Consider the following 266,169-nt stretch of genomic DNA (forward strand, 5'->3'; position numbering starts at 1 on the left):
TTTCTTCTGCTGCTGCACGGAGGAGTTTCCCCAGCACCTGGGCCAGGCGGGCTTCCAGGCAATACCTGGCTGAGCTTGGAGATGAGGTGCCTGAAATATGTTCTATTAAAAATAGAACAGAGGGCTGGGCGCGGCGGCTCACACCTGTAATCCCAGCACTTTGGGAGGCCGAGGCGGGTGGATCACCTGAGGTCAGGAGTTGGAGACCAGCTCAGCCAACATGGTGAAACCCTGTCTCAACTAAAAATACGAAAGTTAGCCCAGCATGGTGGTGTGCACCTGGAATCCCAGCTACTCAGGAGGGTGAGGCAGGAGAATCGCTTGAGCCTGGGAGGTAGAGGTTGTGGTGAGAGCGCACCATTGCTCTCCAGGCTGAGCAACAGAGTAAGACATTGTCTAAAAAAAAACAAGAAAAATTAGCCAGGCGTGGTGGCACACACCTATAATCCCAGCTACTAAGGAGGCTGAGGCAGGAGAATCGCTTGAACCTGGGAGGCGGAGGTTGTAGTGAGCCGAGATCGTGCCATTGCACTCCAGCCTGGGCAATGAGTGAAACTCTATCTCAAAAAAAAAAAAAAAAAAAAAAAAAAAAAAAAAAAAGCCAGGCATAGTGGCACGCGCCTGTAGTCCTAGCTACTCGGGAGGTTGAGACAGGAGAATCGCTTGAACCCAGGAGGTGGAGGTTGCAGTGAGCTGAGATCACACCATTGTACTCCAGCCTGGGCGACCAAGCGAGACTCCATCTAAAAGAAGAAAGAAAAAAATATGAAAGAAACTTAATGCCACTGAAATGCGGTGGAGTGGGTTTACAGAAAATGTGAGAGTGAGGAGGGCTGTTGAGATTAGGGGAAGGGTCTTTAGGTGAGCTTCCTCCTGCTGCTCTGGGTGGAGCTGCGGTGGGGGCTCAGCCCCTTGGGGGTTCTTCATTAACTCACAGATATTTCCCTGGAGCCCCTGGGCTCTAGTGCCAACCTCGTGCCTCTGGGCTCCCTGCTGTCGATTTTGCAAATTGTTTCATCATCATCATTAGCGAGTATTTACCATGCACTTCCCATGTGCTAGTCCCTGAGCCAGGGCCTGGGAACCCGGGGCTTACGTGGATCAGTGAGGACACGAGGGCCGGCCGGGGACATAGGACGAGGCCGGCTGGACCCCAGGTTGCTGTGATGCTGTGACTGTGTGTGGGCACCCCCTTTCCCTGGGCTGGAAGGGGTGCCTAGTGGAGGCGTCTGCTCTGGGGGCACCCACAGGACCCCCTGTTGCCTACGGCCGCCCCCCGTGGTTGGGAGGGAGGCCGTGTGCTAGCATCCTCTTGCTTGTCTGGGGTCATGGCACTGGTGGAGCCGCGTGGTCCCTCCCCTGGGCTGGTGTCAGAATTGCACCCTGGGAAGGGATCATCCTGTGCCTGTCTCCTGAGGCTTCTGTAACAAATGACCACACACCAGGGCGAAAGCAGCAGAGATGCATCCCCTGCTAGCTCTGGAGGCCACACATCTGAGGTCACAGTGTCATTCACCATGCTCCCTCTGGAGGCTGCAGGGAGGACCCTTCCTGCTTTCTCCAGCTTCCAGGGGCTCCAGGTGTCCTTGGCCCGTGACTGCGTCGCTCCAGCATATATATATATATATTTTTTTTTTCTTGATAAAGTGTCTTGCTCTTTTCCCAGGCCAGAGTGCAGTGACGTGATCACAGCTCACTACAGCCTCAGGCTCCCAGGCTCAAGGGATCTTCCGGCCTCAGCCTCCCAAGTAGCTGGGACTACAGGTGTGTGCCACCACACCCAGCTGTTATTTTTACTGTTATTTATTATTATTGTTTGAGACGGAGCCTCGCTCTGTCACCCAGGCTGGAGTGCGGTGGCGCCATCTCGGCTCGCTGCGACCTCCACCTCCTGGGTTCACACCATTCTCCTCCCTCAGCTTCCCGAGTAGCTGGGACTACAGGCACCTGCCACCACACCTGGCTAATTTTTGTGTATTTTTAGTAGAGACAGGGTTTCACCATGTTAGCCAGGATGGTCTCCATCTCCTTACCTTGTGATCTGCCGGCCTCAGCCTCCCAAAGTGCTGGGATTACAGGTGTGAATATTATCATTTTTTGAGACAGAGTCTCACTCTGTCACCCAGGCTGGAGTGCAGTGGCACAATCTTGGCTCACTACAACCTCTGCCTCCTGGGTTCAAGCAATTCTCCTGCCTTAGCCTCCTGAGTAGCTGGGAGTACAGGCGCCTACCACCGCGCCTGGCTAATTTTTGTATTTTTAGTATAGACGGGGTTTCACCATGTTGGCCAGGATGGTCTTGGTCTCCTGACCTCATGATTCGCCCACCTCAGCCTCCCAAAGTGCAGGGATTACAGGCGAAAGCCACCACGCCCGGCCCTTATTATTATTATTTTTTGAGACAGAGTTTTGCTCTTGTTGCCCAGGCTGGAGTGCAGTGGCGTGATCTCTGCTCACCGCAACCTCTGACTGCTGGGTTCTAGCGATTCTCCTGCCTCAGCCTCCCGAGTAGCTGGGATTACAGGAGTCCATTACCAGGCCCAGCTAATTTTTATATTTTTACTAAAAGTAGGGCCGGGCACAGTGGCTCATGCTTGTAATCCTAGCACTTTGGGAGGCCGAGGCGGGTGGATCACAAGGTCAGGAGATCGAGACCATCCTGGCTAACACGGTGAAACCCCATCTCTACTAAAAATACAAAAAATTAGCCGGGCATGGTGGCGGGCGCCTGTAGTCCCAGCTACTCAGGAAGCTGAGGCAGGAGAATGGCGTGAACCTGGGAGGCGGAGCTTGCGGTGAGCCGAGACCGCACCACTGCACTCCAGCCTGGGCGACAGAGCGAGACTCCGTCTCAAAACAAAACAAAACAAACAAAAAAAACGAGTTTTCACCACGTTGGCCAGGCTGGTCTCAAACTCCTGGGCTCAAGTGATCCTTCCACTCAGCCCCCCAGTGCTGGGATTACAGAGTGAGCCGCTGGGGCCCACCTGGATATATCTTTTGGGAGGCTGCCCTGCAGCCACCGCAGCCCTCATTTCCAGGTTCTTGTGGGACCCTCAGGAGTTGAAGGACAAAGAGATGCTTTCCACCTCCTAACCGGGTATGTGGCTTAGGGAGGCTGTGTGGGGGCTGGGCTGCCCTGCGAGGGGCAGGCAGGGTGGAGGTGGGGCCTGTGAGTCTGGTGGAGGGGACGCAGCCCAGGTTGGCTGAGGGCCGGTAGGTGGTGCTGTGGAGCCCCCGTGGGCCAGCAGGTGCCACAGCCCGGTACGGGGGAATAAACCCATCCCAGGTGAGGAGTTCCTGGGGAGAGAACTGAGTTCTCCAAAATTAACTAATTTTTCCTGAACATCTGATTTCAAAACGTTTACTGAGCTTTTCTGTGTTCCATCAAGGCCTCTGCTTCTAGGAACTGGGACGAGAGCAGTGGGTTCACTGCGGGTCTGTCGGGCTGGGCGGCAGGAGAAGAGGTGGGTTCACTGCGGGTCTGTCGGGCTGGGCGGCAGGAGAAGAGGTGGGTTCACACCTGGGTCTGTCGGGCCGGGCGGCAGGAGAAGAGGTGGGTTCACACCTGGGTCTGTCGGGCCGGGCGGCAGGAGAAGAGGTGGGTTCACACCTGGGTCTGTCGGGCCGGGCGGCAGGAGAAGAGGTGGGTTCACTGTGGGTCTGTCTGGCCGGGCTGCAGGATGCGCACTCAGGCTCAGCCCATGTGGTTTCCAAGGCCCTAAGGACACACCAGGCCAGATGCCCCCATCACATACACGGCTAGGGAGCGGCAACTGGGGCCCACGGTGGTTCCCGCCCCACCCCACCCCACCCCGCAGGGCGACCCTCCAAGAGCAGTGCTGTTCTTGGTTCTCGCCATAGAACCCGGTTTTAGGTTTGGGGGCCCAGGAGCTGCCTGGTGCGTGGGTTGTGGGTGGGTTGGGGGTGATACGGTTTGGCTCTGTGTCCCCACCCAAATCTCATCTCGAACGGTAATCCCCGTGTCGAGGGAGGGAGGCGATTGGATCATGGAGGAGGGTTTCTACGTGCTGTTCTCGTGACGCTGAGTTCTCACGGGGGCGGCTCCCCCTCCGCCCTCTCGCCTCCCGTCACGTGAGATGTGCCTGCGTCCTTCGCCTTCCGCCGTGATCGTAAGTTTCCTGGGGCCTCGCCAGCCCTGTGGAACTGGGAGTCAATTAAACCTCTTTCTTTTATTTTTATATTTTTTATTCTTGAGGCAGAGTGTCACTCTTGTTGCCCAGGCTGGAGTGCAGTGGCATGATCTCAGCTCACTGCAGACTCCGCCTCCTGGGTTCAAGCGGTTCTCCTGCCTCAGCCTCTGAGTAGCTGGGACTACAGGCGCCGCCACAACGCCCGGCTAATTTTTGTATGTTTAGTTGAGACACGGTTTCGCTGTGTTGGCCGGGCTGGTCTTGAACTTCTGACCTTAGTTGATCCACCCGCCTCGGCCTCCCAAAGTGCTGGGATTACAGGTGGGAGCCACCTCGCCCGGCCAGACCTGTTTGTGTATAAATTACCCAGTCTCAGGCCCTGTCTTTACAGCAGTGCGGGAATGGACTCAGGTAAGTGGGGAAGGCGAATCCTCCAACTCCCCACCTGTGTGGCCGCCGACACGCAGGACACGAGGACGAGCTTCCCAGAGGGCCAGGGCCAGGTAACAGAGTGCAGGGTAGGCCCGTGTGGCCTTGGGGTGGCTTAGTACCCAACAGGAATGTGGAGATGAGGCCTGGGGTGACGGCTCACACCGGAAATGCCAACACTTCAAGAGGCTAAGGTGGGAGGATCACTTGAGCCCGGGAGTTTGACACCAGCCTGGGCAACATATTGAGACCTCGTTCCTACAAAATGATTAGTCGTGTGTGGTGATGCGTGCCTGTGGTCCCAGCTACTCAGGAGGCTGAGGTAGGAGGATTTCCTGGACCCGGGAGGTTGAGGCTGTAGTGAGCCGTGATTGCACCACTGCACTCCAGCCTGGGCGACAGAGCAGACCCTGTCTCAAATGACAGTAAAAAATAAATACGGAGATGCTGGCTACTATGGAAAGCTGGGTGGACGTCGGGGGCACACCCTCCAGTCTGCAGAAACTTCCCACCGCTCTGGGGCTTAGGGGCTTGAGGGCTCCTGAGTCCTCCTGGGTGTCAGAGGGAACGCGGGAAAGGCTGCCGGGCCCTGGGCTCCCCGGTGGGTGGCCCCATGCAGCCTGTTATTCATAAGATTTGGAGAGAAAGTGCGTTTTTGTAGGAAAGCATGGGGTGCTGATGGCCATTTCTTTCTTTCTTTCTTTTTTTTTTTTTTTTTGAGATGGAGTCTCGCTCTGTCGCCCAGGCTGGAGTGCAGTGGCCGGATCTCAGCTCACTGCAAGCTCCGCCTCCCACGTTCACGCCATTCTCCTGCCTCAGCCTCCCAAGTAGCTGGGACTACAGGCGCCCGCCACCTCGCCCGGCTAGTTTTTTGTATTTTTTAGTAGAGACGGGGTTTCACCGTGTTAGCCAGGATGGTCTCGATCTCCTGACCTTGTGATCCGCCCGTCTCGGCCTCCCAAAGTGCTGGGATTACAGGCTTGAGCCACCGCGCCCGGCCAACTGATGGCCATTTCCACCTGCGATCGGACCTGGACTGCCTCCCCACACGCACCCCCGCCCTCTGTCAAGCAGGACTCCGGCTCGCTGTTGGCCAGCAGGTGTTTTATTTGTTGAAGGGAATTGCTGTTGGGATGAGCTTGGGGTCATTAGCAGCATAATCAACGCACACGTCTTCCCTGGGGGCAGTCACGTCTTGTCAACAGGTGGATGCCCCGACATGCTGCAATTAGCAGCTAATGAGGAGGCCTGTGTGACCTACGCCTCCTGCCACAGGTGCACAGTGAGTTGTGAAAACGCTGACAATTTAAAATAGCAGGACAGGGCTGGTTGCGGTGTCTCACGCCTGTAATCCCAGCACTTTGGGAGGCCAAGGCGGGTGGATCACCTGAAGTCAAGAGTTTGAGACCAGCCTGGTAACATGGCGAAACTCTGTCTCTACTAAAATACAAAAAAATTAGCCAGGCGTGATGGTGCACGCCTGTAATCCCATCTACTCAGGAGGCCGAGGCACAAGAATCGATTGAACCTGGGAGGCGGAGGTTGCAGTGAGCCAAAATCACGCCACTGCATTCCAGCTTGGGCAACAGAGCGGGACTCCATCTCAAAAAATAAAAATAAAGTAGTGGAAAAAAACTACAGGAAACAGAAAAGAGAAAAAGCTGAAAAGAAAATTTGACATAAGAAAAAGCATATTGGCCGGGCACGGTGGCTCATGTCTGTAATCCCAACACTTTCAGAGGTCCAGGCAGGCAGATCTCTTGAGCCCAGGAGTTTGAGACCAGTCTGGGCAACATGGTGAGATTCCATCTCTATTAAAAAAAAATAAAAATAAAAAAATAAAGCTTATTACAGGAATTCCAGGAATTGACTGTGGGCAGTTGCATGGAGATGGCCTGTAGGAGCTGGCCAGCTTTAACAATCTTCAGCTTTATTTTGAAATCTTGCATCGAGATGAATAACCGCTTTTCTTTCTTTTAGGACACAGCTACCCCCAGAGAATATGTTCACATTCGTTTTCCATGTGGCACTGCTTTGGTTGAAAAAATTTTTTTTTCTTGAGACGGAGTCTTGCTCTGTCACTCAGGCTGGAGTGCAGTGGAGCAATCTCAGCTCACTGCAAGCTCTGCCTCCTGGTTTCAGGCGATTCTCCTACCTCAGCCTCCCGAGTATCTGGGACTACAGGCGTGCACCACCATGCCCAGCTAATTTTCGTATTTTTAGTACAGGTTTCACCATTTTGGCCAGGATGGTATCGATCTCCTGACTTCGTGATCCACCTGCCTTGGCCTTCCAAAGTGCTGGGATTACAGGCATAAGCCACCGCACCCAGCCATTGTTGAAACTTTTCTTTTCTTCTTTTTTTTTTTCCTTTTGAGACAGAGTTTTGCTCTTATTGCCCAGGCTGGAGTGAAATATCAGGATCTGTGCTCACTGCAACCTCTGCTGCCTCCTGGGTTCAAGTGATTCTCCTGCCTCAGCCTCCCGAGTAGCTTGGATTACAGGCGCCCGCCACCATGCCTGGCTAACTTTTGTATTTTTAGTAGAGACGGGCTTTCGCCATGATGGTCAGGCTGGTCTCTGACTCCTGACCTTGTGATCTCGCCTTGGCATCCCAAAGTGCTGGGATCATAGGCATGAGCCACCGCACCCGGCCATTGTTGAAATATTTCTATGGTTCAATACACAAAGATATGAGTATTCCCTATTAAGTTTTCCCATCTTTTTTTTCCTTTCTTTTTGAGACAGGGTCTTGCTCTGTCACCCAGGCTGGAGTGCAGTGGTTCAACCTCAGCTCACTGCAGCCTCGACCTCTTGGGCTCAAACAATCCTTCCACCTCACAACCTCGCCTCTCAGGGACCAGCCAGGGTTGGGGATAGGTCAGTACCACAGCCCACCAGGAGATCCACCTGGCCCCACCCCTGACCCTGGGGTGGGCAGTGGGGGACTGACTTCCTCAGAACCCTGGCTGTGCTGGCCCCCATGAACGAGATCCAGGTACCACTGCTGGGTGCACTGGAGACCTGGCCACCTTCTGGGCACCAGGCACTTTTCCTCTCCTTGCCTGGGTGGGTCAGGGGCACGTCTGGCATGCTGAGGGGTCACTTCGACACTGGGCCTCTGCACACTGCAGTGTCCTTGGGGAAATGCAGGCAGGACCATTCCCTGGAGGAGAAGACGGGACTGTGGGAGGCAGAGCTGGAGAGAATCAGGTCTCTGCCCAAGCCAAGAGCCCACATGCTGACTGTTGCCAGAAAAAGAGGATCCAATCCAGACTCCAAGATAGGGTTCCTTGGATTTTAAGCAGGAAGAAATTCAAGGGTAGCCACAGAGCACAGTGAGAGACAAGTTTATTTTTTATTTTATTTATTTATTTATTTTTTTGAGACGGAGTCTCGCTCTGTCACCCAGGCTGGAGTGCAGTGGCCGGATCTCAGCTCACTGCAAACTCTGCCTCCGGGTTCACGCCATTCTCCTGCCTCAGCCTCCCGAGTAGCTGGGACTACAGGCGCCCACCACCGCGCCCGGCTAATTTTTTGTATTTTTTTAGTAGAGACGGGGTTTCACCGTGTTCGCCAGGATGGTCTCCATCTCCTGACCTCGTGATACGCCTGTCTCGGCCTCCCAAAGTGCTGGGATTACAGGCTTGAGCCACTGCGCCTGGCCTTTATTTTATTATTTATTTATTTATTTATTTTGAGATGGAGTCTCGCTCTGTTGCCCAGGCTGGAATGCAGTGGCGCGATCTCAGCTCACTACAACCTCCGCCTCCTGGGTTCAAGCAATTTTCCTGCCTCAGCCTCCCAAGTAGCTGGGACTACAGGTGCCCATGACCACGCCTGGCTAATTTTTGCATTTTTAATAGAGACAGGGTTTCACCATCTTGGCCAGGCTGGTCTCGAACTCTTGACCTCATGATCCACTCCCCCCCACCCCACCCCCGGACCTCACAAAGTGCTGGGATTACAGGTGTGAGCCACTGTGCCCGGCAAGACAAGTTTATTAGAAATGACTCTGGGCTGGGCATGGTGGCAGGTGCCTGTAATCCCAGCTACTTGGGAGGCTCTACTAAAAAAAATACAAACACTTAGCTGGGCGTGGTGGCGGGTGCCTATAGTCCCAGCTACTCGGGAGGCTGAGGCAGGAGAATGGCGTGAACCCGGGAGGTGGAGTTTGCAGTGAGCCGAGATCATGCCACTGCACTCCAGCCTGGGCAACAGAGTGAGATTCCGTCTCAAAAATAAAGAATAAAAAACCCAAAACAAAACAAAGGAATGATTCTGTTACAGAGCAGACGTGCTTAGAGAGCAGGAAGAAGAACCCACTGGCCTTTGTTAGTGTCTCCGCTTATGAGAAACTACAAGGGGCCGGGCGCGGTGGCTGAAGCCTGTAATCCCAGCACTTTGGGAGGCCGAGACGGGCGGATCACGACATCAGGAGATCGAGACCATCCTGGCTAACAAGGTGAAACCCTGTCTCTACTAAAAAATACAAAAAATTAGCTGGGCGAGGTGGCAGGCGCCTGTAGTCCCAGCTACTCGGGAGCCTGAGGCAGGAGAATGGCGTGAACGTGGGAGGCGGAGCTTGCAGTGAGCTGAGATGTGGCCACTGCACTCCAGCCTGGGCGACAGAGCGAGACTCTGTCTCAAAAAAATGTGCAGATGTGATCCCTGAAGGTCGGGGCTGCTGGTTCTCTTGGTGACCACTCATCCTTCAGCCTCAGCCTGCTCACTGGTGCTCTCTCAGTGAAGTGGACTGCACTCTCTGGAGATCTGGACATTCTCAGGCGTGCTGGGAAATGTCCTGTATGGCCCTAACTATTTTGCAGTTTTGCAACTGTTTGCGTAACTATTTTGCAGTTACAGTTGGTGGTCAGCTTGAGATGTAGCTGTTTTCAGACCCTAAGCATGAACCTTATACTTGCCATGTGAGTGCCAAGCTAGGTACTTTGAGATGGAGTCACTCTGGTTGTGTTTTATGAGGCTAGAGGCCTGGTAAAGGCAGGGTTTCCTCCATTATCACCCTCCTGGCGCCCCCTCTGGGCCCGGCTGTGTGCCGGCATCGCAGCCCCTGGGCCAACTGGTGCTCCGTGCGCTGATGTCCGTTTTGCAGAACTGGAATCTCAGCTTCCGGAACTGCTCACCCCTCCATCAGCCGAGTCGGGACCACCCTGGAGTGCCTGGTCCCTGAGCTGTGCCCATGCTCCTCTGCTGAAGACCTGGTTCCCATGAGGGACCTGGCTCCTCATTTGAACTCTCGGCACCTCAATTCTCTCCTCTGTAAAACAGGGATAGAAGGCCACCTTCCACAGCCCTGACTGCGCAGGACATCCTGCTCTGGCCTGGCTGGTGGACGAAACAGTGGCCGAGGGAGAGGCGCTGGCCTCCCAGAGTCGGGAAGACTGGGCCAACCAGGGAAGGCTTCCTGGAAGAGGTGACCGGGGGGGCGGGGGGGCGGAGACCCATTGATGTGTCTGCTCCAGGCCAGGGGGCTCAGTCCTCGTTTCTGTTTTGACCTCATGGGGGGTGGAATTTAGAGCGATTGAAGCAGAAACCAGCCTCTGAACTCAGAGCACGACTACTGCTCTCTGCAAATGGGTCCTGCTGAGGGACCCTCCGAGGATTATTGGATTAACATTCAGTGTGTCCACACCAGAGGCTGAGCTGGCAACGCCAGACATCTCTATTTACTCAACTTCTTAAATGCCACGGCTGGTACGCTGACGGTTCGGCCATGTGAAAACCAAAGAGAAAAGGTGGTATTTTTTTTTCTTTTTTAATATGCAGAACAAACAACACCAAAGTTATTTTATTCATTCAACGTGTGAAAAGGCCAACAATAGCCTGGGGTGGGTGGGGGGAGGGCGCCCTGGCAGCCACCATCCCTGGCGTCCCTGGCACGGAGCAGCGTGGAGTGGGGCGGGTGTAGGGAGGGGGTGAAGTGAGCACGGAAGCCGAGGCACCTGTGAGCGCAGCACCCAGAGCGCGGAACGAGGCGCAGAGACCAGAAGGAAAACCGCCCACGGGCTGTGAGATCTCACAGGGGTGGGGGGAGCCAGGGCAGCCTCGTCTCTCCAGGCCTGTGGGTTCCAGCGTCCCTCTCACCACAGCCCTTCCTTCTGTTCACGCAGAGCTCCTTTTTCCAATTTGAATTTCAGTGGACAGGTACAGAGGTCAAACCTCAAACCCCTCCTGGTGAACCAGCCGCCCCGTTGCTCCTCTGAGCTCCCGGCTTCTCCTTCAGCCCCTGCTTTTCTCCCGCGTTGGCCGGTTCTCTTGTTTTTGGACGTCCCTGCTGCTCACTGTGCCGTGGACTCCCAGGTGTTGGGAAATGTCTTCTGTGTGTTAGTTTGACAGCTGCCTTAGCTGCCAGTTTGTTCATTAAACAGGAATCCCCTTCTTTTGGATGAAGTCAGATTTACCAACGCTTTGCAGTGGAGTTTGGTTCCGGGCCTCAGGGATCTTGCTCTGTTCCCTTTATTCTTTGGTTTCCTCCCCATCTCCACTTTTTTTTTTTCTTTTTGAGTTGGAGTCTCCCTGTGTCACCCAGGCTGGAGTGAAGTGGCGCGATCTCGGCTCACTGCAACCTCCGTCTCCTGGGTTCCAGTGGTTTCCGGCTAATTTTTGTATTTTTAGTAGAGACAGGGTTTCGCCATGTTGGCCAGGCTGGTCTCGAACTCCTGACCTCGTGATCCACCCACTTCAGCCTCCCGGAGTGCTGGGATTACGGATGTGAGCCACCGCGCCCAGCCAGCAAAGTGTTTTCAAGGTTCATGCACATTGTAGCATGTGTCAGTATGTTACTCCTCTTTAGGGCTGAACGATATTTCATTGTGTAACTAAAAATAAAATCCTAAATCCCACACCCACTGAAAGGACCCCCATTTGGCCAAGGGGACCCCAAAGAAAACCTTAAAACAGAGTTCCCAAGCGGGATGGAAGGGATTCGGGCAGCCTCCTTGTACCCCTCCCTTCTGGAGTTGAGGCTTAATGACCACCCGGCATTCATGTTAAAGTACAGATTGTGAGACTGACGAAGAGACTCTGTGGCAATAAGATACCAAATTATGACGGAGACCTAAGGCCCTGCTGGGCAGAGGTTAGGTTGCACCTGCTGCCTGCCCTCCCGCCACGGGTCACTGTGACCCAGTGGAGGGGCAGACTCTGACACAGCGTCCTTACGGGATCTTACACATTCCTTTCTGCTGACTACGAGTTGTAGAGCCTGACTCCTTTAACCAATTACAAGTTAAAGACCCTCTGAATCCACCAGGAACACACTCCCCACCCCACTTGGAGATATCGCACCTTTAGCCAGGTGCGGTGGCTTACGCCTGTCATCCCAACACTTTGGGAGGCTGAGGCAGGCAGATCACCTGAGGTCAGGAGTTCGAGACCAGCCTGGCCAACATGGTAAAACCCCGTCTCTACTAAAAATACACAAATTAGCTGGGCGTGATGGTGGGCGCCTGTAATCCCAGCTACTCGGGAGGCTGAGGCAGGAGAATCGCTTGAACCCAGGAGGCAGAGGTTGTGGTGAGCCGAGATCGCGCCACTGCACTCCAGCCTGGGCAACAAGAGCGAAACTCCATCTCGAAAAAAAAAATTTGGCCGGGCGCGGTGGCTCACACCTGTAATCCCAGCACTTTGGGAGGCCGAGGTGGGCGGATCATGAGGTCAGGAGATGGCGACCATCCTGGCTCACACGGTGAAACCCCATCTCTACTAAAAATACAAAAAATTAGCCAGGCGTGGTGGCGGACGCCTGTAGTCCCAGCTACACGGGAGGCTGAGGCAGGGGAATCGCTTGAGCTTGGAAGGCGGAGGTAGCAGTGAGCTGAGATGGTGCCACTGCACTCCGGCCTGGGTGACAGAGCAAGATCCCATCTCAAAAAAATGTTTTGTTTCCATAGTCTGTTTTTTTCCATGAATAATTGGATGGATGGACCACGTTGTGTTTGTCCATCCATCGGTTGATGGACACGGGCTGTTTCTGCCTTGGCCATTGTGAATACTGCTGCTGGGAGCATGGGTGTGTGACGATGTGTTCAAGTTCCTGTTTTTTTATTCTTTTGTTTTTTATTCTTTTGTTTTGCTGGAATTGCTGGGTCATGTGGTCATTCTGTGTTTAACTTTTTGCGGAACCACCAAGCTGTTCTCCACAGAGGCCACACCCTCTGACCTGCCCACCAGTGGCACATGGGGGTTCCTGTCCCTCCACATCCTCATCAGGGCTTGTTAAGCTACGAATTTTTATTTTTATTTTTATTTTTATTTTTTTTGAGATGGAGTCTCGCTCTGTCGCCCAGGCTGGAGTGCAGTGGCCGGATCTCAGCTCACTGCAAGCTCTGCCTCCCGGGTTCACACCATTCTCCCGCCTCAGCCTCCTGAGTAGCTGGGACTACAGGTGCCCGCCACCACGCCCGGCTAATTTTTTGTATTTTTCAGTAGAGATGGGGTTTCACTGTGTTAGCCAGGATAGTCTCGATCTCCTGACCTCGTGATCCGCCCGTCTCGGCCTCCTGAAGTGCTGGGATTACAGGCTTGAGCCAAAATTTTTATTTTTTAAGACGGAGTCTTGCTCTGTCACTCAGGCTGGAGTGCAATGGCACGATCTCGGCTCACTGCAACCTCTGTCTCCCGGGTTCAAGCAGTTCTCCTGACTCAGCGTCCCGAGTAGCTGGGATTACAGGCTACCGCCACCACACCCGGCTAATTTTTGTATTGTTAGTAGAGATGGGATTTCATCATGTTGGCTGGACTAGTCTCAAACTCCTGACCTCAAGTGATCCACCTGCCTCGGCCTCCCAAAGTGCTGGGATTATAGGCGTGAGCCACTGTGCCCAGCCTAATTTTTGTATTTTTAGTAGAGACAGGGTTTTGCCATGTTGGTCAGGCTGGTCTCAAACTCCTGACCTCAGGTGATCCACCTGCCTCCGTCTCCCAAAGTGCTGGGATTACAGGCGTAGCCACTGGGCCTGACTGCTGTTAATTTTTTAATCAGTTTTATTGTGTTAAACTTACGTACAATAAATGCATCCATTTAAAGTATATCATTCAAGGCTGGGTGTGCTGGCTCTCATCTATAATCCCAGCACTTCGCGAGGCCAAGATGGGTGTATCGTTTGAGCCTAGGAGTTCAAGACCAGCCTGGGCAACATAGCGAGACCCCATTTCTACAAAAATGAGCCAGGTACAGTGGCATGCACCTGTAATCCCAGCTACTTGGGAGGTGGAGGTGGGAGGATCACCTGAGCCCAGGAGGTTGAAGCTACAGTGAGCCGTGATTGTGCCCCTGCACTCCAGCCTGGGCGACAGAGCAAGACCCTGCCTCCGAAGAAGAAAATAAAGCATATAATTCAAACAGTCCTGGGAGTTATACACACCCAGGAATCCATCGCCACAATCAAGACACAGAGCATCTTCCTCACCTTCCAGAGACTTCCTAGCGTGTCTCTGGTCTGTTCCTCTCTCCTGCTCCCATTGAGTAGCAGTCCTTCATTCTGACGAAGTTGCCCAGCCCCAGGCAGCCGTTGATCTGCTTCTTGTCAGAACAGATGAGCTTGCCTTTGACATTTTTATATAAGAGGAATCATACATCGTGTACTCTGAGTCTGCCTCTTTCATTGAGCATAATTTTGAAATTCATTCTTTTTTTTGTGTATGAGGCAGTATTTTCCTTTTTATCATTGGGCAGTACACCACAGTGTTAATATGCCATATTTCATTTTTTCATCTGTTGACAGAAGAGTGTATATATATATATATATATATTTTTTTTTTTTTTTTGAAAACATTTTTGGCTATCGTGAATGGAGCTGCTATGGATATTCATGCATAAGTCTTACTGTGAACACGTTTTCATTTCTCCCGGGACATTCCTTAGGATTGGAATAGCTAAGTGGCAGGGTTAGGTATAAGTTTAACTTCTCAAGAAAGTGCCAAAGAAAACTGCCTGTATCGATTTGCACTCCCACCAGCAGCCTCTGAGAGTTCCGGTTGCTCCACTTCCTTGCCAACACTTGTCATTGTCAGTCCTTTTAAATTTAGCCATTTTGGTGGGTGTGCAATGCGCGGTGTCGCACTGTGGATTTCTCACCGTGGTTGGAATTTGCATTTCCTTAATGAGTCATGTCTAGTGGGTGTGTAGTGAGCAGTATCTCCTTGTGGATTTCATTGGCCTTTAATGAGTAATGACAACGATGAGCCTCTTTTCACATTCAGATTGATCGTGTGTTGTGTATTTTTTGAGACAGGGTTTTCACCCAGGGCGTGGTCATAGCTCACTGCAGCCTCAAACTGGCCTCTAGCTATCCTCCCACCTCAGCCTCCCAAGTAGATGGGACTACAGGCCTGCACCACCATGCCTGGCTAGTTTTTAAATGTTTGGCAGACATGGGGTCCCATGATGTCATCCAGGTTGGCGTGCAGTGGCGTGGTCATAGCTTACAGCAGCCTCAAACTCCTGGGTCAAGTGATCCTGCCACCTCAGCCTCCTAAAGTGCTGAGACTCAGTTACCACCAGCATAAGTCACCACCACACCTGGCTTTTGTATCCTTTTGTGTGCGTGTGAAGTGTCTGTTTAAATCTTTTGCCCGTTTTAAAATAACAGCTTTACTGAGAGAGAATCCACACCATACAGCTCACCCCTTTACCCATTTGAAGTACCATTCAGGCCTAGCGTGGTGACTTTGGCCTGTAATCCCAGCACTGGGAGACCAAGGCGGGGTGGATCATCTGAGGTCAGGAGTTCAAGACCAGTCTGACCAACATGGTGAAACACTGTCTCTACTAAAAATACAAAAATGAGCCGGGCGTGGTGGCGCACGCCTGTAATCCCAGCTATTCAGGTGGCTGAGGTAGGAGAATCGCTTGAACCCAGGAGGTGGAGGTTGCAGTGAACCAAGATCATGCCACTGCACTCCAGCCTGGGCAACAGAGCGAGACTCATCTCAAAAAAGAAAAGAGGCCAGGCGTGGTGGCTCACGCCTGTAATCCCGGTACTTTGGGAGGCCGAGGCGGGCCAATCACAAGGTCAGGAGATCGAGACCATCCTGGCTAACATGGTGAAACCCCGTCTCCACCAAAAATACAAAAAATTAGCCGGGCGTGGTGGTGGGTGCCTGTAGTCCCAGCTACTCGGGAGGCTGAGGCAGGAGAATGGCGTGAACCCGGGAGGCGGAGCTTGCAGTGAGCTGAGATCGCGCCACTGCATTCCAGTCTGGGCGACCAGCGAGACTCCGTCTCCAAAAAAAAAAAAAGGACAGAAACGCCATACACCTCGGCAGTCAGTCCCCCTTCCTGGTCTCCCTCCCCCGGGTCCTACGAAACCACTCGTGTACTTTCTGTCTCTCTAAATTGACCCGCTTTGGACGTTTCGTCTAAAGGGACTCGAACAGCGTGTCGTCCTGGCATCTGGTTTCTCTCACTTCGTGTGATGTTTCCAGGCCCAGCCACGTTGCAGCGCGTATGGCCTGTGTTTTACGGGACTGTCTGTCTTATCGTTAAACCGCAAATGTTCCTTGTAAATTCTTGGTATACGTCCTGCACATATTTCTCTTATTCTGTGGCTTGGCTCTTTATTTTCTTAATGAATCATTCAAAGAGCAGAAGCGTCAGTCCTGGTTTCCGCCTTCTCTTCTCTCTTCCATCTAACAGGTCTCTGCCTATTCCGGGCCCACAGACACTTTCTCTTGAATTTCCTTCCAAAGGTTTTATAGTTGAAGCTTTTATACGCAGGTCTATGGTTTGCTTTGAGTAAATTTTGCGTATAATATGAGGTGCAGGAATCTATGTTCTTTCAATCACATAGATATGGCCCAGTGTGGTGGCTCACGCCTGTAATCCCAGCACTTTGGGAGGCCGAGGCATGTGGATCACGAGGTCAGGAGATCGAGACCATCCTGGCTAACATGGTGAAACCCCGTCTCTACTAAAAATACAGAACAAAAAAATTAGCCGGGTGTAGTGGCGGCGCCTGTGGTCCCAGCTACTCGGGAGGCTGAGGCAGGAGAATGGCGTGAACCCGATAGGCGGAGGTTGCAATGAGCCGAGATCGCGCCACTGCACTCCAGTCTGGGTGACATAGCAAGAGACTCCATCTCAAAAAAAAAAAAAAAAAAAAAATCGGCCGGGCGCGGTGGCTCAAGCCTGTAATCCCAGCACTTTGGGAGGCCGAGACGGGCGGATCACGAGGTCAGGAGATCGAGACCATCCTGGCTAACACGGTGAAACCCCGTCTCTACTAAAAAAAGTACAAAAAACTAGCCGGGCGAGGTGGCGGGCGCCTGTAGTCCCAGCTACTCGGGAGGCTGAGGCAGGAGAATGGTGTAAACCCTGGAGGCGGAGCTTGCAGTGAGCTGAGATCCGGCCACTGCACTCCAGCCTGGGTGACAGAGCAAGACTCCGTCTCAAAAAAAAAAAAAAAATCACATAGATATTCCCATTTTTTCCTCTTTCTTTTTTTTTTTTTCCCACTAGAGATAGGGTTTCATCATGTTGGCCAGGATGGTCTTGATCTCTTGACCTTATGATCTGCCTCAGTCTCCCAAAGTGCTGGGATTACAGGCGTGAGCCACCGCGCCCGGCCTTTTTTTTGAGATGGAGTCTCGCTCTGTCACCCAGGCTGGAGTGCAGTGGCGCGATCTCCACTCACCGCAACCCCCACCTCCGGGGTTCAAGTGATTCTCCTGCCTCAGCCTTCCGAGTAGCTGGGATTACAGGCATGCGCCACCATTCCCGGTTAATTTTCATATTTTTAGTAGAGATGGGGTTTCTCCATGTTGGTCAGGCTGGTCTCAAACTCCCGACCTCAGGTGATGCGCCCATCTCGGCCTCCCAAAGTGGTGGGATTACAGGCGTGAGCCACCACACACAGCCTCGTTTAAAAATTCTTTATAGAGGTGAGGTGTCACTACGTTGCCCGGGTTGGTCTTGAACTTCTGGCCTCAGCTGACCCTCCCACGTCGGCCTCCCACGGTGCTGGTTGAAGGGTGAGCCCAGGGTGGCCACAGCACATTTTCATCATTGTCTGTAGCTTGCAGTCTGCTGGTTCAGGGCTCAGCCAGGCACGTGGGCCCCTCCGAGGCTCCTGTTCAGGGCTCAGCCATGTCTATGGGGCCCTCCGAGCTCTTCCTGGACCCTCCTGGGCTCCTTCAGTTCAGGGCTCAGCCGGGCACGTGGGCCCCTCCTTGGCTCCCCTGGCTCAGGCCTCTCCGCGAGCTCTGGGCCCTGGGTATTCCGGGCTCCTTCCTTGGTTTCCTTTGGCCTTCGGCCAGGAAAGTGGTGGGTGTCCGAGGGAGCCTGGGCCACTTCACAGCACCGCAGCCGACCTGCGGCTCCTTCAGGGCAAAGCTGCATGGACACAAAGAGAACGCCACTCTGAGCTGGCCTCCCCCTTCACCTGTCGGTTCCCTCCCAAGCCGGCTGCCTTCTGTCCCCTCCCCAGAGCCTTGGGTAACTGGTTTGCTACAGTGTGTCTGGAATTTTTCAGTTCTCTGTGGAAGGGAGTTTTTTAAAGGCTCTTAATCCCCTCTTTTTTTTTTTTTTTTTTTTGAGACTGAGTCTGGCTCTGTCGCCCAGGCTGGAGTGCAGTGGCCGGATCTCAGCTCACTGCAAGCTCCGCCTCCCGGGTTTACGCCATTCTCCTGCCTCAGCCTCCTGAGTAGCTGGGACCACAGGCACCCGCCACCTCGCCCGGCTAGGTTTTTGTATTTTTTAGTAGAGACGGGGTTTCACCGTGTTAGCCAGGATGGTCTTGATCTCCTGACCTTGTGATCTGCCTGTCTCAGCCTCCCAAAGTGCTGGGATTACAGGCTTGAGCCACCGTGCCCGGCTTCTTAATCCCCTCTTGACATTTGTAAGTTGATGCTTACACCCGGTAGCCTTGCTGAATTCTGTGTGCGTGAAGGTCAGATTCCACCGCGAGTCACACAGAAAACCCGCTCCGTGGAAAAAGACCCGAGAGGACCGCTGCCCGCACCCCCGCGCTGCCCGCACCCCCGCGCTGCCCGCACCTCCGTTCAGCAAGCAAACCTCTGCAGGTGTTCGTAGCGGAGGCAGATTCCACGCTGGGAATAAGAGCTCACGACATTCTGGGAGGGGTTTTGGGCAGGGAGGGGTCCTCTGTGGCCCCAGGTCAGGAGCAGCCGGCAGCCAGCGCAGACTTGTGGGGAAGACAGCTCCCACTTCGCCAGGCCAGCGAGCACCGGGGGCAGCTCCAATCCAGGCGACCCTGTGGGAAGGGGTGTGCGTGTGCCCGGAGCTGGCCCCCGTCCTGCCTCCCTGACCCGTGTGCTCGTGCTCCCACAGCCCTGAGACAGATGGCTCACGGCCTTGCGAGGCCCACACCGCACTGGGGTCAGGCTTGTGGCTCCCGGGAGTCCTGTGTGGGCTGTGTGGCCGCCATCCAGAGCCTGCTGACCTGCAACTAGGGGAGCGGGCGCACTGATCATGGGTTTCACCACCCGAGAATCAGAGAGTGGGATCCCGTGAAACCTGGGCCCGGGTTCCCACCCACACCCCACACCCACCGAGGGCAGCCGCGAAACCTGGGCCCGGGCTCCCACCCACACCCCACACCCACCGAGGGCAGCCGCGAAACCTGGGCCCGGGCTCCCACCCACACCCCACACCCACCGAGGGCAGCCATGAAACCTGAGCCCGGGCTCTCACCCACACCCACCGAGGGCAGCTTTGCCTTCCCGGGCACCCCTCCTCCCCCAGGTGGCCGGGCCTGGCCCGCTGCCCATCCAAGGCTCCTGCTCGGGGTCTCCACCCACACATTCCTGCAGCATGAGGCTCCGCCACTCCCTGCCGCCCCCGGCAAAGCCATCATTTGTTCCCTTTGACAGCCCGGGAGGCTGCCAGCCTCTCCACCCTCACTTCCCAGTTGAGGAAACGGAGGCAGAGGCTCAGGTGTGGCCAATCACCCTACATGTCAGAGTTACCCTGGGCAGGGCCCACTGAGACCTGGGAGGGGCCACTTGGGACCTGGAGGGCTGGGGGCTGCCTGGGCGTTAGGGGTAAAGCTGCCTCCCCAGAAGGCCTCGGAGGCCTGGGCTGGGCTCCTCCTTTCACATCGCCCTTTGGAGGACCACGTGTGGGCATTGGTCCGAGACCTGAAAGGGGCCGTCCTGTTCCCCGTGGGCGCTGCCAGCGCCACGCACTCGTCTTTCTGCCTGGCCGGTCACTCCCGTCTGCTGTGACGCGCGGCTGGAGAGCTGCCGGAGGACCCACGGTGCCTGCCTCCCCGGGATCTGTAAGTAACAACCTTTGCGCTCTTTCTGTTGTGGTGTGGATGGAATCTGCACCTTCCATCTGGAGAACTGGGGCCGCTCCAGGCTGGGCTTCCAGCACCTGAGTGATGGGCAGGCTTTAGCGGGACGCAGATTTCACCCCGCAGGGCACACACAGACCCATTTGTTTGGAAGCGGCAGTCCTAAGGCAGCGCAGGTGTCTCCATGTCCCCAGCCCAGCCCTCCTGCAGGTGTAAAGGATGCAGATTCCAGGGCCCGTCGTGGCCTGCAGAGGCCCCTCAGAGCAGGAAGGGCCGGGCTCCCGGGGAGCCCGAACCCCAGGTGCTGAGGTCCTTGGGTCACATGGAACTGGGGTGGGGACTGCCCAGGTCTCCTGTGATCCCATGGCCACATTTCCCACCTGCCTTCACGCACCCCAAGGGCTGGGGGTCCCACCCACCACCCACCGCCCACCACCCACCACCCACCAACTTTCTGGCTGGGGAGGTCTTTTTTCTTCCACTTTCTCAAGGTGTTCAGAGCCTCAGGGGCCTCCCCACTTCCTCTGGGGCCTGGGGGAGTAGAGTCCGTCACCGGGAGGCTCTGTGGCTCCCGAGACCTTCCCCAGTGGCCGGGCTGACCAGGCAGGCTCTGCCTGCGGACAGGGGCAGCTGAGCATGAGTGTGTTACCCCCATTTCTGAGCTGTGGGTGGACCCACCAGGCCTGGGCCAAGGTTTTCAGGAGGCAGCTCTATTTTACCCAGCCATGGTGGCCTCCCTGAAAGGGGTGAGTGTAGAAGCTGGTTCCCTCTCCTGCGGGCCCCACCCCTACCCCAGGAGGACAATTCTTGTTCAGGGAAGGTCTCCCCACCCACTTCCCCACCACCCCACACTGGCCCACAGGCCTCTGGGCCCCACCCTAGCGAGTACAAGGGGATCCCCAGGCTGCTCACTGGCCCAGCCCTGCCCACCTGGGCTGCACCTGAAAGTGGGCTCAGAGAGGCCGTGTGGCCCCAAGACGCTGGTGGGTAGGAAGAGGCGGTGGCCTTGTGCCCACAGCGCCCCTCCTGCCCCAAGGGCGTTGTCTAACTGGCAGGGCCTGGGGTATTCACAAAGCCCAGGCACCTGCAGCTGAGGGCAGGGGAGGGAGCCACATCCAGGCGAGGGGGCCGCTGGATACAACCCCATCCAGACCTGCTCGTCCTCCTGTGCGAGAGTGGGAAGACTCAGGCCAGCCCGAGCGGGCGGCGGCCCCAGCTGCTTGATCTAAGCTCTGTTTACACTGCCCTGCCCTTCCGGGAGAGGGGTGAGCGCCAACTGATGCCTGGGCTGTCTGGGCTGGGGACCGGGATCTCAGACCCAGCCCCTGCCCTGGACACGAGGAGTCAGTCAGGGGGACAGAGGGCTCGGTGGCTGGAGGGCAAGGCCAGGGCGCGGATGCAAGCTGCAGGTGCCACAGAAGTTTGCCCTGGGAGCCCAGGAGGGGCCCTTGGGGCCCCAGGCTGGCCCGGGACAGAGGCGTGGGGTAGGAGTGGGGGGCAGGGGATCCATCCTGAGTCGCTGCCCTCTACAGAGACAGACCATGGCCTTGCCAATGGCTCGACCCCTGTCGGGGTCCTGTGGGACCCCCGCCCTCGGCAGCCTCCTGTTCCTGCTCTTCAGCCTCGGTGGGTACTAGGTGGGGCTGCTGGCGAGGTGGGGACGGCCCGGGGGCCTTGGGGGCCGGGCTCTCAGCAAGGCTTTGCCTGTCCCTACCTTCTCCCTGGAGTGCCTGTGGTGCTCACATCCCAGCAGCAGTCTCTGCCCCCAGAGGTGACTGGAGCTGGAGACCCAGCCATGGAGTGATGGGGCTCAGGACACACTGGGGATGTGTGTGGGATGGGTGTCTGACCGGCCAAGCAGCCGGGTCCCAGGGGAGGATGTGGAAGGTCAGGCTCCCCGTGGAGTGCAGACCCCTGGGGGACTGTGATGTCATGGGGTACACAGGCCTGAGCCACTGGCTTCTGCCACTTTGGGGCGTGCACAGGGCTGGCTCTGGGGGTGGTCGGGCTCTGCCTCCTTTCTCCCCTGGGTCAGGGCACACCCCAGAGGCCTGGGCCCCACCAAGCCGTCCCCTCTGCCCCTTTAGGATGGGTGCAGCCCTCGAGGGTCCTGGCTGGAGAGACAAGGCAGGTAAGGTCCCCTCTGGGGAAACCGGGGAGGGTCTTCAGGTCCCGGGTGGGGGTGCCATGCCATGTTCTCTGTGTCACGTATCCATGGTGCCTGCCAGTTTCCAAGGTCCTTGCTTGCAAAGGGGTACCTGGACCTGCATGTGACTGGCCTGGGAGCAGCCAGGTCTGGGGAGTAGCAGCCGAAACTGCAGCTGGGTCTGGGAAGTAGCTGGATGAGAAGTAGCCAAGCCCATGGGTCTGAGACACAGCCGGGCCTGGGAAGTAGCTGAACTCGGGGAGTACCTGGGCCCAGGGGTAGCGGGACCCGGGAACTCCTGCACCAGGGAGCTGGTCTAAGCCATGTTCAGCAGGCCCTGTGCCCCCAGGAGGCCGCGCCCCTGGATGGAATCCTGACCAATGCACCTGACATTGCCAGGTGGGTCCAGGGTCTTCACAGCCCTCAAGGGTGAGGCTCGAGGGGACCCGTCCCCCACATCCCCTCCCCCGGCACCCCTCCCCCGGCACCCCTCCCCCTGCATCCCCTCCCCCCACGTCTCCTCCCCCCACGTCCCCTCCCCCGACGTCCCCTCCCTCTGTGTCCTCTCCCCCGGAGTCCTCTCCTGCTTCTTCCTCTGCTCCACTGCAGATGTGACTGGGCTCAGGGCTTCGGAAGGGACTGACACCCCCCAGGTGGTGGCGACTCCTGGTCCTTGAGGGTGTCACCTGGCCTTGGTTGGGGGGTCTGCAGGGAACACCAGGGTCCTTCGGGGAGAGGTGGGGCTGCGGGGCTTGGGGAGCCCTGGGTGGGCCCTGCGGGGGAGGGGCGATCCTGGGTGCCCAGCCCGACCCCTCCTGCAGCCTCTCCCCACGCCAACTCCTTGGCTTCACGTGTGTGGAGGTGTCTGGCCTGAGCACAGAGCTCGTCCAGGAGCTGGCTGTGGCCTTGGGACAGAAGAATGTCAAGCTCTCCGCAGAGCAGGTCAGTCTCAGTTGGGCTGGGGCAGGTGGGCACGGCTGGGGCTGAGGAATTTACAGGCAGCTCTGCAGTGCCCACCTTGCCACCACCATCCCCTGTGCCCCCGCTGCCATCTCTCCCCGGCTAGTTCTTCCCAGAGTTCCTCTGGCCACCCAAGCTGACCACTAGGGTGCCCGTCCACATCAGGGGTCAGCTCCCCAGGGCAAGTCTGAGATGTCGCTGTGTCCTGGGCCCCCTCCTCTGCCCCGTGGGCAGCCCTCCAGGCTCTGCCCCAAGGGGGAATCTCTTGCGGGGAGTGGGTGAGACCTGGGGAAAGGGAGCCAGCGGCAGCCAGGCACAGGAGCCCACATCCCCTGGGGCAGCGCTGCAGGCAGCTGGAGATCCACTCCCACAGATTCCCGTGGCCAGGGCAGGGGTGTGTTGTGGTGGGTGGACCAGCCAGGCAACCCTGGCCCACCACGTGGGTGGCCGCCGGAAACACTCTGTGCTGGACGCCCTGCCCCTGCAGCTGCGCTGTCTGGCTCACCGGCTCTCTGAGCCCCCCGAGGACCTGGACGCCCTCCCGCTGGACCTGCTGCTCTTCCTCAAGTAGGCCCCATCCCCTGGCCCCCGCCCTCCGGCTTCTGCCCCCAGCCCTCAGCCCCCACCCGCTTCCCCCTGCCTTGGACCCCAGGCCACAGCAGAGACGTGGAGGCCAGCCCAGCCGCCTCTCAGGGTGGGGACCGGTGTGATCAATGTGGCCTGTCCCCAGCACCCTCTCTCCACAGCCCAGACGCGTTCTCGGGGCCCCAGGCCTGCACCCACTTCTTCTCCCGCGTCGCGAAGGCCAACGTGGACCTGCTCCCGCGGGGGGCTCCTGAGAGACAGAGGCTGCTGCCCGCGGCTCTGACCTGCTGGGTAGGAGCTGGGGCCAGTGCGGGGTGGAGAGGGCTCGGCAGTTCCAGAGGCGCTGAGGCCGGCATCTGTGCAGGGTGTGCGGGGGTCTCTGCTGAGCGAGGCTGATGTACGGGCTCTGGGAGGCCTGGCTTGCGACCTGCCTGGGCGCTTTGTGGCCGAGTCGGCAGAAGTGGTGCTACCCCGGCTGGTGCGCTGCCTGGGACCCCTGGACCAGGACCAGCAGGAAGCAGCCAGGGCGGCTCTGCAGAGAGGAGGACCCCCCTACGGGTAAGAGAAGGTGTCTGGCACCTCGAAGGCTTGCCTGCCGGTGTGGCGTGAGCAGCCCGTGAGGACACCCACGGCCATGCCTCAAGGCCCAGGGTGGGTCACCCCCGCCACAACCCCTGTCAATGCCCCCAGCCGGGGGGTATGGCCTAGCCTGGCTGTCTCCTCCCTCTCTGTCTGGGGCTGCATTTGGGGGTCCCTGAGCTGTGCCCCGTGTCTGCACAGCCCCCCGTCAACGTGGTCTATCTCCACCCTGGACGATCTGCAGAGCCTGTTGCCTGTGCTGGGCCAGCCCGTCATCCACAGCATCCCACAGGTGAGACCCCGACCCCCAGCCTGTGGGGAGCCCGGCCACCCGAGGCTCAGCCTGGGCCCTGCTCGTCCTCAGGGCATCCTGGCCGCATGGCGGCAACGCTCCTCTCGGGACCCATCCTGGCAGCAGCCGGAACAGACCGTCCTCTGGCTGAGGTTCCGGCGGGACGTGGAGAGTGAGTGCCGTGCCCTGCGCAGTCTGGCACCAGGCTGGGCAGCATCCTTGGGGGTGGGCATCTGCAGTTTAGGGTCTCACCTACCCCTCCCTGGCTCTGCAGCACGTCCCATTATAACCACAGAGAGTGGACAGAATCCCCGTTTGCCAGTGGGTAAACTGAGGCACGGGGAGGGTCACAAATTGCCCAAGGTCTCTTCTCACGGTAGATGTGGGAGGAAGAAGGGGTCAAACGAACTCCAGCCCCTGACCCCTGTGCCCTGTGCCTTGCAGGGACAACCTGTCCCCCAGAGAAAGAGGTCCACGAGATAGACGAGAGCCTCATCTTCTACAAGAAGCGGGAGCTGGAAGCCTGCGTGGACGCAGCCCTACTGGCCGCCCAGATGGACCGTGTGGACGCCATCCCCTTCACCTACGAGCAGCTGGACGTCCTAAAGCATAAACTGGATGAGGTAGTTCATGACTCAGGTTCCCGCCGGCCTGCTGCGTCCGAGCCGTCCCCAGACCCCTGGGAGTGACGTGGGCCCTCCTGGTCTCTCGGCCTGCAGCTCTACCCACAAGGCTACCCCGAGTCTGTGATCCGGCACCTGGGCCACCTCTTCCTCAAGATGAGCCCTGAGGACATTCGCAAATGGAACGTGACGTCCCTGGAGACCCTGAAGGCTCTGCTCAAAGTCAGCAAGGGGCATGAAATGAGTGCTCAGGTGACCGTCTGGCTTGGGGGCGAGGGGGGATGCGGCATGAGATTGGGCGGGGCTGGGGGCGGGGTGGGGGCGAAGCCTGAGGTTGGGCGGGCCTGGGGTCGGGGGCACAGCCTGAGGTTGTGCTGGTGGTGGAGGGATACGTCTCTGCCTGCCACAAGGCTCCTTAGTGGCCTGTCCCACAGGTGGCCACCCTGATTGACCGCGTTGTGGTGGGAAGGGGCCAGCTAGACAAAGACACCGTAGACACGCTGACTGCCTTCTGCCCCAGGTGCCTGTGCTCCCTCAGCCCTGAGCGGCTGAGCTCCGTGCCCCCCAGCGTCATCGGGTGAGTCCCCAGAGCTCTGCCCAGCAAGGTCGGTCTGTGTGCTGGCGCTCACGGTCCACCCACCCTGTCCCCAGGGCGGTCAGGCCCCAGGACCTGGACACGTGTGGCCCGAGGCAGCTGGACGTCCTCTATCCCAAGGCCCGCCTTGCTTTCCAGAACATGAGCGGGTCCGAATACTTCGTGAAGATCCGGCCCTTCCTGGGTGAGCCAGGGAGTTCCTGGACAGGGTGGGCACCACGACGGGGGGGCCACAGACTCCACTCAGGGGGTGCCAGGCCTTTGCCTTCCTGGGCCGCCTACTGCCAGGGTAACTGGGGGGTCACCGGCCCTCTGCCCCCGGGATGTGTGTGGCCTTAGAGCTTGTGGGCTCTGACCCCAGCTTGGGGCGCCAGCCACTTCCGGAGTCTCCCACGCCCGGGGGTCAGGCGACCAGGCAAACCCAGGCCCTGGAAGCCCTAAGGAAACAGGGAAGCCCTGTAATCCTGTCACACAACTGGGCTTTCTGCAGCCCGTGGTCAAGGGCCTGGGAGTGTGAGATGCGGCCTCAGCTTGGGCGTCTCTCCCTGAGGGCAGGTGGGGCCCCCACGGAGGATTTGAAGGCTCTCAGTCAGCAGAATGTGAGCATGGACTTGGCCACGTTCATGAAGCTGCGGAGGGAAGCGGTGCTGGTAGGGCGAGCGGGAGGAGGGGCGAGTGGAGGAGGGGACAACCGTGGGCGGGAAGGCGTGTAAGGCGGGCCTGCCGGGGGGTGGGGGTGCGGGGCCTTAGGAAGGGCAGGGTCCTGGACTGTGGTGGGGCCTAGGGAAGGGCAGCCATTGAACTGGGGTCAGCCGGCCGGAGACCTTCAAAGTCTGAAGAAGCTGCGGCAGGCATCTGTGGGTGGGGCAGTTTGGACACAGGAGAGCCTGGCAACCCTCTGGGGGCGCTGGGGGAAGGGGACCCTCCTTGATGGCTGCCCGGGGGATCTGGCAGCCGTTGACCGTGGCCGAGGTGCAGAAACTTCTGGGACCCCACGTGGAGGGCCTGAAGGTGGAGGAGCAGCACAGCCCCGTGCGGGACTGGATCCTAAAGCAGCGGCAGGACGACCTGGACACACTGGGGCTGGGGCTACAGGGCGGCATCCCCAATGGCTACCTGATCCTAGACCTCAGTGTGCGAGGTGGGCGGGGCGGGGCGGCCAGGGCTGGGGGCAGGGCTGGGGACGTGGAGTTGGGCACTCTGAGTCACCGCTCTCTCCGTAGAGGCCCTCTCGGGGACGCCCTGCCTCCTAGGACCTGGACCTGTACTCACCGTCCTGGCTTTGCTCCTGGCCTCCACCCTGGCCTGAGGACCCTACTCCCTTGCTGGCCCCAGCCCTGCTGGGGATCCCCGCCTGGCCAGGAGCAGGCATGGGTGGTCCCTGTTCCACCCCAGGAGAACTTGTGCTCAGTAAACGCGAACATGCCCCCTGCAGACACGCCTTGTGACTTCCAAGGACTTTGTGACCCCACCAGCATGGCTCCTCTCCCTCTGGTCTTGGGCCCTCAGGCCGGGGGGGGCCCTTGGAGGCCTTCCTGACCCTGCTGCCATTGTGCTAAGGGCCAGGCCAGCACTCAGGGTGGCCCCAGTAGACAGCGGTGGGAGTCCCGTGCCCCCATCCCCACAGGCTGGGCCCCGGCTAGGACATTCCCAGGACCCCCTGTTCAGACCCTGAGCACGAACACAGGCGGGACCACGACTTTGGACTTTATTCATGACCAGCAACGAAGTCAGTGGTTCCAAACCCCAGCCCCAGCCCCAGCCCCAGCCCCAGCCCCAGCCCCAGCCCTCTGCAGGGCCGGGGCAGCGTCTTCTGTGTCCCGCCTGGGCCTGTGGTTGTGCGGAAGGCACCTCCTCAGGGCCTGGTCCTCAGTCCAGCTCGCAGGACCTGGAGGCGGGGATGGGCGGGGCAGCCTACGAGGTGGGGCTTGGGCAGGTTGGCCTGGCCTAGAGCCGGCCCCTCAGTCCAAGTGGGCGTCCAGCTGAATCTAACAGCCCTGTTTTTCCTGCACCTGACCCCTGTGAACCCAGCCACCCCGAGGCAGCACTGTCCACAGAAGCCAGGGTGCAGGTCCCCCAGTGCAGCAGCCATAGGAGGCTAGAGGGCAGGGCCACCGCCAGGGGCAGGTACCCCAGGGGGGCCCACGGGCTGCCTGTAGATGGAACAGGGAGGACACCATCAGTCCCTCAGACACTACCCCCATATCCACCCCCTGGAGCCAGACAGGCCTGGGCAGCCCCTCCCTCTGGCTGGGGAGGGTGGGGACAGCCGGCGAGGGCACCCGTCTGCGGCTGCTCTTCTGGGACCCAACAAAGGTCTCAAGGCTTCCCCTGCCCCCACTTTCTGCTGGTCAGTGGGTTTTAGGGGAGACAGCTGCATCTCTCACTCAGTAGGCAATGAAGGGTGAAGCCAGGGTTGGCCAGTGTCATCCCAGGAGGCAATGGACAAAGCTGGTGGACAGACTGTGGGAGTGGCCACGAGGCGGGGAACAGGTCTGAGAGGGCCCTGGGCAGAGGGGGCCAAGCCGGAGGGGTGAGGGGGCCATACCTGAGGTGGAGGCCTGGGCAGCGTTCCCCGGCAGGCCTGAGGTGTGGACCAGATGAGGCGCTTGGTGGGTGGTGCTGGGGGGCCCGCTGGTGCCGTGGGCTGGGCCGGTGGGGCTGGCGGGGCCGGCGGGGCTGGTGTCAAGGCCCAGCTGGCCCAGGGCGGAGCTGTTGAGGCTGTACAGCCAGGACCTGACGGTGGGGTGGCTTCGGGCCTTCTGCAGGTCTCCCACGTTGTGGCCCAGCAGCGCAGTCACATTGCTGACATCCAGGCTCTGCGGGGAGGGGCGGGGCAGAGGGGCCATGGGGCCACCTTCCAGGCCAGGGGAAGACCCACAGGAGAGGGCCAGACCCAGGATTGGGCAGTGGCAGGAGTGAGAGGCCCAGAAACGGCCTGGAGTGGGAAAGTGGGGGTATGCTGGCTGTGACCTGTGATCTAGGGGCTCCCCCGCCTGGGCCAGCCCTGCACCCCCACCCTCACGGGGCAGCCCGGCCCCACCTGCAGCACGCGGGGGTTCAGGCTGGTGAAGGTGTCGATGTCCATGGAGATGTTGGCCTGGGCCAGGTGCTGCAGCTCCTCCACCGGTGCACCGCCTGGGGGGACGGGGGCGAGGGGGCGGTGGGGAGCTGGGACGGGGGTGAGGGGTTGGGGCTCCACAGGCGGTGGGGGGGGAGCCACCCGGGGGGATGGGGTGAGGCGGCGGGGCTCCACCGGGGGAGCCGCTGGGGGAACAGGGGCGAGGGGGTGGGGCTCCACGGGGCGGGGGGAGCCACCCAGGGGGGACGGGGGGGTGAGGGGGCAGGGCTTCAACGGGGTAGCCGCTGCAGGGACAGAGGTGAGGGCTCAGGGCTCACCGAGGTAGGGGCGCATGAAGTGGTAGTAGGCAGCTGGGGTCCTGCTGCTGCTGCTGAAGGCCTCACGGGCCTTGGCGTAGAGCACATCCTTCCGGCTCTGGGGGCAGGAAGAGACGTCCAGGGCCCCGGCCAGCCTGGGGGAGGCGGGAGGCGGGAGGCTGAGGAGTTGGCCACCAGTCCCCGACCCTTCCAACAGCTGGGCATGGCCCTCCCTTCCTGAGCCACAGCTTTCCTCTCACCCTCTGTCCTGGGGTGAACAGGGTTCCCCCAAATTCACATCCACTCAGAACCTCAGAATGTGACCTTGTTGGGAAATAGGGTCATTGCAGATGGGATCAGGTCAGACTGGATCAGGTGGGCCCTAACTCAATGCCTGGGGTCCTTCTAAGGACAGGGAAAGCTGAGGGCCAGGTACAGTGCTCTCGCCTGTAATCCCAGCACTTTGGGAGGCCTGGGTGGGTGGATCACGAGGTCAGGAGATCGAGACCAGCCTGGCCAACATGGTGAAGCCCTGTCTCTACTAAAAAATACAAAAAAAAAAAAAAAAAATTAGCCGGGCGAGGTGGCGGGCACCTGTAGTCCCAGCTACTCAGGAGGCTGAGGCAGGAGAATGGCGGGAACCCGGGAGGCGGAGCTTGCAGTGAGCCGAGATTGTGCCACTGCACTCCAGCCTGGGCGACAGAGCGAGACTCCATCTCAAAATAAATAAATAAATAAATAAAATAAATAAAGTCACCCAGTTTGTGTCCTTTGCTCAAAGCTAGAGTCCAGGCCGGGCGCGGTGGCTCAAGCCTGTAATCCCAGCACTTTGGGAGGCCTAGACGGGCAGATCACGAGGTCAGGAGATCGAGACCATCGTGACTAACACGGTGAAACCCCGTCTCTACTAAAAAATACAAAAAACTAGCCAGGCGAGGTGGCGGGCGCCTGTAGTCCCAGCTACTCGGGAGGTTGAGGCAGGAGAATGGCGTGAACCCGGGAGGCGGAGCTTGCAGTGAGCTGAGATCGCTCCACTGCACTCCAGCCTGGGCGACAGAGCGAGACTCCGTCTCAAGAAAAAAAAAAAAAAGCTAGAGTCCAGCCAGGGCAGCCCTACGATTAATGCACCCGATGGCCTGGCTGGACTGCCCTCCTTGCCCTCAGTTTCCCCTCGTGGTCCGCCTGGGCTGAGGCGGGAGCTGCCTCTGAGTGTGGGGGGTTGGCTCACCGGAGCTCCTGGGGATGGATGGTCTGGATCTGCTGAGGACTCATCCAGCATAGGCGGGTGCCCCCGACGGCCAGCAGCAGGGCGCCGGAGACTGTGCCATTGTGCTCCAGAAACTTCTGCAGCACAGCCTGGGGGCAGAGCCAGGGCCGGTGGGGTGGGCTGGGGCTTGGGACCACCCACCTGCCCGCCTGCCCAGGTGCCCTCACCTCTGTCTGGTTCTCCAGGGCTACATCAGAGGCCAGCAGAGCCACAACCATGTCCCAGGAGGTGATGCTCCACTGGCCGATCTCGGTGCAGGAGTAGAGGTAGACCAACGAGGTGATGAGCCGCAACTGATCCTCCGGGAGGCCTTGTGGGTAGATCTGAGCAGGTGGGCAGGGCCGGGCAGGGTCAGCAGAGGTGCTGCGCCCACCGGGCCTCCCCATCCCCCCCACCCAGCCGTGCACCTGCGCGAGCTTGGCCTTGACCACGCGCTGGCACTCAGCGGGCAGCGGGTGCTGCAGCAGGAGTTCCAGGTTGGTTCTGAGGACGTGGCCGTCCAGGCAGGACTCAAGCTGTGCACAGTCGTAGCGCACCAGAAAGAGATTGTCCCGCAGCGTGGCCGCCGTGATGTTGCCTCGGACACAGGATCTCCCTGGGGGTGTGTGCGGCCCGGGCTGGTAACCGGGGCCTGGGCCAACCACCACTGCCGGCTCCAGGGCGCCCCCCCGCTTTTTTTTTTTTTTTTGAGACAGAGTCTTGCTCTGTTGCCTAGCAGCAGGGCATCAAAGGCTGGAGAGTAGTGGCATTGACCTCGGCTCACTGCAACCTCTGCCTCCCGGGTTCAAGCGATTTTCCTGCCTCAGTCTCCTGTGTAGCTGGGATTACAGGTGTGCGCCACCACGCCAGCTAATTTTTGTATTTCCAGTAGAGATGGGGTTTTGCCGTGTTGGCTGGGCTGGTCTTTAACTCCTGACCTTAAGTGAATCCTCCTGCCTTGGCCTCCCATGGTGCTGGGATTACAGGCCTGAGCCACTGTGCCCGGATTTTTTTTTTTTTTTTTTTTTTAGGTGGAGTCTCACTCTGTCGCCCAGGCTGAGTGCAGTGGCATGATCTCTGCTCACTGCAACCTCCACCTCCCGGGTTCAAGCGATTCTCCCTCCTCAGCCTCCCAAGTCGCTGGGATTATAGGCATACACCACCACGCCTGGCTAATTTTTGTGTTTTTATTAGAGACGGGGTTTCCTCATGTTGGCCAGGCTGGTCTCGAACTCTGGACCTCAAGTGATTTGCCTGCCTCGGCCTCTGAAAGTGCTGGGATTACAGGTGTGAGCCGCCGTGCCTGGCCCAGGCCCCCTCCCTGACCCCTTCCCCTCCACTTCTGACCTTGGTCAGACCTTGGCTTTCCCAGAGTTCTTTTTTTTTTTTTTTTGAGACGGAGTCTCGCTGTGTCTCCCAGGCTGGAGTGCAGTGGCGTGATCTCGGCTCACTGCAAGCTCCGCCTCCCGGGTTCACGCCATTCTCCCGCCTCAGCCTCCCAAGTAGCTGAGACTACAGGCGCCCGCCACCACGCCCGGCTAGTTTTTTTTTTTGTATTTTTAGTAGAGACGGGGTTTCACCATGTTAGCCAGGATGGTCTCGATCTCCTGACCTCGTGATCCACCCGCCTCGGCCTCCCAAAGTGCTGGGATTACAGGCTTGAGCCACCGCGCCCGGCCGCCCAGAGTTCTAACCAAGAACTTGCCCAAACGACTTCTCTGAAGTCAGCCAGGCCCGAGGGAGGAGCCGGACTGGGGAGGTGCAGCGTCCCAGGCCACAGTGGCCATACTGACCTGTGCTGAGCCTGGGCCTGGAGGACACCAGTTTGGTCTTGGACTCCAGGAAGCTGGTGATGAAGCGTCTGGCCTCGTGCTGGCTGAGCCTCCCTGCCCGGCATGCCGCCACCATGCTACTGAAGAAGCCCAGGCCCACGGCCTGGCAGGGCAGGTGTGCGCTGAGGTTGGTGGCCCGGGCAAGGCTCGCTTGTGTCCACCCTGGGGCCCCCTCCTACCTCCTGCACCTGTGCCCACAGGTGAGGGCTGATGTATGTGGCCAGGGAACCCAGGGCCTGCAGCCCCTCCAGTGTCCAGGAGCCAGGGGGCCTGGTACACAGAAAGGGGTGCCGTGTTGGGTCCAGGGCAGGCCCCCCTGGGAGCCCCTGCCCCTCCATGGACACCCAGCAGGCAGGAGGAGCACTCAGTAGGTGCTTGACCACCCAGACCCCTGACTGGCACCCACGGGAGGGACACCCCCCCCCCACAGCTAGTGGGGCAGCACCCCGACCCTCTGCCCCCTTGGCTGCAGGACCCGGTGAGGTTGAGGCCAGAGGTCAGATGTTAGTGGGCTGTGGACATCAGTGACCAAGAGGGCCAACCCCAGGCCGCCTCCCATCTCATCCCCGCCTCCTCGCCTGGCCCCGTGACCCCACCCACCCGAGCGAGGTCTTCCCACCGGCCAGCAGTGAGTTGAGGGCAATGCGCTGGGCGGTGGTCAGCCGGGGGCAGCGCTGCAGGTTCTCCAGCACATGGGGGTCCGCAGCACTGATGCTGGACGCGTCCATGTCACACACCAGGGCCCCGAGCAGCGGCAGGTTGGAGGCGCTGAGCTGTGGGCGGGCCCCCCCCCTGCAGGGCCAGCAGGTCGGCACCCAGCAGGAGGCTGCCTCCAAGGCACCGGGCCCATCCCGCCCAGGTGCCCACCAGGCAGGCCACAGCCACTCCCCACGTGCCCCAGCCCACCCCGCCCAGCGCCCACCAGGCAGCCCACAGCCACACGCTGCAGGGCGACCCTCTGGTCGGGTAGATGGCTCAGCAGCTCCACGTCCCCCTGGGCGGCGCGGCGGATGAAGGCCCGGCAGTCAACTTCCCGCACCTGGCTCAGGCTGCAGGTGAGTGTGAGGCTGTCAGACTGACGGGGGGCGGGGTCGGAACTCCCAGCAGCCCTGAGATGCCCCTGGGGCGTTGAGGGCCCCCAGGACTCCTGTGGCTGGGCAGGGAGGGACACTCACTTGTAGAAGAGCAGCAGGTTGGGCGGGTGGAGCGTGAAGTCGTCCTGGAGGCCGCACCGTGATGCCAGGTTGGCCAAGCAGCTGAGCTGGGCAGGAGGGCGCTGGTCACTCCCTCGTCCACTCTTGACTCGCTGTGGCAGCCCGTGGGCTCCGTCCCCTCTGCACGGGCCTCAGGACCCAGTCCCCACCCACTTCTTGGGCCCCATTTCCCACATGTCGGGTCCTCCCCGTGGCCACCTGTGCCCACCCCTCCGCCTGGAGGGGAACCCTGCACAGCAGAACAGGCCTCCAAACGGCTGCCCCCGGCCCCTCCGCCGCCTCCCCGGCCGCCAGGCCCCTCCGCCGCCTCCCCGGCCGCCAGGCCCCTCCGCCGCCTCCCCGGCCGCCAGGCCCCTGTGCCACCTCCTCACTGGTGGAGTGCTGAAGTGTCTGGATGCTGGGCGGGTGTGGATGATTGCCTATCCCCACCAAGGAGGCTCCACAATGCCGGGATTGGGGGTCTCCTCCAGTGCAGCCCCTTGGCAGCTTCCCAAGTGGACCCTGGGTGGTGCCCCTTGGCTCCACCTGACAGCCTCCTCCTGGCACTGGGGCTCTGCCAGGCCCAGCCTCCGCCCCTCCATGCTCCCTGAGGCTCTGCTCACTCCTCTCAGCCTATGCAGGACGCTGCCCAGCCTCAGCCACCCCCCACCTAGGCTTGTCTAGCCTGGCCTTTGAGGTCATTTCAAGGGTTTTTAGCCCATTCCTCAGAGGGCCCTTTGCCCGATTTTATGTCAACCAAGCACCTGGGACATCCTGTGCATATGAGGAGGGGATTTGAGGCAGACAAGGATGGCCCCAGAGTTTTGTGCAGCCCCCACCAGGGTCTCATCCCTGAGGAGGAGCCCACTCAGGGTGGGGGCTCGGGGACCCTCCTGCAGCCTGAAAGGAGCCCCAGGGAATGGAGCATGGGCTGCCAGCCTCCTGCAGGGCAAGGTCCTCCTGGCTGAGAGGGAGGGGAAGAAAAACCCTGACTCACAAACACCCAGAATGCCTGTGAGCTGGAACAGAATGTTCAGCCTGTTTGATTATCAAAAGAAGGGCAAAAAGCTGGCCAGGTGTGATGCAATATGTCTGTAATACCAGCGCTTTGGGAGGCTGAGGACGGCTGATCCCTTGAGCTCAGGAGTCTGAGACCAGCCTGGCCAACATAGTGAGACCCCCGTCTCTAAAAAGAATTAAAAAGTTAGGCCGGGCGCCATGGCTCACGACTGTAATCCCAGCAGTTTGGGAGGGTGAGGCGGGCAGATAACCTGAGGCCAGTTTGAGACCAGCCTGGCCAATATGGTGAAACCTTGTCTCTAGTAAAAATACAAAAATAGGCCGGGCGCGGTGGCTCACGCCTGTAATCCCAGCACTTTGGGAGGCCGAGGTGGGCGGATCACGAGGTCAGGAGATGGAAACCATCCTGGCGAACACGGTGAAACCCCGTCTCTACTAAAAATACAAAAAAACTAGCCGGGCGAGGTGGCGGGCGCCTGTAGTCCCAGCTACTCAGGAGGCTGAGGCAGGAGAATGGCGTGAACCTGGGAGGCGGAGCTTGCAGTGAGTGGAGATCGCGCCACTGCACTCCAGCCTGGGCGACAGAGCGAGACTCCGTCTCAAAAAAAAAAAAAAAAAGAAAAAGAAAAATATTAGCCGAGCATGGTGGCGGGCGCCGGTAGTCTCAGCTACTTGGGAGGCTGAGGCAGGAGAATCGCTTGAACCCAGCAGGCAGAGGTTGCAGTGAGCTAAGATCACACCATTACACTCCAGCCTGGGTGACAGAGAGAGACTCCATGTCAAACAACAACTGTCCCAGCTACTGGGGAGGCTGAGGTAGGAGAATTGTTTGAATCCGGAAGGCAGAGGTTGCAGTGAGCTGAGATGGTGCCACTGCACTCCAGCCTGGGTGACAGAGTGAGACTCTGTCTCAAAAATAAATACATAAGAGAGAAAAAACAGACTGCGTGGCAATAAGATACCAAGTTATAAAAGAGACCTACGGCCGTGCCAGGCAGAGGGGAGGCAGTGCCTGCTGGCCCTCCCTCCTTCCCTCCTGTGGCCTGCTTGTCTGCGTTGAAAGCATTCCTATTTACTGAGTCCATGCTATACCTAGGGCTTTATTCCTTTAACCGGTTACAAAGGAAAGAGTCTCTGAATCCACCTGTGACTTAGAGGCCCCCAGTTCGAGATATCCTGCCTTTTCAGGGAGAACGGGTTGATGTCTGCCTACCCCCTGTTCTCTGCCTCTTTGCCTGTCACTCCTACCTCCCCGCCTGTCGCTCCTACCTCCCCGATGCCTAGAAAACCAACCTGCAGCCTGCCGGCCTCAGGTGCGCTCACACCTCTTGAGACTTTCCTCAGGCCAGGGTCACTCATATTGCTCAGATAATCCTCTAAACTATTTCACTGTCTGGTTTTCCCGGGAAGGAATGGAGGTCTTTCTGCCTTTCCCTTTTCCTGGACGGCCCCTCACAGGCCAGGATCCTGCAGCCCATGCACGGAGAGGCCAGCGGGCTGTAAAATCCACTCTGGGGGCCCGGAGTATGTACCCCAAGTCGGGCACCGTTCCCCACAGCGGTGGGTGGGGAGGGGAGGGTGAACCCTCGCCCTCACTGCGGACACAGGGTGGAGCATCTGCAGGGAAGTTGGCTGAAAAGTCCTGGAAGTAGGTTGGCTGCACCCGAAAGTCCCCCCGCCTCCTGGGTGGACCCTCCCGTCCTGGGGGGCTGCACACCCCGTCCCGACTGTGGTCACACTGGGTCCTGCCCCAGCTCTCGCTTAGCCGTCCCTCACCTCTCACACCGGAGCCCATGTGCCCTTCCCTATCCGGGCCCGTCCCTCAGCGCCTGGCCCACCCACCCACCTGCACTCCTTCCCCGCTCACCTGCCAGGCCTGGAGGGGGACCTGCAGCAAGGCCAGCCTCTGGATTAGGGCTGAGAGCTGGTCCCGGGGCAGCTGACCGGCCGGCTGGCACCAGAAGCCTTGCAGCAGGGAGCAGTTGGCACTGGGCAGAGAGGAGGAGATAGTGGCAGGGAGGGTCCGGGAGGGGTGGAAGCAGTTGAGCGCGGCTGCCCAGCAGAAGGGCACGGGCTGCACGCAGCCTGCAGGACCAAGGTCCGACTCCACTGCCCCCCAGCACTGAGGGAGGGAGAGCGGGAGGTGGTGCCCCCGACAGGCAAGATCCTGCTTCACTGACTCATTCACTCACTCATTTTCACTCATTCACTCATTTTCACTCTTTCACTCATTTTCACTCATTCACTCACTCATTTTCACTCATTCACTCATTTTCACTCATTCACTCATTTTCACTCATTCACTCACTCATTTTTCACTCATTCACTCATTTTCACTCATTCACTCACTCATTTTCACTCATTCACTCATTTTCACTCATTCACTCATTTTCACTCATTCACGCATTTTCACTCATTCACTCATTTTCACTCATTCACTCATTTTCACTCACTCATTTTCACTCATTCATTCACTCACTCATTCACTCATTCACTCATCATTTTCACTCATTCACTCACTCATTTTCACTCACTCATTTTCACTCACTCATTCATTCACTCACTCATTCACTCACTCATCATTTTCTTTTTTTTTTTTTTGAGACGGAGTCTCATGCTGTTGCCCAGGCTGGAGTGCAGTGGCACGATCTCGGCTCACTGCAAGCTCCGCCTCCCGGGTTCCCGCCATTCTCCTGCCTCAGCCTCCTGAGTAGCTGGGACTACAGGCGCCCGCCACCGCGCCCGGCTAATTTTTTTTGTATTTTTAGTAGAGACGGGGTTTCACTGTGGTCTCGATCTCCTGACCTTGTGATCCGCCCGCCTCGGCCTCCCAAAGTGCTGGGATTACAGGCTTGAGCCACCGCGCCCGGCCTCACTCATCATTTTCACTCACTCATTTTCATTCATTCATTCACTCATTCACTCACTCACTCTTTACTCATTCACTCATTTTCACTCATTCACTCACGCATTTTCATTCACTCATTCACTCTCTCACTCTTTCACTCATTCACTCATTTTCACTCTCTCATTCACTCACTCATTTTCACTCATTCCCTCATTCTCACTCATTCACTCATTCACTCACTCATTCATTCGTTCTCTCCAGAGCACCCTGTGGGGCCAGGCTCTCGGCTGCACGCAGGGCCTCAGGTGTGGCCCCTACCCAGACCCTGAGGCAGCACTTCCTCCTGAGGCCGGGTCCCAGCCGGCCAGGAGCTCAGGCTGCTCCCTGACCACCCCTGCTGGCTGCTGAGGCACCTGAGGAAGAGGCACCCCCACCCAAGGCTTCGGCACCCGTTGGGCAGCCCTGGGGAAGCCATCTCCCCAGCCTTCCTTATGGTGTGACTCTAATCCAGTCCAACACAGAGCGGGCCTTGTGCCACTCAGGACCCCAGCCCTGCCTCACAGACGCCCTGGTTAGTCAACTGACCAGCCTGTCACTGTCACCAACTCTGAAGGACGGGGAGGAGGGCTGAGCCCCGCATGAGGCTCCAGGCAGTGCGGGGAAACCACACAGTGTTCTCTGGGGTGGGCAGACGTGGCTGGGCCTGATGGTTGAGGCCTCAGCGGTGGCCGAGGGACCCACACCCGGCCGTGTAGGTCCAAAGCTGGACACTGAGTCATCTCAGGGCCCCCCAGGGTGGAGCAGGAGATGACAGCCTCAGCAGCAGACTGCCGGCGGCCACCCCCAGACCCCTCCCCATCCCCTAGCCAGACCCCTCCCCCAGCCCAACCGAGAAGCAGACCCCCACTGCAAGAGGGCTGCACTCACCTGGCCCACAGGTTGGCCCCACTGGCATCCAGCCCTCCTGGGGAAAGACCCTTGGCCTGGGGCCCAGAGCAGTGGGCGGCGAGGGACAGGAGGAGGGTGAGGCCCGAGCTCTGCAGGGCACCTGGAATAAGGCGGGCCGTGAGGGTCTCGGTGGGAGCAGGGGCCGGGGCATCCGGATCCCAGGGTGGACCTGTGACCCCCACCATGGGGGCCTCCTTGAGACCAGAGGACACGGAGGAACTTCTGGAGCCCCACAGCACTGGCCACCTGTGCACAGCCTGGGCCTGAGTGCGGGGTGTGTCTGGTAGTGTATGCACAGGCGAGAGGCTGTGGACATGTGTAGGCACACACGTGTAGGTGACAGTGTGCACGGATAGGTGACAGTGTGCACGGGTAGCACAGGTGTGAGGCTGTGGACGCGTGCAAGCACGCACAGGTGACAGTGTGCACGCGTGGGTGATGGTGTGCACGGGTAGGTGACAGTGTGCATGGATAGGTGACAGTGTGCACAGGTAGCACAGGCGTGAGGCTGTGGACGCATGCAAGCACGCACAGGTAGGTGACGGTGTGCACATGTAGGTGACTGTGCATGTGTAGGTGACAGTGTGCACAGGTAGGTGACAGTGTGCACGGGTAGCACAGGCATGAGGCTGTGGACATGTGCAAGTACGCACAGGTAGGTGAGAGTGTGCATGGGTAGGTGACAGTGTGCAGGGTAGGTGACTGTGCATGTGTAGGTGACAGTGTGCACGGGTAGGTGACGGTGTGCACCGGTAGGTGACGGTCGTGTGCATGAGTCTGGCGGCGTGTGCACATGTGCACCCGTGTTGCACACGTGTGAGATGGCAGGTGTACGTGTGAGCTCCTTCTCCCTCTAGCCAGATGCCCCGTGGCTCTGTGTCCTCACAGTGGAGCCCTGAGACCCCCAAGACAGAGGAGGTGTGGGGGCAGAAGCCACCTTCAAGGGCCCCAACTGCTCAGTTTTGCAGTGGGGGTCACAGCAAGGCCTCCTCGCGGGAACTGGGGGCCCAGCCCATGTTCCTGCTTTGGAAACCCAGCCCAGGAAGGGGGTTCGGGTGCAGGGGAGCCCCCTTATCTTGCTGGCCCTGGGGAGACCATGTGGTGAAGTCTCTTCTCCCGAAGACATAGAGCGGGAGTCGCCGCAGCCCACACAGATCTGCCACGGCCTCCTGGGCTGCTGGGGCCTGGCCCACCCCTCTCAGGGAGGGTGAGGCACTGGGCAGCCCTGGGCATGGCCAGGGTCCCTCCCCACCCTGGCCTTAGAGCCTGGCCCTGCCTGTGCCCAGGCTGCCCAAGAGAACGGTGTCTCCACTCACCCCTGCCCCCACTATTTCCCCGGAAGCCACATCCACCTGCCTGGGCCAGGAGTGGCCCCTTCTAGCCAAGCTTGCCTGCCCTGCCTCACCCTCCCAGGACCCCCATGCCTGCTGGGGTGGGCTGGGCTCACTGTGCCCTGGCAGCCCCCCCGCCCCCCGGCCGGCTGCTGCTGGGCAGGGCCCGCCTCTTCCTTCCTTGGCTTGGGACAGACCCTGGCTCAGGAAAATGGGGTGGCCAGGGCCCTGGGCACTCCCACGTCTGCGGGATGGTTTTGCCACGTGGGCCTGGCACTCTGGAGGTCCCCCTTCTGCATGGAGGTCTCGTCTCACCCACTCTGGGGCCCATGTCTGTGCGGCGGCGCGTGCTGGTCATCCTGGCTGAGACGTTCCAGAGCAGGAAGGTGCTGGGGCCACGGGCAGTGGGTCCAGGACTAGCTGGAGAAGCGTGACACAGGCAAACACAGGTGAGAGACACAGGCTGGCCCCACACTGCCTCCCACCCCCTGGGGTGTGGAGATGGAGGGTGCAGTCCGGGCTCACCCGGGGCGGCGGGGCCAGAGCTGCGGCTCTCCCACCTTCAAGGGGGAAGGATCCCATAAACAGTAAAGTGCAGCAGAGGGACCAGGAGCTGGCGAAACCCTGGGCCTTTCTTATCACAGGTAGGGGCCTAGGGGCCCACGGGTTGCTGCGTCTCCAGCCAACAGCGAGTGCCTCAGGCAGCCTCGTGCACCCCAGCTTCGTCCCCACACCCAGCGGCCCTGGCAGCTCCCTTTCCCTCTTTGAGCCCCAGATGTCCGGCTCTGTCGCTGAAATCTGGCCCCCAGTGGCAGCTGGGGTAGCCTCAGCCACGCTGGAAATTGAAGCTGCAAGGCCAGAGGAGTCAGGGTCTCGGTACTGCTGCGGGCCACTGCCTCCTCCTGGAACCAGCCTGATGGCTTTTGGGCACCTCTGGGCCTCCTGACTGTGGCCCAAAAGGGAGACAGGGAGGCTGCCCCACGCAGAGGCAAATGCAGCGGCTTGGGACCGGCCCTGCGGTGGGCTGGTGGTGGCTCCCACCTGCCCTTCTCACCTGAGCAGAAACCGTGGGTGCGGCGGGGGAGGTGCTGCCGGGCTGTGGGGTGGCTGCTCCGGGCAGGGAGTTGCGGACCAGGTGCTCCAGACGCAATCCCAGCCCGCCAAGTGCATCAGCTGCTGCTGCTGAGCGCCCGGGTGCAGAGACGGTGCAGGGGGGATGCTGGGGTCCCTGCTCACCTCCACGCCGGCCTGGCAGGCGGCATGGGACTGCCCCGCCCCGCCCCACTCCCACAGTGACGCCCGCTTGGCAGTCCTGTGGGGGAGGCCCAGGCTGTGCCCGGTGATGTACCGTGTCAGCCCCTGGGGACCTCGGGCACAACAGGCACCTACTCCCTTCCCCCACAGCGAAGGCTGAGCTCACAGCTGGCAGCGGCCCAGCTCATGCTCCTCCCTGCCCACCAGGGCTCTGCTCTGCAGTCTCTGCGCCCCAGGGGTCGTGCCGCACGCCTGCATCTGAGTCCGTCGTGTTTGCTGGTGCCTGCGTGTATAGGTGCATCTCGGGCCTCCTGGTCTGTGTGCCCAGGAGCATGGACACGGACACACAGTGTCCCTGTGTGGGGACATCAGGCACACGACGACCCAATGCAGTGGCCAGGCCTGGTGACAGCTGCGGTCATTCTGTGGGTACCACAACACAGAGCTGGGCACGCAGGAACACCCGTGTGAGCACTGTGGGGCTCCACCAGGCAGGCCAGGGCGGGAGGACAGGCAGGAGGGAGTTCCCAGCCCGCCTGCCAGGCTTCTCCCCTCACTGGGACGGGGTGCTGGGTGTCCCAGGCTGAGCCCCAACCTGGCCCACCTACCCCACCTCTCATCTTGGGAGGGGCTCAGCCCCTGGTTGGCAGGACCACAAGGGCTCCAAGACCCTGGGATCCTGCAGCTCAGGTTCAGCTGTGGCATGACCACCCCCTGCACCAGAGCTATGGGTGCCCAATGAGCCAGCCCCATGGTCAAGCTGAGACTTAATCCCTGCTCTGGGTCTTGTGGGGGCTGACAGCGGGGGGAGTGGTGGGTGACCGCTCCCCAGGCCTGTACAGGCCCATGGGAACCCAGGTGCCCCTCTGAGAGTTCCAGGCTGACACTGAGGCATGGGCACCACGAGGGACGGCACTCAGGAGGCCTGGCTTGTTGAGGAGGGTCTGGCTCAGGTCAGGCCTTGAAGGCCCCTTGGCCGGCCACCAGCTGGGCCAGCCCAGCTGGACACAGCGGCTCCAACAGCTGCAACCGGTCGCAGTTAGGGGCAGTGAGGTCAGCAGCCCCCAGTCCAGAGGGGTGGGGTCCTGTGGGGCAAGGTGGGGAGACAGTCCCACTGGAGAGGAGAGCCGTGCCTGGCTCCGACTTGGGCTGATTCAGACAAGGACCAGGAGGAAGCCCGGAGACAAGCCAGCCCTGGGGGAGGGGAGGCCGGGGCCAGGCGTCGAGAGTGGATACATCCCCGGGCTGGCCAGGGAGGGGCCTGGAGAGCGACGGGTGTGCTGGCCGGGAGGGCTTTGTTGCTGCTCTCTGTTGGGGTCGCCCAACTGGTGCTACTTGAGGGTTATGTGGTCTCTTCGGATCTGCACCAGCCCCTTCCTTTACAGATGAGGAAACTGAGTCATGGGAGCAGCAGCAGTGAGCTCAGGGCCTGTGGCCTCGCCTCAGGGACTCTAGGGCTAGAACCCGTATCTCGGCTGAGGGCACGGTGGCAGCTGCCTCCGGTCTGGGGCCTAGTGGGGACTCCGGGTCTGGAACCCGTGTCTTGGCTGAAGGCACAGCGGCAGCTGCCTCTGGTCCAGGCCCTGCTGCTGTCACTGCTGGGGTCCTAACTAGGGTTCCAGGGCTGGCCCTGTAGCTGGACAGTGGCAGGCAGGGGCCAGGCAGACCTGAGACCAAGTGCTGGCCCATGAGACGCCCGTTCCACAGAGCTCTGAGACGCGGGGAGCCAGGCCGCTCTCTGGCCCCAGGCCTGGGCTGACCCAAGGGCCTGGGCTCTACGAAGGTCCCTGGCTGGGCCCAGTTGGGTGCTCCCGCGGTTCTGGTTGTGGGGGCTGGGGGTCGTCGGGGGCCTGCCCAGGCCAAAGCTGCAGAGTGCTTGCTGTCTGCAGGAGAGGCCGATAAGAGCCAGAAGCACTGTGTCTGTCCCGGGTCCTGCTGGGACCTCGGGGCAGGAAAGAGAGCTACTAGGATGGGTCCGGGTAGCCAGACCTGTCCCTCGGAAGCCCGGCTTTGGACACGTTCACGGTCACCCTTGAAGCCAGTCAGTGAGCATTTATTTGGAGTCCCTGGAGCCCTCTGTAACCAGGAGCCCGGGCTGTGGCGTGGGGGACAGAGGAGGTGAGACCTGGCAGGCCCACAGCTCCCAAGCTGGGGGCCCGGAGGCAGAGGAACAATGCACGGCTATGTGGGAGCCAGGCAAGCGGTGACGTGGCAGAACTGTTAGCAGGGGCCCGGGAGACTGCAGCAGACTGGTGCTCACAGCGGATATGAGGGACGGGCGTGCGTGGCAGGGCCTTGGCCATTGCCCCTGACCAATGTCTGTGCAGCAAGCACCACACTGAGCTCAGAATCTGGGCGGAGAGCGAGCCACAGATACAGTGAGGCCGAGGCACACACGGCCGGGCCTGCACACTTGAGCCCAGCAGGAACTGCTGGGTTTCGAGCGGAGGCAGCCGAAGGCAAGAGGATCTGCAGAGCAGTGAGGGGCAGAGGACACAGGGACCAGATGTGTCTCCCAGGCCAGGTGAGCTCAGAATGGCCCCTCCCAGCCCCTCTAGGGGATAGGTTGGGGCCAGTAGCTGACTGGGCCCAGGAGTGGCCCACCCTGGAAGCAAAGGCAAGGCCAAAACCTGGCCCTGCCTCTTCAGTCCGTAAAACTGACACCCCTGGGGTGAAGCTTGGGATCCAGAAGCTATTCCAGGAGGAGGGAAGGACCTCGGTTTCTCCCGGGCCACATGGGTAGGAAGGTCCTCAGGATCCAGCATCAGTCCCACGGCCGCAGTACGATGTCGTCGCCTGTGATCACGGCTGCCTGGCGCCCCCTGCCGGCCCCACCTCAGCCCTTCCCCGCAGGCCTGGCCAGGGCAGCCCAGCGGGCCTGATGTTCCCGGGCACCTGGAGGCCCCAGAGCTGGTGATCACACGCTTGCTCGTCCGTCTCCCTAGAGTTCTGCTGTGCAGCCACCACCCCCCGCCCCAGCCCCACGGCTCTCAGCTGTCCGGCTCCAGCGTCCACTCTGACAGCCACTGCAGGCAGGGGCCCCGCTGTGCCTCAGTCTCAGGGGGCTTGGTGGGGGGTGGAGGGGGCCGGCCAGGTCCAGGCAGGAGTGTGGAGGGGCTGCCTGGCCTGGGGCCCCTGACCTCGGGGTCAGGGTCAGGCGTGGCCCGTAAGGCCTGCACAAGCTGGTCCAGCGGCTGCAGCAGGGTGTGGGGGCTCCAGCAGGCGTCCAGGGAGGGCAGGAAGGGGTCAGGCGTGCAGACCTCTACACACTCGGCGTCCGTGGGGATGCGCAGGTAGAAAGCGTGCAGCATCATTCTGAACGGTCGGTCCTCCTGGCCCGAGGGCTCTCCGTAGGTCAGGTCGCCCACCACGGGGTGGCCCAGGGCACTGCAGTGCACACGCAGCTGGTGTGTCCGGCCTGCAAGGCGAGGGTGCCGCTGGATCAAGTGGGGGGCGGGGCTGCTCCACACGGGCCTCCCTGACCAGGCCCCACCTCCTGTCATGACCCCACTGCAGCCTTGGAGCAGCCCCTTGGGGTGGAACTCTCCCTGTCCTCTGCCATGGGCAAGGACATCAGTGTTCGGGACAGGAGACTGCATTCAGGTCACCACTGATGAGGACAGGGCCGGGGTGGCACTTGGTCCTGGAGAATCCAGGCCAGTCAGACCCCCCAGGACTCAGTCAGGAGCCAGCAAGGACCCTGTGTCAGGGGAGAAGCTGAGAGGCTGCAGAACGTAGAGTTAAGAACACAGGAGTGCTTGTTACCAACTCTGCCTTGATGCTCAGGGTGGCCCAACACGGGCTACGTGGCCCCGTGTCTCAGTTTTCCTTCTGTCACCACCAGGACACCGCCCACCCCAGACACTGCCAACCCCAGACACACCCGTGAGTGGCTTCAGCAGCACTTTGGAGACAGGATCGCCTGCGTACAGCCCGTGTTCCAGAACCACGAGCTCCGTGAGGCTTGGCTTTGGGTTCTCACAACCTGGGGCGCAGATGGCATGTGTGAGGTCAGCGGGACCAGCCCGAGGCCCAGGCTCACCAACCCTAACCCACGATGCCCGCCCAGTTGGTCCCTGCCTGCCCAGGCCCACCCCAACCCACAATGCCCGCCCAGTTGGTCCCTGCCTGCCGCACCCTGCGTGCCCTCGATGCACATGGTGTGGGCCCGGCCTTCCGTGCCGTTCCTGCCGATGGCATGGCTGATGGTCACCCGGCTCTCCTGGATGTGCCCCCGCAGCTGCAAGACAGGAGGAGTCACACAGTGCACGGGGTAGCCCGCCACTGCTGGGGAGCCCACCTAACACGAGGCAGCCATGTAGAGGTTGGTGGGAGGCTCTGAGCCAGGGCCTGCCCAAGTGGGGTGGGAGTCCTGAGTCCCCACGCCCCACCCCAGGACTGACCAGGTCTTACCAGTGCCAGGTAAGCCTTGGTCACGCGCCGCTCCTTGAAGCACCTGTATGCGCTGCCGGCGGCTGCCTTGTTTAGGGCCACACACAGTGCCCCGCTGGTGGAGAAATCCAGCTGGTGGCAGAACCTGAGATGGGGCAGAGTCCATCGTCTGAGCCACTTTCCTCCACAGATGCTGCCGCGGGGCTGTGGCCGCCCCGCCTACCTGAACCCGTAGCAGGTGTCCGGGTCGGCCAGCTCCGGGAAGCGGTGCCGCAGCTGCTTTTGTAGCGTCAGAGTCTCCCGCCACGCCTTGCTGTCAATGCGAACGTCCCAGTGCTTGTTGACCACCAGGAAGTCGCGGCTCCGGTACACGATGGACAGGTTCTCCACGCTGCCCGGCTCCATGGCCGGCCTGCCGAGCCACGCGTGGGTGCGTGTGCTGTGAGCACGTGGGGGGCGCCCAGTCCAGGAGACAGAGGTCCCCGCACCCCCTCACTCGGGCTCCTGTGCGAAGCCACAAGCCAGGTGCGCAGCCCTACTATGCACCTGCATCCTCAGTCCCCAAGATCAGGCCGGGGCGTCAGCTGGGGGATCAGGGAGACAGCCTGGGACGTGCCTGACCCAAGGCTGGAGAAACAGCCCGTTCCGAGCCTGCCCCACAGAGCCTCCCCAAAGACCCTCCCCTCCAGGGGATGCACATGACGGCCTCCGCCCGACGGTGGGGGCGGGGAGGGGCAGCAGCACTCCCGGGGCCCGGCAGCCAGGTCTGCCCGGGGCGCGGGGCAGGGCTGGGGCCTCCTCGCTCCCCGCAGCCCGCGCAGACCGGCGCCCCGCACAGGCCCGGTGGGCAGGCCAACCCCGGCTCCGAGCCCCTCCCGCGCCCAGACTGACCTGCTGCCGGGCCGTGCAGTCCAGGCCCTCAATGCCGTGACCGACACCGGCTCCAGCCCCGCGCCCGCGCGCTCCTGACCCAGAGACCCTGGAATCCTCGCTCCGGATGCCTAGCAGCGCTTCCGCCCTGCCCCGCTGCGCGCGCAGCCCCGCCCCCGGCCCGCCCCCGGCCCGCCCCCGCCGCGGAAGGGCGGCTGCGCCGGCCAATGGCGAGCTCCCCCGGACAGGCCGCGGGGGCTGCGGAGCAGGAACTCGTCCCGCCCACCTCGCGCGCAGCCCCGCCTCCGCCCCGCCGACCAATGGCGAGCGCCGCCGAGCACGCCGGCTGCTGATTGGCGGCGCCCGGCACGCTCGGGGCGGGTGGTACGCGGCGGCGGTGGCGGCGCGGGAGGTTCGGAGCGGGAGGTTTGGAGCGGGACCCGGGCTCGCGGACGGCATGGAGGACTACGAGCAGGAGCTGTACGGCGTGGAGGACGATTTCCACAGCCAGTTCGCGGCCGAGCTGGAGGTGCTGGCCGAGCTGGAAGGTGGGGCGCGGCGCCGGTCTGTCGAGGAGGGATGTCGGGAGGAGGCGAGGCCGCTGCGAAAGCCGGGACAGTGGCGACCTCGGGGAGGGCGTGCCGGGAGCCGAAGGGCCTTTCATGCCGCCGCTGGCGGGATCTGCTGTCTCGGGGCGGCCGCTGACAATCTCCTCTCCCAGCAGGGGCGTCGACTCCGTCGCCCTCCGGGGTCCCCCTGTCCACCGCGGGCCGGCCCCCGCGGACGTTCGAGGAGGCCCTCGCCAGAGGGGACGCGGCCTCCCGCCCCGCCCCAGCCGCATCTCTGGGCAGCAGCCAGGGCCGCGCCGGGAAGAGGCAGGTGGACGCCGACCTGCAGCCGGCTGGGTCTCTTCCCCACGGTAGGTCGGCGGCATTGCCCCAGGGCCTCCGGGGTGGGCGCGAGGCTGAGGAGGCCTCTGGTTCCCTGCATGTGTCTCCCCCAGCCCCCAGGATCAAACGGCCTAGGCTGCAGGTGGTCAAGAGGCTGAACTTCAAGTCGGAGGAGATGGAGGAGCTGCCTCTTCCCGACTCTCCGCCGATGGACATCACCCCGCCGCCGAGCCCTGAGGACCTTGCTGAGCTGTGGGACCACGAGTGTGTGCCTCAGACACGGGTGTCGCATCCCATCTGTCCAGGGGGACGCAGGTGGAGCCCATCCGGTGCCCTGGATGAGGCCTGGGGGGTGGGGAGGGTTCCATGGCTGAGGGTGGCTTTGGACACCCCCATCCAAGGGTGACCTGAGGCTTGAGTTTCTGTCACTGATCCCTGGTCTCTCCTCAGAGCCTCAGACGCTGCTGCTGACGTGGGTCTCACACGGGCCTCACCAGCCGCCCGCAATCCCGTCCTGAGGCGGCCCCCCATCTTGGAGGACTACGTCCATGTGACATCCACGGAGGGCATCCGGGCCTATCTGGTGCTGCGTGCTGACCCTGTCGCCACAGGGGTGCAGGTGGGTGGCTGTCCTTCCTGCACGGTGGGAGGGCTGGTGCTGTTCAGGAAAGGGTCCTGGGAGCCCTCACCTGTGCCATTTGCTCACAGCCAATCCCATGCACACTGCCAGGGGCTTCCTCGGGGGAGGCTGCTTCGTGGGGCGTAGCTTTAGAGGACGCAGTCTTCCCACCCCAGGCTGCTGTCCATTCTGTTTGCATGGCCTGGGGGTGGAGAGGGTCTCCTCCTTGATTCCCTTTCCTGCTGTTGCTTTTTCTCCCTTTCTCCTCAAGCTGCCCACCTTTGCAGCTTATTCTTTGCAGCTGTCTCGTTGGGATGGGTTTTTTTCTTTTGGCCCCCCTGCCCTGTCTCCCACCCCTCACTGGCCAGCTTACTGGGGTTGTCCCACCTGGGTCCGTGAGCACTGATGGGGGCTGGGGTGAACCCTGTGACCTGGGAGGAGCCCATGGGCAATTGTTCTTCCTTCCCCACAGAGCCCTCTGCTCCACGTCCCGTGGCGAGGCGGTGGCCAGCTGGATCTGCTGGGTGTGTCCTTCGCCTCCCTGAAGGAGCAGGTCGACGGCGAGGTTGGGGCTGCGGGTTTGCTGGGGGGTGGTGGCAGGGCCGCCTGAGCCCTCCTGATCCCAGCCTGTTGTTTGCACAGCGGCGGGAGCGGCTGCTTCAGGAGGCCCAGAGGCTCTCAGACACCCTGCGCAGGTGACTCTGCCAGCCCTTCCGCCCTGGGGACTCTCGTTGGCTCTTGCGTGATCTCTTAGCTCATGTTCCGTGGTGTGTGGGCAGGCAGGGTCCCTGCGAGGGGTTTGTGGCTCAGTACATGGTTCTCTCCAGTCTCAGGTCAGGGGAGGAGGAGGCAGCCCAGCCCGTGGGGGCCCCTGAGGAGGAGCCAGCTGACGGCCAAGACACCTGCACTCACTGCCTCTGGGTGGATGAGTTTGCACCCCGGCACTACACGGAGCTGCTCAGTGATGACGTGAGATTTCGTTCTCGCTCAAGTGTGACTGGCTTCCTCTGCTCCCAGGAGAGAAGAACCTGGGCCCAGTGATTTTTGCACAGCTAGTCCACAGGGCTTCGGAGATGGAGTGAGGCTCTGGTTTATCCCTTTGAGTTGTAGGCGGGGAACGGAGCACAGGGCTGTGTGCCACTGGCCCCCTATGACGTGTGAGGCAGGCCAGGGGTCCAGGGTGTCACCTGATCCAAGTCTTAGTTCCTTTACCTACCTTTGCAGCAGTTGACACTGAGGTGCCCCTGGGGAGGGCAGGTGCCTCCCAGATGGGTTGTGGCCAGAGCCGTGGGGACGGAGCCCCTGGTGTGAGCCTCATGGTCACTTACCAGCAGGAAGATGGGAGTGGCCATTCATCCTGCGGCTCAGCGTCCCATGGGGTCATGGGGCTCAAGGTTGCAGGCTGACTGGCCGTGCCTGGAGGCAGTGCCCTCAGGCTATGCCTCCCTTCCCGTAGTTCACCAACCGCTGCCTGCTCAAGTGGCTGAAGTTGTGGGACTTGGTGGTGTTTGGCCACGAGAGGCCTTCCCGGAAGCCCAGGCCCAGTGTTGAGCCGGCCCGGGTCAGCAAGGAGGCCACGGCCCCAGGAAAGTGGAAGAGCCACGAACAGGTGCTGGAGGAGATGCTGGAGGCTGGGCTGGACCCGAGCCAGCGACCGAGGCAGAAGGTGAGCCCTGCCAGCCATGCTGCCAGCAAGAAGCCTGAGGCTTTGCACTTGGCGGCCGGCACCTTGGCAGCCTGTTGAGTTTCTCCAGGAGCCGTGGGTGTGATGACACGTGGGTCTTGGCGTGAAGTGCCATTAACATGAGTTAGAACTGGGTATGTTCTGGTAACAGCTTGGGGGAAGTCAGTGTCCCTGAAGGGCTTTATAGTTGGCCAAGATGGTCTGGGTGGAAGGTGGGTGGTTTCTGGGGGCTGTCACTTGGGGACCAGCTGTGTTTTGTCTGTATGAACCTTGTTTTGTGTAGGGTTTTTTTTCTGTTGCCACCTTGGTGCATGAACGTGCTGAATTCTGTTCTTATTTGATGGCCGGAGTGGGGCGGGGGGAGCACCCAGCCTGTGGGGCACACATGGCAGTCCCTGGTTGCTGGGCCAGGAGCATCCTGTAGGTGCGGTGCACGCCACGCCTCCGTCTACCTGGGCTGCAGGTGGCACTGCTGTGTGGGCCTCCGGGGCTGGGGAAGACCACCCTGGCACACGTGATTGCACGTCACGCGGGGTACTCTGTGGTGGAGATGAACGCCAGGTGAGTGACGTGAGGCCTGTCTCTGGCTCTCCTTCTGTTCTGATGTGTTTGAGTTTTGGCCGTGGACCTGAAACTGGGTGTGGATGTTCCCATCTCGAGGGTGGTGGGGGCCTGGGCGTGTGGGCCAGGGAAATGTGGCCTTCCTTGGGGTTCACGGGATCGGCACGGCTGTGTCATGTGGCGGCTTCTACGCAAGTGCAGCAGCCCCGGCCTCGGGAGGCTGCCCGGCCAGGGATGCCCGCCGTCCTGACGACCTCTGACCTCCCTGTTCCAGTGACGACCGTAGTCCGGAGGCCTTCCGCACGCGCATCGAGGCGGCCACCCAGATGGAGTCGGTGCTGGGTGCTGGTGGGAAGCCCAACTGCCTGGTCATCGATGAGATCGACGGGGCCCCCGTGGTGGGCTCCTTGATGCCTGGGTGGGTGGGTGGGCGGGCAGGCAGGTGGGCAGCAGGGCCTGGACTCACTGTGTCTTCTGCACCTCCCCCAAGGCCGCCATCAACGTCCTCCTGAGCATCCTGAACCGCAAGGGGCCACAGGAGGCGGAGCCACAGGGCCCGGCTGTGCCTTCGGGTGGCGGCCGACGGCGCTGGGCAGAGGGGGCGCTCCTCATGAGGCCCATTATTTGCATTTGCAACGACCAGTGAGTGCACGGGTGGGCACCACAGTCAGGAGAGGCCCCGGCGCCTGGAGGGAGGGACCGGGCCTGTCCCTGTGTCCTGGGCTGAGGTGCCGACTCCGGGGTCCCCGCCCTGCTGCCTCTCCTCAGGTTCGCACCGTCCCTGCGGCAGCTGAAACAGCAGGCGCTCCTGCTGCACTTCCCACCGACTCTGCCCTCGAGGCTGGTGCAGCGACTCCAGGAGGTCGGTGGAGCCCAGGGAGCAGCGTGGCTCAGGGCAGGGTTGGGGGTGTGACCTCGTTCTGGCCGTTTCCCTGCCCCTCCCCATGGAGCCCTGGTAACCCCCGGCAGGATGGGGCATACCATCGGGCCCTCCAGCAGCCCTCCTCCCCCAGGTCTCCCTGCGGCAGGGCATGAGGACTGACCCGGGGGTGCTGGCGGCCCTCTGTGAGAAAACTGACAATGACATCCGGGCCTGCATCAACACCCTGCAGGTGGGGGCCGGCAGGCATCAGGTGGGGTGGGGTGGGGTCAGGAGTCAGCCGCCTCTCATGCCCCCGCCCTGTGTCCAGTTCCTGTACAGTCGGGGCCAGCGGGAGCTGAGCGTGCGAGACGTGCAGGCCACACGCGTGGGCCTCAAGGACCAGCGCAGAGGGCTCTTCTCGGTGTGGCAGGAGGTCTTCCAGCTGCCTCGAGCCCAGAGGTAGGCGGCGGCCACAGCCTTGGCCTGGACGCCCACGGTGCCCAGACCCCAGGACGCTGGCCCTGCGTGCAGGCCAGCACGATCCTTGAGGTGGGAACTCATTGTCCTGAGCCCGTGGCTGCCTGGTCCGGCCTCCAGGGCCCTCCTCAGCCTTTTCTTGGCTTTTTCTCGCCACTGCAGCCTTGGTGGGTCAGCCAGGGAAACCTCCAGGGCCCCCTGTGGGAAGGACACCCCTGATGTGGTGGGGCCTCCAGGGTGTCCCTGTCCAGGGCGCCCTTTGACCTAGGCCCTGCCCCAGCTGCACCCACATTTTTGCCACGTTTGGCCTGGGCTGTGGTCTCTGAGCTCCTGCCTCTCCATACCACGAGGCCTTCTGCAGGCAGGAGCAGCCAGCGTGTCTCCGTCCTGACCTGGCATGGGACCCCAGGGGATGCTGGCCTGGTCGTGCCGCAGGACATGGGAGACGCCGGCCTGGGCCTGTGAGATGTGCTGCTCCTGGCCTGGACCCTGGGGGGTGACTTTCCCTGGGGTTCCCTAGCCCCAGAGGGTCAGGGCAGGGCTCCTCCCAGAGTGGGGCTCCTCCTCGGCTCGAGGGAATTTTTCAGGGAGTTCAGGTCGGGCATGTCTTTGGCTGTCTTTCTGCTGAGAAGAACGAAGTGGGTGGCGGCTCTGATGGGGCCTTTGAGTTTCCCTGGGAGACAGTGCGGCTATCTCTGCTCTTACACGGGCCCATCCAGCTTCAGCATCCCATCTGCAGGCGCCGTGTGGGCCAGGACCCCGCCCTGCCTGCTGACACGCTCCTGCTGGGTGACGGGGACGCGGGCTCCCTGACCTCCGCCTCGCAGCGATTCTACCGTGTCCTGCATGCTGCCGCCTCCGCGGGCGAGCACGAGAAGGTGGTCCAGGTACCTGTCCTCCCCCAAAATCCCTGCCCGGGGGCTGCTTGTTCAGGACCTGGGCTGTGCCCCTGCCCCTGCCGACCCTCCCGTGTGGACGGGGAGGTGCTTTGTGGGTGCTGAGAGAGCCAGGTTCGGGAGATGGGGTGCCAGGAGGCCTCTGAGGTGGGGAGCAGGAGCTAGGAGGGCGGGAGGGGCTGCAGGGCACGGGCTGGCAGGCAGGGCGGGAGGGGCGGCAGGGCACGGGCTGGCAGGCAGGGCGGGAGGGGCGGCAGGGCATGGGCTGGCAGGCAGGGCGGGAGGGGCGGCAGGGCACGGGCTGGCAGGCAGGGCGGGAGGGGTGGCAGGGCACGGGCTGGCAGGCAGGGTGGGAGGGGCGGCCATCCGACGGGGGAGGTTGCTCTGGTGGCTGCTTGGGACTCAGCGGGTTGAGGTGGAGCCTGTGCCCGATGGCGTGGCCTGGGGCTGTGAGGGGCTGGATTCTGGACTTAGGGTGCACGTGGGGTGGAGAGCAAGGTGGTGAGGGCTTCTTGCCACCCTGCCCCCGGGAGTCCCTGCCTAAGCTGCGGACTGACTCTAAGCAGCTTTGGATTAACAGCTGGGGATCCAGAGTCAATCCCCAAATCCCAAAACTCGCGATGCGGAGGGGCAGCGTGGATAGAGTCCCCCGAGGAACGGGGTAGAGACACTGGTGGGCGGAGCTTCCTCAGGCAGTCTAAGGAGGGGCTGAGTGAGGCTGGACCTCTTTGGTTCCTGGAGGCCTTCTGGTGGGCAGTTCACCCCCTTGTCTCAGTCTCTGTCAAGCTGGAGTGAGGATGCTCAGGGTGGACCCTCCTCCAACCCCCAGACCCCATGGCCCCTTGCTGGTGTGTGCTGCTGCCCGACGCCCAGTCTTGTGGGGACCCTTGTGGGGCAGGCGGCATGCCGGGCAGGAGGTGGAGGGTCCGCGGGCAGGAGGTGGAGGGTCCGCGGGCCGGAGGTGGAGGGTTTGTGGTGGTGCACTTTTCCTGGGATGGGCAGGGGCGTGAGGGGCAGGAGCTCAGGGGTTGCTGGCTGCCTGCAGGGCCTGTTTGACAACTTCCTGCGCCTGCGGCTTCGAGACTCCAGCCTGGGCGCCGTGTGTGCGGCCCTCGACTGGCTGGCCTTCGACGACCTGCTGGCGGGGGCTGCTCACCACAGCCAGAGCTTCCAGCTGCTGCGCTACCCACCGTTCCTGCCCGTGGCCTTCCACGTGCTATTTGCTTCGAGCCACACACCCAGGATCACCTTCCCCAGCAGCCAGCAGGAGGTGTGCTCGCCTCTGCGCCACTGCTGCCCACCCCCGTGCTGCCCGTGTGGCTGCCCCCGGCCCCACCCACCATTCCCGCACCCACCGTTCCCCCACCCACCGTTCCCCCACCCACCGTTCCCCTACTTGGCCTGGGAGGCCCCGGTGACCAGGCCTTGGTTCGCCCCCTGCCCCAGGCCCAGAACCGGATGAGCCAGATGAGGAACTTGATCCAGACGCTGGTGTCCGGCATCGCACCAGCCGCGCGCAGCCGGGCCACGCCCCAGGCCTTGCTCCTGGACGCCCTCTGCCTGCTCCTGGACATTCTTGCGCCCAAGCTCCGCCCCGTGAGTGCTGTCCCCAGGGTGGGGGACTCCCCGCCTGCTGTCCTCCCGTCCCATGTGAGCACACAGCTGTACAGCCTGCTCAGCCCCCGCCTGCTGCCCCCGGCCCCCAGGTGAGCACACAGCTGTACAGCACCCGTGAGAAGCAACAGCTGGCCAGCCTGGTGGGCACGATGCTCGCTTACAGCCTGACCTACCGCCAGGAGCGCACGCCCGACGGGCAGTATATCTACAGGCTGGAGCCGTGAGTCCCCCAGTGCCTGGGGCGGGGGCCTGGAGGTGCTCCAGGTGCCAGGGCCCGCATAGGGCCGGGAGTCTGAAAGCCCAGTCATGGTGTCTGGGGTGTCGGGCCCCAGTGTATCCCTCACTACGATGTGACCGTGAAGGGGGGTCACCCCCAGTCACCTGAGATTGGCCTTGGGACCTGAGTTTTGCTGCAGAGCTGCTCCCAACCTTAGTGCCCCCACATGGAGCTGGAGCTGGGGGGCCCCGAGAGGGACTGCGCTTTCCAAGGCTGTTTCCCGCTGTGGGATGGCCACGGGGGTGGCGGGTGTGAGGCACGGGGCAGTAGCCCCAGGGTCCTGCTGCCCCAGCAACAGCACCAATGTGCAGGACACTAAGTCGCTGTCGTGGCAGCCCCCGGCAGGTTTCATCATCCCACGTGTACTTGCAGTTGGGGAAACTGAGGCTCGGGGCAGTTAAACTCGGCTGCTGTGGGGTTGGGGTGCGGCGGCACCAGGACTCACCCTACATTCTCGCTCTGGCGTTGTGACTTTTGGGGTTTGCGGTTGGAGCGCCTGGCGGGTCTCTGGTCCTGGGCCTGGCCCCACTGACCTGCCCTGGTGCCCCCGGCGCCGAGCAGGAACGTGGAGGAACTCTGCCGCTTCCCCGAGCTGCCTGCCCGCAAGCCCCTGACCTACCAGGCCAAGCAGCTCATCGCCCGCGAGATCGAGGTGGAGAAGATGCGGCGGGCGGAGGCTTTGGCCCAGGCAGAGAACAGCCCCCAGGTGAGCCCACCCAGGCTCTGGAGCAGGCTGGGGCCTGGGCGTGGACCATCCCCACTATAGCTCTGTGTGACCAGACCTCACAGTCCTGCTCCCTGCAGGTGGACGGGAGCTCCCCAGGGCTCGAGGGTCTGCTGGGGGGCAGTGGGGAGAAAGGGGTGTGCCGACCTGCCCCACGCAACCACGAGCAGCGGCTGGAGCACATCATGAGGCGAGCGGTCCGGGAGGAACAGGTGTGGAATGGGCAGCCACGGGGGCGGGACCAGGGTGCCTTTGGGGGTGGGGCTGGGGCAGTCATGAGGCAGGGCCAAGTATCTTCAGGGGCAGGGCCAGGGTATCTTCAGGGGTGGGGCCAGGGTGTCTTTGGGGTTGGGGCTGAGCCACAGGAGTCGTCTGGCTGAGGGTGGGGCTCTGAAGGATCAGCTCCCTACACTCAGCATGACCAGGGTTCTACTCGGGCCTCAGTTTCCCGTCTGGGCAGAAGAGTGGCTATATTGGCTCTTCTTGGTTGGCACCTGGTGGGGAGCAGATGGCAGTGAGGGGTGAGGGGCAGCTGGCCTGGGCCAGGTTTGGAAAAGGTGGCTCAGAGGGGCTCCAGCCCCTCCTCCCTGGAGAGGCTCTTGGTCCTCCTGTCTTGGGCAGGGGCTGGACGGGGCGTCTGTCCTACAGGGCTGACTAGTCCCTCCTCCCCATCAGCCTGAGAGGGACTTCTTTGGACGTGTGGTTGTCAGGAGCACAGCAGCCCCGAGTGCAGGTGTGTGTGGGGCGTGTTGTGGGGTTGTGGGGGGCCTGGGGTGCTGGGGTCCAGCTGAGGAGCAACCCTGTGGCCCCGCAGGGGACACGGCCCCGGAGCAGGACTCAGTGGAGCGGCGCATGGGCACGGCGGTGGGCAGGAGCGAGGTCTGGTTCCGCTTCAACGAGGGTGTCTCCAATGCTGTGCGGCGCAGCCTGTACATCAGGGACTTGCTCTAGGTCTCTCTGACCCGCGACACGCCCCCGCATTGCTTCCCCGAGAGTGCGCAGAGGGACGGAAACCTGATGTCTTTATAAAGTCACGCCTTTACAGACTGCAGTCACGCGCGAGTGGAGTGGGGCTCACAGGATGGTGCGAGTGGGGCCAGGAGAGGGGCTCACAGGATAGAGTGAGTGGGGCTGGGTGCCGTCTCACAGGATGGAGTGAGTAGGGCCACGTGTGGGGCTCAGAGGATGGAGTGAGTGGGGCCGGGAGTGGGGCTCACAGGATAGAGTGAGTGGGGCCGGGAGTGGGGCTCACAGGATGGAGTGAGTGGGACTGGGAGAGGGGCTCACAGGATGGTACGAGTGGGACTGGGAGAGGGGCTCACAGGATGGTACGAGTGGGACTGGGGGAGGGGCTCACAGGATAGAGTGAGTGGGGCCGGGCGTGGTCTCACAGGACGGCGTTAGTGGGGCCGGGAGAGGGGCTCACAGGACGGCGTGAGTGGGGCCGGGTGCGGGGCTCACAGGACGGCGTGAGTGGGGCCGGGCGTGGGCTCACAGGACGGCGTGAGTAGGGCCGGGAGAGGGGCTCACAGGACGGCGTGAGTGGGGCCGGGTGCGGGGCTCACAGGATGGTGCATTTGCCCTTTTCCACCCATGGGTTGTTCTTCATCAGGTCGGGGTTCAGGAAGGGGTCTTTGGGGATCCCATCCTCGATCCACTTCAGCAGCCTGCGGGTGGGTGGGTCGTGGGTGAGTGGTGGCACCTGGCCCCCGAGGGCCTCCTGCTGCACCTGCCGTCGGTGGTGGTGGTCATGGCTATGAAAATGAGCGGCCAGCACAGGGCAGACAAATGAGAGGCAAATCAGGCGGGTGGGGCACTCACTCAGGGATGGTCTTGGATGCCATCTCCCGCTGGAAGGCCAGCTGGTACTTGAGGCTCTCCACCTCTTTCTTCATCTGCGGCACGTCCCACTCCTCCATGGCGTCGGGGGCTTCCGAAGCAGCCAGCCTGGGGCTGGAGGGCACAGGAGGAAGCCACAGGGCCGAGGCTGCCAGCCTGTAGTCCCCATCCCCACTGCTCCCTCCCGGCAGGCCTGAGCTGAGCCCCCCAGGATGAAGGGGCGAGAGTCCCCATCACTGCCTGGGCCAGTACCCTGGGCCCTGTTTTCTCCACTCGTGTCTTTCCCAGGTCCACATGCGTTGCTAGGGTTTAGGGCACAGGGCAAGTTCCCATGAGGCCCCAGCTCCCGCCTTCCCCAGTGGGACTAATTAACTGCAAGACATTCTTAGCTACTTCCCCACACCCCCCCAACACCTTAAGAAGGTCCCTTGCAGACAGCAGAATGGGTGCTCAGCACGGCAGGCCCCCAGCTCCCACCCTCCCACTGAGGCCCATGCAGGCCGACTCAGACCACGTTGTGAGGCGTGGGGTGAGGTCCTCAGGAGGTGGCCCCTGCCCCGCCCCGCCCCGCGGCATGCCCCTCTGCTTTGCATGGGCAGAGCGCAGTCCAGAGCCAGGACTCCTGGACGGGAACATTTTGCTGCAGTTTGCATCTCCGGCAGGTGGGGTGTGTGCTCAGGATCTTGGGGGCTCAGGCTACACGACCTGAGTGTAGGACACGGGCTGTTGGTGGCCCCTGGGTCCCCAGTGTGTGTGGCAACCACACACACATCACCGGCATGCTTTCTGCTTGTGGCCAGCCTGGGAATGCCACAGGTTGACACCTCAGAACTGCCACAAGTTCGAGGCAAGTAGGGGTGGGATGCCCCCTGCCTCTCCCCCTGCCCACTCCAGGGGCCCAGGGAGTCCCTTACTCTGTCCCAACCCTGGCCCCAATCCCCAAGGTTGGGAGAAAGGGCTGAACCTTGGGAGGTTGGGTTGGGGGTTGGCGTCGAGTTTGGAGGAGGCTGCCTCTGGCTGTGAAGGGGGCTCCTGGCCCAACAGTCTCCCTATCCCTTTGGTCTCGCAGCTGCTCCCCAGCGAGGGAGGGGCCCAGGGCTTGGGGCTGGTGGGATCCCGGTTGGTGAAGTGGGCAGACTCCCAGCAGCCGGCAGACCCGGGGTGGGAGCTCGGGGAACAAGTGGGGGCGTTTCTGGGGGAATGATCAGGGTCGTGCAGAGGGAGGATTCCCTCCTGGAGATCCTCGAGTTCCAGCACCCAGCCTGCCCCCTTCCCCAGTGCGGGTCTTTCCTCGGAGACCCTACACTCAGCCGTGTGGGCGCGGGACCAGCTGCGTGCAGGTCCTCCCAGGCCTGGGGTGTTGGTGCCCCGCCCACAGCCTGGTCCTCACCGCCCAGCCCTACCTTCGCGCAGCTGCCGCCGAGCCCAGCCACCTGCCCCACGCACCCTGTGGACGCCCCCAGCCGCAGGACTCGGTGGGCACTGCAGGCGGCGCACGGCGCTCAGATGGACACAGCTCCCCCGCACCGCGTGAGCCGCCTCCCTGCCTGCAACACCGGCTCGGGTTGGGTCTTGCTGTCCGTGGGGCAGCCGCCCTCGCCCCGGGAGTTAGGTGAGCCCAGGGGACTGACCTGGGCCAGCCGAGAGCCGCGGAGCCTCAAGGCCCTCCCTAGCCCCAGGGGCCTGTTCGTCGGACCTACCTTGAAAGGTGACAGTGGAGGGACAATGATGACAAAAGCCAGGCGACCGCGAGTGACAGCGAGGGCCAAGTGATGTGCCGGGAGTCCGCCAGGCAGAGCCCTGGCTGCGCCCCGCCCCTCCCACCACCTGGGCCCTGGCGCCACCCCCACCCCCTCCTCAGGGCTGGGCTGACCCCAGAGACAGCCTGTGCTGCCCAGGGCTCGCCCAGCGGGTGGACACGCAGCCAGGGGCCAGAGTGGGGCTGGTCCGGTTTCCCTGAGGGACCAGCTTGGGCCTGGTGGAGAGGTCTCCTTCCACTTGAGGGGGTGGATTCCTCAGCTTCATACCAGGGGCCTTCCCCCTCCAGTGCCCTGGGCCAGTCCGGAGGAGTGGGGATGGGACTAGGACCCTTTACCCTCTGGGGCCTCTGCAGCCTGCAGGGATCAGGCGACCCTCAGCTGTGCCCCCTGACAGGCGTCCTGTGTGGGCCATGTGGCTCACCCTGGGATGTGAGCCTTTTCCTGCTAGGCGCCCCGGGTCTCCGTGGAGCTCCCTGCTCCGCCCGATCCCCCCTTCCCAGACCAGCGGCCAGCTCCGGAGGGCAGGAGGGTGCCGTGCTCTTCAGTCTGATCTGAGCTGAGAGTGGCAGCCTGAGGCGTCTCCAACACCAGCCCACTGTGGGTGCTGTGGGGCGCCCTGCCTCGGGAGAGGTGCATCCAGCTGCAGCACTTGGCAGGGATTGTGTGGCCTCGAGGCTCTGGGGAGGGGGCTTCCCTTTGCGGTTCCGCATCTGTCAGCCTGCAGAGCTGAGACTGGCCCCTTTTCCTCTGACACATTTCTCTGTGTCTTGGGTGCACCCCTTGGGCTCCTGTGGGAGCTGCGCCATGTACCAGCAGGTGACGCACACACCAGGTTGCATCCTAGGTGGGGGCCCCCAGACAGCAACAGCAGCCTCTGGGGGCACAGGGCCAAGCTCCCCAAACTCAGTCCTTGCAGAGGCTGGGCCACCCCCGGGGAAGCCTGGGCCAGGGCCAGGGGCCTGTGAGCAGGTCCTGCCTTCCCCAGTGTCACAAGGAACTGCCCAGCCTGCCTGGGGTGGCCCAGAGCCCTGCAGGGGTGGTTGGGGAGAGGTGGGCCTGTCCCTCGCGGGCGCCCAGGCCCCTGAAACCACTCAGCAGGCCTCCTCGCTGCTGTGACTGTGAATCGGGGCCACCTGCACCTCCCGCCCTGATGTGGGTTGGCGGGATCAGGCGCCTCCGGAACTGGGGCACATTAGGGAAGGGATTATTTTTATTACGGATTTGGGGGTGGGGTGGGGCAGCTTAAAGCCCAGGGCACCAGGCCTCCTCCTCAGGGCAGATGGCTGCTCCTCTTGGCACGGTGGGGGCTAGACGAGTTCCCCCTGGCCCTGGTGCCTGCCCTGCCTGTGCCCTTGGGTGCTGTGACTCCGGATGCACCTTAGTATCTGGGCTGCTGGGGGCTGTCCCTATGGCTGGGGGCACCACTCCACCTGGCGCCAGAGGGTGGCATGACTGTTGGGGGAAGGGCGTGTGCTGCCCCAGGGTGCAGGCAAGGTGGGGGGACCCCAGGACATGTCCCTGCATTCACTGGGACAGCAGGTGGCTTGGAGCCACGGCCAGGGTGGGGACACCCTGAGCTCTGAGTTGTGAGAGCTGGGGCTTCTGTGGCCGCTCTCAGGACCCCAAACGGCCTTTGCATCTGCTCATCTGGAAGGACCTAGGGGGTCTCTAATGGGGTCACCAAGGCTCCAGGTTCTGGCTTTTGGGCAATTCACTGGACCCAGTAAAGGTCACCGAGGGTGCCTGAGTTATGTCCAGCACTGCCAGTGCCCCCAGCAAATCAGGACACGGGTTGGAGTGCGGTGTGGGCCACCAGGACAGCCGACACAGGCCGTGGCACCACGTCCTGGAGTGAGCACCGCCTTGTGGTCCAGGCACATCGTGCCGGTCCTCAGCGTCTCAGGGGAGAAGCGGCTGTGTGTACCTGCACGGTGGACCTGGCCCGCCTACCTGCCCAAGGTTGAGGGCAGGAGGAGGTTGAGGGAAGTGGGGGCAGGGCCAGGGTGAGCCGAGGGCCTTGGGTCTGCTCCAGGCCCACGTCCCAGGCGTGTGGTAGGTCCTGTCTCTCACCCCACTTCTGTGGTGGTTCAGGTCTCTGGGGGTGGGGGGCACCAGTCATCCCACCCGTGTCGTGTGGACCCCCAGAATCCGAAGCAGGTCCTGTGCTGACCTGGGCGGGTGCAGTAACCTCCACTCCCGTGTGAGGGGCTGTGAGACGCCATCCTCAGTAAGACGGGGGTCTCGAAGACTGACTTCTACTTTCCTACCAATTTTTCCTACCAAAGTTGGACACCCCCAAACACATCCAGGCCCCGACCCCTCGAGCTGGAGTCAGCCTCGGGGTCTAGAACCTCCCTCCCCCGGCCCCACAGCTGGACCTGGCTTCAGTGATTCTTGCTGGGAAGAACGGCAGCCATTTCCCCACCTGAGTGACTGCAGCCTCCCGGGAGGCCAGGGGCTCCGTTCTGAAATTAGGCCACTAATTGGGCCGCTGGGTGAGACACGCAGGGCTCTTTCCGCTGGCCTAGAAATGGCTGTCCCTGGCCCGAGGGGCTCCTGCCTTGCCAGACATGGGGCTGTGCAGCTGGGCCTGAGACTCCATCTACAGCCAGCCGAGACCGCGGGGGAAGCACGTGAGGCCGGGGGCGTTCACACTGACCTTAGGGCTTGGTCCCACATTGGCACAGGGGTCTCTGACCCCCTCCTAGCGGGAAGCTGCGGCCGCAAGGTCTCCCGGGACTGGCCTCTGCCTGTGGCCTCAACTCCGAGTGGGTGAGGGAGACAGCCCCCAACACCAGTCAACTCCCCAGGGAACAGAGGAACAAAGTGCTGAGCTGGGGACCCAGGGCTAGCCCCGTCCTCCACCAGCCTGTACCCTAGGCTCTGCAGAGGGCTCTGGCTGTCCTAGCGGGACCCTGTGGTCTGCCGGCCCCAGGCAGCCTGTGCAATGGGTGAATGTGTGTGTGGACACGCTGACTTCGCTCAGTCCCTGCAAACAAAACCGCAAACGTGGGGCCCAGGAAAATAAGGAAGCTCCTCTGAACCAAAGGAAGCTCATGGCAATGACTTATGTCCTCTGTGAAAGTTTTAAAGTGATTTTCAAAAACAATTTAAGCTCTTAAACACAAGCACAGAAAACTTCAAGGGAATCCCGGGTGCATGGTTGTCATCCACACCTGACCTCCATTGTGTAGTCAGGGGCCTGCTAGGGGCCAGGCCGTAGCCACGCTTGCACTGCGGCCTCGGGGTAGCGTGCCTGCCGCAGCTCAGTTTACTCAGAACAGCTGCAGGTAGGTGCGTGGTTACAATTTGCAATTGCCGGAGGATTCCTGCTTAAGAGACACCGTCTCCTGAAATCCCAGGTATCTCTTTGCTAACCAGAAGTTTGGCCCGAGGCAGGAGGCCCCGGGAGCACAGAAGCAGGCTGAGCAGTGGATCCCCACGGCCTCGGACGCCCTAGCTCCTGGCCTGAGGACTGGAGGTTAGTGTGTCCCCAGAAACAATGCCAGCTGGGCTCCTGGGGATGGGGTGCTGCCCCCACTCCGAGCTTGAATGTGTTTAAGGGGAACCGATGGGCAAAATAACAGCCTGCTGGGCTCAGAGGCCCCCACCGCCGGCTACACCAAATTACTCTCTTTCAAGGGCGCCAGCTCAAAGACGTTGCAGATATTCCAAAATAGACACACATTTGCTCAGCTGAGGGTGGTGGGAGGCCTTGAGGCGAGACCTTTCCAAGGTCTGTGGGGGAAGAGGAGGGAGAGAGAGTCGCGCCTTCTGCCCCAGGCCACCTCCGGTATCGTGGTCCCTGGGGCAGCTTTCCTAGGAGCCCGTAATCCGCAGGGTGGTGGCCAGAGTCGTGTAGCAGGCTGACAGGGCCTCTGGCTTTGGGAGAGTCCCCGCCCACACCGACAGACACTTGCTTTGGGATGACTAGACTGGGTGCAGTGGCTCACACCTGTCGTCCCAGCACTTTGGAAAGCTGAGGCTGGAGGATCCCTTGAGCCTGGAAGGTGGAGGCTGTAGTGAGCTATGATCATGCCACAGCGCACAACAGGGAGACCTTGTCTCAAAAAAAAAAAAAAAAAAAAAAAAAGGATGACAGAGGTCCAGTGATTTTGCCCAAGGAAAATTAGAAGTTAAGATGGTGTGTTTTGGCCTCTGTCCGTCCCCATGGCTTCATTCGAACACTCCGGGCTCCCTGGCCACCACTGTGAGTGCGTCAGGGCCCAAGGACCTTCCTGCACCACGACCCACAGGACGTCCTGTGAGTCCAGGTTGGCCTCTTAAGAGCCTGGATGGGTCACACCACAGCCCATCGGGGATCCTGGGACCCCCAGTGCAGGGGGTGGTGCCGCTGCTGCTTCCAGGCCTGGGGAAACCATGTAGACGGGACCGTCTTCCAAATCGGATTGGCAAGTGGGTTTGGCAGAGCCCAGCGAGATACTAGGATGGCCCAAACTGACCAGAAGGCCCCGTGCAGAGGCGGCTGCTGGGGACAGCCAGGTCACCCCAACACGGGTGGAGCTCCTGCATGCCCCACTTCCCACCCCATGGGTCACAGGCCTCGAATGCACATCCTGCCATGTGGAGACCAGACCACAGGTGGCCAAGCCCTGTCTCAGGAAACGGGCCTGGGGCCCTGGGCGGCCGGCACTCACTTCCTGGCTATCTCTACCACCACGTGGGGCAGAAAGATGCCGGCCTGGATTTCTGAGCTCCTCAACAGCTCGGGAACAGCGCAGTCACTTGCCAACGCAGTGTGCGAGGCACAGACCATTCCAGGGCCTGGCCTGCGCCCACAGGGCACTCCTACCACACGGGCTCCTTCTCACAAGGCGACACCGTCCACCCCCAATCGCTGGGGCCCAAAGCAGCCCCAGAACAGACACATGCACCCCAAAAAGGGGGTCAGTGGGGTAGACGCACCCATCTGGGGACCCTGTGTGTCATCCCAAGTGGGCCGTAGCCTGGGCATCTGGTCTTAGGTCCCAGGGCTTTGCTAGCAGAAGCCTCCAGGTGTGCAGGGTCTGTGCTGGAGGCCTCCCACCGGCCACCATGGATTCTCCACCCGTGTGGCAGCACCCAGGTCCCTGCACCGACAGACTTCTCGCACTCAGTGGGCAGCAGAGAGCCCCCTGAGCAGCCCAGGTGCGTGCAGATGCACAAGGCTGGCTGGGGCGGGAGAAAGGGAGGGAGGGGGGGCTCTGAGGAAGGCGCCTGCGTCCCCACAGATCAATCACTTGATATTTGATGTGACCTGCAAACCTTTTATTTGCAAAATACATAAAGTAGGCGGCAGGAAGTAGCGGCTTACACCTGTAATCCCAGCACTTACGGAGGCCAAGGCGGGAGGATCCCTTGAGCTCAGGAGTTGAAGACCAGCCTGGGCAACACAGTGAGACCCTATCTACAAAAAAATACAAAAATTAGCTGGGTGTGGTGGTGTGTACCTGCGGTCCCAGCTACTGGAGAGAGGCTGAGGTGGAAGGATTGCTTGAGCCTGGGAGGTGGAAGCTGCAGTGAGCTGAGATAGTCACTGCACGCCAGCCTGGGCGGCAGAGCAAGACTCTGTCTCAAAAAAAGTTGAGGCCGGGCACGGTGGCTCACATATGTAACCCCAGCACTTTGGGACGCCGAAGTGGGCGGATCACCTGAGGTCAGGAGTTTGAGACTCACCTGGCTAACATGGTGGAAACCCGTCTCTACTAAAGATACAAAAATTAGCCAGGGGTGGTGGCCTGCGCCTGTAATCCCAGTTACTCGGGAGGCTGAGGCAGGAGATTCGCTTGAACCCGGGAGGCGGAGGTTGTAGTGAGCTGAGATGGCGCCACTGCACTCCAGCCTGGGCGACAGAGGGAGACTCCGTCTCGGGGGAGGGGGGGAAGTTTGGAGTCACGCCGCCACCACCCTTTTAAGGACGCCTGGAGCTCCCAGAGCCCCCAGGAGCTGAAAGAGGCAGGAAGGATCCTCCCTACAGCCTCTGGAGGGATCGCGGCCCCCATTACCTTTTCAAAAGGTCACCTTTCCCCGCGGTGTGACCCTCGAAAGCTAGATGTGCCCAGGAAGCAGCAGCCCAGGCCCTGCACCTTCCCTCCCGCTCCCTCTGGCCGCCGGGCCTCAGCCAGCGCTGCCCCCTGTCCCGCCTGTGCCCTCGCCAGGGCCCCTCGCCGCCGCCCCCTGCCGCCTCCCGATCTGGTCAAACTCCCGGGCACGAGCCCCGCGTGCAGGCGCCGGGCCTGGGCTCCTGTGGCCGTCCCGCCAGCGCCCGTCTTCCGTCCCTGCATTTAGAGAAGGACGATGGCACAGGCACCCGCCCGCTGACCCCTCTTACAGGTGAGGAAACTGAGGTAAGACGGTCGGGGCTGGCTGCAGGGCGTGTCGGGCCCTCGGGGCAGTCGCCCAGACCACCCGGACGGCCCCGCTCGCAGCCTTCGCCCGCGCCCGCCAACTTTTCAACCGACCGTCGCGTGCCGTTTACTTCCGCCTTGGGAGATCATTTCCGGGTCCCGGCAGGAAGGGGCCGGGCGCGCGCGACGTCAGCGCGCGACGCAGCCATCTTGGCTCCTGGCAGCGGCGGCCCAGGCCTCGGTCGTGGGCTGGGCGGCCATGTTGGAGTCGGGCAGGGGTCTCATATCCGGTCACTCTCCACTGGCGATGATCGATTGCACTTGACGGTCGCGACGCTGGTCGAGAGTCGCTCGCATTGCTCGAAGTTTTCTGCAACTCCAGGACCGTAAAATGTCTCGAAGATGGCGAAAGGCGTAGGCCGCTGCAGAATCAGATGATCCAGAAGGATGCCCACTGTCTTTTTGGTCTATTTCAGTTGTAAACCAAGAAATACCCGGGACAGGCCTCGGTGGGCTTCGGAGCGTGTCTCGGCAAGGTCGAGGTCTTTCTCCAGCGATGGTTTTGAGCCTCTGTATTAAAAGGGGGAAAGTGGGCTGTGGGGTATCCTGTTTCTGAGCCCATGGTGGGAAGAGAAAAGGAGTGGGCGGGGGGCGGGGATCGCTGATGATGCGTCCCCAAGATGAGGGGAACGGAGAGTGCGATGTGATCCGGCGTCTGTAGTTACCTGTCCAGGAACACAGGGAGAGGCAGTCCCTTGCCCGGCTCGGTCTTCAGCTTCGTTTTGTCCTTTTGGCTGCCTGAATTGGGGTCCTGAGCTTCTCCTTTCCTTTCACACCGTCCTCCACAGTTTCCCAAATGGGTTGTGGAATGCTTATTCCCCGGCACACCTGTGAGATCCCAGGCAGAAGCCAGTGTACAGAAACGCGTTGCATCAGTAGGGATTCTCGAGAGGCAGACCAATGTATTGGAGAGAGAGAGATCGATAGACGGTTGAGAGTGGGTTTGTTAGGGGAATTGGCCCATGTGGTTAGGGAGGCTGAGAAGTCCCGGGAGGGACGCCGTCTGCAAGCTGGAGACCTGGGATGCTGGCAGCCTGGCTCAGTCCAAGTCAGGAAACGGAAGAACCCGGGGAGCTAAAGGTGTGACTCTCAGGCCAGGGCTGAAGGCTGAGAATCCAAGGAACCGCTGGTGTTAAGTCCTGGAGTTCCAAGGCTGGGGGCCCTGGGGTTCTGATGTCCAAGGGCAGGAGGAGGAGGAGAGAGTCCCAGTGCCAGGAACAAGATCAGAACTCCTTTTCCCTCTTTTTTTTTTTTTTTTTTTGAGAGAGTCTGGCTCTGTCTCATAGGCTACAGACAATGCAATGCAGTGGGGTGACCTCAGCTCATGGCAGCATCCACTTCCCAGGTTCAGACAAGTCTCCTGTCTCACCCTCTGGAGTAGCTGGGACTACAGGTGCATGCCGCCATGCCTGGCTAATTTTTTTGTATTAGTAGAGATGGAGTGTCACCATGGCCAGGCTAGTCTCCAACTCCTGACCTCAAGTGATCCACCTGCCCCAGCCTCCCAAAGTGCTGGGATTACAGGCGTGAGCCACCACGTCCGGCCCCTTTTTGTTCTCTCTGGGCCCCCAGGTGATTGATGGTATCCGTCCATATGGAGGGTCTTCCCTTCAGGACCTGGACCCCCAGGCAGGCTTCTCTGGAGACCCCCTCACAGACACACCCAGAAGCAGCGCTTTATGAGGTCTGTAGGGGTCCCTTCATCCAGCCAAGTAGGTGCTTGAGATGACCCACGGTGGGTCGGACATCTCCCTCCTCATCCGCTATGACAGTGTCTGATTTGCCGTCTTTCCCTCCCGGCATGAGCCGGTCCAGAGAATTGTCACAAGACAAAATGATGAATTTAGTTTAAAGATCGTCTGGCTTCATTCGTGATGCTCGATTCGGGCAGCGCTGGGCTCTGCAAAGAGCAGGGAGTGCTCCGGGGGGTGAAGACAGGAGGTTGGTTTTCTAGACGGAAGGGCCGAGGAAAGCAGAGACAGAAAACACGGATCGCTCCCTTCAAAACTGCTTTTCTTGTAAGGGTGAAAGCGGAGAACTCCTTAATGTACCAACCAGGACCGGCCTGTTTGGGGATTTGGCTGTTATTACTCCCCTGATTTCTCAGAAGTTCAGATAAACAACTTAGCTTCAGTTTGGTGACATCGAACTTTTTTTTAGATGAAGTCTCGCTCTGTGGGCCAGGCTGGAGTGCAGCGGCATGATCTCGGCTCACTGCAAACTCCGTGTCTCTGGGTTCAAGCGATTCTTCCTGCCTGAGCCTCCCAAGTGTCTGAGATTACAAGCACGTGCCACCACGCCTGGCTAATTTTTGTGTTTTTGGTAGAGACAAGGTTTTGCCATATTGGCCAGGTTGGTCTCGAATTCCTGACCTCAAGTGATCCTCCTGCCTTGGCCTCCCAAAGTGCTGGGATTATAGGTGTGAGCCACCGTGCCCGGCCACCAAGGGCTTCCTATAGATTTCATTTAACAGAAGGAAGGGAGGGGAGAGGGAGGCTGTGGTAGAGGCTGGGGGATTTGAGGAGAGGCTGTAGAGGTTGCTGTGCGGGAGGAACGGGTCCCCTCCGGTTCCCTGAGGAGTGCTGGGAGATGTAGTGAGCTCTTCCTTACGTGATTTTCTAGGAAAATGTCGCCCACATCTGGACCCCATGGTACCTGGGCTTTGAGGGTTAGCAGAGCCTTTCATGATGTCCCAGATGGATCCTGCAGAGGCCTCAGTAGAGATGGTGTAGCGGGGAGGGTGTAGGACAGGTCTGGGTGACTTGGGACATGGAGCCAACAGGATAGGGTGTCCCTGGCTGCTTCTCCCCAACAGGCCACATCAGGATGTCCCAGGGAAGTAACACAAACCCGGACTGTGTGTGCCCCTTCGATCCGGAACCTCTGGTCTCTGGAGCAGGCTCGGATCTATGGAGGATTTTTCTTTGGAGCTTCCTTGGGACGTCCAGTGCGCTCTGGGCCGCACCAGGCTGCTCTCTGCCCAAAAGGAGACTCCCACACTGAGGAGCCAGTGGCCAGAGGACTGCCCTGCGGGGAGGCAGACCTGGTTCTCAGGACACTTGATGTGGGCAGGGACTGGCCGGCCTCTCCCTCAGCGGGGAGGAGGTACGGTGTGGAGGGACGGCTGTCCACGTGGCTGTGTTTGACTTGGGCTCCTGGCTGGCTCTGCCACTTCTTAGATGGGTGGCAGGGGTGAGTGGCCCGACTTCTCTGAGGTCTGCTTGTCAGAGGACAGGGAGGACGATGCTGCCCAGGGCTGTCGGGAGGGTAGGCTGAGACACTGCGTAAAGTGTTTGCGCAGTACCTGCCAGGGGCAAGGTGGGCATCATTAAAAATAATCCAGGCTGGCGGTGGTGGCTCATGCCTTTAATCCCAGCACTTTGGGAGGCTGAGAAGGGAGGATTGCTTGAGCTCAGGAGTTCAAGGCCTGCCTGGGCAACATAGCAAAACCCCATCTCTCAAAAAAAGAAAAATTAGCTGGGCATGGTGGCTCACACCTATCGTCTGGGCTACTCAGGAGGCTGAGGCAGGAGGATCACCTGAGCCCAGGAGTTTGAGGCTACGGTGAGCTGATTCCAGCCTGGGCCACAGAGCGAGGCCTTGTCTCTAAACAAACCAAAACACATGAATCCTGGCGTATGCAAAGCTCTTAGTCATAGGTGAACTTAAATGGAAACTGTTAATTGAAATCAGGGCTTTGGCTGGGCGCCGTGGCTCACGCCTGTAATCCTAGCACTCTGGGAGACTGAGGTGGGTGGATTGCTCGAGTCCAGGAGTTTGAGACCAGCCCGGGCAACATGACAAAACTCTGTCTCTACCAAAAATGCAAAAATTAGCCAGTCTCATAACCTGGTCTCAAAAAAAAAAAAAATTTTTAAAAAGTAAAAAAAAAAAAATTGGAGGTTATATGGTTCTGGATGGGGTTTTTTTCTGTTGCCTAGAAATCGTATCTAAGGCTTAAAGGTGAAAATAGAAAGTACCAAGTACTCCCATGATTGAGGGTGGGACATAGCCTCAGAACGCTGGGGCCTGATACCTGCCTAGTCCTATGCGAGAGGCTGAGAGAGGCTGGCACTGGCGAGACTCAGTGGCTGGTGGGGGCTCAAGCTCTGTGGTGAGAATTCTTACTATGGTCTTCAGTTGCCCCTAGAGATGCCTGCAATGGTGTGGGCTGAGTCCCACTCCCCAGATGGGGAGGTGGAGGACTGCGGAGAGCCTCTGCACCCACAAGAGCAGGACAAGAAAAATGGAATGAGCGGGCAGGGCTGGGGGTGGAGGCACCCTGCACCTCAGGAGCAGGCGGCCAGGCTGCTAGTCTGAGAAGAGACCACAGTCTTGCTGCTCCCAGGCGTGGGGTGTAAACAACTCAGACTTGAGACACTCTTGTGAAGACCCAGTTCAAGGCTAGAGCACATCATGGGGTTGGTCAGAGACAATCCTCAAAATCCTCTGCCTGGAACCACGGATGCCTACTCCACCAGGGCAGGTGCAGGAAAGAACAACCGAATAGATTCCAACATCGGAGGATGTGCAGGCCGCACACATGTGGTCAGCCCAGAGAGCAGCATATTGGGGATTTGCAGCCAAGAATAACATGAAGGGGGCCTTGAAAGAGCTATGTTTACAGTTCCCAAGGAGATAAATGAGGGAAGAGCAACAGAGAAACAAGAATAGGCAGACATGCAAAAAGAACAAGGAGCCACCTTCACATGAAAAACATAATTGTGGCCGGGCGCGGTGACTCACACCTGTAATCCCAGCACTCTGGGAGGCCGAGGTGGGCAGATCACCTGAGGTTGGGAGTTTGAGACCAGCCTGACAAACCCCGTCTCTACTAAAAATACAAAATTAGCCAGGCGAGGTGGTGGTGGCGCCTGTAGTCCCAGCTACTCGGGAGGCTGAGGCAGGAGAATGGCATGAACCTGGGAGGCGGAGCTTGCAGTGAGCCGAGATCATGTCACTGCACTCCAGCCTTGGCGGCAGAGCGAGACTCCGTCTCAAAAACAAAAAATCAAATAAATAACATAATGTAACATAACATAACATAACATAACATAACTGTATAAGTAAAACCTCACCGATGAGTTGAATGACAGATGAGTCCCTGCTCTGGAGTGAAGGAATAAGCCTTGACAGAACTAGGGAGATTCCCCCACACAGGGAGAAACAGTCGCTCACTGGGTCAGGTAGGGGCTTGTCCAGGTTGATTTGTTTGCTTTTCTGTGCGTGAACATTTGGCTTCATAAGATACAGAATAAAACCATGTCATTTTTCATCCTACTAAAAACCAGTCTACCAAAAAAAACCACAGTGAACGTTTTCATACGCATAACTTTATATACGTGTGTGTGTATATATATATACGTATATAGGTATGTATGTATATTATGTGTATGTGTATATATACTCATACATATATACATATATATGTGTGTATATATACATCATATGTATACATATATGTATGTAGAGAGAGAGAATGAGGAGAGAGAGAGACTTTCAGATTATTTCTTTCAGCTAACTTCCCCAGAGTGGAATCCCTTGGTCTAGTAAATTCTCTGTGCTCCAGTTGAAGTTTGGCAAATGACTTCTGGGGGTCTGGACTGTTCCAGCAGAAGTGTCTGCGAGTGAAGAGGGCTGTGGACCCTGTTGTTAGGAGACAGAGCCAGGGCGAGGTTCCCACTCAGGTCTCCCCATCTCCTGCGGCCTGTTTTCAAAGCAGTGGATACTTTTCTTCCCTCCAAAGAGACTGTTCTAGAAGCCTAATGGCAGTGCTGGCGACACGATTGTTTTTCACGTGAATTTGCAGGTCTGTCTTGGGGCTGGACATCTGGCACTGGTGGGCGTGGGAATGACAGGCTGGACCCACAGGTGGAAATCGGCAAAGCTCGTCTTCCAGAGGCACTCGGTCAAAGAGTTCCGACAGTGACCTCGCCGGTGGCTGGGGCTCCAGACCCTGATGAGCTGCGGTGTCACCACAGGTTTGCAGGCAAGGAGGCCTTTGCTTGAGCATCTTGCAAACAACCTACCCACGGGAGCGGGCAGCCTCTGTGTGACGGGCACCTGGGGGCCTGCTGAGCCTGAACCTGGGGACCAGCTGGCAGAGGCAGGCAGAGGACAGAGGCTCCGCCCCTGCCCAGCGCTCAGGTGAGCTGTGGAAGGTTCCCTCCCACCTCTACAGGTGGGTGTGGAGGAGCAGCAGGCAGGCAGCGCGGGTCCCACGTGCTGGAGGAGCAGCTAAGCGGGAAGCCACGGCCGCAGGGCCCAGCCTCTTCGAGCTGGGGGTCCAGTGCTGCCTGCCCGTCTGTGAGGCGAGCACAGAGGACCCCCAGGTTGCTGTGGGTGGGCAGGGTTGGGCACCACAGAGGGCAGCTGGGAGGAGTGGGGCTGAGAGCTCAGGCAGTGCTTCTCAGTGCAGCCGGGGCTGGGGGCCTCAAGGACCGCGTGGGAGCCCCTGGGGTCTGTGAGGCTGGCAGGAGGCGAGGAGAGGCCAAGACCCCCAGGGAGCGCCCAGGCCTGAACCCCTCCAGTGCTGCTGACCTTGCAGCTGCTGCCACGCCACGGGCGGTGACCACACAGACGTCCCCTCTGCCATTGCTGCGGGACTGGGAAGGATGCCGGGCGGATACAGCCTCCCCCTCCAGTGCCCCGAACTCCCTGGGTCCACCCCGGCTCCCATGGTGGGGAGGGGCCGCCTTGGAGCCCCCATGGGACAGGGTGGAGGTGGGGTAAGTGCCTGGAGCTCTCGGCCATCATGTGCGAATGTTTTGCTCCCTGCTGATTCCATCCTCGCACCGTCCTGTCTGTATTGTGGACTGGGCAGCTCTCACGGGGGGCAGTTCTGTCCCCAGGGGACGCTGGCCAGCAAGTGGAGACGTCTGTGGTCTTGGCTGGTGTTGCCGCAGGCATCTGGCTGGTGGAGCCCAGGGAGGCTGTCCCGGCCCCTGCAACCCACAGGACAGTCCCGCCGTGGAGAACGGCCAGCCCTGAGTCCCCAGTGCCCCAGGGCCCGGGACACCCCTGCCTGCCCTGGGCAGATCCCCGGGGCCAGGCGGTTCAGGCTGTGCTCCTGCCCGCTGGGGTCTCCTGCCGTCCTCGCCATCACCACTGGGTGGAGCCACAGGTCCGTGTGATCGTCCCTGTGATCGCGGGTTCCGGAAGGATCCTCACCCAAAGCTGGCCCAGCCCGGCTCCCGAACTCTGGTCTCAGGACCCTTCGCAATCCTGAAACCTTCTGAGCTTTTGTTTACGTGCGCGGCCGCTGAGGACATTCACTCTACTAGAAATAGAGCTTTTAAAAATGTTCACTTTTTCACGTAAAAATAGCAATAAATCCATTGCATGGGAACATAACATTTTAATGAAAAACAACTGTTTCCCCGTAAAAAAAAATGTAGTGGGAAGAGAAAGGAGGGGTGGCTGTTTGTGCTGGATTCTTATGTCTGCATCTGCCTGCAGGCCTGTGGCCTCCAGAACATTCCGCCCCACGCTTTCAGGAGAATGGGAAGGAGGCCAGGCACGGTGGCTCACGCCTGTAATCCCAGCACTTTGGGAGGCCGAGGCAGGCGGATCACCTCAGGTCAGGAGTTCGAGACCAGGCTGGGCAACATGGTGAAACCCCGTCTCTACTAAAATGCAAAAAATTAGGCATGGTGGCGGGCGCCTGTAATCCCAGCTACTCTGGAGGCTGAGGCACAAGAATCGCTTGAGTCCGGGAGGTGGAGTTTGCATTGAGCCAAGACTGTGCCATTGCACTCCAGCCTGGGCAACAGAGCGAGAGACAGTCTCAAAAGAATGGGAAGGAAACCACTCTCAGAAGTGTCATGAGAACAGGTTTGACCTCGGGGACCCCCGAAGGTTTCTGGATCCCCTTTGAGAAGCATGGTCTGGACACAGCCGTCAGATGCCTGTTGTGGGGTCGGATGCCTGTTGTGGGGTCTTTACCAACCTTGCTTTGCTGCATTCATTCATTCAGAGACGGAGTCTCGCTCTGTCACCAGACTGGAGTGCAGTGGTACGATCTTGGCTCACTGCAACCTCCACCTCCTGGGGTTCAAGCGATTCTCCTGCCTCAGCCTCCCGAGTAGCTGGGATGACAGATGCCCGCCACCACGCCCGGCTAATGTTTTGTATCTTTATTAGAGATGGGTTTTCACCATGTTGGCCAGGCTGGTCTTAAACTCCTGACCTCAAGTGATCCACCTGCCTTGGCCTCCCGAAGTGCTGGGATTACAGGTGTGAGGCGCCGTGCCTGGCCCTGCTTTGCTGCTTTTAAATCTTTTTGTTGAAAACGAGGATCAGACATATGTTATTACAGTTTTCAGAGTGGAAACCAGCTTGAGAAAATCCTATTTATAAGCACAGTCACTCTGGGAGGCGAGACTCCTTAGTCCAGAGTCACTGAGGTCTGGATTGTTGGAGAATTATTCACAGAAACCCCAGAAGCAGCTGAGGAGACGTGGGGCTGAGACGGGGGCCTGCGCGCGCAGCCAGGCTGTGCAGAAACTCGGAGTGTAGCACGTGGGCCGCCGGGGCTCAGCCAGGCCTGTCTCTTCCCTTTTGGCGTCTCTGGAAATGCTGGGCTGATGTAATTATGGGTGACTCCCACGACCCTAAAAAGTTTTTTTTTGAGACAGAGTCTTGCTCTGTCACCCAGGCTGGAGTGCAGTGGTATGATCTTGGCTCACTGCAACCTCTGCCTCCTGGGTTCAAGCAATTCTTCTGCCTCAGCCTCCCGAGTAGCTAGGATTACAGGTGCCCACCACCACGCCCAGCTAATTTTTGTATGTTTAGTAGAGATGGGGTTTCTCCATGTTGGCCAGGCTGGTCTCAAACTTCTGACCTCAAGTGATCCGTCTGCCTCGGCCTCCCAAAGTGCTGGGATTACAGGTGTGAGCCACTGCGCCCAGCCAAAAAATATATTGTTTTGAGACAGGGCCTCCCTTAGTCACCCAGGCTGGAGTGCATTGGTGCAATCCTAGCTCACTTCAGCGTTGACCTCTCCTGGGCTCTAGTGATCCTCCTGCCCCACTCTCCTGAGACCACAGGTGGGTACCACCATGCCTGGCTAATGTTTAAAAGTTTTGGCCGGGCGCGGTGGCTCACGCCTGTAATCCCAGCACTTTGGGAGGCCGAGGCGGGCGGATCACAAGGTCAGGAGATCGAGACCACGGTGAAACCCCGTCTCTACTAAAAATACAAAAAATTAGCCGGGCGCGGTTGTGGGCGCCTGTAGTCCCAGCTACTCGGGAGGCTGAGGCAGGAGAATGGCGTGAACCCGGGAGGCGGAGCTTGCAGTGAGCCGAGATCGCGCCACTGCACTCCAGCCTGGGCGACAGAGCGAGACTCCGTCTCAAAAAAAAAAAAAAAAAAAAAAAAAAAAAAAAAAAAAAAAGTTTTTAATTTTTTTTGATAGAGACGAGGTCTCACTGTGTTGCCTAGGGTGGTCTCAAACTTCTGGTCTCAAATGATCCTCCTGCCTTGGCCTCCCAAAGTGCTGAGATGACAGGAATCTTAGTACTTTAAGCAAATAACAGGTTTTCTTTTGGGCAGCTGTGGGTTTTCAGAAATACCGAGGAGACAGTGCCGAGCCCCCGTCTGTGCCCTCCCTCCCTGCAGGGTCCTGTGGAGGTAACGCCCCACACCGGCACGAACCAGAATGGACACGGTTCACCGGAGTCCTTGCCCTTCACTAAGGGGCCTTTCCCCATCCCGGGACGGTTCACGTCCAGCTGCCTGAGCTCCCACTGGGCTGTGGCCATTGCTCGGACTTCCCTTAGTTCTGGTGGTCTGGGCAGTTTTGAGGAGGGAGGTCAGGATTTCCTAGAAGGTCCCTCAAGCAGGGCTTGCCATGCATTTCTTGAGGCTAGAAGGGACCCGTCGCCTTCCCTGTAGACACCCATGTCCCTCCCCTGGCACTGGGAGGAGGTGGGGGGAACCCAGAGAAGAGGTCACATAGGGTCAGGCCTGGAAGCCAACAAGGAACGGGGCCGGGGAGGCCTGGTGCCTTTTGGGGGGTGCGGGGGTCCCAGGACAGAGCTGAGCACCAGGAGGGGTGCAGAAGGCCGCCCCCTCCACACCTGCTGTGCCCCATTTGTTGTGGGTGGGGGAAGGGGTGGGAACACCTGGGCAGCCCCCTCCCCCCGGCCTGGGATGACCTGCTGTCCGCAGGGGCAGAGGCTCTGCTTTCCATGGGGGGCTCTGGGTCTCTGGTGGCTGGACTCAGCCGAGGGTCCAGGTGTCCTCTTGGCCTCTCTGCACAGGCCTCAGCCTCCATCAGGCACCCCCTGCCCCGCAGCCGGCCTTGTCCCCTATAGCAGGGCTTACCCTCCAGGCGATCTCACGGGAATGCACGTTCAGGTCTCCTTTGCCTGGAACCTGCTCCGGCTTTGCTGAAGGCTGCTTCTTGGTGACTGGGGGCTCCTCCAGGCCATTCCTTAGATCACTTGAGGCTATTCGGGGCCATCCCCAGCCTCAGGCGGCTGCGTTACAGCTCAGGGAGCCCAGGGATAGAGGACCTGGTTCTGCTGCTGGAGACTCAGAGTCACCTGGCAAGATGGAATGAGAGGGGGAGGGTGGCCGGCACCGGGGCTCTGTCTACTGCCTCGCGCCTTGGAGGACGCTCCGGCCAAGGCCGGGAGGGGCGGGTGTGGCTGCAGGTGTACCGTGGTGGGGGAGGGTGAGGATCTGACCAGGAGGCAAGGAGGAGGCGCTGGCAAGACGCAACGCTTTGGCTTCACTGTTGGCTGTCCCCTTGCTGCCCACCGTCGCCCGCCAGGCCCACACCTCCCTGCTCCTGGCGACAGATGGTGTGTGAAAAGCCTGTTTCCTCCCCTAGAAAAAGCACATTTGGTTCCGTTCTCCACTGACACATCTTCAACTGAGTGACGATGGAGGCTCCTGGCTTTTAACAGACGTTCTTAACGAGCCTCCGCTCCCTGCCGACCAGCAGACACGGGCTGACCGGCGGTTTTACACACCCCATCTGCATGGCGGCGGCCGGGCGGCCCCGCGCGGCCCAGGCAGGAGATGACGGCAGCGTTTCTCATCCCCTCTCTCCTGTCGACTTGCAGATTCCTGCAGACCCTCGGCCTGTCTGCAGCCCCTCGCCCGCGGCCTCCCTGGCGAGGTTTCCTCCAGCATTAAAAGAATTGGCCGTGTTCCCCAGGAGCTGAACTTCTGTGGCTTCATCATCAGAAACGCAAATGTTGAGTCGGCTCCTCGGGGCGCTCCAGCTGCGGGTGAATGACATGAGCCAGACCTCCCCGTTTTTTGTTTTATTTTGGTCTTTTTGAGACCGTTTTACTCTTTTATCCCAAACTGGAGTGCAGTGGCGCAATCTCGGCTCACTGCAACTCTGCCTCTGGGTTCAAGCGATTCTCCTGCCTCAGCCTCCCGAGTAGCTGGGATTACAGGCGCCCACCCCACAACCGGCTCGTTTTGTATTTTAAGTGGAGATGGGGTTTCACCGTGTTGTCCAGGCTAGTGTCAAACTCCTGAGCTCATGCCCTCCTTGGCCTCCCAAAGTGCTAGGATTACAGGTGTGAGCTACTGCCCCCGGCCCGAGATCTTCCCTTTTTTTTTTTTTTTTTTTTTTGAGATGGAGTCTCGCTCTGTCGCCCAGGCTGGAGTGCAGTGGCCCAATCTCGGCTCACTGCAAGCTCCGCCTTCTGGGTTTACGCCATTCTCCTGCCTCAGCCTCCCGAGCAGCTGGGACTACAGGTGCCCGCCACCTCGCCCGGCTAGTTTTTTTTTTTGTATTTTTTAGTAGAGATGGGGTTTCACCATGTTAGCCAGGATGGTCTCGATCTCCTGACCTCATCATCCACCTGCCTCGGCTTCTCAAAGTGCTGGGATTACAGGCGTGAGCCACTGTGCTTGGCCGACCTTCCCATTTTAACACCCACTTGCCCCCTCCTGCCCCCACAGGGCCTGGGGGAGCCTTCACTGTGCAGGACACGGGCCAAAGCAGAAGGAGGCAGGAGGAAGGAAGCAAGGCCACCCCTGCTGACTGTGCACCCACAAGCCTGCCGTGCCTGAATGTTGGTTCACCTAGAGTCAGGGGCTCAGGGACAGGACTAATTTTGGAACCAGACTGCCAGGGTTCACACTCTGGTGGTGGTATCTTCTGCCTACGTGGTTTTAACCTCTCTGTGCTCTGGTTTCATCACTTGTGAATTGGGGCTAATGGTTCCTACCTAACAGGTGTGAGGATTAGATAAATGGATACATGGAGAGGGCTAGTGGTCAGTGCCATGTGTCAACCAAGGATGATGGTGATGATGATGGTGAACTGTAGCGATGGTGACGATGGTGAAGAGTGTAGTGATGCTGATGGTGGTGAGGACTATAGTGATGGTGATGATGGTGAAGACTGTAGCGATGGTAATGATGGTGAGGACTGTAGTTATGGTGATGATGGTAAAGACTGTAGTGATGGTGACGATGGTGAGGACTGTAGTGATGGTGATGATGGTGAGGACTGTAGCGATGGTGATGACGGTGAGGACTGTAGGGATGGTGATGATGATGGTGAACTGTAGCGATGGTGATGATGGTGAGGACTATAGTGATGGTGATGATGGTGGTGAAGACTGTAGTGATGGTGACAATGGTGAGGACTATAGTGATGGTGATGATGGTGAAGACTATCGTGATGGTGATGATGGTGAAGACTATCGTGATGGTGATGATGGTGAGGACTGTAGTGATGGTGATGATGGTGAGGACTATAGTGATGGTGATGATGGTGGTGAAGACTAGTGATGGTGACAATGGTGAGGATTATAGTGATGGTGATGATGGTGAAGACTATCGTGATGGTGATGATGGTGAAGACTGTCGTGATGGTGACAATGGTGAGGACTGTAGTGATGGTGATGATGGTGAGGACTATAGTGATGGTGATGATGGTGGTGAAGACTGTAGTGATGGTGACAATGGTGAGGACTATAGTGATGGTGATGATGGTGAAGACTATCGTGATGGTGATGATGGTGAAGACTGTCGTGATGGTGACAATGGTGAGGACTGTAGTGATGGTGATGATGGTGAAGACTATCGTGATGGTGATGATGGTGAAGACTGTCGTGATGGTGATGATGGTGAGGACTGTAGTGATGGTGACAATGGTGAGGACTGTAGTGATGGTGATGATGGTGAGGACTATAGTGATGGTGATGATGGTGGTGAAGACTGTAGTGATGGTGACAATGGTGAGGACTATAGTGATGGTGATGATGGTGAAGACTATCGTGATGGTGATGATGGTGAACTGTAGCGATGGTGACGATGGTGAAGACTGTCGTGATGGTGACGATGGTGAGGACTGTAGTGATGGTGACGATGGTGAGGACTGTAGTGATGGTGGTGATGGTGAGGACTATAGTGATGGTGATGATGGTGGTGAAGACTGTAGTGATGGTGACAATGGTGAGGACTATAGTGATGGTGATGATGGTGAAGACTGTCGTGATGGTGATGATGGTGAACTGTAGCGATGGTGATGATGGTGAAGAGTGTAGTGATGCTGATGGTGGTAAAGACTGTAGTGATGGTGATGATGGTGAAGAATGTAATGATGGTGAAGACTGTAGCGATGGTGACGATGGTGAAGACTGTAGTGATAGTGATGGTGAGGAGTGTAGTGATGCTGATGTTGGTGGTGAAGACTATAGTGATGGTGATGATGGTGGTGAAGATTGTAGTGATGGTGATGGTGATGATGGCCCTCACCATTTTGGCTGTACCACGTCCAGGTTGCTGTCAGGACACAGCCTGAGGATACCAGACCCCCATGTTGCAGAACCACCTGAGTTTTGTTATGGAATACATGTGGACTGTGAAGTAACAATATTCCTTTTCACCTCCCTGGAGTCATTTCCCTTAAATCAGGAAACAGGCATCGTGAAAGGAATGTACTAGTGGGTCCTACTTAAAAACGAGCAAGCTGAGTGTAAACTCAAGCAACAAAGCTCAACTTAGAGGATTCCTGTTAAGTCTTGGAAGGGCTCACTGTCGGGTCCTCCCTGGCGGCCTCCTGCATATTGAAGCTCTGGGTCGTGTGCTTTCTAAGCCCATGTTACTTGCAGGGAGTTGAGAACATTTGTGCCTATTTTGGGGGAGGGAATTTATTCATTATTCCAGGTGTAAGGAACATTGATGTGATGTTACTCACGATAATTTTTTTTTTTTTTTTTTTTGAGACGGAGTCTCGCTCTGTCGCCCAGGCTGGAGTGCAGTGGCGCGATCTCGGCTCACTGCAAGCTCCGCCTCCTGGGTTTACGCCATTCTCCTGCCTCAGCCTCCTGAGTAGCTGGGACTACAGGCGCCCGCCACCGTGCCCGGCTAGTTTTTTGTATTTTTAGTAGAGACGGGGTTTCATCGTGGTCTCGATCTCCTGACCTTGTGATCTGCCCGCCTCGGCCTCCCAAAGTGCTGGGATTACAGGCGTGAGCCACCGCGCCCGGCAATTACTCACGATAATTTATCAGATGCTCGGAGCACAAGCTCTGTTTCACCGAAAGAGTAAACCCAGGAGATGCTGGAGTGGGAAGTGGAGAAGGGGTGGAGTGACGGCAGGTGGGATGCTTGTCTGACGTGTGTGTGTCGTCAGCACTATGGGGCCTTCAGGAAACGATCGGCGAAATGGTTTCCCTCTGGGCGTGTCCTTGTGGCCTGCATTTATTTAGCACAGCCTGAACTGGGGGCTGCTGGCCTGGCCTGGGGAGGCCCTCTGGTGTCCGGCACTTCCTTTCCTGGGCTCTGTTGGTGGCTTCCTAGAGTGAGGGCGCATTGCAGCTCCTCACCTAACTCCACACTGTGGAGCCTACATTTCCCTCCTGGTTCCTGCCTCATTGGGTGTTGGAAACATCCTCACTTGGGAGACTGAGGGGCTCCTAGAAGATCTGCTAGGGCCTGGTCTTAGAGGAGAAGCAGACCTGCGTCCACGGGATGGGGTCGCAGCACTGAGCGAGGGGCCAGTGTGCTGTGGTTGAGGGCCTCGAAGGGAGCGAGATACATGGCCCGAAAACACGCCCTGTTGACATCAGGAGTATTGTGAGCTGCAGGCAACTGAGAATCAACAGAGGCAGAAAAAACGGCTTCTCAGAGCTTCTCTCCTGACTAAAACCAGCAGCTCCTGGGACCTGAGGCTGCTACACATTCCTTCTTCAGGGTGAGGGTGGTTCTGTTCCCAGAAGGGAGAGTTGGAATAAAACATGCCCCGAATCTCTGCTTGGGGGGACCAAGACAGAGACACCACTTATGCCTGTATTATCACAAACTCTCTTTTCTTTTTTTTTTTTTGAGACAGAGTCTCGCTCTGTTGCCCAGGCTGGAATGCAGAGGCACGATCTCAGCTCACTGCACCCTCTGCCTCCCGGGTCAAGTGATTCTCCTGCCTCAGCCCCCCGAGTAGCTGGTATTACAGGTGCCCACCACCACGCCAGGCTAATTTTTTTTTTTTTAGACGGAGTCTCTCTCTGTCCCCCAGGCTGGAGTGCCTGGCTCAATCTCAGCTCACTGCAACCTCCGCCTCCTGGGTTCATGCCGTTCTCCTGCCTCGGCACCCTGAGTAGCTGGGATTACAGACACTCACCACCACGCCCGGCTAATTTTTGTATTTTTAGTAGAGGTGGGGTCTGGCCGTGTTGGTCGCCAGGCTGGTCTGGAACTCCTGATCTCAGGAGACCTGCCCTCCTCGGCCTCTCGAAGTGTTGGGATTACAGACATGAGGCACCCAGATAAACTTTGTCTATTGTCCTTTTAAAACCCCTTTTGTCTTTTCTGAAGAAACCTGTTTGTTCTTCCCCTCAGAAGCCTTTTCTCCTGCTGCCCCCTCCCTAACCTAGTGAGGATGGGAGGCGGTGGCTTGCACACTGCTGAACCACCCGCTTTCTCTCGTTGGCTGTCTTGTGCTTGTCAATCAAATTTTTCATCCTATGGATCCGTCTTTTGTCAGTTTAATTTGCAGGCCCCAGTCACTGAATTTAAGAGGATAGAGGAATAGTTTTTTCCCTAACTTGGCCAGACATGGCGGGGTGGGAGCTGGGACTGAGGACCCCACAGCCCCACTGACTCCCTCACCTTACATGTGACAAGCTCGTGGAACTTGCCAGCAAACCCGGGAGGTGAGGACTGCCTGTGATCCCTGGGCAGACACAGTGGCTTTTCATGAGAACTAAGTGTTGTCACCTTGTGCAGGTGGCTGAGAGAAGAGGTCCTGGGAGGCAGGGGAGGGCCAGGTGCGCACCTGTGGGGTGGTGACCCCCGGCAGCTTTGGGGGGCTGGATACAGGAAAATGTTAAAAAGATATTTTCGTTTTTTCTTGTGTATGTTTTAAATTGGTTTCAAAATATCTCATGTAGGACCTTTGGTGGGGAGGTATGGATCCACCATGTGTACCCCTGCTGTACCTGCAGCTGTCCCCTCCCCAGGCCTGGCAGCGTGCAGGGAGGCCTGGGTCCCCCGAGTCTGTGGACAAATGTGGTCTGGGGACACCAGCCCCTCCCAAGCCACGAAACTCAGGGAGAGTGGACGCCACGCCCAGCGTCCTCGTGCTGTGTTGGGAAAGGGACACAGCATCAGGGACACACCCCAGTGTCCAACCTGGTCCTGGGGACGGGGGCAGGGGGAGGGGTTTCCCATCCCTGCAAGGTGTCGGGAGCTGTGAGCCCGTAACACCAGTCATTCTGATGCTGGCTGAGCCCCCACCCCTGCTGGGCCTGCTGAGAGCCCTGGTGGGCACGCCACCGTCCCGTCCACGGCACCACTGCTGGCCTGGCCAGGATGCATCCCTGTGGGGGGCTGCCCCTGCTCTGAGGATGTTTGCAGCTTCCTCAGCCTCCACTCCCCTGATGCCAGCAGCATCTGTGGTTCGGGATGGGCAGAAACATCCCACATGGCCCCGGGGTGCCCCGGCGGGCAGAGTCACCCAGGTTCTTCTCTGGACAGTGAGAAGCCACGACGGGGCACTGGTGCCGATTCTGTCTGCGTCACAAAGCGCTGCCTCTTTACCAAGCGTTGGGTGCTCAGCCGGCTGCCGCCACCGTTTCCCTCTCCCCGCAGATCCCGTTCTGTGCACCCCAGAATGTGGGCTGACTTTTGTTCTTCACCGTGAGAGCTGCTGGGAAGCTGAGGAGAGCGGGATTCCTTCCTCCTCGTCCTTCTCCGAGCGGGAGGGTGATGTCCGATGGCGTCGGGGCCCATGTGTTACTTTGAGAGGCTGAGAGGAGGACCCGTGGCCCCCACCCCCTTCCCACGGGGCTTCATGCCCTGAGCAGCAAATGGCTGTGGATCCCAGAGCCAGACCCCGGGCCCGCCCAGCCAAGGGGGAGGCCGGACTGCCAAGCTCAAGCACGCAGCCTCGGTTCAGGGACAGGTTCCCCGCGTGGCGAGGGGCACGGTGGTCCGAGAGCCAGATGAGAACCCGCTGCTTCCTCGCGGCCGTGCCCTTTGGCAGCTCGGGCTGGAGGGAGGTTCGCACGGCTGCTAGACATCTTCCTTGCAGGATCCCTGGGGAATTCTAAATTTCAGTCTCACACTCTAAATTTTCATTAAGAGCCTTCATCCGGAGAAAATGATGGATTAGATTTTATTGTTGGAAAGGAGCCAGATAAAATTAGATGCCTCTTTTAGCTCCCAGCCCCCACCCCTCTGTTCTTTCCTAAAACCTGTCCTTTTCTCCCTCAGTTCCCTGCAAACCGGGATTCAAAAATGTTTGTTCGCTAAAAGCAATTACGTACGGCTGCTTCCTTTGAGCCTCTGCTTTTATTTTCTGTGTGATTTCGCCTTCATTCCACTTTTTAAAGTCTGGGACAGCTTTTGGCGCCGAGCGCTGCGGGCATGAGAGTGAGAGTTGCTTGTGGTCTCTTTGTCCCCTTCAGGAAACCGGGTCAGAATTTTACAGCTAAAGCTGGTAAGATATTTCGCACAGCAAAATTAATCAGATTCCTCGTCCACCTCTACTTCTCCCTCCCCAGTTCTCTTTCTTCTTGATGTGCTAACGTGCCTCCTTGGCCACCAAAATAGAATTCAGGGTTTGCCACAAAACTGCTGCTTTTTAACCTGGCCGGGTTTCTGTGGGCTGCGTGTGCCGTGGCTGCCACTGTGTCTGTGGATGGTGAATTTTAAAAACAGATGTCAGGCCGGGCGCAGTGGCTCACGCCTGTCATCCCAGCACTCTGGGAGTCCGAGGCAGGTGGATCACCTGAGGTCAGGAGTTTGAGGCCACCTTGGCCAACATGGGGAAGCCCCGTCCATAGTAAAAGTACACAGACACACAGACACACACACACACACACACACACACACACACAGAAAATTAGCCTGGCGCAGAGGTGGCACCTTGTAGTCCCCAGCTGCTTGGGAGGCTGAGGCAGGAGGATGGCGTGAACCCGGGAGGCGGAGGTTGTAGTGAGCCGAGATCAAGTCACTGCACTCCAGCCTGGGTTTTTCTGTCTCACCAAAGAAAAACAAACAAACAAAAAACAACAAAAAAAGAGAAGAGAATAAGAGGGTGGGGGAAATACGTGAGTTTTAAACTAAAAAATGTAAAAGCTGTTTCAAGACTCAACAGGCCGAGGAGGGAGGTTCCCTGAGGAGCGGCTGCGCCGTTGGGGAGGGGAGGGTGCGCACGGGTGTCTCTGCGTGTCTGTGCGTGTACACGTGTGTCTCTGTGTGTACACGTGTGTCTGTGTACACGTGTGTCTGTGTGTGTACACGTGTGTCTGTGTACACGTGTGTCTGTGTGTACACGTGTGTCTGTGTACATGTGTCTGCATATACACGTGTGTCTGTGCGTATACACGTGTGTCTGTGTGTGTACACATGTGTATGTGTGTGGCATGTACACATGTGTCTGTGTGTACACGTGTGTCTCGGTGTGTACACGTGTCTGTGTGTACACGTGTCTGTGTGTACATGTGTGTCTGTGTGTGTACACGTGTCTGTGTGTACACGTGTGTCTGTGTGTGTACACGTGTGTCTGTGCGTGTACACCTGTGTCTGTGTACATGTGTCTGCATATACACGTGTGTCTGTGCGTATACACGTGTGTCTCTGTGTGTACACATGTGTATGTGTGTGGCATATACACATGTGTCTGTGTGTACACGTGTGTCTCGGTGTGTACACGTGTCTCTGTGTGTACACGTGTGTGTGTACACGTGTGTCTGTGCATGTGTATGAGGTGGTTTGGGAGACCCGGCCCTGGCTCTGCCTCTGCTCACAGACACTGAGGATGTGGCTCTCAGGCCGGGTGTGCAGACTTCTCCCCACCTGCCTGACCCTGTCGCCTCCAGGCCTCAGACCTGGCACCGTGCCTGTTTGCTGAGGCGTCTCTGCTCAGTTCTTGGCGTCTGTCTCACGGGTTTTGCCTCCTGATTCTTGGGCACACCGTGGTCTTCTGAGCAGGTTGGTCTCCCAGTGGTTGCAAAGCTGGCTCTGGGGAAACCCCTGCCCTCGGGCTGCACTCGGGAGGTGCCAGTCACTGCGCCCAGGGATTTCACAGACCTGCTGGTTGTCACTACGCTCCCCGGAGTCACCCTGGGGGTTCTGGGAGGGTCCCCGTTGCACAAACAAGGAAACCAAGACACGGGATGGAAATGGGCTGGCCTCTGCTCCCTGGGTTGTGCTGGAGCCCACGGGTAGCTCTGGAAGCTGCACATGTCACCTTATGCCAGGGGCGCAATGGCACGCAATGCACACACACAACATGCACACCCGCGGTGCATGCACACAACACACGCACATGCACACACACGCACACACACACGGACACAGTGCCCACACACATGTACAGACAACGCAACACACATGCACACGGACACACGGTGCCCACACACGTGTGCAGACACCACACACACACACATGTGCACACACATGGACACACGCTGTCATGCACAGGAGCACGCCCCTCCCCTCATGCCACACACGTGACAACTGGAGCCCAGATGTGCGTCCTGGGGGGACCCTGCTGTTTCTGTCTTTGCCCGTGTGTCCTGGGAGAATGTGCTCCAGGAACCTTGCAGCGGACCGGACCTGGAAGGGTATCCCAGGCCCGGGGAACAGCCCAGCTCAGGCCTGGGGCGCGGGCAGCCAGGCAGGGGTCTGGCCCAGTCCTAGTGGGAGGAAATGAACTCTCAGCCCCCAGGGTATGGCTGGGGCCACAGTGCCTGGACCCAGGTCAGACGAGTCACTCGCACATCCTGAAATCCTGCCAGAGGCTGGAAGTCAGGTGCATTAAATGTGCCGAGATTGATGCACTCAGGGCCTTGGGGATGTGAACCAACAGTTTGTTCAAAAGCAGACACCTGCCTACAACAGGGCCGTTATGAAGCTAGAGTCAAACACTGAGACTTGTGTGATGAAACAGACCCAGGGTTCGTGTTTCAGGCCTGAGGCTGGAGGCAGGAGGCCGGGAGGGACGCTGGGCCGAGGCCTCGTCTCCTGGAGGCTCTGACCCCACTGGTGCAGGGTGGTGTGTGGGCAGGGGCACCTCGGGAGTGGAGGTTCGATGTGGAGCACAGGAGCCACTTTGGGTGGGAAGACCGAGGCCTGGGGGGCACTCAGGACTCTACCCTCAGGGGCTCCGTGAGCTGGAGTGGGGAATGGGGGGAGTGCACCGGGAGCCTCTGGGGGGCCGACAATGGGAAGGCCCCTGCCCTGGGAGGCTGGGGGTTGTCACCGTGGCAGCGCCGTGCCCTCTGGGAAGGTCCTTTGCTCTCCGGGTGGGGTCCATGGGACCCTGTGACGAGCAGGCCTCTGATGGTGGGTGGGGTCCTGTCCCTCTGTTACCACCCAGCCAGGGGTGACAGTTCCGTCCTCCTCCCGCATCAGCTGGCGGCCCCTGCCTGGGAGTTCTCTGAGTCCATTTGCTGCTCCAGGGCTGCTAGGGTGAGGACGGGGTGAAGAGGCGCGGCCCTGCCTGTACCACCACTGCCCACCGAGGCCCACACCCCACCCACAGCAGCCGGGACAGACGTCCTTCCCCTGTCCTGTGTCCCCTCACCACTACCAGCCTGGCACCTCCTTTGCCCATTCCCACTCGGGCACTGCCCTGGGATGAGGCTGCCCCACACCTGGGCATACACCCGGCCACATGCCCACCCCACACCGGGCACACACCCGGCCACGTGCCCACCCCACACCGGGCACACACCCGGCCACATGCCCACCCCACACCGGGCACACACCCAGCCTGCATCCTGGTAGGCCTGGGTCCTGTTGGCCGGGAAGAAGTGGGCGGGTGGGCTGTGGAGTGGGCAGTGCTGTCTGCGTTGGTGCTGAACGAAGGTGCCTCCTGCTGCTGTGTGAGGCGGCCAGGCTTCCCTGGAGTCTCTCCAAGGTGCTCTCAGAGAGAGTTGAGGGGCCCTGGGCCTCTGGCTTCTGTGTGGGGTGACGTGGGAGGGCAGGGAATGGAAAAATCTTCCTCCCCCCACCATTAGGAAAGAAAAACGGTTTCCATGGGGCCAAGTTTATTTTATTTTATTTTATTTATTTTTTTGAGAGGGAGTCTCGCTCTGTCGCCCAGGCTGGAATGCAGTGGTCCGATCTCAGCTCACTGCAAGCTCCGCCTCCTGGGTTCATGCAATTCTCCTGCCTCAGCCTCCTGAGTAGCTGGGATTACAGGTGCCGCCACCTCGCCCGGCTAATGTTTTTTGTATTTTTAGTAGAGATGGGGTTTTGCCACGTTGGCCAGGTTGGTCTCGAACTCCTGACCTCAGGTGATCCATCTGCCTCGGCCTCCCACAGCACTGGGATGACAGGCGTGAGCCACCGCGCCCGGCTGGTGTTAACTGATTTTAAAGTGCACACTTGGGCGGCCCTCACCTCTGTCGGGTCCCGAATGTCCTCATCACCCCAAAAGGCAACCCCGTCTCCATCAGCACTGGCTCCCCACTCCTTCCCCAGGCCTGGGAGCATCCACGTCTCTCTGGCTTGGCCTGTTCTGGATGTTTTGTAGAAATGGCATCAGACGCTGTGTCCCTCTGTGTCCAGCCTTCGTCAGTCGGGTTCCTGCCTCAGGTTTCATCCCGGTGTGGTGTGTGCTTGTGCCTCCTTCCTTCTCATGGCTGAGTGGCGCTCCGTACGTGGCCGGCCTGCCTGTACTTCGTGGCTCATCTGTGGGTGGACGCTGAGCTGGGCTGTTTGCCATGGTTGTCCATGCACCAGCTCTTGTTGGACGGAGGTTTTTGTGGTGCCTGGGTGTGTACCCAGAAGTGGCGTTGTGGTTGTAGTGGGTGGCGTTGTGGTTGTAGTGGGTGGTGGTGTGGGTGTTGTGGGGGGATGTTGTGGATGTTGGGGGTGTTGTGGGTGTTGTGGGTGGTGGTGGGGGTGGTGTGGGCATTGTGGGTGTTGGGGTGGGTGTTGTGGGTGGCATTGTGGGTGTTGTGGGCAGTGTGGGTGTTGTGAGTGTTGTGGGAGGTAGTGTTGTGGGCATTGTGGACGGTGTGGGTGTTGTGGGCAGTGTGGGTGGTGGTGTGGGCATTGTGGGCATTGTGGGTATTGTGGCTGGTGTGGGTGTTGTGGGTGGTGTGGGTTTTGTGGGTGTTGTGGGCATTGTAGGCATCGTGGGTGTTGCAGCTGGTGTGGGTGTTGGTGGTGGTGTCGGTTTTGTGGGTGTTGTGGACAGTGTGGGTGGTGTTGTGGGTGGTGGTGTGGGCGGTTTTGTGGGCATTGTGGGTGGTGATGTGGGCGTTGTGGGTGTTGTGGGTGTTGTGGGTGTTGTGGGCATTGTGAGTGTTGTGGGGTGTTGTGGCTGGTGTGGGTGTTGTGGGGTGTTGTGGCTGGTGTGGGTGTTGTGGGTGGTGGTGTGGGTTTTGTGGGACTTGTGGGTGTTGTGGGTGGTGGTGTGGGCGTTGTGGGTGTTGTGGCTTTGGGCGGAGGGCATTGGTTCACTGCATTTCCTGGCCGGCATCTCCTTCTCTCATCGAATGCCGGGCACCCACGCACGGTCCTTACTGGGGTTTGGTACCGTCCACCTACGGATTAAAAACGTTCATGGACCTCTGGTTTCAAAACACCCGGGCCGGGCTTGTAGGCAGAGCCAGTCTCACACCATCTCCTCCTTTCCGAGGTAGGTGGGGCTCTGGGCAGGGAAGGAGGGAAGGAGGGAAGGAGGGAAGGAGGGAAGGAGGGAAGGAGGGAAGGAGGGAAGGAGGGAAGGAGGCAGGCTTGGAGCCTTGACCGCAGGGAGGAGGGGAAACTGCCCTGGACGCGCTGGAGCCCAGCCCGGCTTGTGGAACGAGGCTGTGGGAGCCTGAGACCGGGGGGCTGCAGGGCCTGCACCATGGAGGGTCTCCGGGGGACGGGACAGCCTTCCCGCCTCTTCCAGCCCGTGGTGCTCGGCTGTGCCTTAGCTGTGGCCTCGTCGCTCCAGCCTCTGCCTCCGTCGTCATGCACCGTGTCTTCTGACTTTGGATTTAGGGTCCGTCCTGATCTGGTGTGACCACATCTCAATGACATCTGCAAGGACCCTGATTCCAGACAAGGCGGCTGTTTGATATTTGAGTGGTGGGGGGCGCTGCTGAGCCACCTTGCTGCCTCCTCGTAGGACTGAAGGGCATTTTGCCTTTGAGCAGGAGACTCCACACACATGGACATTGACACTGAGCCACAGGGCTGGTCACCATCCCCCTCCTGTGGCACCGCATGCCAGGGCCTGGCACCTTCTGCGTGGCTCACATGGCCTTGGGTCCGGCCCCCGCCAGAGACTGAGGCCCAGGGACCCTGCTGGGCTGGAAGGTGCTGCTGACGCGGGCGATTTTAGATAAGCAGGAAGCTGCCGACAGGAAGCTTTGTTTTTACTTCGTTCCGGCCTCTGGTTTTTGGAGATGGCCTTTAAAGATTTGTTTCTGATTTTATCTCAAAGGCGGTGAGGAAAAGCCTATGGGTTGGGCTCCAGAAGAAACATCCGGGAGGAGGCCCCTGAGCCTGGGACCGTGGGGCGGGGGCTGCAGGGGTCCCAGAAGGAGGCGCTCCCGGCCCCGCACAGCCCTGTGGCTGCAGCCCCTGCCTGGGCCTGTGGGCCGGCTGTGTGGTGGTCCTGGGGCAGGGCTCACAGAGCCTCACTCCCCAGAACGCCAGCCTGTGTCCCCGAAGGGTCCCCTCTCCTTAGAGGGGTTTAGTCCCACCGGTGGATGAACTTGGCATGGCTGGGCTGGTTTCAAAGGAGGGCTCTGCCCACCGTCATCACGTGTCAGCAACGCCCCGCTGAGCCCTCTGTCCTTCGCCTTCTGGCCCAGCCAGGCACCTGGAGCACTCAGTGGCCCTGCTGAACGTCACAGAGGCTGCCGGGCACGCGGGGACGGGGACTCGCCCGCTGGGAACAGGTGTGAGGGCGCAGCTCTGACCAACAGGTGCCTGGAAGGGCTTCTCCTTGGATGAGAGCTGCCTTCAGCCCCTCGGTCGGGAACCTCTTGGGCCACCCTGGCAGCCTCCGCCCTGTGGGTTTCTCTCTCTGGGAGATGTTTACTTTCCTGGCAGTTGGCCACCGTGGCACTCACAGAAAAGGGCAGGGCGGCCCCTCAGACCCTTTCCCGAGGCCACACCGCCCTGAAAGCAGGCTGCGTGCCCTGAGCAGAAGCAGGGACCGGGGCTTCTCCTCCCAGCTGGGCCCCGGGATTCTGAGACCCATCTGTAAGGCCAGCCGGGCCCCGGGATTCTGAGACCCATCTCTAAGACCAGGGCAGGGCTGGGGCAGGGGGCATTTATTAAGTTCTTAGGGGAAAAAAAAACAAAATTAACACAGAAACAAATGGATGAACCAGCAATGGGCGGGGCCCGCCTGTGGACTCTGCCCCGGCCCTGCTCAGGGCTCTCTGGCCCCAGCTCCTTCCCTGGCGAGACACCCACCCTGCCCTGTGCCGCCAGCAGCTTCAGGAGCAAATGTTCCAGAAAGGAAGAGGAAGCGGCCAGGCAGGTGAGTCTCCCAGACTCGAACAAAAAGGAGACAAAGGGACCAGAGGGGGCATGAGGTGGGGGAGGGGGAGGGAGGGGTGAGGGGGTGTGAGGCGGGGAGGGATGTGAGATGGGGGAGGGGGCGTGAGGCGGAGGAGGGGTCGCGAGGTGGGGGCTTGAGGGGGAGGGGTATGAGGGGGATGGGGCATAAGGTGGGGAAGGGGCGTGAGGCAGGGGAGGGTGTGGGGTGGTCAGGATGTGGGGTGAAGGCATGAACCACAGTGGCTGGCCTCTTTTTTCTTTTTTTATTTTTGAGACGGAGTCTCGCTCTGTCACCCAGGCTGGAGTGCAGTGGCCGGATCTCAGCTCACTGCAAGCTCCGCCTCCCAGGTTCACGCCATTCTCCTGCCTCAGCCTCCCGAGTCGCTGGGACTACAGGTGCCCGCCACCTCGCCCGGCTACTTTTTTTGTATTTTTTAGTAGAGACGGGGTTTCACTGTGTTAGCCAGGATGGTCTCGATCTCCTGACCTCGTGATCTGCCTGCCTCGGCCTCCCAAAGTGCTGGGATTACAGGCGTGAGCCACCGCGCCCTGCCTGCCTCTTTCTTTTCCTGGAGATGCGTCTTGCTCTGCTGTCCAGGCTGAAGTGCAGTGGTAAGATCATGGCTCACTGCGCTCAAGTGATCCCTTCCGGTCCAGCCTCCCAAAGTGCTGGGAGAACAGGTGTAAGCCACTGCGCCCACCTCCAGGTTTAGCTGTGGGATGTTTGGGCTTTGAAAGGAGCTGAGCTGACAGAGCCAGGAGGGCTGGCTGCAGGATGGAGCGGCCGGGGCGCTGGTGTGGAAGGGACAGGACGGCTGTCACAGTGGCCTCTGCCCCCAGCTGGTGCCCTGTCCTCGCCGTCTCTGTCCAGGTGGTCCGAGCAGCAGCAATCTTCTGTGCTGGCAGACGGGCCCTGACCACCCTGTGGGTCCTCAGCCCATCCGCTGCCCCGTCCCTCCCGTCCACCCTGTGGCAGAGGCTTTTCACGGCAGCTCCGAGAACAGGAGGAAAGTCACCTCCAGCATTTGTTCTGAGTCTGTTCCCTGGCAAGGTGAGGCCTCAGCTCTTCCGGCGCTCGTGAAAATTTACGGCCATCACAAAGGAGCTCAGCGGGTGGACTGCAGTGCTGGGCGGCACCCCCGTGAACCACCCTTTATGAGCCGCTGCAGACACTTTGGCTCCGGGCTGGCATCTCCCGCCACCCTCATGACAGCAGCGGCTGCAGCCCCCGCCTCTTGGGCTGGCCCCATCACGGCAGCGAGGACGCTGTGTGTGGACGGCCGCCCCCTGCAAGCGCGTTTGTTAACAGGGACTGTGAGGAGCTGTGGGGGACTCAGGGCACGGGGAACCGGGGTCTGGCTGAACATCACTCCCTACTCTGAAAGGGCAGCGTTGGGACAATGGCTGGGCTGGGTGAGGCTGAGTGGGCCAGGAGGGGCAAAGGGAGGGAGGGGTGCGAGGCACGAGGCTGGAAGTAGGGAGACAGGGTGTCCCGCTCGCCGTCACCCGTCCAGCCCGTCTCGCTCACAAATCCCTCTAGTCCACAGTGGCTGCCCCTTTATTCCTGGAAGAACGGCTTGGGTTGGGGTCTGCGTCTGGGATCGGGGAGAGCAGGGGGCTCGTGCCCGGGAGCCTGTGGACAAAGGCACCTGCTCCGTGCTAGAGAAGGTTCTGCCCCAGCGAGGGGGCCATCAAGCCGGACAGCCCAGGGCCAGCCACGTGGGGAGGCTGGGTTGGGGACAGCAGCCCTGGCGCCTCTCCCTGAGAAGCAGCCTCCACAAGCTGTGCCTGAGCCGAGGGCACCACCCAGGTCATCTCAGCCAGAGCCATGGCTGGGTCCAGGGGAGGGATCGCGCCAACACGGTGACGTCCCAGCAGCTGCGTGATGTGAAGGTTGTGTTTTTTTCTTTCTTTCTTTTTTTTTTTTTGAGACGGAGTCTTGCTCTGTCGCCCAGGCTGGAGTGCAGTGGCCGGATCTCAGCTCACTGCAAGCTCCGCCTCCTGGGTTTACGCCATTCTCCTGCCTCAGCCTCCCAAGTAGCTGGGACTACAGGCGCCCGCCACCTCGCCCGGCCAATTTTTTGTATTTTAGTAGAGACGGGGTTTCACCGTGTTAGCCAGGATGGTCTCCATCTCCTGACCTCGTGATCCGCCCGTCTCAGCCTCCCAAAGTGCTGGGATTACAGGCGTGAGCTACTGTGCCCAGCCGGACATTTCCTTTTCATATCTTTACATACTCAATTTCTTTAATAGCCAAAGGGCTCTTTGGTATCAGTTACATTTTGGGTGAGTTTTGGTTGTGGTTTTCAAGGAATTGGTCCATTTCTTCTAAGTTATAAAATTTACATGTCTAGAGGGGAGCTGTTTGTGCCTTTGACTTTGTGTTTTGGACAGCCCCTAGACCAAAGATGAGATTTGACTGAGGCTGTGAGGGGCAGCTGTGCCCCGAGGCTGACGGGAGGAGCCAGATGGGGCCTGGGAAGATGGAGCCATCCCAGAGTAGCCACACGGCTGTCAGGAGGGCACGGCGACTGGGCTGCTGTAGCAAACTGGGGAGCTTAAAGCAACAGAAACCCATCCCCACTGTCCTGGAGGCCAAAAGTCTGAGCTCAAGGCTTGGGCAGAGCCGTGTTCCCACTGGAGGCTCCAGGGGAGGGTCCTCCTGCCCTTTCCAGCTCCCAGTGGCTTCAGGTGTTCCTCGGCCTATGGCCGCATTGCTCGTCTCTGCCTCTGACTTCACTTGACCACATCCTCTGTCCGTGTTTTCTCCTCGCCTGTCTCTTAGAAGGACCCTTCCCACTGGATTTAGGGCCCACCCTACTCCAGGACAGTCTCTTCTCAAAGCCCTCAACCTACTGACGTCTGTAGAGACCCTTTTCCAAATAACGTCACATCACAGGTTCTGGGGTGAGGACACGGACGTCTCTTTTTGGGGTTCATCATTCTCCTACTTATTACGGTCTCTAGGCCTCCGGGTCGGCCCCTCTGCTGCCAGGGTTTGTGGGTGGCTCTGACCCTGTCCAGGTGTGGGTGTGCACGGCCCGACCAGAGAAAGGGTACCCCCCTGCCCCCAGTGTGGACCCGCAGACCCTGTGGAGGTGGGAGAAGGTGGCTCTCTAGCCCGTGGGGGTTTTGCTCATTCTCAGCTCGGGGGTCGTGGGACGAGGAGGTCAGCGAAGCTGGCAAGTTATTCACAAGGTGCTCGGTGTCTGGTTCCCACCTCATAGGCCTGAGGACAAAGCTCAGCGTGTTCACCGTCATCATCAGGTCATTTCCTTACTGCCACCGAGTGGCCGGGCTGGTCCCCTCACTGCCACCGAGTGGCCGGGCTCATTCCTTTACTGCCACCGAGCGGCCGGGCTGGTCCCCTCACTGCCACCGAGTGGCCGGGCTCATTCCTTTACTGCCACTGAGCGGCCGGGCTGGTCCCCTCACTGCCACCGAGTGGCCGGGCTCATTCCTTTACTGCCGCTGAGTGGCCGGGGCTGCTGCTTGGCGGTGGGGTCCCCATCATGGTATCCAGAAAGGGCCGAGGGTGCTGGTCACGCGCTGCCCTGTGCTGAGTGAACGTGGCCAGGGCACGTGGACCGGCTGGTTTTTGGTGCCGCCTGTGGGGCCATGGACTCAGCATGCTCTGTGCTGTGAACTGGGCACCAGGGGTTGGGGGGAATGCCCTGGGGGATGCTGGGCACTTGGGTCTGGGGGATACGGGTTGGGGGGATGCCTGGGAGACCCTGGGCACTCAGGTCAGTTGACGCTGGGGGGCGCCGGGCGCTCGGGTCAGGGGGACACTGGGGGGACGCTGGGCACTCGGGTCGGGGGGACACTGGGGGGACACCGGGCACTCGGGTCGGGGGGACACTGGGGGGACGCCGGGCGCTCGGGTCGGGGGGACACTGGGGGGCGCCGGGCGCTCGGGTCGGGGGGACACTGGGGGGCGCCGGGCGCTCGGGTCGGGGGGACACTGGGGGGACGCTGGGCGCTCGGGTCGGGGGGACACTGGGGGGCGCCGGGTGCTCGGGTCGGGGGGACACTGGGGGGACGCTGGGCGCTCGGGTCGGGGGGACACTGGGGGGATGCTGGGCGCTCGGGTCGGGGGGACACTGGGGGGACGCTGGGCACTCGGGTTGGGGGGACACTGGGAGGACCCTGGGCACTCGGGTCAGGGGGGACACTGGGGGGACGCTGGGCACTCGGGTCAGGGGGATGCCGGGGGACACGGTCCCAGCTGTGCTGCCCTGCAGGCTGGCCTCTGCTGTTGCCCAGAGCGGGGGGCTGGGTGCACATGTGGGCCCTGTGTTCTGAGCAGCCTGGATCAGAGGCCTGGGCCTGCGTCGTTCGCACAGCTGTGCTGCCTGAGCCCCGACAGGTGATGGTGGTGGGCCAGCTGTCCCTCCAGGGTCCCAGCGAAGGGTGGGGGGAGGCACCCCCGAGCTGTGGGTTTAACCCTCACCTGCCTGCACCCCTGCTCCCTGTGGAGGGGAAGCCTGGCCTCTCCTGTGTCCCCAGGTGGGCCTGGTCTTCTTGGCCTCTCGTTCCCCCCTCCCCCTGCCCACCTGCCCCCAGGGAAGAGGAGTCTCATTGGCAGATGCCTCAAGCCCCAGGGACATGGCGTCCTGCTGTGGCCGGGCTGAGGAGCCCTAGGGGCTGTGTGGACCCCTCCTTTGCTGCAGCTCTGCCTCTGGCTGAGATCACTGGGCTGGGCTGGGGAGGCTCCACCCCGAGGAGGTGTGAAGCCCCTGTGAGGTGGCCACTGCCGGCCCTGGGACAGGAGAAGGGTGAGGACTCAGGGATGTGTGGATGGGTCCAATTGGCTGCCACCACCTGGAGGCCCCCAGGCTTTGCTGCTACTCCAGAGCCCTCAGGACAACAGAGGCCCTGAGCGTGTCCTGCCAGGCAGGAGCCTGGGGCCAAGCAAGTCCTCAGCACCTGGCTCCACGGCCCCCGGAAGGCAGGGGCTCCGTAGGTGTTTGTGGAACGAACACACGAGCCTCCCACTGTGGGGGCTCCCATGGGCCCTGCTGCAGCTCTGGATAGGGGGCTGGGGGCTGCCGTGGACAGCGTCCCCCTAAGGGGGTAGTGGACACCGGGCGTGGAGGGTAGCGACGGGCAGGGCAGCCTGAGGACAGTCAGAGTGACGCAGGGTGAGGAGCCCTCGGGAGGCACCACACGTGCCCTGGATGAGGTGTCCTCACCCCCTGGAGGCCGGACCTTTCTCCAAAGGAGGCTTCGAGCTCCAGAAAAAGAGCCGCTCCCCAGGTGTCCTGTGGCTGCTGGAAGCTCACGTTTCCCCTCGAGACAGAAAAGCCCTGAGCCCCTTTCTCAGGTGGGCATTTGAGGTCTTGGACCTGGTGGCTCCTCCCGCAGAAGCCAGGCCCAGCAGCAGGGGCTGGAGACTGGAAAAGGCTCGGCCAGGCCGCTCCGTGCAGCGGCTGGTTCAGGGACATGGCTGGGGTGTGGTCACCTCCGGGGTCAAAAGGAACCACTGGGCAGAGGCTCCGCTACACGTGCCTCACTCCTATTTCCAAAATACCTTTCCATTCACACAATTTACCACACTGTGACATGCGCAGGAGGTGCCGCACCAGCGGCTGTGTACTTACGTGTGCCGTGAGCTGGTGCGTGCACGTGTTTCCACGCAGGTGCCGTGTGTCCCCCTGGCCTGAGAGGGGCGTCACCGGTGCCTGTGTGTCCTGGTGCCACTAGCCCCGCTTCCTCCCCTTCCCTCCCAGGGAACATGGAATTTTTCTCCCTGGGAAATAGTCACAATCGGGGGGTCTTCTCCCAGGTCCCTGCACAAGGCTGTCCAGGCCCCGCCGACCAGCCCCCGTTAAGCCCCCAAACTCCCAGACTCACTTGGACCAGGGATGGCAGGAAGGGACCAGGGACCAGTTCCCTCCATCCCCAGGTCCCCCAGGGCCTGTCCACTCAGCACCTCAGGCAGGTGAAAGAAAAACGAACCGCCCCTGCTACTGCATTTCGGGAGACTGGTGCCCTCACGGGCATAGGTGGCCTCAGGTGCCCTGATCCTGCAGCCACAGCCTCGAGCCCGGGCAGAGCCTTCCTCCCAGGAGGGCCCTGTGCGTCCCTCAGTGCTGCTGCGTCTTGGCCTCCCCAGGGTCCCCGTGAGTGTGCGAAGGGGACGCCCACTGGCTCCTCTCGGGGTGCGGGGCTTGCAGAGGCCCAGCCTGACCTTCAGCTCTGGGGCCTGACCCTGGACTACAGCTTCTCACCTGGGCTGTGGGTTTTGACTCTGGGCCACAGGACCTCACCCTGGGCTGGGGAACTCTGGGCTGTGGGTTCTGACTTGGGCTTGGGGACCTGACCCTGGGCCTCGGGTGGGGCTGCTGCAGGAGGCTGAGGGGGTGGTGGGACGGTTGGCTGAGGAGGGGGCCTCTGTGTGCTTCTCCTGGTCAGACCCGGGTCTGTGGGGCTCCTGGGCCTGTAGGCGCCGCCTCCTGGGCCTGCGGCAAAACTCAGGGCTGTGTTGTGTCTCCAGGCAACGGTGAGGAGTCCCCGCCGCCCCAGCTCTGCAGAAGGGTGTCTTGGAGCCGTGTTCTCTGGAGGCTCCGGGCACGATGCTTCCTGCTCCTTCCAGTTCCCGTGGCCGGACCCCCCGGGGCGGGTGGGTCACTCCAATCTCCGTGTTCACGTGGCCTCGTTCCCTCGGTGTGTGTTGTAGTCCCTGGCTTTACGAAGCCGTCATTGTGTCTGGGCCGCCCTCAATCCAGGATGACCTGATCTCAAGGCCCTCCCCTTAATCGAATCTGCGGAGACCCTAGTTCCAAAGAGGTCCCGTTCTGAGATTCTGGGTGGCCGTGAATTTAGGGAGACAGCCTTCCGCCCAGTGTGTCCCCACTGTCCTGGGGTCAAGGCCCACCCTCAGACCCTCCCTGGGGGGTTGACACCCAGTGAGGGGACAGACAACAGGAACAGCCGGCCTGGCCACGCCTGCCCCAGAGGCACCGTGGACAGTGGCTGGGGAGACCCCTGGGGGTGGTGACAGTGACCAAGTAGGGGATGCCCCTGGGCCCGGGGTGGGTTGGCTGAGGCACCCCTGAGGACGGCCCCTGACTTATGGGCTGTACCGTCCACCTCCACCAGACAGGGCTGTGAGAGGGCAGGGCAGGCAGACGGGCCGGGGCAGCAGCCCGCAGCTGTGTGGCTCACAATAGGGCCGGCCCTGGCGGGGACACAGGCCCTGATCTGGCTAATGGTGCCACGTATCTTTTGCATGGGGGAGAATTGTGAGTGTGGACGTCGTGGGGGAGATGAGGCCACCTGATGGAGAGCCTGCAGCCCACCCTTTAAAGGAACAAGGCATTTTTTTCACCCTTTTTTTCCGTGAGGCTCAGACAGCTGACTCCTTAAATATTAATCAGGGTCATTGAGATGCAAATGCGTGCCCACCACAGAAGGCCCCGCAGCTGCAGGGCTGGCACCGAACGTCCTGGCGGCCCAGATGCAGCCCTGACCAGAGCCGGCGGCAAAGACCACCTTCCCTGAGGACAAACGGGCGCCTGCCCCTCGACAGGAGCAAGGGTGGCGTGGGCCTCGCTGGGTCTCGTTGGCTTTGGCCATGGCTTTCCTGGCTTTCACTGCCCTTAAAACAAGGTGTCCTGGATAGGCAGGCGCCGGGGACCCCCAGCTCCTCTCGAAGCCATGAGGCTGGGGGAGGGCGCCGCGTGTCTGGCCTGTGGCGGGTTCAGAGGCTGAGTTTAGAAAAGTCTGGTCTGGGGGCTGGGCGCGGTGGCTCACGCCTGTAATCCCAGCACTTTGGGAGGCCGAGGTGGGTGGACCACGAGGTTAGGAGATCGAGACCATCCTGACCAACACAGTGAAACCCCATCTCTGCTAAAAATGCAAAAAAATTAGCCGGGCGAGGTGGCGGGCGCCTGTAGTCCCAGCTGCCCGGGAGGCTGAGGCAGGAGAATGGCGTGAACCTGGGAGGCGGAGCTTGCAGTGAGCCGAGATCCGGCCACTGCACTCCAGCCTGGGCGACAGAGCGAGACTCCGTCTCAAAAAAAAAAAAAAAAAAAAGGGGGGCGGGCGGGGTTACAGCTGTGGCTGCTCCTGCAGGGCGGGGCTCCCGCAGACAGACAATGGCTCAGGGCAGCTCTGCCGAGCCTCATTGACAGCCACTTTTTTTTTTTTTTTTTTTTTTTTAAAGATAGAATCTTACTCTATCGGCCAGGCTGGAGTGCAGTGGTGTGGTCTCAACTCACTGCAACCTCTGCCTCCCGGGTTCAAGCGATTCTCCTGCCTCAGCCTCCCGAGTGGCTGGGATTACAGGTGCCCACCACGCCAGGCTAATTTTGTATTTTTGGTAGAGATGGGGTTTCACCATGTTGGCCAGGCTGGTCTCGAACTCCTGACCTCAGGTGATGCACCCGCCTCGGCCTCCCAAAGTGCTGGGATTTACAGGCGTGAGCCACCGCACCCAGCCAGAAATGTCAAATTTTGATGAAGTCCAATTTATTTTCTGTTTTGTTGTCGGTGCTGTTGGTGTCCTAGCCAAGAAATCACTGCCAAATCCAATGTCATAAAGATTTTCCCCGGTTTTATTCTGAGTCTTACAGTTTTAGGTCCTACGTTTCGGTGTTTCACCCTGTTTTTTGGGTTAAGTTTTGTGTATGCTGTTAGGTAAGGGGCCAGCTTCATTCATTATTTTGCATGTGGAGATAACGCTTTCCCAGCACCATTTGCTGAAAGGACCATCGTCTTCCCATTGAATGGTCTCGAAGCCCATGCACGTGGGGCGATTTCTCGTCGGAAGGTACCTGGCCGCGTGTGGGGCGATTTCTCGGGTCGTTCTCGTTGGAAGGTACCTGACCGCGTGTGGGGCGATTTCTCGTCGGAAGGTACCTGGCCGCGTGTGGGGCGATTTCTTGGGTTGTTGTCGTTGGAAGGTATGTGGCCACACGCGTGGGACAATTTCTCAGGTGGTTACTGTGCCCCGCTCTTCTCTAGGTCTCTGTGCTGCTGCCACACTGTTTTGACAAGGGAGCTTTTTTTTCTGCCACCGTGGGCCAGCTGCCACCGTCTGTGGTATTCTTGGGCGTTGCTGATCTAAAGCTCCAAAGCCTCCGTTCTCCCAAACCTTCCAGCCCAGATGAGGACCTGGGCAGCCTGAGACCTCCAAGCTGCAGTGAGAATGGCTGAGAGTCTGAGCCAGCCAGGGAGGCTGTTCCGGGGACTCCAGGGTGCCTCTCCCTTCCCCCGGGCCCATGGTTGACCCAGCAAACCCACATTGAGGGCCTGGCGCAGGACGAGGGGCCGCTTGGTGTCAGAGCACAGAGCAAGCTCTGGCGAGCCAGGGGGTTGCCTTGTGGGTGCCGGCAGTGGTTGCTAGTGCAAAGGCCCCACGGCCCTGACCACACAGGGACCCCAGACATTTGGGGGAGATGGGCTCAGTGCGGTGAGACCTTGGGACCATCTGCCAAGGACTGATGGGGTGAGGGGAACCCAGCCTCGGAAGGGTCAGGTGTGATGGGCTCTGGGTCTGCAGAGGGTGCAGGCTCCATCCCAGCCAAGGCTGTCACAACCTGACCTCAGGTCAGCTGTCGGCCCCGGGTGAGTGGACGTCTCTGGGACTCTGGATCCGGAGACTGGACCCCCACCATTAGGGCCCCTCTGCCTGCCAGGTGAGGGGGTCTCCCTGAGCAGGGCTGGACACTCACAGGTCGGAGCCAAGGGCTCCATGGAGTGGGTCCCCGAGGCCCCCAGACCTTGGTGGGGTACTCGGGGGTTAGCAGACCTGCCCTCCACAGTGACAAGCCCCCGAGGCTGGCTGAAAGGGGGAGGGAAGATCACACCATGGCCCCCACTGCTGAGCACCCTTTCAGATGCCAGGCCTCCGCCCCCAGGGTCCCAGGGGACTTCCTGACCACAGGCATCCGTCTGACCTGTGTGGGGGCCGCTGGCCTCACTGCCCCGCACCGGCAGGCAGGACCCTCCGTCACACAGAACACAGGCGGGGGGTGGGGGCGGGGCGTCTCGCACAGGCTCTGTGGAGAGAGTTCAGACACGGGAAGAAGCCGACAAGCCCGATGGGAGGGCTGAGGGCCACGATTCTGTTTATATGAAGCGTCCTGAACAGGGAGAGCCACAGAGGCGTGAGATGGATTCCCTGGGGCTGAGGGCTCTGTCTGGAAGATGGAAACGGGACGGATGGAGTGGGTGGTGGATGCACAGCCTCGGAAGCGCACTCCACACCACAAACGACTCACTTAACAACGGCCACTGGTCCGCTTCATACTGTGTGACTTGGCCCCACATGCCCTGTGACCCTGCCGCCAGGTCCCCTGGGAAGTCACAGCTGCCATCCCCGACGGAGGATGAGGGTGCCCGCTCCAGGGCTCTTGCAGGCCCTTCCCGTGGTCCCAGGACGGTGCTGCGGCGCCTCTGGGCTGTGGGTCCCGTGAATGGGCTGCCCAGTCACTCCTGCCATGGGCTCCTGCCCTGCCCTTTTGCCCAGGACCTGCAGCCCCACCGTGGGGTACCCGGGAGACCAGTGGTGCACACCTGCCCTGGGACAAGAGGAGCCTGGAGCGGGGTGGAGGAGCCTGGGAGGAGGGGCTGTGGGATTCGGGACCCACCATGGGGAGGGCGGCCACACGGGAGGGTTCCGGGCAGGGGGCACGGAGGGCTGCTGGCTCCTCTGGCCTCCCCCTTGCAGAGGCTGGGCAGGGGCACCCCTTGGCACCAGCCTTTCCCAGGTGATGTGTCCCTCGGGTCCCCACAACTCCTGCCGCTGCCCCAGATGCCTGCCTCTGAGCTGTGCCACAGGGCTGAGCCCCACCAACAGCAGAGCCGCTGGGACAGCCCCCCAGGAAGGGCCGCCCAGGCCCCTGTGGCCGACAGCTCCGCGTGGTTGCTCCAGTAGACTGGCTGGCTCCTAGCGCGTCCCTCTGAGGCCCCGTCTGTCCCTCCACAGACACAGGGCGCCCTGTTTCCCCGGGAGCTGGAACACGGGCCCTCTGTTCGCACCTGGGCTGGCCGCCCCCCGGCCAGGCTGAGGGGGGGCTCCACACAGACCCGCACTGTGCCCACCGCAGCCGGCCTCCTCTGTCTCAACCACCGTGTTGTCCCCACCGGGGCCCCCCACAGTGGCTCAGCCGTGGGCATCACGGCTCCAGGCGCCGTGGATGGAGGCGGGGAAGGGGTGGGTGGCTGCCCCCCAGGCTTGGGGAGAGGGGAGGGCCTCTGTCCTGCTGTGGGACCCACTTCTGACTTCTCCCGGGACCCAGCCTCACAGCGTCCTGGGTGGGGGAGACGTTGCCCCAGAGCTTTGCCTCCTTCCAGCAAGGCCAGCACCCCCGCTCGTTCCCATTTAACTCCAAGTATTCCCACACCCAGCAGGCACCGGAAGGGTCGCCAGGCAAAGCACCACCTGTTCACCTCTCCGCCCCCAAAGCCTGAGTCCCGCTCGGTCACCCGCTGCCCCAGCACCACAGTGTGGGCTGGGGGCACAGCCACTGCCACAGGGAGGGAGGCACAAGAACTTCATTACAGCAGTTTGTTTTCGAGTCAGCTGGTAAATGATGTGATAGGAAGAGCAGAAAAATACGTAATAGATACGGCATAAGAATAGGAATAATAGGAAAACGTGCAGTAGACGGTTTGTCTGACGATGAGGAAAGTGTGCGCGTCCGGCGGTCCTGCGGTTGAGGGGCCGTGTCAAGGCCTCGGAGGCAGCGCGGTCACAGCCTGGAGGGTGGCGCTGGGCGTGTGGTGTGTCCGTCTGCACCTCACAGACACCAGTCACTGGGGGATGAAACCGGGCCCAGAACACACGTGTGCACGGGCTGTGTGTGCCCTTGTGTGTGCCTGCATGTGTGGGATGCATGTAGGCTGTGGCAGGGGTGGGGATGAGGGACAGCACAGAAAATGGCCCGTCCAACCCCACATCCAGGCTGGGCACGTCCAGGTCCCTGGGGGGCAAGGGCTCGGCTGCCTCAGACGTGACGGGGACTCAGCTCTGAGGGTCAGGACCTGGCTGGGAACACACCATTGAGGGGGGAACAGAAACCAGCTGCTGGGACGCTGGGGACCCTGAGAGCTCCCTGGCTGGACCTGTGGTCAGGGCTATAGTGGAGGAAGGTGTCAGGATGGCCATCATCTCAACTCCTGTGGGCGGCACAGCCCCAGGCTGGGCTCTGGGAGGAGGGAGGGAGGGACAGACGGGAGATCAGAGCCCCGAGAAGGCTGGTGCCTGGGATAAGGGTTGGCCAGGATGTGGGGCGCCAGGCGGGCAGGGCCAGGGAGCCGCCACAGTGTGTGACAGCAGACCCCATCCAGGACCCCTGTGCTGGGCGCTGGCTCCCACTGCTCTTCTCTCCACGTCTCTCTTGGCGGTGCCGAGTTCGGGCCGGGCGCAGGGAAGGGCCAACGTTGCTGAGCCGCCAGGGCCTGGGTCTTTGCCTTTATTTCTGGTGCACATCTAGAGGGCCTGGGGCAGAGGCCACCCACGGTCCCTGAAGTAGGGCCTCAGCTCCTCCAGGCTGAGAGGAGGAAAGTAGGCTCCGATCCTCTTCCGCACCCACCACTTGCCCTCGGCGGCGTGCCTGCCCCCAGGACGGCTGAACTTGTACCTGTAGTGCTCTCCGCGGACCCACCTGCAAGGGGGCATGTGTCAGCCTAGGGCCTGCTGGGACTCCCGGCCCCTGACCCGGCTCCTCGGCCTGCTGCTCAGCTGCAGCTGCTCACAGGGGTCCTCCACGGACAGAGCGGCTGCATGAGGAGCCCCCACCCCGAGCACAGGCAGACCCCCAGCAGACCCCAGGCAGGGCGACTGTTCCAGTCCGCACCTCAGCAGGGACAGTGCAGCCGGGGGGAAGGGCGGACGTGGGCAGCTCCGGGAGAGGTGACCCAGCAGAGCCCACACGGCAGAGCGACCGGCCCAGGGAAGGCCAGGGGCTTCAAGGGTGGCACTGGGCAGGCCCAAGGAAGTTCCCAAGGCCCCAGGTTGAGCCCCACGTGCCCCCCACCTGGGAAGGCACGGAGAGGAACCTGCTGCTCACGGCGTGGCATCTCCACCATCAGGCCAGCCCTGCCGCAAGGTGCCTGGGGGTTTCGGTCCACAGGGCAGCCCGAGGCTGTGAGGGAGCCAGGCTGGGACCTGTTTCCTGAGGGCGCAGCCTCTGCTTCCCAGGGCTTAAGGCCCTTTCCTGCCTGAGATGTGGAGATGCTGCCCCCTCCCCCATCTCCTCTGGACCGCGGCAGCGGGCAGGTCTCTCCGCTGAGCTCTGTATAAGGTCCTGCCTGACCACGGTGACCGGGCCTGGGGTAAGCCACGCTGGGTCTTGGTTCCCGGCTGGCAAGCCCTCACTAGACTCTCGGAGGGCTGGGCATTTTCTCCTGGGGGTGAGACGAAGCCCCTCGTGTCCAGGGTTGCTCGGCTGCCCCGGAGGAGAAGGCGCCAGACGGCGTTGTGGCCATCGCCAGCTCCCGGCCTCCAGGCCCCTTCCCAGTTGTGCAGCAGGAGCGGAAGCTTCTCAGCCCGCAGGGCGGCTGCTGCCTGGCTGGGATCCACGGCAGAGCTGGGCCCCAGCTGCCTGGTGAGTGTGAGGGTGCAGCCGTAACAGGACCCTCTGGTGGCCCCTGGAATGAGCCCAGGCAAGTGCTGGCGGCTTCACACTGCACCAGGGCCTGGTGCCGGCTCTCTGGGTGCTGTCATGATTCGGGGCTTCTGGTGACCTGCACACAGCTGTGCCCCGGGGCTCCGGGTGGAGACCTTGGGCTGGCGGGATGAGGCCTCTGGGTCCACCCTGCTCCTCCCTGCTTTGGGTCTGCTTGGGTCTGGGGTGTGCTGGACGATGGTTCCTCTCCCCCCAGGTCTGAACTGCCCCAGGAAAACCGGGAAGGCAGAGACCCTCTGGGTGGAGGAGGGTCCCGGAGGCGTCTGGTGGGAGAGAGGGATCAGTGGCTCCAAGAGGAGTGGGGTCGGGCCTTTGGAAAACCTCCCGGGCAGCCAAGACTGAGGGCGATGCTGGCAGCTGCTGGCTCCTGTCTACTCCAGGAGGGCACTGCCCACTGCCCTGGGCCCCAGGGGTCTTTCCTGGACCCCCTGGGCCTGAGGCCGCCATGGTTGTTCTCGGCTATATGGACGGCAGCGGCCAGCATGGGGACTGAGCCAGGTGGTGCCAGGCAGAGGTCACACTGGACCCCGAGACGGACCTCTGAGCAGCTCAGCAGCAGCTGAAGGGACAGGCTGGGGTGCGGCCGTGAGGGCGCTGGGCTGTGCTGGCAGCATGGTCCCCGCACACTCTCCTGGGCCTTGCTGGGGCAACGCAGACCCCATGCAGCCCACCCTCTCCCAAACCCTGCATTTAGCGAGGCCGGGAGGGCGGGGGTCCCGGGAGGGCGGGGGTGCCGGGAGGGCAGGGGTCCCGGGAGGGCCTCTGCAGTGGGATCGCCCATCTTTCCCAAATTCCTGCTCTTGCTTTCTGCTCCTTTCCAGGACAGGGTCAAAGCCTGGGGGCCCAGGCCCTGGTCTCTGACATCCAGAGCTGGAACTGCAGTTTGGAAGGGATTTGGTGGTGGGAAGGGGCCCCAGGCCCCCAGCGGCCTGAAGATTGCATTTCATTCCTGCAAAGTACCCGAGAAGGCCATGGCACCACCCACAGAAGGCTTGAGTGTTTAAAATAGGGGAGCTCCCAGCTGTTTTGAACAGACCCTACTGGCAACAGCTTGGCACAGCTATAGTAGGGATCCCAGCCAGGGCCTGACACTGAGACTACAGACATGGGCCCCGTCCACGCCCGGACCCCCGTGTCCTTCCGCACCCACCCCCGCCCTGCGGCCTCTTTGTATGAGTTCAAGAATGTGGTAGGAGTGGAACGCTGTGGCATGTACCCGCGGGGCAGGCGGTTCTCATTCGTGCCAGCCCTCTGGTTCTGCCAGGTTGCGTGATGGAGGCTTCCTTCCTCCTTGTCGCTGACCAGCGTCTGTGGCGTGAGCACACCCTGGTTTGTGCGGTTGCTCTCCTGTGGAAGGACAGCTGAGCTTGTTGCAGTTTTTGTCTATTACAGCTGCCGTAAACCTCTGCAGGGGTTTCTGCCTGAACCTGGGTTCCAACTCTCCGGTTTAAACATCCGTGGAAGCAACTGCTGAGTCCACGGCAATTTCAGGTTTCGTTTTTGAGGAGCCACTTTACCCTCCCAGCAACAGCCGAGTGACCAGATTTCTCGGCGTCTTTGCCGGCATGTGGGGTTGTTGCTACTTTTATTCCAGCCGTTCTGATGGGTGTGCAGTGACGTCACGGGACGGGTGTGAGCGACATCACGGGACGGGTGTGAGCGACGTCACGGGACGGGTGTGAGCGACGTCACGGGATGGGTGTGAGCAGTGTCACGGGACGGGTGTGAGTGACATGTCACGGGACGGGTGTGAGCGACCTGTCGCGGGACGGGTGTGAGCAGTGTCACGGGACGGGTGTGAGCAGTGTCGCGGACAGGTGTGAGCGGTGTCGCGGGATGGGTGTGAGTGGTGTCACAGTGGTTCTTGCTTCCCTAATGACAGGCATTTCTCCTGGGCTTATCTGCAATCTGTGGACCTTTGGTGAAATGTCTCTTCCTGTCCATGCTCATTTTCTAATGGGATTATTTTACTGTTAAGTTATGAAACTTCTTTACATATTCCAGATTTTAGCCTATTGTCAGATACGTGGCTTGCAAATATTTTCTGCCTGTCTGTAGCTTAAAAATTATTTTTGTCCTCTTAACAGGGTCTTTTATGGAGCAAATGCTTTTAATTTTAATTAATTACAATTTATCAATTTTTCCTTTTACAGATCATCCTTTTAGTATCAAGTATAATGACTCTGCCTGACCCTGTATCCCAAAGATTTTCTATTTTTCCTGAAAGTTTATTATTTTTATTTTTATGTTTTTTGAGATGGGCTCTCGCTCTGTTGCCCAGGCTGGAGTGCAGTGATGCAATCTCAGCCCACTGCAACCTCTGCCTCTCAGCCTCCCGAGTAGCTGGGACTACAGGCATGCACCACCACACCCTGCTAATTTTTTGTATTTTTAGTAGAGACAGGGTTTTGCCATGTTGCCCAGGCTGGTCTCAAACACCTGAGCTCAAGCAATCTGCCCACCTCGGCCTCCCGAAGTGCTGGGATTACAGGTGTGGGCTACCATGCCTGGCCCTGAAAGTTGATTGTCTTATGTTTTACATTGAAGTCCAGGATCTGTTTTGAGTTATTTTTGTGTAGTGTTAGACTTGGGTTGAAGGTTTTGTTTTTGTCCACGCAATTGCTTTGGCGCTTTTGTAAAAAAACTCAGCCAGGCATGTTTGTGTGGGTCTATTTGTGGGTTCTCTGTTGTGTTCCATGGATCTGCACGTCTGTCCCTCTGCCAGTACCACACTGTGTTGACTACTGTGGTTCTGTGTCTTCAAACTGCCTAGAGATTCCTTCCACTTCGTTCTCTTTCAGAATGGTTTTAGCTATTTGAGTTCCTTTACATTTCCGTGGAAAACTTGGGATGACTTGTCCTTACCCATTAACACATCTTGCTAGGAGTTTTTTTTTTTGTTTTTTTTTAAAATAGGAATTGCATTAAACCTGTCCATCAATCTGGAAGGAACTGTCATCTCCACTCTGTTGTGCCTTTCAACCCACGAACGTGGCCGTCTCTCTAGGTGTGTGCTGACGTCTTTCAGCAGCATTGCCGAGTTGTCAGCATGTAAGTTCTGTGCATGTTCTGTCAGGTTTATATCTAAGTATTTCACTTTTTGGAGTGGTTGTTAAGTGGTTCTGCATATTTAATTTAGGTGTCTGTGTGTTCATTGCTAGTATACAGGAATACTATTGAATCATTTATATTGATCTTGTGTCTTCTGACTTTGCTGAACTCACTAATTTTCTTCTTTTTTTGAGATGGAGTTTCGCTCTGTCACTTGGGCTGGAGTGCAGTGGTGCGATCTCAGCTCACTGCAACCTCTGCCTCCCAGGTTCAAGCAATTCTCTTGCCTCAGCCTCCCAAGTAGCTGGGATTACAGGCATGTGTCACCACACCCAGCTAATTTGTATTTTTTTTTAGTAGAGATGGGGTTTCTCCATGTTAGGCTGGTCTCAAACACCTGACCTCAGGTGACTGGCCTGCCTTGGCCTTCCAAAGTGTTGGGATTACAGGTGTGAGCCACTGCGCCCGGCCTCACTTAATTCTAGGCGTGTTTTTGGTGGATGCCTTGGGATTTCCTACAAGGACAACGATGTCATCTGTAAACAGGCACAGTTTTGTGTTTTCCTTTGTGATCTACACGCCTTTTATTTCCTTGTCCTGCTGTATTGCAGTGGCCAGTGCTCCCAGCACCGTGCTGGATCCGATGGTTAGAGCAGACATCCTTTCTTGTTCTGGATCTGAGTGGTGAAGGGTGATTCCTTCCCCCCGACTAGAATGCTGGCTGCAGAGCTTGTGCAGATGCTCTTCATCCAGCTGAGGAAGTTCCTCTCCTTCTCTATTTTCCCAGGTTTAAATCACAAATGGATGTTAAACTTGTCAAGTGCTTCCCCACAGTGACGGATGTGATCATGTGAGTTATCTTCGTTAGCTGGTAACATGTCGATCACACTGGTTGATTCTCAAACAGGGAACCAACCTTCATCCCTGGAACAATCCCTACTTGGTCACAGTGTAGAATTGTTGTATATTGCCAAATTCTATTTAGTAATTTTTTTTTTTTTTTTGGAGGCAGAGTCTCGCTGTTGCCCAGGCTGGAGTGCAGTGGCATGATCTCCACTCACTGCAACCTCCACCTCCCGAGTAGCTGGGATTACAGGCATGAACCACCACGCCCAACTAATTTTTGTATTTTTAGCAGAGACGGGGTTTCACCATGTTGGCCAGGCTGGTCTTGAACTCCTGACCTCAGGTGATCTGCTCGCCTCAGCCTCCCAAAGTGTAGGGATTACAGGCGTGAGCCACTGTGCCCAGTCTATTTGGTAATATTTTGTTAAAAACTTTTGTGTCCATATCGCTGAGGGATATTGGCTTGTAATATTATTTTCTCGTATTATCTTTGTGTGGTTTTGGTATCAAAGAACCACTAGCTTCATAAAATAAATTGAGGCTGGGCACAGTGGCTCCCGCTTGTGATCCCAGCACTTTGGGAGGCTGAGGTGGGAGGACTGCTTGAGCCCAGGAGTTTGGGACCAGCCAGGGCAACATGGCAAGACCCTGTCTGCACAAAAACTAAAAAAGTTAGTGAGGCATGGTGGTGTGGGCCTGTGGTCCCAGCTACCTGGGAGGCTGAGGCGGGAGGATAATTTGAGCTCAGGAGGTCGAGGCTGCAGTGAGCCATGTTTGTGCCACTGCACTTTTAGCCTGGGTGACAGAGTGAGAACCTGTCTCATAAAAAAAAAAAAAAAAAAAAAAAAAAAAAAAGAAAGAAAGAAAAGAAAAAATAAAACATAAATTGATGTTTTTCCTTCTTTTCTATTTTCTGGGAAATTAATCTTAGAATTCTCCAGTGAAACCATCTGAGCCTGGATATTTCTTTTTGGAGTTTAAAATTACAAATTCAATTGCTAGTTATAGGACTATTTAAATTATTTCATACCAAGTGAGTTGTGGTAGTTTGTGTTTTTCGAGAAATTGGTCTATTTCATCCAAGTTGTAAAATTTATGTATGTAGAGATGTTTGTCGTATTCCCTTATTATCCTTTTCAGGAGTGCAGGGTCTGTAGTGACGTCTCTTTTTCATTTGGAGATAGAGTCTCGTGGTATTGTTCAGGCTACAGTGCAGTGGTGCGGTCTCAGCTCAAGCGATGCTCGTGTTTCAGCCTCCCAAGCAGCTGGGACTACAGGTGCCTGCCACCACGCCCAGCTAATTTTTTGTATTTTTAGTAGAGACAAGGTTTCACCATGTTGGCCGGGATGGTCTTGAACTCCTGAGCTCAGGTGATCCACCCGCCTTGGCCTCCCAAAGTGCAGTGATTACAGGCATGAGCCCCTGTGCCCGGCCTCTTTTTTTCACCTTTGAAATTGGCAATCATATCTTCTCCTTTTGTCATTCTTACTAGAGGGTTGCTGATTTTATTGGTCTTTTAAAAGAACCATCTCTTTGTTTCAGTGAGTTTCTATATTGTTTTCAATTTCATTTTCTGCTTTTGTTTTCTTACTGCTCCTTGAATTTTTTCCTAGTTATTCATGTAATCTTGCGCTTAGATTATTATTATTATTATTATCATTATTATTTTAAGAGATGGGGTCTTCCTGTGTTGCCTCATGGCAAGAGGCTGGCTTCAACGTCCTGGGTTCCAACAGTCTTCCCACCTCAGCCTCCTGAGTAGCTGGAACTACAGGTGTGTGCCATGGCACCCAGCTGAGGTAAGATTATTGATTTGAGATCTTCCCTCTTTTCTGACCTCTCATGTCTCTTTTCTAATGTATGCATTTGATGCTTTCTTTCTCATCACTAGTTTAACTACATCCCAGAAAATGTGACATATTATTCAGTTCAATGAGTGGCATATTCTATAAACATCATTAGGTCCTGTTTGTTGATGATGGTGCTCTTTTATGTTCTTGCTGAATTTCCATCTACTTATTCTATCAACTGTCGAGAGAAGGGTGTTGAAGCATCCAACCGTAATTGTTGATTTGTCTGGCTCTCCTTTCAGTTCTTTTTCTTCTTCACATATTTTGCAGATCTGTGCTTAGTGCACACACTTAGGATTGCTACGTCTGTTTGGTGGGTTGGGCCTTTTCTCATTGGACATCTTTGTCTCTGATAATTTTTGCACTGAGGTCTACTTTGACATTAATACAATGAATCCTTTATTTTCATTAATATTCACGATATTTTTTCCTTTTTTTTTTGTTGTTTGTTTGTTTTTTTGAGACGGAGTCTCGCTCTGTCCCCTGGGCTGGAGTGCAGTGGCCGGATCTCAGCTCACTGCAAGCTCCGCCTCCCAGGTTTACGCCATTCTCCTGTCTCAGCCTCCCAAGTAACTGGGATTACAGGCGCCCACCAACTCACCCGGCTAGTTTTTTTTTGTATTTTTTTAGTAGAGACAGGGTTTCACCATGTTCGCCAGGATGGTCTCAATCTCCTGACCTCGTGATCCACCCGTCTCGGCCTCCCAAAGTGCTGGGATTACAGGCTTGAGCCACCGCGCCCGGCCCTATTCACGATATTTTTTTCTATCCTTTTACTTGCAACCTGCCTATACAGTTGGTCCCTAACTTATGAGAATTCAACTGACGGTTTTTCAGCTTTACAATGGTGCGAGTGATATGCACTCAGTAGAAACCGCACTTTGAGTGCCCAGACAACTATCCTGTTTTCACTTTCATATGGTATTCAATAAATTACATAAGATATTCCACTATTCCACACTTTATTATAAAATAGGCCTGTTAGATGATTTTGCCCACTATAGTCTAATGTAAGTGTTCTGAGCACGTTTAAGGTAGTAGGCTAGGCTAAGCTATGATTAATGTTTGGTAGGTGTACTAAACACATTTTGACTTATATTTTCAACTTATGCTGGATTTATCAGGGCATAAGCTCATTATGCATATATTTAAGTTACTATTTTTTTTTTTTTTTTTTTTTGAGATAGGGCCTTGTTGTGTTGCCCAGGCTGGAGTGCAGTGGCATGATCTTGGCTCACCGTAGCCTCAGCCTCCCGAGTAGCCGGGATTACAGGCATGCACCACCATGCCTGGCTAATTTTTGTATTTTTAGTAGAGAGAGGGTTTTGCCATATTGGCCAGGCTGATTTTGAACTCCTGACTTCAAGTGATACACCTGCCTCCGCTCCTAAAATGCTGACATTACAGGAGTGAGCCACTGCACCTGGCCAATCTTTATCCTTTAATTGGTTTATTTAGACCATTTACATTTAATATAAAGTTCACCATTTTACTTCTTGTCATCTGTTCTGTTTCTGATTTCTTTCTTTTTCCCAACCTGCTTTCCTATGGGTTACGTGTTTTCAGAATCCCATTTTGGTTTGTCAAGAGCGTGTTCCAATGTATCTCAGTATAGGTTGTTTTTTACTGGCTGTTCTTGGCACATAACTTATAGTCTACTGATGTCATTTTACCACTTCAAGTTTAGTATAGAAACCTTACCTCTGTGTCCATTTGCCCTCATCCATTTATAATTATCTTAAATACTTCCTCTACATAAACTTTGAACTACCTCAGACGGTTTTATAGCCTTTACTTAACCATCAACATGATTGGGAACCCAAGAGAAGGAAGGTCTATTGTGTTTACCCATGTTTTTTCCTTTCCTTTTTTTTTGAGACAGAGTCTTGCTCTGTTGCCCAGGCTGGAGTGCAGTGGTGTGATCTCTGCTCACTGCAACCTCCTCCTCCCAGGTTCAAGCAATTCTTCTGCCTCAGCCTCCTGAGTAGCTGGGATTACAGGCGTGTACCACTATACTCAAATTTTTTATTTTTGTAGAGATGAGGTTTCACCATATTGGCCAGGCTGGCAATGTCTTATTATCTTTAGTTTTTAGAAATTTGACTTTGATGTGTTTAGATTTGAATTTCTTTGGGTTTTTCCTATTTAGGGTTCACTCAGTTTATTGACTCTGTAGGTTTGCCCCTTTTGCCAAAATTGGGAAGTTTTCAGTTCTTATTTCTCCAAGTACATTTTTGGCCCTAAAGCTCTCTCTCTCTTCCTCCTAGGACTTTGATGACATGAATTCTGCATCTTTTGTTACAGTCTCAGTCCCACAGATCCCTGAGGCTCTTGCTGTTTTTTCCCTTCTATGTCCTCTCTCTTGTTCCCATTGGGTACTTTCTATGTTTAAGTTTATTGATTCTTTCCTCTGTCCTTTCCATTCAGATGTTGAGTGTTTTATATCAGTTATTTTTTCACTTCTAATCTTCTCATTTGGTTCTTTAAAAAATCTTCTATTTCTTTGCTGAGGCTGTATTTTTACCAGTTGTGTTCATAATTGCTTACTGAATGCCTTTTCGATGGCTGCATTCACACCTCTGTGAAGTCATTCTAATACCTCTCTTATGTTGGTGCTATCAACTGTCGACTGCCCTTTTTCACCAGTTCAATGTCTTCCTGGTTCTTGCTACGACAAGTGATTTTTCCACTGAAAACCAAACATTTTGTGTATTAGGAGATTTTGGATCTTATTTAAACCTTCTGCTTTAGATGACTTCTTCTGACGTCATGCTGGTAGAGAAGGGGGGTATTGCCTTGCTACAGCCAGGCTGGGGTAGAACTCCGGTGGATACATTGCGGGTATTCCTTGTTGATTGGGGGCATTCCTTGTTGACTGGGGTTTTCCTTGTTGCTTCGGGTAGGATGGGAGTCGTGGCTCCGCACTAGGCCTCCATGACACTGTGGCGGGGGTGGCCTAGTCACCGCTGGGTGGTGGTGAAGGTCCTGACTTTCTGCTAGTCAGTATGTAATACCACTCCACAGAGGAGGAACCCCTCAGTACTGCCAGGGGTTGGGGGAGGCCAGGCTCCTCCTGTGGTCTCCACTGACACCACCACAGAAGCAGCGGGGGGAGGGTCCTTCCTACCCACTTAGATGAAAATCTCAGCTTCCTATTTGGCCTCCTCTGGTAGCACCCCAGCGAGGGGTGGTTACCCCTTACAGCCGTTTGGAGGAGTCCAGGCTCCCTCCTCCATGCCTTGCCGGTGTGGGTGGGGCCGTGGTTTTTTCTGTGGTGTTGGCTGGAGCGGTGATTATTTTCTGTAAATTTCCTGTCTTGCTAGGCTGCTCTTTTCTGGCCCTTTAGCGAGAGAGCAGATTTTTGTTGAGGTGTTTTTTTGTCTGTATCTGCTGGCATTACTGGGTTTCCAGTTTCCTCACCTCCAAGTCTAGAAAATGAGGCAGAAAGAAAGCCCAGGCAAGACGGCCATTTTGGGGCTGTGGCTCCGTCCCGAGGGCCTTGCTGGTGGGCTCTCTTCTCTCACCTTCAGTCTTCCTGTTTTATATATAACGTCCAGCGATCTTGGTCGCCCTTAGTGGGAGGAACAGGGATAAGTGTCTGCTCCATCTTCCAGTTTTAAAGTCGATGACGAACTAAATGCAGGCCCACGGTTAGGCCATGGCCTGTCATGGTACCGCCTGCTCCAGCTGCCAAACGCGTGTATCATGGAGACAGGGGAGAGGTGTGCTGTGTGGCAATGTTCAATATTTCAGATGTTTTGAATGTTTTCCCTAAATGTTAACTCATTACTGGCTCATATAAAATAGTTCCTGCGTTTCACACTTGGTTTTCAGAGTATCCATCCTTTTAGGTACTTTGGGACCCATGGATGGACCTGAAACTGCTCTGACATGATTCCTTGTTTCAGCACCTCCTGGCTGAGAAGCAGACGATCCGACTGTGCGCTCCTCCCTCACGACCTGACGATGGGAAACCTTCCTCCGGGCCAGCTCCAGGGTCCCCAGGCACCGAGGAGGCCGCGATCTGGGGTGGGGGCTGAGGGGCTCTGAAGGCTGCTGAGATGGGGGCAGTAACAGAGAAGACCCATACTGAGCCTGGAAGGACGAGTCCTGGGGCCAGGTCCCCAGTGAGCCAGGAGGTGAACATCTGCCTGTCCAGGCTCCAAGGTCTCGGGCTCCCAGGGCTGCTGGTGGACACATGGCAGGCAAGTTACCTGGGGCTTCACGCTAATTCACAGGAAGGTGGCCTGAGGGCACCAGCTAGGAGGGCAGCCTCCCCACCAGAGGCTCTGGGATGGAGACTCCCCATGAGAAGGGAACCCCATCGCCCCTCTGCCCCAGCTCCCCGTAATACCAGTGCTGAGGAAGCAGCCCTGGAAGCATCGCTTGGCCAGGAGCACCCTGCCCGGGCTGCCAGACTCAGGGCCCAGCTGCTCCACTGCCTCTCTGGACCTCAGCGCCCCCTCCCACCCCTACCCTCCAGCTCCTCTGCTGGGGCCTCCAGACAGCTGTGAGCAACTCCAGAGGGTGCAGCTGTCCCGGCTCCCAAGTGTTCCTGGAGGGAAAATCCAGAGCTATGTTTTCCGTCAGAATTGGCGGCTGATGGTGCAGGGGAGGGGTGGGCAGTCCAGACTCTGTTCCTACAACCTCCAGGGGGCTGCTCAGTCCCAACCATGTGGGGCAGGGGATGCAAACGCTTGTGAGAGTCGCCACCCCAGGTCTGGCCACGCGGGCGTCTCCAATCCCCCATGCTCTGCCCCACCCTGGACCCTACCCCACACTGTCCTCAGATCCCCTCCCGTACCCCAGTGGGGCCCCATCCCTGCCTCCTGCTCCTCTTTGGGAGGCCCTAGCTCTCCCCCAAAACCTTGTCTTCTGGTCACAGTGCTCAGGGTCCTTGGCGTCTCCCCTGCACCCCAGCTCCCCTGGTGGAGTCTGGAAAGCCAGCCCCGGTGTGGGGAGGAGGCTGACCTCCCCCGATGGCTGCCACCTCTGGCTCCCGAGAATCTCACCTCACAGGGCTCCCTCCTTGGGATGTCACCAAGTCCCTGCCCAGGGTGGGCCAGGCTGCAGGGCCCACAGGAGTCCCCTGCTCAGTTCACCATGGGCCCTGGGGCTCCTGGAGTGAGGGCCCCGCCTGTCCTTCTTGCCTCTCCAGGCCAGGAGCAGAGCAGGCACCCGGAGGACGCCTCAACAAAGGTGTGAACCGCGGCGCCCTGCCTGGCCAGGGACCTTGGCCGTGGCGTCCAGAGTAGCTGTCCTGGCTCCTCTCACCATGGCAGGTTTGGTTTGAGGTGGGCTATGAGGCAGGGGTGGGACCAGCCTTGATGCCAAGGCTGATGGGGGGGGCCCTTTTTGCTCCCAGCAGGCCCCACCTTCTGCCTCTGCAGGAGGGAAGGGGCACTTCCTGTAAACAGGTGGGGTGTGGGTACAGCTGGGTGGGACCCCAGCAGACACCTGGATTTGGGGGAGGCCCCTGAACAGCGGAGAGCATCTTACCTGGGCGGGGGCCTGCTTGCGAAGGGGTTGTGTGCCAGCAGGGACAGGGCCTCAGCGTCGCTGGCCAGGAGCTTGCCAGCCAGGTGGAGGATCCAGTCATTGTGCTCGTAGGTCTGGGAGGAGAGGTCGGGCTGGAGATGGCTGCGCCACGCGCTGTCCAGGCACAGCCCCTCCAGATGCTCAGCCGTGCCCTCCACTCCCTCCCGCGCCAGCGTCTCTGTCTGTCCAGCAGCATGTGGTCCTGAGGCTTTCCTGGAGGTGGGTTCTCTGGGCGGTCACACCCCAGTTCTTTGGCTGGGGTCCCCTTAAGGGGCCGCCTGCTTTGCATGCTCCTTGTAGCCCTGACCACTCATTCCCAGGCTGGCCGCTGGCCTCACTCCCCTGCCTGGGCGCCTCGGAGCCTGTCTGCCCCAGCTCCCTCTGTCTGGGCCCTGCCTCCCTGAGGCTCAGTTTTCTGGTGGCTGAGATGGGACCAGGAGGACAGAAACAGCAGCTCTGTCCGTGAGTGCCTCTGCTACCCCAGCCCTGAGGGTTCCTTCCTTCCTGCTTTTTTTTTTTTTTTTTTTGAGACGGAGTCTCGCTCTGTCGCCCAGGCTGGAGTGCAGTGGCCAGACCTCCGCTCACTGCGAGCTCCACCTCCCGGGTTCGCGCCATTCTCCTGCCTCAGCCTCCCAAGCAGCTGGGACTACAGGCGCCGCCACCTCACCCGGCTTATTTTTTTGTATTTTTAGTAGAGATGGGGTTTCACTGTGTTAGCCAGGATGGTCTCGATCTCCTGACCTCATGATCCGTCCGTCTCGGCCTCCCAAAGTGCTGGGATTACAGGCTTGAGCCACCGCGCCCGGCCAACAGTTCCCTGACCGGGAACCGAACCTTCCTGTTTTCTGAGACAGGGTCTGGCTCTGTTCCCAGGCTCGAGTGCAATGGCGTCATGATTTGAGGCTGCAGCGATTGGGCTCAATTGATCCTTCCTCCTCTCACGTAGCTGAAACCACAGGCGCTGCCCTCACTTGCTGCTAATTCTGTATTCAGGGTCTCGCTATGGCACCCAGGCTGGGATTCCTGGCATGAGACTCCACCTGGCGGATCCTGGGGGACGCTGGGGCTGGGCCTGGATGTCGTGTGGGCTCAGTTCTCAGCTCAGGCAGGATCCCATCCCCCCAGCCTCCCTCCCCACCAGCCCCTTCGGTGGTTGCTCTAGGAACCTGTCCTCTGAGGGCAGAAGAGGGCGGGGTACAGGCGGGGCCGTGCCCGCCGGGGATTGTCCCCCACCTGAAAGGCGGCGAACCACATAAGCCAGTCCAGGCGGTAGTGGTACGGGGAGATGAGGCAGGGCCGTCTGCTGGGGTCGCCTGGCTTGCACTTGAACTCGTAGTCCTCCCACACGGTGTCGGGGGCGCTGGTGTTGGGGCTGGCCGTGCCCTGCAGGATCACCTCCGTCCGCTCCTTGGTGATGCTGCCGGGAGACCGAGGCAGGCCAGGCCCACATCACACACCGGCTGGGCTGAGTGGGGTGCATGGGGGTTCCCCGACTGACCATCCTGGCCCAGGTGGAGGGCCTACACCCCCACCTGCCTCCTGGTCAGGGGCTACTGCGAGGCTGGGTGGGGCTGGGGAGTCTCGGGGACTGGCCCCAGGGGCTCATTTGAGAGCACATTCCCTGCCCCTGAAGACCCGGCCACAGCCGGCATGTGCCCCATGCCCCTTGGCAGCTCGGGGTGGACACGAGGGGGAAGAGGCCAGGGGCTGGCCCAGGGCAGGGAGAGCACCTGTGTTCAGGCAGCACTGCCTGGCATTCCCACCCAGGGAGTCAGGGCCTGGTCGCCTCTTCCTTACGCCCCCAGTAGGCATTCCAGGGCCACAGCCCACCTGCCTGGTGACCTCGGGCCCTACCCCTTTGCCTCATGCGACCAGGACGGAGGAGGCCTGCATGTCCAGGCCCGGTAATGGGGACAGCATGGCCTGTGCCTGGGTCATGCTGGGGTGGGGCAGGGGACACTTGGGGTCATGGGGGCCCACACTCCAACCCCGCCTGAATGTGGCTGCTCAGGGCTGAGTCTCCTCACATACCCAGCTCCGGACCCAGCTCCGGGAGACGGGGACCCCAGGCCCATACCTTCCGAAGGCCCCGTAAGTGTTGACAATGTGAAGAGAGTTGAAATGGGTGTTCATGACCTGTCTGGAGCTCAGCAAGTTGAGGACCACGGGCACGCTGAGCCAGGCCAGCAGGATGCCCAGCGAGACGTTGGCTGCACGCCGCACCACAGAGCCTGGCAGGGGAGTGACATCTTCCAGGTGGGGCTCCCAGCCGCCTCCTGGCCTGTCCCGGGGAGACTCCAGCTGGTGCTCACTAAGGGTCAGCTGTCCAGGGTCCCGGGGATGGAGCAGCAGCTGACGTCAGGCACCTTGTTCCCGGCGTGCCACACAGTGGACGACACTGACCCACCTCCTGCCCTGGCACCCCCAACCCACAGGGGCAGGCTGTAGGGCTGGCACCACCCAGCTTTCTCATGCCCGTGGGCACTGGGGCAGGGCCCCCCGGCTGAGCCACCTACCGAATCTGGGCTTGGGCCGGGGGCCTCGGATTTCCCTCTGCATCTGCAGGACTCGGTCCTTCAGGCTGCCTGGCCCGGAGGGGAACAAGAACCCCAGGGTGGCGTCATCGAAGCAGGCCAGGCTGGGCACCATGGTCAGCCAGTTGAGGAAGCTGAGGTTCCCACTGACGATGAGGATGGCCTGTGGAGACGCTGCAGCTGAGCCTCGTGCAGGACCCCTGGGCGGCTGGATCCTCCCTTCTTGGAGCAGGGGGGCCCTGCACCCAGCTTTGCCCTTGCCATCCCCCAGCCCTGGCATCACAACTGAAACCCAGCTGTGCCTTCATGGAGGGGACAGCAGACGCCTCAGAGGTGCCTTCTGACAGATGCTTCCAGAACGTTCCTCCCATGACTGCACGTTTCTGTGCAGGTTCTGTCCCTTGCTTTAGTGATGCGCAAGGTCTGGGGCTGGACCAGACCCTGTGCCCTCCTGGAACTCCTCACCCGCAAAAGGTGCCTGCCGGGGTTACGCCCAGGGAGGGTGGGCGTGTCCAAACAGAGAAGGCTGTGCTTGGAGAGTGGGTGCCGGGGACGCCCCTCAGCCGACAGGTGCCACGGACAACAGGGAGCATGGGGGGCCACCAGTAACGCTCCCAGTCCAAAATACGAAGTGCAAGGAAGCGAGACACAGGCCCAGGCCCCTGTGCCCCAGAGATGGACAGCAGGAGAGGGGAGGGGCTGCATGCAGGGCTGGCCGGGCAGCACGGCCGGGAGGGCTCCGGGGAACGGTTCAGCAGCAGCAGTGGGCAAAGCTGCGGCAGGAGGGACTCGGAGGGGCTGCTTCTGGACACCCCTGCAGGCCAGTGATCGTTAGGTGACGAAACTGGAGATTGAGCCGCTGTCCCTGCGGCTCCATCAGGTGATGTCACAGGTGCCAAACCTCACCCTGGCCGTTGCCGCGGAGGCGTCAGGGAGACGGCGGCGGCTTGCGTGGCCGGTTGCCCCGCGTGGGTAATGGTCTGCGGCTGAGCCGGTGGACCCTGGGCGGGCAGGACCCGGGCGTGGCTCCCTCAGACGGGTCTGTCGGCCAGATTTGATGCATTAAAGCCCAGCCTTTGTCCCCATAACTCAGGAGGAGGGCTGAGGGCATGGACCCCGATGTCTAATAAGGGTCTCGCAGGGGCAGCTGCATCAGTTTTATAGATGATGACAGCGTTTTATGAACTGTGCATTCACGGCTCTCCCTGGGTTAATTTGGAAAAATACCTTTCCTGGTTCTGAGCCCCAAATGAACACTTTCTTATTCTCCACTGTCTACAATGTTACTAATCCCCCGTGCTAAAACCAGCCCCGCCTTGCCATGCCTGGGGTTAGCCACCTCTGCCAGCAGCTTCCCTGGCGGGCCAGACCCCCATGCCCTCTGTCCTGAGTGTGACCAGGGCTGGTCTGGGGCGGGGCAGGGCGGCTGGGAGCCCCTGAGCTCCCGTGACGGGGAGGGTGCAGGGCTGGGCACTGAGGTCTGGCCTTTGGACCCACTCTTTGGGGTGCTCTGGAGGGGGCGCCCCAGGTGACACTGGAATGTCCTGCCATCCATTCCTGGTGGGAGAAGCTCCAGCCTTTCTGGCCCTTCCCTGGGCCCAGCCTTACTGGCAGATGGGACCAAAGCGACCTGTGGTCATCCTGATGGGAGCTCAGTGGGGAACTCTAGACTCAGGGAACTAGGGCTCCATGGAGCACAGATCTGGGTGTGAAATCCCGTTTCTAAGAAAGCTTCAGGGCTCGGGGACTCGGGGCCCTGCTCCGTGCGGAGGCGACCCCGCCGCGCAGCGTTCAGCTGCTCTGGTGCATCTCTCGCCCTCCATCTGGTCGGCTGTTTTGTTATGAAAACGCAGTTCCGTGTAGAGTGCATGGCCTGAGTGCTCCTGGGGGACCTAGTCTTCCTTGTTTTTCTTCTAGCGTCACTGAGCCATCTCCTCAGAGGGAAATCAATCTGCTCAGAGCCCATCTGTGCTCGCCCCCGGCCGGCAGAGTCCTCACACGGCCGTGCAGCCCACAGATGACCCAGCCGGTGGCTGGGAGCAGGGGCGGGGCCAGAGGGGTCCCCACAGCCGGCACAGGAAGAGGAGCTTGAGGTGATGGAATCCTGGGGCCAAGAGACGGAGCAGCAGGGGTTCCGAGGCCAGTGGCGCGTGGCCCCAAGAAGGAAGAGCGGGGTTGGGGTCTCTGGATGCCTCTGGGGCCTCCCGCCTGTCAGCTGCCACAGAGAACAGGTGCGCTTGTGAGGACCCTCTGCTGAGGACACGCCGGCGCTCACGGGGACCCTCCACGGACGACAAGCCTGCTCGCAGGGAGCTCACGGGGACCCTCCGCTGAGGAAATGTGTTGTGTTCCCAGGTGGGCACTCTGGTGGGCATGAACCCAGTGTGAACTTTGCATTATCTGTGTTGTTTCATCACAACCACACACAGCTCGGGGCCCGTGAGCCCAGCTCCCTCCGGGACAGCCTCAGGATAGCCGGCCTGCGCACGGGGCTGACAGGGCCTCCGGGCCTCTGTCTTGAGGGGGCGTGAGGTGCAGCCACCACAGGGCAAGGAGCCCTTTGGGCGGAGTGGGTGGGGTGGGGCCGGACAGCCCCCTGTGAGCAGGCGACTCAGAGGCTCCAGACCTGAGCTCACCCCCTGCCCCTCCCACCCTGGCAGCCCCAGGTGTGTCTCCCTGTCCCCAGTGCCCTGGTGGAGGCTGATGGCTCCCGTGGGTGCTGGCTGGGTGGCCGGGCTCTGCAGTCACTGCTCACGTGCACCTCTCCAGGCAGCAGTGGCCCCAGGGCCCCGTGGAACTCTCCGGAACAGCTGTGTAAACTGCGCGTAGGAGGAGGGAGGCTGCTCATGCCTCAGCTCCCCAACGGAAGGAACACGGGAACACACGGACCCAGGACGCGCTCCAGGGAGGCAACGCTCAGAGGCGGCCCTGGGTCTCGGGGCACTCGGCGGCCACAGGTGAGGGCGTGGCCCCGGCCAGGGCACTACAGTGGTAAAGGGCGCGGGTCACTCTCAGTCCCACACCGCATCATCCCCCACACACCCTCTGCCCTGTACGCCTGTGGGGGCAAAAGCCCTAGCTGAAGACCCCACACTGCCCGCGGACGGGACAAGTGGCCGACCGTCCTCTCCTCTGAGGGGGACGCCAGGCCACGCTACAGAGCACAGCCACCACCCCGGCTGCTTCCACCTCATCCTGGACATGGTGTGGGGCTGGAGAGGATGACACGGCCTGACCTCTGAGGCCTGGACGGGAGGCGCTGCCTGTGCTGGGTCTTTGGGGGTGGTGCTCAGAGGCCCAGGTGCAGTGAGACCCAGCTCTGTCCCCTCCCCTCCCAGCATCCCCACTGTCCACTGCCACTCCCCCCACCAGGCAGCGGACTCCAGAACTGGGCCAGCACTGGCACTGAGGGAACCCGCAGCCCCGCCGTCATGCCTGGGAGGGTCCCTGTCTGCCTGCACCAGGGCCTGTTAGTCCAATTCTCATCCGACCCCCGGCCATGTTCCTGCGTTCTGAATAAACAAGGATGCTTTTGAGGCCTCTGGTTCAAAGGTCACCTCCCCCATTCCATGTCATGGTAACTCAACCCTCAAGTGACTCCAACTTTCTTGATTAAGTAACTCAGCACCTTGCTTTTCATGAGAGCTTCTCCCAGCCAGCATCAGCTTATTTGGAGAGGGGCAGTGGTGGAACCGGCCACCACAGCCTGAGGGAGGGACGCTACATGGTACACGGGCCGTGGAAGAGGGAGGTGGGATCCTGAGCACCCCCCACTGCCAGGCAACCACGGAGCCAAGCAGGCCCACACTCCCACCTGGCTATAGTCCAGGGGTGCCCTTGGACTGGCCTCCGAACCAGACCTGAGCCTGGCAGGGGCAGGCGGGAGCCTGGGGCAGCGCAGCCCACACGGGGGGGTGCTGGGGAGTGGGGGGCATTCCTGGCAGTCTTCAGCCCGGCCCTCCTCCAGCGGCTGGGACCCCAGGACCACATGGCTGAAGACGGCTCAGGAGTCGCCCGTGTGTGCGGCCCCACCCAGGTTAGGAATCCTGGAACAGACCACTCCATTCAGGCTGAACACCCCTCCCTGGGTGGCAGTGGGACCCAGGGCTGGCACAGTCAGGCCTGGCCCCACGCCTGTGCTCAGCACAACCTTCCTCATGCCCCGTGTGGGAAGCACATGTGCCCGGGGCTCCGTCTGTGGCCCTTCCGAGGCTGAGTGGAGAAATAAACCGGGGCGCGTGCGGACCACGGGGGTCTCAGTGCCGAAGAGAAACGGGCAGTGGAGGCTCCAGGAGGCGCGGGGAGCCCCCCGTGCAGATGCGGAGGGAAGGGAGCCAGTCCGTGGAGGCCGCACGATGCTTCCCACTCCACAATGTCCGGCAGAGGCAGCACCGTGGAGACGGAGGGCCGGCGGGGCACAGACGACTTCCAGGGCCACGAGCGACTACGTGAAGCTGCGACGGGGACACGCGTTGTCGTCCATCGTCCGTTTGTCGGAGCTCACAGAATGAGCAACACTGCACATGACTCTCCTGTCAGCTGGGGACTCTAGTCGGCAACAATTTATCAGTCCTGCCTATCAATTATACAATGTCCCGGCCAGTGCAAGGTGCTGAGCGCAGGGAAACTGTTTGAGATGGGGATAAGGGAGCCTCTGTAGTCTGCACAGTTTTTCTGAAAACCTAAAACTGTTCTAAAATAAGTCTCTTAATTAATAAAACAGAGCTGAAACCCCGGACGAACGGACGCAGGTGGCTTGGGGGGGGCAGAGGCGGGCTGAGGACCTCAGGGGGTCATGGTGGCAAAGATGCTGCCCAAACTGAGACCTCCAGTAAGTTAACCCGGCTGATAACCACTGAGGAAACGGAGGGAAAATAACAGGAAAAAATGCGGAAGATACTAAGAACAAAGAGAAAAACACAAAGATGTGGCAATATGTCCAAGTACGTCAGTTGAGATGTATGGCCCTTTACTTAACAGAGACAGAGGGCCAGGCTGACCCTGAGCATGACCTTGCTCCCGCTGTCTCAGGAGCCGCATCGGTGAGGACACAGGCCTTGAGGCCGGGCGCGCACCTGCAGTCACGGCACTTTAGGAGGTCAGGCAAGAAGAGTACTCGAGCCCTGGAGTTCAAAACCAGACTGGACAACATAGTGAGACCCCCGTCTCTACAAAAAAATTAAAAATGGCTGGGCGTGGTGGCACCTGTAGTCCTGGCTACTCGAGAGGCTATAAAACTAACATAATATGATGACTTTTTTTTTGCCAAGATTTGAAAACAGATGAAATGAACAAATTCCCAGGAAAACGTTCACCACAAAAACTGCCTCAAGAAGGAGTCGAAAGCCCACCTGTCCTGTGGCCCCCAAGGGTGATCAGTCAGAGACCCCGGCGGCACAGGCGGCCTCACATGGGAGCACTGCCAGGTGTGAGGATGGCCACCTTTGCTTTCCAGACGCCCGCAGAGGAAGAGGCTCAGCTGTGCTGGGAATGCGAACTTGCTTCAGCACCTGCAGCATGAACGTAACCTGCCACGTTACGGATGGAAGAACGAGCATCTCACGACTGATGGAGAAACACTTTCTACAACTCAGCATCCATTCATGGCTAAAAACCACAAAGGAGAAGTGAATAAAAGCAGCCACGAAAACAACCCACAGCTGGCATCGTGACAGACAGCGCGCAGGGCGGGGGCCCTCCCTGCTGTGGGACCCTAGACCCAGACGGCACTCAACCCCGCCCAGCAGGGGAGAAAGGGATGGACGCAGAACCGGCAGAATCCCCAGATCGCCCACAGGACACGTCTGTGAGGGACCCGCGAACGGACAGGGTAGCACCAGTGCAGAGGTCGCCCGAGAAAGGCTGAGGTCACCAGAGTCCCACACTTAGCAACCAAGAGGAGGAAGTGTGAGTTAAAAGGGCACCATTTGCAACATCAACAAAAGAAGTCACCTGGGTGCTGCTGCCCCCACGAGGGGCACGGCCACACGGAATCGACTGACGCTACTCCAGGAGCCCACAGACACGCGAGGGGCACGGCTACACGGAATCCACTGACGCTACTCCAGGGGCCCGCAGACACGCGAGGGGCACGGCCACACGGAATCGACTGACGCTACTCCAGGAGCCCGCAGACACGCGAGGGGCACGGCTACACGGAATCCACTGACGCTACTCCAGGGGCCCGCAGACACGCGAGGGGCACGGCCACACGGAATCGACTGACGCTACTCCAGGAGCCCGCAGACACGCGAGGGGCACGGCCACACGGAATCGACTGACGCTACTCCAGGAGCCCGCAGACACGCGAGGGGCACGGCCACACGGAATCCACTGACGCTACTCCAGGGGCCCGCAGACACGCGAGGGGCACGGCCACACGGAATCCACTGACGCTACTCCAGGGGCCCGCAGACACGCGAGGGGCACGGCCACACGGAATCCACTGACGCTACTCCAGGGGCCCGCAGACACGCGAGGGGCACGGCCACACGGAATCCACTGACGCTACTCCAGGAGCCCGCAGACACGCGAGGGGCACGGCCACACGGAATCCACTGATGCTACTCCAGGGGCCCGCAGACACGCGAGGGGCACGGCCACACGGAATCCACTGACGCTACTCCAGGAGCCCGCAGACGCGCAAGGGGCACGGCCACATGGAATCCACTGACGCTACTCCAGGGGCCCGCAGACACGCGAGGGGCACGGCCACACGGGATCCACTGACGCTACTCCAGGAGCCCGCAGACACGCGAGGGGCACGGCCACACGGGATCCACTGATGCTACTCCAGGGGCCCGCAGACACACGAGGGGCACGGCCACACGGAATCCACACAGAATCCACTGACGCTACTCCAGGAGCCCGCAGACACGCGAGGGGCACGGCCACACAGAATCCACTGACGCTACTCCAGGAGCCCGCAGACGCGCAAGGGGCACGGCCACATGGAATCCACTGACGCTACTCCAGGGGCCCGCAGACATGCGAGGGGCACGGCCACACGGGATTCACTGACGCTACTCCAGGAGCCCACAGACGCGCGAGGGGCATGGCCACACAGAATCGACTGACGCTACCCCAGGAGTCTGCAGACACGCGAGGGGCACGGCCACACAGAACTGACCGAAACTACTCCAGGAGTCCGCAGACATGCGAGGGGTACGGCCACATGGAATCGACTGAAGCTATTCCAGGAGCCTGCAGACATGCGTGGCATATGGCTATTCCAGGAGCCCGCAGACATGTTTGGGGTACGGCTACACGGAACCAACTGAAACTATTCCAGGAGCCCTGAGCAGCTGCAGAGAGAAACGTGCAGTCCTGGACAGGGCATGATCTGTGAGCAAGTCTGTTCTTCCCACTTAGATTCACAGTGACATCGATGCCCGCCAGAGAAATCACCCCACGGGTACCGGCACCTGCCTCCGAGCAGCTAACGTGGAAAAGACTGAGGGCGTCAGGAGCTGCTCAGGGCCCCTGCGACCACAGCCAGGGTCCTTGCTGCGGGGAGGGGCCAAGAGCGGCACAGCCACCCTGGGACACGTGCAGCTTCCTGTAAAGTGAATCACAGGTCTGCTCACGGTACAGCAGAGCCCTTGAAAACACGTCCACGGGATGACGAGATCGCGTGTGTGCACGGCAGGCTGTGATGAAAACCGGAAACCACCACAAGTGCACAGACAGGACAGACGGACTGACCACAGGACGCACACCATGAAACGGGGCCCGGCCAACAACCGTGGGTGCCCCCACGTGCACCAACGTGACGTAGCACCCGCGCCTGCTGACGGAGCTTTGCCCCTAGAGGCTGTGGTGCTCTGGCAGGGGTGGGCAGGGCAGGGGAAGGGCGGGCAGGGTGGGGGCAGGGACATGGGGCAGGGCGGGAGAAGGGGCATGGGGCAGGGCGGGAGAAGGGGCATGGGGCAGGGCGGGAGAAGGGGCATGGGGCACCCAGGTCCATCTGTTTTCCAGGGCACGTGGAATGCCACCCCAGGACCTGTGCATTGCCCTGGATGTATGTTACACCTCCATCGAAACAATCGAGAGACAGAACCAAAATCCCCACCACGTTTTCCTTGGGAATTGACAATCGGAATGTAGCGTTTATAGGGAAAAGCAAACGCCCGAGACTGGCCCAGCCCGGGCGGAGGCGGCATGGGGGTGCCCTGCCCTTCGAGGCGTCCTCAATGCAGGGGGCTTGTGGGGCAGGGATGGCAGTGAGCGTGGGCAGGACGGGGGTTCAGGGGTGCCTGGGTTCCGGGGGCAGGGGAGGCAGTCCCTCACCCACATGGAGACAAATGACCCTCGCCTCTCGCAGACCCTGGTTCCTGGTGGACTGACACAAACACGGGAAAGGAAACCTCTAGAATGGAAGAATCGTAGGAGAGGATCCCAGGAATGTGGGGGTGTCCACACAGGGCCTTGGCGTGCCTGACCCCGTCCCGCTGCCGAGCCCAGGACACGGCTGGGCCTCTCGCAGCTGCAGGAAATGCTCTTGGGAGGAGCCAGTCCTCGGAGGATGCCTGGGAAGGAGACCCTCAGCCTCCAGCCCGGGACAGGGCCGCAGTGGGGCCCCTGCAGGGGATGAGAAGGAGCTGGTGAGGCCCTGACACCAGCAATGGCTGGGGAGGACAGGCTGTCCCCAAGAAAGGGGGCCTGTAATGCCCCAGGGGCCTCCCAGACAGCAGGGCAGCCAGAAATAGGGCGACGGACCAGCGTCTGTGGACACGGGGGCCGGCGGGGGCCGGCGGGCGGCGCGGGCTCACCTGGAATAGGATCTGCAGCGCCCCGTGGATGATGCAGGCCCGCCGGCCGAGGAAGAGGAAGAAGGGCACCAGGAGCTCGATGAAGTGGTTGCTGAGTGTCTCGAAGCGGTGGAACCACCAGGGTGAGTGGTGTAGGTAGTATGCCACAGGGTTGGGCACCGGCTGGGTCTGCAGGGACAGGAGGGGCTGTGAGGTGCCTGGCCGATCTCAGGGGGTGGGGCTAGGGATAGGCATGTGGGTCCCTGGCCCCCTGACCCTGACCCCAACCCCTACTGCACACAGGATCCCCCCGGCTCACCTGACCCTGCACACGTGGAGCCCACCTGCCAGCCTAAGAGCCAAGGGACACTGAGGGGGAAGCGAGTTGTTTTTTTTTTTTTTTTTTTTTTTTTTTTGAGACGGAGTCTTGCTCTGTCACCCAGGCTGGAGTGCAGTGGCCGGATCTCAGCTCACTGCAAGCTCCGCCTCCCGGGTTTACGCCATTCTCCTGCCTCAGCCTCCCAAGTAGCTGGGACTACAGGCGCCCGCCACCGCGCCCGGCTAGTTTTTTTTTTGTATTTTTAGTAGAGACGGGGTTTCACCGTGTTAGCCAGGATGGTCTTGATCTCCTGACCTCGTGATCCGCCCGCCTCGGCCTCCCAAAGTGCTGGGATTACAGGCTTGAGGCACCGCGCCCGGCCGGAAGCGAGTTTTTAAAGCAAAAGCAAAGTGTTTATATTTGTCTTAAAATCTTTACCATCTAAAAGCCAAGAATACACACCCTAACTGAAGAATACACACCCTAACTGAAGAATACACACCCTAACTGAAGAATACACACCCTAACTGAAGAATACACACCCTAACTGAAGGAGACAACACCTGGAACCGTCCGTGCCGAACGCGAGAACACAGGCGGTCGGAGAACGCGCTGCCCGCTGCCCACACCACCCCCAAGAGCTGGGGTCCGCAGGTGGCCCCTCAGGCTCAGGATGCCCTCTCCCTGGGGATGGGCATGTGGGTGGGGATGTGCCAGTTGGGGACCAGCAGGAATGGGGGCCTGGGCCCCGGGCCCAGCTCAAGGCTCTAAGTGCAAAACCTGGCTGAGGGGACCTTGAAGCCTCCCAGGCCAAGCCACAGAGTCCGCACACCTGGGTCCCACTCGGCAGCCCTGTCAGGAGGAAGGGCAGGAACTTGCTCTGCACCATAACTGAAAACTATCAAGGCCAGGCCTGTGATCCCAGCACTTTGGGAGGCCAAGGCAGGCAGGTCACTTAAGCCCAGGAGTTTGAGGCCAGCCTGACAACATATCAAGGCCCCATTTCTATAAAAATAAAAAATTAGCTGGGCATGGTGGTGCATGCCCGTAGCCTCAGCCACCTGGGAGGCTGAGGCAGAAGGATTGCTAGAACCCAGGAGGTGGAGGCTGCCGTGAGCCATGACTGTGCCACGGCACTCAGCCTAGGCGACAGAACAAGACCTTGTATCAATCGATCCATCAATCAAATCAGAGCGGTTGTGCAGACTTGTCTGGAGTGAGAACGCCCGACTGGCAAACGGGGCCCAGGCCCCACACGCTGTTTCCTGGAAACCCCCGACGATGGGACCCGGAGTGGCACTGCCAGGGCCATGTGAGTCGGTGAGCCCAGGGTGGTGGTGGGAAAAGTGCCCGTGATGGACGATGCTGCACGCTCTGCCTGGCTTTGCAGAGGGGCCTGCCCGCATGCTGCTCAGGGCTGAAGGCCTTGCTAGCACAACCCGCGGGAGCCATGGGGTCCGGCACAGCCACAGAAGCCCCACTGGGGACAACAATCACAAGCCCTGCAGAGATGGAGGCAGCCCCCAGACGCTTCAGAGTCCGCACCCTGGTTCTGGGACTCCCGGGGTCCAGAGAGGCTGCGTGGAGGTCGGGGCCCTCGGGTGGCAGAAAGCGCACGTAGAGGCCGTGCTGGGCACTCGCTCCGGGGCGGGGGTGTGGGATGTGCAGGAGGCGGCCACGTGCACACCCGAGAGCAGCACTCGTTCCGTGGTGGGGGCGTGGGATGTGCAGGAGGCAGCCACGTGCACACCCGAGAGCAGCACTCGCTCCGGGGTGGGGGTGTGGGATGTGCAGGAGGCAGCCACGTGCACACCCGAGACGGGGCGTCTGGGCACAGGGCCCCAGTACCCGAGAGCCGTGGGCTGGGGAGGGTCCTGAGGCCTCTGCTCATTTGCTTACAGGGCAAAGAGTTATTTTTGTTTACACTGAGGCTGGGAGAAAACATCATGACCTGAAACTCGGCTGTGAGCCATGAGGTGGGTGTGGCAGTGTCACACTGCACGGCAAGGCCAGGAGCTCCCGTGCGGCCGGGACACTCAGCGCGCGGCCAGGGGAATGGTGGGTCAGGGCATGTCGGGACTGCTGGCCCAGACCTTAGGAAACAGTCCGCAAACTTCTCCTAAAAGACAATTTTAAATAAGAAAAACATGAGGAAAGTGTGAAGGGGATGACACCTGTTTAGGGACTTAGAAGGCAGCAGATCTTGGGGGAGAAGGAGTGTTGTCTGTTGGGACCCACCCCCCAGTGCCCACAGTGAAAAGCCAGAGAAGAACCAGAACGCCTGGGCTGCCACTTCCCTTGTAGGCTGCAGCTCACTGTGTGTTTGGGGTTGTGGCGAGACCCACGCAGGAGGCGGCAGGCTTGGCCAGGTGCTGGGAACAAGCATCTCCAGGGCTAGGCCCACACCCGAAGTCCCAGCTCTCGGTCTGGCTTCTGGGGTGGGGGACTTGAACCTCTCCTTCCCTCCCGCACGCTGGGGCTGCTGACGTGTGGGAGGGGAGAGGAGGCTGCTTATGCTTATCAGGTGAGGGTCTTGGGATGAAGAAGGCAGGTCCCATGTGTTCCAGAAACAAGCCAATCACGGAGGTCCCTGTGGGAAGCGGCCCTTGGATGTTGCGTCCCAAAGTGGTGACTGCCACTGGCTGAGAACCTCACCTGGGAAGGGGCCACGGCAGGCGCACAGTGTGATGCCTTTGTGGACATGCAACCCCCCTTCCCATCATGGCAATTGTAGATGGAGGAAAACGACAGTGAGTGGCAAAGACGGTGACAAATGTGACAGAAACGGGGCTGACGTGACCCAACGCTGTGTTAAAACAAGAAAAGCCTCAGGCCCAGCTGTGGTGGCTGCTGCCCCCCCCGAGCGGGGTTCGCCTCCCCAGCTGACCTTGGCCCCCCCCTGAGCGGGGTTCGCCTCCCCAGCTGACCTTGGCCCCCCATGAGTGGGGTTCGCCTCCCCAGCTGACCTTGGCCCCCCCCGAGCGGGGTTCGCCTCCCCAGCTGACCTTGGCCCCCCCTGAGCGGGGTTCACCTCCCCAGCTGAACTTGGGGCTCAGCTTTGGCCAAGAGAATGCAGTGAGTGATGTTCTGAACTCTCAAGCTCAGTCCTTGAAGAGGCAGATCCAGCCCCATGAAAGATCCCTCTACTCTGAGGCCACCAAGCTGTGAGGAAGCCCATGGTGGCCATGTGGCAAGGCCACGAGGAGACACACTAAGTTCCAGAACAAGTGAAGCCTCCCTGGACCTCTCGGCCTGGCTATCAGCTCGTGAATGACCCCACCTGATACCACGTGCAGCAGAAGAGCCGCCCGGCAGAGCCCATCACAGGACCAGGGGAGAGAGGAGCCGCCCAGCGGAGCCCATCGCAGGACCAGGGGAGAGAGGAGCCACCCGGCGGAGCCCATCACAGGACCAGGGGAGAGAGGAGCCGCCCGGCGGAGCCCATCGCAGGACCAGGGGAGAGAGGAGCCGCCCGGCGGAGCCCGTCGCAGGACCAGGGGAGAGAGGAGCCGCCCGGCGGAGTCCATCACAGGACCAGGAGAAAGATGCTGCTGCTCTAAGCCACTGAGGCTTGGGGTGTGTTGTGCGATAGCAGATCTCTGAAACAGCCTGAATCCAGAAGCCAAAGAGTGTGGAACTCTGATGTTAGTGGGAAAAGCCCATTTTAGAGAAACCAAAGTAAATGTTTTTCTGAGTCTTTGGGTAACAGATACTTAGTACTGACTCCCACACCCTCCACCCCAGACACGGCTCAGCACTCACAGCTGTGTAAGCCTCCTCACATCCTGGAGAGGTACAGAAACAATATTTGAAGAAACACTGGCCAAATATTTTCTGAATGTAATGACAATGATAGACCTATAGATTCAAGCAACTCAACGAACTCCAAGCACAAAAAACGTGAGGAAAATGACACCAACTAACCAAATGGCCACATTTTACTGCATGACAGTATGACACTATCGATCACTTTGATTGTAGTTTGATTGACAAGTAATCAAATTGTCACAAACTGCCTATGTTAATTAGATCATATTGGTTGGTAGTGTTTTTCAACTCTTCTATATCCTTATTTTGTATCTACCTGCTTTATGTGTTATTGAAATCTCCAACTTTATGAATTTGTCTACGTCTGCTTGCAGTTCTATCCATTTTTGCTTCATGTCTTTTGACGCTCTATTACCAGGTGCATAGATGTTTGAGAGTCTCCTGACCTCCTGGTGAACACTGTGAAATAGCCTCTTTACTCCTGATCACATTCTTTGCTCTGAATTCTGCTTTGTCTGCTGTGAAGGTGGCCAGTCCAGCCTTCTTGTCACTTGTGTTTGTATGGTATGTTTTTCCACCCCTTACCTTTCGGCCTGTGTGTGTCTTCGTATTTGAAGCGTATCTCTTAGAGTAGTGTTACAAACTACACATCATAATCGAATATTGCTCAAAACTTGTGAGAAAAAATCTTACATGCAAATAGAGAAAGATGTTACAGAGTATGTAGATAAGGAGTTGTCATAGGAAATAATGCAAATGAGACGAGAGTAGAGTACAATCTTTAAAGTACTAAACCTGTCAACCTAGAATTCTATACCCAACAACAATCTCTTTCAAAAATGAAGGTGAAATAAAGACTTTGTTAGACGTTGACAAGCTGAAAGAACTTGTCACCAGCAAACCTATGCTAGAAGAAATGTCAAGTCTGTTAGGTGGAAGGAGAATGATCACAGATGGAAACCTGGGTCTCCACGCAGGAGTGAAGAGTCTGGAAATGGTAACATGAGGTGGAAGGAGAATGATCACAGATGGAAACCTGGGTCTCCACGCAGGAGTGAGGAGTCTGGAAATGGTAACATGAGGTGGAGGGAGAATGATCACAGATGGAAACCTGGGTCTCCACGCAGGAGTGAGGAGTCTAGAAATGGTAACATGAGGTGGAGGGAGAATGATCACAGATGGAAAGAAGAGCTCTGGAAATGGTAAGTATATGGATACACAATGAGGCTATTCTTCCAATTGTATGAAATGTCTCTGAAAGATAATTGGACTGTTTAATCGAACTGTTTGGCAATAATAGCAAAAGACCGGGAGGGGAAAATACTGTTGGTAGAATATTGTTGTAAAATTCTTTCAGCATTTATGAAATAGGCTTAGTATAACTTGAAGGTGGGCTGTTATGGATTAAAGGTATGTACTATAAACCCTAAAACCACCACACAAATAAGACAAAAAAGTTACAGCCAAGAAAGAAAATAAAAAGGAATCACAAAAATATTCAATTAATCCAGAGGAAGGTATAAAATAGAGAACGCATGGGAGAAACAGAAAAGAAATCGCAAGACAACAGCTGAAACCTTCCCCAGGAAAGACTGCAGTGGATGCCAACGGCCCAACACCCAGATAAAGGGCGGGACTTGTTGGACTGGATTGAAAAATAAGACCCAAGCATACTCTGGCTCTAAGAGATCTGCTTCAAATACGAAGACACACACAGGCTGAAAGGTAAAGGGTGGAAAAACAGCATATAAACGTGAGTGACGAGAAGGCTGGACTGACGACCTTCACACCAGACAAAGCACAACTCAGAGCAAAGAATATGAGGAGGAGTTCGGAGGCCATTTCACAATGTTCATCAGGTCGGAAGACTCTCAAATATGTACGCGCCCAATAACAGGGCTTCAGAAGACATGAAGTGCAAGCAGACATAGACAAATCCGTAATTAGAGTTGGCGATCTCAATCTCCGTCATCTCAATAATCGATAACACAGGCAGAAAATGAGGACGTACAGGAGAGCTGAAAACACTATTGGCCAACTCGATCTAATGAACCCTGGCAGAACACTGTTCATTTTTAGCTCAAATGGAACTTTCACTAAGACGAGCCACATTCTGGGCTACAGAACAAATCTGACTAAATTTTAAGACTCAGTGCAGATCCAATACATTCCGACAATAAAGTAATTAAATTAGAAACCAATAACAGAAAGAGATCTGGAAAATCCCCATCCCTTTGGAGCCTTTACAGAACCTCCGTTTCAGTGCGGGTTACAACATTTGATTCTCACAACCGCCTTAGGGTAGTGGGTGATCAGTTTAAAGCTGGAAAGACAGAACTTGCTCGGGATCACACAAGCCAGTAAGGGGGCGTGGAGGGTGGGCAGCACAGGGCTGCGTAAGAACAGGGCTCAGATGCAGGCGCTGCCATCCTCGGCTGCGTGGGTAGAAGAGCCGTGAGCACTGCTGACCTTGAGGTGGCACCCCTGCCTCCCATACCGCGGCTGTCCCTGGCAAGAGGACCCCAGGAGAACCGGGAAATCCAGGCCCAGGGAAGGCCGGTGTCTCCTCAGGCCTGTACTGGCCTGGTGTGCTGCTCTGCCGGGTGATGCCAGGGCATGGGCCTGGGGCTGTCAGCCGGGCCCTGCCAAAACCACCCTGCAGTGGCCCACTCCCACCCAAGGCCCCCCACATTTACCAGGCCCCTCCCACCCGAGGCCCCGGACACTTCCCAGGCCCCTCCTACCCGAGGCCCTGGACATTCCCCAGGCCCCTCCCACCCGGGCTCCTGACATTCCACAGGCCGGCACTGCCCCTCCTCCCCAGCCCCCAGCACACACAGAAAACATTTTCTTACAATAACCAATAAAACAGCCAGGAGACAAGGTGAGAAGCCTCAGCTCCCAGCATGCTGGATGGGATTCAGGCACGGTTCCCCTAACAATGACATTTACAGTCTTTAAGGGTAACGCCAACCTGGATATATATTATTCCCACATTAGCGGGCCACCATATCTGAGGGCGCTTGGTGACTCACATCCAGTCACAGCCTGAGGGGGCTGGCAGCCCACGGTCCCTAGTCATAGTTAAAGGCATTACAGGATCTCCTGGCCCAAACCCTTGCTGGGTGGGTCCTGGGACACAGGAGGAAAAAAGGCTGTGCTGAGCTTCCCTGTTGGGAGTCAGCCAGGGGCAGCCCCAGCTGTTGTGCTCTGTGTGAGCCTTGAGGGGGCAAGCTGGAAAGGGGCGCCTGCCTGACACGGGGACGCACCAGCCACAAAATACACTGGTGGAAGCTGGCCAGGCCAGGCTGAGCACGTCAGCACGGACTCCTGCACTCCTGCCGGAAGTGTGGCACACACGCGGCCTCGGTACCTGTGGCGGAGCTGGGCGGAGGGCGCATGAGCGGAGGCTTCTCTCAGCAAGGCTGCTCTGGGCAGCAGGGCCCTGTCCCCCGGGGGCATCCACAGCAGCTCTGCACCCCCGTCACTCCCATACACACCCGGAGGCCCCGCAGAACTCTGGGAGCCCAGTCCAGTGAGGGCTGCTCTGTGCGGCCCGCCCCACGCAGAGAGTGCGCGCTCCTAGCACGAATGGCCTCTGGTCCCCGTGAGCACCTCGGGGTGAGCAGGGCTGTCGCAGGCACCCTGGAAGGCATGGCCGTGGCCTGGGCCTGGAGTCAGGGTGCAGAGAGTGACCACGGGCAGGGGCAGTGCTTCCGGATCTCTCTAACCACTGGTCTAAAACTCCGCCCGCATGTGTGGGAGCCAGAGACGCACCCCCAAGCCGCAGGCTGCCAGCCGCAGGCTGGGAGACCCTGGCTCCAGGAGTGTCAGGTGGCCCCAGGCAGATCCAGGGGACCCCCGCCCTGCCCAGGCAGCTCCCCGAGGGTCTGTGGTGCGTGGCCTGGTCCCCGGTAGTGAGCCGACTCTGGGAGGCTCTGTGCCATCTCGGGACCTGTCTGTAGCCCTGAGAGCGTCCTTCAGCAGACAGACTTGTCGTTCTCCACGACGTCGGCCCAAACTCACCGACAGGCCTGACCTCGGGCCAAGCCTTGGGGTGCAGGGGGTGGAGCTCAGTGGGGTACTCCTGCCGGCAGCAAGGGAAGTGGCCGTGGGTCCCTGCCCGCCCAGGCCCTGGCAGGGGCTGCCCTGTGCCACGTCTGGGAAGCAGCTCTGGAAGGGGCGTGGAAGGAGCACCGTGGGACTGAATGATGGTGCTAGACTTCCCGCAGCTCTCTAGCAACAGAGTCACGTTCAACTCCCCTAAAAAGCAATGGAGACTTGTTTGCAACGTTCGGGGTCCATGTACTCCAGATCCAGTGAGTCTTCTCTGCATCAAAACCATCCGTGGGAGTCCTCACCCCATCCCTCTCGATGACAGCTGACTTCCTAAAACCCACGTGCAGACAGAGGACAGGCCTGGATTTTCCATTTCAGCAGCCAGTACCATCCCTGCTGCTCAAAGCAGCTGCGTGACCCCCGCATTCACAACCTGCTATTGCATCTGTGTCGTCAGGAGACCACTGTGACGTGGGAACCGCAGCAACCCTCCCCACAGCCCGCGGCATTCCAGATGGCGCCCGTCCCCGGTCACCAACCCTTGTCCTGTGCTGGCCCTGGGATCCTGGGGGTCCTGGGGACAGGGCTGAGGACATGGTTCTGGTCCCTCTCCTGGCTGAGAGCAAGCAGCCATCAGTGCATCCCCAGTGTTTCGTGGGACCGAGCCTTTGGCCTGCAGGATCTGCACTCACTCTGGGTAGAGGGCGTCAGAGCTGAGTGAGCTGCAGGGCATCCTGGTGGAGTCTGCGGAGATCTGGGAACACCACGCGTGGAAGGCCACAGGCTTGTCGGGAGTTTCAGGCAGAGCTGCCCCGTCGCCTTTCACCCTCCGGGGAACTGGCCTCTTCTCTTGGAACTTGGGGACGCCTCCCCCGCTGCTTCTGGCTTAACCGACTGAATTTGCTGGCAACTGCCTTTCGTTACCAGCAGACGAAAAAAGCGCGGGTCTGGGCTGTGAGGCTGCGGACGGCCACGGCCGAGCAGTTCCTTCGGGGGAGAGAAGTCCGCACACTCGGAGCTCCAGCCCGGAGGGAGAGTCCCCGGGGTGCATGGCTGCCTTTCGCTCTGTGCTGCTGAAACTTCCGGAGGTTTCCAGACTCCTGAAGGGGCTCAGCATCCCCCACAGCATAGGGGCAACTCTCCTAGAAAGGGGCACCCCCCTGACTCCTTATCTGACCAGCAAGAAGCGGAAAGACAGCAAAAGGGCCTGAGGCCCCCACCCCTGATGCTGTGGGGCAGACGGCGCGGCTCGGGGGCTGCAGGCAGGGGCCTGCCACCTTCCGGAATCAGGTCCTCGGAGAGAGGATTCATGCAGGGCCCTGGGCGCGCAGATGACACCCTGACTTCCTGAAACCTTCACCAGTGCCTCGTCCTCAACACACATGGGAGGGAGCGTCCTTGTCTGAGAGACAAGTCTGAGGTGAGAGGGGGCTGCGGCTCCCGTCCCAGCTGAGGGCCCCTCTGCCTCATGGCCGCCGCCCACCTGTGCATCCCTCTCCCGGGGCCCCCATGTAGCTGTCCCCAGACGTGATGTCCTCGCTCTCCCCACACACTGCCCCCGTACCTGGCCTTGGACTGGGCATGGGCACTGCTCTGTCTGTCGAGTGGAGTCCAGGCCCCTGAGGCCGGTATGTGGGCCATCCCTGCCCCAGGGGACACAGTGAACCGCAAAGAGCCCTGTCACCGTGGTCCACCCGCTGCAGGCACGGCGCCGCACTACTCTGAACACTGGCTACTCCAGGTACTCGCTCCTAGAGCCCCAAGGGGCCCCCTTGGGGATGTAAGAAAAGGGGTTCCTGGGCCTTCTCCCAGCTCAGTGGGGCTCCCCCATGCCTCTTCAGGTGATGGTGGGATTTGAAACGCGATTCCCCGAGGACAGTCTCTGCAGCTGGGCGGGGAGGGGGTGGCCCCACCCGCTGGGACAGCAGCTGCCACCAGAGCCTCAAGCTGCCCGGCTTGGCCCTGGACCCCATGTGACCATCAGGACATTAGGCTCAAGGCTCTCCGTGAGCCAAGGCTCAGCCTGTCCTGGGATGTGGATGAAAAGGGCCCTGACCTCACACACCCTGCACTGCAGCCTCAGTGTCTGGACAGGGGAGTGGCCCCAGCCACAATCCAACCTTCCAGAAGCTCAGCCACGTGGGTACAGGACCCCCATGTGTCTGGGCCTCCTCTAAGGACACAGTCGTTGGATTTGGGGCTCAGCACAGTCCACGCTGACTTCATCTTAACTAATCACAAGGCGGTCCCAGATAAAGCCACGCTGCAAGCTACAGGGAGAGTGGGTTTGGGCCCTGCCTGCAGGCCCTGTCTGTGGCCCGGACACCGCTGCGGCCGACCCTCCGGGTGGCAGTGACACCGAGGGTGCCTCGAGACATCCAGGGCCATCCCTCAGGCCCGGGCTGCCCCTGCCTCTGTGCTCCAGGCTGGGCCCACTCTGTCCACTGTCTCAGGCCATGTCTGAACTGGTGGAGTTGGCGGCGGACACAGAGCACTCCTCACACACAACACAGCAGAGAGCTCCGGCGAGGGGCAGTCCTGGGCCTCTGGGGCACAGGAAGAACTGGGTGCTCAGGGGGGCGGGAAGGGACCCACCGCATCCCAGCTGGCCGCGTGGACACAGGGGAAGGCAGTGCTGACAGGCAGCTGTGGGGCCCCCCAGCCAGCCTCCCCAAGAGTTGCGACCTGCGTCCTCGCTGGAGCGTAGCTGTGGCGTGACCCGCCCCTCAGAAACACCACACCCTGGTGGTCCTGGCCGGGAGAGTCCTGCGGATCCCGAGACCCTCCCGGGCCCAGAGCAGCCACGTTCACTGAAGAGACACAGCCCAGGATGCCTGACACCAGCTTTAAAATGCAGCCGCTCCGTAGAGAAGGCATCAGAGTGTTTATGGGGACACGGGTGGGCACCTCAGTGTCTCTCGCCAATGGAAACCTGCATGGGATGGTCCTCACCAGCCCCCAGCCTTCGTGGACCTGAGCCCAGTGCACCACCGCTGTCCCCCCCTGTGCTGAGCCAGCGGGCTCCGTGAGATTCGCTGTGGAGCTTCTGGCCTGGAGACAAGGGGCCCACCCAGCTTTCCTGACCTGTCCCGAGGGCTTCTGGAGACATGGGACCTCCCCACACTTTCCCAACCTGTTCTGAGGGCACCTTACAGGGCCCTTCAGCTGTGCTGACCTGTCCTGAGGGCGTCTGGACACACGGGTCCCCTCAGCTTTCCTGACCTGGGCTGAGGGCGCTGGACCTTCTCGGGGGCAGGGTGGCCGGCGTGGGCTGCGGTGTGCAAGCTTTGTTGGCGATAGCCTCTCACGCATGTGTGCTCTGCCGCTGCTGCCTGTCACGGCTGTGTTGGGACTATCCAGCCACAGAGCTGAGAGCGTTTGCTTTCTGGTATCTCACCGACCGTCAGCAGAACCTGGTCTCAGACCGAGAGGAGCTCACAGGTCCTCAGCAAGGCAGGGCATTTGATGGGGTATGGGGAGATCTCAAGAGCCTGAAGAATAAAGTCAGGACACAGCCACTAAATGTAAATGCAGGCATAAACGCCCGTCCCAGGCCGGCACGTGGACCAAGACACAGAACCGCAGCAGGGGTGCCACGTGAGAACGGCACCAGCTCCACGCGTGGAGGCGGTGAGTGCCAGAGCAACCCTGGCAGAAAACGCAAAGGCAATGAGACAGTTGCCACTGGCTGTCGGCGGCACGCGGACAACGACCGCTTCCAGTGCAGGTGTGAGCACTGGCCGAACCCAGGAAGGGGTGTCCAGGCCTGAGATGCTCTAGGTGTGCCGTGGCCACAACCACACAGGCCCAGGGTGGGGATGCTGCTACCAGGAGGCTCCCACATGGACTGAGAACAAATGACTATCCAAGCTCCAGGCCCCAGGTCATTCCCAGCCCCTACATGAACTTGTGAGCAGTTGGCAAGAACCGGGGTGTCTGAAGGGACTCAGCCTGGGCCTGGGGGCCAAGCACAGTGGAACTATGCTGTGGTTCACACCTGCCCTGTGGGACACACCTGCCCGTGTCCAGGTAATGATGGAGCCACAGCTCCGCATGGCAGGGGCTGGGCACACAGCCAGGAAGCCCCCAAGAGGCACCTGCCGGGACGGTGGGGAGCTGTGGACTCCAGGAAGGAAGGGCTGGCCTGGAGGCCTGGGCAGGACCGAGGACAGCAGCAGAGGGTGCCGGTGCAGGAACCAGAGCAAACCCGCTGCACTCGAGACCATGGAGGGCCACGGACCCCGTCCCCGCGGCCCCAGCAAGTGAGGGGCGCCTGCAAACCCCCATGTGACCACCCCACCCGGAGGAAGGAAGGAGAGGGTGTCCTGAATCAACTGGGGGTGACCCTGTGACGCAACCGCTCACCAGGGTGTGCAGGACTGCGCCCACCAAGAGTGGGAATGGGACGGCGTGAGGCCGGGTGCTCTGCCCTCACCCTGCACGGCGCGCTCACCTCGTAGTGGAAGTCCATGCAGGTGAGGTCTCGCCAGCACCGGTCCCCCCGGATCTTGATCAGGCCCTGCAAGGAAGACGGCAGAGGGAGAGTCAGTCACGGGGGCTGGGGACGCGGCGGCCCCAACAGAAACAGCTTCCCGGGAAGACGAACCGTCCACGAAGGCCGTGGATCTGGGCTGCAGGTGCCGTGAGGGAGGGGACCTTACGTATGAAACACTTGGGAAGGGGGAATTTGGGAAGGGCAGATTCAGGGCTGCTTTGATGAACAGGAGTTAAGTGCACACCGCGGGCGTGAGCAACGGCGGCTTCCTTTTTATAGTCAGCGCCTGGTGCGCCTTCCCCAACACTCATTCTCAGAGCTCCACGCCTCATCACGCTGCAGAAGCTGCGTGTCTTTAAAGAGCACAAATGCACCATGCGCTGCACAGACCCCACGGACAGTGTCAGAGGGAAGCTTCTCAGAGCCTCCAGGATGAGCCCAAAGTCAGGAGGGAGCGCCCAGTGCACACGGGTCTCAGCCACGCCCCCTGCGGTACAAAGCGAGCCCAGGCGCAGGCCCCGAGTGTCTCCCACACACTGCAACCGGCTGCTGTGAGGATGCCTGGGGCACGGGAGAGGCTTCCAGGGGCCTGCAGAGGGAGCCGTCAGCACTGGGGAAGGTGGGACTTGGGCAGGGAGGCTGTGGGGGTGCAGGGAGGCTGTGGGGGTGCAGGGAGGCTGTGGGGGTGCAGGGAGGCTGTGGGGGTGCAGGGAGGCTGTGGGGGTGGGAGTTCTGCAGTGCTGGGCCACAGTGAAGCATCCAGGGAGGGGTCGGCTCCCACACCCATCCGCTTTCCCTCGGGCACTCATGGCTTCAGATGATTCCTTCACAAGTCAGAAACAATTGCCCCCTCCTCCCGCCCACCCTAAAATCACCGCTGAGACAGATTCACATCTAGCGTCTCTCACACGCTGGCTGTGTCCGAGGTGAGACTGCACAGACGTGGAAGTGAGCCCTCCTCCATGACGGCGGTTTCTGCTGCTACAACCACTCCCGGCCAAATCCCCTGGGCTCCATCCACCTCTCCACTGGACCATCCGTCCGCCCACCCGTCCCCTGTCCACCGGACCGTCCGCCCACCCGTCCCCTGTCCACCGGACCGTCCGCCCACCCGTCCCCTGTCCACCGGACCGTCCGCCCACCCGTCCCCTGTCCACCGGACCGTCCGCCCACCCGTCCCCTGTCCACCGGACCGTCCGCCCACCCGTCCCCTGTCCACCGGACTGTCCGCCCACCTGTCCCCTTGTCCACCCGACTGTCCACCTGGCACATAAGCACTGAGTGCCCGTGAGGTGCCGGGTCCCGCTCCACCCCATAGAGGCCGTGTGCTGCAGGCGCAGGTGCGACAAGGTGCAGAGAGGCAGGACAGCCACCAGGCGTGGCAGATGCGGCGGCACATAAAGGACAGGAATCCATGCCGCAGGTTCAGAGCCGACGGCTACGGTCGGTGTAGCATGGTGGGCTCCGGGGCAGCTGCATTGGGCTGCAGGTGGTGCTGTCTCGCTGCTGCCCACATGGTGGGAAGAGGGTGAGGGTCTCTCTGGGGACACTTTCGTAACGGCTGCCTCCCATCAGCCAGTGCTCCCTCTGTGGGTGTGCTGGGGTGTCGGGCCTGGCTCCTGGTACCATGACACTGGGGTCAGGGTTTCCATGTGAAACGGAATTCAGGGAACACAATCTGTTCACAGCGGAGGCTGGCTCGTATCTGGACAGAGCTGACAGGGCTGGCCTGGGTGGGGAGACCCGGGGCAGGGTGGGCATGGCCACGAGGGAAGAAGAGGAGGGTGAGGGTGCACTCCTCAGGCAGGAGCACGAGGCACAGCAGGGCTGAGGAGGCCACAGCGGGAGGCCCAGGAGTCCCTGGAATGCAGGGTCCCTTCTACCACGGTGCCAGTCACGGTCCCATTGTGGGAGACCGGCCTCCAGACGGTCGGGGGTGCAGCCTGAGGCCTGTGGGGGCCACCAGGACCTCCAGGGCAGGGGCCGGAGCTGCCGTTGGGGTGGAATTTCCTCCTCTCCAGGGAGCCCCAGCTCCAGCCTCGGTCTCCTGCCCGGTCGGGTCAGCCTCAGGCTCCCAGTAGATTCCTCCTCCCCAGGTCAGCCCATCACGGGCTGGAGCCACGTCAGCAAAACATTAATACCTCCCAGCAGCACGGAGGCCAGCATTTGGTGATGGACCAGGGACCCCAGCCCAGCCAGGCTGACACAAAACCGACCACACACGGGAGGGCCTTCGGGGTGGCTGCGGGCTCCAAGCCAGGGCCAGGCAGCACGGGAGCCGCCGGGTTCTCTGGCTACATGTGACCGAGAAGGCAGCAGGCTCTGCTGCTATCTGTGCAGGATGACCTGGGCAGGGGAGGGGCGTGTCCAATTCCGACGAGTTTGGAACATGGGGCCCGCGGGACTGGCGGGGGAGTGGGAGAGCCAGGAGAGGCTGCGCTGCGCCCTGAAGGACGGCACGTGGCTGAGAGGGACACGAATGAGAAACGGCAGGGGAGTGGGACCAAGAGCCCAGCCTGGCCTTACAGGAACACCAAGCAACAGGCATCTGCTCCGCGTGTGAGCCAGATGGGACACCACCTACACGCAGGCTGCACCGTCCACAGACACGCCTCGGAGGGGTTCTCAGGCTCCGCCACCCCGCACACTGTGAAGGCTGCGTCTGAGGGGGGCACGTCTGGGTCCGGCATCACCGCCTCTAGGGTCTCGCTGCACGCCCCTGCCCTCACACGCCCTGCACCCCCAACGGCAGGGAGGGCACCAAACACCCAGGAGTGTTACTGTTTAAAGATCTGAAGGGTGAACTGCCTTAAAAACCGAGTCAGGTCTTTTGGAAGCTGGGTTTGCTCAGATCACAAAAACACCAGAGACTGTTTCCCGCTTGGGCTCCTGTCCTGCAAACGTGCATGAAAACAGCCGAGGGTGTTCAGCTGACCGGGTGGAGCAGGCCCCACTCCACAAGGCACTGCCCATGCCCAGGGCAGCCACCGCTTCTGATGAAACGCACAGCTCCACCGGGCAGGGGCAAAGCCACCGCCCCCGCTCCTCCCACATGAGCACCAGCTCTGCTCCCTGAAGAATCCGAGAGTGGAACTCTATGGAGATTCAAACCAGGAAAAGAAGAAAAAAACAAAATAATTAAAATGTCATTCAAATTCTAAGCTGATATGAGACACTTAAAAATCTGAAAAATTGTTTCAGGAGTGGAAGATAATTATATTCCTCCCATCTATTGATTTATCTCTACATTGCAGATGTCAGATTTTCCACGGATTTTTTTTTTCTTCCAGAGCAAGTGTCAAAGGAACAAAGCCTTCTTTGAGGCTTTTCAGCCCAAAATTAATTCTTAAAAAAAAAAAAAAAAAAAGGCACAGACAGGCCGATAAACGCACCAGACCCAAAGGGAGCCAGGGACCCACTGCCTGTGCCACCCTCCCGCTCTGCTCGAGGGACTCACTGCCCGCGCCACCCTCCCGCTCTGCTCGGGGGACCCACTGCCCGCGCCACCCTCCCGCTCTGCTCGGGGGACCCACTGCCCGCGCCACCCTCCCGCTCTGCTCGGGGGACCCACTGCCCGCGCCACCCTCCCGCTCTGCTTGGGGGACCCACTGCCCGTGCTACCCTCCCGCTCTGCTCGGAGCGCTGGAACTTTCCAGGCCCGTCGGCGACGTTCCAGCCTTGCAGTGTGCGGCTGCAGCAGCTCCTCTCCCGGTGCCCGTGTGTCCTGGGACACAGGTCCCCAAATCTGCCACCTGGAAACTCGAAGCGTCTGACAGTCTTATGCGGCAGAAGGAGATGCTCTGTGGATACCCCGTTTCTCTCCCTTGGCCCCCAGAGGCCTGCCGTCCACCCTGCAGTGATAGCCCCCTGCACAGTGCTTCAGGACAGACCCAAGCCCCCACAGTCCCCGAAAGCACCGGCTAACGTGGTGTTTCAAGGAGGCGGCGCCGCCAGGCCTCCCTCCGAGCCACAACCTCCTCCACCCTCCTGGCATTACGGTCCCCTCGCCCACATCAGTGGCCCTTCCTCCCCACCTGTAAACACAGGGAATTACTCGCGACAGGTCCTCCCTCCGCAGGAGAAAACTCAAAGGGGAGAGCTTCGCCCTGGAGCCGGGTCACAGCCTGGTGCCCCTGTGAGCAGCTGCAGGGGTCTCAGGCTTGTTACAGCAGCCACTGCTTCTCCCCAAGTGCTTTGAGAGCTGGGGGTGGGGGGAAACCGTGTCTCAGGGTGAGGGTGACCAGCAGGCTCCGTGGGCACAGGCACTGTGGGGTCTATCAAGGCCCTCTCGTCTCCATATCTGAGGGTGGCCCAGTTGCGGCAGGGGTGGTGCCTGGGGTCCTGCCTGGCTCCGTGGCTCTCCCGTTTTCCTGGGATGGTATCCGCACTTTCTTGCCCTCATGCAAGAGAGAACTGGCATGGGAGGTGGGCTGTGCCCCCGAGCGCTTCGTTTCAGCATGCAGACTTCCTTGCACAGCTGCACCAGGAGCTGTGTGCATGGCAGGCATCCTCTGCGTGGCGGGCATCCTCTCGAGGAGGGGCCTCGCCTCTGGGCCACTTCACGCCTCAGAACAGTGGTCTGAGCATCGAAGTGTGGTGGGCCAGGGTTTCTGTGGCTCCTGACGAAGGGGACCCAGGGCCCCCGTGGCTTCACACTGAGGACAAAGCTCTGCCCTCAGACACGCAGCTGACTGGCTCATTGACACTGGGCTCCAACTTGCAGACCAAAGGACCTGGGCCTGGACAAACTCCTTGGGCTCGCTTGCTGCCTGGAAGTGAATTCCCATGAGTTTGAGGGCAGCTGTTTGCTCCCCAAGCACCTGGAAAAGGCTGTCCCAAGCTGACAGTCGGGCCGCCGCAGAGCCTAGGGGACCCACACTGCGGGCGGGGTACTGACTTTCTGACCAATGCCAGCCGGGAGAGCCTGGGCTTCCAGAACCTAAGGCCTGTTCGCAGAGGCTTGTCTGTCTCAAAACACCGGAAGTGCTCCTTCCCCTGGCTCTGGGTGCCCTTGAGGCCTTGGCTGCTGGGGCCCAGAGCAACCCAGGTGGGGGCAGAGCCAAGGGGTGGCAGCTGGGGCCCAGAGCAACCCAGGTGGGGGCAGAGCCAAGGGGTGGCAGCTGGGGCCCGGAGCAGCCCAGGCGGGGGCAGAGCCAAGGGGTGGCAGCTGGGGCCCAGAGCAGCCCAGGCGGGGGCAGAGCCAAGGGGTGGCAGCCAGGCCATGCCGGTGCCAAGACTTGGGGCACGAGCTTTCAGGTCACCAGACACCACGAAGACCCCAAGAATCACCACGCCTTAGGAGCTTAGCCAGGGGAGGGGAATTAAGAGGAGGGCAGTTCTCGCTGTGGCGTGGCATCTCCGAAGCACGAGGTCTGCTGTGGACTCTCAGTCGCCTGTCTCTGTGACGGGATCGGTCTGCCTTCCGGAAGTTGCTGCTCTAGTCACTGTACCACGTGAATTCCTCTTGCTGTGATCACAGTTTTCACTAGAAATCAGACAGAAGAGATTCTGGACTTACTGTGTTTTTATTTTTGTCTTCTGGCAAACAACGTGCACTTCAATAGAGACTTCCGGCGTGAACCCAGAAAGGCGCGTGCGTGGTGAGCACGGCGGCTGGTTCTCTCACTGGGAGGTCACCTGAGCTGGACTGTGCGGCTGGGAAGAGGAATTACTAGTGCTCTTTTTAGCATAGTTTTATTTTGCACCCATAACCCAGGAGATCCTTTGAAGATTACAGGAGAGCATGTCCTGTGTGATCGTCCCGGGGGCTGCGCGGGGATCTGAGACACGCTCGCCCTGGAGGCTGATGTACTTCAGCTGCGAGGAGCACCCCGGCTCCTGCCCCAGCTCTGCCCACAGACGCTGGAGGTCAGAGGCACAAAGCGCTTTCGAGGACTCCGGTCTGGGCCTCAGCCTCACAGGGGGCGGCAGCCGGGGCCAGAGGTCAGGATGCCATAGACATCATTTTCTAAAAATTCCCACGATGCCTCCGTGCTGGAGTCAGAGGTCGGCCCCTTCCGGGTGGTGCCCTGAAGGCGATGGGCCTGAAAGCAGCCCCTTTCCTCTGAGCTGCCCCCATACTGATGCAATAAAGCCATCAGGATAATCGCTCTGGTTCTGGAGTGTGGCTGCCTAGGACCAGGGCAGGCCTGTCGCCCCCTCCATCCGCCTGATCCTGGCCTCACAGGGCTGCATGCCGATACTGATTCCGTTACGTTTAATGTGATTTCACCAGCGGCTCTGATGCCAGGCAGCAGCCTGTGGACTTCAAAGTCAGCTCTTCCCGGGTGCCGGCAGCGCCTTTCCACATTGGCCTTTCAGTGCTGCCCATGACCCACACTTCCCATGGGCTGCGGACCCTCTGGGACGCTTGGGGGTGAAGCACGCTCAGCATCAAGAGCTTTGCAGACAGGCCTGGGCCTGTGGGAAAACAGCAGACATTAACGTGCAAACCTGTTGAGCCCCTGGCACCTTCCTTCCGACCCCATGAGGCCTGGGGTGGCAGCACACACGTGGGAGGCACGGGCCCTGGACGCGGGAGACCTCCTGCCCTGGCCCGTGAGGGTCAGAGTCTCCACTGCACGATGCCGCACACTTGGGCCTGAATCCCACAAAAGGTGAGCAGGTCTGGGTGTAAAGAGAGACGTGGGGCTCAGCTCTGACGCGGGTCCCGAATCCCGGCTTTCCTTGAGAAAAGAAGTCACTGCGCAGGGCACTCCCCCTGCACCTTTTTTCAAGGCTTTTGTCCATCTGATCTAAGTGGTCACATTGACTGGCCTAAGGCTTCTGTAATATCCCAGGCAGCTCTTCATGGCGGCATCTCAGTTACTGGAGTTTCCGCGGCACCTGCAATCATACAGCCTGGCTATAGCTCCCTGGCCTTTGCTCGATTCTGACCTAAAAATTGTGGACACTGTGGGCTTACATATTCCACATTTCAGTTGTTGCTTTTTCTTCTTGTGTTAATGAGGACAAGACAGTTTGCACATAAGGAGCATTAGAAGGCCCTACCTGTGGGTGCTGTAGCCAGGTGTGGGCCCTCCAGAGCCGTGAGCTGCACAGGTGTGAGCCCCATGGAGCCGTGAGCTGCACAGGTGTGAGTTTGGACATCATATTTTATTTTATTTTTTTGAGCTGGAGTCTCACTCTGTCGCCCAGGCTGGAGTGCAATGGTGCGATCTTGGCTCACTGCAAGCTCCGCCTCCCAGGTTCAAGCAATTCTCCTGCCTCAGCCTCCCAAATAACTGGAATTACAGGTGCCCGCCACCATACCTGCTAATTTTTATGTGTGTGTGTGTTTTTTAGTACAAACAAGATTGCACCACGTAGGCCAGGCTGGTCTCAAATTCCTGACCTCAGGTGATCTGCCTGTCTCAGCCTCCCAAAGTGCTGGGATAACAGGCGTGAGCCACTGCACCCGGCCAGACATTATGTTTTAACTTGGCCAGTTTTTGGAATGATGAGTTCTCTGGCTTCTCTTTATCCTCCTGTGGGCCTGAGATGCCTCTGCCAGGCAACACTCACGCCAAGGTGGGCTCCAGCAGGAAGCGGGAGACAGTGGCAGTGGGCGTCTGCACACCTGCAGCCACAGCAGGACAGCCCATGCAGACGCCCCCTCCACACAGAAGCCAGGTGGGGAGTGAGGGGAGGGCTGGGAGCGGGAAGGTACAGAAAACAGATTTCCAGCTTTTCAATTCTCCAGGGGTCAAACTAAAAATCAAGTGGTCTCCTCTCTAATATTGTCCAGGTCTGAGAATTCCCAGCAACAAGGACCCCAACTCAATTCCCAGAACGTTCGCAGCCGAGAGCTCTGCACCCCAACACAGCCCAGGTCATCAGCAGGAAGTGATCAAGGGAGGCTTTGGCTCCAGGGGCCTCCCGGAAAACCCACCCTCTGCCCCATGCAGGTGACACAGAGATGTTGGGACACAGAGCTGCGGGCTCCACCAACAGGTGTCTGCTGCCTGCTGGCCACAGAGTATGCAGACCCACCCCCGCCCCGAGACACAGATGCTCTGTCCTCACAAAACCAAGAAGGGAAAAGAAGGGGGAAATTATTTCTTTATATAGCGTCATTAAAGGCCATCTGTTGCCCTAAACACTGTGACTTGACGGCAACGCCATTGATCACGTCCTGAGGGAAAGAGACCTTCACTTTGACACGACTGAAATAAACTCATTTAAAGCAGAAAACGCAGACAAAACACGAGGGAAATGTTCCAGGGCTCCAGGAGAGGCCGTCTGTGTGTGCAGCCCCGGTGGGATGCAGGCTGGAGACGGCCCTGAGTCCGAGTCGGGCGAGGCCATCTGGGTCTGTGTGGCTTCTCGGTGCTGTCCCTGCAGCTTGAGGCAAGGAGGGTGGAGGGGCGCCGCCAGCCCCGCCTGTGTCCGTGAGGAACCATGGTGACTCCATGATGGCTCCAGCCCGGCCCCAGGAAGCCATGACCCGCACAACCTGAGGATCCACAAAGCCCAGCCAGGGCCGGCCCAGAACCGGGTGGAGAGCAGCGGGGGTGGGTGGGGGTGGTTCTTGTTCCAGCGCAGTCAGGTGACAGTCGACCCACACATACAGCCAGCCTGGCCACCAGCACCTGGGCCCTGTTTGTTGCCCCAACCCGCCGACACCCTGTGGCAGTGGCAAGTTCGGCTATCCTGTGCATGGCACGGCCATGGGTTGGGATGAGGATGCCCGCCACCTGCCACTCCAGGGCCTGGGGGGAGCTCTGGGAGCCAGGCTTGCTCTGCCACATGCCTGGGGTGGGCAGGCCTGGGCCAGGGCTGCAGCCGGAGTGAGACGGAGCAAGGACAGTGAGTGCCAGGCTCTGCTCCACCCCCACAGGCCGATGCGTCTGGCCTGGCATTCTCCCTGACTTGTCAGCTTCCCGGCTCAGAGCCCTCACCTCACCTCACACTCCTGGATGTCAAGGGACACCAAGAAGCCATTGAGGGAACACATCGTCCCCCGCCTTGTTCGAGCCCACGAGAGGATGCAGCTTCCTGCAGCTGCGCCCTGGGGGCCGCCTGTCTCAGGCTCTGGCTCTGACTGGGCTGATTGTCTTTCCAGGGTTCAAAGCACATGGTTTTCATCTGGTGCTGAACCCAGGGAAGGCCGAGGACAGTCTGGCTCGGTGTGGTGACCTCTGCGCTGCCCCCAGGGACGCCTGTCTCTGCTGCGTGGCAGTGACGCTACTCATCCTCCCCAGTGCTCCTGCCGGCTCCTCCTCTGAACCACGGGCTGACCATCGAGACACAGAACACTCCCATCGCTCCGAAAGTTCCCAAACTTCCACCCTGTCAGCCCCCACCTGAATCCCAAAGGCACCTCTCTGAGCGCGTCCCACGCACCGTCTGCCTGTTCTGACCCTCCCACGAAGGGACTCGCTCGGGGCACACTCCTTGGCGTCTCGCCAGCTCTGAGACCACCGCACGCTTTCCACATCCGTAGTTTCTTCCTCTTCATGCTGAGGAGCCACAGCCGTGTTGGGAATGTGGCCCCGTGTGTTATCCGCTCTCCTGCTGACGGGCTGTGGCCGTTTCCAGTCCTTATTCTTGCGGACAGTGCTGTTACAAGCGTTTCGTTTCTCTAGGGTAACTGTTTATGAGTGGAAACACTGGGCTGCAGGCTGGGAGCAGGTGAACTCTCTCCTAGCACGCTAGAGCCCATACCTGCTCCCCGGCAAGGCGGCACGTCCCCCGCCTCTCACCCTGCTGCGATGGGCTGAATGCCCGTGTCCCGCTCAGTTCACAGGCTGCAGCCCTAACCCCCGTGATGGGACTGCTAAGGAGCTAATTAAGGTTAAATGTGGTCATAAGGGGAGGCCCTGATCCGACAGGGTTAGTGTCCTTGCAAGGCAAGGCCACGTGAGGACACGGAGAAAGGCGTTTTCACAAGCTGCGAGGACATCGTTGCTGAAAACCAAATCATCTGGGAGAGCCTCAGTCTCGGACTTGCAGCCCCAGCGACTGTGAAAATCAATCCCTGTGGCTGAAGGCCCCTGGCCCGTGGTATTTTCGTGGCCGCCTCAGCATACGAACACGAGTGCCAGTGCTGACTCGCTAGCCTCTGTAACTTCAGCCGTTCTTGTGGGGAGGAAGTATCTCAGCGTAGATTTGCTCTGCATTTCCCTAATAGCCAATGCATCTGAGGGATTTTTCAAGTGCTATGATAGCCATTTGCATATTTCCTTTTGTGAAGTGCCTGCTAAAATCCTTTCCCTCTTTAAAAAATCAAATTATCTTTATTATTGAACTTTATGAATTCTTTATGTATTCCAGATACAGGTTCTTTGTCAGGCATAACAGCATTGTGAATATTTTCTCCTGATCTGTGCCTTGCCATTTTCTCGATGGTGTCTTTTGAAGAACAGAAGACTTTAATTTTAAGGAAGTCCAATGTATGTATTTTTTTTCTTTTTCTTTAAAGACAGGGTCTCACTATGTTGCCCAGTCTGGTCTTGAACTCCTGAGCTCAAGGGACACTCCCGCCTTGGCCTCCTGACATGCTGGGGTTAGAGGTGTGAGTCGCTGCGCCCCGCCATTTTCTTCTTTTATGGTTAATGTTTTCTGTGTCCTAAGAGACTTTTGCCTATCACAAGATTACAAAACATTCTATGTTACCTTTAAGCAGTGTTAATAGTTTTAGCTTTTATGTTTGCAATCCATCTCAAATTAACATTTGTGTGTGGTGATGGAGGGGGTTCACTTATCCCAGATGGATATCCAGGACTTCCAGCACCAATCGTTGCACAGGCTTCTTTCTTTCAGTTGAATTGACTTGGTGGCTTGTCCAAAAATCATTTGATCCTGACTTTGGTGTGGGACTGTTTCTTGGTTCTCTGTTTTACAGATGCAGCTATCTGTCCTCACGCCTTGTGATGGTTACCACTGAGGGTCAACTTGACTGGGTTGAAGGATGCAAGGTACTGATCCTGGGTGTGTCTGTGAGGGTGTGGCCAAAGGAGACTAACACTTGGGTCAGGGGGCTGGGGAAGGCAGACCCAAGCTTAATCTGGTGGGCACCATCTCATCAGCTGCCAGCGAATATCGAGCAGGCAGGAAAAGGTGAAGAGATGAGACGGGTGTCCCCGCCCAGCCTGCATCGTTCTTCTGTCCTGGACACCTCCTGCTCTCGAACGTCGGACTCCAAGTTCTTCCACTCTGAGACTCGGGACTGGCTCTCCTGGCTCTCCTTGCTCCTCAGCCTGCAGGCAGCCTATTGTGGGGTCTTGTGATTGTGTGAGTTAATACTCAATAACTCCCCTTTATATATATATTCATCCTATTAATTCTGTCCCTCGAGGGAACCCTAACAACGTCTGTGTCACACTGTCTCCATTATTATCATTTTTCAGTAAATCTTGGAATCAAGTAGTGTGACTCCTGCATCTTTATTCTTCTTCAAAATTGTTTTGGCTATTTAGGTCCTTGGCATTTCCACATACATCTAAGAGTCAGTTTACCTATTTCTGGAAAAAACAATCCTTCTGGGATTGTCTGGGATGTCATGGAATCTATAGCTCAAATTGGCGACGACGGACAGTTTAACAATATGAAGACTGATTCATGAACATGGTATACCTCTCCATTTACTGAAGTGTTCCTTACTTTCAGCAATGTGTGGTATCTTTCGAGGCATACAGGCTGCATTTCTTTTGTTAAAATTTCCTATTTTATGGTTCTGAATGTTATTATAAATGCTATACTTAACGTTTTCATTTTGACATTTTCTCCTAGCATATAGAAATACAACTGACTTGCTGGGTACGGTGGCTCACACCTGTCATCCCAGCACTTTGGGAGGCCAAGGTGGGCGGATCACGAGGTCCTGGCCAACATGGTAAAATCCCGTCTCTACTAAAAAAATACAAAAAATTAGCTGGGTGTGGTGGCGGGCACCTGTAGTCCCAGCTACTCGGGAGGCTGAGGCAGGAGAATCACTTGAACCTGGGAGGTGGAGGTTTCAGTGAGCTGAGAATGCACCACTGCACTCCAGCCTGGGCGACAAGGCGAGACTCTGCCTCAATAAAAAAAAAAAAAAAAAAAAGAAATACAACTGACTTTTGTGTGGTGGCCCTGAGGCCTGCAGCTGACGTCCAGCTCAGGTGGGCACAGAAGCTGTGGCTTCTCCTTCCCTTCTGCTTGTCACCCTCACCTGGAGGGCCACGGGGCTCCCCCGAGATGGCTCTGAGGAACCCAGTGGTCAGGGCATCTGAAACCCCCCAGGCCACAGAACCACAGGTGCTGGTTTCTGAGTGAATCTGCCAAGCTGATGGTGTGGCGCTGGTTCTGACCCAGGCGCACAAGCCGGGGAAGGGTGTGCCTGCCTTCCTAGCTGGCTCTGTCCACAGGGCAGTTCCTCATCAACAGGTGGATACTCTGCTGCTATCGCTCTTTCTTATCAACTCACCCTCTGCTTTCCACCAAAGGAACATTAATCACACCGATGTAAGAGTCTATCAAGTAATTACACCTTTTAGTGCACTGATAATTTTTTCTCCAGCTGGCACTAACAGTCAATCAAAATGCCATAAAAGGTGCTTCCGATGAGCCGATGAATCCCTGCATCCACCAGGCATTGTGGGAGCTGTTCAACTCTTGGCACCAGGAGCTTTCATACAAGCGCCTGGCGGCTCCTCTGTGGGGCTGGCTCCTCTCCCTGGAGCTCTGCTTCTCTCCCAGGGCTTCGGCCTGACACTGCCGTGCACAGAGCCCTTTGAAATGCCGCATACGCTTCTGTGTATATTCAAGTCAGCAGAGGGTGGAACCTAAAACTAAGTCCCGGACGGATCAGGACCCACAGCCTGTGAGAGTATCTGTACTCTGGCTGGAGACACCGAAGCATTTCAATGTCCCGTGAAAAGGAGCCATGGAAACATTTCTAGTCTTTCTAATTAAATGGAAAAATAAACCCGGAGTCAGCATCCCACTTTCCTGTGGGATCTGGACGCTGGCTGCAGCTATGCCCTCCTCCAACAAGCCATGGCCAACTGTCCGCAGCCACTCACCCACCCCTCCGCCGGGACCCGGCCCGCACCACTTCCAGAAGGCTCTGCAGCCACTCACCCACCCCTCCGCCAGGACCCGGCCCGCACCACTTCCAGAAGGCTCTGCAGCCACTCACCCACCCCCTCAGTCAGGACCCTGCCCGACCTAGAGTAAACACCCAAGACTCCCCACAGCCCCAGAAAACCAACCTGTCAGGGATGCCCTGGTACCCACCATCCACAGGTGTGCAATGACGTCATGGACGGGTGCCCACCACCCCTGTGAGGCTGGGGCAGAACACCTGGGTTGAAGCTGGCATGCCGCAGAGGGCAGGGAGGAAAGCGGGAGCCTCCCTGCCCGGGACAACCCTCCGGACACCTTGTCCTGGGGGGTGAGAGGGGCCCTGGTGCTGAGGTCCCTCTCTGCGGGTCTCCTGCTCGTGCAGCTGAGCCTGCAGTGACCCCTCCCAACCCCAGCAAGTGCTCATCATGAGATGCCATGTAACCCTCCCAGAAAAGGAATAAAGGGAATCAGGTGCTCGCGTACCACCAGGGAGCCCCATTTTCCTCAAGAAACGGCCGGTCCACTCCATGCACAGCTGACGTTTCTGCAGCACTGGTGAAGGGCTGGTGCTGGTGAGACACAAGGTATGTGGGTGAGCGGGGCAGAAAAGGAGGGCGTTGGGGAAGATGGGAGCCGCAGGGGGATGGAGCTCTGAGCTGAATGAGACAAAAAGAAGAGCTATGCCCAGACATGGCATCATGGTGCAGGGAACACACGGTGAGGAATGGGCCCAGACAGCCCCTCACAGCGCACCAAACCACACTACCCGCTACACCAAGCTACGCTACACAGAACCACGCTACACACTACACTGAACCACGCTACACACTACACTGAACCACGCTACACACTACACTGAACCACACTACACACTACACTGAACCACACTACACACTACACTGAACCACACTACACACTACACTGAACCACGCTACACACTACACTGAACCACACTACACACTACACTGAACCACGCTACACACTACACTGAACCACGCTACACACTACACTGAACCACGCTACACACTACACTGAACCACGCTACACACTACACTGAACCACACTACACACTACACTGAACCACACTACACACTACACTGTCACGCTACACACTACACTGAACCACGCTACACGCTACACTGAACCACGCTACACACTACACTGAACCACACTACACACTACACTGAACCACGCTACACACTACACTGAACCACACTACACACTACACTGAACCACGCTACACACTACACTGAACCATGCTACACACTACACTGAACCACGCTACACACTACACTGAACCATGCTACACACTACAGTGAACCACACTACACACTACACTGAACCACACTACACACTACACTGAACCACACTACACACTACACTGAACCATGCTACACACTACACTGAACCACGCTACACACTACACTGAACCACACTACACACTACACTGAACCACGCTACACACTACACTGAACCACGCTACACACTACACTGAACCACACTAAAGACTACACTGAACCACACTACACACTACACTGTCACGCTACACGCTACACTGAACCACGCTACACGCTACACTGAACCACGCTACACACTACACTGAACCACGCTACACACTACACTGAACCACACTAAAGACTACACTGAACCACACTACACACTACACTGTCACGCTACACGCTACACTGAACCACGCTACACACTACACTGAACCACACTACACACTACACTGTCACGCTACACGCTACACTGAACCACACTAAAGACTACACTGAACCACACTACACACTACACTGTCACGCTACACGCTACACTGAACCACGCTACACACTACACTGAACCACACTACACACTACACTGTCACGCTACACGCTACACTGAACCACGCTACACACTACACTGAACCACACTACACACTACACTGTCACGCTACACGCTACACTGAACCACACTAAAGACTACACTGAACCACACTACACACTACACTGTCACGCTACACGCTACACTGAACCACGCTACACGCTACACTGAACCACGCTACACGCTACACTGAACCACGCTACACGCTACACTGAACCACGCTACACGCTACACTGAACCATGCTACACACTACAGTGAACCACGCTACACACTACACTGAACCATTACCCGCTACACCAAGCTACGCTACACAGAACCACGCTACACGCTATAGCAAGCCACGCTACACACTACAGTGAACCACACTACACGCTACACCGAACCACACTACACCGAACCACACTACACACTACACTGAACCATACTTCATGCTACAGTGAACCATGTTACATGATACCCCAAGCCACATGAGGTCGTGGCTTCCTGAGTCCGTGGCTGGTGCTGTGTTGAGACTGGGTGTCCGAAGTGTCTGAAGCTGCCCCGGGGGACAGGGTGAAAGGGGCTGCCCAGCATTCGGCCCCCTACCCGAATGACCTGCAGCTGAACACAGGCACAGCAGCCACGCCTCAAAGCCAGGGAGAGAAGAGGAACATTCCGGACTGAAGGAGTGGCCGAGATGGCGGCACGCTCTGGCCGTGGCCCTGGCATGAGCACGTGCTGTCGGGTGGGGCGGGGACAAGTTCCTCGGGGCTTTGCCCAACTCTTCTGTACGTCTTCAGCGGCTCCTCCACCAAACACTTAAGCGAACAGATGCTCAGAGAGTGTATCTGTATGACGTGGTTTCCAACACAAAAACATGAAGATTTTATCATTCCAGCACAAAATTAAAATCTTACTAACAAAGCATGTGAAGTGGAAGAGACAGTGAGAGCTGCGTAGCTCTGGTCAGTGCAGCAGACGACAAAAGGGCCACGTCACTCCTGATTTTAAAGTGCAAATCATGTCTTTGTGAACTCAGAGGTCACATTACTGAAGCTGAACTCAGGGCTGGCATGTGTCCTCACCGTGCGCAGGGCAGACGCAGATGGGCAGCCCCTGGCTGGGCAGGAAGCACACACAGCCCGCCACCCCCACGCCGGGGCCCGGCAGGGAACTCGCAGGGAACGCACCACCCCCACGCCGGAGCCCCGCAGGGAACGCGCCACCCCCACGCCGGGACCCGGCAGGGAACGCGCCACCCCCACGCCGGGGCCCCGCAGGGAACGCGCCACCCCCACGCCGGGGCCCCGCAGGGAACCCGCCACCCCCACGCCGGGGCCCCGCAGGGAACACGCCACCCCCACGCCGGGAACCCGCAGGGAACCCGCCACCCCCACGCCGGGGCTCGGCAGCGAACCCGGACAGTCTGGCTGTCCTAAGAGACGCCAAAGCCCAGCAGGCCAGGCACCCGGGAAGGACGCAGTTGAGAGACCACACGCAAGGAGGCAGCGCTTTCTCTGAGCATCAGGACGGCGGGTCTCATGCCTCCTTCACCCTCGAATATGTCTGCCAATGGGTCCACTATGGCCTGAGACGCTGTCATTTAAAAACGAGCTCTGAAATATTTCGGACACTCCAGCAAGCACAGGAGGGCTGGGGGGAAGCAGGGCGCCCAGTGCTCCTGAGTCTCCTGAAATGGACTCAGAGGTGTGGTTCTTTCCCAGAAATGGTGACCATGAACACGCCTGGGAAAAGCCAGCGGAGCCCCCAGTGTTCAAACACAGGCCCCTGAAGGGGCAGAAGCGCGGGCTGTTGGCCAGGCCATGCCGACGGGAGGACAGAGGGCGGCGGGGGAGGAGGGAGACAGGCTCACCTCTCCTAGAAGCCGCACAGGTTAAAGAGCCACCGTTATTCCCCAAACACCACACAGAAGAGCTCCACTTACTGCTCCGAGCATGATCCTGAAGATCAGCCACCGGAAGCCCCACAGGACAATCCGGGATGTGGGGGTGTGCTGGGGCAGCCTCGACAGCGTCCACAGCGGGCACAGGAAGATCCCCAGGAACCCTGTTTCCAGAAGCTGGGACTCCCATCCTAAAACGACAATGAGACACACCAAGGGTGAGTTAATGGAAGCCACACATTTCACAAAGAAATCATTTCAGAAACTCAGTTTAATGGAAACGGTCCTTAAAACAGGGCTGACCTTACTACGGAGAGGCACCAACCCCCACGTATTAGTCTCAGCACCGACATGCAAGCTCAGGTCTGCAGGAGTGGGAGCTCTGGTGTGGGACCCGGGGCCTAGGTCAGGGCGTCCCGTGACCTCGGCACCCTTTGCCCTGGAGGGAAAGGCCCCGCTCTGAGGGCCGCCACCTGCCACCCCGCAGGACGCTGCACAGACCTGACATCTGAGAATGCGCCCAGCACACGTGCTGCCAGCGGATGTCTGGGGGAAGCCTTTGCCCTCCCGTAGGTTTGCATGAAAACAGCTTTCACCTTCTCCCCAGCCCGGAAGCAGCACTGGGGCAGCAGCCCGGCCTGTGTGAGGCAGTGTCTCTCTCTGGCCCTGTCCTTCCCAGGCGGGCATGGAAGCCAGGCAAAGACGCAGAGGCAGGTCATAGTCGGTCCACATGGAACCAACACTGGTCAGTCCCTCACGGGCCCACGATAAGGCAGCAGCTCTGCTGCTGGATGTGGGGGACATGTGGGGGCCCAACGGATCCTTCTCACTGGAAACCCGGCATAAGAATGCAGATGCGGGTCGCCATCCCAGTGCTGTTCTCAGAGGTGAAGCCACCATGAATGTGGCTGCTGGAAACTGCCCACAGCTCACGTCTGTCCATGGCAGGTCACATCCCAGGGGCCCGGAGACCCCACAGGCCAGGCTCCCTCCTGGGCTCTGAGGATGCCGGATGGGACAGAGGCCACCCACCGCCCAGCATGACAACGATCACACGACTCACACCGCCACAGCATCTACGCGCCACAGTGGAGGGGAGAGTGCAGAGGGATGCGGACGGAGGCTTGTGGGGGCAGCGTCTACGCACCACAGAGTGGAGGGGAGAGTGCAGGGGGGATGCGGACGGAGGCTTGTGGGGGCAGCGTCTACGCACCACAGAGTGGAGGGGAGAGTGCAGGGGGGATGCGGACGGAGGCTTGTGGGGGCAGCGTCTACGCACCACAGAGGATGGGAGAGTGCGGAGGAGAAGCGGACGGAGGCTCATGGGGAGCTTCCTCCAGCCATTGGTGCAACTCGTCTGTATCTGAGATATTATGGTAAAGTCAAAAGCCTGTGAAGAAGCTGCTACAGCAGCACTGGATTGTAACCCAAAGTACAAAATAAACGCCTGCAAGTCCACACTGATGTGTGCCAATTACTGAATAAACAGATGGGCGTGCATGGAGGCAGCGCGGCCCTGGTCTCTGAACGGACAGACGGTCAGTCCTTATGCTGCCCTGGCTTGTGGAGGGCACAGGCTGCCAAGCTGACGCCTGCTGGTCTTGCAGCGGGACCCCCTCCACCTCGCCTACGCCCCAGGCTCGCTGGGCTCCATCTTCCCCACGGAAGCCAGAGCTGCCCAGCTGGCTGGGCCCTGCGAACGCCCCGGGAAGGAAAGGGTTGCCCTGGGCCCACCTGCTTCTGTTTTCTTTGCTTGGGTCTTGTGGAATTCCAGCAGCTGCGCGGCATGCACAAGGGCTGCCATTGTTCTCTGCCTCAGCGTGGCGGACGACGCGTCCCCAGGAAAGTCAATAAGCAGCACGCTGCCAGGGCGGCCTCAGCGCCAGCACCAGCGCCAGGGCCAGGGCTCTCCAGGCAGCTCTCACCCAGCAAACACCAGCGCTGCATGAAGCGAGCCTGAGGCACCCGAACGAGGTGGCAACATGCAGGGCCACAGCAGACGCTGCTGGTGAGGGCAGTCCTCGCCCCCTCGGCGCCTTTCCCATTGCGCAGCTGCACGCACTGCCCGCCGGGCATCAGCATCTGCACGCCCTGCTCTTCCCCAGGGACCTCCCTTCCCTTTAGCAGGGGGATGGCTCCAGGAGGGCCCCTGCTCCACTCCACTACCCCGGCGTCGTTTCCACCACGTGCTGTGTTGGGCCTTCCGGGAGACTGAGCACAGCCCCAGGAGGAGCCTGGCACGCCCTGCCTGGGGAACTGGGCAGCAGCTCTCGTGGGGAACGTTCACTTCCACGGCCACTGCTCTCCTTCCTGTGACACAGACAGCACTGGTCCAATCACCAGAGAAGCTGCCTGTGCAGGGCCCAGGGAGACGCTCCTGAGCCCTGCCCGCTGGACAGGGTGCGACGCCCCACTCCTGCCCTGGCACCTCGCCTGGTGCACCATATTAATTGCTCATTGCCTGCTAGATGCCCCGATGCTGGTGCAGAGGAGATGCAAGTGCCCCAGCACCCAGGCACAGGTGGGCACCAGTGCCTCTCAGCTGCCCTCCACTCAGGATTCACACAGATCCACAGCCAGGCTGGGGCCCAAGGCAGGAGCCTGTGGCCTGCAGGCCCAGCCAGCGCTGCAGGTAACCGTACTGTGCCATTCATAGGCATCTCAGGGCATCAGAACAGGCAGAAACGAGGATGCAGCCTCATAACTGCCTTGCTGGAGACAGTTTAGGGTTGAAGGCTCTGCATGTCAGGTCTGGAGCCACAGGAGGTGTGGGGCACCCCAAAATACTGGGAAAAGAAAATCTGCAGACAATGGCGACTGCCACACGGTGCCTCTCGGAGCGGCTCCCCAGAGCTCTAGACTTGGAATCAGTTCTCACCATCGCTGACGGGGCACGAGGCCTGGCGGCTGCAGCTGCACATACTGTCTTCCGAGGCCCCACGAGATGCTGAGCCCCGGGAACACGGACATCCCCACCACTGCGCCCTGGGCTGCCCCGACCCCTCCTGGAAGGGGAGCAAACGTCTCCACATTTAAGGGTGACTGCAGGTTGCTTCAGTACCAACCCTTCTGGCACCCTGTGAAGACAGCCCTGACCCAAATGGGTAGAGGCCGGGCAGGCCAAGACCCAGGGAGGCTCCCCACACCCGACCTTCCTGCTCTGCAGGACACAGACCGGACGCTTGCTCGTACAGTCCACAAGAGAACGCACACTGCTATAGGCCCTGAGGCCCGTGATCGCTCCAGTTCTCCAAGTGCAAAACCAGACACACTCTCTCCCACCCTTCCCGTGACCATTGGTGACACAATTTCACTGCCCTGGAATCAGATGGAACTGTGGTTTCTCTGAACTAAATCTCCAAGTGCGAATCATTAATGTTAAGTAGTGACTGACGCAGAGGGCCACACAGCTCTCAGCCCTAAATCGGTGGCTCTGAGGACCCTGGCCTCGCTGCTGCCTGCTTGGCTGGCCCAGGAAGGGTGTCCCCTGAGGCCTGAGGGCTTGTACGGTTTTCACCGTCCCATGCTCGCCTCCTAGATTGCAGGGTCCTGTGCTACTTGTTTTAAGAAGACCGCTTTAAAAACAGCCAAAGAAAAACTCACCCTAGACCTGGCTCTGCAGAGCCAAGGGGCGACCGAGGGGCGACTCCCGGGGACATTCAGGCTGGGGGGGCCCTGTGTGCACAGGTGTGAGGAGGCATGGGTATGGACGGGTCTGAACCACCAGAGAAGCCAGGTGCAGGATGGGGGCAGAGGGCAGGCAGAGACCACAGGGTGCAGCAGAGAGCCCTCCTCATCCTCACAACGGCCGGGATCCCTCACTCTGCAGCTAAGCTCCTAGGCACCTGCTCCCCAAATAAAACCCAGGCAGAGGTGCATGCTGACATTCCTTTTCCATTTATGGGAATCAGAGGTTGAGGAGGGACCCTCTGCCACTGAAGAACCAGAAGATTTGCCACCAAGAGGCGCGATCTGTGCCTGGCAGCCCAGGGCACGTGGGAACACGTGGAGAGATGCCTGGAGGATGCTCTGGGCAGGGCTAGGCTGGGCGGCCAGCAGCACACTCATGCACCACCAGCCTTGGGGACCTCAATCAGAGGATGGAGAGTCCCAGGCCAGCCTAGGGACACGGTGCATTGCTGGCCAGGCAGAGCGCTGGGGTGGAGCCTGAGCTGGGGTTTTCCAGATGGAAGTCCTGTAGGCCAGCAGTCATGTGGGACGAGAGAGATGCAGGGTGGGATGACTGCGGCGCCTCAGGCAGGTGAGACGAGCACCATCACTGGGGGCCAGAGCAGGTGAGATGTGGGGATGGGGCACGTGGGATGTGGGGGGCCGGGGCACGTGGGATGTGGGGGGGCCAGGGCAGGTGACAACCAGGTGCTGCTCGGCCACCGGTGAGGGGCAGAGGCGCGGAGGGTGCAGAAGGTGTGCAGGGCGAGGGCAGCCAGCCTCAGGCACAGGGAGGGATATGGGGCCAGTGGGTTGTGGGCTGAGCTGCCTCTGACCAGGGAAGAAACGTGATTTAACACATTTTGGAGGTGCAAGTCACTGCAATGGCCACTGAAGGAGAGAATGCCAGTTGAGGCCTCATTAACTCTGTGGAAACTATTTGAGTTACTAAGAGAGAGTCATTAAATATAGCACAGATGGATCCTTCAAAAATGACAGCCACCATCCACGTTAGAAATAGGAAATCCATTAAGTTCGCTGTTAAAATCTGGGACGAGGGAGCAAAGCGCTTCCCTCTTGACTGCCTGTCACTCAGCTCTGCGCCGGGCCGCCCTCTGCCACCCCAGGGGCTTCTAATGGCGGCCCCAGAGAGAGCTGGGAGCTTTTAAAAGTTTCCTTCGTTTTCACAGGTTATATTTTAGGATGAAAAGTTATGAAATAGCACTGCAAATCTTACTTTGCACTATCACGGAACAGAAGGGCTGTGGGCTACAGACACCCCTGGGGCTGGATGATGGCGGCTGGGGAGATCGGCTCTGGCTGTGAGCCAGTGGCGGGGGTGGGCACTGGTAGGCCACACCCACATGGCCCTGGGACACCAGTGGCCTTGTCTGTGACCCACCCACATGCAGAGCCCCAGACCCCACTTCTCCACGTCTCTGGCCACAGGGAAAACATCTTTCATGACCATGTTTGAAAAGGCTTCAGAGGGACAAGCGGAGGCTCTGCCACCGAGGCCTGCGTCCTTGGGATGCCTCGTTGGCTCCCCGGCAGCAACTGAAGGCACGTCAGGAACACCCCTCTCCTGGCAGCTGGCTGTGTCCCGGGTGTCCCCTTGCAGACCCTCTGAGTGTTGGGCTCTGGGTCTGTTACGGCGGTTGCTCTGCAGCCAGCTCCGAGAGCATGACTGTGCTCAGCGCTGGGGATGGAGACGCCACCCAGGGGCTGCCACGCTGCAAACTCATCCTGAAGGCAGAGCTAACGTCACACGTGTGGGCCCATCCGCAGCCCAGCACACAGACGCAATCCTGTGGGGAACCAGGCCCAAAGCCCACTCTCATGTTGGTACCACGGGGATGCGTCGTCACCACCTCACCTCCCCCAGGCACACGGGCCACACACAGCCATGGTGTCGTCACCACCTCACCTCCCCCAAGCACACGGGCAACACTCAGCCATGGTGTGGCCGCGCCAAGCATATGCTCCGCAAGCCCATGTGAAGAAATGCTGCACCTGTGCACTGTGGGCAGGGGCCATTCTGGGGGCTTGGCCAGGCCTGCTGATCCCTCCGGCTCACTGGAGATGACCAGGCAGGGCTGCCCTCCCCTAGGAGACATGCCCACCCCTGTACCGGGGCTGTCTGCAGGGGTGCTGGGAGGTCCTGATGTTAGCCCCACCCCAGAGGTGACCCAGGGGACAGGAGTGCTGCTGTGCTCACCCAGCACCCCCAGCCCCCTCCCGACCGTGGGCTCCTTCCCTCCTCTAGGATTGGCCAGGCTGTGTCTGGAGTGGGCTGCAGCTCCCTGGCCTGCGGTCACCCAGAGCCAAACTCTGCACAGGAACTTCCAGAACCGGCCTGAGCTGTCACAGCTGCATCTGCCTGCTGGCCACGTCTCACGTCCTGAGGACGTTTCATGGGAGGGCCGCCATTCTGCTGCCCACAAGACATATAGGTGCAGAGCTGGGGACGTGGCATCGGGCCGTGGCGCGGGGCGGCTGGCTGGGTTAAACCAGAGATCAGATGGCAAACGGGAGTGCATTTTCTAGCAAGCAGACATCTCCGAAAGCGCTGGTTAAGGGCTTTCGTGCTTTAGATAAAATTATGTTAACTACACACTCTCAGTTACGAGGAGTTTAGTGGACTGTTACATATTTTAAGGCTGTCCGTGGGCGCTGCCGAGAAACAGGAAGTGGCCTCGGTGACCCCTGCGCCCGGCCGCGCGGCTTGTTCATACTCGGTTGCCGTGACAACCAGACTTCCCAGCCCCAGGTGTCCCCGCGGCTCAGCTCTGTGCAGGTGTCACCAGCTCTCGGGAAACAAATTCGCACTAACGACCTTAGCTATCTTTATTGGTTTTGGATAAATACGAAAATGCTTCCCGTTCACGGACATTAGACTTCGCGGCAAAGAGTGTTTAGGATTAATGTATTCCAAGTATTTCACCTACATCAGGCTGGCAGGCACCACACATGACCATTTCTTTGTTTTTTGTGTCCTGGGAGTGAAAAATGGCTGAAATATGCCGAGCCTCCAAGTGACTCATGAGACCCCAGAAAAGTGCTGGCCATCGTGGGCTGCGGGGACGCTGTGCCCACGGAGCTGTCCTGGTCCCAGCGTGCCTCAAGGGCCCCGGCCCCTCAGGCCTTGAAGCACTCAAAGGCAGCCTGCGTGGCTAAGAAGCACATTTGACATTGCATTTAACTTGGGTTCAGTTGGATGTGAATTTAAGTGACCATGTGGGGCCAGTGTCCTGGGGTGCACCCCGACTCTCACGTGGGGCCAGTGTCCTGGGGTGCACCCCGACAATCAGCCAGGGCTGGGGTGGGGCTCCTGTCCCGGGGTGCACCCCAACTCTCATGTGGGGCCATTGTCCCGGGGTGCACCCCAACTCTCATGCGGGGCCAGGGTCCTGGGGTGCACCCTGACTCTCAGCCAGTCCTGGGGTGGGCACCTGCTCAGAGACACCTGTGGGATGTGGGTCTCACTCCCGAGCAGCAGTGGGACGAGCTCACGGCATCTGCTTGCCCCTCCCATGGGGACTCCTGGGCTGGAGCTTCACAGCCCAGCAGTGTCCATGTCCCTGCTGTGACACCTGCGTGGGCCGTCGGAGTGTCAGCATGGGCCCCCAGACTGAGAAGCGGGTGTTCCCCTCACCACACAGTCTCGGGGACGGTCTGTTTTCACTCGTGGCTTTTCCAGACCCTCCCCTGACACTTGGCAGTCGGCATTTCCAGCTGTGCTCAGTGTGGCCAGCAGGCAGGACCCACCCCACGTGGAGGCGGTGTGTTTGGGGGTTGTGTGAGCTCACACACTCAGAGAAGGAACATGGGGGTTGGCACACCTGGGAAGTGGGCGGGAATCACCCGACATGCCCGGGGCAGGGGTCAGGGCAGCCCTGTGGCCTCTGCCTCATCTCTGTCAGGACCTACACACAGAGCTCCCCGCTCCACCTCCATCACCGCTGAGCCCCCATGGGAAAGCTCAGGTCTCCAGCGCTCCCATGAGGACAGCAGTGCCCGCAGCACCAGGGCACAGGCCCGACAGACAAGGGGCCTGGAGGCTGCTGTGGGCATCCCACCCACAGACCTGCTCTGGACAGTGTGGGCCCCTGAGGGCAGGAAGGGCGTCTGGGCCGCAGTCTCATGTGGGTCACTCTTGGGGGGCCTCAGTTAGCAGCAACTGAAGGAGGCAGCGATGTCCTCAGGCCCACATCCTGGAGGTACTGGGGAGAAAGACACAAGTGTTTTGCTAGAAACACTGGTGTGTAGAGAGGACTGGGTTTCAGCCATGTCAGGTGGCAGGGCCACCCTGGTAGGAGCCTCACGGGGACCCACAGTCAGAACGTGGGGGCAAGGATGAAGCAGCCAGCACCCATGCTGGGGTCCCCACCGCACGGCTTCACCCCGGGACACCCTTCCTCCAGGCAGTCAGGCTCCTGCCCCCAGCACCATCCCTCTGGCCTTGGTCAAGACTCTGTCTGGACGCCACCTCCACGGCCTTGCTGGACAGGACATTCACACCGGCCCCGGCCCACTGGCTCAGCCCCCAACACGGCATCCACACCGGCCCCGGCCCATCGGCCCCCACAGCACGCACTGCGTGTCCACGTTCCCCTCTCTAAGCACTGCACCCCAAGCACCGGTTCCACACGGACGCAGGAAAGCATCAGGGCGAGGAAGGGGAGGAAAGCGCGCTGCCAGGCAGGCGGGCCGGAGAGCTCAGCAGAGACGCACAGCCTCGGAGGAAGGCCAGGCCCACTCCAGACTGAGAACGAAAATCTCCAGAGCACAAATGCCCTGGATGAGCTCAGCAGCAGCGTGGAGAACAGAAAGAGAACGCGGTGAACACGAAGACACAGCAGCCCCAGTGACTCACTCTAGAGACGAGAGGCTTTTAGAAAACAGCAAACAGAAGTACAGGGCCCGGGAGCTGGTGAAAGGCAGGCAGAGGCCTGACGTCCACGCTGGCGGAGCCACAGGAGAGGAAACAGAACATGGGGCAACCCCTCCCCCAAATATGGGCAAAAATTATCCAAATTTGGTAAAAAGTAGGCCTATCATAGTCAAAAAACTGGCAACCGAAGATAAAATCCCCAAAGTCATCAGAGAAAAGTAACACGTTACATTGGAATGCTAGGAATGACCGTCGCTTTCCTGTCCGTCGGAAACAAGGGACAGATGGAGAGAGGGAGCCAGGCGCAGACCCTTCCCAAGGGGCCCCCGCGTGCCCAGAACGGGCATCTGCAGGCGTCTCCGGCAGCAAAGGACGCTGCGTTCTCCCCGGGGAGCTTCCAGTGTCATCAGAGCCTGAAGGAGGAAGCAACTCGGCACACGTAGCCCAGTGCAGGTGTGGCGGGAGCTGGCCTCAGTCAGCAGGTTGCCCGGGTCTCTGTCTCAGTGCTCAGCAAGGCAAGGACAGGACAGAACGGGCCCCATCACAGACTGCGCTTAGAAGACACTCAGTGAAACAAGGACCATTTTCTTCTGGAGGTAACTCAAGAAGGTAAGACTGTGAGTCAGATGCCTTGGATGATAAGAAGTCCAGGTAAGTAGAAGACAGGAGGAAGCTTCCCTAATATCACCTACAAATCTGCTTCCACTGGGGCGGTCTCTTCCCCTTTTCAGACAGCACAAAGCCCTCCTGTGGTGAACACAGTCACCATAGCCCTTCTTGAGGGGCCGCTGGGTCCACGACCTCCTGGGTGGGCACATGGACCTGCGCTTCCTGCAGAGATGCTGACCAGACAGGCCCTGTGCAAAGTTCACCTGCGAGCCAGGCACCGGTACAAAGCCAAACCCCCGGCGGAGTGTGTGGGTGCGGAGACAAAACGCTCCACGGGTGCTCACAGGGACTCGACCTTAGAACAAGACAGTTGTATCTTCGTACAAATGGGAGTGGTGACGAGTGAGGATGACGGGAATTTCTGGGGTGACGGCCACTCTCTATACCTTGATGGGGCTCATGCAAGTTTTTTATCAAGGGAAAGACGCAATGTGCGGTGAGTTCCAGCTAACGATGTGCAGGCTGAAGCGCCTGGGGAAGCGTTGATGCCAGCCCCACCCTGACATGCGCTGAAGCACCAACGCAGGGACGGGGGACACAGGCGAGCAGACCCACTATATAATGACGCAGCAAACCCCGTAAACAGAACCCACAGCATCCAGGCGGTTCCCATGCGGGTTTTACTATACAATTCTTAGGAGAAAAACAATAAAGGTTAAAAGGTTTGAAATGTAAAAAAGATTAACTACATAGAAAATTTAAAAACAAAACACAAGTAAGAGAATCTACAGAAACAGGCTCAGCCACTGAGAGGTGTCAGCAAGGTCTGGGTGGAACATTAAAAACCCTGCGGGCAGGCCTGGAAAGCAGCGTTCCCCTGCAGCTGAGGAGTAAGGGGAGAGAAGCCGCTGTTTATCCCAGATGAGGTCCAGAGCGACACATTCCAAACAGCCGACATGGGACAGAGGCGACGAGGGAGGGTGGCCTGGACAGAAAACATCCAGGCAGCCCAGGGCACCCTGTCCCGCGGGCCCAGCCAAACGTCCAGGCAGCCCGGGGCACCCTGTCCTGTGGGCCCAGCCTAACGTCCAGGCAGACCGGGGCACCCTGTCCCGCCCAGCCATGCTCCTCGGCAGCAACCACCCAGGGGCTATCTCACGGGCAGATCAGGGAGCGCTGGTCCCCGCACAATCTCACCTCCACGGCGAGGTGGGAGAAGGCAGCCACCTTGCGAGGGGGCCACAGAGTGGGTTCTGATCCAGCCGCGAGCTCTCCCCCCAGCCCACAGTGACCGGCAGCCAGGCAGGCAGAGTGGCCACGGGAGAACTGACCCAGCAGGACCTGAAGCGGGGAGACAGCGTGTGGGCGTCCACCCAACACGGCCAGCCCTCGTGTGGACAAACAGCGGAGAAAAGGCATTACTGACACGGACGTGAAGAAAGTTGCCCGGTTTTCAGGTGTGATGTGGTGTTGGTTGTGTTGTGCCAAAGGTCCTGTCTTCAGGTGTATGAGGAACATTTCCAAATGCGGAAATGTGATACCTGGAATCTGCTTCATGATAAAACAGAGCAGGGGTGAGGAGGACGCGGCAGCTGCTGACACTGGCACGGCGCACTGTGGCCTGCGAGGGTCCCAAGCTGTCCACAGTTCATTCCTCCCCATCGCGTGGCTTCCTGAACAGCCACGTATTTCCTAACTCTGCCCGCTGAGGGGCCGAGAAGCCGCAGCACCCCAGTAGCAACAGGCACCCCAGCACCCACATCTTGGTCTCTGAACACCCTTCCCCACTAGACTTCTCAGGGAGCTTGATCCAGGGCTGGAAAGACAAAAACAGGGATGGTTGTCTGGCAGCATCACAAAGCAGGAGGAGCACAGGACGGGCGGCAGAGGGTGCAGGGGCTGAGTTAGGGAGCAGGGGGAGCGCAGGACGGGCGGCAGAGGGTGCAGGGCCTGAGTTAGGGAGCAGGGGGAGCGCAGGACGGGCGGCAGAGGGCATGGGGCCTGAGTCAGGGAGCAGGGGGGCGCGGGACGGGTGGCAGAGGGCATGGGGCCTGAGTCAGGGAGTGGGGGGGCGCGGGACGGGTGGCAGAGGGCATGGGGCCTGAGTCAGGGAGCAGGGGAAGCGCGGGACGGGTGGCAGAGAGCGTGGGGCCTGAGTCAGGGAGCAGGGCGGCCGCGGGACGGGCGGCAGAGGGCGTGGGGACCAGAGTCATAGAGAGCAGGGGAAGCGTGGGACGGGTGGCAGAGAGCGTGGGGACCAGAGTCTGTATCTTTGTCTGTCTCCCCTGCCTGGGGCCATGCACCGAACCTGCACCTGTGTCTGCGTCTCCCCCAGCTGGTGGCCACAACAGTGTCTGATGGGACCAAAAGAGCTTCTGGCCTCTCTGCTGCTCGCACAACTCCGGACGCACAGGCCTTTGCCCGGCAGGGCAGCCCCACAGGGCCGTGTGAGGACGACAATGGCTCACCCTACCAGACAGTGACCACCACGGCTGGACAAGCCGAGAGAAGGACCCATCTCAGCAGCTGCTTTTACATGTCTTTCTATAAATGTGATCACGCAAAGAGTTTAAAAAGGATCCTGGTGGTTTGCACGGACAGTCCCTGCTACTCGGGAGGCTGAGGTGGCAGGACAGCTGCAGCCCAGTCGTTTGAGACTAGCCTGAGCAACATAGCAAGATCCCATCTCTAAAAAAAAAAGAAATCCTCCATAAGAACACTGCTTTAGAAGGAAGCGGAGGAAGGAAGGGCTGTGGGCTCTGAGGCTCACCCTCAGTGCAGTGAGGTCACCTGCTCCGGGGAACCATCTTAGGATCCCTGGGATGGGCAGAGGGACAAACTCGTCAGTGGCACCCCATCTGGCAGAGAACCTGCCCCACAATCTCCAGATCCACAGACCTACAAAGCATCTGCTCCAAGCAGTAACAATGAGGTCCCGAGTGGAAATCTTCACAAAGTGGAGAGAAAAAAACTGATGGATTGTCTAATGTGTTTGATTCTGTAAAAACAACAGTATTGGAAAGGGTTGACCAGTTGCACTGGTACGGTTGGAAGAAATTAGTGAGAGATGATCAGCGATGAAAAACCAAGCCAATCAAAAAAGAAGAGGCAACTATGAACTCCAAAAAAAAGGAAGCGTTATTAGAAAAGAAGTTATTATAGTTCACTACTTGGCTCAGCAGTCACAATATTTACAGAGTCAAAATAAAGACTATTAAACTAATAAAAATCGTATTTGTGACATAGCTTACTAATGAGAAGAACATTAGGGTGTGTGAGGGCAATCCCTGTCATTCATAAGAGGACACGTATACACAGTGTCTAACTGTGATGTGCGAAGAATAATCCATATAAACCCATCAGTCAGAAAGACAGATAAATACCGGAGTAAGTGCTGGAAGTGATAAAAGGGTTGTCTGGAGAACAGCATTTGGCTGAGAACTGATAAGACAGGTACTTCTGTTAGTATTATAAGTCAGGTAATACAATTGGACTAATCATACACATGCCGAATTTTTTTTTTAATAATTAAAAGAACAATCCTCAGGCCACATTGGCCACAGTGTAATAAAATCAAAGTTAAGAAACAAAAGGTCACCTGTAAAACCCTGAGCGTGTGGCATTTTCGAAGCATTTCTCCAGGTGATCCTTGGTCTAAAGGCATCAGCGCTGAAGGTTATAAAACCACATCATCAGCCACTGTCGGGGCAGCACGGGGCCTCAGGTGATGGGGTGGGGCAGGGACACAGCCAGAAGAGGGTGGCCGCCCTCCAGTTGGCTTTCATTAGCAGAGAAGAAGAGATGGAAAACAGCTGAATCAACCAACTCCAGGCAGTGGAAATGATAAACCCCTTTCTCCCAGAAAAAGCAAGCAACCTACAAAAGGCAAAAATTAATGAGCTCGAGTATATTTTAAAATTCTGATAGATAAAACCAGCTCTTTGAAAAGACCCACGAAGGGGATGATCTACGGCGGTTCTGGCAATGGGCAGTGGGGAAAAGGAGGAAACAAGTATTAAGCCCCAGGCGGGAGAACGGACGCAGGCCTGCTAGGGGGCGGCAAGGCCACCGCACAGACTATGCCCTGTGGCTGGCAGCGGGAGGGTGGAGGGGAGGAGTGTGCGAATCAGACCCTCATCCGTGGGATGCTGGGAGCAAGTCCCTGAACGCCTGCTGGGCTCAGCTGCCCCCTGCAGAACGGGTGGTGATGAAACTGCCCTCTTCAGCCACCACAGGGCCACACAGGAAGCTCCAAGCTGACTGTCACTGCCACTAATCCACAGGAACGAAGAGCGATGCCACCAAACATCCGGCATCCACACAGTCTAACATAAAAACAACTAAAAAGCCATGCGGAAGATTCTAGATTAAAGCCACCCAAGCGGATTCAGGACTGGAAGTATGAATTACAGCGACAAAACTGCTCCTCAGGAGCTGAGAATCCTGCATAGTAAAGAGAGAACCATGGCTTTGAAATAGCAATGGATAACAACGTGATGGGAGAAATTCAAAACCAACAAAAAGTTAACGTTCACGTGAATGAGACAAAACGGACTTTAAAATCTGTTTTCTTGGTGGGTGTGGTGGCTCATGCCTGTAATCCCCTGGAGCACTTTGGGAGGTCAAGACAGGAGGACGGTTTGAGCCTAGGAGTTCGAGACCAGCCTGGACAACATAGCAAGACCCTGTCTCTATAAAAATGAAAATTAAAAAATTATATGTGGTGGTTCACGCCTGTGGTCCTAGCTACTTGGGAGGCTGAGGTGGGAGGATCACTTGAGTCAGGGGAGGTCAAGGCTGCAACGAGCTGTGATTGTGCCACTGCAGTCCAGCTTGGACAACAGAGCAAGGCCCTGTCTCAGAAAAAAAAAAATGTATGTATATAATTTATATATACATATATACATCGTTTTCTTCTAGGTTCAACTTAATAATTTCCATCAGATACTAGTAAATGGAAAAAAGGCAATGAAAGAAATGTATCTAATATGGCCCTGTTTGAGTAAAGCAAACATTTACCCCTAAATCCTGTGTGTGCATCTGCATATGTGTCTACATGTGTGCATGTTTGCACATGATCTACATATGTGTCTCTGCGTGCACATGTGTGCACGTGTTTGCATATGATCTGCATGTGTGCATGTGTTTGCATGATCTGCATACATGTGTCTGTGTGCATGTGTTTGCATATGATCTACATACGTGCCTTGTGTGCGTGTGCATGTGTTTGCATATGATCTGCATACATGTCTGTGTGCATGTGTGTGCTGTTTGCACATCATCTGCATATGCGTGTGTGCATGTGTTTGCATATGATCTGCAAATGTGTGCACGTGTGTGCATGTGTTTGTATATGATATGTATACATGTCTGCGTGCATGTGCGTGTTTGCATATGATCTGCATACGTGTGTGCGCATGTGTGCACTTTTGTATATGATCCTCATATGTGGGTCTGTGTGTGCATACGTGCACGTGTTTGCACGATTGGCATACATGTCTCTGCGCATGTGTGCACGTGTATGCATATGATATACATGTGTGGGTGTGTGCACGTGTGCACGTGTTTGCATATGATCTGCATGCACCTATGTGCATGTGTGTGCATATAATCTGCATACAAGTCTGTGTGTGCATGTGTGCACATGTTTGCATACGATCTGCATAAGTGTGCATGCGTTCACGTTTACATGTGGTCTGCATGCGTGTGTGTGCATGCATTCAGGTGTGTTTGCATATGATCTGCGTGTCTGTGTGCACATGTTTGCATATGATCTGCATACGTGTGTCTCTGTGTGTGCATGTGTGCACGTGTGTTTGCATATGTCTGCGCTTGGGTACAAATCTGCGTTGGCATAAAGAGAAGGACAGACAGAACAGGAGGTTAACACAGGGTGGATGAAAATTAGATGAAAAAAGACTACACTGAGAACACGTGCCCACCGCAGTTGTGCACGCACACGTGTGAAGAAGGTGGAACCCGGCACCACGGCACACACCCTAAGGGGCCCTGGCGTCCACCCAGAGGCTTCCTCTTCTCCTTCACTGTGCTGGCTGCATGCAGCACCCCAGGGAGCCTGCAGGTCACGGCCAGGATGCCAGTTGCTCCTCAGGTCCCCATTTGCCACCTCTCCTCTCCCCGAGTCCTCCCTAGGCAGCACCCCGGGCCTACGGTGGTGTCCCAGTAGCCCAAGAAGACAGACAGCCTGGCAAGTAGTGACAGAGAAGCCACCAGGCGAGAACACCACTCCTGGAGCCAAGAAAGACCCCAAGACCCCAGTGGAGAGCACTGGAGGGTCCAGAAGGGCTACTGCATCCAGGCGGAGACTCAGGCCCAGAGGCCTCCAGAGATGGAGTGCAGTCTGAGGGCAGCCTCTCCTTCTCTCATGCCAACCAAGGGCCACTCGTGGTGAGGACGCAGCAGAAGCCGGTCAAGAGCCCTTTCTCATCTTGGAAATGGCCCGTGGAAATGGTTCACGGCTAGCTCATGTCACGTGGGGGCTCTAAACGTCACCCAAGTGGGCTTCCCTGTCCTTCCTATGAAGAACACAACCAGACATTGAGACCAGAGACACGCAGGACCACAGTCACGCCCGCCCCAGGTGATGGGGAAGGGCTCTGCCTCGCGGTTTGCGGGAACCCTCTGGAACCACACTCTACAGGACGCTTCTCCCCCAGGGAGGGGCCGTGCAATTAAATCAATGCAGGAGTACGAAGGAAAGGACCCAGAGAGGGGCTGGCTCAGCCCACTGGTTGCAGCCTGGCAGCTGGGCCAGTTCCCGGCAGAGACCATCAAGGCTGCCACTGATTAGGGAATAATTTAATTAAAAGAAACTGCATTCCTGACCCTGGGAGCTGGGAAGGGGAGGGAAGGGCCATCAGCTAAAGGGGCAGGAGGGCTCTGCATGGCGGGGACTGGGGCTGCTTGGTGGAGCCTGGCGCAGCCCAGGAGGCTCAGAGCTCACCCAGCAATCGCTTCCTGCAGGCAGGCTCTGCTCCGGCACTAATAGGGCTTAATAAAAACTTCCACTTGGGCCAGTAAACCCCTCATTACGCTGTTTTTAAAGCATGAATTTAAGAGCGGCAAGGGTGAAGGGTCACACGGAGCATTTAATTCACAACGGCTGGCGAGAGGTGCTGCCGCAATGGAAAACACCCTAGTGTCTGGGGTGTCTGGGGCCCCGCACACGCCTGGCGACACTCGGCCTGCGTGGGGACAGCCCAGAAAGCAGACCTGAGAGTTGGGGAAGTTTCCCTCTTGGCAAGAGCACAGCAGCAAAACCCAGGAGGGGCCCGGGGCGCTGGGAAAGCCTCCTAACGTAGCGACACACAGCTGAGTTCCAACACAACCTGCAATGAGACCCGGCCGCTGCCCCGCACAGGCACCGACGCTGGGACAGCCCCCGGTCCCGCCTCCACGGCTCACACAGGAGCACTGCTGCCGCTGAGAGTCGTTCCTCACACCCGCTACGTGGACGTCCCCCCACGGCCTCCACGTGTTTTCAGCTTAACCGCAGTCCAGTCCCAATGAGACCCGGGCCGCCTGTGTGTCTGTGCGGACACCTGGCCCAGCAGAGACGAACGCCCCAGACCAGCTGGCATTGGCCTTGCAGAAGATGAGGATAAACCAGTCATTCATCAACGAAGCTTCTTACTCCAAGGACCCCAAATTCCCCCAGGCCCTGACGTGTCCAGCGCTCACCTGGATGGGACTGTAGTAAGAAACAGAACCCACTTCCTACAAAGGAATATCCTGGGAAGGTGGAGACTTCCAGAACCCTTCCCTGGGTCCCAGGACCCTCACTCCTGTGCACGTCCCCAGCTGACACCCTCACTTCACCCTGAGGCAGCAGCGGGGCAAGGCGTCCAGCCCCTCCCCTCAGGCAGTCACCACCAACCGCCTGGTCCCCTGCACGAGCCCATCCCCATTCCCCACGAGCCACCCCGTGCCCCATGAACCCACCCCCGCGCCCCCACGTGCCCACCCCATGCCCCCTGAACCCACCCCCGCACCCCCACGTGCCCACCCCACGCCCCACGTGCCCACCCCACGCCCCCTGAACCCACCCCCGCGCCCCCACGTGCCCACCCCACGCCCCCACGAGCCCATCCCCATGAACCCACCCCCACGGCCCCACGAGCCCATCCCCACACCCCACGAGCCCACCTAATACCCCCAGGGGACCCAGTGGTGCAAGATGGGGTAGGATCGCCTGGAGGCAGACACCTACAAACACCCAAGTCCATCAGGCTAAAATCACAAATAAATTACAAAACCATTTTGGGGGCCTAAAACACTCCAAAGGCCTTGGGAACCTGTTGGTCTTCCTCTGGGACTCTATCTGGGCACAAGGACCCTGCAAAATGGCCCGGGAGCTGAGCCGGAGGAAGCCCTGCCCTGCCGCGGCCCCTGTGGCCTCTGCCCCCTCCTCACAAAAGGCTGCCCCCTGGTTCCAGGACCCCTCACCATGAGTCTCTCCTTCCCCTGGTCACATCCCAGCGGCCAGTGGGGTCACAATGCTGTCCCATCCCGTGCCCATGCCTGAAAGCCCGGCCATCCCTTCCAGCTGCCCAGGCCTGGGAGGGGCCAGAAAGTGTCTCCAGAAGCACTGGGGACCAGCCCTGGTCTCAGTCCCAGAACAGCGGCTGTGGCCTTTGCTGTTTCAACCTCACCAAACTCTGCAGACGGGAGCCCCTTCCTAGAGCCTGCTCTCCTCACAGAACCAGGTGCTAGGCATGGTGCCCCATGTGGGATGGGAACAGTGCTGGGGGGACAGGGACCACGCTGGAGGACAGGGCCCACACTCGGGGGATGGGGCCAAGCTGGGGGGACAGGCCCACACACTGGGGGACGGTGCATTGCCGGCAAAAGCGGCCTGGTCCTGGAGGGAAAGCAGACGCCCCATGGAGCCCCGCCACCCACTGCTGCGGGTCCTCTCGGGTTCCTGCATCCTTTCCAATGCACAAGGGCGGCTGGAGGCTCCAGAGACTCCCAGATCCAGGCTCACTGAATATCAAAAGGTGCACTCGCCGCAGGCGGCAGGAAGCAGCCGCGCTTGGGGCTGCAGAATTCATTACCGTCAGGCTCCTTCTTTGAAGTGAATGTTACCAAACTCAGCAGCCCTCAAAGCTCAGCTCTATCTAAACTCCAGCAGAAACACGGACGGCAGAATGGGGTTTAACAAATATTGTGGTTTTCCTGTGTCCTGGAAAGCGCAGCCCCGACGAATGTGGCTTCCTCCTGCCCAGCAGTCGCGTCCGTCTGAATGGGGCGCGGGGCCCTGGGACACAAAGCCCAGGACAGCAGCAGGCGAGCTCACCAGAGGCGCTCTTACAACAGGAGAGAGATGCAAACAGAGACCCAAAGACCAGCCTGGGCAGCACAGTGGGACCCCGTCTTGACAAAAAGTTTAAAAATCAGCTGGCCATGGCGGTGTGCCTGTAGTCCCAGCTAATCAGGAGTCTGAGGCGGGAGGATGGCCTGAGCCTGGGAGGTCAAGGAGCTGAGATTGTGCCATTGCACTCCAGCCTGGGCGACAGACCAAGACCCTGACTTGAAAAGAAAAGAAACATAAACGTTCTGTGGATGGTGTGGTCATCCTGAGAAAAAGGAAGACACTAGCGAAGCGGGGTGTACGACTCCCCAGCCGGCAGCCATTTCACTAACAGCGGCTGTGTGTATTTCAGGCCGGTCCCGCTCACGCCCACAGCATCATGAGAGCATGTCCCGGGGAGCCCACACCCAGCCGTGAGCCCTCAGAAGATAGGATTTGCTGCTGGTGAAATGTTAGGATCTTTGACTGGCAGCTTCTGCAGACTGTGCTGGGTTGAGAATGGTCTGGGGCCAGGCACAATGGCTCATGCCTGTAATCCCAGCACTTTGGGAGGCCGAGGCGGGTGGATCACCTGAGGTCAGGAGATGGAGACCATCCTGGCCAACACTGTGAAACCCCATCTCTACTAAAAATACAAAAATTAGCCGGGCCTGGTGGCGAGTGCCTGTAATCCCAGCTACTCGGGAGGCTGAGGCAGATAATTGAACCTGGGAGGCGGTGATTGCAGTGAGCCAAGATTGCCGCCATTGCACTCCAGCCTGGGCAACAGAGCGAGACTCTGTTTCAAAAAAAAAAAAAAAAAAAAAAAAAGGCATGGGACTGCCCAGCAGGGAAGCCACAGCTATCTGCAGAGGACGTGAGGTGCGGCCAACGCAACCAAAGACTAGAGCTTTTCATTTCACTTAGCTTTAATTAATTGTAAAAACATGTGCCAGTGGCCGGGCTGGGTGGGGGCCCTGGAAGCCTGGACCACCTGGAGCCAGCTGGCTGCTGCCTGGGGGCGCGTACTGCCGGAGGATGCTGCTTTCCTGGCCGCAGGGTCCCGGTAACTGCCCCCACCCCCCACCCCCCCATGCCCAGAGCCACCTGATCTCCACTAAAGCCCACTGTGCAAAATGAAGACAAGGACGGCATGAGATGGACACAGAAGCACACGTGACTCGGATGAGGTGAGGAGCACAGGCACAAACTGCCTTCTCCCAGGCCGCCCCGAACAGGCCACAGGGAAGGAGCCTCCCCAGAGGTCTCAGGTCAGGAAGCCTGACCTCCAGTGCCTTTGGTTTAGCTGTTCTGAGGCCCAGCGCCCAGCGTCATACCTCAGTAACTGGCAGCTCTACGTTCTCCAAGATCAGGGAAGAGAGTTCAAAGACGCGTGGCCGCTCGGAAGGCAGGGAGAGCTCTGCCGAAGCTACTATGAGTCTTCCGAATTTCTGAGCGACAGTCCAAAGTGACGTGCTGAGCCGCTGCAGGGTCACACACAACATGAAACTCAGGCTCACGAGGGCTCCCAGGCGGAAAACATTAACATTAACGAGTCAACGATTCGCTTCTGAGTCCCTACAACTACCACCTGCCACTAAAGAATCCGTTAGAATGTGTGACGCGCACCTGAAAACACCCAGGGAGACGCAAAGAATCAGGTAGACTATGCGATGTGCACCTGAGAACGCCCAGGGAGACGCGGGCACAGAAGACGGGCTTCCGTTGGCTGGGAGTGTGAACACAGCCCCTGACGGCGGCCCCACAGGCTCACATCCCACCCCCCATGCAGACCCCATTGCTTTTGCTTCAGCAAGTGGTTGGGGACACGGGAAGGTGGCTCCAGAGTCACCCGGCCCCTGGACAGCCTCTGCCGCTCCAGCACTGCCTCTGGGAGTCCACTTCCCCAGGCGCTTCCCCCACACCCTACTGAGAGGCTGTGTTCCCCAGGAGGCCTCACAGGCGAGGGCACGGGGAGGGTGGGCTCCAGGCCTCCTCATCCTCAGCAATGGATCCTGTGGCCTCGGTGCTGAGACAGGGCAGCACTCGCAGGCCCATCCCCCACAGGGAACACACACGCATGGGCTGCTGCTCCCTGAGCCTGCCCCGGCCCACCCACTCACGGGGAACATACACGCATGGGCTGCTGCTCCCTGAGCCTGCCCCAGCCCACCCGCTCACGGGGAACACACAACCTTCAGCCGCTGCTCCCTGAGCCTGCCCCCGCCTGTGCGTGGCCCCAGCGGTGCTGGCCATGTGCACTGGCCTCACAGGACTGGGTCTCGCCATCACTGCTCAGGATTCACAGCATCAGACAGCAGGGACTTCTCCTGCTAAATACAGGTGTTAGGACCTAAAGGTTTCGCTGCTCATAAGAACTGGGAAAAAATAGTACTGTTATAATTTACTATTTTAATTTTTTAAAGTTTTTTTGTGGTGACAGGGTCTTGCTACGTTGCCCAGGCTGGTCTCGAACTCCTGGGCTCAAGTGATCCAGCTTTAGCCCCTAAACTGCTAAGATTATAGGCATGAGCCACTGCTCCTGGCCTGCTATAATTTTAAATAAATAAAATTTACTAAGAAAAGATTTGTTTATCTAAGTGTTGAAGAGTATAGTTTTCTCTGTGGGCATTTTGGTATTGAATGCATCCTAACGCACTCCGGGGGAGGCCCGGGACTCCGGCTGCCATATACGCTTCCTTACATCTGCTCGCTCCTCCTGACGCACTCTGGGGGCGCCCGGGACTCAGGCCGCCGCACACGCTTCCTTACGTCTGCTCGTTCCTCCTGGCGCACTCCAGGGGAGGCCCGGGACTCCGGCTGCCGCACACGCTTCCTTACATCTACTGGCTCCTCCTGACACAGTCTGGGGGAGCCCGGGGACTCAGGCCGCCGCACATGCTTCCTTACATCTACTGGCTTCTCCAGACACAGTCTGGAGGCGCCTGGGGACTCAGGCCGCCGCACACGCTTCCTTACATCTACTGGCTCCTCCTGACACACTCTGGGGGAGCCCGGGGACTCAAGCCGCCGCACAAGCTTCCTTACGTCTACTCGCTCCCACACTCGTGGGCACTCTGCTCCCTTGATGCAGCCACGCAACTGGAGGGCACAGAACCAGCTGGTTCCGACCAGGTCGTGTCAGATATGCAAATTGAAAAGGAATTCCTGAAATAATTCATTGCTTCTTGCTTTAAGAAAAACACGGAAACAACGAACAGATGTAAGCATGCAGAGCCGCACGCCCTGACGGTGCACACTGAGCCAGGTAGCACCCAGCAGCCAGGAAACCCATGAGTGACAGTGGCCGAGGTGGCCTGGTCCTCTGCAATGACAGGTACCTGCCTTTTAAGGTGATTAAAATCAGGAATAAGGTTCTTTTATATTTACATTTTAACAGATTCTGATGTTCTTCCTTTCTTTGATTCGAACCAAATTTCCAGCATCTCTGGTGCTCAAAAGGAATGAAAATATGTGAGGAATAAAAGCATGAAGACAGTGACCTCTACCACAAGGACACAGGCCCTAAGGCCTGAGACAGTGAAAGGGGCAGGCAGAGATCCACGCCCAGACAGGCCGCCCCTGCTCTCCCAGGAAGGGGCCGAGAGCCAGAGAGGTCAGGGCAGACACAGCCTGAGTGAGAGGCCCAGGCCAGGGCCTTTACCAGCAAAGACCGGCGCTTCCACCTGCGCCCTGAGGTCAGGGAGAAAGGCAGGGGTGGCAGTGGTCATCCTTCCCAAGGTCCTGGAATCAGGTCCACTTATCAAGCCACCATGTGTCCCATGACATTCTGGAGGTCTCTGGGCCCAATGGAGGGTGCACCCACTGTCCTCTGATCCTGTCCTGCCCACTGGGCAGCTGCCCTCTTCCCATCCTCCAGTATTGACTGCGTTGTGTGGACAGGGAGGACCTCCGATCCCCTCCACCAAATGAAGCACAAGCCAAAGTGCCCCCCAGCGTTAGCGCCGTGAGCAACATGAACCTTCTCTATGCCGAGGTGCACACAGCCTGAGTGTCCACGGGGGATGGGCCCGTGGGTGCTCTGCCTCTGCTCCAGGGCAGCGGTGGGGAGACCACACCTGTGAGATGCCTACGATCACACGTGCGGCCATCCGTCTGTAGGTGCCTGGGACCTGGAAGCCCAGGAGCTCCCACATCCAGGGAGGAGGCACGGATCAGATCACAAGCGCTCACCACTGCCATCCGTGCATACTGGGAAGGCTGATGGCAGAGGCTAAGGAACGGGAGAGGCCAGGAAAAGTATGTGAAGATACATACCAAACACACAACGCTCAACTCTCGCAGAGCTTTCTCTAAATGCATCTCACTTACCGAAGGAGTACCTGAAAAACGAAAGAAGAAACGTGTATTAACACTTTGCCTTGTCTCGACCAAAACCCAGTTTCCCCCCCGAGTGAAGCCCACTCCGGCACCCAGGACAGTGTGGGGTCAGGGAAATCCTGCCGGGGGACCTGCCCGCCGGGCATTAGGGGAACAGCAGCCCCTCCCCACGGCCCGCACACAGGCAGGCCCAGAACAGGCAACCAAAACACATTCCCAGATACAGCTACTATGTACCCACAGAAATTAAAAATACGTATTTTGCGGATGAGTGAATTAATGCTTATTTTTTTGCAGCGTCAATTAAATGCCACAAAAAATGTCACCCTTTAGAATCTGAAAATTTAAGGACATCACATGACGTCGAGCGCAGATCATTAGAAAACGGATCTTAAATGAAAGGAATTGGTGGGAAAGGCTGGGAAAGGCCTGAATCGCGACCAAAATGGACTTGAGTGATGCTGTGACCTGCTTCTCACCCTCAGACAGCGGAGCTGCAGGCAAGTAGCACGCGTGTCTAGAGGACCCCAAATCACAAATGTGGAGCCCCCCCACATGCACGGAACACACAGCTTCCAACACATCCCACACCTGCCTCAGCCTCTGGCCTCTCTAACCCACCCCACCTCAAGACCTACCCTTGGACTCTAGAAGAAACCCCCTCTGCCACCTATGGTCCTGCAAGAGGCGGGCAGGACGCACCGATGCCCGTGTGAGGAGCCCTGCCTCAGGTGCTCAGTGCCATGCCCGACGCAGAAGGCACAGTATGTGGCTCGTGGACATGAAATGTACACAACAGGCCAGTCCACAGACACAGGACGTAGATCGCCAGGTTTCTTCTGGGGTTGATCAGAATTTTTTTTTTTTTTTTGAGACACGGTCTCATTCCATCACCCAGGCTGGAGTGCAGTGGTGCATAAGCTCACTACAACCTCAACCTCCTGGGCTGAAGCAATGCTCCCGCCTCAGCCTCCCGGGTTGCTGGGACCACAGGTCTGCACCATGATGCCCCACTAATTTTTGTATTTTCTATAGAGGTTCTGCCATGTTGCCCTGGCTGGTCTAACTCCTGGACTCAGGCGATCCTCCTGCCTCCGCCTCCCTAAGTGCTGGGAAGACAGGTGTGAGCTGCCCCGGCCAGAATGTTTTAAACTTGGTGCTGATGGCATCAGAGTCCATGAATATGTACATTGACTTGTACACTTTATATCAGGGCTGTCTAATCTTTTGGCTTCCGTGGGCCACCGTGGAAGAAGAAAAATTGTCTTGGGTCACACATAAAATATACTAACACTACTGATGGCTGATGAGCTAAAAACAAAACAACTCATAATGTTTTAAGAAAGTTTATGAATTTGCTTTGGGCCGCATTCAAAGCCATCCTGAGCCGCGTGTGGACAAGCTTGCTTTAAATGCAGTTTTACGGTATGTGAATTACATCTCGCTAAAGACATTAAGCAGCAACGTTGCCTAATGAAATCTGTAGGAATGAAAGGCTACAGGGTGTGGGACGGCCCGCAGGGCCCACTGCCCGTCCCAGGGCTCCCTACACCATCCGACCTTTGGATATGTCTGTGATTTGCCCCCTTGACATTACAATAAAAGCACAGCGAAGGCCATGACAAACGACATCTGAGCTGTGAGGGAGGTGGGTGGGGACAGAGCGCTGGAAGGCTCATTCTTCAACCACATCAGGTGTGTGGCTGCCTCAGCGGCTCTGATGTCTTTTTAAATCATCCCTTACCCGGTAGAGATCCACACTATTTATAGGTAAAAGAGGATTAAGTCTGGATTTGCTTTTCACTCCAGAGGAAGGAGGCTGGGAGGGAGAGAGGGCACCCCGTGGGCTGAGGAAGGAGGCTGGGAGGGAGGACACTCCGTGGGCTGAGGAAGCAGGCTGAGGAAGGAGGATGGGAGAGAGGGCACCCCGTGGGCTGTGGAAGGAGGCTGTGGAAGGAGGCTGGGAGGGAGAGAGGGCACCCCGTGGGCTGAGGAAGGAGGCTGGGAGGGACAGAGTGCATCCCATGGGCTGCAGGATGCACTCTCTGCCCCCATTTCCATGACCAAAACCTTCCAAGTAGCCGCTGTACATATTGGCTAATGCTAGAAATAAATTTACCCCCAAAATGTTCCCAATACATAACCTTAGTTGAACGGAGAAAGGAAAAGGAGCTGATTTTTAAAATCCATAAAGAATAAAAGCTGTGCTCTTTTATTAGCCAGGTGTGGTGACGCACGCCTGTAGTCCCAGTGGCTTTGGGGCCGAGGCTGGAAGATGGCTTAAGCCCAGGAGTTCCAGGCTGCAGTGAGCCAAGATCGCGCTGCTACTGCAGTCCAGCCTGGGCGACAGGGCAAGAGACCCGATCTAAAAAGATGCAGCCTCACGCTTTTATCAGAAGGGTCCAAGGCCTGGAAGAGTTTCAGTGACTCAGTGCCACCAAAATACAAGTGTCGAGTGGAGAAGGGGTGAGCCCAGATGCAGCTGCCTTCACGTCGGCTGAGGGTGTTTCAAAACGCATTCTTCTGTCACTTCACCTGCTTTGAATTTTGAATTTCAAGGCTGCTTGATAAAAGATTCTTTAAATAGCAGGTTTGAGCTAAGGTAATGACATGAAAAACTAAAACGTCTTATTACTTTCACAGCTTTTATTATATTCTCAACAGCTGGGACTTACGTTAGCAGACACTGACTCCATGCAGTTCTCTTGGGGTTTGTTCTGATGTTTTGTTCTTTAAAGAAACTCAAGTCCTTCCTCGGACGGTGGGTCGTAGATTTTGCTTTTGGATGGTCGGGTTAACGCACTCCCTCTGACCGCCTTGTGAGGTCAGGAACCTGCTTCCCTGTGAGCCCCCACACCCGACTGACAGGCCATTGGGGTCTCTGTGCTAGGGAGGCAGCCAGACCCCGGATGGCCTGCAGATGCTGCACACGGCCCCCGCACAGGCCCTGCCCCCTTGCACTTCACAGGGCTCCCGTTTCTACAGGAAGCCTTTGATTTAAAAGCACATTTGGTTCCAGCTATTTATCATCTGTAAAAAGGCCTCATGTAAATATTTGTTAAATTTTATGCTCCCCATTTTGGGGCAGGCTAGTTGTAAGTTTGTAAGAAATCTTCCACCTTCTGGCCTAGCACAAAGAACTTTGCTGGAGGCCTGTCTAGAAAGTGTGTAGTAGGAACTTAATCATGAACCATGTTCTCCTGAACCACGCCCGGTTCCTGACTTGTGTCTACAGCTGACCACATCATCAGGACTAAAGTCTTTGTCATGTGGTGAAGGCCAAACGTGTGGATTTATTTACAGAAGTTACCAACAAAAATACCACAGGAAAAGAACAGCACCTTTGGGTGAGAACAGCTGGGGGGCTTCCATGTCTACCCGCCTCACAGGGGAGGGGGTGCAGCACCCACCAGACGGCTGTGCCTCCCACCCAGTCACCAGGACGGGGTGCCGGCTAGCACTGGCAATGTCGGAACACTGGGTCCCACTGTGCAGGGCCATGGCTTGCCTGGCACAGGGAAGTGCTAGACTGAACGGTGGCTTGCAGGGACGGCAAGGATGGTGCTGGACGGCGGCTCACAGGGATGGCGGGGGCGGGGCTGGACGGCGGCTCGCGGGGATGGATGGCAGCTCGTGGGGACGGCGGGGATGGGGCTGGACGGCAGCTCGCGGGGATGGACAGCGGCTCGCGGGGACGGACAGCGGCTCGCGGGAACAGTAGGGACGGCGCTGGACAGCGGCTCGCGGGGATGGGGCTGGACGGTGGCTCGCGGGGACGGCGGGGGCGGGGGCGGGGCTGGACCACACATACCAGGTCATCAGCACCAGTGAGGCAACTGGCTCACTGCAGACATGACTGCTGCCACCCCAACGTTTAAGTTCATACAACAGAGAAAATAAAATGGTAATAACAAGAGGTGTCTTCACAAACATCTGTTGCCTGTTGCCACTTACTGGAGCTGCCAAGAGGAAGTCCAGGTCCCAGGGCTGTTGGGAGGACCCAGGCTTTGAAGCCAGGCAGAGCAGGGAGCACCCAGTGCGTGCGCGGCTCCCATGGACAGACGGACGGATAGACGAACAGATGGATGGGCGGTGCTCCCATTACTGTGCGAAAACCAACCTCACAGTACATATTCCATTCACTACAGGTGAGCAATTTAAAACAGGATGTAAATAGCCCTTAAAAGTGTAAGGAAAAAGTGCTGGAGGCTGTTTGGACGCAGCACCAAAGGCAGCAGTGAAAATGGGGAAAGACGGTAGACTGGACTCCACAGAGGAACCCCGTGTGGAAAGCAAAGTCCGTTGCATGCAGAATGGGATGCGGCCGAGGGCTCACACCTTCCACGCGCCTTTACCTTCTGCTGGAGGCAAAGGCCCAATTCCCGGACAGCAGGGCCTCTTACAGATGGATAAACAAAGAACGTTCACACCAAAGGGAACGGCAAAGGCAAAACACAAATCTCCAGAGAAACAAAAAAGAGCAAAACCAAGAAAAATTCCTTGGCAGAGAAATGTGTATTTAAATAACATTATTTTCACTTACAAACGCTCTGGTTTTTCGGAAATGGGATGTTCTGAGTAGGGAACAGGACAACAGCACGCTGCCCCTGCCGTGAGCGTGCAGCCCTGGGTGGGGCTGGCGGCACCCCGTCCACCAGGCACCACGCACACCCTGACCCAGCCGCCCACCTTGGGAGCTTAGTTCACTCTGTAAGTCACAACCCTGCAAAATATCCCCGCGCCACAAAGCCGGCCACTGAGGCGCCACTTCCAGCAGTAAAAAACCAGGAGCCACCACCAACGTGCTGGCTAGTGGGCTTGGTGCAATGAGCAAACTCATGTAACAGACCGCCCTGTGGCCACCACACGCTCTGCCGAGCAGCGGAAGTCCAGATGGGTGCGTGGCATCTGAGGCCCTGACCGGTGCACTGCCGAGGCTGCCAGCGCCAGGCCTTGGCCCTGCTGTCTCTGCGGCGACCCGGACCGCTCTCCATGCGGCCTCTGCCTCTGTCGGGAGCGGGACACGCTGCCCAAAGCTGCTGTCAGACAACGTCGGCGAGATGGGAAGATGCTTGCCATTTGATGGGAAGTAAAAAAAAGTTTAGTTATTTCCAATATTGTCATAAGGACTAGGTAATGAAAATTGTTTAAGAATTAAGTGAATAGACAGGGAATAAAACAGGATGTGCCATCTGGGCCCATTTTTGTTACAGAGAAGCCCGAGGCAGTGGGCTAAAAGGAGGTCCCCAGAAAGACACGTCCACATCTTAATTCCTGAACCCCGTCTTATTTGGAAAAGGCGTCTCTGTGGAGGTAATTAAGGATCTCGAGGTGAGGGCCTCCTGGATTATCTGATCACAAGCGTCCTTATCAGAGAGAGGTACCAGGAACCCTGAGACAGACCAAAGAGGAGGAGGCAAAGCGGCAGGGACTGGAGTGATGTGCCCACAAGCCGGGGACGCCCGGAGCCCCGAGGGACTGGAAGAGATGAGGAAGGACCCTCCTGTAGAGACTCAGAGGGAAGTGGCACTGCCGACACGCTGATTTCAGACTTCTGGCCTCGAGAACTGTGGGAGAGTAAATGTTTCTTATTTGAAGCCTCCCCACGTGGTCACTGTCATGGCTGCGGAAGGCCGCCATGCGTCTCTCAGGCCATGGGAAGTGGTGTGGACGTATCTCCATTCCCGGATGACCACGTCGAAGCACAGGCTGACCCACCCGGGACCAGCGTCATGGAGGGCAAGGCAGGTGGCGTGGGAGGGTCCTCCCCACAGGCAGCACCCTGCCCGGGACGACAAGCACAGGAAACAGCGGGCAGACCCCGAAGAGGAACACCGTTTATTTAAAGGGATGCACAACTTTAACATATCAGTGTCATAAAAGATGGACGTCCCAGAAGACCGGACAACTAAACCCAGCGCCTAACCCTGCTCTGGAAAGTAAATGCTGTGAAGATTATTCTTAGGTCAGATGACAAACTGGAAAACGAGCGGGAGATGCAGTCACAGAACGGCAACCACGTTGAACTTACTGCGGCGGATCCCTGTGGGAATGGAAAGAACCCTCTTCTTAGGAACGCACTCGGAAGTTCTTCGGGGTAAAGGGGTTCATCGACTATGTCAACGTGGCTGATAGCATCGTTCTGACCTTCTGTGTCCTCATTTTCTTTGTGTAGTTGTTATTTCAATTATTGAAAGTGACTGATGTTAAAATCTCCAAACAGAATTGTGAATTTGTATACTTCTTCCTTGACTTCTGCAATTTGTGCTTCATACATTTCGAGCTCCAGTATGTGACGCCTTTATGTCTTTGTGATCAATGAACTCTTTCATTACCACAAAATGTCTCTGCACGCCTCCGGTAATACTCCGTGTCTTCAACTTAACTTTGTCTAAAGTTAATTCAGCCACTCCAGCTTTCCAGTACGTTTATGTAGTCTATCCTTCTTTATCTTTATCCTTCCTCTTTCAACTAAATTTGTACCTTTATATTTAAAGCATATCTCTTGAAAACTGCATATACTTGATACTTGATTTTTTCAAATTGATTTTTTTTTTTTTTTTTTTGAGACGGAGTCTGGCTCTGTTGCCCAGGCTGGAGTGCAGTGGCCGGATCTCAGCTCACTGCAAGCTCCGCCTCCCGGGTTCACGCCATTCTCCTGCCTCAGCCTCCCGAGTAGCTGGGACTACAGGCGCCCGCCACCTCGCCCGGCTAATTTTTTGTATTTTTTAGTAGAGACGGGGTTTCACCATGTTAGCCAGGATGGTCTCGATCTCCTGACCTCGTGATCCGCCCATCTCGGCCTCCCAAAGTGCTGGGATTACAGGCTTGAGCCACCACACCCGGCCTTTTTTTTTTTTTTTTGAGACGGAGTCTCACTCTGTTACCCAGGCTGGAGTGCAGTGGCACGATCTGAGCTCACTACAACCTCTGCCTCCTGGGTTCAAGTGATTCTCCCTGCCTCAGCCTCCCGAGTAGCTGGGATTACAGGCATGAGCCACTACGCCCACGTAATTTTTGTATTTTTAGTAGAGACGAGGTTTCACCATGTTGGCCAGGATGGTCTTGAACTCCTGATGACCTCAGATGATCCACCCGCCTTGGCCTCCCAAAGTGCTGGGATTATAGGAGTGAGCCACCGTGCCTGGCCTGATTCTAAATCTCTGTCTTTTAAATGGAAGATTTAGTCACTTACATTTAATGTAATCATTGATACGGCTGATTAGTTATTTTTTTGTCTTCAGAGTCTCATCTGGTTTTTCGTCTGCTCCTCTGTTCCTGCCTTCTTACTATAAGCAAATGTGTCTAATACTCCATTTCAGTCACTCCACGGGCTCCTCAGCTCCATATCTTCGCACTACTTTGAGTGACTGCCCGAGGGCTAACAATAGGCATTCTCGCCTGCTCACAGCAGACCTGGGGTTAATATTTTCCGCTTCATGTAGAATTTAGAGAGCCAGTGACGTTACAGATTCAGGAAGGATCCCCTCCCTCCTTTGTGCTCATGTCGTGTATATTACAGTTTTTGCCTCAGTTGTGTCTATAATAAATTAAGAAAAAAAGAAATAGAGAACTTTTCATATTTACCTACCTTTACCATTTCCAGTGGATTTTACTCCTTTCTATAGATGAGTTTCTGCCTAGCAATAATTCCTTCAGCCTGAAGATATTCCTTTAACATTTCTTACAGTGTGCCTGCTGGCAAAGCTTTCTCTCAGTTTTCAGTTATCTGAAAATGTCTTTATTTTGCTTTCGTTTTTGAAGGATATTGTCACTGGACAGAACTCTGGGTTGACAATCGTTTTTCTTCAGAACTGGAAAGATGCCAGTCCACCGTCCTCTGACCTCCAGTGGTTATAAGAAACCAGACGTATTGGAATCTTTATTCTCTGAGTGTAACGTCTTTTTTTTCTGGATGCGATCAAGAGGTTGTCTTTGGTGTTCGGTAGTTTGACTACAATATGCCCAGACAGGCTGTTCTCTTACTTCTGCTGCTTACGGTATGTTGAACTTCTTGGATTTACACATCTACATAGTTCAGCTATTACTTCTTTAAATACTTGTTATGCCTCATTCTCTGTGTCCTCTCTCTGTGGGGCTCCAATCACATGTATGTTAGACCACCTGGTGTCATCCCACGTCACTGATGCTCTGCTCATTTCAATCTTTTTTCGTGTTTTTTCTTTAGCTTGGATAATTTCTAAAGATTTCTGTTAAAATTCATTGAGGCTTTCATCTACCATCTCCAACCTGTTATTAAGCCCATGCAACAGATTTTTCAGTACAGATACTGTACTTTTCAGTTCTAAAATGTCCAATTGGCTCTTCTTCAAAGATTCAGAGACTCCGCTAAATTTCCCATGTGTTCGTTCATTAAGACTGCTACTAGGCTGGGTGTGGTAGCTCATGCCTGTAATCCCAGCACTTTGGGAGGCCGAGGCGGGTGGATCACCTGAGGTCAGGAGTTTGAGACCAGCATGGCCAACAATGGCGAAATCCCGTTTCTACTAAAAATACAAAAATTAGCTGGGTGTGGTGCTGCACACCTGTAATCCCAGCTGCTTGGGAGGCTGAGGCAGGAAAATCGCTTGAACCCAGCAGGTGGAGGTTGCAGTGAGCCGAGATCTCACCACTGCACTCCAGACTGGGGGACAGAGTGTGACTCTGTCTCAAAAGAAAAGAAAAAGAAAAAAGAAAAAAAGAGGACTACTTCCCTTGAGCCCTTGTGTGTACCCATAATGGCGGCCTCAAACCCTCTTTTCTCTTTTCTCGGCTATCACAGTCAGTTTCTCGTGACCTTTTTAGTTTCCTGTGTAGGGATCCTATTTTCCTGTTTCTTTCCCTGTGTAGTAGTTTCTGATTCTAGCTATTATGAAAGATCATAACATCATTGAGAGGTTAATTTTGTCCGCTTCCTTTGGAGAGTGAATGAATGAGTCTGTCTGGTAAGCAGTTGAGCTACTGGAAGACAAACTTGGTCTTTCCAAAAGCTCAATTAGGGTCAGTCTAGAACAGACCTTTTCTAGGGCGAGAGGAACCCTCTTCCTAAGATGTGGCCTTTCTGGGGGCATGGGCTGAGAGCCTAGGGTCTTACGCAAGTCGCCTCCGGACCGGCTGATGGGGAGGCTTATCTCCCAACACTGTGGGACCCTCAGACTCACCACTAAGGTCACCCACCACTCCCTACCTGCCGCTTTCCACCAACCCTCAAAGACTCTCACTCTCCATGTTCATAGCTTAGAACAAACCCAAAAACTTAGGGGAACCCGCGTAGGTTTCTGTGGTGATGTCTCTGTTAGCTCCTTTACTCTGGTGCCTTGTCGCACAAACGCAAGCGACCCTCAACTCTGACCCCTGCCTCCTGAGCTCGGAGACGCCTTGTGTTCTGCTGGGTGCCCTGGCTGCGGTGTACAAGGCGCTCAGGCAGAAGGCTGGGGCTACCAAGGCCACGCTGTATGTATCTCCTTTCCAGGGACAGCAGTCCGGGGCACCTGTGCCACCTGGTATTTCACTTGCTGACGGTTTCATAGTGGGGAGGCTGGTCCTGCACCTGCCACTCCGCCATGGACAGGCATGGAAGCCATGAAGACAAATCTCTTATTTTAAAGTATTGTTTCAATGTGAGACATCCTCTCCCTCAAACTGCCCCTGCCAGTGTGCCCCACTATCCCAGTCCACAGGACCACAGCCACCCCGCGTGGGCAAAGGCCAGATGTCAGTTGTGTTCCCCACGTCCGGCCCTGGCCTCCTTGCTGCCTGCTGAAGTCTCACCCTGCCTACGGCCCCAGCGCCCTGAATGCCCCATCTCTTCTCAAGCGTCATCCCTGCCCCTTCAGTGCGCCCTGATGATTATGGGATGTACTCCTTGGAGTCAAAGAAATACATATCTCTTGTTAGGTTAAAAAAAAATTAGGGGGTTGGGCACTGTGGCTCACGCCTGTAATCCCAGCACTTTGGGAGGCCGAGCCAAGTGGATCACTGGAGGTCAGGAGTTCGAGACCAGCCTGACCAACATGGTGAAGCCCCGTCTCTACTAAAAATACAAAAATTGGCCAGGTGTGGTGCAGGTGCCTATAAGTCCAGCTACTTGGGAGGCTGAGGTGGGAGAGTCACTTCAATCCAGGAAATGGAGGCTGCAGTGACCTGAGTTCACACAACTGCACTCAAGCTTGGGCGACAAGAGCAAGACTCAGTCTCAAAAAAAAAAGAAAACAAAAAAAACCCCAGAAAATATTTGGCTGGGCACGGTGGCTCATGCCTGTAATCCTAGCACTTTGGGAGGCTGAGTCAGGAGTATTAAACTTTGAGCCCAGGAGTTCAAGACCAGCCTGGGCAACATAGTGAGACATCCATCTCTACAAAAAATAAAAATATTAGCCAGGTGTGGTGCTGGGCGCCTGCAGTCCCAGCTATTTGGGAAGCTGCGCAGGGAGCATTGCTTGAGCCCGGGACGCTGAGGCTGCTGTGTGCTAAGACTGCCAGCAGACACACACAGGCTCCCCCATGAGAGACGCTCACCCACCTGCCGGGCTCTGGAGACTAATCCCGTCTAGCCAGGAAGGTAACTGTTGTTTCAGAGGTCAGCTCACAGGCAGGAACCGAGCGCTACGCAGGAGTCAGATACCGCAGACAAAGACACCCAGGGTCTGGCTTTTCCCACGCCATTTGGAAGCAGGACACGACCATGACCCGGCTGACAGAGGAGACGCCTAGGGTGGGCTCTCTCAGTGCCTGGCCTTGTGTGGCAACCGCCACCCCTCCCACTACGGGGTCCCTGAACCTTGTGAAATGAAGAGGACGTCACTTTTACCATCAAATACGTCTACGCCTTGTCAGATCCCTTCCCATGTGCTAACACAGACACACTGGCTGCAGCCCAGCCAGGGAGGGCCCCACCCACCCAGTCGGGGCGACGCAGGGGCAGGTGGTGGAAAAGGTATTGCAGGTACTTGTGGAACCTCCTTACATCGAAGTCCTGGAGTCCAAACACGTGTTAATCATCAGTGAGAAATGGAGCACCGAGGGCGGTGTCCCTGGGCGCTGGCGGCCTCCCAGCGTCCCCTCCAGCCCTGGCGCTGCTCTCAGCACTCTTTGAAATGGAGCCGCCATCCCTCCTGCCCAGGAAGGAAGCTCCAAGGGCAGCTCCCTCCACAGGAAGGAGGACCCCTGAGGTGTCCCCACTTTGGTCCAAGTTCCTGGAGAGAATCTTTCCTTCCTTCTGGGGTTGAGACGGTGGGGAAGGGATGGCGGTGCTGCCATACTGAAGGGCAGCAAAGCAGCCCGCAGGGCCACTGCCAAAGCCAAGTGCAGACGACAGAGCCGGAGCCAGCGTTTTGGAAAAGCTGAAGCGACTTCGGACACTGCAGCAGACGCTGTGCTCAGGGCTCCGGCGTCCTGCAAGGCTGAGTGGCTTCATGTAACACGAAGGCCAGCTCTGAGCAGAGTCAGAGTCCCTCTCTAAAGTCACTTAGAGTTTTATGCAACAGTTATTAAGCTGTGGCGCTCTGTCATAAATGTTGCCAAACCCCTAGATGTTTAAATTTCTAGACCAAGAAGACAGACCCCCGAAGTACCAAAACAAAAACGTGCAAGTCCACGCTGCCACAAGCCACGCTCAGGCGAACGATAAACAGGGAGCAGAGAGAAGCCTCCTGCGCAGGCGGGCTCGCGACTCCTGCACCCCCCAGAGGCGGGTGGAACCCCACTCCTCCAGTGAAGCCTGCACAGTGACGTCCTCACCACGAGCGAGGGGGTGAAGGGGAAAAAGCCGCTTCACTGTCCAGACGCCCTACAAGTACAGCCCCCACCAGGCCACCCTCGCAGAGACGGCTCAGGCCAATGACATGTGTAGGGGACGTGCGTCACAGGGCCTGAGGCTTCAGGGGCAAACCACAAACAGCCATATGCATTGCACGTGCCCCAGCCCTGTGCACTCCCGTGACAGCGCCTGACCCCAGCACACCACTTCAGCCTGTGCTGACAGCTCATGGGCCCTCGGCAAAGTCAGGCCTGTGTGCTGTGGAGGGGCCCCGAGGCGGAGCCACGTCGTGGATGCCCAAGGCGTCCCCAGGCCTCCTGCCCTGCCCTGGTGACACTGTCTGACCTGCTTGTTGAATGAGGTGACACACTCAAATGTAGCTGAGACCTGAGGAAACACCAGCAACTGGACCTGGCAGCGGTGCCCACGCCAGCACAGCCACACAGTGGGGACCCTCCCTACAGGTGCCCCGATGCCAGCTGCAGCCCTCCCTGCATGAGCCTGCAGGGCCTGGGCTGTGCTGCCAAGCCCAGATCACAGCGACCCGAGCCTCCGACCAGGGAACACCAGAGCCACAGGAGCTGGGCTGGAGGCAGAGCATTCAGGCTCCCGGAAGCACAGCCGGCCCCAGACACTCCAACCTCAGCTCAGCCGTGCTGACCAGGATGGAAAACACAGGCCCCAATGCCCAAGGCTGAGCCCTGCCTGCGCCAACTCACCATCGCAGCCTTCCATCCTGGGACAGGGTCCTGGTTCCGACCACTCAGCCCTGAGCTGGCCGCCTCCTGTCTCCCACCCACAAAAGACACAAGAGCCGTCCTCAGTCTCCATGCAAAGCCCGGCTGTCCCATCGAGAGTGGAACCAAGCTGGGCACGCAAGAGCCAGCGCACTCCCTGCTTCCTACATGTCCACACAGACACCCACCCCAAACCAGTCTCCGACACACCCACACAGACACGGACCCCAAACCAGCCTCCGACACGTCCACACAGACACGGACCCCAAACCAGCCTCCAACACGTCCACACAGACACCCGCCCCAAACCAGCCTCCGACACGTCCACACAGACACGGACCCCAAACCAGCCTCCGACACGTCCACACAGACACGGACCCCAAACCAGCCTCCGACACGTCCACACAGACACGGACCGCAAACCAGCCTCCGACACGCCCACACAGACACGGACCCCAAACCAGCCTCCGACACGTCCACACAGACATCCGCCCCAAACCAACCTCCGACACGTCCACACAGACACGGACCCCAAACCAGCCTCCTATATGTCCACACAGACACGGACCCCAAACCAGCCTCCGACATGTCCACACAGACATCCGCCCCAAACCAACCTCCAACACACCCACACAGACACGGACCCCAAACCAGCCTCCGACACGTCCACACAGACACCCGCCCCAAACCAACCTCCGACACACCCACACAGACACGGACCCCAAACCAGCCTCCGACACGTCCACACAGACACGGACCCCAAACCAGCCTCCTATATGTCCACACAGACACGGACCCCAAACCAGCCTCCGACACGTCCACACAGACACGGACCCCAAACCAGCCTCCGACACGTCCACACAGACACCCGCCCCAAACCAGCCTCCGACACGTCCACACAGACACGGACCCCAAACCAGCCTCCGACACGTCCACACAGACACCTGCCCCAAACCAGCCTCCGACACGTCCACACAGACACGGACCCCAAACCAGCCTCCGACACGCCCACACAGACACGGACCCCAAACCAGCCTCCGACACGCCCACACAGACACGGACCCCAAACCAGCCTCCGACACGCCCACACAGACACGGACCCCAAACCAGCCTCCGACACGTCCACACAGACACGGACCCCAAACCAGCCTCCGACACACCCACATAGACACGGACCCCAAACCAGCCTCCTATATGTCCACACAGACACGGACCCGCTGCTTTTGCCTCCCTTTCTCTGTGCCTCTGGCTCAGCAGGATGGCAATGCAGTCCTTTAAGTAAAGACGTGCTACTGCAAAGAGGTGGGGTTTTAACCCTGAGAATGGGTGGCGGCTGTGGCTGGTGGACTGGCTGCTCTGAGGTAGCCTCAGCAAAATGATGATACCCTCCTGAATGAATTTAAGATGAATGCTCGTCCAGTCTTTCCAAGTGCCAGGAGACCTGCGGCGTGTGTGCTAAGGGACAGCAAGCCCTGCGGTCCCACTGCCGTGTTCCTCCTACTCACCAGACATGGCCCACATTGACCAGGGACATGTAGAGGCCCCACAGGGCAGCCATGAGAAGCATGTTGGCACAGCCCGTGATCAGGACGAAGGACGAGATGCCCAGTCCGAGAAGAGCGAGCGAGTCCAGGGTGGAGTTCGTGTCTGACCAGTCCGTCAGCCAGAGGATGGTGGGCATGTAGCTGAAGACTTCCCAGCTCGTCTTGTCCTGGAAGTACTGCTGGAAATTCTTCAGGAACACTCGGCAGGGCAGCAGCCCCCTGTCACCGATCAGCTGCTTGTTCTGATGGAAAGCCACCAGGAATGCCACGACTGGAAGGACAGGAAGACAAAACAAGCGTGACTAGGAACAAACCACATGTGGACACCGTGGGTGTGGCTCAGACTTGCCAGGTGAGGCGGGGAGGGAAGGGGAGGCAGAGTCTGGCCAACGGCTTGGGGTCCAAACCCCAGACTCAGGAGTTTGAGTACTTTCTCAGCATCTTGGGGGAAATATGGGAAAACCCAACCTGCATCAGACGCAGGGTGTGTATACACGCACACACACGGAAGCAAGCAGCGTGTGTACATGCACACACATGGATACAAGCAGTGTATGTATACACGCATACACACAGACTCAATCAGTGTGCAGTGTGTATATACATGCACCCACACGGACGTAAGCAGCGTGCATATACACGCATACACACGGACTCAAGCAGTGTGCAAGTAGGGTGTGCATACACGCACACACGGACGCAAACTAGACGTGTGTATAAAAGGCGTGCCTGGTTGCACACAGACAGTCGGCTGACCATCCAGACGGCACTCTGCGTTCCCCATTATGAAACACACCCTGATGACCCCGCTCTGGACAATGGCGTCACTCCCAGCACACGCTGCAGGGCTTGACACTTACAGCCCACAGGTGAGCCACGCTTAGCCTCCACACAAACCCCACAACGGCACGCTCACATCCACAGGTCTCCGAGTCCATGTCTCACGGTGCCCACCCCACACCGGCTCTCTCACATCCTCTGGACGTCAGCGTTTGTAGAACACTGAATGTTTACCCAGAGATGACGACAGGGGAGAGAACCGCACTCCCATGTGTAAAGGTGAAGAATGAAAAAGTAGGTTAAAAGTAAAAAAGATACACCATGCAATGTGAATCAAAAGAAAGCTGGATCTAGTTCACTATGGCTGAAAAAAATTAAAAATAAAAATAAAAAAATAAACAAAAGAAAGCCGAAGTGGCTCTACTAACATCATAAAAAGTAGATTTAAGAGCTGGGCATGGTGGCTCGCGCCCCTAATCCCAGCACTTTGGGAGGCCAAGGCAGGCGGATCACCTGAGGTCAGGAGTTTGAGACCAGCCTGGGCAACGTGGCAAAACCCTGCCTCTACTAAAAACACAAAAATTAGCTGGGCGTGGTCTTGCATGCCTGTAATCCCAGCTACTCGGGAGCCTGAGGCAGGAGAATGGCTTGAACCTGAGAGGCGGAGGTTGCTGTGAGCCAAGATCACACCACTGCACTCCAGCCTGGGCGACAAGAGCAAAACTCCATCTCAAAAAAAAAAAAAAAAAAAAAGTAGATTTAAGGGCTGGGTACAGTGGCTTATGCCTGTAATTCCAGCACTTTGGGAGGCCAAGGCAGGTGGATCACCTGAAGTCAGGAGTTTAAGACCAGCCTGGCCAGCATGGCAAAACCCTGTCTCTACTAAAAACACAAAAACTAGTTGGGTGTGGTGGTGCACCCCAGTAGTCCCACCTACTTGAGAGGCTGAGGCAGGACAATCACTTGAACCCAGAAGGCTGCAGCGAGCCGAGATGGCGCCATTGCACTCCAGCTTGGGCAACAGAGACTCTGTCTCAAGAGGAAGAAAGTCGATTTATGAACAAGGAATGACACAGGGATGAAAGAAGATATTGCACAATGATAAAAACACCACAAGAGCAACCCCAGAAGCACACGCGGCTTCCCACTACGCATCGGGAGCTGGCTTGGGGTCCGCGTCTGCGACTGTGCGTGCTGGTTCAGAGCGCTGTCTGTGTAGACAGGCAGGAAGCTAGTACACGTACTTTTCCCCATGCGTTTATAAATCTAAAAAAGTATAAATGGAATCTGCACATGGAAAACTACAAAACACTGATATAAAAAATGAAACAAGATCTAACTACATGAAGAGACAGACCATGTTTATGGATTGGAAGAATCAAAATCATTAAGGTGTCAATTTGATCCATAAATTCAGCACAATCTGAACCAAAACACCCAGTCAGTGCTTCTGCCGAGGCTGACAAGCCGATTCTAGAATGTATATGGGAGGGCAAAGGGACTAAAATAGCCAGAATCATTTGGAAAAGAACAGAGGTGGAGAACTCACGTTACCCAGTTTCAAGACTTACTAAGAAGCTAATCAAGACCACCTGAAGCCGGGCGCGGTGGCTCAAGCCTGTAATCTCAGCACTTTGGGAGTCCGAGACGGGCGGATCACAAGGTCAGGAGATCGAGACCATCCTGGCTAACATGGTGAAACCCTGTCTCTACTAAAAAAATACAAAAAAAAACTAGCCGGGCGAGGTGGCAGGCGCCTGTAGTCCCAGCTACTCGGGAGGCTGAGGCAGGAGAATGGCGTAAACCCAGGAGGCGGAGCTTGCAGTGAGCTGAGATCCGGCCACTGCACTCCAGCCTGGGCGACAGAGCCAGACTCCGTCTCAAAAAAAAAAAAAGAAAAAAAGAAAAAAAGACCACATGAAGACAGCACAGCACTGATTAAAGAAGAGCCGCAGAACTCAGGGGAATGAAGACAGGGCCCAGACATAGCCCCGCTGTCCCAACCCAACACACAGAGTGAACAATGCTGACAAAGGTTCAAAGGTCACTCCACAGACAAAGAGCAGCTTTGGGCCGGGCACAGTGGCTCACACCTGCCATCCCAGCACTTCGGGAGGCTGAGGCCTTGGGCCGGGCGCGGTGGCTCACACCTGCCATCCCAGCACTTTGAGAGGCCGAGGCAGGAGGATCGCTTGAGCCCAGGAGTTCCAGAGCAGCCTGGGCAACAAGGTGAGACCCAGTCTCTACAAAGTAAATAAAAAAACAAAGACTAGTCCTTTAACAATGATGTTGGAACAAATGGATGTCCACATGCAAAAAGATGGACCTGAACACACTTCACACCTTACACAAAAATTAACCGAAAAGGATCATAGGCCTAAAAGTAAAACATAAAAGCATAAGACTTGTAGACGGAAATATAGAAGAAAATCTATGTGACTTGGGTTTGGCAACAAGTTCTTAGATACAACACCAAAAGCATAATCTATGAAATTAAAAACTGTAAATTGAACTTTATGAAAATGAAAAACTTTTTTATTTTTATTTATTTTTATTCTTTATTTTTTTGAGACAGAGTCTCGCTCTGTCGCCTAAGCTGGAGTGCAGTGGCGCGATCTCGGCTCACTGCAAGCTCCACCCCCCGGGTTTATGCCGTTCTCCTGCCTCAGCCTCCCGAGTAGCTGGGATTACAGGCACCCGCTACCGGTGATTTTTTTTTGTATTTTTAGTAGAGATGCAGTTTCACCATGTTAGCCAGGATGGTCTCGATCTGCTGACCTTGTGATCCGCCCATCTCGGCCTCCCAAAGTGCTGGGATTACAGGCGTGAGCCACCGCGCCCGGCCAAAATGAAAAACTTTTGATCTGCAAAAGCTACTTTTTTGTATATATATATATATTTTAAGTAGAGACGGGGTTTCACCTTGTTAGCCAGTATTGTCTCGATCTCCTGACCTCATGATCTGCCCGTCTCGGCCTCCCAAAGTGCTGGGATTACAGGCTTGAGCCACCGCGCCCGGTCAAAAGCTACTTTTAACAGAATGAAAACACAAGCCACAGATTAGAAGAAAATACTGGCAAATCACACATCTGATAAAGGATTTGTATCCAGAATATTTAAAGCACTTTTAAAATTCGATAATTAGAAAACAAACAACTTAACGTTAAAGGTGTGAAGAAAAACACCAGGCCACAAGATCTGAACAGACACAGGAAAGGTGCACGGTTGGCAAATAACACGTAAAAAGATGCTCAACACCATTCATCGTTGGGGAAATGCCAATGAAAACCACAACGTGCTGTCACCACACACGCGTCACTGTGGCCAAAGTGTTTGAAAATGGACAGTGCCCAGGCCGGGTGCGGTGGCTCACGTCTGTAATCCCAGCACTTTGGGAGGCCGAGGCGGGCAGATCACCTGAGGTCAGGAGTTCAAGACCAGCCTGGCCAACATGGTGAAACTCCATCTCTACTAAAAATATAAAAACTAGCCGGGTGTATTGGTGGGCGCCTGTAATCCCAGCTACTCGGGAGGCTGAGGCAGGAGAATCGCTTGAACCCAGGAGGCGGAGGTTGGAGTGAGCCGACACAGTGCCACTGCACTCCAGCCTCGTCGACAGAGTAAGACTCTATCTCAAAAAAAAAAAAAAAAAGAAAAGGAAAGAAAGTGGACAGTGCCTAATGCTGTGGAAGGTTCGGAACAGCAGGAGTGCCCTCGCTGTGCTGGGGATGCTGTGGCATACTGCTGTGGACGGCAGACGGTGGCGTCTGACCCAGGTAATGAAGGGTTACCTTACAACCCAGCTACTGCGCCTCTCAGGCCTTCAACCTGAAAACGTGCTCACACAGAAGCCTCGTGCAGATGCTCGTAGCAGCTCTGTTCATAGTCACTAAAAACTAGAAACGAGGACGACGTCTTTCACGGTGGAAGTAGATAAATAACCAGAGGTGCATTTGTGCAACAGAAAAATAATCAGAGGTAAGAATGCAGGAGCTGTTGGTTCAGGCAACAACATGGATGAATCTTAAGTGCATTGTGCTAAGTAAGAGAATCTAGACCCAACAGGCTACATACTGCATGATTCCATTCATATGGAATGGAAAAGGCAAAATCAGAGGGATGGGAGACGGACCCGGACGTGTCAGGGGCTGGTGCGGCGGACGTGGTCACTCCCATGCACGGGGACTTAGGGGCTGGAGCTGCGGTGATGGAGCAAAGCCCACAGCACTGAGCATGACACCAGATGAACTTTAATGCGCACAAACTACTGGGGGAAGACCCAACCAGGAGGTCAGCGGATGCAGACGGAATGCAGGCTCCACACACACGAATGTAAATCAGAACCACGCTGGCCAGAGGGCAGGAGCTGCCTAAGCAACTCCGGAAAACGTTCTGAGTGGAGACCGCAAGGCCAGAAGGAGCCGCACACAAACACTGCGCTCCAGGGCTTTTCCCCCTGGCCTGGGAGGACAATCCTCACACGTGCACCAGGGCTGAGCAGACGCTAGACGAGTTGGGGGAGCCAGGTTCTCACAAGCAGAGAGGGAGGATTCAGATGGGCCAGGAGGGAAGACTGGAACACACCGTGTGTCAGGACAGACGGCTGAAATACACCGTGTGCCAGGTGAGAGCCAGAGTCATTGGCATGGACCAGGTTCACCTTCGTGTACTTACGGATGGATGGGTGGATACAACAGAGAAGCAACCACATGTGTGAAATGAGACAGTGACACACAGAGCCTAGCTCTGCCCAGCAAGAGGGCCAGCAGCCATGAGACCCCGGGAGCAACGGCCCTCCCAGTACCCAGATCAGAGTTTCTGTGCTCCCCGAAAGAGAACCAGGGCTCCTTGGAGAAACAGCTCATTCTAGGGCTGGGGCAGAGAAACAGAAGCTGGGCCTGAAGCATCCCTGCGGGGAAGGACAGGAAAGCCACCAGTGGTCAAAGCTGGAGAAGGTGAGCAGCAAACTCATAGTCACAGCACTGGAATACAACCCGGACACAGACTCACGGTGACAATACTGGATCACAACTTGGACACAGACTCACAGTGACAGCACTGGAATACAACCCGGACGCAGACTCACAGTGACAGCACCGGAATACAACCCCGACACAGACTCATGGTGACAACACCGCATCACAACCTGGATACAGACTCACAGTGACAATACTGGATCACAACCCACCACATCACAACCCGGACACAGACTCACGGTGACAGCACTGGAATACAACCTGGACACAGACTCACGGTGACATCACCGCATCACAACCCGGACGCAGACTCACGGTGACAACACCGCATCACAACCCGGACGCAGACTCACGGTGACAACACCGCATCACAACCCGGACGCAGACTCACGGTGACAACACCGCATCACAACCCGGACGCAGACTCACGGTGACAACACCGCATCACAACCCGGACGCAGACTCACGGTGACAACACCGCATCACAACCCGGATGCAGACTCACGGTGACAACACCGCATCACAACCCGGACGCAGACTCACGGTGACAACACCGCATCACAACCCGGACGCAGACTCACGGTGACAACACCGGATTACAACCCAGACGCAGACTCACGATGACAACACTGCATCACAGCCCAGACACAGACTCAAGGTGAAAACACTGGATAACAGCCCAGAGGGAAAATAAATGGGTGTAGGTCCATAGTGACAAAATCAGTGACCACAAACAAGTAAGTAACAAGATCTTCCTCACAGAGAAATTCCACATAATGTCTGCGGACACTCCCTCTGGGAGGCGGGGGCAGTGAGTGGCTTCCAGAGGACAGAAAGGGCGGGAAAGCAGGGACCCAACAGAGGGGACTCCTGGTGGACACACCTCGGCCAGGTGATCAGAAAGCCGTGCGGACGTCAGGACCCTGATACGGTGGGACGGAAAGGGCCCCACACCTCTGTGGGCGTCTTCCCAAAACCCACACCCAGTCTAATCGCGAGAAAACACCAGGCGGACCTACCGTGAGGGACGCTCTACAGACACCATGACAGGCCGGCTGGACACTGCCAAGATCGGACAACACAGGAAAGGCTGGGAGACTGTCACAGACAGGAAGGGAGGGAGGAGACGCCAGGACAACACTTTCTGGGAAAAGGCATGGGTGGAAAAGCCACAGAGGCTGCAGTTTTAGCTAATAGTTTTATTTTTAATAAAAAAAGTTTTAAAAGTAAAGGTTTCTTGAAGACTCTGCACCACTCAGTGCCCAGCATGAAGCGCTGTGAGCAGCCTCCCTCCAGGGCAGCAGGAGCAGGGCCACAGGCAGAGCACCACAGGGTCCTGGGCGACAAAAGGGCCAGCGCTGGTGACCTCTAAAGGGGCTGGGGATGGCAGGTGGGAGGGGGCAGCTCCAAGTGAGGAGGAAGAGAGTGGACACAGGCGGACACGGGGCAGGACACGAGATGGACACAGGGTAAACACGGGGCAGACACGGGGCGGGACACAGACTGGACACAGACGGGCCGGACACAGGGTGGACACGAGGTGGGACACAGAGTGGACATGGGGCGTGACACAGGGTGGGAAACAGGGCTGCAGCAGAAGACTCCCCACACCCCTCCTGCCTCCACCTCCAGGTGGAAGGGACCTGAGTTGCGAGCGCTGACCTCCTAGCAACATCGAGGACACCTTGCAGCAGGCCCTCAGCCCCAGCGGCCACATGCAGAGAGACCCTCAGCCCCAGCGGCCACATGCGCAGGGACCCTCAGCCCCAGAGGCCACATGCAGAGAGACCCTCAGCCCCAGCGGCCACATGCGCAGGGACCCTCAGCCCCGGCGGCCACATGCGCAGGGACCCTCAGCCCCGGCGGCCACATGCGCAGGGACCCTCAGCCCCGGCGGCCACATGCGCAGGGACCCTCAGCCCCAGCGGCCACATGCAGAGAGACCCTCAGCCCCAGCGGCCACATGCGCAGGGACCCTCAGCCCCGGCGGCCACATGCGCAGGGACCCTCAGCCCCGGCGGCCACATGCGCAGGGACCGCACCAGCAGCTTCCACAGGAGCTCAGGTCAGTGTGTGTGCATGTGGGTATGACATGCCTGTGTGTACATGTGTGCACAGGGGTGTGTGCATGTGTCTGTGCACGTGTGCACATGTATACATGTATGTGCGCATGTTCAGGGATGTGCGTATATCCTGGCACGTCTGCAGGTGGGAGAGACACAGGTGGGGACTGTTCAGCCACTGCACACTCCAGGGCCCAACCCTCATCGGTGCTAGGAGGGCCCTTTCCCACAGGGACCCAATCGGCGCTGGCTAAAGGATGGATGTGCTCTGCCCCTCACCACAGCGCAAACTCCAGAGCCACAGAGGAAAACAAGATGTGGCCTCACCAAAGCAATAGCCTAAATCAGTAATTCTAAGGCAAGAAGCATAGGGTACTTCCTGCTTATCAGGAAAAAGGATGACAGACTGAACTGAGATTTCAGGGGGAAAAAAACTATTTCAACCTCTACTCACATTATAAAAATAGCTACATAAAAAGAAGCAGCAAAAATTTTGAAACATCACAGGCTCTCAAAGCAAAACTAACCAACCAGCCAAGCTTCGGAAGGCCCCGTCACTGCCCCACACAGGAGGCAACACACAGCCATGCGACCACCTGCCTCTCACAGGGACCCTGAGCCTGACCTGGGAGCTGCAGCCATGTCGCCCAAGCAGCCAACAGCAGGCATGGCCAGCAAATACTTTGCTTCAGAATCAGAAAGAAATTGCCACGTGTGGCAGCCTGAGCCTGTAGCCCCAGCTACTCAGGAGGCTGAGGCAGGAGAATCGCTTAAAACCGGAAGGAGGAGGTTGTAGTGAGAGGAGATCGCACCACTGCATTCCAGCCTAGGCAAAAAAGTGAAACTCTGTCTCAAAAAAAAAAAAAAAAAAAAAAGGAATCAGAAAAAAAAAAATCAGCTTTCTCTTTTCTCCTTTTGGATAAATTGTTGTAAAATTAAAACAGTCATCCCAGAAATGCAGAAATGCCATTCTCAATGGTTCGTACTGGCCATGGTTAAATTCTGGGCCTTGGCACAGTGACCTCAAGTATTTTGTCTTTAAAGGTATGTGTTGCAGAGCTCTGAGGTAGGGCAGTGCTGTTTGCTTTTTAAACAAAGAAGTATTTTTACAGAAGACCTTGTAAAACCAAGTGGTGCATTTCATTAGAATTCAAGTGGCCTGGAGAAAAGAAAAAGAACTCATTTCCCATGAGGTCTCAGAGCCACTGAAAGCTCAGAACAAAACAAATTGAGCTGAGTTTCAAGTATTCTTTTTGGTTTAATTTTCTCCTCAAATTTTCTGAAGAACAGCTGAGAGTTTAGCAAATACGGGTGCAAATGATTCTGCCTGCCATGTCAACTCTGCCTTGGGTGTCATCTGAGGAGGATGACAAGCTACAAGGGCTGCGGCGAGACTCAGAGACACGCTACTAATGGCACCGCGGCCCCACCTCGCTGGAGCAGCTGCAGGGGAGAAGCGATAAAACTGCCCCATGTGGAAAAGAAAGGGCGGTGAGCGGGCGCACAGAATAAACGCCACACTGCGGCACGCATGCCTCCACGCCTAAAGGACAAAACTAGCGCGGAAATCCCCTAGAGGTTGGATTTTCAACACAAATCTCACCCGAGGACTCCAACGTGACAATGTGGAACTGGAAAGACGAGCAAGAAAAACCCCTCCGTTCCCGCCAGCGTTGGGCGTTCCTTCTGCAGCCCAGGCTGTCCACGTTACTCGGGATCATAGTCAAGCGGTGGGTTCTGTGTGGTGCTTGGCTCCTAGGGCCTTGGGGAACCCATGTTCTTCTCCATTCAGCTTCATGGAGAGGCTCTTCCGGGTTCCAGCCCATGCTAGGAAGCTACACAGAAGAGCGGCCCCACCCGCCCTGTTTGGAACCTAGCTGGGGCGTGCGGTGTTTGAAGCACGTGGGCAGATTGGGGTGAGGCCAGAAGAGCCTCTTCCAGAGCCAAGGATGAGCCTTGAGGCTGAAGAGCTCACCGAGGCCACTACAAGACAGAAAGAAAAAGAGCCTCAGAGACTCCTCAGTAAATAACCAGAACAAAGAGCACAGGTGGAGAGCAGGAGGGCGAGGCACTGAGACTCCACAAGCTTCCGGGGAGAAGGAGAGTCACATGCTTGAAGACGCCTCCTCGATGCTGCACAGCTCTGAGGGAAAGTGGCTTTGACGGAGAATTACAGATCCCGGCAAGTTGGTCCTCTTCCTTTCTGGAAAAGCTGCTTGGGGACACACTCCAGCAGAAAGAGAATCCGCCAGCAAACGGAGACACGAGCAGCCCAGGAAGTATGAACACAACCAAGGGAGGGCTGCGGCAGTCTCTCTCCTGCTGGGCCACACCTCAGGGCTGGAGGCGGGTGGAGGGGGAGGAAGGGGAGATGGCTGGAAAAGTGCCCCGTGTTGACACTAAGCCCTGGTAGAGACCACCTGCTACAGGTCAGGCACATTTCACTGAGCAGGAGATGCCCCTAGAAGACAGGGGACAGAGGTATAAAGAAAGCGCTCTCCCTGACTGCAAGGAGCCAGAGGGTAGACGGGCACAACAACACTGGAAAGGGGACAACATCAGCCACAAAGGAAGCAGAGAGCAGGGCTCTGGTGGTCAGTCCCGGGTGTGGTCAGGAGTCCACGAGTGATGGGGGCTAAGTCTGAAGACCGGAAGGGCATCGGCAGCCATGGAGAGAACAAGCACAGTTCAACCCCGGGAAGGCAGAGGTCAGGTGGTCTCAGGACCATGGTCAGGAAGAGATGCCTCACGTGGCAGGGACACAGCGGGAGCAGTTCAGGCACCACGGCTCGTCTGCTGGGGCCCCAGCCTCTTGTTGCAAGCAGTGCAGGTGGACATCTGCCCCAGAGGCAGCAGGGAGCGTGTGCCCCAAAGCCGCCAGCACTCGTGCCCTGTGCAGGCGCCAAGTGTCCGGCCCTGGCCAGGGCAGTTCCCTCCTGGGCCTGTCCAGGACTCGGACCCAACAAACACGTGAACTGACAGACCAAATCCCTCAGGAGGGTCTCTGTGCCGAAGCCATGACAGCCACGAAAAGTGCCAGTCACAAAGTCAGTCTGCAAACGCCAACATTACCCAGTCTCCATGTCACATTTCACCCACAAATCCCTTCCAAATTGTAACAGTGTCTCATAAACGTTTGAGCTTCAAAAGAAAGGTCCTTTCCAAGGTTCAGATATACAGAAAGACTCCGTGGCTGCCTGCAAGCCATCTCCCGCGCCAGCGTGTCCTCCGTCCACCTTCTGGGAAGTGTGCACAGGCGGGGAATCCCATGTCAGCCTCAGGATGGCCCAGTGGTCAGTCTCGTCTCATCAGTGACAGGCAGGTCTTGATGAGCAACTTGGCTAAGGCCACATAGCTAAGGTGTGGCCCACCAACTCTGAGCCCCACTACTTCCACCTGTCACAAGCTTCCGGAAAGTTCTCTACAGTGAACAGCTATCAACCCAATTCTGACCAACTGTAATTACACTGTTTCCAGATAACACCTGAATTCTGAGGCAGTTAAAATGCATTGTGTACATATTCTATGTGACTCTCAACAATAGCAAACCAACGTGAGTTCAGTCCAGGAGAACCCAGCCGGGGTGGGCAGCTCTAGCCTAGGGCATCTTCAGTAGCACCTGTGAGGCTGTCCTTCCCTGGCCTTGTCAGGGATCCAGCTCTACCCACTGGCGCTATAACAGACGCAGGGCTGCCGGAAATTCCAGGAGTCTAGCCCCAGCTGCCTGTGGCCACCCATGGACCGACCTGCCCAGGCCCCCTGGGAGAGGGATTTCAAATCATCAAGGAACCGGCCTGGTTGACAAGGCTCCAAACCAGCTGTTTGCCACACACGCCCTTGCACTACAGGGTTGACCAGTGCAGGCCTCAATCTTCCGCGGGGAACGCTGGGCCACAACGCTGGTGTGCGACCCTGGGGGTCCCTGCCATAAAACAGCGAGGGCTTCTAACCAGGCTGCTCTGCCCTCTGTCCCAGTGACCCTGGGCATAGTGCCTGCTCTTGGGTTCAGTTTCCTCATCGCATATCCAGACGGCAGCAGGCCTGAGTGCAGGAGGCACCAGCACCCATGGGCGGCCAGCACTGCCCCTACACACCAAGAACACAGCACCCAGGTCCCGCTGCTTAGGCCGGAAACTCCTGTCACATGAGCTTTTACTCATCCGGATTTCGGCCGTTCCTGGGAGTGGCATCTGGGCTGAGGGGATGCTCAGTGTCACATGTCCCCGATCACCTCGGGCGGCCTTGGTCCTCCTAGGTGCCGTCGCAGCCCGAGAACGCCGCCGCCCAGATGTGAACCGGGTGTCCAGGGTACGCAGGCTGCACAGCGACGTGAATGAAGGGCAGGGCTGAACTCCAGGGCAGATGGACACTCGCTGCACAGCCAGGCCGGAGGCTGACCCTGCTTCCTCGCTGTCCACCGGGGGCAGTGACGTTGTCGCCGGGAGGTCGGCACCGGGCTCAACGCAGTCATCGCACCAGGGACTGGAGTCCACACATCAGGATGACAGGCGTGTCTTCAACTCTGAGCCCTGTGAAAACGCCACTTTCCGCTAACACCACACTCCGGCTCCCACAGCACAGCAGGGCACGGCAGACACCCCAGGGTGCGCGTGGTACGCACGTCTGTGTGCAGTAAGCACACCCCCAGCACCTACACACCTCGGTGGCAGCACACGGAAACACCCCGGCCCGCGGGGGGAAGGAGCCAGCCCCAGGACGGACGCAAAGTCAGGCTGAACGCAGAGGCCTGTCGCTGGCAGCCGGCCTCTCCGTGTCTAGCTTCGAAGCTTCCCCGACAGAGTAAGTGTTTCTGGTTCCCCTGATCTGTACATTTTTACTACGTCTGCTGAGACAATCTGCCTAAGGGTAAGCCTGCCTCAGTTCGATGTCTTTTAACAAGGGGAGTTTCCACAGAATACATTTGATTATGTGTTTAATTACAAGTGTTCAATAGCTACAAACATTGTAAAATTCAGTATCAAGTGAACTATTTGGAGAGCCCCTATGGCAACTTGGAAAAACCCTGGGATTCTGAGGAACAGGGAGGAGAGCACGGTCCCAGTAAAATCCAGAACTTTCTAGGAGATAAATACAGGATGACTGCCTGCTTGCGCTGGGTCAGCTCAGCCAGAAAACCATGTCCCTGGAAGATCCTGGAAGATGGGAAACTGGTTCCTTGATACTGCAGAAAGACACTGATTCTACCCTAAACATACTCACAAGATAGAAGAACACGCATATGTCAAGGAGAAATGTTCAATGCTGGGCACCAGGCTTAAAATATCTGCTTGACCCAGCGGCTTAAAAGTGGTTCCTTCTGAATTGAACAGAGAATCCCTGCAGAGATCAAAGGAGCCTCAGCTCGTTTGAAAGAGTCTGAGCTGGTTTTATGAAGCTGTGCTCAGGAGGCAACGCCGCTGGGACTTCCCGCTGTATCTCGGGCTCCCCTGTGGAAGGCCTATTAGAGCCTCACAGCTTCGCTTTATCTCTGCTTCATCGTTTGCTAAGTGACAGCACCAACATTTAGAACGACTGTTTAATACTGTGGAGGGAAAAGCAACCTGGGAAGAACTATATTTTAAAATAATTGCAGGCCGGGCACGGTGGCTCACGCCTGTAATCCCAGCACTTCGGGAGGCCCTGAGGTCAGAAGTTCGAGACCAGCCTGGCCAACATGGTGAAACCCCGTCTCTACTAAAAATATTTTAAAAAATTAGCCAGGCGTGGTGGTGCACGTCTGTAATCCCAGCTACTTGGAAGGCTGACACAAGAGAATCACTTGAACCCAGGAGACAGAGGTTGCAGTGGGCCGAAATGGTGCCACTGCACTCCAGCCTGGGCTGAAGTGAGAGTCCGTCTCAAAAATAAATAAAATAAAATACAATAAAATAAAAATAATTGCTTTAAAGAAAGAGAGAGAGAGAGACCGAGTTGAAGCCAATACTGCAATCCCACAGGAAACCTTGTAGTGATGAGCACATCTCGTCACTTTGCACCAGGAGGTGGAAAGTATCACACAAACGTCACACAAAACGTCAAACTGAGCATCACTCCAGCACAGCCAGGCTACCAAACTTCCCGTGATGTGTGTGGGACGAAAGCTGTGCAAACAAGAACTTCTGCAATCCGACCGTTTCCTTCCACGCGTGAGGGAAATAGACGACGGAAGGAAATGGAGACGTCCAATGTCCATGGCCTACAACCACGCGTGGACAACGCCAGAGCCAGTGGCTCCGGGGCCCTCTGGAAGGGTGGCTGCCCCACGCACCCCGCTGGCTCCATCTCGGCCTGGCACGCTCCCCTCACTTCCAGGCTCATCTGAGAGCCTGAGTTTGGGCTTCGTTGCTACTAACAGGTTGGGCTTATGAAACACGTATCCGTGTGTCCACTAATGTCCCTGTGATCACAGGACCGTTCTCTTCCAAACCAGTTGTGCGTAGTCCGGACTGGGGAGGGGGGGAGGGAGTTGGAATCGCCAGCTGCCCCTGGCCAGGGGGTCCAGAGGTTTTGAGCACGAACTGACTTTTCTCAGAGCTCTGCCCTGCAGGCTGCGCACGCTGTGGGGTGAAGGGTCTCAGCCAGCAGACCCCGCCAACCACATCCCAGAGTGGGGCGCAGGCTTCACCTGCAGATGAGGCTCCAGAGCTGCCCCCAGGCCTCCGCTGGGAATCCCCCCGAAGGCAGGCTGAGCTAGCCGAGAACACTCAAGGAGAAACTCCAGTCCGGCCACCAGCCCGTCACCCTCCCTCAGCCCTCGGGAGACGCGGGGGAGGCTCCCGGGCCGGCTCCTCGGAGTTTGGCAGGGGCCGCACGCGGTGGGGATGCGGCGTGCGGGGGCCCAGCAAGAGCGGGAACCTCCACCGTCGGCACAGCGCTGTGCGGGGGCAGCAGGGGCGCCTCCCTCTCCAGGCCTCCCCGCCCCGCAGCCGGAACGCAGACCCCCGTCTGCCCGCGGACTGGCGACCCGCCGCCCGACTGGTGCCGCTCGCCTGCGAGCTCCTGGGCCAGGGCCCGGGCCGGCCCCGCCTCGCACTGCCCCGAGCCGGTCCTGGCGGGCGCGGCCGAGCAACTCCGGGGCTGCAGGTGGAGCCGGGAGCCCAGGCGCCCAGGTCGGAGGCTCGAGGCGGCGACAGCAAGCCTCGTCCTGCCCCGCCCCGCCCCGCCCCGCCCGGCCCCGGCAGGAAGGAGGGCTGCGTGGGGGCGCCGCGGCCGCGGGACCGCGCGGAGGAGTCTCGAGGGAGGGCGGGGGTCGTGGGGCGCGGAGGTGACACTGGCGGATGTCCCGGGCCCGCCCGGCACTCACAGTACACGAAGGCTAGGGCCTTCAGGAGCACGATCCGGGTCAGCCAGAAGGTGCCCGCGTGGAGGTGGGCCGGAGAGCCTGCGGGGTCACGCCCCGGCACGGGCGGCGACTCAGGCTCCGGGTGCGAGTACCCGGTCTTCCGCCTCCTCAGCGACTCCTCGGGCGCCGCCATTGTTGGGCCGTCAGGGCGCATGTGCGGGGAGGGCGCACTCCCGGAGGCTCCGCCCATTAGCGGAGGCCCCGCCTCTCCCAGGTCGGCCCTGCCCACGGCCGAAAGCCCCACCCACACTCCCGGAGGCCCCGCCCCCTCCAGCCGGCCCCGCCCACGCGCCGGAGCTGGTTCCCGGAGCCTGCCTCCCTCGCAGTCCTCGCTGGGCGCTGCTGCGGGTAGGGTGTGGGACCGGGTACCGGGGAGGAGGTGCGCGTCGCCCGACCCGAACTCACTGGGGCATGCACGCGTGCCTTCCGTCAGTCCGCGTTGCAGAGGCCCAGGTGCCCTCCCCCAGCCAGGAGCCTTCCCTCCCAACTCTTGTCCTGGGGAAGGTGGGCCGCAGAAACTCTGGCGGTAGTGCCACAGCGTGCTCCTGCCTCACAGCTGACACTCACTCCCAGTATCCGCGGAGGGTGCTGGGCTATCGTCGCAGCCAGAAAGGGACAGAGTAGGCAGGGCTGGGCCTGGAATGCTAGGGGGACCCACCCTCCCCTTCCTCCCAGCCTTACGCCTTTGCACAGCCCAGCTCCTGCCAGCCCTTGGGACTGGACTTCAAGCTGTGGGGGAAGAGGGGGACTCAGGACTCAAGAGGGAAGGGCTAACTGCCCATTGCCCCAAACAGAACCTGAAGGAGGACGCCAGCAACTCTACATTCTGATGACTGGAGGGGGGTTCTGGGGGCTGATCCGAAGTGGGTGCTGGGAGAGGCTGAGGTCACAGGCATTCCTTAGAGGAAAGAAAGGGTGTGAGGCCAGAGTAGGCATTGGAGACCTAGGGGTTATTGAATAAACTGTGGGGCACTTGGAAGGAAATCGTGGAAGTGCAGGTTTCTCCTTATTCATTCGTCAGAGCTCTTTACATATGAAAAATCGTTCTTTTGTGTATATTGGAAATATTTGTCCTGGCTTTTTGTTTTTGTTTTTACGTATTCTTGTCTTTCGCCTCTCTAGTGTTCCTGGTGTTTTGGCATATAAATTATTGTCACTCGGATGGTCAAATGACCCATCTTTGTGACTAGTTTAATTATATCTTCACCACCTGTAGTGTGAGCCTTGTGAGGGCAGGGACTGACTGTGGACATCAGGTCCCCAAATCCAGGGCTGAGCAGCAGTGGCCAGAGCTTCCTCTCAGCCTCCAGCCTCCGAGTTGCTGGGGTCATAGCATACCTGTACGTCTTAGGGTTTAATTCGTTTTTAGTTTCCATTTCTTTTCTATGAAAACCCCTTTAGGAGTCCAGCTGTGCAATGGGACCCTGTAGAAGATGTTGCCATGGGTGCAAACACGCAAACATCCTCCACATGCTGGCCAAGCCTCCGGGAGCACAGCGTGTGCCTGAGGGCTCGGAGCCTTGGGGATTGCAGGAGCCGTGGGCCCTGGCAGGCGCCCAGCACCCAGGTCCCTCCGCAGAACCCACCAGCCATACCTCTCCTCATGATCTGGGGACCAGTTTAGGAAGGGCCAGCAGAGCTTACACTGTTCCCCTCCTCTGTGGGGAACAGGGAGCCCCACACCCTCGGGCTACGCCTGCAGAGCGGGCCCTGTCTGGATGCCAGGCCTGCTCGGAGACGGACGGCGAGAGGACTGCCCTGTGTCAGGTGTGGCCCTGCGCTGTCCTCAGGTGGGGCTGCCGTCACAAGGAGCCTTTGTGCACAGCTTCCCCTCGCCGGGCCGAGCTGCTCTCCCCGCAAAGGGCACAATGGGGCATTGTGCAGAGCAGAAAAGGGCCTCTTGTTCCAGCTTCCAGCGCTCCGGGCTCCGGCTCTGCGTTTGCCCAGGGTGGGAGCAGTCAGCGGAAGGGTCTGCTGGGAGCTCCTGTCCTCTCTGAGCTCAAGTTTCCCTCGGGGTCTGCTCTCTTGGGACGCTGACCACAGGGGTCCCATCCACGGCCTAGAATGGCTCCAGAGCAGGTCACTGGGGGCAGGGCTTGGACCGAGGAGAGGTGGACCAGCGGCTCTGTTCATGCCCATTTCAGCCTGAATTTAATCAAAAGTGCACTGGGTTATGATTCAACCATAAAAAGGAATCCAGGAGCCGGGCGCAGTGGTTCAAGCCTGTCATCCCAGCACTTTGGGAGGCCAAGACGAGTGGATCACCTGAGGTCAGGAGTTCAAGACCAGCCTGGTCAACGTGGTGAAACCCCGCCTCTGCTAAAAATACAAAAAAATTAGCCAGGCATGGTGGCGGGCGCCTATAATCCCAGCTACTTGGGAGGCTGTGACAGGAGAATTGCTTGAACCCGGAAGGTGGAGGTTGCAGTGAGCTGAGATTGAGCACTGCACTCCAGCCTGGGCCACAAAGCGAGACTCTGTCTCTAAAATAACATAACATAACATAACATAACATAACATAACATAACATAACATATATAAAATAAAATAAAATAAAATAAAAAAATGGAATCCAGTTCTGACACATGCTACAACACAGATGAACCTCAGGACATCAAGCTTAGTGGGACAGGACAGACGCGGAGGTCACATGTTGTGTGAACCCATTTACACGAAATGTCCAGGGCGGGCAAAGCCACCGGGAAAGGAGGGAGCTCTGTGGTCCAGGTCTGGGGACGGGGAATGGGGAGCGGGTGTTCCGTGGGTAGGACATTTCCTTTTGGGCTGATGAGAATGTTCTGGAACTAGGTGATGGCGGCCCAGCACTGCAAGGTGCTAAACACCACTGAGTCGTTCACCGGAAAGTGGCTTATTTCATGCTATGTGAATTTCGCCTCGAATTTTAGAAAAGTAAAATGAGGCCGGGCACAGTGGCTCATGCCTGTAATCCCAGCACTTTGGGAGGCTGAGGCGGGTGGATCACTTGAGGTCAGGAGATCAAAACCATCCTGGTCAACATGGTGAAACCCTGTCTCTACTAAAAATAGAAAAAAAAAAAAAATTAGCCAGGCGCGGTGGCGGGTGCCTGTAGTCCCAGCTGCCCGGGAGGCTGAGGCAGGAGAATGGCGTGAACCCGGGAGGCGGAGCTTGCAGTGAGCCGAGATCACGCCACTGCACTCCAGCCTGGGCGACACAGCAAGAGACTCCATCTCAAAAAAAAAAAAAAAGTAAAATGAAAACAAAAGAACGACAGACAGCCCTGCACTGGTGTTTCAGAATCGCCCGGAAGGCGCTGTCACCTCTCGGAATACATCGTATTATTTACACTCACCTTACTTCTTCATCTGTATTAAGCAGCATCTAGCAGTTTAAAAATAACATTTAGATACAAGTGTGTCTTATTCCCTAAGAAGGCGCTTCACTTAAAAATAGAGGCTTCTCCGCAAACCCAGAGCAAGTTGCAGCGGCCAGGAAATCGGCCAGGTGGGGTCCTTCCACCCTGCAGCTCAGCGCCCGGCGGCCACAGGAACCCGGGCTCTGCCCTGAGCACCTCACACCAACCTGAGGCGGGAGGAGGAGGAGGGCGTCCTGAGTTTGACCTGTCAAGCAAAAACTAAGAAAAAAGCCAGGCTGACCCAGAAGAGGCCTGAGGGAGTGGAGATGAGGCTCGGCCACCCCAGGGCTGCCCGGTGCTGGGGGAGAAGAGGCTGAGAAGAAGAGGAGAGTGGGGAGGGAGGGAGGGAGGGACTCCCCAAGAGCACGCAGGCTGAAGACTGGGCTGTCTCCCCAGAGACCCACCGACAAGCCTGCCCTGGGTGGGACCCTGTCCCCACCATCCCAGCCTGCGCCAGCACGGCCCCTGGGACCCAGGCACACACAAGCCCATGGCTGGCCACGCTCCCAGCAGCTGCGGGCCCGCTTCAGGGAGGAATGAGCCCCTGTCGGCACCTCGTCCAGCTGTCCCCCAGCACCCCAGCCTGGCAGCTCCTGCCGCATCGGGGCCATTGTCCCTGGCATGCGGCTGCAGCTGTCTCTGGCACCCACAGGAACCCAGCGTGGGCCCGAAGCTAATCGTGCACCCTTCATTTACCCCAATTTTTCATGTCCTGGAGTCTGTGTATGGAAGGGGAGCCCAGGACCCATCGATGCTAACGTCTGTCGCCGCCTTCTGGAAGGGTGGTCGGTTTGAGCAGATCCTGCCGTGACTGTCCAGCGGCCAAACTCCCCCACGTGAGGCTGGCAGGTGCGGGTGGGGGCTGAGAGAGCAGGTGTCGTACCATTTGCTGGTTGTCCTGGGACCATGACTCACAGACGGCTGTTCTGCTTGGCTCACCCTGTCCTCTCCCTGCATCCTCAGCTACAGGCCACGAGTGCTCCCACCCCTGCATCCCAGAAGGAGACGCGGCTCCATGTGACCCTGCAAGCTGGCAAGCCATGGTTTCTAGGCAGAGCAGAAAGCACAGCACCCAACGTGGTGATGTTCTCTGGTTGCAGGACCCTGTGTGAGGAAACGAATGTGTATTATTTTTTTTTTTCCTCTAGGAATCATATTCTGCGCTGGAAGAAGCCTTGGAAGTTGCCTGGCCCAGAGACCACAAACTAGAGCCCTGCGGGCTGAGCTCTACCCACAGTGCAGTTGTCAGTCAGTGTAGCGGTCACCAACGGCCACAGTAATGCTGCGTAACAAACAGTGTCGGAGCCCAGCGTTGTGTGTCACCCGGTGGTGCCACCCAAGCCCAGGCCACAAGAAAGGCAGGGCAAAGGCAGAGCTGGGCCTGTGCCCTCTGTCCTTTCTTTGAGCCTCTAGAGCAGAGCTTTGCTGAAGGCTCTCATCTGAACCGAGACCGCGGAGGAAACACATTCAGAAAAATGAATACTTGGGAGACAGCAGACATTTTTACAGGGTGTGTTTTAATTTGCCTTTGGCATTAATGGGTCTCTGGAACGTTCCATCCTGGCCGGGGAGGTCAGGACCTGAGCAGCCAGAGCCCATTTTGAGAAAGCGGGTTTTCCTTTGCGGCATGCTTATTTCAAGCACCATTTTCCCTCCCGGTTATATTTGAAATGGGCCTCGGTGTTGGGAGGTTTCAAACGTGGACATTCCGGGCAAGGAGCCTCATGAAATCTGAAGGTTGAGTGTGGAAGGACGGACACAGGTCTTGGCAGCCTAAGTGGGCACAAAGGCTGATTTTTCTGGAGTCAGTCCTCTCCTGCTGATGGGCTGAGAGAGCCCCGCCGGGCCCCGTGTCCCTTCTCAGAGGACCTCAGCCCCCCTGGTGCCTGGGCCTGGGATGGACTGGGGGCTGGGGCCCAGGGGAGCCAGGGCCTAGCATCCTACAAGGGCCCAAGGGCTGAAATGGGGCTGGGGTCCCTGGATCTAGGGGATGAGGGCCTAGAATGAGGCTGGGGTCTGGGGTTCAGTGGCATAAGGACCAGGAATGGGGCTGCGATCTGTAGTGTGGGTGTCTGGTGTCAGATAGCGCCCTCCTGTACAGGGCACAGAAACCCACATCTACACTGCAGGGTTAGGGACAGCATTTACTGCCACCAGTGAAAGTGTTGACTCCACGTCACAGACACCGCCCCTAGGCTTGGCCTCCCTCGGCAGGAGATGACGCCCGTGGGGAGGTCCTTGGTACTCACCTCTCCCTGGCTGCTTGGAGCCCCAGGGCGCTGCCTGGGGATGTTTTAGGGCTGGAGAAGGACCCTCTGCCCACTGTCAGATGAGAAGTGCGGAGAGCAAATGCGTGCTGTTGGCGCTCCCCCCACCCACCACTGAGAGGGGAGACGGATGGGCCCAGCCGGAAGCTTGGGGACCCGCTCCCAGCCTGGAGTGACAGACGCTGAGCAGCAGGAGTCACAGCTGTTCCCGACACATCCGTGATCTGAGCGTGCACCTGTCACTGGGGAGAGGGCAGCGCTGGTCTCCATGCTTTGAGCTAAGCATCGCTCGCTCCCCGAATCCTTTCCACGTGAGAACAGCCCGGGCAGGGGTCCTCAGCAGTCAGTAGCTACCCCCGCCAGCACGGGTTCACGGATCAGGAGGCTCCCAGTGTGTCAGGGGGGCGGAAGATGGAGATGGGGAGGGCTGGGCTGGAGACGCTCGTCCTCCGTGGAGGCCGGGGGCATCAGGAGGACCAGGAGGATGTCTGGGCTGCAGGCAGAAGTGAGCTGCAGCGGGGCCAGCTCTGGCTGCAGAGGGCCCAGAAAGCACTGCTCCTACAGGGTGCCGAGAAAGGCTCACTGAGTGGTTTTCCACTGCCCTGTGAGCGCCGGGAAGCTTAAGGCACAGACAAGGCCAGTTCTCAGGCAGACGCCACCCCGGCCAACAGGCCAGCCTTGACCCAAACCGGAACTCGTGTCCCAGCTGGCACTGTCAGCACCCGAGACAGTGAAGCACAGGGAGCTGCAACCCAGCCCAGAGCTCCAAGTGTGCGCAGCCAGGAAGCTGACTCCCGAAGGGGGTCTTGAGAGGGGTCCTGCGAACCCCTCCTCTCCGCTGGAGACCCATCCGGGGGTGGGGCCTTTCCAGCCTCTGTTCACAGCCTGTGCCGGCCCAGCCTGTAGTCACTGTAGTCTCGCCAGACCAGCCGTCATTAAAAGCACCAATTAATCTCCCAGGCTGTGCCAGGACGCTGCCAACTGCCCCACGGGTGCTCGGGATGCAGGGGCTGGGAGGCCCGGGCCAGGGCTGTGCACACACTGGCTGCCAGCGGGTTCACGCCCGCCCAGCCCTCCCTGTGCTTCTCACAGGCAGCACAAAAGACGGGCCGCCCGCCGTAGGAGGAGGGACGGTTGGGAGGTGGATGGTGGGGGACAGGGGAGGATGGACAGGGAGGGATGGAGGGGGACAGGGAGGACAGGCAGGGAGGGATAGGGGCCTCTCCAGGGTGGCATTTTCCTCGGCAGCCCTGCTTCCTCCTCAGGCCTTGGGCCCAACACACACACACCACACACACACACATCATACACATCACACACACCACACACCACACACATGTACCCTGCACACATACACCACACAAATCATACACATGCACACCACACACACACCACATACATCATACACATGCACACACACAACACACACCCTGCACACATACACCACACACATCACATACACCAGACGCACCCCATACACAAATCATACATGTGCACACCACACACACCACACACCATACACACACACCACACACACCATATACACACACCACACATACACACCACACACACCATATACACACACCACACACCATACATACACACCACACACCACATACCATACACACACCCTGCACACACACACCACACACCATACACACACACCCTGCACATACACACCACACACATCATACACACACACCACACACACCACACACACCATACACACCACACACCGTACATACACATGACACACATACCACATACCATACACACACACCCTGCACACACACCACACACCATACACACACACCCTGCACACACACACCACACACATCATACACACACACCACACACACACCACATACCACACACCATACACACACACCCTTCACACATACACCACACATATCACACACATACACATCACATACACCACACACTCCATACACACATCATATACACATCATATACATGCACACCACACACACAGCATACACCATATACACACCATACGCACACCCCACACACACATATCATATACACCACACACATCATACACATGCACACCACACAGCACACACCACACCACACATACTGTACATGCACCACACACACTATACACGCACCCATACATATATCCCACACACACACCACACACGTATAACCTCACACATACACCAAACACACATACACATGAACACATGCGCCTCGGAGGTCGCCATTCCTAGGAGCCACGGATGGGGTGGGATCATCTCTCGTCTGGAAGTGTCCCCCGGGCCGTCCCTGCCCCATCTCGTGGGCAGTAGAGCCTGCCCACCCACATTCTTCTCTGCAGCTGCCCTTGGCACCCTGGCCAGGGCATGTGGAGCTACAAATGTCGTCTACACCAGCTCTCCATGCCCGGCACTCATGGCCAGGGGACAGCCCTGGTCCAGGTTCCCCCGTCAGGTCCTCCCGTTGAAACTGCAAGGCCCACTAGCAGGTGGTGAGGTCAGGGTGGGCGGGGCCATGCGGAAACGGCAGAGCCAGCCCCAGCTGAAGGGCTGGGGCAGGGATGGGAGACAGGGGAGGAGGGGGTGCAGGTCCCCCCGGATGAGGACATGGGCCCATCAGGTGGGGTCAGAGGTGGCTCCGATGGCTGCCCCTCCACCCCGGGTCCCTCTCTTATCATCAGACACTGTTCTAGCTTCCCCAGGGAACATGCTGGCGTCTCCCTGCAGGCCAGAAGCTTCAGGGCTCGGCTTAAATGACACCAAAGATGCTTTACCAGACCATCCTTCCTGAGGTCCCCACCTCTGAGAGGTGCTTTTGGGGCTACCTGCTGCCCGCCTCCCTCCACAAGGCCAGCGTCTGCGGGACAGGGGCTGTGAGGGTGGTCCGGCTCTGTCCTGCGTGGGAAAGTGCCTGGTACACAGCAAGTGCTTACTTAATACCTGGCGACACTCAAACCACTTGACACCTCCCTCTCTGAAAGCCCCGTCCTGGTGTCCAGTCAGGCCTAGTGGCTCACACCTGCGGAGGACAAGAGCATTTTCCTGGGGACTTCAAGGTGGACCAGAGACGATTCTGGAAGGGAGGCTTCTGGGCGCCACCCTGTATGGGGACCCTCACCCGCATTTACTGCCGGGAGTGCAGCAACACATCCTCAGCTGGCTGGCCTAGGTCCCCCCCTCCCACCGCAGCGACTCCCCACCTCCCCACCCCTCCCGTGGCAGCCTGCACACCTGGCACCTCCCCTGGTGGTCACTACAACCTGGGGAAAGGAGCAGGTGCTGGTGCAACCCAGGGCAGGGGCTCGGTTGCACAGACCACCGTGCCCCCGAATCAGGCCCTGGACGCCCCCCCACCTCAGTCTCCCTTCCTCCAGGGGCGCTGGAGTCCCCCACCTCTGTCCCAGGGACTTGAAGCCTCGGTGGTGGGTGGGGAGCCGGGAACAGGCCACCCTGCCTGCTCGCAGACCTAATGCAACTTTGCTTTTCTTTGGCAAAGACGAGCTCTCCAGGGAGGTCCTCACCCGGATAGCACTGCGAGCCCGAGTGGATGGTGTCTGCTTTCCCAGGGGCAGGGGGTGGAAGGTGGCACAGTTTGGGCTGGGCCTCCCACCCTCACTGCCTCCACTTAAACCCCACTTCTGCCTGCCTGCATCCCAGGCCTAACAGATGAGTTCCGTGAGCGCCCCAGGCGATTCTCTGAGGGCCAGGGAAGGATGCGCGACCCCGAGCGGAGGGCAGGGCCTCCAGAGGGAAGGTGCACCGCAGACGGACGTGTGGGTCTTCCCAGGCAGGTGCCAGAGCCAAGCGAGACGGTGGGGCGGAGAAGAGTGGGCAGGCCAGGCTGGCAGCCAGCTTCCCACCTACGATGCGTGGAGCCTCCCAGCGCGCAGTCCGCCTCCCCAAAGCTGCTTCCTCTGACCTGGCCAAGGGGGGCTGCAGAGATGAGACCCCCCTCCCTGCAGGTGGCACGGCCCTTGCTCTTCAGCCCGGAGGTCAACGCTTCCTCCAAAGGCCTGGCCCCCTCAGCTCCGGGCCTGGCTCGGGTTGTTCCCAATGCAAAGCAACAGCGGCCCCGGGGTCTGCGGACCGGGGAGCACCAGCTCTCGGCCAGGCCAGAGTCGGGGTAGGAGGCGAGTCCTGCGCGGTCGGTGGCGGCCCCAGGTGGGTGCGGTGCGCGGGCAGGAAGCGGCAGCACGACCCCCGACTTCGCATCTGGACTTTTCTGGTAACGGACCAGCTCCTTCTGCCGGCCGGGCCGGGGAGACCGCGTGGCTCAGGGGCTGCGGCGGCCACCGGCCCGGGCGTGGGCGCTTTAGGGGCACCGGCGCAGTCGGTCACCCGAGTTTCGCGGGCCGCAAGCTCGGAGACGCGCGTGTTCCGCGTTGGCTGCCTGACCCGAAATGGCGCAGCCCCGTCATCTCCAGCGCGCTGGTCGAAAGGATCCGAACCACCCTCGGGGACGGCCGGGCCGAGGCCACTAGCGGGGGCGGCCTTGGGCGGGGACCCGGAGGCGCGGCTGGGCGCTCGCCTCGGAGGGCAATGTCCCCTCTGCGACCCCGCGGCCCCCACCAGGGCAGCACACCCCGCCCTCTCCCGCCTCCGCAGGCGCCCAGGGCTCAGAGGCTCGGAGCGGCCTCCGCCTCTGCCGGACCACCCAGGGCCGCCCCGCCGGAGAGGCCTCCCCGCCCCCGAGCCCTGGGTCACGCCCGGAAGGCCCGGGGCTCCCGCGTCCGGCCACGCCATCCGCCCGGCGGCCCCAGGGACTCAGCGCCGGGTTCAGCGCAGGCCCCGCCCAGCACTCCCGCCCCTCCAACGGCCCGGCCCCCGGGACCGCGCCCCCGCCCGCGCTCTCCACGCTCGCACCCGTATGGGGAGGGCGTCCCGGGGTCTCCCAGCTCCGAGCCGCGGCCCCTCGGCGCGCGTTACCTGGACGTGCGCTGCCCGCAGACTCTGGACGAGCTGGGCCTGGGCGTTGCGCGGCGGAACCAACCCTGTCCTGGACCGCAGGCAGCAGCTGACCCCGCGCCACCGGTCTGCGGGCGAGACCTCGGGTGCGAGACGGGCTGAGTGTGTGTGAGTGTGTGTGAGTGTGTGTGTGGGTGTGTGTCGGGGGAGGGGCCCGATGACCCGCTTCCTAGCTGAGCCTCGGGACAGGGGGCGGACTCCTAGGAGCCGCGCGGCGCCCGCAGAGGAGAGGGAGCGCCGGAGACCCCCCCCCCCAGGCCTCCCTGCCCTGCTTCCCTTCCCGGGGCTCCGGAGAGGGGAGCTCCAGGCGTGGGGCGTCGGGCCCACGTGGTGCGGCGCCGGGCGGGGCGGGCGGGGGCGCGGCGAGAGCGGCGGAGCTTTCTTTATGGGTGGGGGGCGGGGGCGGCCGGGCTCCGCCTCCGGGGGATCGGGGCGCGCTCCGCCAATGGGCAGCCGGGCGCGGGGCGGGGCCGCGGGGCCGCCGCTTAAAGAAACTTGTTGCGGGTCCCGGAGCGGGAACCGAGCCTCGGCGGCAGCGGCGGCGGCGGCGGCAGCAGGGGCGAGGGTCGGGGCTACCGCGCGGCGACCTCGGGTCCCGGAGCGGCCGCAGGGCAGCCCCGGGCGCCGGCCCCGGTGCGCGTCTCCGGTGCGCGCCCCTCCGCGCGCGGCCCCGATGCTGGACATGAGCGAAGCCCGCTCCCAGCCGCCCTGCAGCCCGTCCGGCACCGCCAGCTCCATGTCGCACGTGGAGGACTCGGACTCGGACGCACCACCTTCTCCCGCCGGCTCCGAGGGCCTGGGCCGCGCGGGGGGCGCGGTGGGGGGTGCCCGGGGCGACGCGGCGGAGGCGGCGGACGAGCGCTTCCCGGCCTGCATCCGCGACGCCGTGTCGCAGGTGCTCAAGGGCTACGACTGGAGCCTGGTGCCCATGCCGGTGCGCGGCGGCGGTGGCGGCGCGCTCAAAGCCAAGCCGCACGTGAAGCGGCCCATGAACGCTTTCATGGTGTGGGCGCAGGCGGCGCGCCGCAAGCTGGCCGACCAGTACCCGCACCTGCACAATGCGGAGCTCAGCAAGACGCTGGGCAAGCTGTGGCGGTGAGTACCTGCGCCCTGGGGGCGGGGTTCGGGACCCTGGCGGCCCCTGGTCTCGGACTGTGAGCGGGGGCTGGAAGTGGCGGCCACACGCAGGCTCCGTGCTCTGCACCCGGGGCGGGTGTCAGGGCGGATCCCCGTGGAAAAACACCCTCTGGCCAGCCGGGGTCCAGCGCCAGGTATGGGAGTCGGGGTCCGCGGAGGGCAGCGCCTGGGGCATCCACCCTCGTGGCGGGTGCGCTCTGGAGCCAGTTCTCCTGTCGGGGAACACCCTGAGGAGGGCCATGGCTGGCACCCCGAGGTACCCTCCAGCTGCTGCCAGTGGCCCCAGCCCCGGGAGGTCCCCCGGCACGAGTGCAAGCTGCATGCGGCTCTCTGGAGGTGCGCCCGCCTTAGAAAGGGCTCAGCTCCTCTGGCTCCTGGACCACCCATGGGGAGGGAGTGGGGCAGGCGTGTGGGTGGGCATCAGGTTTGCCTGCGAGTACCCTCCCTGCAGCCTTTCCCTCTCCTGGCCACTCTCTGTCCGACGCAAGGAGGGCAGGAGTGGAGATGATGGGATGCGGCCTGTGCACGCCTTGGCGTGGTGGAGCCGGTCAGTTTTCCAGAAATTAGGACTGCAGTGTGAAGAACTTGTTGCTCAGGACAGGCAGCCCTCACCAAGTGTTGAGCTTAAAATGGTTCTCTTGGTTTGGGGCTCTGGTTCCTGTATCCTGCTCCTCACTTGGAAGATGGGAGCTTGGAGCTTGCGTATCTGCACCTCCTGCCTTCTGTCTGTATCTAGGGCGCAGCCATGGGGCGCTGTAGACTGCAGACCCCTGCTCCCCCAAGTCCTGCCGCACAGGCGGTTGGAGGTGAGCCTCGAAAGAGTCCCAGGGAATGTGTCCTGAGGCTCAGTGAGGACGGGCGCCTGGGCCCTGCCAGGGCTTCTGGGTGTCTGCGAATGGAGGGACAGCAGCCCAGCTGCCCGCTGGAGGCCGGCACTGTTCCCGGGAAGCCTCGCTTTTGTCCACCGCCGGCTGGGTCCTGCCCGCCTCCCCCGCCTCCCTTAGAAAGCCCCAGAGGGAGGGAACAGCCGGCCCGGAATAGGGGGAAGTAGAAGGAGGAAGGATGGGAGGTGTGGGCCTTGTTCTTTGGCTGTCATAAGCATACCAACCTCCCCAAACAGGCGCCTCGGGCTCCCGCCAGCCGGTTCTCCCAGAGGGGCTTGCTCCCTGGTGCCACGGGAGGCCCCGGAGCCTGCGGCAGGCGGGTTTCCGTGGTCAGAGCCTCCCGGCCGTGGTCTCTGCTGCCGGTCCCCCCGTGGTGTGTGCCCATGCCGAGGGCACAGTGGGCGCCCTGGCCATCCCTGCCTCTGCCCTGTGCTGCAGCTTGCTGAGCGAGAGCGAGAAGCGGCCCTTCGTGGAGGAGGCAGAGCGGCTTCGCGTGCAGCACAAGAAGGACCACCCCGACTACAAGTACCAGCCACGGCGCAGGAAGAGCACGAAGGCCGGCCAGAGCGACTCGGACTCCGGCGCCGAGCTGGGACCCCACCCTGGCGGCGGTGCCGTGTACAAGGCCGAATCGGGGCTTGGAGACGCGCACCACCACGGTGACCACACAGGTGGGCTCCAGACCCCCGGCATATCTGAGGGTCCCTGGTGGGGGAGGCAACCATGGGGTTTCTGGCTGAGATGGGTGCATGATGGTGGAGGGGGGCAGGCGCCCTCGAGAGAACCAGGCCTTCCCCGGGTCCCCTGAAAAACCTCCCAAGGCCCCGGCCACCTCTGTTTTTGGTGCGCAAGGGACCTGCTTAGCCGCCTCGAGTGCTGAGGGGCTGACAGCTTCGCTTGGCAGGGACCCCGGGACGTGGTGTTTTGCAGCAGGACTCAGTCGAATGTGGGCTCGTCTTCCCACACCGAGCCGCTGCCCACACGGCGCTCAGCAGCCCCGGCTTCAGGGCCAGACTGACAGGGTGGAGTCCTGCCGGGGCCTCGGTCAGTCTGGCTGACGCCCGCCAGCCTCAGAGTGCTTGGCTGGCCCGGGGAGGAACAGGGTCTGTGTGGTCCCCCAGCGCCCTGTAAACGCCAGCTCTGGCCAGGCTGGGCCTGTCGGCTTCTTCCCCCCACCTTGGTCTCTGGGAGGGGCCTCAGGTCTTCCCATAGCACAGCGCTTCATGGAATTTTCTCGGCCGAGGAGTGAGGTCTAGGTCTGACTTTGCTGGAATTTCTGGGAAATGTAAAGAAACAAAAAGCCGTTGATCCCCCCTGGCAGTTAGCACGGGTGTCCCTCCCCTTCCAGCCTGGCCGGCCCCACCCGCCCCACAGAAGGGGCATTCATCCCTGAAGCCTGCTCTCCTGTCCCCAGGGCAGACCCACGGGCCGCCCACCCCACCCACCACCCCCAAGACGGAGTTGCAGCAGGCGGGCGCCAAGCCGGAGCTGAAGCTGGAGGGACGCCGGCCGGCGGACAGCGGGCGCCAGAACATCGACTTCAGCAACGTGGACATCTCCGAGCTCAGCAGCGAGGTCATGGGCACCATGGACGCCTTCGACGTCCACGAGTTCGACCAGTACCTGCCCCTGGGCGGCCCCGCCCCACCCGAGCCCGGCCAGGCCTACGGGGGCGCCTACTTCCACGCCGGGGCGTCCCCCGTGTGGGCCCACAAGAGTGCCCCATCAGCCTCCGCGTCGCCCACCGAGACAGGTCCTCCGCGGCCGCACATCAAGACAGAGCAGCCGAGTCCCGGCCACTACGGCGACCAGCCCCGAGGCTCGCCCGACTACGGTTCCTGCAGCGGCCAGGCCAGCGCTGCCCCGGCCGCCCCCGCCGGCCCCTTCACCGGCGCACAGGGCGACTACGGCGACCTGCAGGCCTCCAGCTACTACGGAGCCTACCCTGGCTACGCGCCCGGCCTCTACCAGTACCCCTGCTTCCACTCGCCACGCCGGCCCTATGCCTCGCCCCTGCTCAACAGCCTGGCCCTGCCGCCCTCCCACAGCCCCACCAGTCACTGGGACCAGCCGGTGTACACCACCCTGACCAGGCCCTGAGGGCCCGGCTGCAGGGAGGGACTCGCTGGCGTTGGGGGGCAGCCTTGTCCCGGCCTGGCAGGGACGGCCTCCCAGTGCGCGTGGCCAGGGCAGGCGGGCCGCGGTGGCTGAGCTCCGTCAAGTGCCTGCTGAAGTCTGCAGGGAAATGTGCTTGCCTCCCGTGGCCCTCAGCCTCCAGATGGCCACACCTCCGCCAACGGACGAGCTCTCTCTCCCTTCTCTCTTTCTTTTTGAGGTGGCGGGATGATTTCACAAAGAAGGGCTGCCGTTTGGTGCCTCTTCTGTGAGGACTGGCGGCAACAGCACCTTCAGTTTGCATCTCGGTAGAGGAGAAACGGCAGCGCAGCCCAAGGACCAAAGGAGGGGGTGGCAGGGGCCTTGCAGGGCGCTCTGAGGTCCAGGCTGGCCTCGGTGCTGAGAACCCCTGCACGCATGGCCTCATTCCCTCGACGACGGCTGCACGGGCTGTCGGGGATCCAGGGTGTCCGTCTGCAGACCCTCTGGGACGCGTCTGCTCCAGCATCTCCGGGACCCGCCTGTCAGATCTGAGGCGTCTCCTTGCTGGCAGAGTGCGCCCACGCAAGGTCTGGCTGGGATTAACACGTCTCTCTTTTATTTTTATGTTTTTGATAATTTTTATTTTTGAAGCTTAAATGTGTTTCTTTTGAAAGCTGTTAAAGATGTATTTATGTTCTGTATTATTTTATCTTTAATTAATTAGGTAATTTGGGCAAAGAGTAGAATTTAAGAGAAAACAGAAGCTGGGAGGCTTCCCTGGAGGGCAGGCAGGAGGTGGCGTTGCAGCTGTTGGCCGGCATCACATTGCTCAGCTTCTGGGAGGCCGCCCTGGAAGGCCCGGAGGTCCCAAGGTCCCTGGGAGGACGGGGCCCCTCATGCCTCCAGCTTGGCAGCTGAAAACTCGAGGGAGGAGAAGGGACTTGCCTTGTGGCATCTCTGATCAGGTTGGGGTGCCCAGCACCCAGTATCAGTTTGGGGTTTAAGAAGCAGGACTCTGTCCCTGCCCATGACTATGCCACGTGGTAGGACACATAGGACACAGGAATTCCTGGGTCCCTGCCCACGACTGTGCCACGTGCTAGGACACAGGACACAGGAATTCCTGGGAAGTGGTAGCTTCAGAAGTGATCTTGGCTCGCAGGCACCAATGCCACGTACCAAGCTGTGAAACTAAACCTTCTCCACTAAACGTCGTTAGGGCCTTAGTTCTAGACGAATAATATCTGATTTACCTGCACTGCTCCCCGTGTGCCGAGCACAGAGCATACGATAGCGCCTACTTCACGCAAACTTGTGCCTTTAAACTTTGTAAATTTAAATACACCCGAGAAGTTGCTTCTTTTTACTTTTTCTACTTTTCCTACCTTTTTGTAGAAAAAAAAAAAATAATGTCTCTGCTTCTATTTCTCTGGGAGTGGGGGCAGGGAGCCGCCACAGACCTGTTTTATGTAGCGTCTCCCTCGGCACCGCGTTCGGAGGACGCACCCTCACTCGCCTGCTGCCTTCGCTTCTTTCTGACCAACGCTAACTTTTGTACAGATCGATTTGATAAAATTAAACAAAGTGCTTTTTATGGACGTGGGCTGCATTTTGTGTGTCGCTTTGTGTGAGCCTGGGGCTCCCGGGGCAAAGGTGTCCAGCAGAGGCAGGATCAGGCCATGCCACCCGTTCACACGGCTGCGCCACCCGTTCACACGGCTGCTGGCCTCACCCCAGTGCCCTCCACGCCGGGCGGCAAGGAGGGCAGCCGCAAGCCCACCCGGACCCCGAGCGGCAGGGGCAGCCCGTCGTGCCACAAAGCGTCAACAGGCTTCAGTCGGAATGGAAACACCTGTGTCCTTCGCGGATCCCGTCGCGGCCTCTGGGAAGTGAACTCCTCGTCTTCTTTCCTGGAGGGCCTCCTTGGTAGGCAAAACGGGTCCAGATGGGCCCGATTCGGGGCTGTGTTTTTCCTCCCAGGCGAATCCCAGAGCTGGTTTCTGGGTGGCTGTGCAACGCCGGGAAGCCGACGGCATCTTTCGGGCCTTGGCAGGGAGCCAGGCTGGGAGCGGATGAAAGCAGCCCCTGCAGGAGCTGGCAGAGCTGTCTGGTTGGAGGAAAGTTTCTAGGGAGAAAATGGCTGTGGGAGTGACAGCCAGTGAGGGGCAGCCGGTCCCTTTGCCAGGCCTCCCGGGCACCCGAGGCTGGTGTGGGGGCGTCTCAGGGCTGGGGGCTGCCCCCGGAGTGCAGAGACCCGGCTTCTCAAGGCATCTCGGTCACAGGAACCCAAATTCGAGGATGCACTGCTCACAGGAACCCGGATTCGAGAGGCAGCTGCATCTACGATTTTAACAGAGTGGCCTGGGTAGGGGGCCGCCCAACCCGGTTCCTCGCCCGCCTGGCCGCTCTGCCCCTCACCCCACAGTGGGGATCCCATTCCAGGACCTGCCAAGAGCAGCGGGGGAGGGGCTGTCCGGATTTATGACGGTGCCTGGGGGGTGGGGTGTGCCAAGCCCCGCAGGCGAGGAGGAGGCTGGGAGAGCGGTGCGGAGAGCCAGGTTCACAGACACCCATGGCCTCCGCAGAACCGGCCCAGCCCATCCTGTGTCCAGCCAAGGGCTGTCCAGGCCCACATGTCCCTCAAAGCTCACACATTGACACACCACCTGGGGAGAACCCAGCGTCCGGCTAGCCGGCAAAGCCAGCTCTGCCCCTGGGCTGCCCTGGGACGCGCTTTGGGGCTTGCCAGGTTCCCAGGGGCTGGGAGGCCCTGCCAGTTTTGTGTGAACTTGGCAGGGCTGCTGCAAGTTAACTCCTGGGGGCCCAGGCCCTGCGTCTCACTGGTGTGTGCCCTGGGGGAGGAAAACCTCACGTCCTTGTCCTGGGTCCCGGGTGTGTTCCTGTGGGTTTCCAGTATCTTGAGTTTCGTGAAGGTCAGGGAGTGCTACCCTGTCCTGGCGCGTCCACACCCTGCCCAGCTGAGGGGCGCACGACACCTCCTCCCCCTGCACAGCCCCGCCCTTTGTCCCTGCCCCTCCCATCCCTCCTCTCCGTGGGTCCCCGTCTGGCAGGGCTTATGGCTTCCGCCTTCGGCACTGGACGCTGGCCCTGGGAGTCTCCAGATGCTGGTCCCCCTCCCCCCGTGCTGCAGGGAAGAGGCGGCCAGAGTGGGTGCCCCGGGGGTCGGGCCGCTCTGCCCTGGTCTCTGGCTGGTGGGGCTTTTGCTGGAGACGAGTCCTCCAAGAACGCCAGGCTGACAACGTTGTTTCCAAGCTGGCACCATCCCAAGCCCAAGCTTCCCTGCGCCCGGTCCTCCCAAGAGTGCTGCGTCCCAGGGCAGGCCAGCCAGGACAGTTCCTCGTGTTCCATGTCCTCACCCTCCAGAGAGCCTTGCCTCTGATCTCAGCTGAACAGAAGGCCCTGTTCAGCCCCGAAAGGGGAAATGGCGTTGGTGATCCGCCCTGGATTCTAAGAGACTGGAAAAGCCCCTCTGGTCTTCCTGGGACAGAAGCGGCCTTAGGACCAGGTTATCGGTGTGGGTGTGAGTCACAGCTGTGTGGCTGTTCCCTCCCAAGAGGGCCTGTGTCCTCCCAGCAGCTGCCTGGGAGGGGCCTGAGGTCCCACTTGCCCACCTCTCCTGGGCAGTGAGATTCAGGGGCCTGCTCGGTATGCTGTGCCGTTGGGCCACAGTCAGGACCATGGAATGCTGGGTGTCGTGGACCTGGGGTCCTGGCCTGCTGTCTGGACCCCAGTCTTGCCTCCCCAGCCCAGGACAGAGGACCTTTCTTGACCCCATCTCTAGCTGCTCTGGACCTGCTGGTGCTGCGGCTGGAGGCTTGAGGGTCGTGCTCCTGGTGGTGACGTCATGACCACCAGACTCCAGACAAGCCCTGGTCACCTGTGTGGACGGCCGCTGGGCACATTCCACCGGGCTCACAGCAGAGCTGCGCCAGTCAGGACCCAGTCTCAGGCAGCGAAGCCAGCACTTGGTTTGAATCCCTCAGGGGCAGTGTAGACCCCAGATGGAGATGGGTGGCCGCCCAGCGACTCAGGCAAAGAAGCACCCCTGAGGAAAAGAAATGCAGCTCAGCGCTGCCCCCAAGCTTCAGCCGGGCCCTTCCTGCAGGACCCAGGGCTGCACCCAAGCCTCAGCCTGGACCTTTCCTGCAGGACTGCAGGGGCTTCAGACAGGTGACGGAAGCCAGAGGCTCAGATCGCCTGCGGCCCAGGCCCTGCCAGCGACGACACGTGCTTCTCTCTCCTGGGACCAGAGGCCCCACCCCTGCTCCCCACAGCCTGGCTCTGCCGGCCCAGTCCTGAGGCCACTGCAGACAAGGGGGCTATGGCCTCCTGATTACTCACTGGCCCTCGGCTGCCTGGGAGCTGCAGGGACCCACCCGGGCCTACCACCTGGGAACCCCAATATTTCCAAGAGCTGGGGGAGGGGAGGGGAGGGAAGGGAAGGAGGAGCTGGCTGTCCCTCCACCTCCCATCTGGCGTTCAGAGACGTCATCTAACGTCCCCGGCGTCCCCTCTCATTCTGGTGTCCCCTGTGTTCTAGAGGAAGCATCGACTGTGTCTCCAGGACGGGCTGTGGGAGCTGTGGAGCTCCCAGGGTGGCAGGAGCCCTCCGGGGAGAGGGGTGGGCCGTCCTGGAGCAGAGCAGTGTGGGGCCAAGCCCTGTGTCTTCTGCTGCTGCTCTCCGGCTCTGGGGCAGATGGCCTCCTCCGGGGCCTGGGCTTCCTCACCGGCACGATGGGAATGACCCTGGAGCTCTGGGGAGCTTGGTGAGACCAGGGCCTTCCCCCAGCAGTGCCCCCAGGTGCCTGACGGGCCGTCGTGCTGTTGGTGAGACCAGGGCCTTCCCCCAGCAGTGCCCCCAGGTGCCTGACGGGCCGTCGTGCTCTTGGTGGTATTATGACCACCTCGGGCCACGTGATGACCCTTTTGCTTATCGGCAAAATAAGGTGGGTTTGGCAGCAAGAAAATCAAAGTGAAACTGGCGAAGGAAGTGCCGGCCTCCTCCCCAGCCTCACAGCCCCGGGACTCAGACCCAGTGGGCGCCCCTCCTGCTGCCTCCTGCTGTGTCCGGGGCATCCACACAGCCACCCCACGGGAAGGCAGGATGGGCTGCTTGCCAGTTGACCTGTGCCTCAGTTTCCCCCGTGACCCCGAGGCGATGAGAGCTCTGCTGAGCTGCCCCAGGGATTAACTGAGCTGGGCTTGGTGTGGCTGTGGCCAGCACGCTGGTCCTACCCCTCTTGTTGGTCAAATCTCAAGCTGACTTGTCCCAGGACCCTGGGTCCTGTGTGTGGCAGACGCTCCTCCCCACCCTCCCCGGCCCCCGCCTTCCCCATGGGCCCAGGGCCAGGACTGAGGGACTTGCTCCAGCCAGGGGATCGTCCGGGATTCCCAGGTCCAGGCCCACTGAGGTCTGCCACGGACAAGCATAGACGCCCGGGACCCTTCCTTGGCAGCGCCCAGACGGGCCCAGGCCCGGCTTCTCCCCAGGGCAGCTGGCAGCTGCATAATCCCTGCTCCCCCAGGGCCCTGGCAAAGGCCGGGCACCCAGCCCAGGAGACTCCACAAAGGGTTAAGGGGCGCGGGCGGCTGTGCCCACAGTGGGGCGGGGCAGCCGGGTTGGTGCTGGGCCAGGAGCACGGGCGAAGGCGCTGCATTTTAATGAATCATTATTGCCGGTGAGGCCTTTGTCTTTCTTTATCCGGTGCACAATAAAAGAATTAATTAGACAGAAAATGGCAGGGCAAGGAACTGACAAGTCATTACGGGCTGCTGAATGACCGATGAGATGCAGCCGGGAGGCTCTGGCCGGCTCCGGAATGATAATGGCCGCTGGGTGCTTTGTATGCACGACCAGCAGGCCTCTGTGCCGGGCCCTGTGGCGCTGCTGTTGTGGCCGGCAGACCTGTGGTCCTGCCTCTCCGAGCAGGGCAGGGGGTGGGAATGCCGGACAAAATCCGAGTATGAATTTCTGGGTCCAGACACGGCAGTGCGTGTTCAGACGTGGAGGGGACTTGGGCAGGTGGTTCTGTCCTTTGGACCTGACTTCCCAGCGTGGGAGCAGACATGGAGGTGGGGTGTGGTGGGGGAGCTCTGCACACTGCAGGCAGCAGGGGTGTGGGGAAGAGAGGGAGAAGAGGCGAGGAGAGGGGAGGGGAGTCTCAGAGGATCTGGAGAAGCCCTCCCCGGAGCCAGGCTGGGCCAGCGTCAGCTGCTGCCACCATGGTGACTCAGACGTCATCGGGAAGAAGGGTCCCCCGAGCCCCCCCGCAGACCCGGTTCTCCCACTCAGAGGCTTCAAGCTTCTCGTGGGTCTGCAGACTTCCCCGTGATCAGGAAGCATCGAGAACAGAGCCGCCCAGCCGGGAGGGCGGAGGGAGAGGCTGGTGGAGGAACGTGCCCGGGGTCCTGCTGCCTGGCTTCTGTGTGGGAGGCTCCCGTCCTGGCCCTGTGATCTGTGGCCCGGGAGCTAGATTCAGAAGCTGCCTGGAGTCCCAGCTCTGCAGCTGTCTGCTGCTGGAAGGAGCATTTGTTTCCTAAGCTGGGCTGTAGGGAGGGGAAAGGCCCCAGACAGGTTGGAAGAGGGGCCTCTCCCACCCTAGAGGGTGATAGGGACGTCAGAGGCCTCAATGGGTATGTCGGCCTCCAGTCAACAGCCCTTCCTAGGCTGGGTGTGAAGAGCAGGTGACATTCACGCTGTGGGCTCCGCCGCGCAGCAGCCCCTAATGTGGCTGGCCTGTCCACCGGGGGCCGTGCCAACATCCTTTCCTGCAATTGGCACTGAGGTCCTGGAGAGGGACACGGGCAGCCCCGAGAGACAGATGAGAGAGCAGATCACACGCGCTATTCTCTGTTCACGGACTTGAGCCCTGGCCAGGCAGCAAGGCCATGTCCAGGAGCTGCTGGATGCGAGTCCTGGGCCTGCGCGACTCTCAAGGGGAGGGGGCTGCTATGCCCAGAGGACAGTTCTGCATGCGGGCAGGGGCCTGGGGGTCTCTGGGTAGAGGACGCTGAGATGGGTGGGCTCCACACAGAGCAGAGGCTGGTCCTGTTTCTGGGTTCTGAGCATCCTGCGGGCACTGCTGGGCATCTGGACACCACGGGACAGTGTCACTATCGCTTCTGACACTCAGCCTCTGACAGGGCGTGCGCCTGTGAGACGAAGGTGGGCCTGGACACCCTCCGCATCACCTCCAAAGATGGGGGTCTCTGCCCTCTTCCAATTTCTGGGGTCACTGTGGTCGCCCAGGGATTTTGTTTGCTAAAGGAAGGGGTGGACAGACCGGGCACAGTGGCTCACACCTGTAATCCTGGCACTTTGGGAGGCTGAGGAGGGTGGATCACGAGGTCAGGAGTTCGAGACCAGCCTAGCCAATAAGGTGAAATCCCGTCTCTACTAAAAATACAAAAATTAGCCGGGTGTGGTGGCGGGCGCCTGTAAGCCCAGCTACTCGGGAGGCTGAGGCAGGAGAATCACTTGAACCCGGGAGGCAGAGGTTGCAGTGAGCCAAGGTCGCACCACTGCGCTCCAGCCTGGGCGACAGAGTGAGAGTCCATCTCGGAAAAAAAAAAAAGGATGGGGTGGACAGAGGTGATTAGAGGGCCTGGGGGACTGGCTCTAGAAACCCACGTCTTGTACCTTTTCCCCTGAGAGGAAAAAGGGTGTCAAGGAAGGGTCAAAATTCATCCTGAGGCATGGCATCCTATGTCTAGGGGTTGAGACTGAGAAAGGAGTGAGACACTCGGCTCCCCGAAAACGCCCTGGTGTGTACGGCCGTAGACAAGCTGCTGGCCTCTCTGGCCTCAGTAGCCCATCTGCAAAATGTGGAGAATGGTGCCCAACTCCCCAGCAACAGCGCTCAGGAACACAGGGTGCTGGTGGGTCAGGTGCTCAGCACGGGGTTTGGTTAGAAACAGCCACTCAGCACACGTCACCTGAAGTTGTCACTGAGCCACAGGGACAGGACTCACACCTACATATGATCAGCAAAGAGTCTGCCTGCTGGACAATGGTGGCAAATACTCCATACACCTGCCCATCCACCCAACCGCGCATCCACCTACCTCCCATCCTCCACCCATCCCCATCCACCCACTCACACATCCACACACCCATCCATCCACTCACCCATCCAATTACTGACCCATCCATCCATCCATCCATCCACTCACCCATCCAATTACTCACCCATCCATCCATCCATCCACTCACCTATCCATTTACTCACCCATCCATCCACTCATCCACCCACTCACCCATCCATCCATCCATCCACTCACCCACCCATTTACTCACCCATCCATCCACCCATCCACCCACTCACACATCCACACACCCATCCATCCACTCACCCATCCATCCACCCATCCACCCATCCACCCACTCACCCATCCACCCACCCATCCATCCACTCACCCATCCATCCACTCACCCACCCATCCACTCACCCACCCAACCATCCATCCACCCATCCATCCACTCACCCACCCATTTACTCACCCATCCATCCATCCATGCACTCACTCATTTACCCACTCGCCCACCCACCCATCCGTCCACCCACCTACTCACCCATCCACGCACCCATCCATCCACTCACCCATCCAACCATCCATGCACCCGTCCATCCACCCACTCACCCATCCACTGCCCCATCCATCCACTCACCCACCCATTTACTCATCCATCCATCCATGCACCCACCCATTTACCCACCACCCATCCACCCACCCACCCATCCACCCACTCATCCATCCATTTACCCACCCAACCATCCATGCACCCACCCATCCACCCACTCACCCATCCACCCCCCCATCCATCCACCCACCCATCCATCCACTCACCCACCCATTCATCCCCACCTACTCACCCACCCATCCATCCATCCATCCACCCGCTTGCCCATCCACCCACCCATTTATTCATCCATCCATCCACCCATCCATCCATTCACCCACTCCTCCATCCATGCACCCACCCATCTACCCACTCACCCACCCATCAATCCACTCATCCACCCATTCATCAACCCACCACCTACCTGCCCATCCATCCAACTACCACCCCCTCACCCATCCACCCATTCATTTATCCACCCACCCACCCATTCATCCATTTATTTATCCACCACAACCACACATCCATCCACTCTTCCACCCACCCATTCATCCATCCGTTCATCCACCCACCCACCTACCCATTCACTCCCTCCTTCCTTCCTTCCTTCCTTGACTGTTATGTAGTAGGTGCTGAGCTTTAAAGGAGAAGGAGATAGACTCAGCCCTGAGCTCCATCAATACATCAGGAAAGGGCAAAACAGGACAAGTACAGGGGACCATGAGAACCAGCACAGGGACCCAACTTGCCCTGTGGTCAGTGGAGGCTTTCTGAGGAAGTGGGGCCCTTGAGATGTTTCCACTGAGTCTTGAGCAGGGTTCTGGTGAGTCTTGTGTTCACCAGGATAGAGTTTCCACTGAGTCTTGTCTTTGAGCAGCTCATCTCTCACTCAGATATCATCACCCTTCATTTCTTCACTCAGTCTAAAGGATCCTACCTGGATGGCTCCATCTTGCTCTTTTCTCTCTGAACCTGAGTGAGTAGTAGTGCTTAGGAGACACCTGGAACAGGTCTGAGACATGCCTGAGGCAGGCGGAACCACTGGTTCCATATACAGCCCTCTCACAGCTGTGGGTCCCAGGACTCGGTGAGCACTAAGGTGCCGAACTCATCCTGGTTTGTCTGGACGTTTCCAGTTTTTGCACTGAAAGTCCCATGTCCTGGGAAGCCTCTCAGTCCTGGGAGAACCAGGATGGGTGATCATCTAGTGGGCAGGTATGGAAGGTTCCCCACTGCCCATTCCCATCTGTGGAGAAGAACATGCTTTGTGTTGTGGATGTGGTGTGGAGTGGGGGTGGAACATGAGCCATGGCTCACAACATGAGCCATGTGTCCCTGGGTGGCCTTACGAGCTCAACAAGCTTGGGGCCATGACTGTCCTTGGCCTTCACCCACTACCTAAATTATCCTGAACACAGACCAGATACTCAATGAGTATTTGCTGATTTAACACATAAGTGAATGAGTGAATGAATGAATGAAGGTGAAACAGGGAATGTTTGCTCCAGACAGAACAGAGTCAAGTCTCTGAGATATTTCAGAGCATTGAACAGAGCATTGAACCAAAGGAAGGCTCAGTGGTAATGAAAACAGGCTGGGCAGCAGCAGGAAGCTCAGGGTCATCATTGCTCTCTTTAAATTGCTCCAGTGGTGAGAGCAATTTCTACAGGAGACCCACTGGCAGGAAGGGCAAAGGGGTAGCCAACAGGGAGGTAAGCATGGAAGAGACCTCAGGAGCCCCAGGCAGCTCCGATCTGTCATCTGGCAGCTATTGTGGGTTCTGTGCAGGTGGAGTCATTGCTAAGCAGGGGGTCCCTGAGTGCATGACATGGGAGACCTGACTGCTCAGCTTGAGTATATCATTAGGACTGTGGTTAATGCTAATGACTGCGACCGAGTTATCAAGACGTGGTAGAAGTGTGTGTCAAGCTCATTTCTCTAAAAGATGCAGCACCCACCAGGATGGCTAAAGTTCAGAGGGAAGACATCCAGTCCTGGTAAGGACATGGGCAAGTAGAGCCTCATCCTCCTGATCGAAGCTTGTATTACACAACCACTCCAAAGATGGTTTGTGGTCCCACCTAGAGCTGGCATGCCAGTGACCTATGACCCAGCAATTCTGCTGCCAGAAGTCCATCCAGGTGAAATGCATGCTTGTGTTCACCAGGAGAGAAGGTTCTTTGTAGATCTCAAACAGGGAACTTTTCACACACCCCTCAAGAGTGGGTAGATAAACTACGGTCTTTTCCCACTCTGAGATCCAGCTCAGTAATAAGGAGGAACCAGGCAGGCATGCTGAGCCCCTCCTGCAAAGGAGCATGCTAGGTGGCTCATTTGCATAAAGCTACAAGGTGATTTTTTTTTTTTCCCAGACAGAGTAGTAAGAAAAACAGTTCAGGTCAGTTTCTTCCAAAATCAATTCAGAGCTATGTAGACCCACTGGAAAGCCAGGTCTCCACAGCAGCTGGGGTTCCTCCCACTGAGTTGTGGGTATATCCCCCCAGCTTCCAGCTAAAAATCAGGCCAGCTTCTCTCCAGAACCCAGGGTCCAGGTTCTGAAGTCTTCACATTCTAGAATGTTCCTCTCTACTCTGCAGATGTGAATAAAATACCCCCAAACAGGTGAACTGCCATGAGGGCAGTCATGGGTACTTCCTGAGGCTTCATGGGGGCACCTGCAGGAGTGAAGAGGAAGGGAGGAGGCGAGGCGGCTCGCAGCCGCCCGATTCCCCTGCACGGTGAGTTTCTCATCTCTCTAAGCACCAGAGATGTCTTGGCAGGGGAAGAAGATTCTGTGAGGAAGAGGAGACTTAGCCTCTGTCAGGGCTTTGGTGCTCATCTGTTCTGAAATGGGGCCCTGAGCACCCCAGAGTCAGGGCTGGGGGGCAGAGGGGAAAGGAAGGGAATGGGGGCCGTGACGGTGACAGTGATGATGTGTGGAGGGCGTCTGGGTGCTCGGCCCTTTTCCAGCTTGATCTCAACAAAGGCACAGAGGGCTCATGGGCTGGTGCGAGTTTTCACCCCATCTAACAGAAGAGGGACCCTGACTCCACTTCTTAGTAATTTACCCACAGTCCACCCCTCACAGCCGGGGCCCAAGCCCAGGAAGAGGAGTGGTGGGGATGGGGCCAGGGTCTGCTCCCTGCCAAGGCCACAGCACGCCCGGGGCCACACCCACACCCTGCACGGGGCTTCCTCCCTCTCAGGGAGGAGAAAGGAGCGTGCTGTGTCTCTGAATGGGAGGGGGCTCTCGAGCGCAGACCCCAGAGCTCTGTCTCCCCTCTGGACACGCCTGGGCAGCATCTCCTGTGCCCTGTCAGCCCCCACACCAGCCCCTTCGGGGAAGGGTCCTTGGGTATCTTAGGGAAAAGGAGGGTCTGTGGCTCAGAGCAGCCCCTGCTTCTCCCTGGGCCCCTGAGGGAGGGTCCACAGGCACAGATGGCTGCCCAGGCCGGGCCCTACAAGCACATCCAGGGACCAGGTACCTCTGAGAGCTGCCGGTGCCCGCAGGGGCCCTGGGTGCTGAGCCTGCCCGCCTCCTCCACGGTGTCCAGCAGGGGAGGTTGCCGGCGGCAGGAGCTGCAGGGAGGCCGGGCAACCTGAGCAGGAAGCATCCGGCTGGAGCATTTCCTTTCGTTAAATACCCGCCCGGCTCCCCGCCAGGGGAGGAGGCAGGTCACAGGCCGTCCCGGGCCTTACCGCTTCAGGAATGTACGGGGTGTCAGGGGAGCTGCGGTGCCGTCACTGGGAGGAAGACAGAAGCTGGCGTGGCGGAGGTGGGCGTCCGCTCCCATCTGGCAGAAAAGTCATCTTCTTGCAGGGCAGGGATGGAACCAGCTGAGCTTCCTTTGAAAATGAGACAGATGACATTTCAATCTTCCATGGGGTCTGGAGGCCTCACCCCACCCCCGCCTCCCGCTCCACATGCCCGCCTGTGAGGTTCGGGGCGCGGTTCCCCTGGGGAGGGCTCCCTGTCACCTGTTCCTCCCATCTGAGAGCTCGCCGGAGGGCTGTGGGTGGCAGCGGGCGCGGCAGATCCGGCGTGTGGGCGCTGGACTGCTCCTGCCTCACTGCTGCGGTGCCCTTGGTTACCAAACAGCCTGCGCGGGGGCTGGTTTGCAGGAAGCCCCCAGAGAGTCCCCACCCAAATCCTCCTTTATTTTAAATCTGTGAAGCTCACGTCTGCTAAACCCACCCCCAATCCCCCAGCCTAAGCTCCAAAAATGCTGAGGGAGAAGGAGCTCTGCTTGGAGTCGGAGGGGTGCAGGGACCCCAGGTGGGGCAGCTCCTGGTGGTCCCTGCCGGCTAGCTCAGGCCAGGCCTGCCAGGAGCTGGCTGAGATGCCGTTACTGTGTCTGGGAAATGGGCGCCCTGGGCCCCCTGCATGGTGTGTCAGAGGGCAGCGGGACAGACAGCAGGAGAGGAGCCTGTGGCTGGAACCAGGCAGGTGGCACCCAGAGCCGGCTGGACAGGCCCATGGGACACATGAAGGCTGCTGGGTGCCAGGGCGGTGCTGGGCCCATGTCAAGAACCCCTGGACGGGGCTCAGACTCCAGATCAGGGTTCAAGGCCATGACCCTGGCAGGTCCTCACCTGCAGTGATGCCAGCCTTGCAGAACCCATGGACAGAAAGGGAAGGGCGTGGGTGCCCTCGGTGCCCGCAGGAGGCCCTGGGAGCTCTGGAGCAGGCAGGGGGGACACACCAGGTGCCCCACAGTGGGAGCAGCTGGAAGCCATGAACTGGATTTGGGGACTGCCTCCTGGGGAGGTGCAGGACAGAAGGAACCCAGTGAGTGGCAGTGTGAGGGCCCCTGCCTAGCCCATTTATACAAACGGCCGAGTGCACCGAGCGTAGGGGTTCTCCAAGGCCCAAGGAGGTTCTTCTCTCTAAGGAGGACGGCAGGAAGGCCCAGAGGCCCAGCCAGCTGGTGCCGGTGGGGAAGCAGGCAGGGAGGAAGCTGACAGGCGGCATGGGAGCCAGGGTGAACCACCTGGCCAGGACTGAGGGGGGCCGCGCAGCAAACTGCATCCAGATTTCAGAAAGAAAGAGGAAGGGGGAAAGAGGAAAAGCCAGCTGGTTCCACGGAGCAAGCCGGCACGGGCATTCCCATGGGGCCGGATGGGAACCGAGTCGGATCACGTGTCTGCCTCTGGCAGGGGCAGGAAGGGGCCCCTGGAAGCAGCTGCCTGAAGGGACATTTCTCTTCCTGGGAGGAGGGGGAGCGGTGTCTACTCTCCTGGGCCCTGGAGTGTCCTTAGCCCTGAACCTGCCTCTCCTGTCCGTGCCTCTCACTCTCGGCTCACATGCTGCCTCCTCCTGGAAGCCCTCCTAAACTGGCCCAGATGGAACCCTCTGATGGTCTCCTTCAGGGCCATGGTCACCGTCAGTAACCACTGTGAGGGGTGGGACTGTGTGGGTCCCAGTTTCCCCATCCCCAGGCTGTTCCTCCGTGAAGTCACAGCTGACCCTGGTGCCTCATGCCAGGCACACGGAGCTGCTCACCAGCCCCCGTGACCAGCTGAGCGACTTCAAGCCACTGAGGGGTGAATGGAGGCTGGAATTTGGGCCGGAGTCTGGGTTGGAGACTCATGTCCTGGCCCTGGGCTGAGCTCAGGACAGGTCCCTCGAGCTGCTGGAACCGGCGGTCAGAGGCTGATGTGGGGTAGGGCTCTGTGGACCTTCAGGCCTTCCCAAGAGCAGGGAGGCTCTTCTGGGGTAGCCCAGCCGGCAGGGGCCAGGCAGGTCCGGGCAGCGTGGGCTCCCTGAGGCTTCTGAGAGCCTGGCCTGGGAGGGTGGCAGGGGCCGTGCCCCCCGGGGGTGCCCACACTTTGGGACAGCTGCTGGTGCTTCCCTGGCCCTCCCTGGTGCCCGCAGGCTCAGGGCCCCCGGATCAAGATGCACGGGGCCGGGACTCGATTTAACCTCAGACAAGACTGAGGTGGGGCTGGCAGCTGGAGAGCTGAGGCTGCACCTGCCGCCCCCTGTGAGGGCCGCATCCCGTCCCTGGGAAGTACCGGTTGGGAGGCCGCTGAGTGCAGTGTCTCCCCACCTCAGAAAGGTTCCCAAGTTTGGGATGAATTCCTTCTCCTGCCCAAGTTTCTTAGTGACCTTGAAAAGTGGCCCGAACAGCTGGCTCTCCAGCTGGGGCCGGAGGAAGGAGTGCTGTTGGCCATGGGACCCGGGACGGGGACCCCAGTTCCCTGACCTCCAGTCAGAAGCCCCCAGGCCCCTGTGATGCCGCGTACACAGCGCGCTCCCCGTGGCCTCAGCTGGGTGATGACCCGGGTCTGGGTGGGAACCTCGCTTCTCAGGCCATGTGGGTTAAACTCGGGGATCTTGACCTGCTTTGGAAAATCGAAACCGTATTTTCGCTCCTGGAGCTCCCCAAAGTGTTTGAACCTGGACTCGGAAAGCTCATTTGGACACAGACGCAGTTTCTCCCCAGGAGATTCCGTTTTCCCCGGAATGCCAGCAGGAAAGTCGGCAGGAAGCCGGGCTGGGGGTGTGGGAGGGCAAGCAGAGTGGGGGTGCAGGGAACACATGCCCCTGGCTCTGCACAGCGGCTGTGGGCCGTGGGCTCCTCACTCAGCCCACCTGGGCTGCTCTTGTCCTGAAGACCAGGCGGTGCAGAGCAGGTTTCACAGGTGAGGACACACATCCCAGCTCGTCACACAGCAGGGGCTGCTCCCGGCCTAGAAGGAAGGATAGCAGCGCTGTCTCCATCACTGGGGAGAGGGAGGTGATGGCTCCATTCGGGGGGGTGGCCGGGAAAGGCCCCCGGGACCCTGACACCTGCAGCTGTCTAAAGTCTGTGAAATCCGAACCACTGTTGGCCACGGCGTCCTTGGCTCCGACGCGCAGGCTGCCCAGTGGCGCCTCCAGGAAAAGCTGCTGGGTGTGAGGGGCAGAGATGGGGGCTGTGAAGTGAAGCCTGGAGGTTGGGGAGTGTCCACTTGAGGATCAGCCTGTCGGGGTTCGGCCCAGGGGTCCCCAAGCTGTGGGACGTTCAGGGCTAAAGCCAGGAGAGTCCCAGGCAGACCTGTGGACGGTGGGTCTCCCCTCTTCAGCTCCCCAGGCGCTGGCCTTTCAGGTCTGGAGGTGCTGCCCCTCCAATTCGGCGGGGTAGGGCCCTGCCTTAGTGCCCCCGGACACGGCAGCTAAGAGCATCTGGCTGGAGCGCTGAGGGCCCCCAGACTTGGGGCCCAGGTGGCCTGGAGATGCCTCCTCAGCTCGGCATTTACCGTGAGGTGGGCGGTTCCAGATGCCTGGAGCTGAGGGCCTGGCTGTGGGTGTGTGGCAGTGCCACATGGCTGCCCGGGTAAAGTGCCAAGAGCTGGGTGGTTTACAAAACAAACCTGTCGTCTCACAGCTCTGGAGGCCAAAAGTCTGAGATCGAGGCTTGGGCAGGGCCACGTTCCCCACAGTTCCAGAGGAGGATCCTTTCTGCCTGTCCCAGCTCCTGGTGGCTCCAGGTGCCCCTTGGCTTGTGGCCACATCACTCCAACCTCTGCCCCGGCTTCACGCTGCCGTCTCCTCTGCACGTCTGTCTTCTCCTCTGCTCCTATGAGGACACCCCTCGAGGGATTTAGGCCCCACCCAGATAACCCAGGATGACCCCACTGCAAGATCTTTTGTTCAATTACATCTGCAGAGACCACTTCCCAACCAGGCCAGAGTCACAGATTTCCAGGGTCAGCTGTGGACACCGTTCAGCCTGAAACGTCATCTCATCCACATCTCCCATCGCCACCATGGAGGTGAAGTTCAGGTTCTCACCGACTGCCCTGTACCGTTTCTCCAGGGAACCCTGGATGTCCACAGAGGGGCCGATGGCTGCCCCTGGCCTGTCATGGGGCCCCAGCTCTGACACCTGAGCTTCCGAATTCACTTGTTTAGATTTTCAGGAGCATTTTTTCTTCCCAGGGCACCGTGTGCCTTTCCAGGGAGCCCTGGGAGTGGGGGCATGGAGTGCTCCCCTGGGTCTCCCAGAGGCTTCTGCTGCCCGAGGGGTCCATCCAAACTGTACATCGGATCCGCCGCTGCTGCCCTCCTGGCCCGGCGGGAAGCTGACGCCTCCGGGAGTTCTTGGTGGTGAGCCGTGTGTGGAGAGCTCCTTGCTCTGGGGGCCCTGTCACCTGGGCGCAGTTCAGGGTCCCTCGGAGCTGGAGATGTGGCGGGAGGGAGGCCCAGCCCCACTTCTGGGCTCCCTGAGGCTCCACTAATCTTGGGAGGGGAGAGAGGCTGAATTCCTGGTGGTGACCTGAGGACTCACACAGGTAAACCGAGCAAGACTGTGGGACCGTGGCACCCCACACCTGTGCACCTGCCGCAGCCCGAGGTCCATCCCCGGGGGGAGGGACCCACACCTGTGCACCTGCCACAGCCCAATGTCCATCCCAGAGAAAGGGACCCACACCTGAGCACCTGCTGCAGCCTGAGGTCCATCCCCACGGGGAGGGACCCACACCTGTGCACCTGCCACAGCCCGATGTCCATCCCGGAGAAAGGGACCCACACCTGTGCACCTGCTGCAGCCCTAGGTCCATCCCCAAATGAAGGGACCCACAGACATGGCTCATCCTTACCGTGGAATGTGAGCCACGAAAAGGGGAGGCCTCAGCTCAGCCACCGCAGGGACGGACTCAACACATGCCGAGCGGAAGAAGCCAGGCCTGAGAGGCCACTTGCAATTCCACCTGCGGAAATGCCAGAAAGGGAGGTCCACAGAGGCGAGAGCTGGATTTTGGGGACGGCCAAGGGGCGAGGGGTTTCCTTCCAGATGAAATTGCCCTGGAACGAGATGCGGGACAGGGGGAGGTGGCCACAAGATACTGCGGCTCTGCTGGATGCCATGGTACCGCATGCTGTGAACGGCTAATTCTATGCTATGTGGATCTCACCTCAATCAAAGAATTGGAAGATTCCCAGCAGCCGAGATGACTCAGGTTCGGGGGTGACTCATCCAGGCCACTGGCATTACGTCACTTAAAGACAAGCCTGACCTTTCCCCAGAAGCCTCAAGACCACAGTGGCCTCCCACGGCGGAGGGCAGTGCTGAGGGGCCGGTGTTCATCCAGCTCACGGGACAGGCCTGAAGCGCAGACGTTTCCTCTGCCAAGCAGGGGACGCAGGCTCAACCCTCCCTGGCCTGGGGCGGCTCTAAGTTTGGAAAAATGAAAGTCCCATGGGAGGGTGGGCCGCTGGGGTGGGATCCTGGAGCCAGGGCTGGGTCGAGAGACCTGGGGGCCTTCCCCGCAGCTGGCATGGAGTGATGGGGAGGGGGTGCTGGGTAAGAGGGAGCTATACAGGCCACAGGAGGGGTCCCCAGCCTCTAGCGCCTTGGCCATGGCCTCAGGGGGCATCCTGGCATTCCCATAGAGTGGCCATGTCCAGGGACTGAGCTTCAAATGGGGAACCGGGCGGGGTCCAGAGACCCAGAGACCCTGCACTCACACGGCTGGACCCCACCTGCTGCCACAGTCCCTCATGGCTGCTGTCCTTGGAGGAAGAGGGACACGGGGGGCTGCGACCCCATAGGCTGCTGTCCTTAGAGGAGGAGGGACACAGGGTCTGCGACCCCACAGGCTGATGTCCTTAGCGGAGGAGGCAGGGGCCGCGGCAGGCACAGAGGGACCAGCCCAAGGGCCCCTCAGGGGTCTGGAGGGCTCTTCCCCCCCGAGGTCGCCCACTGACCTGGCCCGAGGACCCTCTGCTGGCCTGTGTGGACCCCCTGGGCGTGAAGCACACGGGGCAGTGGGTGGCACTGATGGAGCAGCCCTTCTGGAACGTTCCACCCTGGCTTGCGCCAGCCCCGCGTGTGGCCCCGGGAGCTCAATTTCCTGACAACTCTCACTCCTGAGGTTTCCTGCCCCCGCAGAACCATCCATGAGTGTTTTGTGGTTACAAAAAATAAAAAGAAAACAAAACCAAAACCTGTTATTTTTCCCAAGGTGAGCATGAGCGCCCTACGAGGAGGCCCAGGCGATTTCCTACCCTTCCCACGCGTCTCGGAGCCCAGAGCACGGCGGGCACAGGAGTGACCGGCAAGCCTGGCCCTGGCCCCAGCCCCACTCCTGAGCCTGGGTCAATATTCATTCAGGAAAGGTGGCTCCAGCCTTGCCCATGGTGGGGGGGACGGGTGGGGTGCCCCAGGAGGCTGCCCAGAGAGACCCCTGGAGCCAGGGATCCATAGAGACACTCAGGCAGGGGAGTGGGTGAAGATGGGGGAGTGAGAAGATAGGGGGGCTGGGCACCGTGGCTCACGCCTGTAATCCCAGCACTTTGGGAAACCGAGGAGGGGAAATTGCTTGATCTCAGGAGTTCAAGACCAGCCCGGCAACATGGCAAGACCCCATCTCTACAAAAAATACAGCAATTAGCTGGGCGTGGTGGTGTGTACCTGTAGTCCCAGCTAATCAGAGGCTGAGGTAGGAGGTTCACTGGGGCCCAGGAGGCAGAGGCTGCAGTAAGCGGAGATCACACCGCTGCACTCTACCCTGGGCAACAGAGTGAGACCCTATCTCAAAAAAAAAAAAAAAAAAAAAAGATGGGGAGGGGGTAGATATGGGGGAGGGGACAGAGGAAGAAGAGATTGGGGTGTTCCTGGAGAGACCCTAGGTTCCCCTGGCCCGGCTGGCTCTCTCCACAGCATCCCGAACCCAAAGACTCTTCAGCTTCTTCTTGCTTACCTCCTGAGACAGAGAGCTCACTCCCTGTGCAGGCCTCCTGTGCTGGGGCTGGGTGGCTTGGAGTGTGGCAAAGTGTCTGATTCCTTCTTCCTCCTTCAGCTGTGCCCCCAGGGTCTGGAGCAACAGAGCTGGGCGTGTGACCAAGCCCCTCGCCGTGTCAGGGCAGGCGTGCTGGGGAAGGGGCTGGACGCCAGCTTTTGTGGTCCTGTCCAGCAACCCCAGCGAGGCTAGCGAGGGAGGTGGCTGTGAACAATTGAGCGAATGGGAAAATGGGCGGATGGATGTGCGGTGTAGACCCAGGAGGACTCGGCGCTCCTTCTGTCCGGAGAGGAGTGAACCCGCCCCACAGGCCCCGATTGGCAGGTTTTCTTCCAGCATCCACGGCGGCCGAGCCGAGCGTTATGAAAACACGGGAGAGTACGTCAGAACAGGCAGCGCCACGCTTTGCCGCAGGGTGACAGGTTCAACAAATCCCTCCTCAGAATTTACTGCCTGCATTTTTGCTTCAGAGTGACGCCCTGCCGCCGGACGTATTTCTTTTTTTTTTTTTTTTTTGAGACGGAGTCTTGCTCTGTGCCCCAGGCTGGAGTGCAGTGGCCGGATCTCGGCTCACTGCAAGCTCCGCCTCCCGGGTTCACGCCATTCTCCTGCCTCAGCCTCCCGAGTAGCTGGGACTACAGGTGCCCGCCACCTCGCCCGGCTAGTTTTTTGTATTTTTAGTAGAGACGGGGTTTCACCGTGTTAGCCAGGATGGTCTCGATCTCCTGACCTCGTGATCCGCCCGTCTCGGCCTCCCAAAGTGCTGGGATTACAGGCTTGAGCCACCGCGCCCGGCCGCCGGACGTATTTCATGCAGAAATACCTGCCCTGAGCGCCCGGGGGCAGGACGCCTGTTCACAGAAGGCAGCTCTAGACTTGTCTATGAACAGAGGGACCATCCTGGCTAACACGGTGAAACCCCGTCTCTACTAAAATTACAAAAAAACTAGCCGGGCGAGGTGGCGGCGCCTGTAGTCCCAGCTACTCGGGAGGCTGACGCAGGAGAATGACGTGAACCCGGGAGGCGGAGCTTGCAGTGAGCCGAGATCGCACCACTGCACTCCAGCCTGGGAGACACAGTGAGACTCCGTCTCAAAAAAAAAAAACAAAAACAAAAAACCCTCACCCAAACCAAGTCCTTTACAGAAAGACATTTGTAAAACTTACTTTCCAGCCACCAGAAAATTAGGGGGTAAAAGGGAATTTCCATCTGAAGTGGGCAGTGATGATTTTATTTCTTGATTGTGTGCTGATTCTGTTTTTTGGAAACGGTGTGGGGAGGGGAGGCGGTGGTGCTGGGGGTCCGTGCCACGCTCCACCATCCACCGGGAGCTGGGCCCCCTGCCTCCCTCCCCATCAGGAATGGGGTGAGGCGTTGGCCCACGGGCATCGCAAGGTCGATGGGACTTCAGAGCGGGTTGGGGCTGAGCTTCAGGGATTGGGCACGCAGGGTGAGGTTTGGGTTATGAGAGCTGGACGCCCCCTGCATCCACCACTCAGCCCCAGCCCCCCGTGCCAGGGGAGGGCTCTGTCCTGGGATGGTTGATGTGGGCTCTTGGGACAGAAGGGTCACTGGGCCTTGGATGCGTCCTGGGACCTGTCCTGTTCCTGCAGCACGTCAGCCGGTCCAGCCTCACATTCCTGCTCCCTCTGCAGCCACCTCCCAGACAGAGCTTGGAGCTGAGCAGGGGACGCGGCCACCCCGTCGGCCCTGTCCATGGAAACCGTCACCCGAGCTTGGAGCTGAGCAGGGGACGCAGCCCCCCCATCGGCCCTGTCCACGGAAACCGTCACCCGAGCTTGGAGCTGAGCAGGGGATCCAACCACCCCGTCGGCCCTGTCCACGGAAACCGTCACCCGAGCTTGGGACTGTGCAGGGGACGCGGCCACCCCATCGGCCCTGTCCACGGAAACTGTCACCCGAGCTTGGAGCTGAGCAGGGGACGCGGCCACCCCATCGGCCCTGTCCACAGAAACCATCACCCGAGCTTGCTCCACATTCCAGACCGGGGCAGCGGGTTCCCCAAGGCTCCGTGGCTGTGGGATGTGAGGACTTGGAGCCTTCCCAGAGTAGGATGGAGGGGAGCAAGGCGGGAGGGGCGGTGGGCAGCGAGTCCGACGCCCTCTTCTAGATGGGGACAGGCTTTGGTGCTGGGGGACAGAGGGCTGGGCCCCGGGATCATGGAAGGACAGGCCCTGGTAGCCAGTCCACCAAGTCATGCCTCCCAGTCCTCAGGGAACACACCCGGGGTCCTCACGCCTCTGGGAGCCTGCAAAGGTATTTATTCAGCGCTCTGGGGTGCGGCCAAGTGAAGGCTGGAGGGGGCATTTCCAGGTGGCAGCTCCTGGCTCTAAGGGGATCCCAGTGCCTCTCTGGTCCTGTGGGTGTGAGTCACTGGGGCACACAGGGGAGGCCATGGGTGGCGGCCGTGCCTAGGTCCGGCCAGACGGGTCATGTCTCCACCAGGCGCCTGAAATAGCTCTCTGGGGCATCCAGCTCAGGGAAGAGGGTGTGGATGCCCTGCAGGACGGACGTGGCTAGAGCTGCAGCAGCCCTTCCAGGTAACTGGGACCCCGCCCAGCGACACACTCTCTGGCCCAGAAGCCAGGAGCCGACCGTGCCCCATCCCTCCCCATTACAGCCCTTTGTCCTTCTCCCACTTCTGCCCGGCTCTGCTGTGCCCTCGAGGGGAACCTGGCCAGCTTGGTGCCAAGTGCTGTAACTCCCAGCAGGCAGCATTCTTCCCACAGCCCGGGAGGGGTGGGGGCTCCTGGGATGCTCCCACCTGGGCCTCCAAACTCTAGCAGGGATCCCTGCTGTCTGAACCCCCCTGGCTGACCCCACGGCCCCTGGCCCCGTTTCCTGGTACACCCTATCTCTGTCCCTGATGGAGCTCCAACCCCTCACTCCCCTCTCCTCATCACCAAGTCCCGGGGCCCAGGCTTCCCAGTTGGGCAGAGGAAAACTAGGACATCCTTGGAGGACTCAGGAGGTCCCTTCAAGGGGGACCGTGATGGCCGAGGCCCCAGGACCTAGCAGGGTGATGGATGGGGGTGGACGTCAGTGCCCACCAGGCAGTCGCCAAGCTGGGCCGAGTTTTGGAAATGACCTCATCTTCCAACCTCTTGCTTCACAGACAGGGGCACAGAGGGCAGGGACCTGGGGCCTGTGGGAGGGGATGGCCTTTGAGAGTCTCCAGTGAGGACCCACAGGGCGGTGGCCCTGATGAGGACACCTGTGGTTGTGTCTGGAGCTGCCATACAAAGTGCCACAAACTAGGAGGCTCAGGACAACAGAGTGTGCCCCTCACAGCTCTGGAGGCCAGAGGGCCAAAGTCTAGCGTCTGGCGGGGCTGGTTTCTTCTGAGAGCCCCGGGGAAGATCCTCCTGGCCTCTGCCAGCACCTGCTGCTGCCCGTGCTCCCTGGCTGGTGGCCACATTGCTCTGCCTGCGTGTCCGTGGGACCCCGTGAGCCTCTCCTCTCTTCTCCTTATAAGGGCACTTGGGCTAAGACCCACTGACCCTAGCCTTGAACCAGTTACCCCTGCCATGACGCTATTTCCAAATAAAGGCAGGTCCTGAGGCTCTGAGGACGTGAGTCTTGAGGGACACAGTTCAACCCACTACAGCGCCCAGTTGTAGTTCAGGAAGTTGAGGTTCAGAGAGATGGGGGAGCCCCCAGACTCACCCACACCGGGGACCTGTCGCAGGTGGAGACCCCCAGACACTGGTGGGAGTGATCTGGTTTTAGGGGGTCACCCAGGGAGCTGGAGAACACAGGGAACTGGAAAAAAGTGGTCAGGGCTGCTGCCTCAGGTAGGTGTCTGCCAAGGAGACCTGGATGTCTCGGGGGTGGTAAGAGGCTGAGGGTCCATGAAGCAGGCCGGATGATAAGCTGGAATTGGGCTTTGAGAGGTGGCGTTGGGCTGCGATTTAAATAAAGGAAGGGGCCAGGTACAGTGGTTCACACTTGTCATCCCAGCACTCTGGGAGGCCGAGGCAGGCGGATCACATGAGGTCAGGAGTTTGAGACCAGCCTGTCCAAGACGGCGAAACCCTGTGTCTACTAAAAATACAAAAATTAACCGAGTGTAGTGGTGAGCACCTATAATCCCAGCACTTTGGGAGGCCCAAGCGGGTGGATCACCTAAAGTCAGGAGTTCGAGACCAGCTTGGTCAACATGGTGAAACCTCATCTCTACTAAAAATACAAAAATCCACTTCAGGAGGCCGAGGCGGGCGGATCACGAGGTCAGGAGATCGAGACCATCCTGGCTAACACGGGGAAACCCCGTCTCTACTAAAAATACAAAAAATTAGCCGGGCACGGTGGCAGGCGCCTGTAGTCCCAGCTATTCGGGAGGCTGAGGCAGGAGAATGGCGTGAACTCAGGAGGCGGAGCTTACAGTGAGCGGAGATCGTGCCACTGCACTCCAGCCTGGGGGACAGAGAAAGACTGTCTCAAAAAAAAAAAAAAAAAAATCAGCCAGGCGTGGTGGTGGGCGCCTGTAATCCCAGCTACTCAGGAGGCTGAGGCAGGAGAATCGGTATAAATAAAGGAAGGGAGTGTGTGGGGGAATGACACAGGGAGACTCCAGGCCCGGAGGATGGGTCAGGCCCTGCACACAGCAGGTGCCCAGAGGATGCCAGCAGGAAGCACGTTGCTGAGAGGAGGCGAAGTGTCAGCGTGGGACTGGCAGAGGGAGACACCAGCGAGGCAGGGCTGGTTGACCCAGGAGCTGCCCCAGGCGCCAGGAATTTGAGTGGGCAGGAGCCCGAGAGCTCCCATCTGCGCCCGCCTGTCAATCCCAGGCCGCGCCGGGCTCTGGGATGGAAAACGAGAGCAGCAGGTTGTTCTGGAGGGAGGCAAAGCGTCTCCAGGAGGCCGGGCGACTGCCCAGCCTGCAAGCAGAGCGGAGCCCGGCGCCAGTGCTGGGGGAGGAGCAGGTGTCGGGGCTCTGTGGTGCGATGGGGCACTCAGAGTCCCCAGGAAGTGGCATAGGGTGCACGGATCCTGAAACTCAGTACGTGAGGGAGATGGGAGACAGGTCTGGAGGAGCCAGGGACACCAGGAGGGGCTGGGCCTGGGAGTCCTTCTAGCCCAGCCAGCAATGAAATCCCACAGGGACCTAGGAGAAGAGGGGGTACCCTGCGTGCGGGGCGGGGGCCAGGACTAGGAGAAGAGGGGGTACCCTGCGTGCGGGGCACAGGCCAGGACTAGGAGAAGAGGGGGTACCCCGTGTGCGGGGCGGGGGCCGGGACTAGGAGAAGAAGGGGTACCCTGCGTGCGGGGCGGGGGCCGGGACTAGGAGAAGAGGGGGTACCCCGCGTGCGGGGCGGGGGCCGGGACTAGGAGAAGAGGGGGTACCCCGCGTGTGGGGCGGGGGCCGGGACTAGGAGAAGAGGGGGTACCCCGTGTGCGGGGCAGGGCCGGGACTAGGAGAAGAGGGGGTACCCCGCGTGCGGGGCGGGGACCGGGCCAGCCTTGCACATTGATGATGCTTGCAAATGGGCCTCTGGGGCTGAGCAGGGTCCCCCAGGCAGTGCAGAGGCTATGCGGGGGCCTCTGCAGGGTCCTGGGCCTCCCTGTGCCTCTCAGCTGAGTGGGGGACCCAACGCTCCCAGGCCACTGTGTCCACTGCGGATGGAGGGGCCTGGCCTGAGGGGAGGTGTGGGGCGCACTGCGGGGAAAGGCCACCAGGAAGCACTGCCCTGTGGCAAAGGCGGCAGGGAGAGGGACGCGACTGCACAGGTCGGGAGCCTGGCGTCTGGTCCCAACCTGCTTTTGCTTCCTCACCCGGCAGCTGCCCAGGCACAGCCACAGGGAAGCCAGGCTGCGTTCCCGGCGTCTCCAGGAGAGACAGGGCCCCTTTCCGGCCCCCTGTTCGGCAAGTCCTCCCCACGGCCGGGGGAGGGGCCGGGCGTCACAGCCACCGTCTGTGATTGTGAGCTCACAAAAGCGGCCGGTCGGAGGCCGGGCAGAGGCAGCGGCAGGCTCGGAGGGGCCCTGGAGGACATGCTCCGTTGCAGTGGAGGGCCCGGGCGGCCACATGGTAGTGACCCCATAGTGCAAGGCACGGCCCATTCCTAAGCGGAAGAATGTGTGGAAACGTGTGTGGCTGTGACATGGAACCCAGCGGCACCCGCCGGGCGGGAGGGGCTGCAGTGTGTGGCCATGCCGGTGGCTCCAACCACACGGGCCCGGGCTGAGGCTGTTCTCACTCGGGGGCCGTCCGCTGTGTGTCCACATGGCCGCGGCCCCGTCCCGGGACAGGGCTGATCAGGTTCCCCTGCACTGTTGTGGCTTCAGTGTCTGTGGCAAAGTGAGACCCCACGCCTGAGAGACGCACGGCAGGCGGGGCAGGTGGTCTCAGGTCTGTACACCTTGCCACAGGCTTTTGGCTTTGCTGGTCTCCAGGCACGTGGGGAGACAGACGCTGGACAAGTGCATCCTACGCTGGGTTCCAGGGTGGTCCCAGGAGCGCCGGCAGTGAGCAGGTCAGGGCTGTGGGCACGGGGCTTGGTCCAGCAGGCAGGAGCAGCCCCGCCTGGGGGAGTCTCCCTGAAGGGAGACAGAGGAGATGCAGGGCAGAGACGCAGGGCAGAGCGGCAGGGCAGAGACGCAGGGCAGAGCGGCCAGGGGCAGACCCGCAGGGCAGAATGGCCAGGGGCCCAGAAGCTGGAAGAGGCAGGAAGGACCCTCCCCTGGGGCTTCCAGAGGAGCCCACCTCTGCTCACACCTCGATTTTAGGCCTGGTTTCCAGGTCCGCTCGGCCCCTCCTGGGCTCAGTCCTGTGAGCTGACTGGGTGAGCCGTGTCTGTAGTGCCAGGGCTCTGGGTATGGGCGTCTGAGGGGCGGCCCCAGGCCCCTGTGAGTCTCGGTCTTCCGGTCCGTGGAGTGGGGTGGACTTGTTCTCTGATGCTGGCCGAGGGGGCCTCCTACAGTGTGGGCTGTGGCCTCCATGGGTCCACCTGCCCGTCTGGCTGGCTGGCCTGCCCTGCTAGAGGACTCAGTGCCCGAGGCCGGCTTCCCTATTCACCTAAGGGAGAACAGAGCCGTGCCTCCCTCCCAGCCCTGAGCAGGGCCTGTGCGGGGAGGGCCAGCTCCCCTGGCCCGGAGTCGTCTCCCTGTCCCAGCCAGGCTGGAGGTGAGTGGGACGCAGAGCTCCTCAGGGCAGGTGCTGCCTGGTGAGGAGGAGGGCGGCTTCTCCGAGGTTCCAGCGAAGGATGGCCAGGTCCGGAGAGGATGTGGCCTGGCCAGTCCCGATGCCGGAGGTGACGTGGCGAGGGCCGGAGGTGGCTCCTCCTGGGAGGCTGCCCCAGGTTGGAGGCTGTGTGTGTTGGGTCCGGCCCATTCTCCGTGGCCAGATGCCACCCACCCCCACGTCTGCTTAGAGCAGAAGGCAGGCCAGCAGCTGGTGCCAAGTTCGCCAAGGACTGTAGCCCTCAGGCCTGCAGCAGGACAGGAGAGCACGTCCAGCCCACGGTTTCCCGTGGATCTCTAGAGCCCCAGCACCCCCGAGATAGTCCCCAGACCTCAGTCCCCATCCCCAGACACACACACACACACACTCTCACACACACTCTCACACACACACTCTCACACACACACACACTCTCTCTCTCACACACACACACAGAACTCTTGTCGCCCAGTCTAAGCCAGCTGACCCGGTGGGAGCACATTCATGCAGGCCCTGGGAGATGCCGGTGTTTGAGGATCGTGTAGAGTCCACTACAGAGGGTTCCAGAAGAGCCGACAAGAGGTGGACAGGGCGGGGCTGTACTCGAGGGAGCAGGGGGCTTGGCCGAGGACCCCGCGCCCTTCCGCTTTGAGCTGTGGGTCTGAGGGGCCTCCGTGCGGGGCTGGCCCTGGGAACTGTGGTCACTCGAAGCCATCTCCTCCTGCTGATGTCCACCCAGGGACAGGCCTCCTCCAGCAGCTGGCCCCAGAGGGACAGCTGTGTGCCCAGACCCGCGGGCCGCGTGCTTCCGCCCTATACAGCCTTCATGGGGGACCGGGGTCCCCCCAGCCAGGCCACCAACAAGCTCCAGACCCATTCCTGGCCCTCACGTTCATAAAATCCTTGAGGCTTGAAATATTTTTCAGATTTTAGCCGTGGTAGTTGCTGGAAAGGGCCTCTCTGGCCAGCTTCCTGCTGCAATGATCCCTGAGCCCTCTCCCCAAGCTCTGCAGGCCTGGTCTGACAGGGTCACCCACAGCAGCATCCCCTTGAACTTAAGAGCAGGCTGCAGGCCGGGCACGGTGTCGCACACCTGTAATCCCAGCACTTCGGGAGGCCAAGCCGGGTGGATCACCTGAGGTTGGGAGTCTGAGACCAGCCTGGCCAACCTGGTGAAACCCTGTCTCTACTAAATATACAAAAATTAGCCGGGTGTGGTGGTAAGTGCTTGTAATCTCAGCTACTCGGGAGGCTGAAGCAGGAGAATCTTGAACCCAGGAGGTAGAGGTTGCAGTGAGTCAAGATCACACCACTGCACTCCAGTCTGGGCAACAGAGCGAGACTCTCTCTCAAAAAAAAAAAAGAAAGAAAGAAAGAAAGAAAGAACAGGCTACAGAGGGCCCCGGGTTGGAAAGAGGGGGCATGTGGTGGCCCCTGCAGGGGGTGACATCCTGGGGGGTGACATCTACCTCCAAGGGAATAAGACCCTGAAGCAGGCAGGTGGGTGGGGTGGGGAGACGTCACAGGGCTGGGATCAAAGGCTCCAATCCCAATCACTGAGGCGCTGGTCTGGCTTCTGCCATGTATCAACTGGTGACCTTGGGCCTGCCTCAGTTTCCCCATCTACGTAGCCCTCCTCCTGCCTGGACCTTGTTGGGATTAGCCGAGTTGACACCTGACAAACACCTGGACACACTCAGTGGAGTGAATCGTCAACAAATGGGACCCCACAGCCCGCCATAGTGTGGGTGTTTCCATCTTTGCTTTGCCTGCCAGGAAGCTCTGTGCAGAGTGTTAACTGCCCTGGCACTGGCTGCCTCTCTTTAGGGTTCTGGGCACTCTCTGAATTTCGTAGTTTCTTTGGCATTTTTTTTCTTTCCTTGTTTGCTCTTTATTAATTTTTTCATAATTTTGTTTCTTAGACATAATTCACATGAGAGTCACCATTTTAAAATGTACAGCTCAATGATTTTAGCACACCCACTAAATGTACTGGGATTGTGTAACCATTATCACCATCGATTTTATCTCCTTTTTAATTTTTGCAGATACACAGCAGGTATTACATTTAGGGGGCACATCGGAGGTTTTGATGCCGGCACGCGGTGCGAACGAAGCATGATCCATTTTAGAACATTTTATCACCTCCCAGAAGAAATCACAGAACCTTTAGCCATCATTTCCGGGGCCTCCCACGCCTGATTCCCCCAGCCCTAGACAAACACCAATCTGCTTTCTGTCACTACGGGTTTGCCTATTCGAGACATTTCACGTAAATGGGGTCACACAATGTAGGGATTTTTGTGTCTGGCTTTGCCCAGGGAGCTCACGTGTTTCAGGTTCATCCATCCGGTAGCGAGGGTCAGAATCTCGTTCCTCTGAGAGGCTAGTGTCCCGTTGCTTGGGTGACCTGTACCCCATCCACCCATTCGACTGCTTGTGACTGTTTGGGACGCTTTTCCTTTTTTTTTTTTTTTTTTTTTTTGGCCATTGTGAATTGTGCTATGAACATCCATATACAAATTTGTGTGTGGATATATATTTTCACTTATATTGGGTAGACAGCCAGGAATGGAATTGCCAGGTCATGGGTTAATTCTAGGTTCCGACTTTTGAGGAACTATTACATCGTTTTCCAAACTGGCTGCCTCACTCTCCATTCCCACCAGCGGTGCCCGAGGCCTCGTTTCTCTGCATCCTCACCAACACCGACATCCTGGTTTTCCTGACCGTAAGCATCCTCACCGGTGTGATGTGGCCTCTCTCTGTGGCTTTGATCCGGGTTTTCCGGGTGGCTGGTGACACGGAGCATCTTTGCATCTTTTCATGAGCTTGTTGGCCCCTGGTGTATCTTCTTGGAGAAATATCTGTTTCTATCCTTTGCTATTTTAAATCAGGTGACTTGTGTTTTTACTGTTTTTTTGTTTGTTTGTTTGTTTGTTTCCTTTTTTCTTTTTTGAGACGGAGTTTTGCTCTTGTTGCCCAGGCTGGGGTGCAATGGCACCATCTCGGCTCACTGTAATCTCTACCTCCTGGGCTTAGGCGATTCTCCTGCCTCAGCCTCCCGAGTAGCTGGGATTACAGGCACCTGCCATCACACCCGGCTAAGTTTTATACTTTTAGTACAGACGGGGTTTCCCCATGTTGGTCAGGCTGGTCTTGAACTCCTGACCTCAGGTGATCCACCCGCCTCGGCCTCCCAAAGTGCTGGGATGACGGGCGTGAGCCACCACGCCCGGCCTTTAGTGTTGAGTTGCAAGGGCTCTTTATGTATTATGTATTTTAAATATACCCTTATCAGATAAATGACGGGCAAATATTCCCCCCACTGGGTGGGTTGTCCTTTTGCTTTCTTGATGGTGGCCTGTGAGGCACAAAAAGTCTGTAACTTCAAGTATCTCTCTATATCTTGCGCTGCCTTTTGTTGCTTTTGGTATCCTTATTTATTCTATTTCTTTTTCAAGACAGGGTCTCCCTTTGTCACTCCCCCAGCTAGAGTGTGGTGGTGTCATCACCGCTCCCTGTAGCCCCGACCTCCCTGGGCTCAGCCATCCTCCTGCCCCAGCCACCCGGGTGGTCACGGCTCCAGGTGCACACCACCACACCCGGCTGATGTTTGTATTCCTTGTAGTGATGGGGTCTTGCTATGTTGCCCAGGTTGGTCTCAAACTTCTGGGCTCAAACAACCCTGCCTTGGCTTCCCAAAGTGCTGGGATTACCGGCGTGAGCCGCTGTGCCTGGCCTTTATTCATTTCTATGTGGCTGAACACATTTTGCAAGGAGCCCAGGCCCTTGGTGAGCTGGGTAGACACACGTGTGGATGTGGGCATGGGCAGGCACAGGTGTGGTGGGAAGAGCGTGCCCAACATTAGCTGTCAGGGGAGCTCAGGAAGATTGAGGCAGTCAGAGAGGACTTCCTGATGGAGGAGGCTGGTCCTTCAAAATGTGGAGTGGGGACCTCTCCCCTTCAGTCTGGTTCGGGGGTGGGGCCCCACAGCCCCCCTCACATTGGGGGCGTGTTCCCCTCCTCCTTTTGGAGCCCAGCCCCAAGCTGCAGGAACGGTGAGCAGCGAGACCACAGGGCTGGAAGCACACCGGGTAATTAATTTTGACTTACAGGAGCTGTCTTAAATTGGATAGAAACTGGCGAAAATAGGATTAAGAGGGAAGCTGAGCCAAGAGCAAACAGAAGGAAAACTCCCCGAGAGCCGGGCGCCTGGCGGGGCTCTCGGAGCCGCTGAGCGGGAAGAGGCGCGGGACATTGTTGGACGATCGCGTCATGTCCGAAGGCGGCCTCCCCGTGCCACCCCACGGGAGCGGCGGCCGCGCTGGCTGGGAAGATGGGAACGCGGCACTCTGCCCTCCCTGCGGCTGGCTTATCTGCGCTGAGCTCACTCGATTCCGAGGATTAATTTGGAAACAATTAAAATTCTGTGCAAAACAAGCAGTGGGCTGGGCCGGCCAGCGGGCTGGCACGCACGGAGCCCTTTCATCACCAGTGCAGAAATCTAATTAGTGCGGGATTAAGTCTGCCACAAATCAGCGAGCCGGGAAGGCTCCGGCAAGGGCAGATGAAGCCCCGGGGCGAGGAGCGCCTCACAGCGCGGGTGTCCGGCCGGCAGCAGCCCTGGCCCTGCGCTGGCGTCTCGGCTGAGTTGAGCCGGAAGGCCACCCCCACAGGCGGTGTCCTGACCCCTCACCATCCGGTCACCCCCAGCCCACGGGCCCTTTCCCATCCACGTGCTAGGAAATGGCAAACCCATCGGAGCCCCGAGGGAAGGCGGTGGAGGGCGGAGGCCCCTGCAGGCCTCGCGAACGGGGGCCCACTGTGCAGCTGGGCTTTGCGGCCCCTCAACGTGCCTGGGCCCTGCCCCGTTGACTTTCTCTTTCGAGGTGCCTTCGGGTGTCTGGCAGCCATGACTTTCTGTTGGGCCGCCTTTCTGGCCAGCTTCCTGCTGCAAGGATCCCGGAGCCTCTCCCCAGGCTCCGCAGGCTGGTCTGAGAGCATCAGACGCGTGTGGCTGATAGCCGGGCTGCATGTGGCTGTTTGCTGGCGTCTGGAGGCGCTGGGTCTGGCCGGGACACGGCCGAGAGCTCCCTGTCGGGCCATCGGGTAGCAGAGGTGACAGCCCTGTGGGTTCGCCTGTTGGCCAGATACGTGAGGACCACGGGTGGAGCTGACTCCATGCCTTGTAAGCTGCCCCTTCCGGGATCTGCAGGCGAGAACACAGCCAGAGGGGAGGCAGAGCAGCTGTCTGCAGAAGGTCCCTCCAGGTCGCCTCTGGGGCAGTGGCCGGCTTCCCGATGCCCCAGGAACCAGCAGACCCCTCCCAGAAAAATGCATCCCCCACAGTCCCTCTCCACCTGCAAGACCCGTTCTGGCTGCCCTCGGGCCCCGGAATACAAACCCTGTGGGGCTGCTGGGCACAGGGACGTCTCTCTGGGGGCACCTGCAGCCCACTGGCAGCTCTGCACCGTCCCGGCACACAGGGAAGCGTGCGAGCGCGTGTTGCTCATAGGGCTGGGGGGAGAGGGGGACCAGGCAGGCTAAGGGGCCTGAGGGCAGCAGCCCCGGATGGGGGGCCTTTCATACCACGAGGGTGGGGGGAAGGCAGGGGGAGGAAGGGCAGGGGGTGGGGAGGCTCACCCCACCCATGGCAGGGGGAGAGCCTTGGGGGGGACCAGACTTCTCACGTCCCTTCTGTCACCTCCAGTCACCCCACAAAGCCAGCGGGCACCAGGCCCTGCAGACGTCCTGGGGACAGGAGTGGAGGCAGCAGATGCTTCCTGAGCTAACGAGTTTGACCTCTGGCCCTGGCTCCGCCTGATGAGGGGTCATCCTAGGAGGGGCTTTTTATCGGCTCCATGCGAACGTCCATTATTCCTTGACTGTTTGGAGCCAGACACGGCCCAGCGGGGCAGGGGCGGGGGAAGCCCCGTCCCAGCCCACGCCAGGGGCTGATAGATTAGCAAGGCCACGGACCACTCCCAGCGGGCAGGTGGGGTGCAGGGAAGCATGGCGGCCGCCCCTGCAGATGCTGCCCATGAGTCGGGAGAGGGACCCAGGTGGAGGCGGGAGCCCGGCCTCAGGGAGGAGAAGTGACTCGCCCAAGTCACACGGCGGACAGGGGCTGCGCCTGCCCCCGCCTCCCCCGGCCTTGCCCCCACGGCCTGGTGTCCCCACACCCGGGAAGAAAACCTGGGCTGTGCTGTCGAGACCCGCCTTGACGCTCCTCTCACCTCTGAGCCTGGGAGCTGGGAGTTCCTGGAATTTGCTTCCAAGGCGTCCGTTCCTGAGGCCCACGGGGAACTTGGGAGCAAAGGCCTGTAGCCCTCACCCCACCGTGACCCTCGCCGGGGGTTTCGAGGTATCTGAGCAAACTTCTGCTTCTGAAAATTCCCCGGCAAAGGAGGGACGTGGGGTTTTCCTGGCTGGAATGATGCGCTCGGCCGCGGAGGTGGCCCTGCCTGCCTGGTGGGGCTGCCGTGGAGGGCATGGCAGGGCCGCAGGGGCGCAGTCCGGGTGGAGCCGGGGCCTGCCTTGGGCTCGCGGCGGTGCTTGGACACATAGAGAGGTCGGGGAGTCTCTGCAGCATCTGAGAGCCAACGACAGGCCACAGGAGGACTCGGGTCCACCTGCCTTTGAGCCGTCCCCACCCTGGCCAGCGGCCCAGCCCTTCCTGGCCCAAGTCCTGGAATTGGACTCACAGTGGCTTCGACCCCTTGGCTGGGTCCTGGACCCCATCAGCGGCTTGCTCACCCCGGGTCCCTGTCTTCCCTGGGGAGTGGGGGTCTCCACACGTCAACCTGGGTCCCTGTCTTCCCTACAGAGCGGGGGTCTCCACACGTCACCCCGGGGGTCTGACACCTCAAGTGTAAGCACCCCCTGCGATCTGGCCCCTCCCACACCTGAGCACAGCCTCAGCTGCTCCTGCGCCCCCATGGCACCCGTTCCTGTCCCCTCCCCAGCTGAGGTGGGTCCCGGGCTTGTCCGGAGCCCCTGGGCACCTGTGGCCGGACTGTGAGGGCTGCAGGCTCGGAGTCCAGCTGTCAGGGACCCCAGTGAAGCGTAAGCTGGTTTTTCTTTTTTTTTTTTTTTTTTTTTTTGAGACGGAGTCTCGCTCTGTCCCCCAGGCTGGAGTGCAATGGCGCGATCTCGGATCACTGCAACCTCCATCCCCTGGGTTCATGCCATTCTCCTGCCTCAGCCTCCTGAGTAGCTGGGACTACAGGCACCCGCCATCGCGCCCGGCTAATTTTTTTGTATTTTTAGTAGAGATGGGGTTTCACCATGTTAGCCAGGATGGTCTCGATCTCCTGACCTTGTGATCCGCCCGCCTCGGCCTCCCAAAGTGCTGGGATTACAGGCTTGAGCCACCGCGCCAGGCTGGTTTTTCTTTTCTGAGGAGCTGGCCAGGGCTGGCTGACTAGGGGAGGAAGGCCTGAGTGCTGCTCTGTGGGACCTGCAGCTGGGGGCCGTTCGGTTCTCTCAGAGGGGAGGGAGCCAGGTGGGGCCCCTCCTGGGGGCTGGATGAAGGTGCCGATCCCACTTCCTGATTTGCTTGGAAAACACCCTTGGAATCCGCTTGGCCAGCAGCCGAGCTACCTCTGCAAGGAGCTTCCTTCCGATTCCAGCGTGATGGGTCAGCCGGGCCCACCCAGGCGCACAGGCGGGATCCCTGGGGCAACGCCCGGAGTCCCTGAGAAGCTGCGGCGTCTCCCTATCGGGATGGCCAGACGGAGCTGGGACGGGCTGAGGACCCAGGTGCCCGAGGCCAGGACACACTGGCTCCTGCTTCCTGGGAGAAGACAGTGCGGCTGGGGGAGCCTCCACCTGAGGGAGTCTGGGTCTGACGGGTGCCAAGTCTCACACAGGCACAGAGGCTCAGGTTCAGGCCGCCGCCTGGGCCTGGTGGGCGAGCTGCCTGGAGAGTCTTGGGCCCTGGCCCGAGCGCAGGCAGAGAGGGCGAGGTGTGGTGGGGCTGCCGGGGGCTGCAGGCTGAGCGGCACCAGCTGAGGCTTGGTGGGGAGTGACTTAGAGCAGGCCACGCCCTCCCCCCATGCCTCAGTTTCCTGGTCCCCGTGGGGTCCTTCCCATCACAACTAGGGGAAGTCCCCGTCCACCGAGTCCATTCCCGACACGGGGGCCAGGAGGGGGGTGCGGTTGGAACCCACCTCCGAGCTGGTGTCCTCGGCAGACCCCTTCCTGCTCCTCTGAGTCCCAGCACCTACGTCTGTGAAGTGGGCAGAGCAGAAGCCGCTACTTCGGCCTCGCAGAGGGCAGGGGACACGGGGCAGTGCCGGCCTAGGGAGGGGGGCAGGGGACACGGGGCAGTGCCGGCCTAGGGAGGGGGGCAGGGGACACGGGGTGGTGCCAGGCTGGGGGGGTGGCAGCGGACACGGGGCGGTGCCAGGCTGGGGGGTGGCAGCGGATACGGGGCGGTGCCGGCCTAGGGAGGGGGGCAGGGGACTTGGGGTGGTGCCAGGCTGGGGGGTGGCAGGGGACACGGGGCAGTGCCAGCCTAGGGAGGGAGGCAGGGGACACGGGGCAGTGCTGGCCTAGGGAGGGGGGCAGGGGACACGGGGCGGTGCCAGGCTGGGGGGGTGGCAGCGGACACGGGGCGGTGCCGGCCTAGGGAGGGGGGCAGGGGACAGGGGGCGGTGCCGGCCTAGGGAGGGGTCCAGGCACTGATGTTGCGAATATTAATTGGCAGGCAGAGAAGACCTGACTGGGAGAACCCTGGGTCCAAGTCCCAGCCCCACGATGCCAGGCTGGGGAGACCCTGCGGCAGCGGCCAGGCCTCTGTGCCTCAGTTTCCCGTCTGTGAAAGGCGGGGAAAACATTTGGGCCAGGGCGGGAGAAAGGATCTTGGGCACCACACCCACTCCCCCCGGTCCCTCAGGTCACAGCAAGATGCCGCAGTTTCCAGCAAGAAAGGCCTTTGCTGGTTGGAGTTACACTCACGGCCCCTCCAGAGAAGTCGGGGTCTGGGCCTCTGGCACCCGTGTGGCCGGCGTGGGCTTTGGCTCTGAGGTCTGCCGGACAGGTTTAGGAGGCGGCTGGATGTGTGTTTAGGCCGGAGCTGCCAGTCATGTTCTCTGCCCATGTCTATCCCCAGAGCACAGTCTCCCCGAGACCCCGGGTCCTGGCTCCTCCTCCCGTTCTGGGTGGCGTCCCCGTGGTCGGGTGGCCCTTGAGGGAGGCAGCCTCGGAGGAAGGTGCGTCTGGGACCCAACTGGGGTGGTCAGAAATCTCTAAGTCCCTGGAGCTAATCCCAGTCTCGGGTTCTAAGTCCTCCCGGCTCCAAAGCGTAGGTTCTTCTAACCATGAGCAGAGGCTGAAAAGAGGACCCGACTTTCCCGAGCCTGGTTGTCCGGCCAGTCCACTCTGGCCACGGGAGCGGGAGGAGCGCCCTCGGGGTTCGGGCCCTCGAGGCACCCCATGTGTGATGAACCGTCACACTTGTGAAGTTGGAGTGGGGGAGCCCCAGCCCTGCCCTTTCAGGCGGGGTGACCCTGAACAATGGTCTGTTCCTCTGTGCCTCAGTTTCCCTGTCTGGAAAGGAGGCAGCATCTACAATCTAAAAGGACTACGGGGATGTCAGCCGAGTCGGCTCCTGCCCAGGCTGGCCCCCACTGGCAGCCACAGACATCGTTGGGGGTCAGGGAGAGGGTAATTCCTCAAGGCCTTCGTGTTCTGGGGGTCCGGCTGCGGGCTCAGAGGAGGCAGTGCACGGCTGCCAGCCATTGTCGGTGGAGACGTGGCTCCGGCCTGATTCCCACCGCTGCCCCTTCTTTGCTCCCTGGCAGGGCCCCAAGAGAGGAGCGGGTGCCACCCGATAGGTGACATTGTCCCGTCACAGGTGGGGCTCAGCTGACAGCAGCTCCCAGCCCTGGACGCCTGATACCCCTGAGAAGGTCCCCTTTGCCCTGTCGTCACCATGGAGATGGCCACTGCCCAGCACAGAAGGAACACGTGTAGGGGACAGCGAGGGCACAGGGGGCAGGCCAAGGATGCAGCCGGTCCCCACACTGGGCCCTGCACCACGGTAGCTAATGGGGCCGGTGTTTATGCCACCCCAGAAGATCCGGAATGTTTCCTTCCATGCTTCCCTGAAACCTTACAGCTCGTTCTGTTTAGAAAACCACACACAAGGCCAGGTGCGCTGGCTAACACCTGTAATCCCAGAACTTTGGGAGGCCAAGGTGGGCGGATTGCCTGAGGTCAGGAGTTCGAGACCAGCCTGGCCAACACAGTGAACCGCCCTCTGTCTCTACTGAAAATACAAAAATTAGCCGGGCGAGGTGGCGGCGCCCGTGGTCCCAGCTACTCGGGAGGCTGAGGCAGGAGAATGGCGTAAACCCGGGAGGCGGAGTTTGCAGTGAGCTGAGATCCGGCCACTGCACTCCAGCCTGGGCGACAGAGTGAGACTCCGTCTAAAAAAAAAAAAAAAAAAACTATACAGGAGTAGCCGGTTAGGGAACGTCTCTGCAGGGGCAGCACACTTTCCTTCCTCTTGGAAGCCAGAGGCTTTGACTCTTCCTGGCTGCAATACGATCTCCTCAAGGTACTGCTGGGGTCAGCCATCACCTGCTGAGGCTCGGGCCGGAGCCCCGTGCTGCCTGGGTGTTCACACAGCTCCGGCTCCACCGCAATGCTGAGACCAGGCAATGCGGCCGGGCAGGGTCTCCACGAACTGTCAAAATGCAAAAAAAAAAAAAAAAAAAAATACGGCGGCATCCATCGTCCCTCAGTATCCATTCCAGACCCAGGAGGACACCAGGGTCCACGGGTGCTGAGGTCCCCGACTTGGAGGGTGCTGAGGTCCCGGCGTGGAGGGTGCTGAGGTCCCTGGTGTGGAGGGTCCTGAGGTCCCAGCGTGGAGGGTGCTGAGGTCCCGGCGTGGAGGGTGCTGAGGTCCCGGCGTGGAGGGTGCTGAGGTCCCGGCGTGGAGGGTGCTGAGGTCCCGGCGTGGAGGGTGCTGAGGTCCCCGCTGCGGTGGGTGCTGAGGTCCCCGCTGCGGTGGGTGCTGAGGTCCCCGGTGTGGAGGGTGCTGAGGTCCCCGGTGGGAAGGGTGCTGAGGTCCCTGGTGTGGAGGGTGCTGAGGTCCCGGCGTGGAGGGTGCTGAGGTCCCTGGTGTGGAGGGGGCGACTGCGCGTGCAACCGGCACTTTACATCATCTGCAGACCGCGATGCCAGGCACACGCGCAGACGCCGTTCCCACACTGTGGCTTGAGCAACAGCAACAATAAAAAAGTCTGTCCGTGTTCAGCACAGACGCAGCCGTCCACCGAAAGATATATTTTCCATCTGAGGTTGGTGGAATCCCCAAAAGTGGAGCCCACGGACGCGGCCGACTGGCTGTATCACGCAGCCATAAAAGGGAAAGACGTACAGACACCCCACGGATGAGTCCGGGAAACATGGCGTGTGGTGACACGAGCCAGACACAAAAGGACGCACATGGCAACTCCATTTACACGACAGGTGCAGAGCAGGAAAGTCCGGAGACAGAACAGAGCCCGCTGGTTGGTGGGGGCTGGGGAGGGGTGGGAGTGACTGGTGGGTGGGGGGACTCTCTTTGTGGTGATAAAAATGTTCTGAAAGCAACCGTGAAGACGTTTGCACAGCCCCGCGAATACGGTAAAGGCCCCTCGAGCTGCGTGCTTCCGTGGCTGGGTGGCGTGCTGTGTGCATCACATCGCAACAGGGCTGTTGTTTAAAAAATGTAAGCATCTCATTCATGATTTTTATATTGATGGCACGCTGCAATGATAACACTGTGGGTAAGCTGGGCGAAGTGAAATATTAGCATGAACTTGAATTTCACGTCTTCTATTTCATCGTCTTCGGTGTGGACGCCAGAACATTCGCAGTTCCCCACGTAGCTGGGATTCGTGGCTGGAGTTCTGTTTGTGGAGCTGCTCCAGGCCCTGACAGCGCTCAGGCAATGTGGGGGCGCTCCCTCGTCGCCGTGGTGACAGGCCCCCGCCCCGCAGGCTGCCAGCGCCACTCCCAGGCTGGAGTCTGTCTGCAAGGCAGTGGTAAGGGGGTCCTGCCCAGCGGACCAAGGACACAGCCGGTCCCCACGCCAGGTCCCCTGCACCGCGGCAGCTAACGGGGCCAGTGCGGCGCAGGTGCAGCAGTGGGGGCGGCTTCTGTTCTGCTTGCCGGGTGAGCACGGATGGGTGCTGCTGCGTGCCAGGGCCCTCACCCCAGCGTGCCTGTGGACGTGAGCGTGTTCGGAAGCGGGGCCTTCGCAGGCGTAATTGGTAGCATTAAGGTCATATTGGCTGGGAGTGGGCGTGGATCCAGTGACTGGGTCCTTAGGAGGAGAGGAGGTGACACAGGTCCAGGGAGGCCAAGCGCGGATGGAGGCAGAGACTGGAGCGGGGCAGCTACCAGCCAGGACCGCCTAGGACAGTGGCAGCCGCCAGAAACCAGGAGAGGCAGGAGGACCCCTAAGGAACCTCGCAGGACGCACAGCCCGGCCGACGCTGTGGCTTTGATTCCAGCCTCTGGAGCTGGGAGAGCAGGGATTTGTGTGGTTAGAGGCCACCCAGCGTGTGGTCATTCACCACAGCAGCCCTAAGAGAGGAAGGCGCCTCCTCCTGGAGATGCTGCCTGGGTACGGCTGGAACAGCCTCTCAGGCCACACGCCGCCCTCCATCCCCACCGCTGGAGCTCACTAATCCCGAACCATGTGGCACGGCTCTCTGTACCCGCACACCCTGAGTGACCCACCGGCCCGGGGACCTGCCACACAGTCTCATCTCCCACCTGACCACGGAGGTTCTGGGAGGCCCAGACACCGGCCCAAAGCCACCCGCAGGGGAGGGGGTGCTGGGGGTGAGCCGGATGCAGCCTGTGTCAGGGAAAACCCACCCTCAGACACGCTCAAAATCCTCGGCGGGAGATCACAGAAAATCTCCCTTTTGTTCCCATTCTGGGAACACGTTACAGTGAACACGAATGCAAATTTATTTCAGATATCAACGCCTGCCTCAGGGAACAGTTGTTCTTGCGCTATTTTTTCCCCTGTGGGCTGTGAGTTCTGGAAGTTTCCAAATGACAGTGACAACGGTGACGGTGGTGGGAGCAGGGAGAGTGGCGTCATTCCGTCCCTAAGCACACGCAGGCCAGGCACCGTTGACCACATCACCTTAGCGAATGACTTCTTTCTCACGGTGGCTGGCGTTCTATTAGCTATTAAATATAATCATTATAATAATTATTAAACACAAGAAAGCTATTGTATTCTTTTTTTTTTTTTTTTTTTTTTTTTGAGACGGAGTCTCGCTCTGCCGCCCAGGCTGGAGTGCAGTGGCCGGATCTCAGCTCACTGCAAGCTCCGCCTCCCGGGTTTACGCCATTCTCCTGCCTCAGCCTCCCGAGTAGTTGGGACTACAGGCGCCCGCCACCGCGCCCAGCTAGTTTTTTGTATTTTTTAGTAGAGACGGGGTTTCACCGTGTTAGCCAGGATGGTCTCGATCTCCTGACCTCGTGATCCGCCCGTCTCGGCCTCCCAAAGTGCTGGGATTACAGGCTTGAGCCACCGCGCCTGGCCAGCTATTGTATTCTTTTACGGATGGGCAAGGTGAGGACGTTGGGCCAGGCCCTTCCCGAAAGCCAGAGACCCTGGCCTGCTCTCGGGGGAGGAGGGAGGTGGGGCCGGTTGGTCTGGGGCCCCGCTGGCCAGAGCAGGCCCGGCCACTGGACACTGGGTAGCAGAGGCGGGCGCGGTGCTGCCGAGGGTCCCCGGGGGTCCGGCGGGCCCCACCTCCCACAGAAGCAGCAGGTGCCTCCAGAAACGAAGCCCTTCTGTGGCTGCTTGGGTCCTGTTGGGAGGTTGGCTTCTCTGTGCTGGTGTTTCCCTTCTCATGAAGTCCCATCCCCGGCCCGGCTCCTGTGAATGGCGCTGCGGTGATCACGGTGTCTGTGTCGGCCTTCAGCTCCTCAGGGCACACGCCCACACGCGTGAAGATTCTGCGCGGCTGTCTGAGGAACTCCAAGCGGGTCCCACAGCGGTTGCACCGTTTCCCCGGAGCCGTGCCCCCCAACCCTGGCTGGGGACCCCTACCCCACCCCCACACTCTCCTGCCTGGATGGAAGCTCTGGCCCCTCCAGGACGCCCCACCGAGCTCTTCTCCCAGTAACCACGGAGCAAGAGCGGGAGGGCCTAGGGGCCCCTGAGAGGCCGCCGGACGCTGTATCCAAGACCCTGCCCAGGGACCAGCTCATCTGAGGCGAGGCTGAGAGGCTGGTGTGGCTGGTGGGAGCGGGGGCTGGGACTGAGCCACGGGCACCTGGGACCTGCCGGAAGGCTCAGCTTCCTGACTGCAGGGCGGGGATGTGGACTGTGCCCATGGGGGCAGCCGAGGAGGATGGAGGGGAACCCGCCCTGACCTCAGGGCTGCCGGCCCCGCTCCCGCCATTTCCTCACGTTCCCGTCGAGGTGGGCGCCTGGTTTGCAGAGCCTCCCACCTGGGAGAGGCGGCCCCTCGACCGTCTGCCCGACAGAAAACAGATGGCCCCTCTTCCTGCAGAGCCTGGGACCGGGGTCCTGGGATGCTCTGTGCGGGTGCGGGGCCCAGGGCCACGTTCCGGCATGCACTGCTGCTTCCCCTCAGCCCATTGCTGTGGAGCCCCGGGAGGACGTCTGCAGCCTGCCAGACGCAGCCCCTGCCCCAGCCCAAGCCCATCCGGACGGGCCTCTGGAGGCCTCGGCCCCCTCCCCAGAGTGGAGCCCCCGCCCCACCCATCCTCTTCTCACCACTGGGAGGGTGGACCTGGCTGTTTCTGGTCACCACCGAGGCTGCCGGTCACCAGGGAGGCCGACTCCGGACTCTGGTTCACTGTCCCCAGACTCTCCTGGCCGCCCCCTCTGGGGCCTGCGGCTGCCTCCCCAACCTTCTGGCGCTGAGTGTTGCTGCTGGGACCCCAGGACCCACCCCACCCCCTCCCTGCTCCCTTCCCCGGGCACCGCTCAATCCTCAAGCACCGGCTGGGGGCTGCTGCTGCGGGGCTGCACGGGGAGTGAGGCCACAGGGCTGCACGGGGAGTGAGGCCGCACGGGGAGTGAGGCTGCTGGGCTGCATGGGGAGTGAGGCTGCGGGGCTGCACGGGGAGTGAGGCTGCGGGGCTGCGGGCGTCCCGCCCACTCTCCCCCTACCCTGGGCTTAGCAGCCCACTGCCCTCCAGGTGCCTCGACTCCAGTCCAGCCTTGGGACCCCGGGCTACTGCCTCCCCCCAGCCTGTGCACCCAGGCCCAGGAGACACTGCCTGCTCTCCCAATGTGGCCCACAGCGGGCCGGCCCCAGGCCTCAGGGCTCCAGCTCTCCCGGAGTGCTGCGTTGAGCCCCCAACAGCCACATCCACATCCACACAAAACCTTAGAACACGGCCTAGGCGGGGTCTTCGCAGACGTAATCAAGGCAGGGGCACGCGTGCAGGGTCAGGGTGGCCCCAACTCCAAGGACCTGTCTCTAGAAGAAAAGGAGAGAGGCTGGGCACGGTGACTCACGCCTGTAATCCCAGCTCTTTGGGAGGCTGAGGCGGGTGGATCACGAGGTCAGGAGATCAAGACCAGCCTGACCAACATGGCAAAATCCCGTCTCTACTAAAATACAAAAAATTATCCGGGCATGGTGGTGGGCACCTGTAGTGCCAGTTACTCGGGAGGCTGAGGCAGGAGAATGGCGTGAACCCAGGAAGCGGAGTTTGCAGTGAGCCAAGATCGCGCCACTGCACTCCAGCCCAGGCGACAGAGCAAGACTCCGTCTCAAAAAATAATAAAAAAGAAGAAGAGAGAGAGACAGGCAGACGCTGGCCGAGGACCCCGGAGTGATGAGCATGAGCCTGGGACACAGGCAGCGCCCGAAGCTGGGAGCCACAGGAGGCTTCGGAGCAGCACTTGATTTGGGGTTTCCGGCCCCCAGTGTGGAGAAAGAATGCATTTCTGGCATCTCAAGGCGTCCTGTCGTGGGGCGCGGTCCCTGCAGCCCCAGGACAGATGCATGGCCCAGCCACTTCGGCTCCGGGTCGGTCCCCAAGGCTGGCCCTGTGCACAGATGCAGCCGGGCACAGCCCACTGGGCTTGAATGTGGGTCACGCCACAGCTGGGATCTTCCATGTGCACGAGTTCCCGCATCTGTAAAAAGGGGGTGGGGGAGGGGCCCAGACTGAGGCCACAGGAGGGCTCAGGGCTGCTGCCGGCACTGGCTGGCCTCTCTCGCCGCAGACCCCACCCCCGCCGTGTCAGTGAGGCCTCCGAGGAAGCCTGTCCTTGACACAGCCAGCTCCAGGCCCCTGGCTCCTCCCGGCCTGAGGACCCTGCCATGAGGCCCCCCGACAGCCCGCTCCCAGGCGGCCGCCGCGCCTCCTGTTTAAATTGCCGCCTGGTCGGGTTCCCACTGCCTCCCCCGCCCCCCGTGGCTCCCCTCCGGCTTGGCGAGGCGGGCGCCCTCCTGGTTCTGGGCTCTCTTTCCAGTGGGCGTGGGCCGGCTGGAAAATGACCTCAGAGGGTGGGGCGGCTGGCAGGCCTGGGGCGCTCACGGGGCTCCGGAGAGGGGGGTCCCCACACCATGGGCTTGCTCCGTGAGCTCTGTGCCTGGCATCCTCAGGGATCTGTGTTGTGAGGGTACCTGAGTGCCCAGCGCATCACAAGGTCCCAGTGTCGCCACTGCCCAGTGTTGCTTGTGCCTGGCCCTGCTGCCCGGCATGGGTCTGTCGGAAGGGCATGAGCTGGGGCTGGCAGTGGGCTCTGCTCCCACCACCTGGACCCGAGAGCTGGCCGGAGGGTGCCTGGGGCTGCCCACCTTGCAGACCACACTGGCAGGACTCAGCCAGGGCCTGGGTGTGAGGGCTTCACCCACTGGGACTCACCGAGGGTGTCTGTGGTCCCTTCGGCCAGATGGACAGTGGGCTCAGAGGCTGTGGTCCCACTGCCGGGTGGGAGCCAGTGGCGTCCCGTTGACAGGATAACAATATTGATAACAGTGGCCTCTGAGGCAGGGACCCGCCAGGTAACTGCTCCTCCCCAAGGTTTGTAGACCAGGAGAAGCTGGGGGTCCCTGACGGGGGCTCAGAGGAGGGGTGAGGCCTCCATCCATCACGGCCATCGGAGGGTGAGACTGGTCACCTGGCAGAGTCTAGGACACTGTTCCTTGTCAGGTGGGAGCCAGGGCTGGAGCCCTGACGCTGCTGAGACAATTTCAGGGGGTCTCTGCCTCCCCGACCCTGGTCTCCCACAAAGCCCACCTCTCTGGGGACTGCCCGGGGCTGAGCAGGGCAGGGAGGGGAGCTGCTGTCTTCAGTGCCAGCCAGGTGCTGGGCTCAGGTGCAGCTTCCAGGCTCTGCTTCCACCAGTTACTACCTCCACCATACAGACAGGGAAACTGAGGCTCAGAGAGGTCAGGTGCCCAGCCTCGGCTACCCAATGCAGTGCTCGGTGGGCAGTGTGGGGCTGACCACCTGCCCTGGACTGTGGGCACAGCGGCCCCCACGTCGGCTGCCGGGACTGCACAGGCTGTGGTGGACTTTAGGGTGGCAAACGTGCCCAGGTGGGGGCCTACACCCCCAGGTTGAGGGAGTGGCTCCCTGGGGTGGCTGCCGTCCATCCTGGCAGTTCTGGGATTGTGGACGCATCGCCCCAGCCCTGCCTGTCCTCACGTGGCCTTCTCTGCGTCTGCATCTTTCCCA

General features: G+C 59.0%; 8 protein-coding genes and 7 long non-coding RNA genes across 39 annotated transcripts; 5 read left to right on the plus strand and 10 right to left on the minus strand.

Moving 5' to 3' along the window:
* Window positions 1-19,405: 19,405 nt before the first annotated feature.
* Window positions 19,406-27,075, plus strand: LOC105485884 (mesothelin). Of its 2 annotated transcripts, none has more exons than XM_071083813.1 (17): window positions 19,406-19,843; window positions 21,394-21,487; window positions 21,949-21,992; window positions 22,342-22,406; window positions 22,829-22,949; window positions 23,455-23,534; window positions 23,714-23,843; window positions 23,917-24,110; window positions 24,333-24,423; window positions 24,496-24,595; window positions 24,868-25,046; window positions 25,143-25,298; window positions 25,481-25,623; window positions 25,698-25,825; window positions 26,197-26,291; window positions 26,596-26,782; window positions 26,865-27,075. In XM_071083813.1, exons 1-17 carry the CDS (start codon window positions 19,520-19,522, stop codon window positions 26,948-26,950), a joined length of 2,217 nt encoding a protein of 738 aa, XP_070939914.1. In that variant the 5' UTR covers window positions 19,406-19,519; the 3' UTR covers window positions 26,951-27,075. The 2 variants fall into 2 exon arrangements, with proteins under 2 accessions (XP_070939914.1, XP_070939915.1); XM_071083814.1 differs by having other exon boundaries at window positions 22,357-22,406.
* A 378-nt stretch (window positions 27,076-27,453) lies between these two features.
* LOC105485886 (mesothelin-like protein) lies at window positions 27,454-42,591 on the minus strand. Its single transcript, XM_071083815.1, has 16 exons — window positions 40,492-42,591; window positions 39,753-39,857; window positions 38,086-38,206; window positions 36,178-36,298; window positions 33,273-33,358; window positions 33,009-33,146; window positions 32,698-32,889; window positions 32,277-32,367; window positions 32,059-32,200; window positions 30,694-30,881; window positions 30,454-30,609; window positions 30,248-30,375; window positions 29,041-29,174; window positions 28,685-28,779; window positions 28,190-28,460; window positions 27,454-27,794 (listed from the first exon to the last, which is right to left on the minus strand). Exons 2-16 carry the CDS (start codon window positions 39,793-39,795, stop codon window positions 27,589-27,591), a joined length of 2,112 nt encoding a protein of 703 aa, XP_070939916.1. The 5' UTR covers window positions 39,796-39,857; window positions 40,492-42,591; the 3' UTR covers window positions 27,454-27,588.
* Window positions 42,592-42,728: 137 nt separating this feature from the next.
* LOC105485883 (RNA pseudouridine synthase domain containing 1) lies at window positions 42,729-46,120 on the minus strand. 4 transcript variants are annotated; one of them, XM_011748465.3, is made up of 6 exons: window positions 45,975-46,120; window positions 45,307-45,495; window positions 45,105-45,228; window positions 44,829-44,931; window positions 44,575-44,676; window positions 42,729-44,109 (listed from the first exon to the last, which is right to left on the minus strand). In XM_011748465.3, the coding sequence occupies exons 2-6, from the start codon at window positions 45,486-45,488 to the stop codon at window positions 43,682-43,684; spliced, it is 939 nt and encodes a 312-aa protein (XP_011746767.2). In that variant the 5' UTR covers window positions 45,489-45,495; window positions 45,975-46,120; the 3' UTR covers window positions 42,729-43,681. The 4 variants fall into 4 exon arrangements, with proteins under 4 accessions (XP_011746767.2, XP_024649876.2, XP_011746765.2 ...); XM_024794108.2 differs by having other exon boundaries at window positions 45,307-45,396; window positions 45,975-46,115; XM_011748463.3 differs by having other exon boundaries at window positions 45,307-45,667; window positions 45,975-46,115.
* A 212-nt stretch (window positions 46,121-46,332) lies between these two features.
* LOC105485882 (chromosome transmission fidelity factor 18) lies at window positions 46,333-55,790 on the plus strand. Of its 5 annotated transcripts, none has more exons than XM_071083818.1 (22): window positions 46,333-46,501; window positions 46,678-46,872; window positions 46,957-47,107; window positions 47,294-47,462; window positions 47,935-48,027; window positions 48,105-48,157; window positions 48,290-48,431; window positions 48,919-49,128; window positions 49,610-49,707; window positions 49,982-50,105; window positions 50,198-50,349; window positions 50,476-50,569; window positions 50,721-50,819; window positions 50,898-51,028; window positions 51,786-51,933; window positions 52,988-53,212; window positions 53,389-53,538; window positions 53,649-53,779; window positions 54,398-54,542; window positions 54,641-54,772; window positions 55,236-55,293; window positions 55,375-55,788. In XM_071083818.1, the coding sequence occupies exons 1-22, from the start codon at window positions 46,411-46,413 to the stop codon at window positions 55,509-55,511; spliced, it is 2,928 nt and encodes a 975-aa protein (XP_070939919.1). In that variant the 5' UTR covers window positions 46,333-46,410; the 3' UTR covers window positions 55,512-55,788. The 5 variants fall into 5 exon arrangements, with proteins under 5 accessions (XP_070939919.1, XP_070939917.1, XP_070939920.1 ...); XM_071083816.1 differs by having other exon boundaries at window positions 46,337-46,501; window positions 46,675-46,872; window positions 55,375-55,789; XM_071083819.1 differs by lacking the exon at window positions 50,721-50,819 and having other exon boundaries at window positions 46,337-46,501; window positions 46,675-46,872; window positions 55,375-55,790.
* A 3-nt stretch (window positions 55,791-55,793) lies between these two features.
* On the minus strand, window positions 55,794-58,202 carry LOC112427422 (G protein subunit gamma 13). 2 transcript variants are annotated; one of them, XM_024794107.2, is made up of 3 exons: window positions 58,100-58,202; window positions 56,382-56,513; window positions 55,794-56,227 (listed from the first exon to the last, which is right to left on the minus strand). In XM_024794107.2, the coding sequence occupies exons 2-3, from the start codon at window positions 56,477-56,479 to the stop codon at window positions 56,122-56,124; spliced, it is 204 nt and encodes a 67-aa protein (XP_024649875.1). In that variant the 5' UTR covers window positions 56,480-56,513; window positions 58,100-58,202; the 3' UTR covers window positions 55,794-56,121. The 2 variants fall into 2 exon arrangements, with proteins under 2 accessions (XP_024649875.1, XP_070939923.1); XM_071083822.1 differs by lacking the exon at window positions 58,100-58,202 and adding an exon at window positions 57,803-57,825.
* A 3,024-nt stretch (window positions 58,203-61,226) lies between these two features.
* Window positions 61,227-65,542, minus strand: LOC139359791 (uncharacterized). Its single transcript, XR_011616223.1, has 2 exons — window positions 65,232-65,542; window positions 61,227-65,076 (listed from the first exon to the last, which is right to left on the minus strand). It is a non-coding gene; the product is annotated as an uncharacterized lncRNA (long non-coding RNA).
* Window positions 65,543-101,905: 36,363 nt separating this feature from the next.
* On the minus strand, window positions 101,906-207,365 carry LOC105485881 (lipase maturation factor 1). Of its 12 annotated transcripts, none has more exons than XM_071083823.1 (13): window positions 207,137-207,352; window positions 191,976-192,285; window positions 177,967-177,977; window positions 155,192-155,340; window positions 138,318-138,383; window positions 127,989-128,156; window positions 125,740-125,907; window positions 116,951-117,131; window positions 116,512-116,665; window positions 115,668-115,851; window positions 114,396-114,508; window positions 104,365-104,495; window positions 101,906-102,125 (listed from the first exon to the last, which is right to left on the minus strand). In XM_071083823.1, exons 1-13 carry the CDS (start codon window positions 207,327-207,329, stop codon window positions 101,998-102,000), a joined length of 1,956 nt encoding a protein of 651 aa, XP_070939924.1. In that variant the 5' UTR covers window positions 207,330-207,352; the 3' UTR covers window positions 101,906-101,997. The 12 variants fall into 12 exon arrangements, with proteins under 12 accessions (XP_070939924.1, XP_070939925.1, XP_070939930.1 ...); XM_071083824.1 differs by lacking the exon at window positions 207,137-207,352 and adding an exon at window positions 201,437-206,709; XM_071083829.1 differs by lacking the exon at window positions 207,137-207,352 and adding an exon at window positions 193,732-194,381.
* LOC139359793 (uncharacterized) lies at window positions 104,488-105,455 on the plus strand. Its single transcript, XR_011616226.1, has 2 exons — window positions 104,488-104,895; window positions 104,966-105,455. It is a non-coding gene; the product is annotated as an uncharacterized lncRNA (long non-coding RNA).
* LOC105485880 (uncharacterized) lies at window positions 110,089-121,679 on the plus strand. The gene is made up of 2 exons (XR_011616224.1): window positions 110,089-114,190; window positions 118,886-121,679. It is a non-coding gene; the product is annotated as an uncharacterized lncRNA (long non-coding RNA).
* On the minus strand, window positions 146,403-151,880 carry LOC139359792 (uncharacterized). The gene is made up of 2 exons (XR_011616225.1): window positions 151,553-151,880; window positions 146,403-151,245 (listed from the first exon to the last, which is right to left on the minus strand). It is a non-coding gene; the product is annotated as an uncharacterized lncRNA (long non-coding RNA).
* Window positions 207,366-212,065: 4,700 nt separating the features above from the next.
* On the minus strand, window positions 212,066-217,729 carry LOC105485879 (skin secretory protein xP2-like). 2 transcript variants are annotated; one of them, XM_071083834.1, is made up of 2 exons: window positions 212,819-217,729; window positions 212,066-212,342 (listed from the first exon to the last, which is right to left on the minus strand). In XM_071083834.1, exon 1 carries the CDS (start codon window positions 217,573-217,575, stop codon window positions 216,826-216,828), a length of 750 nt encoding a protein of 249 aa, XP_070939935.1. In that variant the 5' UTR covers window positions 217,576-217,729; the 3' UTR covers window positions 212,066-212,342; window positions 212,819-216,825. The 2 variants fall into 2 exon arrangements, with proteins under 2 accessions (XP_070939935.1, XP_070939936.1); XM_071083835.1 differs by having other exon boundaries at window positions 212,066-212,359.
* LOC139359794 (uncharacterized) lies at window positions 212,066-218,146 on the minus strand. The gene is made up of 2 exons (XR_011616227.1): window positions 217,759-218,146; window positions 212,066-215,851 (listed from the first exon to the last, which is right to left on the minus strand). It is a non-coding gene; the product is annotated as an uncharacterized lncRNA (long non-coding RNA).
* Window positions 218,147-218,310: 164 nt separating this feature from the next.
* On the plus strand, window positions 218,311-223,513 carry LOC105485878 (SRY-box transcription factor 8). 2 transcript variants are annotated; one of them, XR_989813.2, is made up of 4 exons: window positions 218,344-218,892; window positions 220,257-220,489; window positions 221,233-222,502; window positions 222,640-223,513. XR_989813.2 is itself a non-coding variant. In XM_011748453.2 (3 exons), the coding sequence occupies exons 1-3, from the start codon at window positions 218,471-218,473 to the stop codon at window positions 221,916-221,918; spliced, it is 1,341 nt and encodes a 446-aa protein (XP_011746755.2). In that variant the 5' UTR covers window positions 218,311-218,470; the 3' UTR covers window positions 221,919-223,513. The 2 variants fall into 2 exon arrangements, 1 of the variants encoding a protein (XP_011746755.2); XM_011748453.2 differs by having other exon boundaries at window positions 218,311-218,892; window positions 221,233-223,513.
* Window positions 223,514-231,062: 7,549 nt separating this feature from the next.
* LOC105485877 (uncharacterized) lies at window positions 231,063-239,094 on the minus strand. Of its 3 annotated transcripts, XR_011616230.1 has the most exons (5): window positions 238,334-238,949; window positions 237,913-238,118; window positions 234,535-237,249; window positions 234,256-234,402; window positions 231,063-234,135 (listed from the first exon to the last, which is right to left on the minus strand). It is a non-coding gene; the product is annotated as an uncharacterized lncRNA (long non-coding RNA). The 3 variants fall into 3 exon arrangements; XR_011616229.1 differs by lacking the exon at window positions 238,334-238,949 and adding an exon at window positions 239,025-239,094 and having other exon boundaries at window positions 231,063-234,402; XR_011616228.1 differs by having other exon boundaries at window positions 231,063-234,402.
* A 22,345-nt stretch (window positions 239,095-261,439) lies between these two features.
* LOC105485875 (uncharacterized) lies at window positions 261,440-263,387 on the minus strand. Its single transcript, XR_989810.3, has 3 exons — window positions 263,243-263,387; window positions 262,250-262,375; window positions 261,440-261,675 (listed from the first exon to the last, which is right to left on the minus strand). It is a non-coding gene; the product is annotated as an uncharacterized lncRNA (long non-coding RNA).
* Between the last annotated feature and the right edge of the window lie 2,782 nt (window positions 263,388-266,169).

Source organism: Macaca nemestrina, chromosome 18 (assembly GCF_043159975.1).
Source record: "Macaca nemestrina isolate mMacNem1 chromosome 18, mMacNem.hap1, whole genome shotgun sequence".
Classification (NCBI taxonomy): domain Eukaryota; kingdom Metazoa; phylum Chordata; class Mammalia; order Primates; family Cercopithecidae; genus Macaca; species Macaca nemestrina.

Coding starts and splice junctions, on each gene's coding strand:
- LOC105485884 (XM_071083813.1), top strand. CDS start 19,520: ATGTCAGAGTTACCCTGGGCAGGGCCCACTGAGACCTGGGAGGGGCCA. Junction 19,844..21,393: donor TGCCTGCCTCCCCGGGATCT/GTAAGTAACAAC, acceptor TGCCCTCTACAG/AGACAGACCATGGCCTTGCC. Junction 25,299..25,480: donor GGCATGAAATGAGTGCTCAG/GTGACCGTCTGG, acceptor CCTGTCCCACAG/GTGGCCACCCTGATTGACCG.
- LOC105485886 (XM_071083815.1), bottom strand. CDS start 39,795: ATGACCAGCACGCGCCGCCGCACAGACATGGGCCCCAGAGTGG. Junction 32,368..32,697: donor GGTGGGAAGACCTCGCTCGG/GTGGGTGGGGTC, acceptor TCTGTGTACCAG/GCCCCCTGGCTCCTGGACAC. Junction 28,780..29,040: donor CTTCATGCGCCCCTACCTCG/GTGAGCCCTGAG, acceptor CCGTCCCCCCAG/GCGGTGCACCGGTGGAGGAG.
- LOC105485883 (XM_011748465.3), bottom strand. CDS start 45,488: ATGGAGCCGGGCAGCGTGGAGAACCTGTCCATCGTGTACCGGAGCCGC. Junction 44,932..45,104: donor CCAAGGCTTACCTGGCACTG/GTAAGACCTGGT, acceptor CCTGTCTTGCAG/CTGCGGGGGCACATCCAGGA. Junction 44,677..44,828: donor GTGCATCGAGGGCACGCAGG/GTGCGGCAGGCA, acceptor TCTGCGCCCCAG/GTTGTGAGAACCCAAAGCCA.
- LOC105485882 (XM_071083821.1), top strand. CDS start 46,411: ATGGAGGACTACGAGCAGGAGCTGTACGGCGTGGAGGACGATTTCCAC. Junction 51,029..51,785: donor CAGCTGCCTCGAGCCCAGAG/GTAGGCGGCGGC, acceptor TCCCATCTGCAG/GCGCCGTGTGGGCCAGGACC. Junction 53,780..54,397: donor TATATCTACAGGCTGGAGCC/GTGAGTCCCCCA, acceptor GGCGCCGAGCAG/GAACGTGGAGGAACTCTGCC.
- LOC112427422 (XM_024794107.2), bottom strand. CDS start 56,479: ATGGAGGAGTGGGACGTGCCGCAGATGAAGAAAGAGGTGGAGAGCCTC. Junction 56,228..56,381: donor GCATCCAAGACCATCCCTGA/GTGAGTGCCCCA, acceptor ACCCACCCGCAG/GCTGCTGAAGTGGATCGAGG.
- LOC105485881 (XM_071083824.1), bottom strand. CDS start 201,659: ATGGGCTGGAACCCGGAAGAGCCTCTCCATGAAGCTGAATGGAGAAGA. Junction 117,132..125,739: donor CGCTGCAGATCCTATTCCAG/GTGAGCCCGCGC, acceptor GCGTCTCCACAG/GCCATCCTCATCGTCAGTGG. Junction 102,126..104,364: donor GAGAACCGCCTGCCCCGCGG/GTACATGCCACA, acceptor GCCCCCTTGCAG/GTGGGTCCGCGGAGAGCACT.
- LOC105485879 (XM_071083834.1), bottom strand. CDS start 217,575: ATGGCGTGGCCGGACGCGGGAGCCCCGGGCCTTCCGGGCGTGACCCAG.
- LOC105485878 (XM_011748453.2), top strand. CDS start 218,471: ATGCTGGACATGAGCGAAGCCCGCTCCCAGCCGCCCTGCAGCCCGTCC. Junction 218,893..220,256: donor ACGCTGGGCAAGCTGTGGCG/GTGAGTACCTGC, acceptor CCTGTGCTGCAG/CTTGCTGAGCGAGAGCGAGA. Junction 220,490..221,232: donor CCACCACGGTGACCACACAG/GTGGGCTCCAGA, acceptor TCCTGTCCCCAG/GGCAGACCCACGGGCCGCCC.